Here is a 283285-nt window from a genome sequence, read left to right as displayed (position 1 = left end):
GAAAATGAAATGTTGCATCAGTGCCATACTGTTGGTGCCTTCCTCAGCCCAGAGCAGCTCACGGTGCCTACCTATTACATGAAACTGATGTGATGTTTTTGTCAATGACTTCTATTTCAGGCGGCTGTCCAAACACAAAATACTCCCACAGCATAGATGTACAACGCTATCAAGCCTCAGAAAAATCTGAGGGCTCCTACTGCTATCCACACCACTCAGAGAAGCAAATTTGCAGGACTGATACCAGCACCTTCCCTCTCGTTGGCCAAGCAGTTTTGCCACCAGAAAGGGGCTGTTAACCTGCCAGCTAAAGGTCCAAGTGCACAGGGCCTGTATTCTTATTGAAGAATAAACCCAATGATTATCCTAGATCTGTCTCAGATATCCTGGACTGCCTCCTTCTGCCAGTCCACATGTTGGAAAGGACTGTAGCAGTTGATAAACTGAAAGGAAACCCACAGGGAGCTTGATGGGCATGAGGAACGGGCCAGCGTGAACCTCCTGGAGTTCAACAAAAGCAGTCCCACACCAGGATGCACTGACCACCAGGGTATGGCAACAAATAGCCTACCAGATCCAGGAAAGGTATGTATTCATACATTACGTGAGTGAATGCATGCCAAACAACCGAGCCACAGAAGAACACCACAACACTAAAGCCAAACAAAGTATAACCCTGGTTGCAATTATGAACCTGGACTGGCAACACAAAGAATTATCAATGGTCCAACAGGCCCATGAGATGGCAGGCCATAAAGGCCAACGTGGTATTTGGTGTTGGGCCTGGTGATTACATGGAATGAATCTGCATGAAGAGTTGCAGGATTGTGTACAGAATAAAAGATAGAGTCAGTGGGAGGTGGCAGGGGTTGGGCCTGGCTGAAATTTAGCTACAAAGGCATGGAAAAGAAAAAGGGAGTAATTTAAGAGTAAACAACATTTGAACGCTATGAAAGTTGGAAATATATCATGGGGAAGATGTGGAGGACCTTTAAAAAAGGCATACTGAATGCCAGTGAGGTAGGAGCCAAGTGTTAGATGCTGAGAGAATGTGGATGCACCAAACTGGAATCAGGCACTCTCTACACAGATCTGTAACTGGTATTGTCCAGTGTCACTCGGGAGACCTGGAAGAGACTTCCAACAGAGAGCCCAGAGAGAGAGGATTTGGGGAGAGACTAGAGCAACATCAGGAGACTCCAGGGAGACCCAAAGAGACCTCAAGAAAAACCCTGGGGAGAAAATGGGGAGATTTCAGGAATGCCTGGGGAGAAACGAAGGGGACCTCATATAGGGACCTGCACTCAGACTACCCACAGCATGGCTGGAACTGCTTTGCTGACACCTGACTTCTCTCCCATGTGGTTTTCCACACAGGGAATGAAAGTTGTCTCAGGAACTGCTACAGTGACCAACCCAACTTCTCTCCTGGATTACACAGACTTCCCTGCAGAACAGAGGAGTCACATCATTAACATCAAACATATCCATGACATGAGGGTTTTGGTGTCTGACTCCATTTAGTCTCCACACTGTCAGTTTGGTCTTAAAACTGCAACAACCAACCTTGAGTCCTCTGTTCCCTATTAATTATTGCTATTAGTTGTGGTTAAATAATTCCAGATACAAATATATGTGGTATAATTTTAATAAATGATTGCAATTGATAACCACATCATTATAATAAGGACAATTCTGAACAGTGACTTCAAATGTCCAGGATGGACTCAGCTGAAGCCCTGGAAGAAGCTATCTATTCTGCTGCCTCCATCTGTTCAATCCATATATGATCAGCTCTGTGAGATTAAAATCCATTTAAACAACATCTTTGAATTTTCTGTTCATTCATAGCCTTCTTTCAGCACAAGAGAAGTCAGCTTCCCTATGAAATCAGCTTTAATGGAAAGAATGGCCTGTAAGCTTTTACCATCTGCCTGTTACATCCACACATAGGGAATGTCCTTGTTCTGCTGCTGTTAAGGCCATTTTTCACCCTCCTAAACCAACAGCTTGGGCAGCCCCTTTTCTTACTTCATGTCCCTGGGGCAGTCATCACACCGCCTGAATTCTTCTGGGCTCAGGCCACTGTGCACAGGCTGAGTTAAAGAATTTGACTTGCCTGCAAGAGACCCTGGTGCAAAGCCCAGCGTTAGCTCTTCCGCATATGGGATCTGTTGTGAGGAAAGCTAGGAGCACCTTCCCTTCAAAACTGCTTTTAAGCTGCTGGCTCCACCTGTGCCACATTACAGCTGGGTAGCATCTACATTAATGGCTTGTCTTGTACCTCCGTCATTCTGATCCTGACCCGCTGCCTTGGCTTCCTGGCTTAACCTCAGGCCTGCTGTGTCCCCATGGACCTGCTGCTTTAGCAGTGGACTGAGACAGACCCTGCTTGCTGGCTCAGCATCCTTGCTCCTTGCAGCATGTCTTGCTGTCACTCTCAGCTCCCAGCTCACTTTCTTGTATTGCCTTCCCTTGCTGCTCCCTGACACCTGGCTCAGCTATTTGTGTGGCCAAGTCAAGGATTTCACTGAAAAGTCACCCAGGAACCACTCCCATACACAAACACACCGAGTTCCTCAGTAATCTCCATAGTTCACATAGCTGGGATACCAGAAAACTTCAGCACCAACAGAATGAAACAGCCTGCAAATTCCCCATAACATGGACTTCAGAGCCACCCACCTCCAGCAAACAATTATCCGGAGGGGCGAGAACAGTTTCCTTCCCACTCACCCATTCAGGAAAGCTGTCACCCACTCCAGCAATGCCATGCAATGTGCTGGGGAAGGGATGGGAGCTAAGAGATCCTTTACTTTTGCAAGCACCACCATGAAAGAGGAACATCCCAGGCAGCTCTTGCTTCTCTTTCTTTTCTGGTAAACTAGATCAAAATCCCGTAACTCAGCAAACAGGCTACAGCATGACTGTGGGGACGCAGGCAGCACCGATGTGAGGACATTCCTAGAAGCAGAGGCAGTCCTAGCAGGCAGAACACACACCATCACATGGGAGCTTTCCCCAGTAAATGACACCAGAGCTCTACTCCTGCCCTTCCTGGCGAGCAGCACCATGAGGCTTGTGTTGGGTCTGTCTGAGCTGGAGTCACCTTTTCCCTGCAGCAGCCCGCACAGTGCTGTACTCTGCACTCGTAGCTGGAACAGCACTGATACCACTCCAGTGTTGTGTCTATTGCTGCGTAGTGCTGGCACAGCATCAGGACTCCCTCCAAGCCCCCAAGAGCCAGCAGGCTGGGGGTGGGCAAGTGATGGGGAGGGGACATTGCTGGGGCAGCTGACCTAAACCAACCAAAGGGATATTCCATAACACCTGATGTCACACTCAGCAATAAAAGGGGGGGCTCTCATGGGGGAGGGGGCTGTTCCTCCTGAACAACCACTATGCGTTTGAGGCCCTGCTTCCCAGGACGTGGCCGAACACCGGTTGCTGATGGGAAGTAGAGAATAATTTTTTCTCTCTCTGTGCTTCCGCACGAACTGATTGTTTCTTTTGTCTCTGTTTTTCCTCCCCATTCCCTTTCCCTTTAATTAAACCTTTCTCATCTCAAACCTCTGTAAACTCACCTGAGTAAAACCTTTCTCATCTCAAACCTCTTTTTACTCACCTGAGTAAAACCACCACAAGCTTCAGCACTTCTCTCATGTCCTGCAGACAGCAGCAGGCCTAAGAGGAATTTGGCTATCACTGTCTGCCACCCAGGACGATGCTGCAGAAACCAGTCACTGGTCACACTGCCTTTCAGGCTCCTGAGAAGCTGAACTATCAGCTCAAATGCGAAGGCATAGTTTGCTTCACTGCTACGTAGCCCTGTGAATCGAGGCAGCAGAGCAGGTCTCAGCTACGTGGCCTACCTCTCTGTCTAGCATGCAGACTCCTCTGGCTGTCCATAATAGTTTCAGGGACAGCACTACAGAGCTTTGCAACACAACCAGCTCTGCAGGCAGAGAGAGGAGGCCAGAAGCCTGGCTTGACTCTGCATTCCCTCACAAACCTCCTTCCCCTCCTGGTACCCAGCTACTTGCCATTAAGCTTTTTGACAAGCTGGTTGAACAACCTGGGCTCTTCACAGTTACTCAGCTCCAGGAACAGTATGGCTGACCCACAGGATTTCATGCAGAGACCTTTCTATTTGCACCTCGCTGTGCTAGAGCCAGGCTTCCCCCCACACGTGGTCATCAAACTTCTCCCCAGATCCTGGGCCTCCTGGGACTCCAGCCAGCCCTGTTGCCCTCCCAAAAAACAGCCAGGCCCTGCCGCAGGAAGCCATTCTCATGCCCTGGGAGAGGACAACAGAGCTGCTTTCTACTAGACACTGCTGCTCACCACTGCTCTGGTGTCTTCTGTACTTCACATAAAAGGTGGCCCTAAGCATGCTTGTCACTCTGGGCACAGTGACCGCTTCATGGCTGCATTGTAAAGCATGTTTCTGGCACTACCCAGTGTGCTTGGCACCATGTCTTTGGCACCAAAAAAAAGAGAAAATAATCCCCTGAAGAGAGAGGGAAGAAGCAAAGGACTATCAGTTACCCCAGGCTAGAGCAAGGGTTCAAGAGCATGGGTTGGCCCCATCTCAGCAGCGCCTGTCTCGACACCTGCCATATCAGGGAGTAATTGGCAAAGTTACCTCTGCCCTGGGCCCTGCTGGAAGGAGTGGCATGCCCACGGGCAGACAGGACCGCTTCCTGCTGCTTCAACTTTAACTTAGCGATATGGTTTAGTGGAGGACTTGTTAGTGTTAGGTCAGAGGTTGGACTCCATGATCTTGAGGTCTCTTCCAACCTAGACAATTCTGTGATTCAACAGAAGCAGGGCACAGTCCACTTTGCCCCGCTGCTGGCAGCTGCTTGCATTGAGAAGTGGATCTGGCGCTCAGGCAGCCTGTGCCTGAGCTTGGCTGCTTCTTGGGGAAGAGCTGCACAGCCCAGAGGCACCTGCTGAAAGCCCCTGCTGTCCTGGGGTGGGGTGACAGTGTCACAGGTAAGAACTAACATGTAAGAAGCTCTGGCTTTGAGTATTCTCCATCTCATGTCCCAGGCAGAGGCTCTAGCTTTACCCCAGCAGGACATACGCTCGGGATCTTTCTTATAAAGCTGTTGGGCTTCCCTGGTACCCGTGGGCCTTCAGTGCTAGCAATAACTTGATTTCCATTTTTCACCTAGTGTTGTTTAACCTGGCAGGCAGCCAAGCACCACACAGCCATTCGCGTGCTCCCCACCCTGACCTGGGATGGGGAGAGCACTGAAAAAAAGGTAGAAGTGCAAGAACTCACAGGATGTGATAGGGGCAGTTTACTAATAAATAAATAAATAATAAAAAATAAATAAAAAGTGATGCACCATGCAATAGTTCGCCAGCAGCTGACCAATACCCATCCAGTCTCCAAGGAACAGCAGTCCACCAGCCAACTCCCTCCAGCTGGTTTGCTGACCATGACACCCCATGGCATGGGACATCCCTTTGGCCTGCCCAGGCCAGCTGTCCTGGCCATGTCCCCTCCCAGCTCCTGGTGCACCCCCAGCCGGCCCTCTGGCAGGGCAGAACCAGGAGCTGCACAGTCCTGGGCTCTGTGCGAGCACTGCTCTACAGCAACTGAAACATCCCTGTGTTATCAGCATGATTCGCATCCTAAATCCAAACCACAGCACCACATCAGCTACTGTGAAGAAAATCAACACCATCCCAACCAGTGCTCCAGGACCCTGTCCCCCATCTCAGCCTCCACTGGACTTACTCTGCAAATAGTCACGTCTTTCTTGTGGTAAGGAGCCCAAAACCCAAAACCAGTGCTCACATATGGTGTAACAATGGCCAGACACAGAGGAGGAACCACTTAATTCTGGAAATTTATTCTGGAATTAATCTGCTGGCTACAGTCGTGCCAAGAGAGATCAACAACTGCATGGTTGGCTTTCACTGATGCCCAGGGTTCATTGCTGACATGTACAATTGGTTGTCCACCAGGACTCCCAGGTTCTTTTCTGCAAAACTACTTTATCTTCATTCAGTGCCATCCCTCTACCAGTGTGTGGCCTCAATCCCTTGCATGTGCATGACTTCAAAACTGCCTTTGTCAAATTTCAAGTGGTTAATGCTTGGCCCATTCCTCCAACCTGTCTAGGTTCTGCCTGAACAGCAACCCTGCCCTCCATTTTTACTGCTCCTTACAATATTATTTTTTTCAGTGAAATGTATGCAAAGGCAATGTGTCCTACCATCCACGTAGTTAATACAGACACTAAATTGTGCTGGCCTAAATACTAATCCCTGAGGGCTTGGTCTATTCCTCGTGCCACTCATGCCCAGATACCAGTAGGACTTTGTACCACAGATTGCAGCTTTTTGCACCCAGTGGTCCAGCTAGTTTTCCATCCATCTTACAGCTTGTCAATTCCTGCATCACCAATTAGGCTATAAGGATAGGAGGGAGACAATGCCAAAGGCCTTGCTAAAGTGTACAATGACCATTCATTTCTTTCCCCCTGCCCAGTGAGCCTGAACCATCTCATCTTAGAGTGACTTCCAAGGAAGCTTTCCCCCAAAACCTTCTTGAGGAATGAGGTGAGACTGACTGGTCTGTTGGTCCCTGACCAGACTCCACGCTTTCTTGAAGATGAGTGTGAGCTTTACCTTTTTGAAGTTCCTGCAACTCTTGATACAGCTGAGGTGAAGAAATAGTCTTTGAAATTCTATGACAGGTTAAAAGTTTAGCTATCTTAATGTTATGTCTGTGAAATGCTGAAGAACAGTGTGCTAAAGGTATTCTGGAAGCTCAAACAACCTCCTTCCAGCTTCTCCTTGTTCTTCCTTCCTGTTTGCTTGATAAAACATTATAAAAATTACTGTAATTTTTCTGTTTTACTGATGGCACCAGAAACAATGTTCTTGTGTGTTCTCAGTTTGTCTAGAACAATTCTAGTAATCTGTTATCTTTTACCTGTTAGACTCCTTTTTGTACTTCCCTGACTTAGAGGAGGCAGGAAACTGAGCAGGGACAAGTTCCGCTAGAGAGTGACTATATGCAGCGTCATGTTTCCTATTATAATAATTCCTGAGTTTATTTTTATGGGATAGAGACATTAAAATTGCAGTGATGAAAGTTTTCTGTTTATTTGTTCTAGAGAGAACTTCCCTGTCCAATCATTACAATGGCTAACTATTTTGTTTACATTCAGAGCTTATCTTTACATGGAGATTGTTTCAGGTCAAGTTCCACAAGCCAAAGAAACCATTCAGTACATAAGAAGATCAGCTCAGGACTGTTGACCTTGAAATGAACTTTGGCTCGTTTTGTGTCAGTTGAGTCTCTCTCTAGTTGTGCTTGTCCTTTTTAATTTCACCGTGTTAGCTACAATTTCTCCTGTTTCAACTCTGTGTAAATGAGTGCAAACATACCTTTGGTTATTTTGAAAAGTGCCAGACTGAATTGAAATCATACAAATTGGTCAACTCCCTTTTTTTGTTTTGTTTTGTTTTATTTTTGTTTTACTTGTTTCTTCTGTATTTTTTTGTTTGTTTGTTTGTTGTTTCCAGACCTAAGTTGCACTGAATGTGTTGTCAGAGAGCAGAAACACACAGGAACAACAAGCACAGCATCAGTCACCTTCTCAGCTGCAATTCAGAGAACTTCCACACCATCAGCTGTGCTGCGAGTTGGTTCATGGCATTCCTGGACACAGCTCTTGTCACCTTCATTTCCTCAAGATTCTGCAAAGTCCAAACCCTTTCCTGAAAATGCACTTTGTGGCATTGTTCAGGGCTCACAGAAGCTGCAGAGCTGCTGTGTGGAGCTGCCCTGTGCATTCTTCCTGCACGCAGTTCGCATTCCTCAATTTACAGCTATGCAGCCACCCAGCGGCTGGTGCATGTGCAGACCGAAGCTTTCCTGCTTTTAGAGAAACACCACAGTAACCAAGCCCAGAGGAGTTATAGCAGGGACTACTGGGATTTATTATTGTTATTATTATTATTCTTTTATTTAAGCTTAATGTTAACAATATTTATCATGTTCCAGTGTGTCTTCATGCTGCGTTTTCTCATTACTGAATCCTAGCATTTTGCTTATTTCAACAACAGCAACAAAGAAAACAGAAACCTTGTTTAGCCTGCTTGTGGTCATTCCAGTTTTTGTCATTTGTTTCTTGGCTGCATTTCTCCTTTCCTTCCTTTATATTAATTTCCCATTCCTCCTCCTTTTGCCAATGACTGGAAAAGCTCAAATACAAATAACAAATCATTTGGTTTCTGCTTTGGAAAATGAAACATATACATGTTTTGATGGGAGAATGAGAATGTTGGATTTTAAGTTATTTCATCTTCTTCAGGCCATCCTGGCATGGTCTCGCCCAGCCCACCTGGTCTTGGTGGGGTGAGCCTGACCATGCATCCCCCTCAATAAGGTCCCTCCTAGCTCTCTGGAAGTTTGGGACCAGGCTGCATGCTCTGCCTGGAAATGCTGATGCTTTCTAAGCTAGGACAAGCCAGGGCACTGGGCTGCAGGAGAAAGAGCTGGAGAGAATCCAGTCTTTGCCATCCTGGTGAGGACTGAATTCTCCCAACTTGGCCCATGGTAGACCCCTGCCTGGAGCAGGGCATGAAGATACTGCTGCAGGTGTGGAGTCCCTGCCCAGGCAGTCTGCTGTCCCCTGTGACTGTAAAGGCTGTAAACCCAGCCTTGTGTCCTTCTGTTCTCTGCCCAAATGTCCACGGGCACAACTGGGAGCTGTGGAGAGATGACAGCCCTGGTCAGGGTGTGCAGGACAGAAGGGAGATTCCCCCAGCCCCAGTCTGGCCAGTGTCCCCAGCAAGTACAGGCTGCCCACGACCTAGGAGGTGAGGGAAGCAGCAAACACAGAGCAACCCCTGATGTTCTCTGTATGGCATCAGCAGCCCATGTGGTGCAGCCCCATTGCCTCTGCATGCCTTTCTGCATGGCTCATGTCCCTGGGTGTGCCTATTCCACATGGCCTATCTCTGTCAGTGTGCCTTTGTAGAGGACTCAGCTGCCTCGGTGTGCCTTTCTCACAGCCCTGCTGCCTCAACGTGACTTTCTGCACAGCCAGAGTGCCTCAGCATGCCTTTGAACTGCCCTTGTGCCCAGCACTGAAAGGTACTTGCAGGCCCCCAGGCCAAACAGAGGGCACTCAGAGGCCCCGGGTTGAACAGAAAGGAATTCAGACAGTCCTGGTTCAAACAAAATGGCTCCTGGAAGCCCCTGCCGTGTATAAAATAGCAACTGGGGCCCCTGCTGCACACAGATGGGCACTCAGAGGACCCTGTGATGCATGGAGAGGCACTTGGAGGCCCCTGGGCCACAGAGAAGGGCCTTCAGAGGACCCTGGGTCAAACCATCAATGGACAACACAGAGAGGCACTTGCAGGGCCTTAATGTTTGCACAAAGGTGCCTGTGCCACACAAGTGAAGGTAAAATGAGGCTACTGGGTCAAAGAGAAACGCAATCAAAGGTCCCTGGCCTATACAGAAAGGGACTTAGAGTACCCTGAGTCTAACCAAGAAGAAAATAGAAGCCCCTGGGCAACACAGAAAAACACTTGGAGATCCCTGCACTGAACAGAAAAGAGCCTGAAGGCACCTGTGGTCAAATAGTGGAGGCAAGTAGATGCCCTACCACCTTAGGAACCTGGAGGCACCTGAGCCACACAGAAGAGTGTTCCAAGGACTACAGGACACAGAAAGGCACTTGAAATGCCTGGGGATGCATAGAAAGGTGCTGAAAGAAATACATATTGATTAGAGATGCATTTTGAAGCCCTTGTGGCATGAAAAAAGTAACCAACAAACTAATTTTTAGGCATCTGGATTGAATAGAAAAGTTCTTGAAGGATTGGAATATGAGTAGGACGTGTAGAGACACTACTGTGTTATTCGCAGAGAAGTGAAGGCTAGTAGAGTGGATTATCAGTTTTATATAGTTTACCTGTAAGCAGTCTAGCTAAGGAAAAATAAAGCTCTTAAGATGTGATACAAAATACCAGTAGCTGTTCTATACATCTTCTCCCAATGACAAGAGCTTCACCTGCTGCTTGTTTTCACTGTCATGTCAGGTAAAATTATATCTAAGTTTTACCTTAATGATTTCCACTCATATGCAGAAATCTATACCTTAACTGAAATGGTACTTGAATAAGCAGGCCTGGTGTGAGGCTGAGAAGTAGCTTGAGAGCTTTTGATGCTTGAGCTTTTAATGCGCTCCAGATACTCACAACAACTTGGGCAGCAAGTCACACTGTTCTTTTTTCATGGTGTCACTCAGGTGCTGGACACTCTGAACCACTTGCAGGGAACAACTTGAGCATGCTGTCTCTAGGCATCACAACAGAGAGGGCTCACCAAAGGGCAAATGTGAGGTGCTCATGTTTCTATAAATCTCTGGAGAGTAGTGAGATAAATCTCTGCTGAAAACACAGAAGTATTCGGTACAGTCACAGCTAAAGCTAGCCATTGAAAGGATTTCACAGTGCTGACGGGCCAGCAGAAAACAGCAGATGAAAATCAATGGCAGAAAATGTAAGATAAAGCAAATGCATTAGTGGGAAGGCCACATACTTAATATTATGTGCAATTCTGATTATTCATTCTTGAACATTCTCAAGAAAGTTATAATGCAGACATAAGAGGTACAAAGGAGGATGACGTGGGTTATCAAAGGTATTTAATAGATTTTCTACAGCTGGAAAGCCCTCAAGGTAGTCAACTGCACCATGAAAAGCAAACACAGACTCACAGAATGGGTTGGGTTGGAAGGGGCCTTAGAGACCATCTAATTCCAACTCCCCTTAATATTTTTAATCCTTACGCCATTCCAGGGGCTCTTTAGCAACCTTGTTTACTGAAGATCTATGTAGGAGCAAAACGTTACATATAAAATTGAACGCTGGTTAAGGCCCATACTGAATCCATGCCCTTGTTTTGTCTAAGCCCTATTTATCTGTGCTTGAGTTTACAGGTACATTTGACAGTTACTGCAGAGCCTGTCTGAAGAAGGACCCTTACCACAGCCATCTGTCATTCTCTGTTAGGGCCTTTACTTTGTTACCTGTGTTCTGTATTTCTGCCTTTTATAAGGAGAGAAAATAAAAGTTAATGCTCACAAATGGTGAAGTCTCTGCATGGCTCTACTGAATCTTGTTCAGGTCATTTGATGAAAGATCTTACCTAAAATTCACCCAAAACAGAGGTGAGTAGACTAATAGGGCAGGATAGAACACTTTAGGCTACTTGATGTTGAACTTTCTTCTGAGTGTGACGAAGTAAAAATATTAATTGTCATAGGAATTGTCTAAACTTTAAATTTCCACAAGTTTCAATGTTCGGGCATAATTCACCAATTCACAGAGTTCTACATTCTTTAATTTAGCTCTTCAGTCTGCAGTGAATGAAGAGATTATAAACTTTTCCCTTCTATAATGGTTTGGTCTTTTGTGAGGTTTCAGAATCTGCTCTTCCCTTTTAAACTTTTTACGTTCAAGTAATGAAAGCACTTGCTTCTGAAAGCAAAATCTGAGGCTTAACCCTTAAGCTTAAACCTTCCTTTCACTTACTTGATATTTGTTGCCCTTGTGGGCCTAGTGTTAAATTTCTAATTTCATTGACTTAGCTTCTGGTGGAATGTTATCTAATGTACATATATAAGTGGTATAGCAATCTCACATACACAAAATACATTTTTTTTATCTTTCCACTGGGAGAAGTCTTAAAGGTAGCATATTCAATCTTAATGTTCTTCCCTCCCATTTAGACTTATCTAATCATTTCAGATGACTGGAAAAATCTGCTTTTTATTCAGAGAGGATATCAAATTCTTCTAGTAGCCTCCAAGTTTTTGCTTTTGTTGTTGTTGTTTTTAAAGTTTTGAGGAAAAAATCATTTTTGTTGTTTGTTTTTGTCATTTTATTGAGAATTCTCAGATTATAGTTGTCATATGAAACAGTTAGAAAGAGAAAAAAAAAAAAAAAGACTTTTTTTAAATCTCAGATATCCACTGAAAATATCTTTATAAGGAAAGTTTTCATGTAGCACTGAAGATCACATACTGCTATTGATTGCAGTTATCATTTAAAGAATGTCACAATATTACAATTTTCTCTTTTTAATAAAATAAACTTTTATGCTTCTCCTGTTTCTTGAATCTGATCATCCAGCTTTCTGTTTGTTTGAATTTCTATTTAAAATTGTAAAAATTTCCAAAGCTGGATGCAGTACTAAATCTACCAGTGCCTGCATAATGACTTTACTAATTCCTCATCTCTGATGGAATTACCCTACCCAAGGGATTCTAGAATCACTGTTTCATTCACAGTTTCTTTGTACTGGCAGTGGGTATCATGGGTAATAATAACAAATAATTCAACCAAACAGCTTCCACCTGGGAACAAAAATATGGGGTAGCTATATGCTTTATGATCTGAAATTTTCTTTCTCACCAGGTGAGCTGTGAAACCTATTCAGTATAATCCATAAAATATTCTATCCCATCTCCTAAGTGAAGATGTTCTCTGTCTTGATGTCTTTAGCAAAGATGATGAGAATGCATGTATCTTGTGCTGTCAGTAAAGGAAATCTTGGAAAAAGATAACCCCAAACATAATATTTGAAGAACTGCAGTGGCAATCTCCAGTTTAACAACTGTTGTGTATTCTATCACTTTTTTTTTTTTTTTTTTTTTCTGTATTCCAGGGAAGAGCTTTCATATTTTCTGTTTAGAAAATCAGCTATCAAAGCAGTTATCAAAGCAAGATTTATTTTTTTTTTTTTAGATCAGTATGATTTGCTCATATTTGCTGATACATCTTTTTGTTATTTATTACATTTTGTATTCTACATTTTTTGTTATTTTTTATTTTGGAGAAACACTTAAGTTCTGCGACAGCCTACCTAGCGAGAAAAAATGTTCTCTTTAGGGGCTCCTTTGAACTGCAGAGGTGATTTTTGACATGCATCCTCTCTGTGCTCTACTTTCCCCATTAACCATCTAAGGACCATCAGCTAGCAATGGGAAATGCTTTCTTTTTCTGCAGAGAATGTAAACTTTCTTTGCTGCCAGATTAGACTTTGTTCAATCAAAACTTGACAAAATTGCCATACTTGTTTTTTTTTTGTTTTTTTTTTTTTTTGGTGTGTTTTTTTTTTGTTGTTGTTGTTGTTGTATGAATTTAAGTCATTTCTATATAAGTACACATTCCAACAAAAATTAAATTAAAATAAAATAAAATAAAATAGCTTAAAAAAAATCTATTTTTCTGGCACGGTTTCAAACATTCTGAAGAATGATCACGTTCATATATTTAACACAGTTTTTTGGATTGGGCCTGATTTATAGTTTATGCCCCAAAGTGAACCCAGATTTTGGTTTGAAAACAACCTATAGTTCAGTAGAAAAAAAAAAAATCTGGTTAAGAACAACTGGATAAGATCTTCCCTCCACTCTGACAGTCCAAAAAGATTGCTTCCAAAATACACTTCCCAGGAATTTTCTGAATTTTCTTCTTCTTCCAGCTTATCTCTGGGAGCAGCAAGTTTGATATGCGTTTCTGCACTATGGCCACAGCATAAAGATGATGACTTTTTCAGTTGAGTCATTGTGACTAGTGTCCCCTGCTCCTGACCTCTGGTTATACGGTTGTCGTAATCAACACCATTTGAAAAGAAAGTGGCCATGATCTGTAAGCAAGCTGGTCATGTATCAACCCCTTTCCCTGCCAGCACTGTGAGGTCCCGGGCTTTGGGCCAAGCCAGCCAGGGTGCAGTGACCTGGGGCACAGGGAAGCATGACAGCACAGGGAGCCCTGCCTGTGAGACCAAGCAGCTGCAGGTCCCAGGTGGGACTTCGACTAGAACTGCTGCTGGGTGGCAAAACCTCTGATTCTTCACTGGTCTGGGACGTCTCCGCCATCACTGGCTTCCTCCAAGGGCTGAGTGAGTGACTTGTGGACTTTTAGGTAAGAGCAGCTCACCACTTGGCACTAACATCTTCAGCAATACGAAAAGTAACATAGTATTAGAAATATGTTATCACAGAATCACAGAATCATCCAGGTTGGAAGAGACCTCCAAGACCACCTAGTCCAACCTCTGACCTAACACTAACAAGTCCTCCACTAAACCATATGTCTAAGCTCTACATCTAAACATCTTTTAAAGACCTCCAGGGATGGTGACTCCACCGCTCCCCTGGGCAGCCCATTCCAGTGCCTCACAACTCTTTCGGAAAAGAAGTTCTTCCTAATATCCAACCTAAAACACCCCTGGCACAACTTTAGGCCATTCCCCCTCATCCTGTCACCAGGCATGTGGGAGAACAGGCCAACCCCCACCTCGCTACAGCCTCCTTTGAGGTACCTGTAGAGAGCAATAAGGTCACCCCTGAGCCTCCTTTTCTCCAGGCTGAACAAGCCCAGCTCCCTCAGACGCTCCTCGTAGGACTTGTTCTCCAGGCCCCTCACCAGCTTCGTTGCTCTTCTCTGTACCCGCTCAGCACCTCGATGTCCTTCTTGTAGCGAGGGGCCCAAAACTGAACACAGTACTCGAGGTGCGGCCTCACCAGAGCTGAGTACAGGAGGACAATCACTTCCCTAGCCCTGCTGGAGACACTGTTTAGGAAACAGTTTAGGAAAACGATGTTCACTCAATTAGGTGTAGTCCTTAACCATCAAAACAGATGTAGAATATTTGTGTCAGTTTTAAGGTACAGAATCAGAATCAGAAATATTACGCAGGACACAGATACCAAGTGCTTACACAAAAGATTTTGTACATTGAAAAGTACACTGCATACAGTGTTGAAAATGAAGAAAGTATTATGAAGCAATTATTTCCTCTGAGATTAAAAACAGAGACTTGGTGGTTTCACATACCTCCATACTCACGGTAGTACAGCCTTTAGTATTTTTTTGCAATGTATTTGCATGAGAAATGTAGAAAATCCTACAAACACCCTTAGTGAGGCAAGGAAAATGAGAGTTCTCAACATCACAGAGTCAACAAAACAATGTAAAATTACCAAATTATGTGAATGAGACTACTTTTCTATGTGCACTGTGTAGTTAAAATAAATGAATCACTCAAGTAAGGAAATATATCTTACCTCAAGTAGTGCTCTGGGTTTACATTGCATGGTTTTGCTAGCCCAGGGCTGCAGGGGTGGCCTCTGTGAGCAGAGCCCAGCAGCTGCCCCGTGTCAGAGCAGAGCCAGCTCCAGACGGCTCCAAAAAGGACCTGCTGCTGGCCAGAGCTGAGCCAGGGAGTGATGCTGGGTGGGCCTCTGGGGAGCAGATTTAAGGAAGGGGGGGAAATACTGCTGTGCTACAGCAACTGGGAGAGAGGATTGTGAAAGCGTGAGAGAAGCAGCCCTGCAGCCCCCAGGTGAGTGCCGCAGGAGGGCAGGAGGTGCTGCAGGCAGGCAGCAGCAGTTCCCCTGCGGGCTGTGCAGGGAGAGGCCCCTGGTGGAGCAGGCTGTCCCCCTGCAGCCCATGGGTCCCACATGGAGCAGATCTCCACGCTGCAGCCCCCCCATGGGTGGAGGAGCCTCCGGTGGAGCAGGTGGATGTGGCCTGGAGGAGGCTGCGGCCCATGGAGAGCCCCCGCAGGAGCAGGCCCCGGGCCGGAGCTGCAGCCCATGGAGAGGAGCCCACGTGGAGCAGGGGCAGAGAGGGACCGAGAAGGAGTGGTGGAGATGAAGTGCTATAGACTGACCACAACCCCCATTCCCCTGTTCCCCTGCGCTGCATGGGGGGAGGAGGTGGAAGAGGTCAGATGGGGGGAAGGCGTTTTTGGTTTCTTTCCTTTGGTTCTCACTTGTCTAGCCTGTTAGTAATAGGCAGTAAATCTTACTGTCTCCCTATGCTGAGTCTGCTTTGCCCGTCATGATCCTTGTTGAGCGATCTCCCTGTCCTTTTCTCAACCCTCGAACCCTTTGCATCGTATTTTCTCTCCCTTTCTCTTTGAGGAGGGGGAGTGAGAGAGTGGCCGTGGTGGATCTCAGCTGCCCACCCACCTAAAAGCATTGCAGCTGCAAAGTACTGGAAAATTTTTCAGAAGCAACAAGGTGTTTAACAAGGAAATATATAGTTTCCTTTTTCAGGCTTCCTGAATAATTGGGGTTATTTCTTATTCCCAACTTGGAGGAGGAGAATTGTTGATTACACCTTCTTTTTTCTTACTTGGAAATAAAAGGTGAACAGCTCTAAAAGTAAGGGGAATGTATCAGAATCAAGCTTCTTTTTGCTTTTAATCCTTTCTTAAGGAAAAGATTTATCACACACCTTCCACAGATGTAGGGTGGCAGAGAATAATTTTTGAATTTTATAGTACTAATTAAACTCAGTTTGGGGAGAGTGGTACTTCTCTGATTGTTTCTGAGACATTCACATTAGCAACAGAGAGTGTTGTGTTGCCACTGCCAGGGGCCTACGGTGATGACTTCAGAAACAGAATTGAACTATGTCACAGTGACACTTTGGTAACAGCTGCCTCTGAGCAAGTTTAGCGAGGAGGGACAGAGAAGTGTGCTGGATGTGGTGAAACCACGTGAGGATTTGTGGATCCCACATTGAGGTGCATCGAGAGGGCCCAGCCCTTCTGTAAGTGTTTTGATGCTTCATTTTAGTATTCTGCAGTTTGTGTAAAGTCCTTTCACAAGCATTAAGTTTGGTACTTTGGCTCAGTGATGTAGCTGCACAGAGTAACAGATGCAACATGTGGGTGAGGGCCTCTGCACGTTCTCTCTTTCCCACATACAATCAAGAAAGAAGGGCAGACAAATAAGAGTGTGCTGTGGTCCTGCCATAGACCTCAAGTACTACAGCATAAACAAGAGACTTAAAAGTACCCCATCACATTAAACTTCAGGACAGCAATGCACTTCATCAGCTGGGCTGGCCTGTTGAGTAGAGTGTCTCAGGATGTAGTGTATGAAGATGCACTCCATCTGCTTTCATATTAGCACTTGCAGTGAGCAAGCTGCCTGGCCTTAACATTTTCATTTCATTTTTCACCTGACTTTTGCTGGTTCTTCTCGGTCTAGAAAAAAAAAAAAAAAAAAAAAAAAGTGAACTCAGATCAAATTAGAAGGATTTCCTTTTCATTAATTCCATGTTCTTAACTTGACAGATTTGGTTATTGACGTAGAAGGGACATATCTGGCCTGACTGCAACACACATGCTCGCATTGTGGGACAGTTCTCATAAAGGTGATTCAGGGTAGTTTCTGGAAATGAAGACATCAGATGGCAAAGGTAATCTCCAAAAAAATTTTTTTTTTTTTGTGCTAATGCAGAAAAGGCAAGTAAGAGTAAAGGTAAGAGTCCAGATACCGTAAGAAGCAGCAACTGTGAAGGAAACTTCCTTCTGGCTGATGTGGCTCCATATCTAGTTGTGGAGGTCATACTGCAGGTGGAAGCATGTTCTCGTCCAAATACTTAGCTCTCTGTTTTCACAACAGGTCTAGCAGCAGAATGTCTTTGAAACAACTGTGCCTATGACCAAGTTCATGCATCCTGGTGGACAAGGTAAAAGCTCTGGACAAGCAAAGGGGAAGGATGGATGGGCATACAATATGATCACTTAAATCTTATTTCTCTAAGAAACCTTACTGAGAAAACAAAACAGAACAGAACAAAACAGAACAGAACAAAACAGAACAGAACAGAACAAATGAAACAAGCAGCTCGCTTGCTGGAGACATTGTCTGGGAGACAGTGAAAACACTTGCAGACAAAACATTTCAAAGGACTAACACTTTGAGCTTAATTCTAAACCAACATCCTAAACTCAAACTCTTGTTTATGTTCATTACAGACTGGTATAATAACATGTCACATTTGATGACTTTGCAGCATAGATGTCAGGAATGCAGCTTGGGATCACCTAGGGATGAGCAAGTAATTGTTCCTTGGCTGATGGAAATCTGTTCTAAAGTCTGTTTTCTAACACTCTTCTAGATACTTCTCTGTCCATCAGTCTGTCCTGTCAACTCTGGTGCGAGTGTGCAGTTGTGGCAAGAGGGATTTCCTAGTCCTAATTTGACCTGGTGGACACCAACTTTCCTAGTAAATTGCCAATGTTGCTGAGGAGGAAGTAGTATCAAAACCCTTGTTGATGAAGATATAACAAGTTTGGGGAGGCTTTGGCATTTCTGCACAATGCTGCTCCCTGATTGTGACCCAAGACTCAGATTCTGAACAAAGCAAAGCAAGCTAGAGAAGAACTGCATGTCCTGGTAATTTTCTTTTATTTATTTATTTTTCATTCTTCACTTATAAGAAAATCTAAATCTTTAAACCATTTGTTTGAAAACACAGTTTTATGGAAATGATTGTGGGTGCGCTCTTCAACCTTGTTTGGAACCTGTTTAACCTCGCTTCAGTTAGAGGAGACCTGTGCTCAAATTTATGCTTACCATGATAAAGCGGCATCCTTTTGGTGTTCTTTTCTTTGGCGATTGCAAGTGAGGTTGAAAAGAGTTCTCAGTACGATTCTTCTTTTCCTTTGCAGTATCCCAAACTCCATATTACAGCTGATCTTCATCTCTGATCTGAAAAGCTTCGCAGGCCAAAAGAGAATTGAGATGAGGAGTGAAATACAGAATGCTGGTGAATATTTCCAATCCCCACCCATAAGTTTTGTGCAAGAATCAGGTGCATTTCTGTAGTGGTAGGAAGTCAATAAGATGATGATCATGCCCTTGAAGGCAAGTAATGGTATAAAGATGAAGAATGCAAGGCCCTGGTTAAAGACAGTCTTTAGGCTGCTTCTAGATCAGCAGTTTGTTTGGTTCTTCCACAGCCTCATCTCCACTTGCTTAGAAGCTATGAAGATGGGAAGTACACTTGGTGTTTTTCATCCACTCTCAACCTCATCTCCACTTACTCAGAAGCTGTGAATATTGGAAGTACACTTGGTTCTTCCAATGATGTGAAGAGCCAAGTGTCTTGGGTCTTCAATCAACCCAGAGATATCAAGAGAATAAGGTATTTTCTTGATAGGACCATACTTAATTTAGGTATTTATTAAGTGAAGAAGAACACTGAAACCAGCTGAAGCTGTATCAGACATGGTAAGGCCATGCTTCTGTTCGGAAGTAATTCAGAGTGATTCCATGGTGTACTTTCGACAGATTTACTCTGCTCCTCTGGACTAAGCACCCCCAAGGGACAATTCAAAGCTCTCTGAATGATCTGTCATTATCTCTTACACTGTAGCCTCCATTAGGAAAGGATAAATATTCATTGCCCGTGTGGAAAGGAGCTCCTCATTTAGTTGTTTCTAACCAAAATCTCCTTATTGTGTTCTGTTGACAGAAACCACTTGGTGAGCCAAGCCAAATCACTGAAAATGGAAGTAGTGGAACTACTTCAAAACCGTGCTGCTGCTTCTAAGCCAAACTGCAGTGTAGGTGGGGACATAGCAAGGGGACACATCCCAGCCAGGGCAAAATTGAAAGTCACCTGTCTGAGCCACAGAAGGAAGTCAGCGCCTCCCAGTTTGAGACTGTTCCCTGGCTGGTACCACAGCAGCTGGAACGCTTCCGATTGCTGCTGATGGGTTCCCATGGATCAGCCAGTGACACAAGCTGCGAGAGCGACTGAAGCGATCTGGAGTTACGCTTCTCCCCCTTCTGCGCTCAGATCCGTGAAAGGAAGGAGAAGAGGGGAGAAGAAGAAAGGAGAAGAGGAGAAGAGAGGGGGAGGGAAGAGGACAAGAGGGGAGGGGAGGGGAGGGGAGGGGAGGGGAGGGGAGGGGAGGGGAGGGGAGGGGAGGGGAGGGGAGGGGAGGGGAGGGGAGGGGAGGGGAGGGGAGGGGAGGGGAGGGGAGGGGAGGGCAGGGGAGGGGAGGGCAGGGGAGGGCAGGGCAGGGGAGGGCAGGGGAGGGCAGGGGAGGGCAGGGGAGGGCAGGGGAGGGCAGGGGCATGTAGGGCATTGTAGGGGAGAGTAGGCTAGTGTAGGATAGTGTTGGGGAGGGGAGTGTAGGGGAGCGTAGGGGAGTGGAGTGTAGTGGAGGATAGTGTAGGGAGGGGAGTGCAGGGGAGGGGAGTGTAGGGGAGGTGAGCATAGAGGAGGGGAGTGTAGGGGAGCGTAGAGGAGGGAAGTGTAGGGAGGGGAGTGCAGGGAAGGGGAGTATAGGGGAGGTGAGCATAGAGGAGGGGAGTGTAGCGGAGGATAGTGTAGGGAGGGGAGTGTAGGGGAGGTGAGCATAGAGGAGGGGAGTGTAGGGGAGTGTAGAGGAGGGAAGTGTAGGGGAGCATAGGGGAGTGGAGTGGAGTGTAGGGGAGTTTAGGGGAGTGGAGGGAAGGGGAGTGGAGAAGAGGGAGGGGGTGGGTATTGGTGGGAAGTAAGGAATGGGCCAGGGAGGGAATGGGAGGGGAGGGGAGTGCTACCCTAAGTAAAATGGCCAAATAAATGACTTTTTGGATCTGGAGCCAGATATGTATGTTGCCATTCATTCCACAACGCGATTTATCACTGCAGTCTGCGTATTACACAGTGCCATTAAGGGTTTGGCATGCACAGAGGTGACTGAGTATTTTCAGAAATAACTTTCCTTCATAACTGACTCGAGACTTTTGCTGGTGTTATAAATGGCCCAGTCTTCAAAATAGGACTAGAATCAAAGTTTACAATGTATTAAAGGAATACATTTCCCTTCAAGCTCTCTATTGACACGAATTGCTAAAACATTCCTCACACTGGAATGCAAAACATCAGGTGATTGATTAACATAGGGTTGGCAGCTGAGCAGGGGAAACATCTTCAAAACTTCCAAATATTTCCCCTATGCAGAACTACAACTCCTTCTTCTCTGCTCTCTGGTTATGAAAGTTTCTGTCACCTGCTCAGTAAGCAGAAGCAGTAAAATGGGATTTAGAGGATCCAGCTACAGCATCAGTGCCAGTTAGAGGAAGCAGTCGATTCCCAGGTAGTCCAGGGTCTGAAGAGAGTTTAACCGGCTTTCCAAGGAACATGTATGAGTGCAAAGCAACCAATTTATCTGACTCTCCAGTGAAAGACAAGGAAGTGCAGAGCAGCAAATGCTTGAGAGAGGGAAACCTTTTTGAACCACAGCCATTTTTGGCCGAGACCTGTTAATGTGCTAGGCAGTCCCAGGAAGCGTAAAACTGTGACCCGTGCTCTCCAGCACTGGCGTACTGCAGTTTCTGGAGGTTCTTTATTCTGTAATCAGAATTCCAACAGTCTCCTCAACAGCATACAGATACAAAACCCACAGACCCAGATAAAACAGCCTCCCGTCTGGTTGCATGATTGTCAGGCATGCATTCTTTTATATTAACTGGTCTTTTCAGGTCAAACATAAATAACCTCAGATGACTCCTAAACTCTCCAGACAGCTCTGGTGTTGCTGTAGGATGGAATACGATTTTTTTCCTTACAACCCACCAGTTATTTCCATGTCTGTTCTGGACCTTGGGATCTCTTTTGGGAGCTACATTACGCAGAGAAATACAATAAGGCTGAGATCACCACTGCCTCAATGCAATGCAAAGGTGAAGGCCTTTATGACAGCCAGTTTGGAAATGAATGCAGCCCCATCTTCTCAGCATTTTAAGACGGATGACTACCCAACACTGAACTGTCTCATGTGTTCAAACTGAGACAGCTTTGTAGAAATAATAGAAAAACTTCATTGCAATTGGCCTAGCATGGAATTTGTTCTTAACAAGTTTGGTAGAATATCCTTGTAGACTTCAAAACCTGTACATCATCATTTGAACACTCCTTCATCTCCATGATATTCTCCACAAGGACCCAACTTCTCCACAAGGACCCGGTAGCTATAGCTAATCAGTCTTAATTATCTCATCAAATTAGCTGATCAGTCACTTGAGCTGCAGCCCATGGAGAGGAGCCCACGCAGGAGCAGGGGGTCTGGGGGGAGCTGCCGCCCACCCGTGGGGGACCTGTGCTGGAGCAGTTTGCTTCTGGGGGATGGATGGATGGATCCCGTGGGACAGAGCCGTGTGGGAGCAGTGCTTGAAGCTTCAGAGACAAAGTGTCAGGGACTGACTGCAGCTGCCATTCCCCGTTCCCCTGCAGAACTGCAGTAGCAGTTGGTACCAGCTATATCAAGACCAACATGTTAGCATCCTACAGGAACCTTCTTCTGGACTTAGAACTTGAAAAGCAGATGAACACTGAGAACAATGTTTATTTTCATGAACTATGTTGACCCTGGTTTTTCTTATTTCCCATAAAAAATATCAAATCCTTTCCAAAATTTTATATTTTATTGACTTGAATGATAGTGTAATCATATGTAGTAGGAAAAAAATCCTACTTTATTTGGTGGGTTTGGAATTCCTATTAATTTCATTGAAATTCAGTGCTCTAGCTTCCTTTGAAAAATCCAAGTTTTAAAAATCTCATATTGTTCTTTGAAGCATAGGAGAAGCATGTCCAGAAACCTGAGTAATGGATATACCTCAGTTAGTGACAGGTTTTTAATCTCTGAAAGGGTTATAGTGATATTTTAATTTTTGACATCTGTTGCAGGTAAAAGAGAACATATATTATTTGTCATTATCACAGAATCACAGAATTTCTAGGTTGGAAGAGACCTCAAGATCATCGAGTCCAACCTCTGACCTAACGCTAACAGTCCCCACTAAACCATATCCCTAAGCTCTACATCTAAACGTCTTTTAAAGACTTCCAAGGATGGTGACTCCACCACTTCCCTGGGCAGCCTGTTCCAATGCCTAACAACCCTTTCGGTAAACAAGTTCTTCATAAAACACTTTTCATGATATGCATTATATTTTTATATACTAATGTAATAAGATACAAGAAAATAAATGAGAGATTGTCATCACAATATTATGGACTTTTTATGCTGTTGTAAGTTGACTTGAAGAACATAGGATGAAGAAGAAAATATTCCAAATTGAAGGACTGTAATTTATCTTAGGTGATGAAACCTGCCTTTCTTTATAAATGGACAAATATGCTTAAGTAGTATCTACATTTTTATGTCTTATTTTCAAGAGAAATTGGAGGTTCTGTTCTTTATAAATGATGTACTCAAGAAGCTATCCTTCAGAAGACAGAAATTTTTGTTGTTATTCTTCCTTCCTGATAAAATGAAGATTATATGTGTTGCTCCAGATCAGTCAGTTTCAATCCAGCTTGAAGTTAGATGAAATCCAGTGTTCATGACATCACCAAGGCTTATATTAAATTATTATTTGTTGTTGTTGTTTTTGGGAAAAAATAAATCTCAAGCTTACTCTAGTTCTAATCAGTCGGTGCTACTCGTTGCCGTGATTAGAGGGAACACACGATTTTGTATTTCCAGATCTTTTGTATATACCACCAGCATAGTATCTCAACAGTCAATTTTTGAATCATTATTTTAGGGACTTCCAGTTTCTTTTTCAGGCCAGAACCCCTTTCACAACCATGATATATGTGGAGGGAAATGTGACATCATAAGTGTAAAGGTCTTCTCCTGGTATTACACAATCTGACTGTGGCAGACTTCTGATAAGGTGAAAGCTCTTAAATCCCAGAATCCATTCTTAATGGAAGTATCATCTGTTGTTCATTTTTTGTACCTTGTCTCTCTCATGTTCAGATGCACCTTAATAAAATACATAAATTTCTTCAAAAGTGACATGCCAAATAACACAAAACTGGGGGAAAAAAAATAAAAATTGTTCATATCACTATTAATATGTATGAGAGTTGTCTCTACCTTTAAGAGGTATCACTATATGTTCTAGAAGAACATTAAGCCTCTTAAAAATGTTTTCTTTGCTATTCACATGAAGTTGTTCTGGGAATTGATTGAACATTCCGATAAAAGTTAAGAATTTTTTTTTATTGATTAACATTGAAGCATGCTTGGAAAATTTGCAGTAGACAGTAAGTCAGAAATAGAAGAGTCCTTTTCATGTAATGAAAAGATGCAGCTACCTATTCATAGTGACATTTATAGCAAATATATAATAATTGGGAGTTTTAAAACTTGATTTAGCTGATTGAAATCCATATTACAGGTTACAAATCCTCCATCTACTTAGCAAGGGATAATTTCAGACTAATTATGTTACATTTTGCATTAATTAAGATTAGTCTACTTTATATGTATAAATTCAGATGGGTTGGTGTGCTGGTGTGTTATATTTATGTATCATGATGTTCTGGTGTGTTATATTTATGTGTCACGATGAACAGTTCCTTCACATTTATAACTCACTACACAATTAGGCATAAATGTTACAGGCTAATTAAAAAAAAAAAAAAAAAGTGTAGGCATTCACAGTGTAAGATCAGAAGGAGAAAAGTAGCACAAGACACAGCAGTGCTCTCCTCAGTGTTCAGTAGAAGAGGAAATGTAGTCCCAGACTTATTGCTCTCAATAAATATATACAAGTAAACTTCAACCAAGGTATAAAATTAGGGGCAATGGAAATCAACATTAGTTAAATATATATCCCCATATGTAAGACATAACACTATAATGCATTTTTCTCACTGTAAACACAAATGCAATAGCTGCAATTGTGTAAAACATTAAGGTAGAAAGCACTAGTTAAACTGGTATAAAATCTGGCTGTTGACTGAGTTGTATTATACTTTCAAGGCAGAGACCTAACGAATAGTCTAGGCATCCATACAATTAGGGATTAATTTGATTTTCATGCAAATACAGTGACCTGTCTTTACACGTATGTACATGTCTGTTTTTGCCAGATCTGTATGCTTCTATATCTGAGCCAAGTTGTTGTGTAGATCCCCTGGGCCATAACAAAACTAACCAATTTAATTAAAGAGCCTCAGTCCTATCCTCTGCAGCAATCAACTGCTGGAATCATGTAGACTTGGTTGTACCTCCATGAGCAATTCTCCATCACAAATGCCTAAAGACCAGTGCTAAAAAAATTCTACCTAGAAGTCCAATTTACTTGGAAAGGCAGCAGTTTTCAGACACATCTCTGTCATTTCAGATGGGTACAGGGTCAATTTACAAATTATTAAAAAAGGAAGTAGAAGTTATGAATGTCTTATTTAAACAAACAAGGCTACAACCCATTGCTTTTTTTTAGTTGCAGTAAAATTCATTTGTCACAGCATAGTTTAAAACTACAATATATTTTATTTCATTTTTGAAAAGCATTTTCTTTTATCCTTTTCTGCTCTTTTTCATACTGTGGAGGTAAAAGCACAGTGACATCTTTATACCTTATCATGATCAAGTGATGATTCTCCATAGCCCAGATATTAAGGAAGAGTTATCCAGGAACATTTTGTGCTTTCTTCTTGGAAGATGAATCTGATCTCAGAGAAAAAGAAGTAGTTGAACATACTTTTTCTTTAAAAAGAAAAACATCAAGAGAGAAAATTAATCAGGAAGGTCGCAGAGCAAAGGAAACTCATGCTGTATTGCCGCACCTCGAGTACTGTGTTCAGTTTTGGGCCCCTCGCTACAAGAAGGACATCGAGGTGCTTGAGCGGGTGCAGAGAAGGGCGACGAAGCTGGTGAGGGGCCTGGAGAACAAGTCCTACGAGGAGCGTCTGAGGGAGCTGGGCTTGTTCAGCCTGGAGAAGAGGAGGCTCAGGGGTGACCTTATCGCTCTTTTTAGGTACCTCAAGGGAGGCTGTAGCGAGGTGGGGGTTGGCCTGTTCTCCCACGTGCCTGGTGACAGGACGAGGGGGAATGGGTTTAAGTTGAGCCAGGGGAGTTTTAGGTTAGATGTTAGGAAGAACTTCTTCACTGAAAGGGTTGTGAGGCACTGGAACAGGCTGCCCAGGGAAGTGGTGGAGTCACCATCCCTGGAAGTCTTCAAAAGACGTTTAGATGTAGAGCTTAGGGATATGGTTTAGTGGAGGGCTGTTAGCGTTAGGTTGGAGGTTGGACTCGATGACCTTGAGGTCTCTTCCAACCTAGGAAATTCTGTGATTCTGTGATTCTGTGATTCAGGAGGCATGGGAAATTGAAATATAGAAATGTGTTATAAAATTTTATATTCAAACTTAATCTGCACTGCTATCATCTTTAAAACCTCATCAAAGATTTTACTTAACAGTAGGAACTTGAGGAATTAATGTCTACTAAAAGCACTGCAGAAGCTATCACAAGCTAAACAGAAAATCTGAACCTGAACTTCCAGTCATGGGAGAAATCAAACATAAGCTTCAGTAACATTTAACCTCTTCAACATGAAGACTAAATGTCTTAGTGATAGCCCTAACTACTACAGGTCAAAAGGTTCAAACACTTGCTACAGATGAAAGATTTACAAATTATTTGCAATCTGTCATTCCTGTATCTAAGAGTACCACTATAGTGCACTTTGACTGATATAAATACAAATGCAATAGCTACAATGGTTTAATAAGGTGCAAAGCATAACCCCCTAGCATACTTAAACTGATAGAAAATCTGTTTGTTGACTGTTTTATTATGGATTAAAAGCAAAATCCTAAATAATAATTTAGATACGCATGCAACTAAGGTTCAGTTTTATTTTCATACCAATAATGTCCAAGTGTTAGACACAGCAAAGTAGATGTGGGATAGATTTCTTCCAAATGGCTCAGCCAGTATCACTGCATATCTAGATATGTAAAAGTTTGGCTGCACCCTCCATCCTAGTACATGAGAACTGTGTTGTGTTTTTTTTATTGTTGTAGTTGTTATTGTTTTGTTTTTGTTTGTTTGCTTTCAGTGTTTTTGTTTGTTTGTTTTTTGTAAGCTATGATACAGTAATTCAGTAATTAATAAATACGTTGGACAATATTCTGGCTTTATGCTGATTCAGATCAGTAGAGAAAGATTAGGTGAAGAGACACTGTCCTCTGTACTAGGAGCTATGGAGCTGATCTCTGTATTTGTTCCAGTTTTCCTTCTGAAATTCATTATTTAATCAAATAATATATTCAAAGAATCAAAGAATGGTTTGGGTTGGAAGGGACCCTTAAAGATCTAGTTCAACTGCCCTACCTTAGGCAGCAACACCAAATATATTGAACATATTTAACATATTTCTCATATTCCAAAACAACAGCTACTGACCATTAACTTTCTATTAATTATACCTGTATGCATTCTATATGTAGTAATATATTTGATAAGCATTTGCAGAAATGGTGTTTCAGTGACATTTATACTATATCTTATAATTTATTATAACATAACTAACAGAAAAATATATAATCAGATAATTGAATATTATATATAATGCATCGTATATTATTTTATAACAGTATTATCAGTTTATATATAGATGATAGATATAGATAGATGTATGTGCTATATAGTATATAGAATATACTATATAGCACGTGTTATATGATGCATTAGTATATTGCATGACATATGGCATGTATATTATACACTATAATTATCATTCTATAATAATTACATATTTATTATAGTTATATAATAAGCATATGTATATGTAAGTACAATACAAGAGTTTTCAAAATCTTCCAGGTCAGTGTCTGCACTTGAAATGACAAACTTGCATTCACAGGTAATTAAATCTTTAAAATATTTTTTCTCATGGATAAGATCTCTATCCATAGATGAAATTGCTGACTATATTCATTTCTTGCAAGTTTTGGAATGCCATTTAGTTTGAAAAATTACTTCTTTTTCAGTAAAAAACAAACAAACAAAAAAAAAAAACTGTAATGGGACAATGGAGGAAAGATGGAGTATAATTTAGAAAATAAACTTTTCAAAGTATGTGACTATAACAAAAAAAAATATTGTGCAGGCAAAATACTACCTCTTTTTCCAAAGTGCTGTAGATAGCAGTGGTTAATGTAGGGATTATTTGTCATCATGCTGTGAAAGAAAAAGAGCAGCACACCAGTGATTTTCAATGATTTGTTCCAAGGACTGTGATTTTCTACCACAGTGCAAAGAAACCACTTATTTTAAGCCCAGTGAGTTTTGTATTTTGTTCACTTCCTCATAGGATGCGAATGGATAAAAATCCTGCATGATTTTACTCTACCAGTCCACAAGGAGAACTTGAGCCTCCCCATCTTAGCTGTAGTTTATTGCAGAAATCCCTTACTACTATGTGAAGGGTGGCAGGCCACTTCTGTTCAAGGAACATCTGCAATTGGTTGTACACCTTATGGCAGAAATCATCCATGATGCTAATATTCATGGCACATTGCTAGATTCAGCTGTGTGTCTTGGTCTTGTTAGTGGCAGTGGACCATGTGAGGAGGGAGGGTTGGTTATGTCTGCCTGTGGAGTAATACTATTAACAAATACTTATATAAATGATGCTGAGGATTGCTTCTGTAATGAATCACTGAAGAATACATAGGAACTTTTGGCAGGTAATTTTTGAAAATCAGCAAGCACATATTTAGCTACAGCTAGGTATATTCTGTTTCTCCAGCCAGTTAATGATTCTGTCATCAGGATTCAAATGTCTTGCAGGTTGGCCTTTCTTCCTCTTTAGGAAGGCTAGAGCAGGAGGGAAGGTATGAGACTGTGTGGCTGTTTACTTTGGAAATGTCATGCGTGACCTGTGTCAGAGCTCCTGTCAGTTCACTGCTCTAGTTCAGCTGTGATCTAATATGGATGCTGACACAAGTTGCAATGTGATAAAATGGCTCTTTTAGCTTGGATTAGGCATGGCTTAGGGGAAAAACTTGAAGTCATAGGGAATTTCAGCCACTCTGGGCTAAGCTGGAAGTACCATATTACTGTAATACCTCCCCGGTGATTCTATAAATTGGATAATAGTTTCCTCAGTGTGTAGTATTTCTATGTTAGACATTATTTTGACAACTATTGATGAGTAAATCCCTGATCTGTACAAGTGATTCTAACACGTTACTTTTGTTATGTACATAGAGACTGCAAACCTAATCAGTAACATATACAGCCTTGGCAAGTCAGTCTAATGATCTCATACCAAGTAAAAGAAAAACTGCTTGAAAGCAGAATTGAGGGGGGGGGGAGGGGGAGGGGAGTGAGATGTGATATTTGCATTCTTTTTAAAAAAACAAATCCTGGAAGATTCAATTAAAAAAAGGGGGGGGGGGGGGGGGGGGGGGAGGGAAGGGGGGGGGAAGAATTAATAGAAATGACTATAAATCATTTGTTTCTATGTTCAGACAACTAATAACAGATAAAAGTATTATGAAATAACATTACTATAAAGTCTAAGAAAATATAACCAGATTTGCCATAAATTTAAAAAAAAAAATAATAAAAAATATGAATTGTGAAGACTTTTTTCTAAGTAGACATATTAAAGCTATCAGGAATACATCAAGGTTAAAATGGCAGAAACTTCCCATAAAAAATTATTTTTCATGTATGGAAATTAGCTAGATGATACAGTAGTATTCTACTATGAGGACAATAAAGGAATTTCTACACCAGCTGTAAATAAGCAGTTGGAGTGCAACTCCTGAAGCTATGCATTTGTAAATTTGTGGTTATGAATAACTTGCATCCAAGTGTTTGATAGGAATTTGCTGTCTGGCATGCTGAACTGAAGCTGCCAATTCAATTTATTTTTAAAGAGTCATGAAGTACTGAAGAGGTATCCAAACACCGAGGGGAAATAAATTGAATTTATTTTAAAAAATAAATTTATAAAAGGTATTTGATTAAATAAATAAAATTGAAATAAATTCAGTTTTCTCAAAGGTAGGCAAGATAACTGACATTGTTTTCGTCTTTCAGCATAATCTTGAAGAAACTTCCAAGCTTGCCCCACCTTCATTAAGTTTATTATTAAACTTATTTGCTACCATCAACTCATAAGCACTGATGATAAACGTGTCAGTCAGACCTGTCCTCCATAGAAAAATATGTTCTTGTGAATGGCATAAATATTAATTCAGGTGAATATAAGTATCATATCTCAGAATCAGTTCCTCTTACAAAGTGTGCAACTGTGCTTTGGATAGAGAACAGAGCAATGCGCTGACACAGAGAACTAATACAATTCAAAGTGTGGACCAGGGAACTACTCATTCAAGTATTCCAGCAGCACTCTGTACCACATTAGGGAGCATATTTGGTTCTTGCATATGTACTCAAGGTATGGTGAATATTGGAAAAGTTTATGAGAACTGGAGAAATAATTTTTGTTTTGGAAATCTTCCCTGGCAGGAAGAGAGCAAAAAACAGATGCAAAACCTCTTATTTAAGAGATGGTAAGAGGTAATGACATGGTTGTGGCTTACTAAAACCATTATAGGAAGGGGTTTCAGAGATTAAATGACTCATTAATCTAGAAGATGATTACACCAAAGATGCAGACAAAATCAGGCTGGAGAAAAAATGTAAGTTTATAACAAATTACACAGTAGCTAAATAGCAGCTGATGACCTTATTAGGATATATTTGAGATTTTCTGTCATTTAAGCTTTCAGATCAGAATTGGACGTCTCATGTGAAAATATCTGTTCTGGCACAGTTAGAGTTTTGTGTTTTGCACAGGAATAACAAACCTGTACACTGCAGGTCTGACAAGGATATCACAGGTTCTCTTGTTCCAGTCTTTGCATTTTTATTGCTATTGAGACTGGTATTTTCTACCACTTTTTAGTTGCTGAATCAGATGCTGAGTACAGAGCTATGTAACTCAAGACATGCATTATAAGCATATCAGTTTCAAAACTTTTAGTCAGGTTGTTATTACATGTAATAACAATAGAAAATAGAAATAACAATAGAAAAGACATTGCAGAAAAAAAAAGGAAAAAAAAAAAAGTTCAGAAGAAGAATGCCAGGTTTCTCTGTGTAATGAAATACACAATGGCAGAATCCAATCCATTCCAGTTCAGTGTAGATAGGATTTACTTAGGACTTGGGGGAATATTGGGGGTGTGTGAATAATTCAGTGCAGGACTGAAGCGTATTGCTTATAGTCTGCTTCCAGCGCTCAGGTAGGCACTTATAACAGATGCATCTGTGTGCATGCCAGAGGAGATAACAGGTTTCATTTCTTTTCTTTAAAAACTGTTTCATTTCTCTGGCTCACAAAAACTCACTTGAGTGTGGAACACTTGAGAGGAAGCTAAAGACATTCTTCCCAAAAATGTCCCCATCAGTTAATGATATTTACATTTTTGAATCACTGTGGGTGTACCTGTTATTGATAGGTGAAAACTCTGGAAGAAAGCATATGGACATAAGGACAGTTTACTATTAAGGAATCACAATGTACAGTGCAAAATGCCTGTGCATTGTGATTCCTTCCTGTTACCAATGAAAAGATGGTGCCAACTGTTGCCAGCTCAGAACCCACATAATTCTCCTGCCATGCCCTTTAAGCATATGTTCATCTTAGAAGAGGGTAAATTCCCATCAGGGAAGGAAAATTGAAACTATCTGTGCAAATCAGAGCAGATTGAGCTTGGCAGAAAGATTACCATAGATTCCAGGCACTTTGTGTCAAGGCCATTCCTTGAGGCAAAATCTTATTGACCATGTTCAGCATTTGTGTAACTCCAAGCACTTTAGGGGGGAGTGTAAGAACAAGAAGAGGAACATTAGAATTCAAGCTTCCATTTCTTCCCCAAGGTCATCCGGAAACCCTCCTCCTAGTTAATCTTTATTATCAGCATTTAATTTTCCAGTTCTGTTCCACACAGATGAGCCCAAATTCTTATTAACACAATCACATACTCACATGCAAGACTTCTTTTTGTCAAAGGATCTGTATATTTTCCTAACTTGCTCTTATTTACTTGCAGTAGTAACTAGAAAATTCAGTAAGAGTTGGAAGTTTCTTGTATCATGTGCTGTGTATAATTCGTAGCATGACACAGTCCTTACCCTAGAAAAATGAACTTTTAGATACATACAGGAGGAGGCAGTACTGACACTTGTGTGTTATAGACAGAGCTTTGTACCATAGGAAGTCAAAGACATGGGGAACCCTTATCCAGCTTTAGGCATTCAGCAAAAGAACCTAAGGACCTTATTCTAAACTTTGTACATAGAAATCTGTCTGCATTTCTATATGGAGGACCAGGCACCATCAGGAGAATTACTTATCCTGTTAAATACTTCCCTTGACATGACTGTCTCCACTAAGTACATAGAGAAACTGCATTGTAGTTTTAAAATAGGATTTTAATTTGAGCATTTGAATTATGTATGTCAAGTTAGGTTGTGTGATTCCAGATGTAACAACATTGACCTATGATTGAACTGTTTGATTCAAAACCAAGTAAGTTCTGGGATGAAAACATGGATATTTATTTGACTAAGATACAGGCTAGTACCGAGAAATAAGATCAGATCTTTGGGTCATTAATTGCTCTTACAGTCTCATAAGTAAGTTACAGATAATAACAATAAGATTAAATGGATAAAGTCCAAACAATTTACATAAATGTGGTGTGTGGAAAATCGAAGAGGCTTGTTTTTGCATTCCAGCAACCACTGGCACCGTATGTTTCAGCAACCACAGTAAATGGAATCCAAGATAAAGAGCAAATGTCCAGTTTTCAATGGACCCCCAAATAGTGCAGGATCTTCATCAAATCAAGCAGACTAGACATTTTGGAGAACTGGTTCACAAAGTGCTCCATGTGCTTTTAAAACCTGGACTAAACAAGGGATACCATACTAATGCATGCTTCACTTGTTTTCCTTTTGTTTGGACAAATCTGCAGTTGCCGCTATTTATTAGAGGCTGAAAGTCATTAATCTTAGTCACTAGTAAGGGATTCATTAATGTTTATTTTAAAAGCATGATTCACAAAGTCCAATTCACTGGAATTTGGAAGGTTTGCTAAGAAAACTTATTCACAGGATAAGCAGCAAAACACCAGAATGAAGAGATAAGTATATATATGGTAATGATATGATTATCAGTGAACTGAGATTAAAATGCATCTTAGATACTCTTCTGGGATACTTTGTGCTGATAAACATGAAGAGAAGAAACATGAGAGGCAACAGAAAAGTTCTCCTAACAAACAAACCTCAAGAGCCTCCTCCTTTATCAGGGTTTTTCACATCAGACCAGTGTAGCTTAAAATATTTTTAGAAGCCTGTGTTTTGTAGATAATTTTCTGATGAAACAGATAGCCATAAACTGTGCGTTGTTTTCATTCTCCAAGGTTGGCTGTATGTACCTGAGACACTAGCCGACATTTCAGAGCTGTTTTGTGTTGTGTTGAATGTTGTTCGGTTCAGTGTGACTAGTGACTTAGCCCTGCTTAGAGCCTCTGTTCAACCAGTTGAATTTTTTCCTATTCTCTTGAAGGAAGCCCATCAGACAAGGATGAATTATCCTCAACATCTATGAAGATAATAGCAAAAATTTGTTTTAACTGAATTTTGATTTTAGTTTACAAACATTCATTTCCTGCAAGACAAAATTTAGCTCCTGTATAATTCACTGTCAGCCCTCTTTCTCATTTATTCCTGAACACATTCCTTCTCTCCCTGATCCTCTATACATGTGTGATCTCCAAGAAATGCTTGTCCCCAGAGGCACAGATACACTATGATGACAAATTCCATTTCAAATGATATTGCATCACAATGGGAATAAACGTACTGCTTTGAAAGAGTCTAGCTCCTGCGTTTTACCAAAACCGTGCAGGATTAAATTTTAGAAAAGCACAAGGGACACTGGTTACAGAATGGAAGAAGTTGAGTTGCATCAGCTGGGCAGCAGGAAAAAGTGAGTGCTGGGACCCAATCTTTTCCCTACTGAACAGACCCAGTCTGTTTTCACTACTGCTGTGGTATAAGGACTTGCTTTTAAACAGTGGGGATGGAGTGTGCAAACTGAGTGGAAACAAGGTCTAGTTCCAAGAAATGTTCTATTTTTTCAAATCTAAGCCAGAAGTCTTCATTATGGAAAACCTATTGGGTTAAAGAGGTGATTTTTTTATTTTATTTTTTTTCCCTAGAGAGAGAGCAAACTTTACAGCTGGCTTCTAACAGTTCAGAGAACCGGACCTTACAGAAATGAAAAAGAACATTTCTGGGATGTCTGCTTCAAGCCTGCTCCTCTAGGTTAGAGATACCTGATGGCTCTTTTGTAGCTACTTCATTAGACACACAGTCTCCCTGGCAGACTGAATTCAGCACTGGCGTCTCATGAAAGCTCTGGTGTATTCATCCTTTTAGAGGGAACATATTGCTCTTTGTTTTATCTCCAATGACTCGGTGATTTAGTGTTGTCCTCTTTACACTGGGTTTAGGAACATTCCAGTATACATCCAGTAACCTATATACATGTATGGTATTTGCCTTCTTTACCTGTATCACGTATACATAGGTATTTAGATATTTACCTACTTTATAACCTCTTTCTCTGATACCTTGTCTGAAGCAAGGATGTAACTACTAATCTTATAGGTGGTACTCTAAGTCCTATTAAAGACAGAAGCGAATGTATGGTCTATATTTCTTCCTTGTCTAACTGACTGGCAGGAAATCATTTCCTGAAAGGAAGTGGCAAGCCCAATCTCTAGAATCCTGTTCTTCTTATTATCCTATTGATCCTTGGAATCCTATGGAAATCCTTCCAAATGTGACAGAAGGCTGCAGAATGATAGATAAAGGGAGAAAAATTGGAAAACATTTGGTGAATGAAGAATTCAGTCAAATCCGTTCTGTCTCACCTTCTGTCTAGTCCAAAAGGATGACGTGCAAGCTAGTGAACAGTATATATGCCTGCTGCAGGGCTGAAGAGACCAAAACTCTCTGCAGAGGACCATGGTGTCCCTGAAAGTTACCTGATCTCTATGGCACATCCAAGAATTGTGAATTCCTTGTGAAGATAGTTGTACTTGTGTAGGAGAGCATGCTGAGGCTGGTTGTCAGTAGCAACTGTGATTTAGCAGATGGCCACCTATCTAAAATGTTCTGCTGTTCTGTCCATCCACCTATCAAACTCCTACAATTCTTCTGTCTTATTGTAATCTCAGCACTGACCACTCGATTTTCCTCCTAGCTTCCTGTATTATTTTGAAGGTTTGCATACCTTTTGAGAGAAGACACCATGCTATAGTCAAAAAAGCTGCATTTCTGTTTCTTTTTATGACCACATATTTATGGCATGTTCTGAGTAGATGTATAACAAAAATGATTGCATTCATTTTGCTCACTTCACATGGCTGAAAATTATGCAAGTAGGGACAGCTTGTTGTAACCTATTGTAGGGGGTCTGGCTGGGATGGAGTTACCTTTCCCTGCAGCAGCCCATACAGAGCTGTGCTCTGCACCTGTAGCTAGAACAGCAGTGGTATCACACCAGTGTGCTGTCTATCACTGAGCAGTGCTGGCACAGCACCAGGACTCCCTCCAACACCCCCAGAGCCAACAGGCTGGGGATGGGCAAGAGGTGGGGAGGGGACATCACCAGGGCAGCTGTCCTAAACCGACCAAAGGGATATTCCATACAGTGTGGTGTCACATTCAGCAATAAGAGGTGGGGAAGGGGAAGGAAAGGGGGGGCTCACCTTATGAAGATGTCTGTCCTCCTAAAGGCTGCAATGTGTGTATTGAGGGCCTGCTTCCCAGGATGTGGCCAAACATCACTTGCTGATGGGAAGTAGAGAGAAGTAGAGAATAATTTTTTTTTCTCTTCATGCTTCCATGCAGCCTTTGCTTGTTTTTTCTCTCTTCCTTTTCTTTTTAATTAAATTACCCTTCTCTCAACCTGTGAGCTGGTTTTGTTTTTTTTTTTTTTGTTTGTTTGTTTTGGGTTTTTTTGGTTTTTTTTTTTTTGGTTTTTCTTTCCAGCATACTTTCTTCTCCCCCTCTTGTGAGGAGGAGGGGGAGTGAGAGAGCAGTTGTACTGGAGTTCAGCTACTCACCACACCTATTTATGTGCTACAGATGCCTTGATTCCAGAAGCAAAGCTACACATTTGGTAATATATGTTTTGAAGCGGAGGTTTCACGATAGCAAAAATAGAATCCTATCTGTTCAGATGGTTAACTTTGCCCAGGACTGACTAATGACAGATCTGAGTTTAGAAGAAATATTCCCACAGATTGTTTCCCTTCTTGGGAAAAGGAAGGGTGACAACAAGGGAATGCAAAAAGATGTTTTTTTCTTCACTAGCATAAGGATGCTGCTCCCTCTTGAGAGCATATGAGTATCTGCCCAACTCCTTGCCGTGGCCAGGGCTTGAGGCATGCTGTTTCTCCATTCTGCCCATGCTTCTTACTAGATTATCATCCTACAGACCATGCTCTAGTCTAATTTGACATCACTAGCATGTCAGCGACCCTTGACAGTCTTTGATTTCTAGAGTGTTTTTCCTGTCTACGGGTCCTCTGTTAGACCGTAAAAAGACTATCAACCCAGAGCAGTTCCTTTGCTGCAAGAGGGTGGGTTTTTAGTGTGTGAATGACAGAGCCCACAAGCGTCAAGTTCAAATAACTGTATGTTCATCTTTGTCCTTGTTTTCTACATTATTTTTTTTCTGCATGGGCAAGCAGAAATGTCTGTTGACATTTGCTCATCTCTCACTGCACAGCCTGAAATCCACCTCCCAACATTGCCACCGTCAACATTTGGCCTTTTACTGCCTATGCAGCACAAATGTATTAGAGACAACATTGTCAGAGTGTCTTACCTCTCTATCTTGTCATATCTTTAATGCTGCTTACCCTTTGGTCCAAAGCACAACTCCTTGGCTTCATTCTGTGCTTATACAATGCCCAGTACCCCAGCACAGCAGCCTTCTCATCCACATCCAGTGCCTCAGCAAGACAACTGGAAGACTTCCCACATGTCACAGTACCAGAAGAATGGTAAGATACCTAATGATATTCCTCATCTCTACAGCATCTGGGTAAAAATCAGGAGGATATGAGCAACATTAATGTTCATTGAACTGGAAAAACAACAACAACAACCATGAAGCAGGAAAGGGGCAGTTAAGCAGTGTGTGAGGAGTACACAGCTGTCTCAGTTTTCTATAATGAATGACAAATTGTGGAGTATGGCAGTGCACCAAAACTGATTTCAACAGAAGAAGCATATGGCGGGTTGGAGTACAGACTCAAGCAGAGCATGACATCATTCACCAAGTGTAGGTAGTATGAGTTACTCAGAGACTCAGAGCATCTGCAATTTTTCAAGAACAGTGAGAGAAACACTTCTGAACTGATCCTCTCTTATTTACCCTTGTAACTTTGAACAAATGAGATGAGACTTCCATACAGGAGGGAGTTGATGATAAGCAAAAGAATGACTCCATGCCTCTCACGTACAACCATCTACCATTAATCTTATTTTGGTAATATTATGAGTGAAAATGACACAGCAGGCTTCAGCTATCTTATTAGATAAGCAGGATGACAGGAGCTTGTAAAGTCTGCACAGAAAGAGACAGGCTAATACACTGTAACCAGTAAGAATAAGCAGGGAGGAAACTGGAAAGCAAAGAATTAATAAAGGAGGCTGGGAGAGTTCTGAGTCTGAGATAGCAAATGTCTCCCCTGCATAGTCACCAAATGTTTTCTGAGAGAGTAGTGTGAACAAGAAGCTTCTTATGGAACAGCAAGCCATAGAAAATAAGTCATCAAAGGAGCTGTTTGAAGAGCTATGATGGAAAAACAAAGTTTTTAGTTCCAAAAATTTTGTGCTGCTACAGTTTTATCAGGTAACCCAGACTGCAGGGGAGTCAGGGACTTGAAAATTAAAAACTCCAGAATTTCTTTACAACAAAAAGCAAGCTTATCCTAATTGCAAGACAGGACTTCATAATCAACTGAGTGAGTTAAAGTGTTCACAAAAATAGAAGGCCTAAGCCGGGAATGTTATTTGAAATGGGACTAGGACATAACAGCAATGTTTTCAGCTAAAACCTGAAAAAAATGTGTTAAAATAAGTCTAAGACACTCTTTAACCACAAAAATGGGAAAAGGAATATAAAAAGAAGGGGATAGATAGCAATTTTGAGATTAGAATTTATCTATATGTAAAGGAGATAATCAGGACCTGACTCTTTGGAAATTAAAGGATTTTGGTGTCACTCATTCTTGACATGGGGTCACTCTGTCTACATCATTAGGTAGCTGAATACCTATCACCACAAGCCTCTTAAAATACTATTTCAGTGCTTGAGCCAGTTAAGTTCTGTGATACAAGTGTATTGAGCATCAAAACCTGGTGATGAAGTGGGCTGCAGTTTGCATCTGCACGTGGACATTGGGAAAGTGGACCATAAGGAAATTGCAGTGATAGGAAGTGATGCAAAGTGACTTTCTTGTTATTGATCTTTTTAACGGAGTTCCTCCTCTATGTCTCCAGTCTACACCTGTGTGATCAATGTTACAGCACTGGCCCTATAGATAAGTACAGTAGTAAGGGTAGGAGCAACAAAAATGCTGATGACTCTATTCCAGTACCCCCACATGCACTGCATTTAAAAAACAAAACAAACAAACAAACAAACAAACAAAAAACTAATAAGTGGTCTATATAATATTGATAGCAAATCCATTACATTTTTTCCTTTTCCCTTCCCCGTCCCTTTATAAATGCATGGTGCATCCCATCTTTACAAAATAAAATCTTCCCTTTACTTGCTGACTTGAATTAAAAGGAAGATTTGGGTTCAGCACAGAACATTCTCCTAACCTCATGGAACAGACTGTTCAGAACAAAATGAACGTTTGGGTGCCCTTGGTGAGGTGAAGCAATAGTAGTATGTCAGCACATCTCAGCAGCAGCTCATTTTCATGAGGAGTCTGTAGAGGTCTCCACTTCCTATCAAATAATATCTACCAGTAAGTGTAACACATTCAGAATTAATAGGCTTTCTGAAATAAATGTTTTCTCATGTGTTTCTTTTAACACAGACGTCCGGATGCTCTTTTCCTCTTTCAACACTATTTAAACTGCTCTCACAAGAAACTCTTCATATTACCCCATTTAGGCACTATTCACCTCTTCTCCTTGTCCTTAACCAATTCTTCTCTCCCCTTCTCCCAGGCAATGCACCTCTGTCACATCTTTCCTGCCTGAGGATGCAGGGAGAATTGTCTCTTACAAAGGTGAGGGCTGGCCTGATCACGTTTACATGAAGTGCACTGGACACCCCAAGGGTACTGTGTAGTTTTCCTCCAGAAGAGAGAAACTGCCCATTACAAACCTCACATGAACAGTGCAGTCTGTGGGAGAGGAGGCCAGCAGCAGTTGTAGCATTTATACACCCTATTTATGCTCTGGTGCAAAAAGTCACCCTCTACTAAGGACAAAAAGCAATCTCCCTGTTAAATTCCCACAGCACTCTAATGCACATTCTTTTTTATTTTCCCTGTAGTTATTCAATACTGGTTCTTTTAAGCAGTTTATCCACAAGAACCCAATTTACCTACTCATTGGTGAGCCCAGTTTCTCACTGCCTCCCAGCTGGGGAGCCATTTGCTTGCCAGGGGTTGAACACCACCACCTCTAACTGGCTGTGCTTCCACACCCTCTCTGCAAAAGTGTGAGTGATTGCACAAGGCAAGAAACCTGACACAGGATCTGGAAAGCATTTTTTGTCTGCAGCTTGCAGCTTGTGCGCAGTTATGTTGGCATGACATGAAAGTTTGCAACTGAAGTTTCTTCTTATGTTTGGGAACACTTTATATCAAAATGCATCCTGTCAGCCTCCACATACCGAAAACAAACCAAAACCAAAACCATGATATTTCCCATAGATACTGGGAAACGAGCTAGCCATATATGTCAATGCTCTGTCAGGGACAGAATTTTGGTGAGCAACACCACTGTAACACTTTTCTATAAACCACCGTATTTACTGGTATCTCTACCTAATTTACTGGCAGCAACCAGCTGCTAGGGAATGTTGCAGCAAGACTGGGACAGAAAGATTGAAAGGACATTGCACTAGGAATACTGTCATAAAGAAGAAACAGAGACTGGTTTATCAGTCTCTGATAGTCAGTCTTCTGGAGAAATTTCTGGAGATTTTCTGGAGAAATCTAATGGCATCTTGGTGAGCATTGCTGATATTTCAAGGAAATGTTTCTCAAAATTTTGCTGACATCTCCCCAGGGATTTCAGTAAACAACTAATACAGAAATTGAATCCATCTCCCTCTTACCTTCTGATGCCACTAAGATACTCAACCAAAGCAGAAGAATTACAGTTGCACAAGTTCTCTTGTCACTTCTGTTCTGCACTATGACCTGAATAATAAGCGTGAGGTCAAGCTCACAAATTTAGTGTACCATGTACTTCAAAGGATCAGTTGTGTCTTCATGTGTGGCCTCACAAAATCGTTTTCAGCAGGGACCGTGTCACTGCTAGAACAGCAAAAGGCTTGCCCTCACAGAGTTCATTGCCAGAATTATTTGTCCAGTCACCTATCACCTGCACTTCTGTGACCTGTCTGTGAGGGAAAATAGCCATGGACATGAATCAGCATATTCTGAGACAGATGTAAAAGGCAGTCAATTGGATTGCACTGCAGAGATGAATGTTTCTCCCTGGGGCATAATGAGACCTTAAAGGAACTACCTTTTGAGTCAACATCTACTCTATATAAGAATTGGGTGCAATCAGAGAAGTGTCTTCCCTACCCTCTGTCATGGAGGAATAGGCTGTGAGGAGCCATCAATCCCACTTGGTCCCAGAGGAGGCTGCAAGGAATTACAATAACTCAGCCAGCCTGGGCAACAAGATGCCAAAGGCAGCTAAATGTTGTCAATGAAAAAGTAATATGACCTGGGAGGAAAAGCTGAATAGAGAAAAGGTTGTGGGCGTTACGGCAGGCAGACAAGCAGACAGAGCTTCTCACACGGCAGACGCTGTTAAGGGAGCAAATATGAGATTAGGAGCAAGAATACACTCACTCAGATAAAGCTTTACCTATCATCTTCCATTTTAGTCACTCCAGTTCAATAAATTCTGCAGAATGGGAACAAATCAGGGGAATAGAGGTGAAAGTGACCTAGAATCTAGGAAAATATTTCTTTAGGAGAGATCAAAAAAGCACAAGAATGTTTAATCCAGAGGAACAGTGTACGAGATGTATCACAAAAACCCATAAAATGATGAAGAGTATAGAACGTTATGCCCCTTGCTGCAACTCACAGAGACAGGCAAATAAACAGTGAACTGAAGAAAAATGACTGCCCCTTCTCAGGTGAACTTTCAAGAGGAAAATATATAAATAAATAGGAAAAAATAAAACTAATTTTAAAAATTTAACCTCATTAGTTGAAAAATATTCAATTAATGCAGGACAAGGATTTCAGTCCTAGAATTACTTTCCCACTAAAAAAAAAAAAAAAAAAAAAAAAAAGCAAATGATCATTAGTTTGTTTACTTATTAAGAATTATGGGCTCCTTCATTTAAAAAAAATGCAGAGAAATAACTTTTCTTAAGTCTTTTGGTCACCATTTTGGTGATGTTCAGCATAAATGATGAAATTGAAAGAAATACAATAAACGGATAAAAATAAATGCTTCCATCAATTATGTCTAATTACTGTGGGGAGAGTATTACTGCAAAAGTCATTGAGATGATGAGCTGAAGAATTTTTGAAGATGTTTATAAGAAAAATATCATTGTTAGTTAGCACAGTTAAAGTTTAAATAAATGAATAAATAAATGACATCCTCTACTGCAAAATGTAAAACAATGTAAGAAAGGTGGGAACATCATCATCATAACAAGACATCATAGCACATTGCTAATACTGGGATAATATGGTAGGTTATTTGAATATGGTCTGAGCAACACACAGAAATCCCAGTATTTGTGCATCATCCAGACTGTGCAGAACAGTCAGTTGACAAATTACAATGGTGATTTAGGTTACTTCATCAGAAATAAGTAAAATAAAGAAAATAAAGAAAATAAAGTAAAATAAAAAATAAAGGTGCAGAAGCAAGAAATGTTTCCATGAATTAATTCTTAAATCCTTAATTCTGACAGAGTAATCTCCAGATTTTTCATCCAAACATTCTCTAAATACTGAAAAGATGGTATTTAAATGACTTAAAAGAAACTTCAGTTTAAAAATGACTCTGTATAACACTGATTTTCCTTTTTTCTTTTTCTTTTTCTTTTTCTTTTTCTTTTTCTTTTTCTTTTTCTTTTTCTTTTTCTTTTTCTTTTTCTTTTATTTTTTTCTTTTTCTTTTTCTCTTACTTTTTTCTCTTTCTCTTTCTCTTTCTCTTTCTCTTTCTCTTTCTCTTTCTCTTTCTCTTTCTCTTTCTCTTTCTTTTTCTTTTTCTTTTTTAATTCCCTAATCTTTCTCCTGATGTGAACTTAAATGGTACCTTAGTAAAGAAAGTAAAGCAGGATTAGAAAATATTAAAGAATGTGAATCTCTTTTGTTTTGTTTTCTTAGGTAAGTATTTCTGGCATCCCTCATTAATGAGGATTAATTCCACTGATCTCGCCACCTATTCAAAATACTTTTCTGTTTCCCTCTTACTGGTATATAACTTTTCCACATCCATCAACAGAAAAAACAATTAAAATTAGGAAAATACATTTGTGAGAAACCTGACACCAGTCAAAAGCATGTGTAACTACCACAAGCACTTAAAAACAGCTGTTTGATTGCATCTCAAGGTGATGTGTCCTCAAGTACCATTGTGAATGGTAGTTTAGCAACTATAAATATAAAAGAAGCTAAACAAAAATGCCTTAATTCATATTCTATTATGAAAACATGTTAAAAAAATAGGTAGAGGAAGTGAATATGCAAATGACAATGAAATGTTCACAGATAGCAGTCATGGTGGAAGGAAGCAACACATTGGATGTGTCATGAACTGGCAGTTCCAGTGAAATGGCTGTTTTCAATTTTATTTGCCTCTCATTTATTAGCAAGGAAGGAATATTTCAACATCACAGACAAACCTTCTTCAGCGTCCTGGTTCTGCTTGCCCAGATGCAGTCACCGTATTTTTACAGAATTTTCTGCAAGGCAGAAAATGTTATGTTGGGAAGTGAGTCTTCAGTTTACATCTTAATTCTGCATGTTCAAAGATAATTGCTTCTACATTCACTGTAGATGAATGTGACAGTGCTGGTTATTGGATTTATCCAATTAAATATATATATGTATATATATTAGATTTATCCAATAAATAAAAACTTGGATTTATCCAAGTTTTCATAGTGGAACTTAATCCAGTATCTTTCATTTTCATTGTTCTGCCCCTCACCTCCTCATCTGAGTGAGCAGAACTTGAATGTGAACTTGTAAATACAAAGAGAATTTGTTGGGGTGCAGTTTCATGCACAGTTTGCTTAGAATAAAAGAACAAAAATGTAGTGTAATTGTGTAGTGTAAAAAATGTAGTGTAGAGAAAAGGTGTGAATGACAGTTAAAGGTTTAGAGATGACTCAGCTAAGCTACATAATTTTTAAACTCACTGTAAATGTATATATACACTGCCTTAAAACAAAACATAAAAAGACCTTTATGTGGTGCTTGCAAATAAAGCCAAATAACGACAAATATGTTGAAAGCTTGTCCACTTTCCTAAGCTGAATCTAGTTTCCTACTCAAGTGAAAGGTTTCTGTATTTTGAGTAGGTGATGCTGAAGACAAGGAGCGCGTCCTGGTGGGTCTCTCTGCCTAAAGTCCTACACACTTACTGTGTAATAAGGAACAAAACATTTATAAACATAAAAATCTGTGCAAATGTGCACAAACTCAGTAGCTTCAGTGGAGCTTCTTTGGCTATTAGCAGCTGAGGATATGACCTTTTATTCCTTACAGCATCAGTGGGAGCATCTGTAAGCATGCCTGAAACAATCTCCTTGCTACAAGCACCTCCCCAACATGAGTTTCTGTCTAGTAACAGCAGCTCTGCAGTTCAGAGGGAGCCAAGTATTACTACTGGGTTGTAGCATTACAAGAACAGCTGGCATGTCTTTAAATAACTTCCTAAGCCTTCAGAGGCCCTCATTATGCTCTTTGTTTTAGAAACAGCTTGAGACACAGCAGAACAACTGAGTGCATATGCAACTCACTTTCCCTCTCTGCATGCACCTGGCAAACACCTGTATCTCATTTTGCTAGCTGTGAGAGACTGGTTATGGGCTTGAGCTCTCCTCTGTTGGTGGCTAGGTTGCAGCAGCTCCTTCTCTTGTGAGACTTTGTCAACATAAACTTGAGTGTAGACCTGGAGATGCATGGGGCTCTGCTCCTGCAGGGACACAACATAATCCCTTTGCAGCTTGGGACTGTTGTTACTGCCCCTGACAGCAGCACAATATTTGGACCTCATTGTTGGAGAACAGGGTGAGTCCAGTTGTCACAGACCTGGTGCTACCTGATTTATTGACTGTCAGAAGGGCAGGGAAGTACATTGTATTCAAGACTTCAAAACTAGGATTAGAATTTGCAGTTTTCTGAATTGTTTTTGTATGTCTCTACCATCTTTAAACTTAGGTAGACTAATGGCAGGGGTTTTTGTTTTTTATTATTATTATTATTGTTGACATCAGAGCAGCCCAAAGGGCTACTTCATAGGCTTTGGCTTTCAGAGCTCTTGAGTGTTGCTAATTCTATGGAGGAAGCAGGGAAAGATGTAGAGGTTGCTATGCAAATTCTTTTTTTTTTTTTTTTTTTCCTTGAAGGTGCTCAGTTGCACAATACCCTGTGCTTGAGGCATGGTATAGCAGGAGAACTGATCTGCCTTTCTAAGTGGCCCCCTGTCAGCTTGGTATTTCAAATGGTGGTTGTGCACAATTACTGTCAATAACAAATTCCTGCCTAAAATGAAAATATGCAAACATGGTGAAATATTTTCCTTACAACAAAACAAAAGAAAGGAAGAAACATGGGACAAGAAAAAGATGTCTGTGTCTCCAAAGCCAACAAGAGTTTTGAGTTTGTATGGAAAAGACAGAATAGCAAACCACTGGTTACTTTCCCTTTTAAAATGGAAAAGTAAAAATGAAAAATCCATTCTGATCAGAAAGTGGCAGTCACCTTTTGATTTGCAATGCAAGCTGCCAAATTTTCATTAGCCAAGATGGTTTTCTTCATAATCAGCTATGATTCTTTTCTCTTTAAATGATTTACATATCTACACATTCAAGTTATTTAGACTTTTTACTGGTTGCAACATGTGAATCACTGCTTTTCTATGCCCTGTGATTAGTCCTCTACCCACCTCTCATCTTCTGTCTGCCCTATTGCTCACTTGTGAAGAGGCAATTAAGGCATCTGTTTGGAAAACGGGTATGTCAAAAGCAAGGGGAGGCCTTCCCAATCCCTGGGAAGTGGTCACTCTGAATCATTTAGAAGGCAAGATCCTTGAAGAAATGGGGATGAGAATATCAAGTGCGTCCACCAGCAGTGTATCAGTAGTTCAGAACTCATGGTGCTGCAGCTCTGACATTGACTGTTTGCAGGGTGCTGGTGCATTGTGCAAGCACTGTTCAAAGTGTGGCAAACCAAAACAGTGCTGGCTTTCATGGACAAGCATTTACTAATCTCTCTGGAAGAAATAAAAAAACATCAACCGGAAGAGGTGTTTTCTGGTTCCCTTATATTTGGCACTTAATGCTTGGACCAGTTGAGATTTTCTGCTTTCTCTCAACAAGATAATCACAGAAGTATCAGTGCCCCATTCTAACTAGAGAAATGCTTTGTATATGCTCTTGCAATGGTGGAAGACGAGGCAGAAGGGAAGGGAGAAATAAGAAGTAATCATGTTTCCCAGAGCAGCTGCAGATAACAGACAAGCTTACATTTGGCAAACTGAATGATTTCTTTTATCAATGGCAGGAAATGTCATCTATTCGACTATGGGCTGTAGTGAAACATAGCATTAATTTACACCAACACCATAGATGTCATCTGAAAATCTAAACTGGGTAATTGCAGGGAGTGTATATAAAACATGAGTTATTTTCTTAAATGATCCATACTTGCCAGAACCATTCCTCTTAAAACTGATGTTGGTAAATGCAGGTATGCAGATTCATATCATTTTTGCCCATGTACTGCCTATGCAAGCCAATGTTTGTGGGTAACTAAAAATGTGTGTGCTCTCTCCTGGCTGCACTTGACTCAGTCATCATCAATATTGGTTTTCTTTATATAACTATCTACATATAATATTTAATTTTGAAATATAGTTGACCATATGAAAACAGGAAGAATCATTTTTAGGCAGTACATTTTACTTAAATGGATTTTTTTTTTTTATTAGCCAGAGGCTTTTATCTTGCATAATGCATGCCTCCTCTTTTCCCTGCTTCTATAATTTTTAATAAACATCTTTGTTTCCCACTAATTTATGGATTCAGGTATTCCCTATCATTTTTTGAACAAGTACAAGTATCTGCTTCTTTGAAAAGTACCTTTTGGAAAGCCAGTGTTTTAAAAAAAAAAAAAAAAAAAAAAAAAAAAAAAAGAGTGTATTAATTATGTGGAGTGTATTAATTATGTGTATATATATAGCGATAGCAATTCATAAAAAGCAGAGAAATTTCAGTGGGCCTTCAAACCCAGTCTTAGTGAGCATTCAAACACAAGTTCCAGGCAGGAAAATAAAAGGGACATTTAGGCTAGTGAAGAGAGTTTGCTAGCAAATGTCAGGAAATTTTTAGAATCGTAGTATCAGTATATGCCATTTTGTTCTGGAAAATTTACAGAGATGTCCTTGCAAAATTCCTGCCCTGGTCCAACATATGCTTAAGTCAAAAACTGCTAAGTGGTTTCAGCATAGGGATAATGAGGTGAAAACTAAGTCCTATTATAAAGGTGGTCATATTAGAGGAAATTAATGTTACTTCTGAGCTGAATCCATGAATCCTGAAATTTCTCTGGATACTAAAGTGTTTAACACTATAAAACAAGTTCAGTAGGATTAGTTTATTATAGTGCTGTGAACATTGTGCATTTCTTCACAACCACAGTATGCATATGTTATTAAACAATGAAAGTCCTAATTGCATTCAACAGTTGAAATGATGATTTGTAAAATGATGACTGTTTTAAAAATTGTTTGGACACTGAAAAATAGTATTTACTGCTCTTTAAACAAGTTCTCTTCTACTAACACTGCTATAAATAAGAGAAGCATTCAGTAGGCAATTTGAGTGGTAAGAAAAGGTTTTCACACACTGTGATTCCAGGTAGTGTTTGTGCTGGCAGAAGGTTAAATAAATCAGTCCTGTTTACCTCAGTCTTCTACTCTTTATCAACTGTGGGATTAGCTGCAGCAAACCCTGACTGAGTGTTCCAAAAAGGGTGAGTAATTTAAACAAACAAACAACAGCAATAACAAAACACGAGAAATTCCTACAAATGTATCAGAAAGAAGAAAGAAAAATAAATTGCATGGGGCACTGAAATGGCTTCACCATCATACTTCATTAGGAATTTCTTTAAAGAGAGGGCCAAGTTCCCAGTAGATGTAAATCAACACTGTTGGTTGGAAGTTGCCAGTTTCATTCTTTCATGTGGCATTAAGGGTCTGCCAACAGTTCACTTAATATTTGGTTTAAGCATGGTTAGAAAATACAAAAGAATAGCAGAAGGGGAATTTTTAAAAAGACCCCAGAAAAAAATGTTGTGCTGTTTACCGCCCCCTCCCCCCCCTGCCCACTGAGGAGGCAGGGGAAAAGAGAAATGAAAGTCTAACATTGATAACTTACATCTATGCCACTGGAAAAACAGGAAGTGATTTTCAAATGTTTACAGGAAATTAAAAAATAAATAAAAATAAATAAAATTTGAATCTGATCAATATGGTCTGAAACATATTCTGGAATAATCCAGAGACCTCCAATAATGGGTACTTTCATAAATTGATGTAGCAGAATAGACCCTCAGGTTCTTCAGAGGGCTTTCTATGACATATTTATCATATATCATGAATTAGGAAGAACATAGTTTAAAAGTAGTAAAAACTCACTCTGAGTTTGTAAGTGACCTAATATTAGGAGAAATTTGGAAAGCTATTCAAAGAAACGTAAACTTGGATGGAAATTTCCTCACGATTCTTATTGATGACATCATTAAAATAAAATGTTCAGCAAGATTTTGTCAGTTGTATTAAAAGTTTCGACAAGAAATTACTGACACTTTTATGCAAGACCAAATTATCTAGTTGATTTTTTTTCCATTTCCATGATATAACAGATTGAAAGATAAAGTCAAATTATGTGTAGTGACCTAACTAAAATAAAATAATCTAAAATGATTCTTAGGATGATAAACCCTGAGGTTATTTTTTTGTTGTTGTTTAAAAAGGGGAGGGGGGGGGGGGGGGGGGGAAGGAGGAGGATGGAATTGAGAATTTGGCTTTTGGTGTCATTTTAGGATGAGAGGACAAAATGTCTACCTTTCCTGAGAAGTAGAAGCTCCAATTTTCTCAGCACTAAACGGAAATTTTACTATTCATAACAAAGTTGACCTTCTTGAATCAATCTCAGCCCAAGCAGCAGCTTTTTGTTCTGTAGATTGTTAGATATGTATGAAGATAGAGCAGTGGCACCCACAAATAGACTGATCCCTGTACCTTTTTTGTCTGAAATAGAGTAAAAATATATGTTCTATGGGGATAATGTAGTCTAAATTGCATTTATGGATCTCTTAGCTGGAAACTGAATATAGATTTAGTTCCTACAAGGAAAGCAATCTGCTTGTCAAATGTAAAAGATAAAAGACCCACAAGATCAAGAGAGAAGATCTATTAAGGTATCACTTTACAAATTAAAAATGTCTTTATGCATAACTGGTTTGAAAGCAGTAATCAGAGGAGTTGTAGTCTTCAAAGTCATGCATTTGACTAGAGAGATCATGACATTTTTTTCCTCTTAACATAATATCATTTTTGTGTTTTTGTTTGTTTGTTTTTTTACTGTCTCTGTCTCTTATCATCTCAGACATGCATTCTACTTGCAATCAGTGCTTTTGCCGCACCTCACAAAATGGGATCCCACATTCTTCCTGGGGCACTAGGAGTAATGGGCGTTTAACAGCAAGGGTTTTGAGTGGCTTAAAGATGAAGCATGGACAGTGGACTTTACTGTATATATTCTGTATCCCAACCTCCTGGCTTTAGACATATCCCTGTATTGAGTTTACTTGGAAAGGGCAAGTAGCATAGGGCTGTAGGGGTGGCCTGGTATGAGGGACACCACGTAGAGCAGGGGCAGAGATTGTCCTTGAGGAGCAGTGGAGACAAAGCGTCAGGAACTGACCTCAGCCCACATTCCCCTGTACTGCTTTGGGGGAAGAGGTGGAGGAGGATGGATGGGGGGGGAAGGTGTTTATAGTTTGCTTTTAGTTTCTCACTGTTCTTCTAGTTTCTTCTAGTGAGAGGTAATAAATATTTATTATTATTATTGTTGTTGTTATTATTATTATCATTTATTTATTATTAATTAAATGGCATTATTAATAATAATAATAATAATAATAATAATAATAATAATAATAATAATAATAATAATAATAATAATAATCTCTCTACCCTGACTTTGTTTTGCTCATGGTAGTAACTGGTGAGTGATCTCCAGCCTTGAACCCTTTTAATCAAATTTTCTCCTCCTTTTCTTTTGAGGATGGGGAGTGAGGGAGTGGTTGTGGTGCAGTTCAGCTACCCAGCTTGGGTAAAACCACCACAATCCCATCACATCAGTTTCTCTTTGTTTACTTCCCTCCTGTATGTGTTGTAAAATAGATATACCCTTTGTAAACCTCATGACATCCACACTGGTTTCATGAGTGGGGAAGAAAGTAATTTATGGTCCATGTGTGTTTTAAATTGGCCTTCACAAAGATGTTATGCAACTTTACCAGAAGCAATTCATTATATGAAAATCATGATCTGTGAATAGTTTCCACAAACCTTTCCTTCAGCTTGATTAAGTACATGACCTACTCTGTTTCTTCACAACACTGATGACCATGCAAATCACATATCTCTTGACCAATAGATGTGTTTCTATATGAAAACCTCTGTGAGGATTGTGCTGCCAGCATGCTTTATCTTTCAGGGATTGCCTTCGTAGAGCTGATTAACTTCCACTGCTACCTGCTTTCTTTGGGGGAACACTACTTCTTGAGGTTTGGACAGAACAAAAACCTATCTCCATCTGGACAAGATAAGGAGATCATGTTGAATACTGATCTGCTCATCTCTGCACTCTTTAATCAGTAGAAGAGATTCAGGCTCTGATTGGAAATTATGTGTTAAACTCCATGTTAAAAAAAAAAAAAAACAAAAACCAACAACAACAAAACACATGGTCAATCCTTCATGAGGCCAATGAACCTACATGAAGAGATACTGTAGAATCTGTCTGATGCATGCACTTGGACAGCACAGACAGCAGGTCGCACTCATGATTTAAAATGAACCCTGGTTCTCCTACTGCCCACATTCTCCTGCCCCCACCCAGTTCTGCAAACGTTTCTCTGTCAAAGCATTTCTTTTTTACGGGAGCAATACCACTGTAGTCACAATGTGCTAAGGGTCAGCGTGTTACCTGCCTTCTATGTTGATATCTAACCTAATGTAGCTAGATGGCAAGACATGCTAGTCACAGTGCTCTCAGGCTCAGTACAAGATGTTCTCAAAAAAAGAGTACTTCCAGGTGCAATCCAGCTGTAGTTTCTGCAGAGGAATGTAGGATTACAGTCTTCAAGCTTTCTAAAATGACTGCTCATTGCTCCTTTGAGTTGGGGGATAGGGATTTTTTATGCTGCTAAGACTTCTCAAAACTCTCAGAGAGCTCAGCTGGTCTCTCAGAGGAGCTTTGCAGTACCCCTGGGATGGGAGCATAGTGCCTTCAAAGAAGCTTCCCTCATCTCATCATTCATTCATCACAGAAGTTGAAGAAGAGTTACAAATACCTGGAATATTATTCAAATCCCAACTTCACTTGATTGTATTATTCCTAGTTCATGCACTCTGCCTCTCCAATCATAGCAATTTTGTCCAGATAAGGCTTGATTTTTAATCTAGAAAACACATAGAAATTAATGTTATTGCAATAAAAGTCATGTTTAATATATTCTTGTGAAAACAGAGAAGCAACATAAATCTCTTTCATTTTCCTTCTTTCTCCACCCTCAGGGCACTGTCATCTACTCTGTGGCTCAGCCCAGTAAACAACGAGACGATGAATGAAAGAATAGTATTTTATACTCCATGATTCCTGGGACTAAAGCCTGGTTTCCTTAAGACTTGTAATGGCAAGTAATTAAGAAAAGAAGACTTTCAAAAGAATGAAAAATTCATGTGAACTATATGAATGAATCCTCTCATATTAGAAAATTGTTATTTTCATAGCAACAATATTTTTTCCAAAAGACATGCTATGTTACATCCCTCTTGATGAGAATGCATCTGCATTTCATTTATTACTTCTATTAAAAAAAAGTAAAAAATAAAATTAAAATTAAAAAAAAAGGGTCTTTTCTCCAGTTGTCCTGAACAACTGACTTGGAGCCCTGAGCCAACTGTAAACTGTAAATGAATGCTGCGCCTGTTTTGTTAAGGTGTCCAAAATGACTGCAAATGATAATAGTCCTTTTCCTCTTAAGGACCACTGCAATACAGCAATGATACCTCTCATTTGCTGTACCTTTTTTTCAACCTCAAACCATGAAAATGTTTACAGTTAGCAGAAGATTCCATTGAAAATAAATGGGCTCGCCACAGAGCCACCTGCCACCTATCCCTGGTTTGAGGCATTTCTGCTCTCCCCCTTGTCTCCTAAATGGTACACCACGTAGCCCTTCAACCCATCAGATCCTGGGGAGCACCATGGCTCTCTCACTCACTCCTCACTCCCATGTTACCTTGGGTTTCTGTGCCCAGTGTTACACTGCACTCTCCCCAGAAGGATTTCCCTTACTAGTCTGCACTCTTCAGGCAAGTGACAGGGCTGTCCCCAGTCACCCTGCTTCTATTAAGTGGTATTTCATGTTCAGGGAGGAATAAAAAAGAAAACAGTTGTAACTGTTTTAAAGACATGCCTTAAAATAATTGTTTTATTGTTCTGTACTGCTTCATTGTTTTTATGTTAGGTTTTGCTTTGTTTCCAGCAACTTCAGCATGTTTGCAGGTGACAAGCTGGGACAGAATGAAACTTAGAAGTCCTCTAATTGTTTCATTCTTTCTTGGTCATCTTTCCCACTTAGCGCAATGCTATCAACAAGAGTGACTATTACATTGATAGCACTACCACTATGGTGCAGTGCCCAGAGTCCTCTGTATGCCCTGTGATCCCTTGGCAGCAGTACACGTACATTGTTTCAGACTGCTAGGAGAAGAGGCATTATTCATGAAGGGGTGATGTGGCTGAGTCATAATGGAATTACTTCTTCATATGCTGTAGTGTCCCATCTACAGGGGGAGACGATTCCCAGCTGTCCATACTCTCAGGTACCTTGGCACCTCTGATAGTCAAAGTCGGCTTTATTTTTCCCTTTGTTCTTCTACTTTTCTTTCCCTTCTGCAGTATCAGGGAAGTTCCTTCTATTTCTTCAGACTGCCCCTGAAGAGGGAGAAGAAGTTGAGGTGCATAAACGTAGGCATCTAATTACTTTTTGTTCACCTTTGGATATTTCAGCCGCTGCTATGAAATGGTGAAGAACACTTATGGCTCCTGGTCTTGCCTGCCAGTTCTTCCAGTTCTTTGTATATGTCTCAGATTCCCTAAATCATCTGAAAATGACACCACACAGATTTAAAAATAAAAATTAAAAAAATCATTTATGCTGTGCAGACACTCCAGTGCCTTTCTTATGATTTATTTTCCCTTTCCTTTACAACCCTTACCTCCTTTCCACCTGCTCAAAGGTGGGTTTTGCAGCACTGACAGATTAGCAGTATTTCCCAACAAGGTACAACCTAGACTCTGACAGCATGTCTGCATCCCTTCCTCACCAGCCTTCCCCTTACTGCTTCCTGCCTAATGATATAGTGAGGAAAAAGTCCATTTCTAGCAAATATAAGTAAAACCCCAACCAACTTTACAGTTCAAATTCAGTCCATTCAATATGGCCTAAAGAAAACCAGGTAAATTTGATAACAACTTGTACTTTACACTCACATCAGGATACCTTCTTCCCAAGGATACTCCACAACACTGAGAATGAATTTCAGTTTTCAGTGCATCTAGCTCAGATTCATTGACTAAAGGACACTTTGGATCAAGCTTTGAGTAACTACTATTGGCAGCATTTCTTTCTGTTAATACTACACAGAAAAGAGTGGATGCTGTGGTGTTTTTTGCTTAACTCAATCATAACAGTCCACCAAATTGAGTATGGTGCCAGAAATATTTTTGTCTGTTTTGTAGGAGTTGAACAATTTGCAATGTCCCTTGGTTTCAAATAGTACATATAACCATAGAGGTGTTATTTAATTGAACTGCAAGTACCATATACAATAATTGCTTGTCTCTGCAAATTTTACAAATCAACTCTACAGTTATAATTGATGTTACCATGAAAATCAAAGATTGTTTACTGTGAATCTTGTGTTTGTCAAATCACATAATGCTCTACTTCAGAAGAAAGTAATAATCGTATAACAACCTCTGCTTTGAATGCAAAGTGATTACTGTGTACTTCCATGCTTACTAGCAAACAATATATTTCCAAAGGTCTCTATCTATCAGCTCTCTGGAAAGCAAGCTCTTAGCCAAGGTAAGTATTTAACATAAAAGTTTAAAGGGCATGCATCAAATCTCATTGATGTCAATGATTCTCAGACTTCTAATCTATGAAACCAGCAGCATCCTGTGCCTGACTCAAATACAATAATTGTTCAGCATCTCTTTACTGGAATATTTATTCTCTAGACTTCTTAATGTGTCTAATAACTTTATTACCTGAATTGCTATGATACACATGCACACACAAATGCATTTCTCATTCTAATATCTCCTAATACCAATGCTGTCTATTCAGTAGAATGTATCTGGGCTTACATTTTTAGATTTTGCAAGGAAAGTTATGGAAATAAAAATATCCTTGTTTACTTACATATGTACCTGAATCTCTGTCTATGAAATATGCTTAACATATTTCACTCTTTTTTCTTTTCTTTTTTTTTAATACAGAGGTTTTAGAAATACATAAATTTATCCTGGGGAAAACATTTCTGACCTTTGGTAAGTCTCTGACATTGCAACACTAATATGAACTTACAGCTTAATCGGCTTGCACTAGTCGTAAGGTATATGTTTTTTTAAATACTACTTGTTTCACTAAGTTCACTGGAAAGAGATTAAGTTCTCTGTTCAGAGATATTTGTGTCTTGTAATTCAGATTTACAATGAAAAAAAAATTAAAATGCCACATAGAAAAGCTTTCAAATCACCACATTATTATTTTTTTCTTCATAAAGTACGTACATCTTTCTCCTCTCAATTGTTGAAAGTTTGAGAATCTTTCACAATTTTTGACTGTTTTGTCAAATCAGAAAGGAAATATGACCTCGATTTCAAAATGTTTCTTGAGGTAGGAAAGCCATTACCTACAAATCCTTCCAAACAGTGAAGAAACCTTATTCTGTATGAGAAGGAACATCTGTAAAATGTTTCTTCATAACAGTCCTTTCAGTGGAAGATCAGGAGCAGTCTACCAAGACTGGGTATCACTGGGATGGAGGGATGACAGCAAACCTAAAGGCAAGGGCTTACTTACAGTGGGCACAAGGGTACACAGAATAATTATCTCAGAAATCTATTTGGTTTCAAACAAAAAGAAGAAGAAGAAGAAAAAAAGCTCACTGTATAAGTTTGTATTAAATCTGTTTTGTGAGAATGTGAGGGTATTACTTTCAGGGAAAATGCAGGTAGGCCTGTTTCAGAGGGCTGTTTAACTCCAGAACCTGCCTTAAGACAGGTGAGAGGAGTTACTGTAACTGTGTCCTTTGGCTTCAGTCCCCAAAACTAGGGCAGTTTGTCACAGCTGCCACATGGATCACCTTGTGCAAGGTCCCTGGATGTTGGGAGATGGGCATTGGGTTGTCATGCCCTGGAGGTTACCTGCCTGGCATGGGTGTCTTTGTTTCTGTGCAGATGCAGAGATAATGCAAGAGCAACCAGCAGCTACACAGTGAGGATGCAGCGCTCTCTAAATTCCTATTTAATGAATGAAGGGAAAAAATTATATGAAATAATGTACAAGCCTCAGTCTGCAGCCCAATTCTAAACAGACTTCCAGATACACAGCTGAGGAGATGATATTTAGTACAGCTCTGCTTTCCCACACTGTCTGTCTTTGCCTGAGTCCAGTCTCCATCCCATCTCTTGGTTTATTGTCTTCACAAAGAAGAGATGAAGTAGTGCTGCTTTAATGCGTGTCAGTGTTTAACTGAGCTGAGCAGTCTTGTTCAGACCAGTTGGCACTCTTGTAATGTAAAGCAGCCTCCAGTCTGATGAGTTGTTTTTTCTCTCCAGCTATGCTTTTTCTTTAGCTTATTAATGACTTCTTGGTAGCCAGGAGGCCTTCTCTGGGGTTAAAAGTCCATTTTATCAGCAGGTCACGACAAGAAAACCATCTGTATTACCAATGCGTCAGTACAGGGAGCAATGGTTTTAAACTAAAAGAGGATCAGTTTAGATTAGATGTGAGAAAGAAATTCTTCACTTAGAGGGTGGTGAGGCAACAGGCTGCCCAGAGAAACTGTGGATGCCCCATCCCTGGAGGTGTTCAAGGCCAGGCTGGACGGGGCTTTGGGCAACCTGGTCTGGTGGGAGGTGTCCCTGCCCATGGCAGGGGGTGGGAACTAGATGGTCTTTAAGGTCCCTCCCAACCCAAACCATTCTGTGATTCTATGACCTGGTGCTGATGTTTGCAACAAGTGCTTATTTATCATACAGCTGAAACATCTTCCATCTACCCAAGGAGTAGCAATGAGACAAATTATTTAGGAACGCTCAAAAAAATCTGGCACCCTGCTCACCTGCCACTAAATCCGTAGAAAATTCTTTGCCATGGAAACATTTTTCAGTTCCTGACTTTCAGTGGAAGTAGCTGAACGTTCTTTGTTGACCGTGGTCATGCATCTTATTAATCCTTTAGAGCACAAGGCTCACTTCAGAAATACAGAGAGCAGAATCCAAACCAGAGCCGTAACAGCAGCAGAAGAATTTGCTGGACATTGCACATACCCAGCCAAGGCAGCCAGAGAAAATGGAGTGCTCCAGGCACCATGTTTGGGGCTTTACCCAGTGTGCCAAAATACACAATAAACAGGTGTCCTGAAAAAGAGTTTATTTCATTAAGTGACTCTGTAGATGTGAGAGATACCCTTTTTAGCAAAAGTAGCCCAAGAAAGTCTCTCTCTTAGACATCTTAGAAAACTCCTGTTGACTTGCCCAGTGCATCACAGAACCTGAAGCTTCTGCTTTCCTTTTGGTAACAAAGGAGAAATTCAAATGGTGACCACTTGGCAGTGGTACCTTGTGACCAGGGGAGGCTCTGGCACGGAGGGCAAGAAGGGCTGGCTGTAGGATGGGCTAAGCCGAGGGGAAGCAGGAACATCGGGGACAGAGCGACTCTGTGCAGGGAGTGAAGTTCCCCTTGCTGATGAGATAAGACGTGGCAGCTTTCTCCTGTAGTGGTCGTGTGGTGCAGGTGCTGGAGGACACCTGTGGGGAGTGGAGGTGGTGCTGGGGCACAAACCCAGCACCAGGCAAAGGTGTCCTGTGCCAACAATCGTGACTGATGCTGGGGCAAGTGTATGTAGGGAACTGGCTCACGACAAATCTTTGCAGGCTCCTTGTAGAGCTGCTTACAGTAGCAGGGCTTTTTCCAATGCATTGTTTATTTAATTTTCTTTCCTAATTAAACACAAATACACGTTTACTTTGCCTTGTGGTGTATTATAAAAATTACTGGAGGCATACTGTACATAAAAATTTGGGTTTCAAAATTAACCTTCCCAAGGCGGTGACTTTCAATATACACAGCTCCCTGGGGACCCAGAGAACCAAGTATCTTGGTCTCTGAGAGCTTGAATTTAAAAGTCAACATCATTCACAAATAAATAAATAAATAAATAAATAAATAAGTGAAACAGAACTCCATCGAAATGAAAAAAATCTGAAAAACTTGCTCAGATGGAAGAAAAAACAGTAAATCTTTGGGTTTCTTCTAATTACAAAATAAAGGCTTTCAACCACTGGAACCATCATTGTAGAGGTGAGAGTTGGTGGGTTATGAAACCGGCACCAAGATACATTGAATAGCTTCAATAGGAGGCTATGCAAGGATTCAGTTAATTTAAAAGGGGCTCACTGGGAAACGTGACAGGATTCCAGCTTTGCATTGCCCAAATGCTAACTTAAAAGGAGGAATTTATTTCACATGTAGTGAAAGAATTCAAGTGAGAACACATCTACCAGATGCTAATGGCAAATGTCTCAGTAATGTTTCAGTGCTCCTCATGAAGTAGGACCCTGAAAAATTACAGCTGTCTTCTGGCATCCCAGTCTGAACAGCAATCCCAAAAGAGCACTTTCAGGATTATGAGCAGAGAGTGAGGTGTTTCCCCAGCAGCAACCAAAAGAAGAAACAATTGGGAAACTCACATTCCTTTTGGACCATTCTCTGACTAATTGGTTTCTCCTCTTGTTATATGCTAGCTTTCCCCTCCACCAGTGCACAGAGCAAGCCACCCTCTGCTGAGCAGCTGATGGCTGGATGTTACAGGATAGGGGTGTTGGTATATCCATCTGCTGTCATCTATCTCTAACATTTTCTCTGTGCTGGGCACTGTGGGAGATGTGGCTTCAACTCTCTTCCTGCCTGATCAAGAGTCTATGCCTGCAAGAAAAGCTTGGCTGAAGTAGGGACAGAAAGAAGAACACACTGAAGACAAAGATAAGAGTACCAGAGTCGTTGAAGTGGGACTTTCCTCAGCTTGCTCTTTTCTGATCTGGGCAGCATGCAGAGCCACTGCCTCTAGCACATCTTGCAGTCATGCCTCACATGGGCTTTTGGGCAGGAGTCACGCTAACACTTTTGACAACTTGGACACCTATGTGCACACTTCATTTAAGGTAATTCAAAGTGAGAGACTATATCGGACTGCACAGTCCTCTGGGTGAAAATGTCCCCAGAGCCCGTCCACATCTTGCACTCTATGATGTGGAAGGTGACAAATGCAAGGCTGACATCCACTATTACAAACACATGTGATGAAGGAGGAGGACCATGGAAGAGCCCTGATGTTGATAAGGGCAGAGATCTGCACTTGACAATGTACCAGGTTCAGGGATCTGGGCAAGATGTTCTGTTTGGCCTTTACAAATTTTTACTGGCACAGCCTTCATCTGGAACAGAGCTGGGCTGCAAAGTGAACTGCAGAGCACCAGAAGCCTGATCAAGCTGATGCTAAAGAATACCCCAAATCTGCCTTAGTTCAGCACTCAGCCCTTAATTTATTCAAGGGATTTCTTGAGTCCACTCTCACCTGAACTGCAGCATAGAGTCCCACAAGGCTTCATTGAAACACTCACATGAATGGGCCTGTGAAATTGATGGGAAGCGACACCAAGAGCCTTGGTGAAATTCTAGAAACAAAGAAAGGGGTAGAGAGAAACAGGCAGAGATAATTGCTCCCTGACAAGAAGAAAGTAAACATTTCCTGTGGCTGTGTTTTGGACTGAGGTGAAAGAGTTAATAGCAAACATATGCAAATGTCATTTGCCTGCAGAGACAAGCAATTAAAGCCAGTAAGGAACAGGTTATGTAGATAATAGAGAGTCCTTTAAGTATTTACAATACTCCTTCATAACAACCTAAGGACTCAAATAAACACCTATGAAAAGGAGGTATGTTTCTTAGGGCAGTGCAGATTTGTTAACAAAATAAATAAATAAATAAATAAAATTAATTTTTAAAAAATGTATTTCTATAGCACAAAGTAAAAAGCCAGACTTACACTATCTTGCAGATAACTTTATTGATCTTTAGTACCCAAGGCATTGGCCTTTTGAAAAGACAAGCCATTGTGCAATACAAAATTTACTTAAATTTCAGGCCAGTAAAATATTGAAAGCCAGTTTAAAAGCAACCCTATTCTATTAGGCCTTGCTGATCTCAGTTTAATTATTCAACCTTTATCAGATGCTATAAAAACTTTTGTTTGAATGGTGAATATTCTTCTTGCAGTTAAGTATATATGTACCACAAAGTGATTTAAACCACAAAAAAAATCAATTACTCTTACAGTTATGTAGGAGAGGCAGCACAGAAATTAGTTCCGTTTTATTGTACCACCATAAATTTGTGTTTTCCTTTCATATGTAGAGATTTCCCATGAAGAAATGACCTAGACATAGACAGAATCACAGCTAAGAACACAAAGTGCATTTTGAATAAGTTAAAGAAAATCATTTGAAAATTACACGGCCAATTCAAATCACCCACACTGTGTGTACAGCAAGATGAACTGCATTATACTAATTAATGAATGAGTTTCTGTATGCATTGTAAGAAGGTGAGAATTTAAGTCTGGAGTTAAGAGTCCTACTATCTAACAAGGAATGCAAAGTGTAAAAGTGTTTTTAATAAGATAAACGCAGATGTTCATGGACAGACAGTTTTGCAAAGTCTTGCAATTTTTTTTGACCCATGCTTACAGCTTTTCTCAAAAACAGACTGTTCTTGGAGGCTTGAGGTGAAGACGCTTAAATCATCAGCTATTTTAGAGTAACTTTCAAACTGTTGTTATATGATTGACAGCAACAGCTTTAACACCAAGCTATCTGACCTGCAAATAACTCCACATGCTGTAGTTTTTATTATTATTATTGTTATTGCACCTTATGAATTTAAAGCCTTTCTCACCATTTGTAGTAGTACAAGATACGTTGCTTCCTATAACCTTGGGTTTGCCAATATGGCAAAATATGTTTTTGCATTAGTCTTCTAACACTAATCTGAAGTTTGTACAGTTGCTTTTGGACACCGTACCTAAAAATCTTGTATGATCAGGTGTTACCAGAAAACATGCAGAACTTCCAATATTCAGCATGTCTGAAATTCTACAAACAAATACTCTTAGCTTTTGTCTTCCATATTCTTTGAGAGAAAGAGGTGCATTATATTGTTTAAAGATGGAAAATATCCTTTAAGCCTCTGATTATTCCCTATTCCATCAAAGAGCTGTTCCTTCTTGTTCATATTCTCCTAGAATATTTATACCACTTAAATGTGTTGTAATTAGCATTGGGAGAAAAAAAAAAAAAAAAAAAAAAAAAAAAAAAAAAAAAAAGATGGAAAGCTTTTTGCAGTTCACAGAAAAGTATTCAGCTCAGAGTTTTCTCTCTTTTGAGATGAGCCAAGTTGTACCCAACACTAATAATTAGTTTTTAAAATTGGGAAGGTACTATGAATAGAAAATATTTGAAAGTGCTAAGTAGGAGGAAAAAGAGGAGCGGCTTATGGAAGGGTTGTTAAAAATTCTCCCAATTTGGCAGAGATCTTTGTAAACTTAAAAAGGATCCAGAATAATATTAGTTTAAAAACAAAACAAAACAAAACAAAACAAACTCTAGAACATACCTGAAACCTACGGTACAATTAGTGTCAGAAAACCATTAAAGCTGCAAACAGGGAAAATGTGTAAAGACAGGATTTAATAAAGAATAAGCCATGTGTCTTCCTCAAAAGAGACAGTGTAATGATGCGATACAGAGATTCTGTACAAATAATGAAGCTCTTAGGTTTTGTGAATGCTTCTCAAGATTAGGCGCTTGGAGGGAAATGTCAGATTTGGAATGCTACAGGACAAGGTTCAAAAACGTTTGAAACTGACAGTAAAATTAACATTAAAGGGGAAGACATGCAGCATAGCCAGAGGTAATGTTGTGCTGAGTTTTCCCTCATGGCAGCATGACCAGTACTCTACTTTGGAGGGAGTCCCAACCAACCAGTTGCATCTTGAGAAAGGCACTGCCAAGGAACTTTTGGTGGCAGCTTCCTTGTGAGTACGTGCATTCAAACATGAAAGAAACTCTGAAACTCTCTCATGAAAGAGAACCAAGAGATGTAAAATAATGATCCAGTGACAAAAGGTGAAGAGATACATCTAATGAAAGCACTGCTATGTTTTGGGCAAAGACAATTTCACCTGTCATACTGTTAAAAATAAAGCAAGAAAAGGGGATGACAGGTTAAATATCTTGGAGCATGAATGTGGTATGAATCAGAGCAGTGGAGGTATTGCAGCAGTCTATAGAATTGTAAATACTTTCTCCTGGGAGCTCAGTTCTGCCCATTTTCATGGGTGTACAAGTCAGAAGATTTCATAAAATCTGCTGCTTCCCACACATGGGCATAACTTGTTTAATTTACTCAGCATAGTTTCATCAAGTCTCACTACACAGATAGGCAGATGCTGGCAGACCAGCTGAAGAAACCAAAAAAAGTCCTCTAGCTGTTGACTTCAGCTATCCTTGCAGGCCCTTATGTGAGGAAGAAAGGATAAATGGATCTGCCTACTTACTCGGCATGCTTTGGCAGGGGAAGCCCACTTCATCTGGGCTTTTCTGGAAGTGCCATGAATATTACCTAGCTGTTTTTGCCAGAAATCAGCTTCCCACACATAATTATCTTTTCAGAAATGAAGCACTTTCTCAATGTAGGGAACACTGCATAGTTTTTGATTATTTCTGTAATAAAAACTACCGCTGATAGGAAAGTGCACTCTTGCCACCGTCAGCCGGGAGTAGCATTTCCTAAGTGCATCCATGTCCACAGCACAGTGCTATGTCTACATTCCTGGGGGCATTTTCATGTCAATAAATTCTTGTTATGTAAGCTTCTTGTATGTTTGTTAAACTGTGGATTTTATCCAAGCTGTGCAGGACAGACACCATCTTCTGGACTGAACCAGACCAGCTGAAGGCATTCTTGCTATAACTGACTCATTAGAAAAGATTTCACAAGAGCTCACTAATCATCTATGTGTTAAGCCAACCATTGAGCTCAAACCACCCAGAAGAAGTGTCCTGCAGGGTGCAGAGAGCAGGGGACACACCAGTGCAACCACAGGCATTTTTCTGGGAGAGCTATGGGAGAGAGGACAGTCTTCAAGAGAGCAGGGACAGTGCAACCAGACTGGGGACAAAATCATGATCAGCTGATATTTCTGGGTGAACATCTGACCACAGCCTCATTCCTGTTTTCCTTCCAATCAAAACAAATGAGTAAGAACAGTTTCAGCACTGTTCCCACATCTGTGCAAGGGACAGATGGTCTCTGATGGGCTCATCCACATATCTCCTGCTTGCCCACAGAAATGGCCAGTGTCCATGGCACAGGTCACATGCAAAATCCATGACAGAGCCAAAAAATAAAACTGAGCCTTCTGCTTGCTGGGATACCCTCTGCTTCACCTAAAATGAAGGAGTAACAACAACGATGGACCAAGCCTCTGCCTGGCTGGAAGCAATTGCCATGGAAACATTGAGAACCCTTAGGAATATGAACCAGAAAAATTCATTTCCATTAGAGAATGAAGGGAGAAAAAAAGCAGTTGGATGTGAAGCCCCAGACACAGCTTGCCATGTGAACAATAGACCCAGTTCAGAAGCTGCAGCAGGAGTGGGGAGGAGGACAGGTCCTGCCCCACATATCAGAGCAGACATCCCAGGGGGCGGTGCTGCAGTCCTTGGCCATTGGGGAACCCATTCCCAGTCTAGGAGTATGGCCCAGGTAAGCTGCCTGGGGAGTGTCATGGTGGTGGCATTGGGATAGAGGTACCTAAATGATGTGGTTTGTAGGCAGAGCTGCTTCAATCACACATAAACCACTACACCAATATCCCTAGGAACTAGATCCCATATAGAATTTATCATAAGTTTTGTTTTTCTGCAGTCAGATTAAGCATATCCCAATTTGGTATAAATTTTCTTGCATCTGATGGTCTCAAAGGAGTTTTTCAGATTACCCCAGCAGCTCTAGGCCAGCAGTGAAAAGTGGGTCTGTTGTTAGGCCAGATATCAACTTTACTTATTCAAGATTCTTTTCCTTCAATTGCACACAATACTCCTCCCCTTTATTTGTGGCTGGAATGCTGACTTTTTCTTTCTCCAACATGAGTTTCAGATTTCAGTGAGAATACAGCTGCAAGGGGCATAAAAGAAAACCCTCACCCAAGAACTTCAGAAATACATTAAAATATTTAATTAGAATATTGCCTTCAGCTGCCTGTGTACTAGACCTTAAAGTTTTACAAGAATCTGTGTCCTGGAGGTATTAGTGCAAGGTAAGATTCATCTCCAAAAGGCCCAGAGGTCAGCTCCAGCTCATTAGTCTGTGGGTTCACTGACATTGCCTCTGAAACCACATTCTCAGTAAGAGTGGGTCAGAAAAGGATCATGCAATTTTTAATGAATACAACAGGAGAAACCCTCTCAACAATTTCATCAGGAATTTGTGCCTCTTCTATTATTTGTTTTCCTTTTAACTTTGCAATAGCAAAATAGAGAGAACAAGGAATAATGTATCATCAGAAAACAATGAACCTCTGAGTAACTACTACTACAAAAGTAACACAAGATATGCAGCTTGTCCTCACTGCTCTGCAAAGGATGATAAAACTCAATAACCTTATCTAGCATTCAGACGTCCCCACAAATAGAAACATATTCAGCCATGTGAGAAAGCACCTGGATGTAGATATCATCCAGTACTTTGCTACATCCACAACTGTGTTTAGTCACATAGTGGATTCCAATTCACTGCTTACCTTCTCCCAAGGCACTGTGCTATTGCTAGAAACATTTTTCAATGAGTCATCACTAGTTGTCTCAACTGGGAATAGGGCATGCAGTAGTCATTTAGACTTGCATTAATAATGGATTGACAGCTATACTTTTTTATTTTTTATTTGTTTTTAATTACATAAAATTACAATGAGATAAAGCCATGGGTGGATAGGGCAGGGAAAGTGTGCAGGCACTTTCCATTTCAGGACCATAGCTGAATCGGGCCTACTATGTCTTTCCAGTAAAAGTAAGTGAGGTTCATGCTGAGTTTCAACATGTTTCAGATGATCTCATTTTCACTTGCTTTCTTATGTCATAATTACGCAGCCAGTCTAAGTGGCTGTAAAACAGGCCAGTGTAGGCACAAATGCATGCATGCACAGCGTACCTTTACTAAGGAAAGAAAAGAAATGATATGTCTTCATCTGGAAAAGATTCAGAACAATATTATGACATTGATAATAAAATGTTCCCAAACCAACTGGAGATGAAATGTTAATGTTCTATAAAATGTAAGAAAGCTAAGAAAGAAATGAACTTCCAGGTAAAATTAGATATATTATATATAGTTGACTCAATACTTCTGTCAAGTCTCTTCATTTACATGTTCCTCTGCTCCCAGGGAGGCCAGCTATGAGAAAAGGTAGTTTCAAAAAGTACAAGGTTGATTATTTGAATTAACAACATTCTCTCAAGTCTTCTAGCAATAGCAAGTGAATGCCTTGGCCATTTTTTTTTTTTTTTTCCAAAACATCAATCCTCTAAGCTTCACAGGCCATGAACCACTTAACAGCATTGTTAAGGCCATAACAAAGGTGGTCAGAACAAAGGGTGAAAATAGGTACACCACCACTGACTCAGCAGCTACTTCCACCCAGAACAGCTTCAGCATAGCTTTTGATCTGTGTCTCCCAGCATGGTTCTTGTATGGATAGAAGCTGACTTAGTGTGTGGGCTTTGGGTTTGAACAATGATTATGCCATCTGCAGAACAGGGACAGGAATATGATGTCTGCAGAGAGTCATTTATTTGACTCATTGCTTTATTTTGTGTGTTATTGTTGAAAAAATGTTGAGAAATTCCATATAACTGCTCACATCAGGCTCACCATCAACCAGACAGAATAGATGAGAATTCAGCTGTTGACTGAAAGGGACCTATATGAACTTCAAAGTCCGCTGGACAGATTTGATTGGTCATTTTAAATTATATGTCATATTTCTAAACTAGGAATGCATGTTTTTAATCCAGGAATGACTCAGTGGATGCATTTATGTGTTGTTTTCTGAGTTTCCTGTAGAAATTGTTACATTCCTGGTTTATTTGCTTTCTTCAGATATTCATATTTCCTGTTTATTTCAAAGTACTTTTCCAAGTTGGATTGCTCACTGGATTAGTTTTTTCAAAAGTTAATTCAGGGGGGCTCAGTATGCAGTTAAGTTATTTCAGCATATCTTGAATATTTCAGAAACTACTGTTTCTCAAATATATATCTAGCTCTACAGAAAATGTTCATAGGATTTCCCCTCCAGCCTGGCCCTATGACATCTTGTCTTGCATCCCAGTAACAGCCAAGCGAACTTCATTTCCTGCATGTTTCTGGCTCAGTTTGCCTAATGAGGTTCACTGATTGACCAAGACTGCATCTGCAGCATGTACGTGACCTTTCTGTGGTGAAAAAATTTCAGTGAGCCAGATTCAGGACTAGTGTAAAACACGCATGTTGCTTTGCTCTTTAGAGGGAAAGACCCATTGTTATAGCAAGGATGTTATTGTAAGCTAGTTAAAGACACATCTTTCATTGCAAGACCACTTTTTTTACTCTGATGAATGAACCCGGGAGTACATGCAGCTGCCCTGTTTTGCGATATATTAAATCAGAAATAATTTTTTCTGAGGTAATAAAAATCCATTCCCTTTCATCCAAATGCAATGTGTTCTTTGCTGAAGACATCTCCAGATCTTTTTCTTTAAATCCTTTTTTTTTTTTAATATATACATTTTTGTTTATTTATGGGAAATTCCTTGAATATCTGCATGTTAATCTGCACAGCAGCGTGCAAATTCTATTACAGGTAGGTATTAGAGAATCAGTTGCTGCTGTCACTCAGGAAAGTACTGCTTCATCTTGGCATAAAATACTCTCCTCAGTACTGTAGCTCCTCATAGAGCTTCTGCTGCAATAACCAGGACATTGGTATGCTTGAAGAACATTGCATTTCAGCCATTAGAGAGCTTGTCTAAAAATCAAGGAGACATTTTGTACCTTCTTTTTCCCCTCTTGATAAAGAAAATAACAATGTCACACCACTTGAAGACTAATAGTGAGCCTTGGTACCTAGGACCATAATAAACTCCCCAGTTTGCTGTACCTCACTTCAGTGAAGAAATTCTAGCACAGCATAGGAAAGTGGTATGCTCTCTAAGCCGTATGAGGCATGCATTGTGTTATACATCAGCTGCCACTGTGTTTTCACAGAGCGTATTACAAGGTCTTGTGCATTTATTTTTAACAAAAGCTTTGTTCTCACACATACAAAGAAGCTGCCATTAGGGCTGTCTGAAGCTAATTACTTTTTATGTCAAGACAAACAGAACACCTTCCAACAAAGACCTAAGCCCTAGAGCTTGCCCTCCACTATGAAACTTTTCAAGATGTGAAGGCCAAATTTGGGAAAAGATCAGGTCTTCAGTGAGCTTTGAATTAAAAGTCAAAATATCCCTTCTGTTTACTCTCAGTTTGTTTTCCCTGGATCACAGGATGCTGCTGGTCTTTCAGCTTGAAGGCCAGGTGAAGGACATTATTCGAGAGGACTGTCTGATCTAAAAGAAAGCCTCAGATGTTCTGAGCAAAATGAAGGCATGGGAGTACTCATGGAGTTATTCACACTTAAATGACAGATGTCAGTCTTTATGGTGTAACTAACTAAACCAACACAGACCTTTGCTACCTGTGTATCTGCGTTCTTTCCTCTCTACAACTATAAATGTTATTTGCTGTGTTTACTTCTAAAATCTATTCGTGCAAATAGGAATCTAGAGACTGTCAATTCACTTGTGTGTCTGTGTTGGTTTCACCCAGAAGAGTGTAACGTGAAGCCCCATCACAAGTAAGAAACATGTCCAACTGGCAAAGTGACATATAATGAGTGCATTTACCCCATGATCTCTGCAATGAACACATTTGGGCAAGCCAAGACCCTTATCTTCCAGGGAAATGTGTGTATGATCCGTGGCCAAACTGCTCAACAGAAAATTAAAAGAGAAAGCTTGACTCCTGGGCCAAGATGTTTGTAAAATACAATTTCCTTGAACATCTTTTCTATTATCCAAACAAGAAGGCACAAAAACTGGTCACCTGTGATGGATGTTATCCCAAGCAAATTTTTCTCTAAGTGGTGTTTCCCCTACAGCTCGTCATCACTGAGGCAGATGACATGGTCATTTTAAGAAATATGCTGTAGTGATCCTGGAGATCCACAACAGGGTTAGCCTGACTGTGCCCAGGCCTGGCCTGTGCTGTGCTGCACAGACCTCTTGGCCTGGTGTGAGTCTCAGGTCCCTCCTTGTAGTGGAGGAGCCTGCAGGCAGCCCACAGCTGGTATTGGTAATTACACCACCTGTGTGGGATTGTCTTCAACTAACCATGAAATATGAAGTTCTCAAGAGAATGTTGTTTCTGTTTTGACTGTAAAAATGATACAACTGTTTCCTTCTAAGAACATCCTATAAGAGTTGAATGACCAAACGGAGAATCTCTACTATGGACCTGTCTGCATGGTGTGTGTGGGTCAGATGTTGCATCCTGTTCAATGCAACACTATGCAGGATTCCTAGTATCTGAAAGGATACAAGGGATATATGCTATTCTCTTCTTACACAGTTAGCTCTAGTAAACAACAGTTTAAATGAATAGTTACAGAGTCTGAGTGCTTTTCTTGTAGGGGTCATAATGAACCAGCACCTACCAGTGCAGAGCATATGCCTAGCCCTGCTTGTAATCAGGGTGTGTTACAGAGTACGAACATATTTTAATTCCAAACAGCTTCCCATTACACAAATGAAGCAAGAAAATTTCCAAACATGATCAGTGTACTGAAAAAGTCTCCCACCAATGCCACAGCTGTGGATTAGAAGGAACAATGGCCTAGAAGTCTCAAAAGTTGTACTGGACTCTCCAGTGGTACTGGAGATGGTCATCACATGCTCTAGTTACTAGTCTCCAGTTTCATCAGGACTCAGTGATCATCCCATACATACAGCCATAATTTAAGACCACCCAGTCATAAGAGCAGACAATTTGCAAACTGAACAGTCACTAAACTGAAAATTTTAAACTAAATCTATACTGCTAAACTATGTGACCAATGGTAAGGAATAATTATTAAGCTACTTGAAAATCAGAAGAATTTATGTTTTATTGGAACAAAGATATGCATGAGTTTCGGAGCACATTGAAGACTATTTTCATTTTCATGTATACAATTTGTTTTCACATCCACTTAGAAACTAGATGTTTTTCTCGTAGGCTTTTTCTCGGCATAAGATGATCTAAGCATTTAATGATTGAAACATCAAGAGCACAAGAAGCTTCACTGGCCTCCTTGGCCAGCCAAGAAATGTCATGACCAGCATGGAACATGAACTGTTCCAGAGAGGAAAGGAAAAGCAGTGAAAACTGGATTTTCTACACACAGGCAATCAGACACAATTGAGCTCTTAAATTATTCTGTGCTTATGATTGGAGTCATGTTTTCAATAGACCACATCCTCTGTTTTCTGTACCTTAATGAAAAGAAGAGGAGAGGAGAGGAGAGGAGAGGAGAGGAGAGGGGAGGGGAGGAGAGGAGAGGAGAGGAGAGGAGAGGAGAGGAGAGGAGAGGAGAGGAGAGGAGAGGAGAGGAGAGGAGAGGAGAGGAGAGGAGAGGAGAGGAGAGGAGAGGAGAGGAGAGGAGAGGAGAGGAGAGGAGAGGAGAGGAGAGGAGAGGAGAGGAGAGGAGAGGAGAGGAGAGGAGAGGAGAGGAGAGGAGAGGAGAGGAGAGGAGAGGAGAGGAGAGGAGAGGAGAGGAGAGGAGAGGAGAGGAGAGGAGAGGAGAGGAGAGGAGAGGAGAGGAGAGGAGAGGAGAGGAGAGGAGAGGAGAGGAGAGGAGAGGAAAGGAAAGGAAAGGAAAGGAAAGGAAAGGAAAGGAAAGGAAAGGAAAGGAAAGGAAAGGAAAGGAAAGGAAAGGAAAGGAAAGGAAAGGAAAGGAAAGGAAAGGAAAGGAAAGGAAAGGAAAGGAAAGGAAAGGAAAGGAAAGGAAAGGAAAGAAAAGAAAAGAAAAGAAAAGAAAAGAAAAGAAAAGAAAAGAAAAGAAAAGAAAAGAAAAGAAAAGAAAAGAAAAGAAAAGAAAAGAAAAGAAAAGAAAAGAAAAGAAAAGAAAAGAAAAAAGAAAAAACTGATTCTGAAAAAGTCCTTAGCACTTGGTTTGCTGTAGACCTGGCCTCTCTCATAATTCTGGGGAAGAAAACAACAAGATAGAGAGCTAGTCTACAGTGATTAACACAAGGCAAAGTTCTGGTGGATTTTTATCCAAGTTAGCAAGAGAACTTTGTGAGATGGGCTCTATCTTCACTTCATTCAGCTAAGATCAGTGAAGAAATGGATGCAGAGGCCTGGGATAATAAGACAAATTGCTTCAGGGAAACCTTGAATAACGAAACCATAACTAAGAACAACCTGATCTTTTCCATTTGTTTACATGTCCTAAAAGCAAATTGTGATGTTTTAATATTTCAGGCAAATTAGTTGCTTAGGGAAGGTCAACAGCCCACTGATGTTTTCCTGGGGTCCTGGTGGATGACAGCTTGACCATGAGCCAGCAGTGTGCCCTCGTGGCCAAGAGGGCTAATAGGATCCTGGAGTGCATTAAAAAGAGCATAGCCAACAGGTCAAGAGAGGTGACCCTCCCCCTCTACTCTGCCCTGGTCAGGCCTCACCTGGAGTACTGTGTCCGGTTCTGGGCTCCCTGTTACAAAGAAAGACAGGGATCTCCTGGAAAAAGTCCAGTGGAGGGCAATAAGGATGATATGGGGCCTGGAGCATCTTCCTTATGAGGGAAGGCTGAGAGACTTGGGTCTGTTCAGCCTGGAGAAAAGAAGACTGAGAGGGGATTTCATCAATGTGTATAAATACCTGAGGTGTGGGAGACAGAGAGATTTGGCCAACCTCTTTTCAGTGGTTTGTGGGGACAGGACAAAGAGCAATAGCCACAAGATGGAGCACAGGAAGTTCCACACCAACATGCAAAAGAAATTCTTCACAGTGAGGGTGACGGAGCACTGGTACAGGCTGCCCAGGGGGGTTGTGGAGTCTCCTTCTCTGGAGATATTCAAAGCCCGTCTGGCTGTCTACCTGGGCAGCCTGCTCTAAGCAATCTGCTTTGGCAGGGGGTGTGGACCCGATGATCTTTTGAGGTCCCTTCCAACCCCTACAATTCTGTGATTCTGTGATGTTTAGACTATAGACATACTAGGGAGAAAATACGTTTAAGAGGCTCTGGTCATGAAAAAGGTTCATTGAGAAGCTGAATGAAGAAGGTGCTTAAACTGTCCCAGAGTGATTCCTTAACACCTCCACAGTCCTCTCATTGCTGGTGGCTGAGTTTGATTTCCAATACGGCCAGTTTCGATCCTTTCTACTTGTATTAATAATGTTAATATACCGATTATAGAGTAGAGAACACAGTGAATACACTCCCGCCCCCCCGCCCCCCCCCCCGCCCCCCTTTTTTTTTCTGAAAGGGAGAATAGCTGATCACTTGTGGATTCTCTGGAAAATTAGGACCATACAATCCAGGGTGGGAATGGAGTTTTCCTGTGTCTCTCTGTGCAAGTGTGCAAGAAGAGAGAGAAAAATCCCTGTGCTGACTTACCCAACTTTCACCACTATGCAGCAAGAGTGACCTTCATGCCTCCTTTCTCCTAAGAAGCTGCCTAAGGCCCCTGACATCATGAAAACAGCAGCTGGCAATGTGCACACAAAGCAAGTGGTTATGGGACAGAGACATCTGAGGTATTCGATTTTGAACGCATAAAGACAGCATATAATTGAAATCACGGCTTATTTTGTCTTGTTTTGCCATTGTCACAAATTTAAACACAGTGCCCTTGTAACATTTTTGTAAAATACCTTCCAGGGATAAAAGTGACAAAAAATCACTTGCAGATTGTATTTAAGAGTAGGTCACATTTTTTCTGTGCTGTTTGTGGTTTTCTGATGTATGAGAAAAACAAGACACCACTGCTTAAACTTTCCAAGTCAGATGATGTACTTGAAGATACCAATCTAAGGAAACAAGTGGGGAAGAAAGAATAAAGCAAGTGTTTTCTGTCACCTTGGCAAAATAATACAGCATTTAAATAACAAGAAAGAAGCAATGTTTTTCAGATGTTCTGAGGAAGAGATCTCTGAACATGAGCCTCTCCTGGGATTTCTCATGCTGTAACAACTGAAAAATTTAGTTATTTATGTACTGGTGTTCTGTCTTAAAGGTTCTGATTTAATCAGTTCTGAACAGAGCATAAACTCAACAAGTTGAGAGAGCACAGTTTTGAGAACAAACCTCTGCTATTACATTGGCCACATCAGTCCCTCCTGGCTTACTCATACCTTCGTGTTCTGTGCACAGATTTGATAATAGACTTCTCTTGACACTTTGCCAAAATTCTGACACCTTTCAAAATACGTACATATCCACATCCATCTGTTAATTGCATTTGGAGTAGTTCTGCAAAGGGGAACACAGAGTAACTCAAGAAAAAGGCCAAATTACCAAAGTGTTCAACACTTGATTCTAATTTTCCATTAACCTCATGTAAAAGTAGGATGGTCTTAATGGTATCCTGGCAATTGTCTGTCTGGTTTAAATCTGATAAATATGCACAGATATATATATATATGAATATATGTATATATATATGTGTGTATATATATATATATATATACAGATATTGCAAATATGCTGCACTGAATGGAGTGGCAGTAGATTTCTGATAACCAAATTTTGATGTATTTTTTTTAGCATTGACCATTAAAAATAATAACACTTTCTGTTTAAGATGATGTTTAAAAGTCTCATCTCGTGTCTTCCTTGATCTTGGTGAGAATGAAACCAGAATCAGATCTCTTTAACTATGTGTTTTGATGTTACTCCAAAAACTGTAGGAAATTGATCTCACTTAAGAATCTCAATCAGAAACCATTATTCAGGGTTATGTCTAGAGGCCTGGCAAAGAACAAAGTCAGAGCATTGGCATTATACAGAGAATTGTCTCTGGAAAAAAATCTATAAAAACAATGATTTGCCATCTCTTAAAGTACTTTTATCTAAATAGCTATTATTTAAAATAAACATGTGAACAGTGAAAAACAAAACCATTTTACAGTATGTTTTGTTTTCTGCAGAAGAGATGCTCTCTTTTCTGTTATTTACCTTTGACTTTCTCTGATTTTGTTTGTTTGTTTGTTTGTGCATATAGCCACTGGAAAATGTAAGGGTAAAAGGAGGGAAAGAACAGGAGAGAGAAAAAGAAGAGAGAGAAAAGGAAGGAAAATTTCAGTGATTGTGAAGTTTCATATAAAAAACATTTGACAAAATATCTTGAAAGAAGGCACGAAGAGCACACATCTTGGATGTTCCCACTGCATGTCCTGGCTGTGCCTCAGCAAGCAAGGGCCATGTGCACACTCTGCCTCTACCCAAGCCAGACAAAGACAAGCTTTGAAACTGATCTGGGTTCTGGACCTGATGTCAGGTTCTGGAGCAACTTATCACTCACAATGGCTAAAGCCACTAGATGTCATCCTTCTGGGTTTGGGGAGCTCGGCCTTTAGAGAGACCATTGCACCACCAATAAAAAGTTGCTGTGGAATGGAACAAGGCAAGGCCATAGATTCAAGAGGTTAAACAGGACCCAGGGGGCACAAACTGACCAGAGGGAAAACAAAGCTTGCAATGGAATACCCACTGGCCAAAAGAGAGATAAGGAAAACTTAGGGAAGCAATAAATATAAATTACTGATTCTGTATATATTTAAATAGTAAGTGCTAGGTTTTCACTCCTTTTCTTACTGATACTTGTTGTAATATTCTCTCTCCTATTATTTCATGTTTTCATAATAGAACTTTTAGGTTGCCACTAACAAAAAATGCTGCAAAATTAAAATATGTCTGAAAAGATGTCATCACAGTGCAAGAACATATCTACCTGTGTAACCGACCTAGCCTATTTGGATTAGACTACATCCTTATAAGATTATTTTATTTCATTCAATTTATTTTTTTTAGACTTGAATCTATGTTATTTTTCAAGTGCAAAGTTTGTATCCACATACAGCTTTTATTTCTAGTTGTAGGCTACAGAATGGATTAGTGTTTAATTACTGTCAAAGGTAAACTAGGCAATGTCCTTTATTTTTAAACTTCAGGGATGAATTTTAAAGTGCATTTCTCCCACTGTCTGTACATATGTATACCAGAATAGTCATTCAGATACAGGAGACTGGAAAACATCCTGGAGTTTATATACAAGTTTATATGGAGAATGTATGCTCCACAGCTCACTCAGTGACTCTCAGAAGCTCTTATTAAAGTTATTTTTTTTCTGATCTGCCAAGTGGATATGACATTTTCTCATTAGCTAAAGCAAAATTGTTCTCACATATACAACATCCAGAAGAACTTTGTGCTCCAGATTCTGCTCTCTTTTGTGATCCAGAGTAACTATGATATTAGGTGCTAGCAATGTGCATTGCTTTGTTTTTGTTTTGTTTTGTTTGTTGCTCTGGCAATCTCCAGCCTTTCATCCCATATTTATAAGTCTGGGCTGTTCCATCTAGAGAGATTTAAGATGGGATCCCAAGAGTATGAGCCAGGTAAGGCAGGTGATACTCTTCTGAGTTTTCTGGAAAGGGGCTGTTCTCACTCAACACCAAAGTCTCTCTGCTCAGATCTGGCAGGGCTGAAGAGGAGTAAACAGTTGTTTTTGGAAGGAGAACACTCCTTGATCAGACACTTTCAGTGACTCAGATATCTTCTGTCTGTAGGCGCTTGTACTTGACAGGATGAGGGAAATCATTGTGCCTTAAGGTAAGTGTGCCTAACTAGTGAGGCCATCTGTTGACTGGGAAGCTGGCTTGGTGGAGATGCTTACCCCTTGCAGAACTTAAAGCTGAGTGACAGTAACGCCGTTCTCAGTGCTTGTGCAGTCTGCACAGGGGGGAACATGACCAATACCCCAAACTTACAAGAACAAATGGGTACTGTCAGGATCTCAATGTCAATGTCATTTATTGAAAGGATGCTGTCATATTATCCTGGAGTGCTCATCTGTTGATTTATATTCTCAGTACTGAAAAACTTGTTAACATTGGTTCATTGCCAGCATTCTGCCTGGCACAACTTTGACTGACATTGATTGCTGCACTGTTGGCAGTGCCTTCATAATCACAGATCCACTGTATCCTTCATAGTGTAGGTGCAAATGAATATGTCAGACCATTACATCCCAGGCAAATGAATGCTAGGGAAGAAGATACATGAAGAGGCAGAGGGAGCAGATTCCCTTGAGAAACCAAATGCTGATTACTTGTGCCTTTTGGCCTTCTTCTCTCCTCTGTCCCCGTGTTTTTTCTTTCTTTCTCCTTTTATTTTAAGCTATGAAAAAGTGAACTATGCTAGCAAAAATTCAAAGTAGAGAAATGTCCTGATACAGGACAAGCAGACTCTTCAAGCAGAAAGATAGGTTGAACTGAAACTTCTTAATGGCCTAGGCCAATGTCTAATACTGTACACAGGAACCCTTCCCACCCTCACAGAGAGGGTCTACACTGCAGGGATGCCCTGCAGGACCCTCTCTTGGAAAGATCCCCACTGTCAAGTACCCACAGTTTCTCTTTCAGGTCTCACTAAACATCCCTTCTTCCCTATCCATCTGTACATTTTTTTCTGTGCAGATTCAGTCACAGGATACAACACTTTCACTCCTCAGGTTGCATGCCAGTTATTTTACATGGTAGTCGATTATTTTTTTCCTATTTTTTGAGCTTTGTGGGGTTTTGTTTGTTTGTTTTTGGTGTGTGTGTGTATGTGTGTGAAATGTTGTAAATAACAGATGGGTCTGAGCTGTGCAGTCTCTGTGTGGGAATCAGGGGGCTACTGTGAGTCCATGGTCAAAATCAGTGTTTGAAACATTTCATGCTTCTGTGTCTTCTGCTGTCCAAAAAGACAGCAAACAATTTCAGCTGGCATAAGCAAGTCTACTCCCACTGAAGTTATCCAATATGTATGGGCTAAGGTTTTATCTCCAAACTGTGGCCGGCAAGGTCTTCCTCAGAGAGGCCTTCTGTATCTTATGGTCTTCATTTCATGTTTTGCTGCCGTCTGTTTTCCTGTTTTTATCTGTTTTTCTCTGGCATAAGAACAATGCTTCTTGGGGAAAAAAAAATAAAAATAAAAAAAAATAAAAATGGAAATAAAAGAAAACCAGGGAAGGAAAAAAAAAAAAAAAAAAAAAAAAAAAAAAAGAGGAAATTATACCAAGAGTCATCACATGAAAAGTGGAGCAGGTCAATCTAAACTTATTTTCCAGGACAACACCAGAAGAGCTTGTGGTTTTTACTTTTTATTTTATTATTTTGTTTTTGTTGTTTTTAATCTGAAAGCCAAATGTTTAATGTTAACCTCTGCAAATCTTCAAGCCATAGGAAAGGGGAGGAAGACATGGGTATATGGCACCACTTCCAAATTTAACATTGTAATGCTAGGCACTCTACTGAAGAAGATATTTACAAGTTTACTTAAGGAAAAACAGTTTTTAAGAAAAGTGGATTGCATTCTCTTTCCTGGAAAAACAAAAAAAAAACCACCCTGTCATAGACACAGACTGACATACTGCTACAATAAACTTGTCTCACATTGAACAAGGTTGGAGAAAATTGTCTCCAACACAAAGATTTCAGCGTACAATCTCTATATGTAAGTCATATTGGCTCATATTGGCTTCTAATGTAAAGTCCCTGAGAGTTGTAGAAGAAATGTAATAGATAAGTCATTTGCTATCTTCTGTTCTCATTTCCTAAACTTGTAGGACAAAACCCATTGACACCTGAAATTGCAGGGGACAGAATGTCCACCACATTACTGACTAAATTGTGCACGTTTTGTCCACATTTAGGGATGTGTACCTTACACCTTCTCTGAACTAGTTATGCCATAACATCTCCACAAGCTCGTGTATGGTCAATTCAAATGAGCAGCAATAAAATTTCCTAAGGCACTTCGAAAATATTGAACTAAAGGCTTAAACCACTTTACGTGGCAGCCCTTATGCCTTTTAAGGCTAAAGGAAATGCTTTCAATTGTGTCACTTTACAGAGGTGACAAATGGGCACTGGAGATGTCTAGGAGGTAACACATAAGATGTCCTGGTGGAATGACAATTCAGTTGGAAAACCCAACCTTCCATAGAATCACCTCTGCAAGAGTCCAAATGGTTTTTAAGACCCTTTTAAATGACATATCAGATCAAAGGGAATTTTTGCACTGAATTGCAGGTCTTCCAATTCCACACTCAAGAATTATGTTACTAGCAACAGTGTCACTAATTAAAATACTTGGCACAGAATGAAAAAAATGATTGTTGTCTAACAATTTTAGAAAAATGTAGTTTTTAAGCAGCTTGTATTGAAAGCCTATAAAGATGTCTTTGAAAATCAGTATGATTAGCAATGTATGAGTTAAATCTGATTTACTGTTAGTAGGATCACCCTTGAAAGGTAAGATGTCAATCCAATTAAAAGGGAAGTGTCTAGATAATCCATTTAGATATTCCATCTCCTAACCTGTGCAGCATGTTTCTCTGAAGTTAAACAAGCCTCCTGGAGAAGAGCCATATGCTCTTAAATCAGGGATGTATTATGTATAAATGGCATTAAGATTAACTCCAGCAATAACACAGAACAGAAAACCAAGGACGAAAACCTGTCATATTTGATATGATGTATTCTGCCATTGGCACTAGTTGCAAGTTCAGCACTTCTAGCTATTCTGTGGAATGTTTCACTGGTGTCTTTAATAGCATTCTTAAAATATAGAGCAGTAGGGAAAACAGGATTCACAAAATGTCAGGTTTTTTTTGTTGTTGTTTGTTTGTTTACTCAGAAATATCCTCTGAGAGAGTACTGTGTCCTTTTTCTTCTGATCCTGTGATCTGGCATGAAACTTCTTTTCTGCAGAGGGCAGTTAATACTGATCTTGCTTTCAAACATACCTGCTTGTATTATATGCTAGTCTACGTACCTTGGCCGTGGATGTGTGTGTTTGTGAACGTAGGTGTACACATACATATATAAATTAAAAAAAAAAAAAAAAAAAAGAAAGAAAGCACAGTTAAAGACATGGGAAGATGTTACAATAGGTGGGATGGTGAGAAGTCTCCAGTGAAATGTAAAGACACAGTTGATCTAAAAGACTACATCTTTAAGAAAAAGTTAAGTATCTGGAAAAATCACATTTCATGGTCGAGGAAGCATCTCTCAAACATATGACCAGTCTCTCAGTTTTAGCAACCTTTCTGTCTCTCTTTATACATTTTAGCCCTACTTCTCTCCATTGTTTGATTCTTCACCTGTCAAAGAGTTTTAGGCTAGGTATTGCTGGTTTATACACATCACAGAACTTTCCAAGCTTTTGAGCATGGTCATGAAGAAATACAAAAATCTGTTCATTTTCCATGGAGAGGTGTGTGTTAGTAAAGTACAAAGATACTTTTACAGGACTAATGTGATGGCTGCTATTGTAGAAAGGCATTATACTGCAATAAGGTCGTCTAAATGTGTGTACAGCTTCTGTGTTTACCTTTTCAGCTCTGTAAACCATACTGTGCAGGAACAAGTGGAGTTTTTTGTACTAAGCTACTCTACATATGTAATTTCAATAGCATACTGGAAACAGATTGTTTCTTTTGGGAACAGGGCTTTTTAATCCCTTAATAATATGTTGTTTTACATTTAGCAATTTTTGGATCAAGGCTTTGTTTAACAGAAGCCCTGCAAGAAGTTTCTCAAATTCCTCACAGAAATTAATTGCTTTCTGGCTGTGAAATTAAATACCAATAGTCAATAAAATAGAAGGCCAGATTCATCATCTACTGATGTGAGTGGAAATGTTCTCTGTTAATTCAGTGGCCTGTGGATTGGCACACAGGTCAACAAAGTGACTTAACCTTAATAAGCTAATTGGACTAATTAAGATAAATCCTGTTTCTATTCACTCTTTTAAAGGTGTGAACACTCACCTGCAAATAATGGATATGACTAATTTGGTACAGGAAAGTCAAGCTAGTTCTCATAAAGAATTACAAAAGAATCAAATCTTCACTACCATTTTAAGAAAGTGCATTAGACTCTAAAAGATCTTACAACTGTGGAGGTCCACAGAAATTACCCTACAATCTGTCAGAACATATGTAGTTGCAATTGATTTTATTCATCCTCCAGTATCTAAATTAAAATTTTGTGTATGTACTATAGAATTCATTTTCTTCTAATAAGAACTATGAGCATTCTGTATTCTGTACTCTTTCCTATGAAATTTTGCGGGAGTTTTCTGTGTGAGCAAAGCCGGAAACAGTGGAATTAGAAAATTGTATTCTTAAGAAAGTCTACACACCAAATTCTCTTTGTGGATTTTAACTTTAACTCCCTTTGATTTGGATGGCCGCCATACACAGTCATGCAAGGACAAACTTTGGTCTATTATAACATCAGAACAAATTTAACTTGCCCAGACACATTTAAGATAGGATAAGAAAACATAAATCCCACAAAATAAACTGATTATGTAAGTTAGCAATAACTGACTATTTTGTGTACTCCCTGTGTGGAAGCCAATGGACTGTACTGTAGAAATATATTGCTCCATATCTATCATCTTTGGTAAGCAGGTTGTGACTTCCTTCTCCTTTTCTTATGTTTTGGAGAGGCTTGCAAATAAATTCAGAAATGTGTGATGGCTTTGTGATTCACACTTGCTTCCAGTAACAGACCCTGTAAGGATAGACTTAGAACTGCTGGAAAAAAAAATAATAATAAAAGAAAAAAAAAAAAAAAAGATTTATAAAGAACATATGTCTACACACTTTACAGATTGTTAGAATGGCTTAGTTTGGGAAGGAACTCTGGAGGTCACCTGGTCCAAACACCTGCCCAGGCAAGTCCATCTACAGCAGGTTGCCCAGGACCATGTCCAGATGGCTTTTGAAAATCTCCAAGGACAGAAAAAACAGAACTTCTTTGGGCAAACCTAGGCAACCCTGGCTCCATCTTTTTTGCACCTCCCATCACATATTTGTACACATTGGTGAGATTACCCTTGATCCTCCTCTTCTGCAGGCTGAGCAGTCCCAGCTCTCTTAGTCTTTCTTCACAGGACTGGTTCTCCAGTCCCTTCACTTTATTTTTGACTTTTCATGAGGCTCTGACCACTATCTCTCTCTCTCTTGTACAGCCCAGCACTGTGCACAGTGCTCCAGGTGTGGCCTCCCCAAGGATCATCTCCCCTCACCTGCTGGCAACACTCACCCTGATGCAGCCCAGGGTCCCGTCTGCTGCCTTTATGACAAGGGCACAATGTGGGCTCAGCTTAGTGTCCACCAATCCATTTTTGCAGAGCTGCTTTCCTGCAGGACAGCATTCAGTTTTGCTGGTGCATGTGGCTGTTTCTTGTGCCAGTGCATGAAGCTGCACTTCTCCTTGTTGAATGGCATGGGGTTCCTGTCAGCCCATTCCTTCACTCTGTCCAAGTCTTCCTCAATAGCAGCACAGCCCACTGACATACCAGTCACTCTTCCCACTTTTGTGTCATCTGCAGCCTAGTTGAGGATACACTCTGTCCTGTCATTCATATCATTAATAAAGTTGTTGGACAGGACTGGGTCCAGTATTGACCCTTGGGGTACAGCACCAGTGATTGTCCTCCTAGTGGACTTGGTGCCACTGATCACCATCCTCTGCTCTGCCTGTTCAGCCAGTTTTCCATCCACCCCACTGTCTGCTCATCCAGCCTGTTCTCCATCAGTTTCTCCACAAGGATATTAAGGGAGATGGTGTCCAACCAGTCATTTAATTACAGAAGCTTATCAGGATGGTCAAGCATGACTTCCTTTTGGTGAATCCATGCTGGTAACTCCTGGTGTCTTTCTTTTGCTTCCTGTGCCTGGAAATGGTTTTTGGTTTCTACTTGCTCTGCCACCTTCCAAAAGATGAAGGTGAGGCTGATTGGCCTGTGGTTCCCTGTGTCCTCCCATCTTGCCCTAAAGGAAGACAAGAGTGATATTTACCTTCCTCCAGTCTTCAAGCACTTCCCCCAACCACCATAATAAAAAAAAAAAAAAAAAAAAAAAAGATTAAAAGTGGCCTCTCAATGACATTTGCCAGCTTTCATCTGCCTTGGTACTCGTAGGTGCATCTCATGAGTGTCCATTGACTTATGCATGTCCAATTTGCTTAAGTATTTCCTTATCACATTCCTCCAAGGGTACATCTTGCTTCAGCCTTTCACATTGGTCCCTGGGATTCCTGAGATTCCTGAAGGCCAGTCTTGCTAGTAAAGCCTGAGATGAAGAATGCATTCAATACCTCAGTCTTTTCCATGTTCTGTGTCACCAGGTCCCCTACCCTGTTCAGCAGCAGCCTGAAAATGAACTGGCCTTTTACCCAGTCTTCCTTTTGTCACCAATGAACTAATGGATGCCCTTGTTTATGCCTTTGAAATACCTTCCTGGATTCGATGTGGGTGGTCTTTGGTTTTCTTAGAATCATAGAATGGTTTGGATGGAAAAGGATACAATTATAACCCAATTACAAACCCCTGCCATGGGCAGGAACACCTCCCACCAGACCAGGTTGCTCAAAGCCCCATCCAACCTGGCCTTCAACACTTGCAGGGATGGAACATCCACAGCTTCTCTGGGCAACCTCGTCCAGAGCCTCACCACCCTCACAGTAAGGAATTTCTTCTTATTACCTAATCTAGATCTTTCCTTTTTTAGTTTAAAGCCATTACTCCTTTTCCTGTTGCTTCACCCCCCGACAAAGAGTCCCTCCCCAGCTTTTCCGTAGGCCCCCTTTAGGTACTGGAAGGCCGCTGTAAGGTCTCTCCAGAGCCTTTTCTTCTCCAGGCTGAACAACCCCAACTTTCTCACCCTGTCTTCATAGGAGACTGCCCACTCATTCGTATGGTTCACATTGGGATTGAGCTTGGAGGAGGTGATTCTTGAATATTAACTAGCTTTCCTTGGTTCTCTTCCCTACAGTGCTTTAACCAATAGTATATCAGAAGAAATACTGGTATTTGTGTGAACCCACCTCTAAATTAACACCAATCATTCATATTTGACCACAGGTCCTTACCACATTTATATTTTGTAGCAGGAGATGCTGGTTCATGATAACCAAAATAAGAAAGGCACTCAGAACATGTAAAGTGTCATTTATAATGTTACTTTTTAGAGCCAATTTTAAAAGAATGAGAGTATAAATACTCTACCATCCCTTCAGAGGCTGGGAACACTGAATTGTGCAGCATCAATGGGTCTTCAACCAGCATGTAACAAACCATGCTGATCCTGTCCATAGAAGGGTTATCCTGTTTTTAATCAATTGAGTTTCTTATAGTATTTTCTCAAAAGAAAACAGCTTCCACATCCTTTCTACTGCCAGTCAAGATGATGTTTACATAAGAACTTCTAGCTGACATTTAGATAAAGATAAAAGTCTGCAGTTGGTGTAATTGCTGTTATCAAGTGGAAGCAGGTTACAGGTTTCTCTGCTGTAATTAATCAGATAAGTTTATCCTGCATGCAAGGAATATGTACAGAAGACAGGCCTGAAGGTCAAGCCATACACTCTGCATACTATGGCATGGCACAGCACAAGCTAGGGCCTACCTGGGACAGCTGTTTTGTGGGTCATTAACTCCTCAGTGTACAATGATATTCTGCTCAGGGTCACTACAGTGGTCTGTGTCCTAACACTAAAATTTCCTTGAATGTGTATAAGCACATTGTTGTAGAAAAGAATCTATGTGATCAGGAATGTGAATATAACAAATGAGACAAAAACAATGTTATCAAAGGCAGATATTTGAAATAAGAAGATTTTCCACTTTTTTTTTTTTTTTTAACAAAATTTTTACCTGTTGATATCATTGCCAGGTCAGACTACAGGATGGTGTGGTACTTCATAAAAGCCATACAGTTTTAAATCTTTAGTGTAATTTGGCAGGTTTTTAAATCTTTGTATTATTAAATAATAGTCTGATAGTCTACATGTGGATAACAGAATGGGAAACCTATCTATTGAAGAAGAAAATATGGAAGGTGAAAGGTGGTATAGCAACAAAACTTTGTGAATATTTGACAGAAAGCCAAAGTAGCTACTGGTCTTCCTGAAACAATATCAAAACAGGAAACAAGTCATATTATTTGACTCAATTTTGTTGTATTTCAAGTGTTTACTCTTTATTTGCTGTATTATTCCCAAAGCTGTACCGTACTCTACTCCAACAATAAATTGAAGTATCTGATCTGCACCCACACAGAAAGGAGAGTGAGAGGAGAGTGAGTTTCCCTGACAACAAAAACCATGGGAAAATTCTGAGTTCGGCTCCTGCATTCCTACTCTCAAGTTTCCATTCATTTCAGGTTTTTTTGTGTGTGTGCTGGCTTGCCTGGGAAAGACAGAAACCTGCCACAGAGTTATCAGAAGCACTGGAGACTGTTAGCAGTAGTGTGAGCCCCTTAGTGTCTGTGTGCCATGGAGAAGCGTGAGAGCCAACGGGGCAGCCTGTGGTAGTGCTGGTCACATTCCCCTGGTGTTGACTATTGCTTTTCTTGCAGACATGAATTTTACTTTACATATGACAATCAGAAGCTTGAATAGGAGCTGTTACAGAAAAGCACAAATGGAAGTCCACTCCAAGACAGTATCAAAAGAGCACTTTTCTTCCCCAGGATTATTTTTCTGTAGAGAAGTTTTTCTTATCACTGCTTGTTTCCTTAGTATGGGCATGTATGTCCTCCCCTTCCTTCATATGTGTGCCCAGCTGTTTGTTTTGACACGCGAGGAAATGAATTTAGGAACTTTTGTAGCTCAATGAAAGAAACAGTGTGTAAGAACAGACTTTTTAAAATACCAAATTGGTCCAATGGGGCAAAGATAAAACTAGTTGTACCAGGGCAGCCTAGGAGCACAGAGATCCCTGTGTGGCACAGGGGTAGGAGCTGGCAGCCAGAAAGGGAATGACAGTACCTCCATCCTGTATTCTCTGCCCAGCCTCAGTTTGCATAAGGAACCTGGGCTTTTTAACCCTTCTCAAGTTAAGGTGTTGTAGCTTGCACAGTTACTCACTAGAGATCATTCCTGCTTTGCTCAAGCATTTCCAAAGAGGTGAGAAAGGCCTTAGCTGTTACAGCTCCAGAGCATGTCATCACACAGAGGTGATTAAGTCTGGGTGCTGAGAGATATGGGCAAGCCAGCAGTCATTACAGAAGAAAGGCTGTCTGTGGCAGCTCTCCTGTTTTGCAAGGGAGAGGCTTTCTGTAAGAAATGCAGTATGAGATGGAAAGAATCAGGGCAGACAAACCCCTGCAGGAAGGGCATCAAGAGAGACAGTGAGTGGCCTAGCTCAGCTCCAGGCAATGGCCTGCACACTGGCAAATGCATTGATTTAGGTTTAACAAGGGAAAATGTGTTTTCTTTCTTTCCTTCTGCCTGCCTTAATATGGTAAATGAACTCTTTTATCTGTACTTTACCTTTAGAAGGCTAAGTGAGTAGTGATTTGCAGGTAACAGGAAAACCCCTATTTTTTTATATTTTTATTTTTCAGAACAGGGTGTGGTGAATCTAAATACCAAGATACTTTGACACATTCACCTGCACCTAGCCTCCCAAGGCTTTAGAGCCAGTGTGTAGGAGTACACAGACCAGGCTGGTTTTACTGTGGGAACAGGAGAAAAGTGTCTTCTATGGGTCAGATATAGGGAGGAACATTCTGGTTTGTAACGATGTAGCAGAAACACAACAGAGCACCAAGGTCCTGAAAAAGACTGTGACACCCCACAAAACCACAACCAGCCCTGCCAATAGCACTAATGTGGCTGCAAAATTACCTAACATGGAAGCTGGCCTTGGCATTTTTTTCTCCTGCTCTCCAACCTGTGTCACCATTAATAGGTAACCTGGGGAAAAAGGGGAAATGGCAGGGACAGGGTAATACCCGGCTGTACCTGGGACAGTTGTCCCAGGGTAGGGACAACAGGAAAGCAGGATATTTGTATTTACTCTCTCAGAAAGAAAAAAAAAAAAAAATATATATATATATATATAATATGTATAATATATACATATATATATACACACTTCCATATATATATATGTGCAGAGAGATTTTCTTATAAAGCCCCAAAAGCAGGACCCAAATAACAAATCTCTGGCGGGAGAGCTGTGCAACACTTGGTGCTATGGACCCAGACAAGGCAGAGACTCAATTCCTGCTCTGATAGCAAGCCACTCCAGCTATTCTGCAAAGGAAGCAAGCAACATGGCAATACCAACAAAAACGGGGACAGGTAATCAGAGTGAAATTAAAGACAGGAAAACAGCAGCTACTTCAGTGAAAGAAAACATGACAAAGGAGAAAGAACTGAAAGAAAACATGGAGTGAGGGAAAGAAAGAATCTAAATACAAAAAAAAAAAAAAAAAAAAAAAAAAAAAGTTGTGTAACTATAAATGGAGCTGCTTGCAATTAGTAAAATATCAGTGGAAGTGGACAGGTTATGTGAAAAGGAAAAAGTAAAATGTCACCCAGGGAGGATATGTTTGTGGGCATAATGGCACAGCTTGATCAGGTCTTGTGAGTGAGAGTGAGAGATGGGAGAGGTGGGCAGGTTTCTCTGGGGTGCCCTGCATTGCACCGGGCTGCTCACAGGTTCTCACTGGAACCTTAGGCGCAGCAGTGTGACTCCTGGGGAGTGGTACCACAAAGGCAGCTTACTTGGATATGAGAACTGTTCTTTCCACTGTGTGACAGCAGTGTATTGCACTTAAAAAGGATGTCTCTGTAAAGGCACTATCTTAAATAACCTAACCTGTCCTTGGACATGCCCTCTTGATGACTTTGAGGTTGTTCTTCACTTGACAGCAGAAATAACATTAATTGTTTTATGTCTTTATGTAACATCCAGACTGTGCTGTGAAATTTTGACTGTATTCTTGCCTACAGACTAGGCCCACATGTATGTCCATATGCCATTCCCTATCCCATGGAGGGTAGCTTGTTTGTAGAGAGGGATCCAGTGTGTTCGTTGGCACCTGAGATCTTTTTAGGAAGTGATGAGTCTCAGTCCAGTAGAATCAGCCAAAAATAATCCTGTAAAATCAGGAAGTCCATGAAGAGGCACAAGAGAGTAGGGACAACAAATGTTTGCAGAAAGTCAGAAAGTACAGGTCTGAAAAGCAGTGGGGAAATTCAGCTGTCCTCCATGTGTTTCTGGTTGCTTGGGTTTGTTTTATATGCTGAAAAAGTGATTTACTCTTTTTTCCATTGTACATGAAGAAAAAAAAATATGAATCATTCCAAATTAAAGTTTATTTTGAGCTCCAGAATAGTTTTCAAATATGTTGGATTTGTTTGTTTTGTTTTTTGTTTTGTTTTGTTTTATTTTCTCCTCTTCCTCCCCCTTTCCTACTCACTATTACACAGGGAAAGGAGTTGGAAAGAAGAGGTAAGCAGAGATTAGGCATTCTGAGCAAACAGTTCAAATATGCCAAGGTTCTGATGGGATATAAGGAAACACTTTTTCCCTGTGAAAGCAATTAAGCACTGAAGCATGTTGCCCAGAGGGGCTGTGCAGTCCTTATTCCTGCAGACTATGAAGATGAATCTGGATAAAGCCCTGAGCAACCTGATGTGGCTTCAGAGCTGTGTGACCGACCCTGCAGAGGCTCAGAGGAGGTGGGACAGGCAGATGTGCCCTTGAAGCTCAGGGAATGTTGCCGTGGGAGACTGTTGCAAAGAAAGATGACTTTATCTAAGCACCAGGGGGACCCTAGGGTGGTCTTCTGCTGGGTCCGTGGTTATGTCAGTTAGGTGGGTCAACATGTGAGGTAAATGTTTCTTCCTGAACTCCTTAAAAGATTGTCTCCCTGAGTTAGCCCTACCAGCCTGGGGGAGTGAATACATAGCTCAGCCCAGCATAGAGTATAAAAACTAAACAATTATCAAAAGCATTTCAAAGAGAAATGTTAGGCTGGCTTCAACACACGTATTCCTTCCTGGCAATTGGGAACAACTAGTGTAATGATGGTGAGCATATTATAGAGACGAGGAATGGGAATAGTATTGTTATTGTGATTGAACTTTGTATTGCAGTTGGTATCTTTTCTTAAGTATAACTTACAATTGTACTGTTTTCACTATGTTTTGTATCACTCTGCTAGATCAGAAATCTGGTGTATCAACTATTTTCAAATAAATAAATTTAATATTAACCCCCTGTCCTTGTTTCAGTTAGGACATGACATCATGCTAAACACCTCCCCCCTCCCTCTCTGGGGTAGGGGAGAGAAGATGAAGCCTGTGAGTTGAGAAAAAGACAACTTATTAAGACAGAAAAAATATAATAACAGTAATAATTATAACAATAATGATGATAATAGTACCAAGAATAATAATGTGTATGAAACAAGTGATGCACAATGCAATTGCTCACCACCCGCTGACCAATGCCCAGCCTATCCCTGAGCAACCCAGCCCCCCCACCCTGGCTAGCCACCCCTGTCTGTTGCTCAGCATGACCCCATACAGTACAGAATACCCCTTTGGCCAGTTGGGGTCAGCTGTCCTGGGTCTGTCCCCTCCCAGCTCCTGCTGCACCCCCAGCCTGCCCGCTGGCAGGACAGAGTGAGAAGCTGAAACGTTCTTGGCTTGGTGTAAGCGCTGCTCTGCAACAATTAAAACATCAGCATGTTATCAGCACTCTTTTCATCCTAATCCAAAACATAGCACCCTACCAGATACTGGGAGGAAAATTAACTCTGTCCTAACTGAAACCAGGACACCCCCCCACATGGAATATCTAAAAGAACTTAATGAGACACTTTGTACAACACTCTGTACAACAGAAAGGTAAAAGACACAGTGGGAGAGAAACATTTTGAGATAAGACACAATGTTGGCATAAGAACAAATGAGTAGTATTGCCACGAATAAGCTGGAAATTAGGGGAAGAGATCTGACCATTGGAGCAAAGTTCTAACAGAGCCTGCCCACAAGAGACACAGCGGCAGGGTGCTGGCCTGGCTTGGCATGGAGCATAGCTGGATTTTGCAGAGGGGAGTCTGATAGCACAGAAGCACAAGGAATGAGGACTCCTAAACACAAAGCTCCTGCCAGGCTTGGGATCCTTACTTCAAAGCTTATAATCAGTCATCGCTTGTTTCAGAAATACTTGCCTGCCTGTTCAATATATGGTAATTATAGAGTCCTGTATTCAGAACACTTTAGTGGTGGTGGAGGGGAGGCACAATTTTCTTACTATGGTTTGAACCCTTGGAATAACATGTTCCCTTTCCAGAAGCTACTAACTGGAAATGATACATAAAAGAGATTTTCACTGTTTGTCCCAGGTCAAGTTGTTGATAGCAGCCTGAAATACAAACCTTGGGCCTCTTGTATTGCCAGATTCCAGCAGTCTGTCCAATCACTGTGGTCAGTCAAGAGGCAATGCTGGCAGCTGCCACCTCCAGATCTTAAGCAATGAATGTGTTTTCTGCCACAGATTTTGTGAATCTCCTGTCACAGAAACTATGGAGTTCACACTACCAAGTTGTAAAGCACAGCAAAGGGAAGAAAAGTGACAGCGTTGCTCTGTCTGATATGAGTCTCTGCAAGCCACGTCACTTGCAACTCCAATGCTTAATATAACTACGTTTCTTTCAGTATTGTGTTATAATGTTTGTAATGCCCATAAGTCATAGATAGATTTTACAGTATTAAAAAGAGAATGTGGTGTTTACCTTTTGCATGGTACATAACCTACCTCTCTTCTTTGTGGTAACATGGGTCCAACAGTGTGTAGCTCATCTCATACCTCTTTAAAGATGAAAAAAAATCTGATCAGGAGCTAAATGAAATTTTCCACTTAATCTTTGCCTTTAAAATCTTTTCTGCATAGTTTCTTTTTCCTCATGTTTCCTTTTTTTCCAGTCACCGGGGACTTCACCTTCCTAACAGGACTTTCCAAATATGATGGAGAGAGGCTTGGCACTTCCATCAGGCAGTTCCCTCAGGCCTCTGGGGTGCATAGCATCAGGCCCCACAGACCTGTAGCTGTCCATTTCCATCAGGGGGTCTACAACCTGCTCTTCGCTTACAGCAGGAGGGACTTTGCTCTCCCAGCCCTTGCCTAGAGGGTCAGTGGCTGGAGAGACATGGGAACTGACTGGCAGTGAAGGCTGAGGCAGAGAAGCTGCTGAGTACCTCAGCCTTCTCCATGTCTGTCATTACCAGTTCTCCCTCCTCATCCATCACATGGGACACACTCTCCTTGGCCTTTCCTTTCTGGCCAATGTACCTGTAGAATCCCTCCTTGTTACTCTTTGCATCCCTTGCCAGGCTCAGCTCCCATCTGTGCCTTGGCTTTCCTGATCCCACCCTGGCACATCCGAACAGCATCCCTGTCCTCTTCCCAGGCCACGTGTCCCTGCTGCCACTGCCTTTGCATTTCCTTCTTGCACCTCAGTCTGACCAGCTCACCTTGCTCAGCCATCCTGGTTTCCTGCCCTCCCTGATTGCTTTCTTACACAGGGAGAATGAAGAGCTCTTGTGCTCTTCTTTTTAAGCATCCTTAAAGAGTTGGCAGCTCTGTTTAACTCCTTTCTTCCTAAGGACAGTGTTCCAAGGGATCTCATCCACTAGGTCTTTAAACAGCTGGGGTGGGGGGGGTGGGAAGGGGAATACAAAAGCACTGGCTTTTTCATTCAGAAGATAAGTACAGAAACTCTGGCTTCTTGTTGTTCCATGTTGTCTATAAAAGTGGTATTTGATTGATCTAAAAGGTTTTTTACAAAAGTAATGGTAAATAATGTACTGTAATGATAAAGAAAAAAAATAGCTGAACTGGACTGTATATTAGATTTTATAGTCACTGCACAAGAAAGAGAAATAAAGAAGATTTGATTCGATTTTTTGAAGAGAATCTTCTTTCTGTTTTTCCAGAAGGAATGTGTTAAAAGACAGTATGTAAAGTGGCAGTCATTTGAGGAAAGCTGGAATATAGTTGTGTGATCCAGAGTGTTGTCACTACTGGATGTCAAAACATAGATGTTTTACACTTTGCATGGTTGTGTCAAAACACGGCAATGTTGCAAAATTGGCTTATTCTTTTCAGTGCTAAAATAGGAGCTGCACTGCATGTTTTGCGCCAGAGTAGTGGTGTCTTAAACAGTATGACTAGTGAGGGATCATAAATATGTCTCATTCCTAAGTCATTCATAGTATTTCCTGTTTGCTGTGAAAGACTGTACTGCTTGTAGGTCTGTCCTCAGTAACAATATGAACTATCATATTGTGGATATTGTGCCACATCCTATCCAGCTTTTTTCTTGTAACAAGAGAGGAACTCTAAATATTTTTTTGATGTAGGAACAGGAACATCTGAGTACAAGAGGAAATCTGTTACCAGAATCAGGCAAACAACGACCAAAGCTCATTCATATTTTACATCCATTCTTTACTTCCTCTTCTGTCCATGTTCATTGCCAGAAGATGGTGTATGTATGCAAACAGATTTTTCTAATCAGATTCACTCAGTCTGGTTTACCACCTGCAATCTAGAGTCTGTAACATCACGCTCATTTCTATTCAAGTGTAACTAGCAAAATAAAGATAAAGTCTTCCTGTCCTTGGCCCAGCAACAAGTAGTTAGTGCCATCAGCTGAGACATGCTGGATCACGAGCCCAGGCTGCCAGTCCCAAAGCTGCACAACCTGGTGTTCGAGCTTCCTCCAAGGGAGGCCTCCCTCCACTGCCTTGCCCTAACAGAAAGGCTTGGCAATTATACAAAATTTCTAGTGTGATCATCACAGTGAGCTAGCTGTGCTACAGAATGGAGAGTTTCTCTACCATGGACAGGAGGTGTTCCTCTGTCCACCATCAGTTGTGAAACAGCTACCTGAAGATGCAGCAAATCCCAGCACATGTTCAGTGTCATGTGTTTTTCTGATTATTCTTCATGGTCCTTTTCCAGCAGAACAACTACACATCAATCCAAATGTCTGGGAGAGAGACATCTTGTAAGACATATGGTAGGAAGAACTTCCTCTTGACTTAAAGAGGTTAAAATTAAAACCATGACTAATATTTTTAATTTTGGTTTTGGTTTGGGCTGCTTGGTTTTGTGGTTGTGTTGTTTTTTTGTTTGTTTGTTTGTTTTGTTTTGTTTTGTTTTTGTTTTGTTTGTTTTTGTTTGTTTGTTTGTTTTTGTGTTTTTTTGGTTGTTGTTTTGTTTTTTGTTTTTTTTGTATGTTTTGTTTGGTGTTTTTTTTTTTTCCTCTTTATTTTATTTTTGTTTGTTTGTTTGTTGTTTTGGTTGATTTTCAGGGGAGTAGATAAAAAAGGTTTTCATGTGAACAACACATGTTGTTCAAGCAATAGGAGCTATAGAGTATGGTCACCATCGGTAGTACATCTGCTTCTCATAGTTGCTCTTCTGTCTCAGATTAGAAATCTCCCCCCTGTGATAAATTGGCACCTTACAAAGTGTGTGCTAGGGGTTCATGTCTGGACAACTGATACTCTTGGTTTTTCTTGCACTAACCATTTCCCAATCTGTAACTTGGAACACTGCAAGGCAACTAATCCATATGTAAGACTCATTTAAAGGTCAAGCCTTCAGTAAGTCTGCTGTAGAGAATGTAAGGAATAAACATTATTAGCACGTGGGAGAATATGGTATTTGGAAAAGTACCTTGACTTCTTTATTTCCTCTTTCCCTGATACCAGAATCTAACAGTATGCCACAAAATAGGAATCCAGTTTATTCTGTCTGTACTGGAACTTGATTAAAGTCCTTATCCAGGTCTTGTTCCACTGCTTTGACTTTCCACATGGGAAACATTGTGCAGAGACAGAGTTTTCAGACCTCTCTAACCCAGTGAGGATCAACCCTCATATACATCATAGAATAGCTTTTCTCTCTGCCACTTAGGAAAGGCCAAAGGTGCACTACAGACCTCTTATCTCTGCCAGGAAACACATCTGAATATCCAACACTTCAAAGCTGACAGCAGCCTTGTGGTATCTTAGTGTTGTGAGGAAATCATCAGCAGAGTATTGCCATAAAGGTTTATGCATACTGGCAGAGCAAACCTGGGCTGGTGAAGCTCATGTGTATTAAGGAATGAGAGTTATATTCAGGACTCACAGTTACACGAATAACAGAAATGCAAAGCAACACAAAGTAGATGTTAATCTAACATCCATTGTTTCTATTGTATGGAAGCTATATATGAAAGTATCACCCAGGAAAGAGATAGAACAGATAATTTTTGAAACCATCCAAGCACATGAAGGAAAAGGTGACTGCAAGGAGTCAGCATGGCTTCACACAGAGGAAGTCATGCCTGACAAACTTGATAGCCCACAATGAAATGACTGTCTCAGTAGATGAGGGTAGAGCAGTGGATGATGTCTTCCTTGATTTCAGTAAGGGACATTCTCTCCAATAGAGAAGCTGACATGTACAGGCTGGATGAGCAGACAGTGAGGTGGATGGAAAACTGGCTGAACAGGCAGACCAGAGGACAACGATCAGTGGCACCAAGTCCACTAGGAGGACAGTCCTGTCCAACACCTTTATTAATGATATGAATGACAGGACAGAGTGTATCCTCAACTAGGCTGCAGATGACACGAAAGTGGAAGGAGTGACTGGTATGTCAGTGGGTTGTGCTGCTATTGAGCAGGACCTGGACAGGGTGAAGGAATGGGCTGACAGGAACCCCGTGCCATTCAACAAGGAGAAGTGCAACGTCCTGCACTGGCACAAGAAACAGCCCCCCACACCAGCAAAACTGAATGCTGTCCTGCAGGAAAGCAGCTCTGCAAAAATGGATTGGTGGACGCCAAGCTGAGCCCACAATGTGCCCTTGTCATAAAGGCAGCAAAAGTGTATAAATATGTAAAGAGAAGGTGCAAAGAGGATGGAGCTAGGCTGTTGTGAGTGGTGTCCAGTAACAGAGCGAGGGGCAGGGGGCACAAACCAAAGCACAGGAGGTTCCCTCTGAACACCAATAAGCACTTCTGTGCTGTGCAGGTGACTGAGCAGGTGACAGGTTACCCAGAGAGGTCCTGGGTCTTCTGTCCTTGGAGATTTTCACAAGCCATCTGGACATGGTTCTGGACAACATGATGTAGATGGACCTGTCTGGACAGGTGTTTGGACCAAGTGATCTCCAGACCTTTCTAACCTTATCTATTCTGATTGCATGAGAGACTTCACCCAAGGCTTGTGCTGAAATTCAAACTCCACTATTGCTAGCATTCATATTTGTCTAGCAAGTCTCTCCTCTGAAATGTTTTGCACAGACAAAAACAATTTCAGCCGTCACTTTCTTCTGAAATTTTCCTTCACCACTAAGTGCAATGTTCAGCCTCAGATCATTATTCTTATTTTACACTAGGAACAGGGTCCGTATTTCTCCTCATTATTTGATTGCATGCAGCAATTCAATAGAGTTTTCAGAAACAATAACTTCTCTCTTGTCATAAAGCCAACAAGTGATTGACAGTTAATCTGAAAGATGATTAACACACTTTAAATTCCACACTTAAAGTCACATTACTTTGTTACTGTGCTCTTCCAATTACCTGTCTCGATATCTATCGTCCTCTCTGGTTTACAGCTCTTTGAAGCCTTATAACATCATTTTTAGTATGAGGAGAAATTAACAGGTGGAACAGGTGTGTCCATTGCAGTTCTGCTGATTATGGACAATTAGAACAAAAGCGCACTATTAATATGATGCCTTGGGGAATTTTCTTGCTCAAGACTTTTGAGTCATTCACCGTCAACAAGTGCTATGCCTGAAAATGCAGTGTCTTTGTCTTTGCTCAACACTGCTTCTGTACCTGTTTCCTCTCTTCTCCCTTTCTCATCTATGCAGTTTACCAGGCAAGAAATTCACCGATCAGTGCATTTGAAATCAGGGAAACTTCTTGCTGTGCTACTATGTGTTCAAGCAAGCCTCACCGGGGACCCATCGTCTTTGATGTTGGTCTCTACTGACTTTGATTATCTCCTCAGGTAAAAAGTTTTATGTTGAAAGTCCTGTGTTGAAAGGCTCAGCTTTAAACACATCTGCATTTGTTGGCAATTTTGCCAATGAGTACTACATTGTCCCGCCTGCAAGCTCTTTGAAGCATTCTCTCTACATTTGTGCAGTACCTAACAGCAGATCCATCAGTGGAGTCCATAGACACTACTGTAATAATAAAGTGAATCATTCAAATACATGATGAGCACACAGCTTTTAACAAATGCAGGGTTTTTCTCCCAGGGAGCCTGTCAGTGAATCTGATGAACAATACATGATACAACGGCATGGGGCGGGATGGTGGGAAGAATTATCTGGAGAGGAATCAGTATGGGGAAATAAAGTGTGAGTCAAGGATGGAGTGGGTTGGCTAAAGACAATATTGTCCAAGATAAACAAGTTGTTCCCTTTAATAAGATAATACAGATGACATGAAGAAGAGAGATGGATCGTTATGACAATTTCATGTCCAAAATCATGAGTCCTGGCCTTCTTCCATAAAGTCACAAGGTTCTTAAAGCCAACAGAAATGATGGATCTCTTACTATTTGGATGTTTTATATTGAACACCCAGCATATTTGCAAGTTCTTTCTTACATGAAAACATACATATTTCCTTCTGTTAACTCTGTGGTCCTCATTCAACATCCACAAATTGAAAATGGAGCACTTAGGAAAAATCAACTGTTATACATGTAAAAGCCTAGGAATTAATTGATTTTAGGTCTGTCAGAATTTAGCATTGTTATTTCATGAACTTGTCTTTTTTTCTATGTACGTAGACACGTGACATTACCACATGCACCTCTCAATACGTGGGGTGTGTCCTTGGGGATACAGGAAGATGGGGCCTAGGTCAGAGGTCTGCAGTTCGGAGGATGTACATGTAATGTGAAGTCAGGATTTAGTTCACCTCCTGTAGAGAGTTGAAAGGAAGGGTTGTTGGCCCAAGGCTTGTTTCCAAGAGTGAAAGCTGAGTGCTCTCCCCTGCATCTTCACCCAGCCTTCTGTGCTGGGCAGTGGGACAACACCACTATACAGTCTTGTACAGGCCTTGAGAGGATGAGTGCAGCATGGTGGTTGGAAGATGCACAGGTAGTGAAGGTCTGACTTAAAACTTCTGTTTCCAAAGCACTACATAGCTCCCACATGAAGCCAATAGTATTTTAAGAGCTCCATTTTCAGATGCTCCTGATAATGTGACCTCCGGAATTTTATGAAGCACATAAATCCACCTCTGCTGGGAAGTCTCAATACCAGATTTTATATTGTTTCCACAGCAATCTGCAATGTCTAAATGCCCTACACTGTGGAAAAAATATATAAAGACATGTCTGAAGAGGAACATGATTCAGCAAAAGGTATATGAATTTATTTTCAGCACAAGGAGTTACTGCTGCAGATAGGGATAGCAGTGAAAATTTCATTACCAAGTGTCCAGCTTTCAGCATGCTTCCCTTTTAGGGGGCAGTGTGCAACCTTCAATATATATGCTCCCATCTTCTTCATCATCATCAAAAGCTTCAGCAGCTTCCTGATGGGAAGAAAAAAGATTCTTCATAGCCCTCTAGCTCATGTAGCCACTCAGCTCAATGCAAAGCAAAGACCAGCTCTGCATGACATTGTACGCTGTCGTGTGGGGATTAGGTTGGCACATTTTGTCTACAGTGAAGGCCAAACATACGCTGAGTCAAAGACATAGTCCTACCACTGGTGTGACTCGCTGGCAGCCCCATGAGAGCAGGTTAGATGTCACAACATTGCTAATGTGCCACGGTAAGCCATTTGGGTTTAACTGTATATTGAATGAGAAGTTTTAGGAATGTGTAAATCACCATTCTCTCACATCAGTAGGATGTGTCCCAAGGAGAATTCGAGTTATCATGAAGGCTGCTCTGCTCTGCTAGCAAATTGTATTTGTTGGTATAAAAACAGAAGGCCCATAAAGAGAGTTGCAACCATCTGCATCTGCTCAGACCAGTGCGCTTGAAGACTTCCCGTTCAAACTTGTGACTGGGTCTGCTGGTAGGATAGGCTTTACTTCGATGTCTCATTTTGTGTGATACCATGGTTCTTCAGATTTTGAAGAGCAGGCGTGGAGGGAAGCTGCTGATAATTGAGAATGAAACTCTTTTTTATTTTCTAAATTGTAGGAACAAGAAGACTGGTTTAATGATCACCACTGGAAAACTGCTCCCTCCCCAGTGCAGACATGTTATTCATATTTTCCTCAATCAGAGGTGCAAAAGGGAGGACAATCATAATGCTGCTCATTTGTGTGTACAAGGACAGAGTTACTCTGTAATCCAGGGCAGGAAAGATCTGCACCCATTTGAACTGTTCATGTGGATTAAACACAAGCTGTTTTGAGCCCCATGTACATTGTTGAAATTCCATTGCAGATCCATGCTGAGCCCACTGTGATGGTCATGGACTAATCAGAGGAAAGCCATCAACTTCCCTTGATATCAGAGTCCCATTCAACCACCAGTGTGCACTTCACAATGCAGTAACCAGCCTGAAGCCAGCCTAGGTCAGTGCTGCTGAAAATCAAAGACCCACCCCTTCTCCCCAACCAAACACACAATACTAACAGAATAACACCATTACCAAGCAGGTGAAGTACCTGGGATATTTTTATTGCTTGGATACTGGCACTTCTGTGGTCTTTGCTTTGCCCAGCGTTGTTCTGACTACCTGGAGTCTCCTAAATTTCCGTCTTGAGATTTTTCATGGAATAGCAAATTGATTTGTTGTGGTTGTGCCTCTGCTCCTTTTGAAAGCATCCATGACTGGGTGAGCATGCACCACCTGCCATAGGATCTGAATGTTTTTACCCACTTAGTTTCTCAGATGGTCTGTTCATAGAATCATAAAATCATAGAATCATTCAAGGTAGAAAAGACCTCTAAGGTCACATACTCCAAACTTTAACCTAGTACTGACAAGTCCACCAATAAACCATTTTGCTAAATTCTACATCTACCCATTTCTGGAAGACTTGCAGGGATGGTGACTCAACCACTTCTCTGGGCAGCCTATCCCAATGCTGCACAACCCTTTCAGTAAGGAAATTTCTCCTAATATCCAACCTACACCTCCCCTGCCACAATTTGATGCCATTTCCCTCACTTGGAAGCAAAAACATCAAAATATTACTCAGTCAAAGCAAACACCAGTCATGGGAGAATGATGAAGCTTCTACCCTCTAAGTTACTACAGATGGTGGATGTCTTCACCAAGCATGAACTGTCTGTGTGGAGACTTGCAGTACTCATACTGTTTTAAAAAGGGGCTGGATTGCCAGCCAAATCTGGTGAGTGCTGTGTGCACAGATAGTGTTAAACAATGCAATGGCACTGGGAATACAAAAGCACTGGAAACTGTTTAATAAAAATAACTACCAGTTTTCATTTCGTTTTGCATCAGTATTCTCAGAAGACAGAAAATCATACTGTGCTTGACCTGTATTTGAAATGAGTTGGATGTTTTGCTGTATGCATAATTTTTGTGTGCATTTGCCACAGTTGTTCTCAAATGCTGAGAGATTTTCTGTGAAAATACTGTCATACAGCTTTTGGCACAGCAATCCTTCACTATACTATGTGGGTCCCTTCCAACTTGGGATATTTTATGGTTCTACAGTTTAAAATCTGAGCCACAATATTTAATTTCTTCAACAAAAGCTGTTAGTAGAATGAATACAACTGGTAATGAAGAAGCATTCCAGGGTGTTGTCTTGCGGCTGATGTTAGGCTCAGGTTGAATACTGCTCCAACCAGCAAGCTCCCTTCCTCTTCTTGCAGCCTGGCATGACATTCTGGCATACTGCACTTGCTGACATGCTATACTTGTTGGCGCCTCCAACATACAAACCAGTTTGGGCAACACATTTTCTAAGAACTGATCTCTTTTATAACACTAGCAAGCCACAACTATCCGTGGCTTGAGGCAAACCTTCAGCTCACCAAGTACACCTTATAGACAAGTTGGTGGTTTATTCCAGCCTTTGATTTACTGATTGGTTACATTTATCACAAACCACAAATGGTTGTGAGCTGCCATGAGCAGTGGATATTAAATTCTATTTCCATAGCACACAAACAAATATCAGTTTGGCTTCAAAAGCCTCCTGCAGGGCTTAATCCACAGGCTAGGTTATTTCTATTCTATGGATGAAGAAAATGTGGTCATAAAGTGTTAATGGACTTAGGCAAATCTGACCACAGCAGAGGAAAGCATAGCACTGCTTTACATACCGCAGTCTATAGGTATGTCCTACCATGTAGTTCATGCTTGGTAATATTCTGATTCAGCTTCCCATTTAGTAACATTTCATTAACTGAGCTCTAGACTCCCATGCAAGAAGATGCACAGCTCCACCAAAGGCATCCACAAGATTTTTTTATGTGTTGTGGGGAGGGGGAAAGGAGCCAGCAAAACTTCCTTCCTTAATCAGTACCAGGCACATAAAGCATGGCAGAAGCCAGGAGCAGAAATAAATAGGGAATGGGATGTACTCAGTGCCAAGGGGAATCCCATCAGCAGAATCAAAGCTTAGTAAGGAGTGTGCATGCGATGGAGAGGTCATGAAGAATGCTTTGCACATCTTCCTGAAGCCACTGACTACCTCCATAACAATTTACCATGCTTCCCTGCAGCAGTTGTGTCCAGTGTTAATGTAACAGTTATCTTTGCTGATTTAGAAAATGCAAATATTCATGAGAAATTAGCTTTTACGGTACTGTGATCAAAACTGGCAATCATCCTCCAAGTTAAGGTTTTTCCTTATTAAAATAAAAACAGAAAAAGTTCATAGGAGTGGGAGAACCATTGCTGACACCCAGAATAGGTCCATCCTGTAAGACCACTAAGGTAAATTGCCTACAGAGAAAAAATCTGCAGTGTGGCAAAATGAGAGGTAGTGCCACAACATACTTCTGTAGAGAGCCAAAGCAAAGGTCAGTGGTGGACAGACAGCATTTCATGGCAAAGTCTGAGCCCTGAGTTCATTTTATCAGAGTTCATTTTTATCAGAGTTCATTTCCCAGAGTTTTTGTTGTTAGTAATTTAATTATGCCTTGAATTTTCATTCTGTTTATAGACAGTATGTTAATTAAAATTATTAATGCCATTTGTCAGACCTCATTAAAGTGTGATTAGTAGAAAAGGTACACTTTTAACTGACTTTTTGTTGAAATGGGTGTTCTATGAAAATCAAAAATACTGAAATCTAATATATAACCATGGAAAAGGGGAGTGGATGATTACATGTTAGTTTGACAGTCCAAGTTTTGAAAGTACTTTGGGATCCCCGAAGGCCAGAATTTTAATGCTGTGCTAAGTACTTAAACATCTTTTGAAATCTTACCCAGTGTGCCTAACTCCTGCTCAGATCTGTGAGAATTTGGCACAGCCGTATCTTTGAAGACCTTGGCCCTAATATTTCTAGAACAGGGTTGTATGTCCCAAGTTGAGCAGACATCTAAACATTTCCCATCTTTTAGGCAGTGAATCTAAATGCCCTTCTTGGTCAGCCTTGTGCAGGCAGTCCCATTAGCTGTGCAGGGCTACCTGGTGAGTTATTTCTTTAACACCTACACCGAGTCTCAGAGTACCTTTCACTGGTGAAGGAGGAGGGCTAAATGGAAAATGGGTGAAGAAGATGTGGGCAGAGTGTGTATCACTCTCCACCAGGAGAAACATGAGACGATGCTGCTTAACAAGAGCTCTGGAGTCCAGCCCTGTGTTTTTATCGCTCATAAAACACCTCTGAGGTTTGCTTGAAGGAGATACAGGTATCGGTGTTTTGCTAGACTGTCACTGCAGCTCCATGGCTGGCTGCAGACACCAGTCACAGCATCAGCTCAGAAATCACGGGGCTGCCTTAACATTAAAATTAGAAATATCTAAAATAAACCACGTATCAATATCTTACGGCTTTTAACTGCTGTTGTGTTTGAAAGCTCCCCTCCTCGGCACAATGGCCAGGGTTTAGGTACGGTTTGCAGGGTGTTGTGGTTTAACCCCGGCACGCAGCTGAGCCCCACGCAGCTGCTCACTCACTGCCCCCAAGTGGGATGGGGAGAGAACTGGATGATAAAAGCTAGAAAACTCGTGGGATGGAAAAAAAAAGACAGTTTAAGAGGAAAAGCAAAAGCTGCATATGCAATCAAAGCAAAACAAGAAATTCTTTCACTGCTTCCCACCAGCAGGCAGATGATTGTCCACTTTTCTGGAAAACAAGCATCCATCACACATAAGAGTTACTTGGGAAAACAAACACCATACCCATTAATGTCCCCTTTTCCTCCTTCTCTTCCCACCTCCCCACCCCCCCACCCCCCCTTTTTTTCTTTTTTTTTTTTGTTTTCTGAGTACAATGTCATAAGGTATGGGACATGCCTTTGGTCAGCAGAGGTCCACTGTCCTGGCTGTGTCCCTTCCTTTCCTGTCCCGTGCTGGTGGAACAGCATGGGAAACAGAGATCTTGGTGGTGTGTAACCACTGCTCAGCAGCAGCTAAGATTGGTGTGTTATCAGCAGTGTTACCAAAACTCCCCTTCCTGCCAGCAGATGAGGAAAGCACAATCTGCTGCAGGATTCATGGACTCGTGCTTGTTGATCCAGGGGTCAATGCTCCACAGCACAGAGCACCCCTGCCTCCAAGTCAGGAGGCATTCAGCTTCTTGTGAGATCAAGAACCTGCAAAGGGAGTCCAGCCAGCAAGTTTATTTATACCAGCAAAGCATTTGGCATGTTGAATCTGTACCTGAATCTGCATTTCCCAGATCACAGATGCCCAAGTCAGTGAGTTCAGCCTAGGTGATTACAGAAATAATGATCAGCTGTAAAGTTTTGAGTCAGAACAGATACTGATCCCTAAAATCAAGATCCCATGAAAACCTTCTTCCTTGTACACAAGGCAACTGTAGTTATGTATTCTGTGCTGCTGGGTACCTCAGACTTGGCATTGGCCTTCTGGAGTCTGAGAACGGCTGGAAGAAAAGGAGCAGATATCAGGAACCTCATGCATCTAATGAGAATCAATGGCATCTAGCACCCCTCGCTCTACCTGGTCCACATGTGCAGTGTGGTCTTCCCCAACCTTCTGTCTCAACTTCAGTTTAGAGCGAGGTTTTTCCTCCGCTTCTTGGACTTGATATGCATAATCTCTCAGATATGTCCTTCAAAAGCTGCTTTCTTCTTGTTTTCACCCTCTTGTGTAAGATGGCTTCAGTTTGTTTGGTCTTTGCCCCAAAGCAAACAGGATATCATAGGATCACAGAATGGTTTGTGTTGGAAGGGACACTAAAGATCACCTAATTCCACACCCTGCCATAGGCAAGGACACCTCCAGGTTGCTCTGAGCCCCATGCAGCCTGGCCTTGAACACCTCCAGGGATGGGGCATCCACAGCTTCTCTGGGCAACCTGTGCCAGTGCCTCACCGTCAGTACAGTAAAGAATTTCTTCCTAATATTTAAACTAAAGCTATTTTGTAGTTTAAAGTCATTACTCCTTGTCCTGTCTCTATACCCCTTAACAAAGAGTCCCTCCCGCTTTTTCTGTAGGCCTCCTTTAAGTATTGCAAGGCCACTATAAGGTCTCCCTGGAGCCACCTTTTCTCCAGGCTGAAATCCCCAACTTCTTCAGCCTATTGGAGAGGTGCTCCAGCTCTCTGATCATCCTCATCACCCTCCTCTGGTGTCATCCTAATACATCCCTGTCCTTCTTGTGCTGGGAGCCCCAGAGCTGAACGCTACGCTCCAGGTGGGGTCTCATGAGAGCAGAGCAGAGCAGTACAATCACCTCCCCAACCCTGCTGGCCAGGATGCCAGAATGCAGTTGGCTTTCTGGGCTGCAAGTACACAGTGCTGGCTGAAGTTGAGCTTCTCAGCAACCAACCCACCCAGGTCCTCCTCCTCAGGGCTCTTTTCAATCTGAGAAATATATGCGAGAAAGATAAAGGAACCCAAATCCAAGCCAGTCGTTGCTCCTTAAAGCTAAGTTTACAGTTTGTGCAATGAAAAATCCATATCTAAGCTCTCAGAATACATGGCTTCTTCTTCCTTAGTTACAGTAATTTCTCATGTTTCATTTGTCTCACAGCTTGAAAATAGCTTCCAGAGAAGTACTAGTTTTACCTACATTACCAGAAGGACACAGACCCGTTCCATGGCAGAGAAATCTGCTTTCTGTGCCAGGGAAGTGAGGGAGAGAGGGCCCTCTTGATGAACTTTGGCTAATGTTAGCTTTCCAGGAGTATAACTCAAACAGCTGTTCGACTGACATCAGCTTGCAGCCATGAAAACAGAGCAGCTGTGTGATATATCCTCATACTGCTTCCTGCACATGCAGTGGGGTTACTAGGTTTCTGACTATGGGGTTGACAGTATAATTAGAATAATTCTTTCTGCCCTTCTTGCCTATGTGAGTTGGGAAATGCAGGTAAAAAAAAATCTTGTTTTATTTCACTCTCATGTTCTTTTCTTGAAGTCATCCTGGTCTTGAGGAGACTGGTTCCCTAGAGTAATTTAAACTGACCAAACTGTAGCAGCTATACAAAAGTTATTCAGCTGACAAATATCTAAATACTGTAGAGGCTTAACACTGAAAGCCAATAAGCAAATGATCTGGCTTGGCTGATCATTCTGTCTGTTCAACTCCAGACAGAAATTAAAGCAACTAAATAAAATGTATTACATCATTAATCCGGTCTCATCAAGAAGCTAACATTGCAGTTTTGTGCTCTTCTCATGATGCCCAATCTGGCCCAAAATGATTCAAATATAAAGGTAAGGTCATAGCACTAATTTTCTCTCCTACTCATCTCCTTTTTGGACTGCAATATATTTTCCTAATTACTTATTTTTAAAATACCTGTGAAATCTGGGCTTTCAGTGTTGGTTATGTTCCCTGGTACCCCAGTATGAGCCAGAAGGGTTCCAGCAGCAGGGCCAGAGGGGTAGGGGTTGTCTCCAGATCTCCTGTGTCCACAGAGCACCTTCCAGTCAGGCAAGGGCAGCTTGTTGGTGATTTGGGATTCATACCATCCTACTATCAACTGCAAAGCATACGAAGGGATGAAAATCTACTTGACTAGTGTGCTTACTCTCAAATCATGAAAACATTCATAATGAGGTATATTCTGGTGCTCATGTCCACGCTGGAGAGCATCTTATTCTGCCCTCCCACTGAGGTCCCCCCAGGGTACGTGCTGTGAGCAAGCACATCAGACTTGGGCTCATCAGTATTGATAGGAAACAGCAAGGTCCTTGCATAAAACTCATCACACTCTCCCTGACAGCATCTGAATTTACCTCATGTCTGCTTCTCTGCAGCATGATTTATTTTCTTCTTCATTGATTCTGATGATGCAGGGAAGAACTAGCATGCTGCAGCCCTTTGGCTGGCTTCATTTTATTCATGCATTTCATTTTCTTTTGATGACTTCTACTTGCTTGTAACTTGTATTCCTTTCAAAGTTGTTTGCTGTCAGATTTGAAGGGAAGCTGTGTTCAGATGATTATTCCATTGCAGGACAAATTTCAGCCAACCTGTTGACTGGTAATATTCTACAAAGATCTGATTTGTGTTCTTAGATGTAATTTAAGTCAAACTTATGCTGTAAAAGTATACAAAATATTGACTGTGTTATTTGTATGTCAATTGTAACTGCTGCTTCTTCAGTTCTGTACCACTTCTGTTTATCCATACTAAATTTGATTACTGTCTGTCCTGTGTTGTGTAACTTTAGCTGTAACTATGATGTCTTTATAAATGGCGTGGCTATTTGCTGAGTAGGGTTCAGGTCTTTTTGGACCTTTCTTCCTTTCATTTAGTTATTTGAGAAAGAAAATAAAATTCTTACATTTTATATATAGCCTGTTCAGTATTCTTGGCTTTCATTCAACTTCTAGAAGGTGAGAGCTTCATATTTTATCCTTGAACCAAGATTCCACCCTAATATAAAATAATCTGCCTGTGCAATTTCTACCCCTCCATGAAAGGCAATAACCTTTCACATCCAATCCACAGCAAAATAATCTGAACTAGGTCCCATCAGTGTAAATCATTGTGATACTGCTGGTGTCATTTCTATTGTTTGTTGCTGTGAGAATGTATTAAAGATTAAATCAATAGCAAGGATATACAACACACAATCCAATGCACAGAAACTCATAGAAATACTTTAAGAGGTTAAATTGTGGTAATTTAAAGGACTACTTATTTACTTGCTCTGGATCATGTTCTAAATACTGTCCCCTGAAACCATTACTTTCTTGTGATTATTTGTGATTCTCAATTTTAATTTCTAAATGTGCACACTCTTCTTTGTGGTCACAGACATGAGCTCCTCCTGATGTCAGTAAGGCCAGGAGAGGTTGGGATTTTAATCTTTTAATCATGCTATCAATATGTTTTATAAAAGAAGCATTAATATATGCTAGATTTATTGCAAACTTTCTGCTAGGCTTTATGTGGTGATGATTTACCATTAAAAAATAAATAAAAAATTACCTAATCTAAGTACAGAGCAATATATTTTTATTCTAAGTGGTATTTTTTCAACTATATTTTGTGAACTATAATCATCACAAATGGACAAAACTTCTTTATTCCCTTAATGCTCTGATGGCTAAACTGCACTCCTGCTGCTGTCACTTGGAAGGCTCAGTAACAGGTCATATGAGGACAGTTGTTTGGTGACTTTAGATTTCTCATTAGTAAATCAGAATCAGATGTTACTCATCCCAAACAGAGAAAAAGAGAAGGAGGGTGCATGTATCTCAGAATAAGCAGCCTTTGCTGCATAAATCAGCCCACGTCTTCAAAATGAGACCTGAAACAGCAGTCACTCACATGATTAACATTCTTCTATGTGCAAAATGGATGAAAAAAATATGATCCTATAATTAAGATAGCCAACAGCGCAGGTTTCAAATTTGCATTTTGCATGGAGCGACAGCAGTTTGCTCAGGCCATCCTTAAGGAGAAGATGGGAAGGATAAACTGGGAGCAGCAGACAGAGTGGGATTTGTGTCCCAGTTAGCAGGGAACATGACTGCTCATAGGCAAAATCTGTATTTTAAGGAAAAAAAAAAAAAAAGACTGTTACCTTCTTTAGAGTTCTCAGAGTTTATGAAGCTTCTGCATATCCAGAATTTGTTTTGTCCAAACATACCTTTGTGTGTGTCTGAGAGTGGTGGTGAATGGAGTGAAATCCAGCTGTTCATCGGTTACCAGTGATGCTCTTGCTGTCTGGATGTAGCATGTGTTCAGCCAGAAAAACCCTCTCATAAACATATCCCTCACACAGTTCCCCATTCTGCTACTTGCTGAGCTGTAGTCATAAAGCCATAATTACCTGCCCTGCATTAGGCAGGTACAAATCAAGACTTATAACAATATCTGAGGGGTGGGGAAATGGACAGTTTAATCTCCTTTCCACCTGCCATTATCAAATTATGCTGCTCATAAGAAGTGGTGATAAAGTCAAAAATGACATTTTGGTTTAGTTCCTGACTGAGGAGTTGGAATCCTCCAATGCATCTCATTCATCAGTGCCAAGTTGAATGGCTTGGAAACAGCTCAGTGGAAAAGCAGACCAATAACTTGATCAGCAAGTTGACAGTGATTGTGGCTGCCTCAGGCAAAGAGTCATTGACTTGACTTAACCCAGCCACAGAATCTACTGTTCTGAGAGAAATTTGGCAGGGCTGTACTGGCCAGGAAGTAAGGCTCCTCAGACAAACAGAAATTAGAATATAAATAATACCTGCATCACTGCAGCCAGTAAGGGATTTTCTTTTTAGAGTCCAGTTCTGCCTTTTTTTACTCAAGCTATAAGAAGCATCTTGTTATGGAGGTGATTTTGCAAAGGAGATAGGGCTGGTCACAGAGGGAACTCTCAGAAAACCCACTAAGGCCCAGTATAGCAATGGTAACTTGTGACCAGGGGAGGCTCTGGCACGGAAGGCAAGGGCTGGCTGCTGGATGGGCTAAGCCAAGGGGAAACAGAAATGCCAGGGACAGAGCAACTCCATGTAGGGAGTGAAGTTCCCCTTGCTGATGAGATAAGACGTGGCAGCTTTCTCCTGTAGTGGTCGTGTGGTGCAGGTGCTGGAGGACACCTGTGGGGATTGGAGGTAGGTGCTGGGGCACAAACCCAACATCAGGCAAAGGTGTGCTGTGCTAACACTAACAACTGATGCTGGGGCTAGTATGTAAGTAATCGGCTCATGACATATTTTTGCAGACTCCTTGTGGAACTGCTTACAGTGATAGGACGGTGCAATGCACTGTTCATTAAATCACTTTATACTTAAGCATAAAGACATGTTTAATTTACCTCAAGGGATACAATAACAATTCCCCAACAGCCATTGCCCGCTTACTCATGAGTAGTATAAATTCCTACTTGCCTGAACACAAAACAAGAATCAAGTATCAGTTACTTTGCAGTTACTTTTACCAAAAACCTCTTAGCATCTTCCTCTGCATCCCTTGTAAAGCATGTTCTGGAATTGTCTGCAGTTTCTCTGCACATTCTCTTTTATCTTCTGTTTCCACAGAGAGGTTTTTATTCTTACGCTCCTGGGTGGAAACTGGTTACACAACCTGCACAAATGGACTTGCACATGCACACACATGAATGTAGCCATTCACCAGCAGAAATCCAAACCTAATCAGCCCACTGAAATAAATCCCATTTGCTTGGAGGATCCCTGCATCAGCTCCAGAAGGAGGTGTGAGGTCATCTTAGCTCCTCTGTCACATCAAGATTTCAAAGGTTTCTTACAAATAGAAATGCCTGACTCTGCCTTAGTCCTCATTCAGCTCCATGGTAAATGCATATATGTGCATCACATGACACTTGGATTCGGTCCACTTTTTCTAAGTGGCTATTTTTTAGTTTATACCTAACAAAGCCTTCAAAATCTAGTAAGTAAAACAAGCAATGGGAGCACCTCCTTTGCCACCTCATCCTAGGCTTTCTTCTCATATCAAGACCTAACTGCACTTAAGAAGAAAGATCAGTGCTAGGTTTCTCCATTACCAGGGCAGGCTGCTCCCACCCTGTTTGGCAGAACTCTTTCTCAATGACTATCTTCACCAAAGTAGCACAGCATGTGGAGGGAAGAAATGCATCTGCATCAATGAGATATTTAGATCAGCCAAGCAAGGAGGTAAATGTCACATTAATCAGTGCCACACTCTGTAGGAGTGTCTTCTGATTTTAGTGGATGAATGGGTAATTTCTTTACTACTTATTCGATGTGCTTAATAGTGAAACTCAGCCTCCAGAGGCACTGAGTCAGTGCTTGTCAATCCTGAATGTTCTCACTCTGTAGACACCTCGTAATTTCTCCCTATTCCTCACAGTCACACAGTCAGCAATGATGGCTTCTGTCATTCCAAACAATGTTTAAAATTCCTGAGTGTGATTGCTGTTATCGATGAAACAGCAATACCACTGTGTCAAAATAAATAAATAAATAATTTTTGTCAAAAACATTAAATTAACAACACTTGGCTTTAATTTTAATTCGGAAAAGTTAGGGTTTTAGGGATTTAATTTTAATCCAGATACATTCTATCTAATTCTACTCAGTTTAATACTGAAATATATACTTATATACATGATATATGCCTACCAGTCTGCAAGTTTCCTCTATGGAAAAACAATTTCTTCTTTATCAAAAGACAAACACAAACTTCTCTGGTGAAAATATGTTTCTTTATTTACTTGTTTTATTTTGGTTTTGCATGTTTGTGAAAATATATAAATATTATATTAATTTCTGCCAAGACTCTAATTTAGGCAGGAATGCAGTTTACACCAAAGAGGGTTTGAGTTTGAGTGGTAGTGTTTTAGCTTTAAAAGAACAAGTTTGCCCAAAATTTCAGTTTAGGGGTTCTTAACATGTACAGCCCTTTGCCCACTAGAGTCATGAGCCATTCCTATGACTCCTACAGGAGACCACAAAAAATATTTTTCACTGTTTCAAAGAGCGCTTCGTCTGATTGGGTTTAAAGCAAGATGACCTGCAAAAGTTTCACAAGAGCCTTGTGTTATCACAAAAAAAGTTTCACAAGAGCCTTGTCTGAACACCTGGTATAACTAAAGTACAAAAACAGATGGAAAAATAAATCAATGGGTGCATATACATGTATTTCAAAAACTGATTGAAACAGGGTGATTCAACAAGGTTCTGTTGTAGGTGACAACTCAAGCACTGGAAGCTGGGCTCTTCCCCAACCTACTGACTCTCCTTTAACAACAAAGCAACAGATGAGCACACAGGCTGAAGCTCTCATCTCCCTCTGCAATGGGAAGAACTGCTCTAGTTTCTGTCACTGGGAAGGGGGTGATGGTTTCTTCAGCACTTTGATATATGTGTAGTGAGCTGGCTGGTCTGAGGTGGTGTTTCTCACTGGCTGCTGGAACAAAACTCAGAGTGTACTGGACACTTCCAAACATACCATAATACCTATCACTGCACTACATTGAAGATGCAATTGCTGTCCTTGCTGTAAAGTAAACCAATTCTTGCAGTCAGAGTTATTTTCATGGGCTATATATATTTCCTGTAATTGAATCGGTGCTTTATAACCCCTTCCTTAACATGCATTCATTAAAACATTTTGTGGAGAGAACTGCATCTTTCAGGAGAAGCTTTATACAGTGTCTCTGATTGTTAATGGTTTTGTGAGCTGTCCCAACAATTTCTGCTTCATCCTTGGACTCAAGAATGGCCACTGATATTTCCCATTTGTCTTCTGGATCCAAGGCGGATTTTTAAAAATAACATTGGGTACCAGTGCATAAAGACCCCAACAGTGTCCATCTTTCAAAAAAATGCATAGGTACCCTTCTTGAAAATCAGACCTTTGAAATTATCTTGTTATTATATTATATTATATTATATTATATTATATTATATTATATTATATTATATTATATCTTATTGTTATTATATTATTGTCTTGTTATATTATCGTGTTATCTTATTATACTGTTATTAAGAAGAAAATGTTTTTAATGTTCCTCTTCTTATACAGGGTTGTTCTGCATCATCTGAAAAACTGTGATGCAGTGAATCCCTGATCAATATGTCTTCTATCTCCCACCTAGACAATGTTGTTCTTCAAAAATTCCCTTCATGTGCTTTGAGCTTACAGTAGCGCCAAGCCTTGCTTCTCCATAACTATCACATTTTCTCTTTTCTTCAGATAATTATTATTATTACATAGCATTCATAAAAGACAGCAGTAGCCTGAGGCTCCTGTCAGGATCAACACTTTGCTGTGCTGGCAGTGTACAACGGACAAGTTTCTCTAGCCCAGCATTTTATTGGGCTGACAGTATAATGCTTAATTATATTGCTTTTCATGTCCATTTTTCTCTTCTTGGGACCTCCTCTACTTCCCCCTTTCCAATGTTATACTAAGATGAAATATTCCTTTGCAATTTCTGAATAGTGCATACACCTGGTCTCTTTGCAGTTTCTAAATACATCACCCTGGTCTCTGGATTTCTGCTGCCACACCAACAGATATTCCTACCTTGTTCAGTCCCTAGAAGTGTCCTCTTAGAAGCTGTGGCATTTCCCTTCTACTCTACCACAGTATTTGTACATGAGACCTGGGGTTGCTTCACACTTGGGTGTGAACAACTTATTGGATTTTATCAGCTGTTTTTTTCTCTCCCCATTCACAACCCCACAGGTGGGGACTGGAGGCATTTTTTCTAAAGGTTGAATATAATTTTTTTGCATGAGATGAAGGTGTAATCTGCAAAAGGCAAGAAAATCTGGTCTCAGGTGAATTTATGTTCTACAGTGTTTATACAGTGTGACATATAGCTGGTTAAAAGAGGTGATTCTGCCACTATATTTAGCGTTGATGTAGCCTCACCTTGAATTCTGTGTGCAGTTCTGAGCTTCACAATGTGAAAATGTCCTTGAAAGCATCCAGAGGAGGGCAATAAATCTGGTAAAAGGGCTGGCAGACGTCCTGTAAGGAGATGCTGAGGACACTTGGACTGTCCAGTCCAGGGAAGAGGAGGCCAAGGGGCAACCTCATGGCTCCCTGCAACTCTCTGAGGAGGGGAAGCTCAGAGGGAGGTGCAGGTCTCTGCTCCCTGGTCACCCATGTCAGGATGTGCAGGAATGGCAAAAAGCTGCACCAAGGAGGTTTAGATTGGGTGATGCCACTCATTAGGTTTGGTTGATGGCTGGACTTAGTGATCTTAACACATCTTTTCCAGATGATTCTATGATTCTATCTGTGAAGTCACCACACTCAAAAATGTGGCGCTACATTTTGACTAGAAATGGTTGCTTTATTTCTGTGCCCAAGGAAGTGGCCCAGCTCTCTTTTTTTTTTTAGTGTTCCACATTGCAACGCCCTTCTGTATTGAAAAAATATCTTGTTATACCCTTCTATCCCAGCCCTCAAACAATACAAAGTATTTCAGATCCATTTGTGGAAGTGATACCTGATGTAATTCTCTCTTAAAGTCAAAGGGAATTTAATGGCAAAGCATCCAGCCTTTGCAGATACACTGGAGGAGCCTCAATGCTTTTAGGATGCACTGAAATTGCACAGCCAGATATGAAGTCTGCTTTCAGAAGTGCCAGTGGTCTGAACCATTCATAAGTGCAGGTCTCAGAAGAAAAACTTGCCAGTGAGCCACTGAACTCGTGTCCACTGGACTGCTACATCAAAAGCTGTGTCCATTACTGAGAATTTCCCGCATTATCACCATGGGAGGGACCAGTACTTGGCAGAGAGATCTGTAGAATTACACTGTGGAGAAGGAATTCTTGTGACATTCCTCCTGATATGTGAAACAGCTGCTAAGCCCAACTTTCTGGAAATAGTCCACCAGAAGACAGTGAGACTGTATCACACCTTCCCCGTTAGTCGCCCATATGTCTCTGAGAACTTCCACAGTCTTAAAAGCAGCAGCTGAGTCACCTGGATGTGGACGTCCAGCCTCATGCTTCAGCAAGGAGCTTATGTGGCAATAGTGGTTGGGCATCCCAAACGCTGTGCTGGTCAGATGGTGCAGGGAGGGGGAAAGTATTCGGTGCAGCCCTAAGGAGCCAATTTGCAATGAATTACAGAGAAACAGACACTGCTACAAGTGTTATGCTCATCTTGCCTACTCCTTTTCTATTTGCATGTTCCTCCTTTTCATGCATGTTCATATTCTGAGAGCAATGGAAACAACGTTATAGGCTATTGCCATTTTGCTTTTAGTGTACCTACAGCCAGGAAAGTATCTGTTAACTTTGGTCCATAAAGCAGTTAATCATTATCTACAAAGAAAAACTCTTTCCCTGAAGTACTATGTCCTTCATGTTTCACCTAAAACAAAATTTACTCAAGAACAATTTCTGTGTCTTTACAGCATTATAATGCAAACTATTATCCTTCAAAATATTGGTTTAAAGAACACTTACAGCAGAAAGCAGTGTGGCAAGCATCCTGGGTGAAGCACATGCAACAACAAATTCAATCCAGGACTGTTCTGCCTGTCTAGTTAGGGTGTTTGCAGCTTGCCATTAGTGGGCATAAGACATTAAAAAGCAGTAATTTAAATTAAAAGTCAAACAAACAAACAGGTCGCATCACTGTAGACACCTTCAGTTCTCCTTCATTTTGCAGGGCTGGCTCCCATGTTTGATCCCCTCCTCAAAAACAAACAAACAAACAAAACAGAACAGAACAAAAACTTTTTTTTCCTATGTTTGCAAGCTCCAAACAGGATGCTTGTTGATACAGATAAATTTACCCACTAAAATCAGTGCTTCAGCTAAAACAAGGAGGTTTTTCAGGAAAAGGGTTTTGTTCCAGCAAAACCTTGTTACAGACTTCCAAGGCTTCAGCGTGACTGAAAAAGTACAATAGGCATGCTGATGACAAATAACCACTGGGTGGCAGCTGCAGCAGGGATGTACCACCTGTGGAGAAGCAGAAGTGCCGTTCTTCTCCCCGTGTGCACAGCTATACGTTCAGTTTGTTTGGTAGTGAAAAGAGTCATTTCTAGCAAGCCTCAACACCAGCGACCTTCTTTAGCAGTTACTTGCCTATACCTACAAACGTCAGTAGTATGTTGCTAGAGCTAGCTATGAGTAAAAACAAATCTCTAAAAAATTACAGGGAGCAAGTAGAAGGAGACTCAGCAAAAATTACAGTCAGAAAAAGAAGAGTAGCAAGAGTCATAACAACAACAACAAGTAGGATTTGATTTTGGCCATTGCAATTTAAGGAAGGTATTCAATCTTCACCCTACAGCATGGGTCTGTTGAACGGAGCATGGGATCTCTGCATTTAATCCAAATGAAGTGAACACTTTCATATTTGTTTGTCTTGAGAAGAGCAAACTGAAAAGTGGCATGCCTTACAGATTTAACTATTTGATAACTGCTACAATAAAGTGATGATTGCCCTGTATGAGCATGGAGGTAGAAGAGAAGAAAAGCCAATGAGCATGATTAAAGGCAATATGTTTGTCTTCACAGTGAGGTGCAGAGACACCCTGGAAGTTGGTGTTTGGGTTTTTGGGTCAACCTTTGCAACTGCACAAGCTGCCTGAAGGGTCTCAGGCCCCAGGGTGTGTGGTACTGCCTTGGGAAGGTTTCTCCTCCCTATGCTACCCAAGCAGAGCTCTCCTAACATTGTCTTCACTCCACACTTCACACCCATTGTTCTCATATGTGTGCTTGGCATATTGGGTTTCTCTTTCACTCTGTGACACTATCCTGTTTCCTTTAAAAGAGAGTCTACGTGCCTGACTATTGGCAAGGAACTCTGTTAGAGTAGATCATGGGGTGGTTTGTCTCATATCTTTTTTATTGTACAAGTTCACAACAGGATTTCAGGCATCTTGCCTCTTAGAAACAGAGGGAAAGGCTTTCTTTCTGGGGAATTAATAAGCAGTATTTTTTTTCCATGGCTTGCAGATGGACAGTCGATAAAGAACAGGGACAATGCATAGAGAAATCAGTTAGTGCTCCAGCACAGTGATTGGGATGAGGACAATATAAGCAATGAAAATAAGAAAACAACAGATTCGGGTCTGAAGGGATTTCTCTGCCCCCAAAACCTGTCCAGAGATTGAGGGCACCATGAGACATTGTATGATGATGGTGGGGAGAAATAGAGCCGAAGGGTGTCCCTGTCTAATCCCTTTGCACTGAATGCTCTGCAAACACTGCTGGGGAGGCATGCAAAACCCAGAATGAAAAATACCGACTCTGTTTTCATCAAATACATCAAACACAGGGTGTGTCAGTCTGGCAGCTATGGTGCCTTCTGTGGATATGTTACAATATGACATGTGCATCACTCCTGATTCTGATAGTGTTGGGAGTAAAATTTCTCTGTAGAATTAAGCTCTTGAGGTCTCCCCTGCCAAGCTTTAACATAGGAAAGGGATTGGCTTGTGGTAGGAGTTGCCAATCCATATCCCTGGAGGTAAGTGTTAGTGTTTTCTTAATGTAGATGCATCTCATGCTCCCAAACTCTCTTTACCTATCTTATTTTCTGCCAAGAAAATAATATACATGCTGTTCAGAGCACGTGACCTCTACAGCCTCTGGTAGAGACAATACCTGCGCTCTTTCTTGGCTTTGTTTTGCACTTTTGATTTTTCCTAAACCAAAATAAAACTCGCTCAGGCTGGACATATTCAAAATTTTGTCATTATTTCCTTATATCTGTGTTACTCTCTCAATAAAGGAATCTTACCAAGACCAAGACTTTAAAAATACGAAGTAGGTTGCTGATCATTTAACCACAGATCAAACACCTTGCCAGCTGCTCAGGGTGTAAGTGAACCCAAACCTCATCACAGCAGGTTTAGCTGTGTTCAGCTCCCCTGTGCTGAACCCTTTCACTCTCTGCCCCACTCCAGAGTGCCCAACTGTGCTCGACTTTCCAGAATACTTTGCATCTAAGAAAGACAAGTTTCAGAGATTAGAAAGGTTCTTTTATTGTGCATTGAGAGGAGGGCACACTTTAAAAATGGAGCTGTTTGTAAATGTAAATTGAAAACTTAATTTGAAATGCTTCAGGCTAACTGTTTTGCACTTCTTTTAATGTAGCTGGTTAATATCTTTTAAATTTACATATACATATACATATACATATACATATACATATACATATACATATACATATACATATTGGGGGGGGGGAAGAGGGTTAGTTTCCATAACTAGCAGAATGGTTTGGGTTGGAAAGAATCTTGAAGACCTGGTTCCATCCCCCCTGCCATGGGCAGGGACACCTCCCACCACACCACAATGCCCAAAGCCCCATCCAGCCTGGCCTTGGGCACTGCCAGGGATGGGGCATCCACAGCTTCTCTGGGCAGCCTGTGCCAGGGCCTCACCACCCTCTGAGTAAAGAATTTCTTCCATATATCAAATCTAAATCTACCCTCTTTTAGGTTAAAACCATTACTTCTTGTGTCCTGTCACCACAGCCCCTGACAAAGAGTCCCTCTCCAGCTTTCCTGTAGGCCCCCTTTAGGCACTGGCAGGCCCTGTAAGGTCTGCCTGGAGCCTTCTCTTCTCCAGGCTGCACAACCCCAACTCCCTCAGCCTGTCTTCATAGGAGAGGTGCTCCAGACCTCTCTGATCATTTTTTGTGGCCCTCCTCTGGACTCATTCTAATACCTCCATGTCCTCCTTGTTCTGGGGGCCCCAGAGCTGAACACAGTGCTCCAGTGGGATCTCATGAGAGCATAGCAGAGGGGGACAATCACCTCCCCAGCCCTGCTGGCCACGCTGCTTTTGATGCCTTTATTCTGAAGTTGGAAATGTTTGAAATTCTGATGGTTTTTTGTCTTGTTTTTTCTTTGATTTCCAAGAGAACCCCTGGAAAGGAAACAATAAGACTAAAAACTGTTTATTTTTTTCTTCTGCCATTGAAAACCGTTTAAATTGTTTGTAATTAAACAAAACTGTTTAAACTTCAGAAACCTGATGGGGGGGGGGGAGAAATTAAATGCTTTAACTTGCCCTCTTTAAAACCTGCCCAGTGCTATTCCTACTACATCAAGTGACAAAAAATAGAAAGGGAGGAAAATGCAGGACAAAGAACTAATAATTGAAAATGTAAAGAATATTTCAAAGTGTACTGAAAGGTTTGCACATGTGCCGTTATGTTCTGAAAACCAAGCTAAAAAAATATATACTAATCCAAAATAAAAATTAAAAATCATCGTATTACCCCTTGCCAGTGAAAGATTTTAAACAAAAACAAACACCAACCAACCAACCAACAAAAACAAAACAGAACAAAAACCAAAAAACTAAACAGAAAATACTGTGTTTTTTTTTTTGTTTTGTTTTGTTTTGTATTTAATCTGGTATGTAGAGGCATGACAACATGAGAGGACATGCATTATCATCACTAGAGTCCTGCCTATAGCAAAATGGTCACGTAGTTTGCCTGCTCCTCATGTGGTATCTCTAAGCCTTTTAGAGTCTGGCTTAGGTACTGAAATATTTCATGCATATTTCCTTTTCGAGTATTTCCTAATCAAACCACAGTGACATTTCACATAAGATTGTTCATGTAACCAACATCTGTTCTAATGTTGAGCTGGTCTGATGCTTTGTTCTATACTTGGAAGCAAAACATGAATTTGTTGTACAACGCAGATGTTTGGCATAAAATATAGGTGGGCATTTGGTCTTGAGTTGGAGACACATGTGGCAGGTGAATCGTGCCAAGCACCAACACTGCAGAGAAGCCTAGTGTGCCAGCTCTGTCATTTTGCTGCCTTACTCTGCTCTGACTGAAGTATTGCAAAAGTTGGTTAACATACCAGCAGCTTAGCTTGTGTTTTGCATCAGCTACAGGGGTACTTTACACAGCAATAAATACGGTATAGCTATACTACAGCTATTTATGTATACAAAGTGAATCATAATTCTACTTATTTTAAGGAACCTTGACATTGTCAGACAATTTGCTAATGTCTCTGGCACAGGGTTCACCTTTCCTAGGAACCCTTCTCTGACTATAGCCAACACCAGACACTTCAGAAGTTACAAGAAGCCCACTGCTGGCAGCTGTAGTCTAATCTGTTCTTTGGACAGAATTTATCTTTAACCTTTTGGAGACTGGCTTAGGGCTGACGCCTGAGGTTTCCTACTTCCTTTAAAATTCACTTCATTTTTCAGTATCAGCCATCTGTGCACAGACTTGCACCTCGTTGACTAGGCTAGTTTTCATTCATCTAGTGTAAGCTCTGTGTGAGAGTGTACGGAGGTTCCTCTTACCATCCAGGCTGCAGAGATTAAAGCAGGGAACAATGGCTTTTTTTTTTTTTCCCCCGTTAGTGCGAGAGCATAGCTTTAATTTACAGATGCAATGAAAAAGGTACAAAGCCAGCTTAGCTACCAGTCCTTTCATTGTTTTTCCTTCAAAGTGTACTGCAACCCAAGATTGCCCAGAACCAGCTGTACATAGGGGTCTGAAGCACAGCAGCCAGCCAACAAGATGTGCAGCCCCACAAGCAGAGGGTGAGAATGTTTTACATCCAGCATCAGTGTGCCACTGTCATCTACACAAAAAGAGCAGTGAGGATGCAACAGCTGGTCTTCAGCACACACTAGCAAGCAGATCAATGCCCCCACAGGGGTACAACCTTCCTGTTGCAAGTGTGTGCTAAAACCCATCCTGTTGGGCTGTTCCAGGTGCTGCTCTGGGACTAGGTTAAGCCAGCACACTGGTAGCAGCACCTGACAATCCTGTCTAGCTGAGCCGTGTGTCTGGTCACCACAGCCTTGGTCGTTTGAGAGGATGATACATCAACACACCTCTGCCGGAAAGGCAACGCATGGTTCAGGCAGGGCGGGCAGCTTTGAGAAGGCAGGGAGAAGAGCGAGAAGGAAGTGCTGCTGTGACAGCATGCAGGATGTTGGTTTGCCTGTGTGTTGGTTTGACATATTTGAGGGATGAGACATACTTTGGGAAGGGTTCCCAAGAATGCCGGGACAGTTCTAGTTTGGTTGCCTTCCCAGCCTCCCTATTCTTTGGTTCTGCCTCCCAAACGCTGTGCTCCCCTTGTACTCACGCACTTGAGCCTACTGGTCAAGATGTAACTTCAGAAGTTACAGCTTCCCCACTTGTCTGTTGAAATAGAAACCACTGTTCTCTGTGGCCACTGATGCAAAGAGCCTTGAAGCCTGATGCCAGCGTGATCTTTCCACTGGTTTAAGTTGCCCTGTAGGCAACTGACTCCTGTGCTCACCCCTGCAGGTCAAAAAAGAGCAGCACCTCTCCTCTGCACCTGACACTGTGTGGGTGTCTCTGCCACTCCAGGGCAGTGAACCCATGCCAACCCTCACCTTAGGTCACACTGGCCAGTGCATTTCTTCTTCTTGTCAGCACAGATCCTCCAGGAAGGAGAACTCTGATGGAGAGGACGGCTCACCAGACTGAGACCCTTTTATCTGAAGCAGAGACAGTGATAAATAAGACCTGTAAGATTTTCTCTGAAGGGTTTTGACTTTGAACGCACATCAGGGAGTACTGGCAGCCACCTTAGCCATTTTGCATTTATGAGCGGTGATCACTTCATGCTTGTGGATGAAGGGTGATCAGTTCAGTGCTCCTGCTGGTCCAAGGCACTTTCAGGAAGGGCACCATCCCAACCTCATTCTCCACTCTGAGGTGAAGCATAGCCAGAGGCAGATGGTGTGCTTTCAGGCAGTATCAAACCTGAGACATTGCATGTGAGTTCTGCCACTGAGATGCCCTGTCTCTAGAGGCAAATCAGTGCACTATTCCATGCCTTAGCTTCCCTTATTCCCTTTCTTCTGAATAGATTGCAACCTCCTCAGGACTATGAACATGTTTGTACAGCACCTCACACAGCGGGGTGCTGCAATTGACTGAGCTCTCTCCAGCACATCCCAACACAAATATAAAAGAGAAAGAACTTGCTACATTTGGCACTCCTTTGTCTCCAAGGTCTGCCATTTGGGACATTCTCCCTATCACAACATTGCATCTACACTGTTGAAGTCACTCAGTAAAGTCCACTAGGAGTGACACACTGGTAGTGTGAAGATAGGAAGCAAGAAGTATGTCCTGGAAGAACTGCAGACAGTACAGACAGTTCTTGCCAAGCACAGGCAAAGCCCTTCTCTTTTCACTTAGGTTCCTTGTTCCTGTTTGAGTAGAGATAAGCAAGTATTTGTGCGTGCTCTTCAGCTATGTATGCTCAGCTACATGATTTCTTGTCTCCTCATGAAGCTTTGCCTAGGGTGAGGTTTTTGCAGCTCGGCTAGAACCTACAGTAGAGTACAGGAATGACTGTGAGCGGGGAGTCCAGCAACAGTGCAGCTTCAAAGCACGTGAATGCTGGGATGCAGCATGAGGAAGGAAAATCAGAGGGCCCATCTGAAAGCTCCGCACTGTCTGTGTGACTGCCTACTAGGAAAATGTTATCTTGTAGGAGGAGTAAAGGATCTGGATATATTTCCATTTGTTACTAATGCTAAAATTTGTTTCTTGAGAGATGTGTTACATCTTCTACCTGTTGCATACCTCACTTTTCACTGAGGTTAGCAATGTCTCATCAGCAGCTTCAGCAAGTGACCTACTCTGTCCCCAGCAGGGCCAGCCCTGCTGCCTGCTCCACGTCCTCTGCTCTGCGTCCCCTCTGTTTCCCAATCAGGAGGTGGCTGACCGCAACCCCCAGGGTCTCTTAGCCTGCAGTAAAGGAGGGATGGATGGCTGCAGACATTGAACATGCAGCAGAAACAGAGCTAGCACCACTGGAAATACCTCGCAGGGGTACCTGCATTGTTGCAAACACCTGCATTTTTGCAGTCAAGCTGTTGTTTTAATTCTTCTTGATTTCAATGTCTTTCTAACTAGTTAGAAGATAGCTTAATGTCAGCAGGAAGCTGGACATGGATATTCTCTACATGGAATTTCTGAAAGAACATGCTTATTTGCCCATGAAGAAAACACTTTTAAAACATGCATATCAGCTTTCTCTTGAAAACTTTTTTTTTTTTTTTAATCTGACACAACTCTCTGCTGATCCTTTTTTTTTTTTTTTCAATTAACTGCCATTGTGTCAGTCATATTTGGATTAAGCTTTTTTTTTTTTTCTTTTTTTTCTACGTGTACCCCTCATAATTGGGCACTTCAGCATCACTGAGAGAGAGAAAACAAAGTATTCAGGGTAAATAGCATCCCACTGCAATGCGTGGCTGACACAAAGCCTTAAACACCACTTCAGCTGCTATCAGTCTTTACGAGATGCCTTTGGGTGCAGTGGAGGCTCAGCTGGATCAATTTTTAATGAAACAATATAGCTAATGTCACCTTTTTCAGGACTGGTTGGAACCCTGTGAACTGTGTTGTATGCCTGATTCTGGCAGACCAGTTGGCAGAAATCCACACTCAAATTTTGTGGGGTTTTGTTGTTGTTGTTTTAGACAGAGTTAGTTATGAGGTTGGAGGAAACAAGCACTCCTGACCTGCAAGGTGGCTTGCAGCAGCATGAGACATTGTTATACTGATTGCTCTGAGCCAAACCAGTGAACTCTTGAGTTCACCTACGTCTACAATACTGAGAGCATTAGCTGTCTGGTCATTGCAGTATTTCAAGTTTGTAAACTTTAAAACAAAATGAAAGCTGTAACATAAAATAAATAAATAAATCACTCACCTTAACTTTTGCCTGGGTCTGCTTGCTGAGTTTAACCCACCAGTGAGTTTACCTCTAGACTTCTGTCAGTTCATTTCTAGTTAGAGAAATGAGACACCACTTGTTTCAACATTACAGAGAGAAAACCTCGTCTTTAAGTTTCTGGAGGCCTTAAATAGACCTGAAGAAGGCTCATGTCAAAAGCTTGTCTGTTTTCCAGATACACTAATCAGCCTAATAAGCTATTGGGCTAAAGGGATCACCTTTTCCGTCCCCTCTGAGCTAAAAGACACTTGGAAAAAGGCTGGATCTGGCTGTTGTAATGATATGCTCTAGATTTTATTCAGAACCAGCATGACAGGAGGACGGGACAGCCCAGCCCCAGCAGCAAACGCAGTGCCAGGCACCAGAGCCCTCCAGCCACACATCCATGGGCCCACCGACCTGAGCCCCTCAGAAGCGGCCTCCCTGACCTCCCTGAGAGCCCGTGGTCAGGGGTGCACGTTAGCTCAGTGGTTGAAGTGCTTTTCCTTGTTTCTGTCAGACCAACTAGGTGCATCCAAGTTGGATTTAGCTGAACGACTGATGCTATTTTCGGGCCTTTTCCTGCAGCAGAGCCACCCTCTAGCCCTTGACTCTGCCCCGCTTCAGAGGGCTGATGAGGAAGGAAGTCAGTGCCACAGCGCTGCGTTGTGTAACCGCTTCGGCTGGGGAGCCGTTCAGCAGCAGCTTCCCCTCAGGAAGCCATCCAGAAATGAATCACCCCGCAGCAGCCCTGACCGTCACCACACACCGCCTGGAAGGGGCACGGGCACCCCACACGGGTGGCACAGGCGACGGGACGGGGCTCAGCAAGGCGTGGGCGAGCTCCGTGGAGCTCAGACCACAAACCCCGAGCAGCACGGAGCAGCCCAACACACCCATGCCCTGTGGGCACCGGGGCTGCAGACCCCCGAGGTGCAGCCCCACGGGCGTGGAGCCGGAGCCGCAGGCGCGGACGGGGCCGGGCTCGGCGCGACTGCGCGGGGCGGGCGGAGGCTCCGGGGCCCCGGGGGGGGGAGCCGGGTCCGGCCGGGCCCCGCTCGCCTCCACCCCCGGCCGGGCGGAGCGGAGCCGAGCGGAGCCGAGCCGAGGGGCGGCCGCCGGCACCGGGAGCGGCGGGGGGCGGCCCCGGGAAGGCGCCGGGCCGGCGGAGGGAGGAAGCAGGCGGGGAGACTTCCTCCTCCTCCTCCTCCTCCTCCTCCTCCTGCTGCTGCTGCTGCTTGTCGTCCTCCTCCCCGGCGCAGCGCCGGGCGGCGGCTCCCCAGCGCCCCGGTCCCGTCCCGTCGGGGGGCGATGCCCGTGCCCGTGCCCGTGCCCCGCCGCCCGCAGCCCGCCCCCAGCCCCCGTCCCCCCGCCCGCCGCCGGCAGCAGCAGCGCGGGGCGGCTCCGCCCGGCTCGGATCGCGGCTGCTGGGCGGCCCCTGCCACCGCCCCCTTCCTGCCTCCCCCCGCCCCCGCGCCCGCCCCCTCCTCCTCCTCCTCCTCCTCCTCCTGCCCGTCCTCCCCCTCCCCCGCCGCCCAGGCCGCCGCCGCCGCCTCCCCCCCGGCTCCCTGCCTCCTGCCGGCGCCCCCCCGGCCCCGTGCTCGCCCCCTCCCCGGCCGCCCCGCACCCGCCATGAGCGGCGGCGCCGCTCGCTTCCCCCCCCCGCCGCCGCCGCCGCCCCCTGCCCGCTGCCCCCCGCCGCCGCCGCCGCCTCTGCACGGGCCGAGCCTGCCGGAGCCGGGAGCGCGCAGCCAGGGCCGGGGCAGCCCCGCCGCGCCCCGCAGCGCCCCGGGACCCAGGGGCTCGCCGCCAGGTGAGCGGGGCGGGCACGGCCCCGAGCTGCCGCCCCCGGGGCTGGGGGGGGCGCGGCGGGACGGGGCGGGGCGGGGCGGAGCTGCCGGCGGGGAGCGGGGGTGCGGGGACCCCCCCTAAGCCGGGGGGTGCCCGCGGGAGGGTCCCTGGGGTGGGTATGGGGTGGGCGTGCGCCCGGCGGGGCTGCCCGAGGGCACGGCGGCCTGCTGCGGGCTGGCGGGGGGCTGCCGAGCAGCAGCGGGAGGCAGGGATGGAGTTTGGTGGTGTTTGGGTGGGCGCCGGGGGTGGGGTTAACCAAAATCGCCCTCCCGAGGTGCCCAGGACACGCGGCTGCGTGGGCCTCACGCGTGGGGTGTCCGGGAGGAGGCGAGCCCGCAGGTACAGCCCGGCGGCAGGAGGGGCTTCGCCTGCCCGAGGCTGTGTTGCAGCGTTTTGTCCCGAAACTGCCCCGGCGGTGCTGGGGGGCGGAGGTCCCGCTGCCGGCCTGAAGCGTCCTGCGGTGGGAGATGCCCCTGCGTGCCCCGGGGGCCCTGGGTGGAGGGAGGAAGGAGGAAACGCAGCCCGCACCCTGCGGTGGGCGAGCTCAGCGCAGCCCTGCTGCACCCACAGCTGGCTGTCGGGTCGGGCAGCACCTTCCCTTCCCTTTTCCCAAAAATGAAGAGGGCTCTGGGGGCTTGTCCCGAAGTTTGGGTGTTCACCGGCAGAGCTCCCGTGCTTGGAGGTAGCCGGGGGAGCCAGAACCTCTGCTCAGAGTCATTGCTGCCGGTGCCCGGGTGAAATGGTGAAGTTTTACAGCACGCTTCGGGTGCCGTTAGTGGGTGAATGCTGGCTGTTAGTCGTGATCTCAGAAATACAGAAATTGTTTTTATGTAGTGTGATCTCTGATTCATCTTCTGTTTTCGAGATAATTTCATAATTCACGGGCCGATCCAGGAGATTTCTAGCGTGCGGGTGAGAAGTGTGTATTTTTCTCCTCCTCCAAAGGGAAAGGCTGTCGTACCAAACGTGTGGCACTCTCCCTGTCCCATTCAGATATTTGCCACCAGAGGAAAAAAGCGATGTGCCAAGCTGTGGCGTCAGGGCCAAGGTTGGATTGTTTTGCTGAGCATCCTCCTGGACTTGCTGTTGAAAGCAGTAGTCTCCCATTGGTGGTCCCAGTATTTTAACTTTAGGGGAAAATAAAACAAACAAACAGAGCCTGTATTCTTACGATCCAGCCTTCAAGTGCGAGAGGCTAGCAAATGTGGCATAATTTATGAGCAGAATTGAGAGAACGTGCTATTTCTTTTATTTCTTTTCCCCCGGCAGAAGTAGTTTTGGTGTTGTCTGGTTCTTTTTTTGGCTGCTGTTGTTTCTTTGTGTGTGTCTGTTCTCCCCCTGTGTGTCAGCAGAAGGGAAAGTCTCTATTCATGGCTGTCAAATTAGTGAAAGGATATTGGACCAGAAAACACCACACAGAAGAGCTGATTCCTTGTTTCATTCAGGAAATTGATCCTGATCTTAAGAGGCACTTCACCTTCAGTAAAGTACTTTGCTTCCACCGGGGTTCGTGCATCTTCTCAGTGCAAGAGAGAAAATGACCTAGAGGCGTGGTTGTTGGCTGGGAGGAGGAAAGTGTGGCTGCAGTGGAAATTTTTAGATTCACTTTTTGTTAGGGGTCTATATTACTGTTCTGAGGCTTTGCAGCATTTGAAAAGTAACTTTGAAACTTGCAATGTGCTTGGCACCAAAGGTATAAAGGTGATGTCTACGCTGCTGAAAACAGCTGCTCTCTTAAACACCTTTGCTACGCAGGTTGGCCCTTTGGATGTCACCTGCTGAATTTTGCTGCTGTTAGTTAACGTCTTCCTTACAACACAAAGTCTTGATCTAGTATCATGTTAAAACTAAAAACAACGTTTAAGATGCACGTGAGGCCAAGTCCTCTCGGGAAACATTGTTAGAAGGAGTAACGGGTGATGCATATTTGGGCAGATAACTCATCATTTGCAAAGTCTTTCTGTTTGGAGAAGCTGGCAGTGCTGATGGAAGGATGGGTGCCAGTTTTCCAGCATAACCCACCCTGCAGAACCCCGGGGCGGCTCGCTAAGCGTGGTAGGAGGCTGTCCGGGCTCGCGGTGCTTCTGCCGAATGCAGCACGTGCTGAGCACCAAGTGCCAGCACCCTGCCTCTTGGGATGGGCCCACATGAGCTTGTGTGCCTCGAGCAATTACCTGCATGTGGTGCATCTGGTTCCGTGCCCCAGCTGTGGGGCAGTTCCTCTGGATGTGTGGTGGAGCCAAGGGAGGTTTGGGTTGGATATCAGGGTGAATTTCTTCACGGAAGGGGTGGTCAGGTATTGGAATGGGCTGCCACGGGAGGTGGCGGAGCCCCTGTCCTAGGGGGTGTTTAAGAGCCGTGTGGATGTGGCACCAAGGGATGTGGTTTGGCAGTGAACACTTAGGGTTAAGTGGATGGTTGGACCTGATGATCTGGAGATGGGCGCAGGTCTTCTGGTTTGTGTCACAGTGATGCCTGCACAACTTTATAAACGTGTGAAATAGGGCAAGATGCACATACAGCTCCTTCCTAATCAAAGTGCATCCAGTATGTGGATGGTTTACAAGTATCTTGGTTGATTTGGGTAGATTAAAAACAAAAACAACAAACTAAAACTTCACAGCACCTGTATTTGAATTTGTTTAAAGTGCAGTGTTCGGGAGTACATGGCTTGGTGGTACTTCTTGGTTAGGACTACCACACTGTTGTATATCTGCAGTGTTTTATTGTGTATATTCGGTGTGTAGAAACAGTTTATCTCAGACACTAAATCGTAATTGCATTTATTATCTCAGAATTACATATTGCAACGTTGATGCATTGTTTTTGCTAGTTTTGAATTAAAATTGAAGATAGAAGGCCTTGGTTTTTACATAAAGTAGTTGTATTCTGACTAGATCCTGGTAATAGTGGAATTAAAGTTAGCAGACATATGTTGAGCACTTAGTTCAAGACGTTAATAGAAATGAGTTGCATATTCATGGGACTGCTTTGGGAAATAAATGCAGATGTACTTCTTTGTAATTTAGTTGTTTTCAGGTAATGTGCACTTTGCTTTTAAGTCATGCTCTGTGTCTATCTTCCCTATCACTTTCATTTCTTTTTGGCTTACTTTAGTAAGTTAATAAATATGCAGTATTTATGTAAACTGGAAATTATAATTTTATGACATAAAATTGTTCTATGCTATAAATATACTGTATAAAGTTGTTTTAGAAGTATGCTTCGTAGGTGCTGTGAGCACCAACCAGTTCAAGCAAATGCTAGCAAGTATTTCTTTTTTCCCAGACTTAAGTATTTAAAGGTAGTGTCAGACTAGGATGACTACATTTGCAGGAGAAGAAATCAAATAAAATGAATATGTGGGTCTTTAAGCTGTAGTCTTAGCAGCACAAACTACTTTATGCCTGTTTACACTGGCATTTTTCAAATGTAGGATAGGCAGGAGCATGGGAATGAAAAAATCTGAACTGTCTCTACAGTACAAAGATCTGAATAATATCAGGAAGAAGACCAAAGATAAATGTTTAATTTTGAAATGCGTACTCTGCTTTGCAATGTCTGCTTACAAAATAACCTAAATTACCTTCTTGGTGTAATCTGTCAGGATACCAGTTTCTGTCAGTGTCTGTGGATTTGAACTGCATGGTCTTCTGGAATGGATCCTTCAGCTGTCAGAAGGATGAGAGTTTGGGGCCCACACAGAAAAACGTGGTGAAGAGCAGTGGTGTGGCTGTCAATTGACCTGGTTTGCAAACTCATCTGTCTTTTTTCAGCTAGAAGTTGTGAAGTGCCTCGGAAGTGGGCAAGTAATTATCTGCATCTCCTTCTATACTTTCTTAGGTTTGCTGCTCCAAATTAAAGATAAATTCAGGTGCTTCCATCAAAACAAAAAAAGTGTTAGATGTGAGTGTGCGTATATAACTGGTGACAAACACTTCTTCTCTCTGTTGCTTTTTCTGCTGGTGTCACGCCACAGGTATTAGTGAAGGTTTCATGGATATGTAGCTAGAAAGCAATTTGGGTCTAATATCTTGTACAATTTGTATTGGTCTGTCCCATTTTGCAACTGATAAATCCATCCTGACTAATAACAAATAGTTGAAAATTCAATGTGCAGTAAAGTCTCACTTCAGAGAAATGAAATGTCACCCAAAATTACAAGTACACGTATATATTCGTGTGTACTATCCTGGTTCATGTCCTGTCAGTTCCCTCTTATGTCTGCATGATTCTTCTGTATTTTAATGACAAAACTACAACACTTGCCTTTTTACGTCCACCTGAAGTCAACATCCCAGGCACGCTGCATGTACCATTTGATCCTTAAGCTACTTCCTTCCAAGGTGAAATATCTACAGAAAAAAATAAGGCAGCAAGGCAGATTTTGTGCTCTCGCTACATCACACAGGGATTATGCTTAAAGACAGGTGTAAGGACTGGAATTCTGTGACAGAAATTTCACAGGCGTAGCGTAGAGAAGAATGTTTGCCTTGTCACAGAAAAAGGTTAAAATGAGAAGTTGCTTAATAAGCATACTACTAAACATGAGTGTGAACATTGAAAATCCTTGGAAGAACTGTGCTCAATTTAAAAAAACAAAAACAAAACCCAGCAAAACAATTTCTTGCCTTTTCATACTCACTTTTGCTGCTCATCCAACCCTTTTTTTCCACCCACAACATTAATTGGCAAAATTAAATCCACACGTGCACAGGATCTTTTTGAGCCAGGGTTGTCAGTTTTGTGGGTTTTTTGTTTTTTGTTTGTTTGCTCGCTTGTTTCCAAAAAAGAGTTTAAATCCTTTTCTGTCAATAGCACTGCAGCTATTTTTGTCTTAGATTTTTCACCGTGGGTATTCTAGGTGGTCTCTTGTGCCATCTGATTCATAACAGAAGTCCAGGTGAAGCTGTGTCAGGCAAGGTATGGGTGGGATGATGAGAAGGCAGACTACCTGAGAGCATCGTAAGAAGTTTGCGGTGAGAAACTGTTTGCATGAATATTCTGATATGAGGGTGCTGCTTTCTTCCATCTTTGTTTTCCTGGGTTGGGTTGTTTGTTTTTGTTGTTGTTGTGTTTTGTTGTTGCTTTTTTTTTTTTTTTTTTAACACCTTCTGCTTGCGCTCATTTATGCTTGCTCAAAAATATTTCTTTCTTTTTCTTTGTGTATATGGAGAACCATAAATACCAATTGGATGTTGAAGTTCCCTGAATGTGGAAAACATTTTCCATTCTTGAGGGGAAAAATATTGTTGTCCTTATGGTCTGGTGACTAAAGATCAAGTTTTCTTTCAGAAGTCATTTGATGTGTAATGCATAGCAAAGAATGAATACTTTGCTCTATTTAAGGAAAGAAGCAGGAAGTGGTTGTAAGTCATACGTATTTTAAGTGTTATGAGCAAGCACAGCGTACAGCATTTCTGTTTCCCAGGCTTCTCAGAGGCGTGCATGCGCTCCAAATGTTCATTCGTAAAACTCCCTGTCTTAGATCTTGCCCTGTGGAGAGCCTGATATCCCAGCTCTCACCTCCCAGTGCCACACTACGGCGTTCTGGCTGAGCCTCCACCTCCCTTCACTCACACAAGCCCTCAGCAGACAGGATGCATGCAGAGGTGCCACCTGGGGTCGATCTGTCAGTGGTCCAGCACACCAAACCCTTTCTGGGATTTCTCGTGCCATGATGCAGATGTTTGTGGCTGCGTTGCCCAGCAGCTGGTGAGGTTTTCTTGCGGTTCATCTCTATAGAGGGGATGCGAATGTGCTGTCATAGCCAGCCTTTAGTGTAACACCCCAGTGTTTCTGAGCTCGTACATTTGGGCTTGGTCACCAGCTGCTAGAAAATTGGGAAGTGATGAGCTTGAAAGAAGACACGCTCCATCTCCTTAATTGCATAAAAATCAAGAAGTTCACTTAAACCTTTGAGTTTTTATTGTTTTGTGTAATGTGCACAAGTGTAGCACAAGAGGCTTCTGCTGTATACAGCCGTACCGTAAAGAACACTACTTACTCTGTTAAAGGTGTACTTAAGATTGTTTGGCATTTCTCCTTATGAATATGGAATTGCACTTTTCTCTTACGCTATTAATGTGTGCCCCAGGGCAACTTTTACCAGAAGGAGAGCAGGAGAAAGGTGGTCATTTATGTTAAAAAATACATTTTCTGTCAATCTGTGTGTTGAGGAATAGAACTAAATATGAATTCTGTGACTTTTTTTTTTTTTTAAATACCTCCCGATCTGAGTACTTGGAAAATTACCTGTTACAAACACTTAAATAGCCTAAAAATTGCTAAAAGTCACAGAGAACATCCGTGTGCATAATGTTTGTTAGTAGGAGAGCCTGGGGAGGGATTCCTGACCCGCCGAGTATGGCCAAGTGCATTAACCATGCAAGTGAAGCAGCCGGGACTGCTGGGGGACGTGTGGAGCGGCAGTGAGCATCGTCTGGCTGGACCCACACCAAGGAGATGCAGCACATGGGCTGTGAACATTTGCTGCCTGTTTGCGCCACAGCTGAAAACCGTCCCCTCTCATCCTTTCTTGCAGCTGGGGTACGTTCTGGTTCCACAGTGAAAATGCTAGAGGCTTATGTTTATAGGCTGTTTGGGTTTGTGCTCCACCAAGATTTGTCTCTTGGGCATGTGGATGCTTCTGCATTCATTAAGAGCACGTGCAACTCATTGCAGGATCTGAATTGTGGTTTTTTGTCCCTACGGCTCAATATTTCTATGTGCTTTTTATGCCCCCTCACATAACCTGTTTGTCTGCCTATTTTTGGTGCATGCAGGCTTTCTATAGATCTTCCAAGTGGCATTGCTTTTTTCCTGTTTGTGAGCTGATACTGCAGCAAGCCACGCAGGAGTAAGAGGTATCTTGTGGAAGGAGTTTTGGTGCAGGTTTACTAGCAGTAGCTTACTGAGCCTTCTGGCACTGAAGTGCTGGGAGTCCATGATCCTTGTGGTTTGTGTGTGGTTTTGAGCAAGGTTACACAGAGTGTGTATGACGTGATATGATATGAAAACTGCTTTTGTGGGCTATTTTAGGTTGGATACAGGTTGTATTTCTGAGCAATTCCAGAAATTCCTGTTGATTTTTGGAGATACAGGAGTGGATGCTTCTAGTCATTGGTACAAAAAGCATGCTGGAAGTAAGAATTCTGTGACTGTGCTTATGAAGTAGCAAAGCAGCAAACCGTGGCACATGCTGCAGCAGTGTATTTCCAAAAAAGTGGGAGTGAGGATACACTTGATGTTGTTCTTGGTAGGTGCCTGCTGGAGTTGGACTGAAAAAGTGAAGGAGACACACCCAGAAAAATACTCCCTTCTTCATTAGAATGTAATTTTATTTTTAAAACAAGGGCAGTCTTTTGTGCCCATAGAGTCTTTCACTTGTTGTATAATATTTTGGATGGTCATCCATGATGCTAAGCCATAGATGTGTATATACAAATCCTTGTTCAAACCAATAATCTGCAATAGTTCTAGATTAAGGATATGTTAAATGGACCTTTTTTTTTTTTCTCCTTTCCTTTTTTCCTCTTTTCTAGTTTTAAATTAAGTCTAGCAGTGGGAGAAATTCAGCCATCCTGAATGACCCTGAATCTGACCGTTGAGTTGTTTACTTCTGAAACCTGCACAGGAGTTCTCAGGAGATGTTCAGCCAGTCTGTAAATTCATGGTATGCTGGTTATTTGCCGGTTTGGAAAAACAAATATCCTTTTTGTTTGTATGGTGTTTTTTTTTTGACATAAATCTTATTGATTCTGTTTTTATACAGTGTGATGCCAAAAGTAGTAGTAACTAGGAATTTCAGCATTAAGGAAAAATTAATTAAAGGACTTACTGCATTTTGGCTGTTTCTGTTTAAAAGGGGATAGTGAATATGAAAAAACAGGCAAAACCTGTGAGAATGGCAAATATGGTGAAAATGATGTAACAACAGTGGCTAGGGTGGAGTCACCTTGCAGACTTACGTAAAGCCTCCCATTACTCAGCAGCGTGTCTCTGGCGGAGCAGCGGTCCTCCAGCTGGTTCACGGATGACACCAAGCTGTGGTGACCAGCCAGTATGCTGGATGGCAGCCGTGCTCTTCAGTGGGCAGCTGGAGGAGAGATGGCTCGAGGGGAGATCTCAGCAATGTCTGCTGTCCCTCATGGCAGGACACAGAAAAGAGGGAGCCAGATGCTTGGATGCTGGTAGGACAGGAGGCTGCAGATAGGACTGAGTCTGGAATGCTTGAATTTCTGACTACGTGTTAGGAACAAATATTTTTCTCTCTGGGGTGTTCAGGCACTGGAGCAGAGACCTGAAGACTGTGGGATTTCCGTCTTTGCAGACACTCAGGACTCAGCCGGGCATGGCCCTGAGCAGCTTGGCCTGAATGGTAGGGGGACTGGACTAAGTGAGCCCCAGCAGTCGGTCTCTTGCCACCTGAGCAGCTCTCTTCCTTCACATAGAGAAGTAACAGTAACTCGGGACTGCTCTAATTGCAGGCAGTCAGAAGTAACAACAAGGACTCAGCTTTCTTGGACATACAAGTGCCACCTTTGTTGTGTTAGGTGGTGTGGTGTTTTTTTGTTTTTTTGTTTTTTTTTTGAAGTTTGAATTTTTCCCTGTGATCATCATAACACACTTCGTTCCCACACACCCCGGAAAACCTTTTGAGATGCATAATTTGTATATAAATGCTTCTGATTAAAACATAATTAGCTGTTTATATTTAAATGAGCACTGAAAGCAGAGCCACGTTCCTTCAGCACCTCTTCCTAACTTCTGCGCTTGCTGGTTTACCTACAAGCATCTGTTTTCTTCTCATAGACAAAAGCATGCACCTCAATTTTTATTTCTGTTTATTACAGGTGTAGGGGATATTGAGTCTGGTCTTTGCTGTCAGACTGGGTGCGCTGCCTCAGAAGGTGCCAGCTAAATGCAACAAGGGATGTGTTGTTTGGTAATGGAAGGTGTTTTTTTGAAGTTTGTAAGGTGTGTGAGTAAAATAAGTAAAAAATAAAATAAGTAAAAGTTATGCAATGACAGTTTCATCTTTGTCCGTTAGCCTTTACTTTGTCAGTATCTGTGGTGTGGTGAATCTACTGGAGCAGAAATCATCTGTAGCGGTACAAAGAGGAATTCTATCAGTAGCACAGAACATGGGCATAGCAAAGAGCAAAAACTCTGGTATGTGACCTCCTCGGGCTGCTTTCTCATGTAAATGCAAAGCCAGTATTCAATGTAAAGCTGCCTGCTTGCTCTTTTAGTCCTGTTTCTGTGCAAATAACTCCAGAGTTTTTGGGGGGAGGCTTGGAAATGCTCAACTTGGGAGAAGTCAGCCATCGAGCGGTGTGTCCCCACAGCGTGATGGGTGCTGATGGTGCCCAGCTGGGCTGGCAGCCACAGGCCTGCCAGGCCTCCAGGCAGGAGGAGTGGAGGGCGGCAGGGGCATGGGAGGCCGAGGGAAATGCAATGGCAGGGGGTCGTGAGGGCTCAGGGGACAGCGGGGTTATTGCAGGGATGGAGCATGGAAGTACAGAGCGAAGGCCCATGGAAACCGGGCTTCACCGACTGCTGCTCTTGTGACTGCTGCTTTGGTCTGAGGAGCACTCTTGAAACAGCCATGTTATGAAAAAGAGTTTTAAAAGTTGTCGAGTTCCCCATATTATTGTGGGCATGTTTCCTGGCATTTTTTTTTGTTGTTGTTGCTGTTGTTTTGGTGCATGTTTTGGATATTGTGTTTTCTATCTGGACTTGGCAGATAAATGTTTCTGGTATCTTAGTTCCTACTTAGGTTGGTGTTTCTTCCTTTTCTACTGCTTTACCCTTCTTTTTTCTCTCAAATTTCGTAGTGACAAACAGGGCAGTGGCGAAGAAGTCTGATAGTCTGCATCAGAAGGCAAGATGTAGGAAATCAATCTATCATTGTACAAAGCTGTAGGAGAGCTTCACTCAAGGCAGCATATTTACTTTTAAAGGCCTTTTATGTCTGAAGGGATGCACAAATTCAGGTGAATTGTTCAGCAAAGATACATCAAAATTATTTTCTATTTAGAGCCAGAATTTACAATTTGGAGAAGAGATGCAGGCCCAGGACAACCAGTAAAGATTTTATGTACTCCACAGACGGCAGTAGGTACAAATCCTTAAATGCTGTTTGTGTTTACTACAGTGAGGATGACATTGTTGACTGTCGGTGTACTGAGAAGCTTTGACATTGTCCAGCATTACTGCATAGGTTTTGTCATTGCTGGAAAGTTACACGTTAATTTAATCAGTGTAGCTAAAGTGACAAAGATGCTCTTCTCAAAGATGAAAGTGGCTTTGCATTGCTGATTCTTGGAGAGTTTGTCCTGTTCTGAGAAACAGGATAAGCCATCGATAAGAACATTTTGATCTGTTAACACAGAGTTACAGACACGGTGTACCTGGAACCTCACTGCTCACCAATATACTTGCCAGTTCTTATGTGTAGAACAGCAGCTTAGAAGTTCTTGAAATCTGAAGTTGCTTAGTTACATTTTATATTGCAAAGAAATTTCCAGCCTTGCTGGGAACACATGGTACCTTTTGGTTTAAGCCTTGTTTTCCTGCAGCCCATGTGATGAACTTATGAGATGGTTTCCTCCAAAACATTTGTTGTTTGTTTGTTTCCTTTTATCTTGCTTTGCCTAGCTTCTTCTTTGCCTAACTTCTGCTCTTTTGGTTTTGTTGGCCTTTGTGTTCAAAAATTTTGTGCTCTTCTCAACTCATTTGACAAGTCATGCTGGAGCTACATGGATTGATAGCCAGACTTCCCAGGCTTTTTCCTGGCTTTTGCTCCATCCCAATTCAATTAAGCTTGTCATTTTCAAGCCAACTGATGAAGCAACAAATTTTGAAGTGTAATAAAAATGCTTTGGTGGGCTGAGTCACACCTATTGAAGATTACTGTGTCCATCATTCTTTGTGGCTAGTGGAGCTGTTCGTTATATCATAGGAGAAGCAGTGTCGATGTGGGAGACCTATCATGTAGGAGAGGGGACACCCATGCCTGTGGATATCTGTGTTCTCCAGGGCTGTACTGAGGTCTTCTTGGAAAGTATAGTTAGCAGGCTGAGGCTGAAAAAACATCTCTGCGAAACACATTTCTGGAATGTGAAAGTGATTCTGAGCTCTGGTAAACAAAAAGCTGTCTTGCTCCAAGTGCTTGGAGTCTCTGTGAGCATTTCATGCTAAAACTCTGGTGAAACTAGGCTTTAAAGTTTGTATTTGTGGTGTTAATAAGGAAGGTTTTTGTATGTGAAGAAAACTGCTATTGTTACAAATTACAACTTGCAAAAAGAAGAGGAAGTGGATCTTGTTTGGTGTATGTACAAAAAAGAAATGTAGCAATTTGGTCTCTGGATGTGTCTGAGCTCCTGGAGTTTTGCTCTGGAAGTGGCATATTTTGTGTTGCAGAAGCTTGGGTAGTGAGTTCACTCGCTCAACGCTTGCAGTGCAGATACAATTTTCCAGAAACCATTGTGAAACAGAGCAGATGCAGGCAGGTTTTTGGGATCAGATTTGCTCTACTGTCCCCAGAAGTGTAGGCATAATTCTCCTTGTAACCAGGAATACTCATGCTTCAACTTTGCAAATCAAATGTTATGAAAACAATATTGATCCGTGATCTGTCGGTCTGTGCTGATTTCACTGTTCATGCCTATGTTAAAGGAGTCACATGTGCTCGTGTACTGTGAGCACTGTATTTGGAGAGGGGAAGGCAAGAGAGATTATTTCTGTACACTTCCTTAATTCCAGTGGCTGAGCTTCATTGCTGTGGAGAGGCCACTGGACGGCCTCTTTTGGCTTTTGGAGATGACATACAGGCAGTTGATGTAAAAAATATCCTCAATAAATGGTAGTGTGCTGCAAGAAAGATGGATATCTTACAAGTCATTACCTGTTCAAAGTCTCCTTTAAATAGACATTTCTGTTGAATATTCTGTTTTTTCCTGCATGTTATTATTACTGTTATTAACATACTGTTGCTCTTAAAGAGGGGTTGAGAGTTCAAAACATGCACAGCATCTTAAGTTTGGACTCTCTTTTGCCTTGCATCTTTTCAGTTGTTTGATTGCTGCTCGAGACAGGCACCCCATGCATGGGGAACGCTCACAGGCACACACATGGATTTACACACTGCTATATCTAAAACAGTCACCTCTTAAACATCAGAGGGTTTAACAGCTGCGACTTCTTTGACTCCGGATTGCATCAGTGCGTTATTTAGGATGTGAAAAGAGATACTGGTGGGGAGGAAGCTGGCTCTACAACATCTTAGATTGATGCATGCTGAGTGCATTGTAAACGTTGCAGGGCTCTTTTGTGAAACTGTCTGCAGTATCCATCTCTGCTGTGTGATGACTTGCTGTTGGGGCTGGCTGACCTGGCTGCTGAGCTACTTCTCTTCAGTTCTGCACACTACTTCACAAGATCTTTGCTTCATCTCATGTGTATTTAAAACTGAACTAGAACGCGATATGTATGTTTTAAAATCTGTGTATATGCATTGTGCCTACGTCTGTGAGCCCTTTGTTCTGGATTGGATACAGCTATGCCCTCATTAAAAGCAAAAGAGGTAATGTGTTCAGTCATACAAACATAATAGTGGTCCCCCATCAGAAGGAATTAGTCACTTAAAATGGCCAAAATGTTGAGTAGCTATAATTGCTTGCCCTTAAGATCAAATTTGGATTTCCTGTATCTACGACAGTTTGAACTACAATATGTACTTTTGTTGTTAAGCTGCTAGATGAACAATTGAAAACTACTGAGCTATGTGGACCTGTCACAGGTACTGGCTGACGTGCATCTGTGTTGCTGCTTTTGCTTTCAGATGTTACCATCAGTATCAGTTGGAGCACAAGGAGCTATGGTAATGGGAGTGTTTGGGAGAGCTGGGTCTTGTATACTTGAGAAAGGTAAGAGTGTGATGGGGCTTGGGGACACCTGATGGAACAGAGTGAGAGTGGGTGATAACTAGCGAGGCTAGACCATGAGAAAATGAGAGACGTAGCTAAGTTCAGAGGTGAAAATAGCAGCGGCTGAGAATCAGAAACTACAGAGAAGAAAACAGTAAGAAATCCACTAGAAAGGAAAGTGAGCTGAGTACTTTTTTAGCCCTGTACTCAATCAAGAGACATGAAGAGTGCAGTTCTCTTATGCCGAACTTAAAAAAATTTAAAAACTGTGGAAACTAATGTGGAAATCTGTGAAGAAAAAGGGTTATTGTGTGCAAGGCCTCATTGTGGCCTGGAATAAAGAGACCTGGAATTACTATGATAACTAATGCAGACAAACCTTGCCTGTCTGTGTGTGCTTATCTCTTCATTAGCTGCTCAGGGAATTTAAGCTCATAATTTTAACACAACTCAAGGACAGGTGCTAGAAGAAGGAAATGCAGCTAATATCCATAGGGTGTCCTGGGGCAAGAGGAGGTGTGGGAAGAGCTGTGTTAAAAAAGCTAATGCAGGGCAGCCGAATGAACTCAGCACCCTGTATTGCGTTGTGTGTGATTATTGTATTATGATTTATGCCATTTGCTGCCTAGAGAAGCTCTACAGCTGAAAAGGGTAATGTAGTTGACCCCAAAGGCAGGTGTTTCTGGCCTCCTCATCCTATAGCCTACATCTAAAATTGAAAGTGAGTTGCACAGCAGCCATTATTTTGAATAAAGTCATTTGTATATGCAGAAGATTGCAGAAAAGGGCTGTGAATCCTGCTAATGCTCTGTAGATTACCCACTAGCCAGAAATCTTAGGATTTCTATATGTATACTTATAAGTTTGAAATGGGGGGGGGAATCTGCTATTGTAAAGAAAAGAAAATAACCAAATTCAAAACAAAGTTCCAAACCAAAACCATTTGATGTTTTACAGATCTTTAAAGGCTGAATTATCATGACTTTTGCTTTTTGCTTAGCATTTGGAGGGGGGGAGGGAGGGTGTTGAGATTTTTAACTTTCCCCAGGCTTCCAGAAATCTTTTTTGTTGTTGTTTTGTTTCTCGCACAGCAGACGGAAGTCTCCTGCAAGACTAACAAAGATGCAGAAATAATCCAGCCATGTAAATGGAATGGGAACGGGAGTGTTCAGACTGATGTGTGATTTGCAACAAAATCTACTTAAGAGTGACCTGCTGTTCTGTCATTTGACAGAATTGCTGCACTTTGTGTATTCTTTTGTAAATGCCGTATGGAGATTTCTGCATGCATTTTTGTGAGAACCTTTTAAGTGGATTACATGTGGCTAGCACCTATCTTGTGGTCAAATGCTGAGGGTTGTGATGTTCAGAGTAAATTTCAGGCAGCAGTTGTGCCCATCACAAGGACAGAAGGAGCTTTGTTACAGATTTTCATGTCAGGACAGACGTCATCCAAGTTGCTGGCAATAATTGAGAGTAACAATCTTTCCTAATCATCCAGACCGTGTCTCTAGAAGGCTGCATGGCATTTTTGAATGAGGAGGAGGGGGAAATGGCTTCTATCCTTGTGTTTGTAAGGAAGTGCTGCTTTCCAAGGAGCATTTGGTTTGCTTACCAAGAATGAATGGTTAAGGGCTTTTGTTTTTGTAAGGATCAGTGTGTGTTGCTTTAGGCGACCCCTCTGGTATTGTGTGCTACGGCAAAAAGCTGCCCATTTCAAGCCATCTGAAGTAATGCAGGTGCTGTGGCTTATCCAAGATATTAGTATGGTTCAAAGAAAATTTTGTGAAATACATTTGAAGGGATCAATTTTTTGCTGGATTGAGCGGGTGTGAGGCCTTTTCATAGACTCTAAAGCAGGCGGTTCCTCCAGGAGGCTTTTACTGTGATGACAGACAGTCTGCAGGGTAAAGAACGCTGTCTGCATCTTCGCTAGGAGAGTTTCAGTATTAGGCAGTCGCTGTCTTCACACTGAGCACAAAGCTGTGTGGCCTTCACAGCAAAACAGGAGGCAGGTGAAATTAGGGCATGTTGCAAGACCTTTCCTTGTTTTTGTTTTTGATTTTTTTTTTTTTTATCCTAAAGCCTTGGAGTGTTTGGCTGAAATCAGTTGCATAAAAGGCAGACAAGACCAGCTTTGGTCTCTTCAGAGTTCATAAAGCATTTCCCTTATCTCTCTTGTGTGTGTTTTCTCTAGCTGATGTCATGAAGCTCTGAATCAGGCATCCACGCCTTTATTAACCTTCTAGAAACAGTATAAGGATTGTTATGAAAATTAAGCGTGTTTCTCAGATCATAACGTCATGCACACTTAAGCTGCAGCTGGAGAAGCAGAAAAGGCTGCCTGTTATCTATCACCCTGGCTTCTGACCGCCTCCATCCTAAGCTGGATGAACGCTGACATGAAGTGTTAAATGAGGTAAATCCCTTGTCTGGGTTCACAGGGCATCTGTGTGGATGATCCCATGATCCTTACCCATGCTATATTGGGGCGGGGGGGTAAGTGTTTCTCTCAGTGACAGTGCTGCCCTAGAGTGTAATCAAGAAACAAAGCAAAAACCTTGCAATTACTTTTCGGTCTGCCTGGTGACTTCTAAGTGATGCTTGTTTCTGTCTCTCTTCATCCATGGTACCTTTTAGTAAATTGATAGGGGCACTGAGTAACAGGGAAGGACTGATAGCTGCATTGTTGAATATAGAGAATTTTTCTTTTTAATACACTGAAAGATAGTTTGCCATAACTAGTAATGTCTGTGGAGTCCTTAGAGGGCTTTTAGCATATACAGATTAAATTTTAGACAGACTCACATAGTAAATGGGTGTTTTGCAAAAAGTAAACAAGTACAGATGAGAGTTGTTTATATTTTTGGCTGTTAATAAAGTATGCATTTATTCCCCATGTAGAGATTAGTAGTGATAGAGGCAGCATCAATGCTGAAGGGACATATATTTGGTGGGGGGAGGGAGAGTGTTTTGGTACATCAGAGGTAAAGGTTTTGTTTTCTGTTGCTTGCAGCTCTACGGTAATGCAAAGTGAACGAAAAACAGCGTTTAAAATGACTGTGTAGATGGAATGTCCTCAGTGTGCAGATAATATTTCTCTGAACTGCACCTCCATTCATGTGATTCAGTTGCTGCATGAATCGGATAGAATAGCTTGGTTTCCACTCGCTGTGTTGAGTAATCCTCGCTGTTCAGGAGTCTGAGGCTAGAGCCCTGCCATTGTGCGGGTAGCAATCGATCCCGCCTCGCCCCCCGCAGCTCAGCAAGCCACAGGCTGGTAGGCACCAGCCTCGGCAGCTGAGTGGAGTTTTTACAGGGCTTCATGTGGTTTGCTCAGGTAGCCTTCCTCTTGTGCTTTCAGCAGACACATTTTTTGGGTGCTTTTTGCCTCGTGTTTTGGTATGCACAGGTACGAATATGATGTAAGCTGTGCTTAAGGCAGACACGGAAAAATTGGTGGCTTTTCTTTCTTAACAAGTGCAGAAAACCTGTCTTTAAACCCAAGTGCATGACATCCCTTCACAAAGCTCTCATAAGCCTCTCCTATAAAACTAAACGAGTGACTTTATTTTCTGGCAAAGCTGTTCATAAACATCATTCTAGTATCAGCTAGTTTCATCTTAGAGTACACTCTCTTCAACTTTGTAGTATGGTTGCCAGTATTGGAGGGAAACAATTTTGTGTTAAAGTTGGGAGAGTGTCCCACCGTAAGAGCTGCTTTTGTTATGAAAATAACATATAAAGCATTGGCAGTTAGACAAGTGAGGATTTGTGTCTAGAAATCCAGAGTATAAAGCCTCGTCATTTTACTTTAGGAGAACTAATGTTCAGTGGCTTATTAAAGCCAGCTACTGATAGTACTTGAGTTGTGAAAGCTGGATTGTGGTTTACTATCTCAAATTAGCTCTTGAAAGAAGAAGGTCTTGATGTAGGACTATTAGGAGAAGTAAGCAGGGTCTTTAGTGCTTCTGATGGCTTCTGAGAGACTTTGTGCATTTGGAAGCACTTTTACTTCAGTTGCTTTTCCATGTTGGGTTCCTATTAACAGACACTTTGAACTTGTTGTAACATCCCGTTGTTGGCAGAAGGGGGAATCTTTTCATCTTTTAATATGGGAGAGTCCTTGGGCTGATCTTGTCTCTGGGAGGTGGTCTGGAACCCAGTAGTCTGTGGCTGTTTCCTTGGTACTGAAACCCTCTCTCCTAACAGTGTTCCTGTCCATTCCAGCTTCTCTTACCGTCCATCCATCTCCTCTGGGTGATTTGACGAGGGAGGGAAACCATTTTCAGAAGGTCTTTCTCTCTTTTAATTTCTCCAGCCTCAACTTTATTTGCCATTCTTTTAGTTTCATTTTCCAGGTACCAGGTCGAAAAAGCGTCTGTCACGTACTAAGCGTTGAGCAATCAAAACAAACTTCAGGTTTTTCCTCAGTCCGTGTATCCTGCCAGAAACCAACACCTGGCACTTGGTCACATTCCAGGAAAATCATGGGCTTGGTACCTGGCTCCCGAACCAGGAAATAATGTGTCGTACTTTATTGCTTCCTGGGTCAGAATGTTTTTACTTAAATTGCTGTCATGCTTAGAGAAGCTTTAGTTTGCAAAACGCAGCAAATGCACACAGCAGGGAGAAAAAGTGGTAATCAAGCAGACCACTCTCCAAGTGGGGAGAAAGTGCCATATAGATTTTGTCTGATCTCATGCCAGGAGGTTTCTGCTGCCCTGTTAAGGCACCTGTCAGTCTGTGATAGGACTCCTCCAACAGTGTAAAACTGCTTATGCCCAGTAAGCCACACAATGCCTGTAAAAGAGTTTTCTACACTGAGAGGAACTGCTGTTGGTTGCATTGGTGATAACCTGGTCTGTTCTGCAATTTTACTGAGGCCTCACACAAGTACCAAAGTGCTTTGCAAAACCTGGAACCTATCTATAACTGGACTTAAGCATCTGGAGGGATGTTTTTTGGAAGGTAAACAGTATTTTTGGAACAGATTTTTCTCATGTTGTCAGATACAGGTTGGTCCTAGGTCAGCCTAGATTGCGCCTTTTTTGCTGCTGGTGGTCCACAGTAGGTGCTTGAGAACCTACTCAACCTACTGTGAGTAGGTTCTTTGGTCTGTGTAGAAGCACAGACCAAATAATCCTTCTCATTGCATCACCCCAGCTTCAGGAAGTCCTGGCTGGGAACTTCCGAGCTGGAAGTTGTATTGAATCATAGAATCGTTAAGGTTGGAAAAGCCATCAAAGATCATCTGTTCCAACCCTCCCCTTACTACCCGTGTCACCCACTTAACCATTGGGCACATTGTATTCAGTAACTGGACCTTTTTTGAGGCACAGCGAGTAACTTAACTTCGTCTACTTTCTCTGTGGTACTAATGAACTGATAGTCAGCCTTCTGTCTTCAAAGCAGAATGGTCCAGGTCTGTATGTTGTCTCTTTCCCCTCTTGTTTATTTCACCACTGTTTTGTGATTTGAATTGTAGGCTCTCAAGAATGCAGTTTTCAAGGTACTAGCTAACCTTGACTGTATGGCATCTTCAGTCTTGTTCCATGGCCCTTTTCTGCTGATTCTGAATGTTTATCTGTTAATTCTATCAGAAGCAAAAAGTCTCTTTCATTTTAAGGAGAGGCAGGAGAAGAAAGATTTTGGTCCACAAGTGCAACTGGGGTTGTTTTCCTCCTTGTTTGGGTTCCTTTGTATGTATTGGTACTGAGTTTCATCTGTCATTTTATTTGCCCAATGTGTTAAATCCCATGTTAAATCCTTTCATAACTCTCTGTTGTCTGTCTTCTGTGTTGCCCACGGGTTGTGTCTGACCTTAGTAGACTAGAAAACAAGGATTGCATTGAAGCTTTTAAATCTTTGGTTTTGCAGAACCATGCTGGAAAGATGCGCCTGAGCACTCCTTAGAGGAACAGTTCAGCCCACTTCATCTAGCATGCTTGCATGTCTGTGTGGGGCTGGCTCAGGCACGCTTACCCTATTTCCATTACTGCCAATGTGCTGCTCTGCCTGCTCCTGAGCTGAGCATGGCCTGAGGATCTTTTGAAAATGTGGAGGCAGTGCCTGACAGGGGTGGCAGAGGTCTGTGGCAGGGGTGGCTCCCTCTCTTTTCATTCATGGTTCTATCTTGTTGCTCCCCTTTCCACCTCCTTGAACATATTTGCTGGCCCTCTTCCCACTTTCACTTATTAAATGACTTAAACCACTTTTCCTTGTTAAAATGGTATGTGACCAGTTTTCTGGTCAACAGCATTGATTTTAATTGCTGTGAATAATTACTAAGCTTTTATATTACGCCCCTCACTGCTTCTTCATGATGAACTCTGAATCTACTGATCCCTGTTTCACCTGCTCTCTGGGAATGTGTACCTTGCAGATCCCACTGCTGGCATCACCTCTTTTCTATAGAGAGGTCCCACTGGGTGATCTTGCTGTCAAGCCAGAGCTCAAAACTGTTGCTTCACTGAACTCAGACAGAGGCTAGAAGATCTTAAAACTGTCTGCTTGAGTCTAGCAGGTTGCTGTGAGAGCTGCTTCAAGTTGTATGCTGTTATTTCCGCTTCAGATTGTGTTTTTCCACCTTGCTTAGGGAGTTTGGCTTCTGTCCCCTAGCTGTAACATCTTGCGGCTTCCTTGAAATTAGTAATACCAAAAAGTATGTCTTTGGTCTGCTTTGTTTCTCTTCAAGAGAGAACAAAAGAATCATTCCCGTGCAGTAATTATCCTGAGAGCTGTAAGTTCCTTAAATAAGGTTTAAATAATGCTATTGTGGAAAAGTCTCCTGACTGTATGTGGTAGTGGCACACTGTGCGCAGTCTTCTTGTTCTGAAAGCTTTGGTTTTCAGAGGCAAAGTAAACGCTGTACTGACAATGTGCTTGTGAATATATTGACTTCTAATTGGGGCAGCGTCACAAAAGAGGGATGGGCTGAGCCCTTAAGGGCTTCTGCAGTGGTAGAAATACTGGAGGCAGAGTTCATATCTTGCATCCGCAATTGAGGCTGCGGAAGAGAAAAGGCAAAAGGATTCACTCCAGGTAGCTGCTGCTTATCCTAAGCATTGCAACTACGTCCTTCTTGTTTCCCCAGTAAGCCTCTCCTGGAGTTCTAAGCTTCCTGATACATGAAGCCTGCTTGCTGTCCCGCTTAAGAAATGAGTGAGTATTTGAGTCATCTGTCAGATGGGGAAGCCACAGTGGCCATTATGGATAGCATTAATACCTTCTATTAAAAATAAGCCTTCATTGAAATGCAGGTTGTCATTAATATACTTGTTGACCTAGGTTACTGGCTAGATGTTTACCTTCATGTTGTTAATTTTGTATTATTTGACAGTGTACTTCAGTTCATCATTAATGTCTGTGCTGAAAGAAGGATGAGTGAAATAAGTGAAAAAGTGCTGCAGTAAGAGAAATGGGCATTTGGTACTGGTGTTGGATGTGACAGCATACCTAGTCATAGTATCAAATATCTCTGGCACATTTGGGATTAAGAAAGAAAGAAAATTGATCAGTTAAAGCAGTAAGTGTGGTACTGAACTACTGCTTAGTGCTTGAAGGTGAACTTCTCTGCTGTGGTTCAGTCTTTGCTATAGCGTACAAGCAGGACAGCTGTTCTGTTTGTCAGCTCAGGGTAAGTTTTCCTCTGAAGAGCATCCCTTACTGATTTTCCACAGCATGTCAGGGTGATGGAGTAAGCAAGATGCCAGGCAAAATGATTTACCAAGCTGGTGTAGGTTTAGCAAAACTGGCTTCAGGGAATAAAAGACTGTTTAGTGAACACAGTTCAGCTTCTCAAGGGCTAGGCAGTTACTTCACCTTTTCATTTTGTTCATCTGTTTCTTTTGTGAATAACATCAGCAGCCTCTGGTCCCTGTAAATCTTATTTTTTTTTTAATATCTTACATAACTTAAGGTGTTGCAGGTTAGATCTTGTTACGTGTGATCGTCTCATAAATAGTTACAATTACTATCTCATGCTGGATGTACTTTCTGCTTTTACCTATTCCTCCTTCGTGAAAGCTCCTTCTGGGTGAGGTTTTTTTTGTTTGTTTGTTTGTTGTGTGGTTTTTTTTGTTTGTTTGTTTGTTGTGTGTTTTTTTTGTTTGTTTGTTTGTTTTTGGGTTTTTTGGACCTTTTGCAAAATTGCCCCTCTTAATCTTCAGATGTGCCCCTGCTTTTTCTACGGTTTTTCCTTCCTGTAACTTTCAAAGACACCCTTCCCTGTCTAATCACTGACTTCCATGCAGTTATCTGATGTTATTACTTTGTGTGATACGTATGTTTCTATGCCTTTAATAGAACTTATAAGTTCTATTAATGAAATGCCTTTAATAAGCCCTGTGTCCCGACTACTGAGTTTTTGTTTGTTTTTTGTCTCTGAAACTTGTCTTTGTGCCTCCTGTCCATAGACACAGAGGATGCCGTATAAGTTAACAAATAAAGTCAGCATTGTTTGTGTTTGCATACAGGCTGCAAAGCCTTCTGCTCAGTGAGATTATGGAAATATTACTATCCATATGCAGAGATCTGGGAGGTGCTGGACGTTGAACCTGCCCTCTCACAGGAGAAAAGCTGTCCCTCTGGTGCCTGTCAGAGGGCAGGCTGTGGCCGGCCGGACACCACCGCCATCTCAGGGCCTACCTCACACGGGTGGTGGGGACGGTGGCGTGTGCTCCTCGCCCCTGGCAGTAAGCGATGTGGTACCACTGTGCTGCCATCCTCTGTACACAGACTGCGTGGGCCCTTTTCTTTCAGCCTGTGTGACTGGGGTGCAGTTTTATGGATTTGGGCGCCTTTAAAGTGGGCAGCTTCAGTGACGGCACTGAAAACTGAAGGCAGTGCTACTGGAACCAGACGGCCGTGGTGGTGGTTTTGTGCCCTTTGCTTTTTGTTGTCGTTGTTGTTTGTTTGTTTTGGTTTGTTTTGTTTTGGTTTTGTTTGTTTGTTTGTTTGTTTGTTTTGTTTTGTTTTGTTTTGTTTTTTGTGGGACTGCAAGGATCTCCAGGCAATGGAGTTTCAGACAAATGGCTCCAGAAGTGTTGTGTGTTGAAACATGTTGCTCATTCGTGTCTTGGTAGCAGGGCCAGGAGTTGCCTTATAACAAGACAGCTTTGCAGGGGTTGCAGTGGGTGACAGAAGTCCTTTTTGGTGGCTACTGCTGCCGAAGACACTGTTCAGGAGCAGCACTTTGGTGGGCTGTTCAGAAAGAGACTGCCAGAACAGGAGCAAGGAGCTTCTCAGACAACAAGCTGAAAGAGGAGTGCTGAAAGGGAAAGCAGTCCATTTGAAATCCTCCCTTTCCAACACGTGTTTCTCACCTCCCATTTGATGCATCGTTAGTTTATTTCAGGGGTATAGTTAAACTCCTGTCATACATTTGTCTGAAATGTACTGGAGAAATGTGTTCTTCGTTCCCCAGCTTTCCTGGTGTAGTTGTATTTTGTTAGTTATGCTTTTCCCGTTCTTTTTTTTTTTTTTTTTTTCCTAAATTGTGCATGTTAATGTGTCTTTCTTATATGCCTGTTTTTTCTGGCCTCTGTGAATGCTGTAACTGTTAACAATTTAATTTATTATTAATTATAATTTATTTAACTTTTCAATTGGGTTACTGTCATCATTGAGTGAAAATGACATCAGCTGTAACAGACTGTCTGGGAAGTCAGCATTTCTAGCACAGAATGCCTTGGACAGCTGTTCCTGTAACTTTTTCCCTTGAAGTCATAAAACAGTTGTCAAAGCACAGACTATAACGCATAATGATGGTTAATTACCTTTAAAGTGCTTTAAGACTTAAAGATGCAGAATGTCTGGGCTCTTCACGTTATTTAACATTGTAGTCATGAGCTTCATAGTGGATCTTTTGCATATAGTCGGTAGTTGCTGAGTGAAGACAAATCTTTTTTATGATTCAGAGAAGTTATACTTTTATTTCTTTCAAGGCTTATGTCAAGTTTGATGGTGTTACTGCAGTTTTTTATTCCTTGCTTGCTCATTTTGTTGTATGTGCAGTTTTAGCCCAGAGAGGGTTTTTTTTTCCTTTTTTTTTTTTTCGGTTTGCCTTAGGGCAATTTCCTGCTTTTATTTATATTTATTTTTTTTAAAGCTTATATTTTCTCTGGACACCTTGGTGCTGTTAGCTGCTTGAGTAACCAGTTTGGTGGAGCTCATGAAAAAATTCCAAGCATGAAGAAAGAATAATGCTCAAAAAAACAAAATTTAAACTAAAACACGAAAGTCTGCACACCAAATGTCTCTGATTGTTTATAAGGAAAAGAAACCCATTTATTGCATTGCACTGTGCTTTGTAATTTTATTAAAATAAATATTAAAATAAAACAATAACAGCAACAAACACACACACCAAAAACATGATGAATGTAGTCATGATTACAGGAGGTGTTAGGTAACAGCACCTAATGTGACTCAGCTCTTCTGGGTAATAAGACTCTGCAAGAACTGGGAGAATATTACTTTTTTGTTCTATTTCTCATGCTTACTGTGCCTGAAACTGAATTGTTTCACAGGCTTGGCTGTGGAATTGTTGTGAGTGGAATGGGATTAAGAAAAACACCCCACATTTCCTTTCCTTCCCCCTGTGCTGTATGTACTCTTGCAACGATTTCATTAAGAAGCTGTTGGGTCTCAGCTAGGGAAACCAGCAGTGGGTGGGAGTGCTGGATGTTTTGTCCCCCATGTGAAAGCATGGCAAGGCTGCGAGTGTGCCGGCTGCCCAGAAGGACTCCTGTCTGCTGGGCTGTCGTGTGGCCACAGGGCACGCAGCCCTTACAGCTCCTGAGTTTGGCTGCATGAGCAGCAGTGGAGCAGTGTGAAATTTGTAATTTCCTGGCTTAAAGGAGCTCTTCATGCCATGTGATGCAGTTTGCAGAAGGTTATGGTTAGAAATATGCAGAGGTTTTGGCAGAAGGGCAAGACCTTACTGTAGCAGTTGGGTAAATCTCTCTTTCCAGAGTCGGATTAGGGATCACAGTGAGCTGTGTAGCAGGGACCTGTGGAACTCTTTGCATCCTTCCAGTCTGTTAGCTGGTCCTTGCAGATTCCAGCTGCTTCTGGATGCTCACTTGCTGTGTCAGTAGGAAACTCAGGAGGCTGAAATCCCAATTGCTTTGCTGAGGTTTCCTGTGTGGAACAGAGTTTGTGCATTGTCCTCATTCTGCAAAATTAAATTTCTGGTGAGCTCTTGTCTAAAAGAGCAAGAAAACAAAGGTATCTTTAAAGTGCAGCATTAAGAGTTAATCAGTGATATTTTGGATTTCTTGCTCTATAACCTTTGAGTTGCATGGACAGCTTTAAGATAACTTTCTGAGATGTAGTTATGATGCTGCCTAACAGTACATAAGACTTTTTTTTTTTTTTTTTTTACTGCACTTCAGCTTTGCGTCCAGAGCAGGCAGTGGATGCTGCTGCAGAACGAATCAGGGTGCATCACGAGAGCGTGTGGCCTGTAGCATCCCCTCTTCGTGTCACATGCAAGAATGAGCAGTGGCTGGGACAGAGCCTTCCAGCCCAGAAAGGCTGTGGTGGCTATGACAGTGGGAGCTGCCATGGTAAACTGAGTTCTGTTCCTGCCTCCGATACCTCATGTCAGGCAAATAAACTGTGCAGCCCATGGTTTTTGCAGGAGCTCTTTGTTTTTCCCCTCCTATAAACCCATTGTCTGGTTTTGCAGAGCTCTGGGCATGTGTAACTGCAGCTGAGATCAATGAAAGCAGTCCTGTCGAGGTTAGGAAACGAGCCTGCTGTCAGCGTGCGCCGAGCGCCGGAGGATCAGACAGAAAAGGAGGCACACATTTGCCAAGTCAACTCTTTGCAAAATGGCAGCAGGGGGTTGTGGTCTTGTGGACATGGTGGACTCGTTAATGTTGTTGGCATCTGAGATACGATCATGGGGAAACTGAGGGCGAGATCTGTGCAGGTTTGGTGTGTGGTGGTGAGCTGTGAAAGGTGAGGCGAAAGGGGATGACCCTTCTCTGTGCCAAGCGTCCGCTTGCTGAGGGAGGAGTGCAGGGAGAAACACGGTGGTTTTCCCACTGTCATAATATCCAGAGAGGTTAAAATTAGCATTGTGCAAGTTATGGTAATTCAGCCATTTCCTGAAGATCACTTCTCGTTTGTAATGTGGTTTTGCTTTAAGGCCATTTGAAAAGTTCAGCTGGAATTTAGAAACATGTATGGGGTTTTGAAAAATTTCTGCTTTCTCTTGGCTGTGATACCTTTTTTTCTGTAAAAGGTGAAACCAAGGAGCTAATACAGAATTGTGTATTGCTTTGTGAGAATGTTAGTAACAAGTTGAATTGAATCTTTCCTTATGCTTTCACTTTTGTTTTACCAGTTTGCTAGCAGGCCTCTTGAGCTCCTGTGAATTTGTGAAGATGATCTCTGAATAGGGTTAAGCACTAGGTACTTTCAGTTGTTTTAAGAAGTCATGTATGTAATGTTGCGTCCTCTTAGGAACAGACAAACCAGAAAATCTGTTAGCAGCCTAGACAGAAAGTTGGTGTGTTAGTCTCCTGTGCACACATGTATGCTTGGACACGTATGCAGTCACATCTCTTTATTTTTTTACTGCAGTATGCAGGAGTAAATGGGTTATAGGTTTGTCATTCAGACTCAGCCTCCCTGGTGGCTGATCTCCTTTTAAACTAGCAGGTGTGTAAAACAGTGCATGTGGAAAACACAGAATCTCCTGTGTGCCTTAAGAGTGCCTACTGAATGTAGAGGAATATGGCTGTCCAGTTGCAAATACTTCCTCAGAGCTTTGTAAAGCAGAAACAACTGTGAAAGCACCATTTCTCACAGTCTGCTTTGATAACTGGAATCCAGATCACCAACCTTTGCCACTCATAGGAACATCTTTGGAATAGTTAAAAGAAGAAGTTCTTTGTTTCTTTGTGCTTCCAAAACAAGTCACTCCAAACACTACTGCTTAAAGCTGATTTAATGGCTATGTATCTGAATGGTTCTCCAGCAAAGTAGCAGGAACAGATAAATTGATTTCATTTGTTAGTCTTCATGTTGGCAAACAAAGGCAAATGAAAATGGAATATTACCTTGTGAATGGCACAGGAGTCCAGCAACAACAGAGATGTTCTGGGGTTCACGCTCTGTTCAGTTAATGTATGGAGTAAACCAGATGCACCAGTGGCTGGAGGACAATACAGTTTGCAGTCCCTTCCTTATTCTTACGGAAGTTGAGGGTTTAAGCACAAAGAGATTTAATTTGTTTTTCCACTGAAATGCTGTCTCCAGACCATGAAATGCATCTCTTCTAACCTGATGTCCAGGTCACCCCCCCAAACCTTTTTAAAGTTATTTTAGAGTCTTTTATGGTAGCCATAAAAGATAATGAAAAGAGAAATCCCCCTGAAGTGTCTGAGTGAGTAGGTTAGGCAAGGGACTTCCTGCAGGCTTTTCTTACAAAAATGCACTGTGTACATTTTCACTTTCTCTTAGTTTGATAAATAGGATGTAGGCTGTCTTGTTTGTCTGTGGCATTGAGTGTGGAAGTATTATTAGAACAAGTCCAGAGGAGGGCCAAGAGGATGATCAAGGAGCAGGCTGAGGGAGTTGGGGTTGTGCAGCCTGGAGAAGAGAAGGCTCTGGGCAGACCTTACAGGGCCTGCCAGTGCCAAAAGTGGGCTTATGGGAAAGCTGGGGAGGGACTCTTTGTCAGGGGCTGTGGTGACAGGACACAAGAAGTAATGGTTTTAACCTAAAAGAGGGTAGATTTAGATTTGATATATGGAAGAAATTCTTTACTCAGAGGGTGGTGAGGCTCTGGCACAGGCTGCCCAGAGAAGCTGTGGATGCCCCATCCCTGGCAGTGCCCAAGGCCAGGCTGGATGGGGCTTTGGGCAACCTGGGCTGGTGGGAAGTGTTGGAACTGGCTGATCTTTAAAGTCCCTTTCCTACCCAAAGCATTGTATGATCCTATGATTTGTAACTCCATCTCCTCTGCTTAAACAGTCATTTGGCAGTGGATTTAGCAGATTGCAGAGTGGTCCAGCTAACCTGGGACAACAGTTTGCAGTTCTAGTTCCTTCTTCCTGATAAGAAATCTTGGCTTTCCTGAATGTGACAAGTGCATTGTAGACTCCAGTGGGTACTGTAAGCAGAAGCAGATCAGCCTGGCTACAGATGTCATGCCTTCGCTCAAGAGTGCTGAAGTTGCCAAACCATCTTAAGAGGATAAGTAGTTTGACCTCGGGATTGGCTTTGACTGAGTGGTGTTTAGAGTAGAATTTGGGAAATTGTTGCTTTTGTTGTGGCATGTGTTGTCCGTGGCTGTAAAAGAGTGAAATTTTATCTGTTATCTCTATTTGTGTAGGAAAAAAAAGTCTATCTGTCCTTGGGCCATGTCCCTCTCACTTAGTCTTTCATTCTGATGAGTTGCAGCTAGTGGGTGCTTTGGGAGAATCTTAGGATCAAAAGCAGTGAGGGATCCTTTCAAGGTCTGTACTTCCAGTTTATTTGGCAGCTAGTAGTGGATGTTGATCTCATTGTCTATAATCACTTCTGATCCACAGCTGTCTGTGGCACCCTGAAGCAAAAAGTTCAGAGCTGAGACAGGGGCTGTGCAGAAAAATTGTGAGTTAACCATATAACAACAACCATACAACATCAATGCTGACAGGTGTCCTGAGAGAAGTAGTGAGTAATTGTTACCTGTTTATTTATATCACGCGAACATTTCACTCTTCAGTGTAGTGCCCCTTAGTTATGTCTTCTATGAGCTGAAAATTGCTGGTGGTCTCGTGCTTTCTCCATGTCTTGATCGTTCTTACTGCATGTCTCTGCGCTGTCTTCCAGATCTGAGGTATAACACCACCTACGCCATTGACTCCTGGTGCTCTGCATCCGCCTCCTTGACAAATTCAGTTCTCTTGTAATGTTCACACTATGTTGTTCGCTGAAGCCTGGCAAAGAAGAGAAGTACATCCATGTGTAACTGCATTGTGTCTTGAATGAGTTCCTGCTACCAGCTTACTCTCTCCTGAATTTTGAAGCCTTGCTCTGGCATCTTCTTTATAGATGAGCTATTAGAGCTGCCTAGCAAATCCCCAGCTAGCCTAACCTCAGCTAGCAGATCATGGGAATGGTGTGCTGACAGCCAGTGAAAGAGCCTGTCACATATACCAGTCCTTATCCCTGTGCCTGGATAATTTGCTTCATTAATTGCACACTTTTTTTGTGATGCAGGGAGTGATTCAGAAAGCGTACTAATTCTGGAAAGGTCGCACAACGGGGTTCTGTGTGTGTGTGTTCATTTCCTTATCAAATGGATTCATTTGGGGTAGAAAAGATTTATTTGACTGCAAGCAGAATTTTCCTGCAAATCAAAATGTCTAAAAATAATAAAAAATAATAGTAAACAATGCAGGCCAGGTTAAGTTCTCTGTCACCCATGCATGATTTCACAAAAAAGTTCTGTTGTTCTGAACTAAGGAACAATATTGACTCTTTTTTTCTGAGCAGTGTTGATAATTTGTCTTTTTATTCCTCTTAGAGCTTGCTATCTTCAGGTTTTCTGTTTGAAATTACCAGGACTTTTAAGTTCATGAGAAACAGAATCCTGGTGCAGAAAACCACTAGTATATATAATTATTTTTTTTTTTTGAAAAGGGCCATTTTAAAACCAGGAAATGTAAGAAGTCACTGCCTGTTTTTTTTTTTTTTTCCAGTAGTTCTCAGTCCTTTTGTTGGATCACTGTATTTTACCTTTTTTTTTTTTTTTTTAGATCACTGAATTTTACCTTTTGCAGGTGACAGCATAGCAGTGTTGTAATGAATCTCCTTAGCATGAATGTTCTTCCACAGATTTCACAACTCTGAAGGAAGAGCATTTGTATATGTGAATTCTCTGTTTACGTTGATTACATATTTGGCATTATATCTCAATTTGTTTTGTACTCGCTTACATAGGATCCTCTCCTTGGTAACTGTCTGTGGTGATCCTACTTAAATGTACATAGAAATCAGCAAGCCGAACAGCAGGGAGCATGTTGTGGAAAGCCTTCACGAGCCATCCGAGTTCCAGTGAACAATGGTTGTTCCAGCTCGTAGCCCCTCCTAGCGCTGTCTGCACACCGGCCAAAAATAATAGATTCTGCATGCTTAAAATTGTGGATTGAGAACTCTTACCACAACCCAGCAAGGTCAGCAAGTTTCTCCAAAATCATGCTAGCTTTTTTTTTTTTTTTGCCTTTTTTTTTTTCTAAGAGGGAGAAAAAAAAAACAACTAAAGCATAATTATTACTAGTTCTTGCATTGAACTTTGCTAAGGTTAAATTGAGCAGAAATTAGAAACATGTTTTTCTGATTTCAGTAAAGCTTTTGATACTGTTTCTCACAGTATCCTTCTGGACAAAATGTCCAGCACGCAGCTGGACAAGTACATAATATGATGGGCAAACAAATGGCTGATGGATTGGGCTCAAAGGGTTATAGTAAATGGGGATCCATCAGGCTGGTGGCCAGTCACTAGGTGGGATTCCCATGGCTCTGTTCTTCACAGAATCACAGAATTTCTAGGTTGGAAGAGACCTCAAGATCGAGTCCAACCTCTGACCTAACACTAACAGTCCCCACTAAACCATATCCCTAAGCTCTACATCTAAACGTCTTTTGAAGACTTCCAGGGATGGTGACTCCACCACTTCCCTGGGCAGCCTGTTCCAATGTCTAACAACCCTTTCGGTAAAGAAGTTCGTCCTAACATCTAACCTAAAACTCCCCTGGCTCAACTTAAGCCCATTCCCCCTCGTCCTGTCACCAGGCACGTGGGAGAACAGACCAACCCCCACCTCGCTACAGCCTCCCTTGAGGTACCTACAGAGAGCGATAAGGTCGCCCCTGAGCCTCCTCTTCTCCAGGCTGAACAAGCCCAGCTCCCTCAGCCGCTCCTCGTAGGACTTGTTCTCCAGGCCCCTCACCAGCTTCGTCGCCCTTCTCTGCACCCGCTCAAGCACCTCGATGTCCTTCTTGTAGCGAGGGGCCCAAAACTGAACACAGTACTCGAGGTGCGGCCTCACCAGAGCTGATTACAGGGGGACGATCACCTCCCTAGCCCTGCTGGTCACACTGTTCCTGATACAAGCCAGGATGCTGTTGGCCTTCTTGGCCACCTGAGCACACTGCTGGCTCATATTCAGCCGACTATCCACCATCACTCCCAGGTCCTTCTCTGCCTGGCAGCTCTCCAACCATTCCTCTCCCAGCCTGTAGCTCTTCTTGGGGTTATTGCGCCCCAGGTGCAGGACCCGGCACTTGGCCTTGTTGAACTTCATGCAGTTGACCTCAGCCCATCGGTGCAGCCTATCCAGATCCTCCTGCAGAGCTTTCCTACCCTCAAGCAGATCGACACATGCGCATAGCTTGGTGTCATCTGCAAACTTACTGAGGGTGCACTCAATGCCCTCATCCAGATCATTAATGAAGATATTAAAGAGGACCGGCCCCAGCACCGAGCCCTAGGGGACGCCACTAGGCGAGAGAGTATTGTCTTGGGACAATTCTCTTCAGTGTTCTCATAAATGATGTGGATGCAGGAGGTGAAGGTATACTTCAAATAAGTCTGTGGATGACACTACATCAGGAGGAGCTATTGACTCCCTCGAGGGTGAAGAAGTCTTGCAGAAAGATGTTGTCAAAACAGAGAGCTGGGCAATCATCAATAATAAGTTTAACAAGACCAAGTGCTGGATGCTGCACCTGGATTGGGGCAACCCTGGTTGTATGTACAGAGTGGGGGATGAGAGAGTGGAGAACAGCCCCATGGAAAGGGATGTGGGGGTTCTGGTCAACAGCAAGTTAACCGTGAGGCAGCAGCATGCCTTGGTGGTCAGGAGGGCCAACTGTACCCAGGGGTGCATCAGGCACAGCACTGCTAGGCAGGTGAAGGAAGGGATTGTCCCACTCTGCCCTGTGCTGGTGTGGCCTCACCTTCAGTACTGTGTGTGGTTTTGGGTGCCACAACATAAGAAGGACATAAAACTATCAGAGAGCCTGTGCAAAGGAGGGCTGCAAAGATGGTGAAGCTTTTAGAGGACAAGACGTATGAGGAGTGGTATGATTCTATGACTCCAAATTCACTGCTTTTCATCATCTAAATGTATGTAATTGGGAAACTGTTCTTTGATTATATGTTTCTCGTCCTCTGATATACTTATCTTTCTCAGATACACTTAACATCCTACTGAAAATGAAAATATTTTTTGTATTTTGGTGTGAATATGCAGGACACTTTGCAAATACATCCTGAGAGAAAGAAGTGCTGGATTTTCTTCCTTATTCTCCAAATAGGCAAACAGTACTGTGGTTTTAGAATACTTCTATTTTCTGATGCCTCAGTGTATTCTCACCCTTAAGCAAGTGGACAGTATAGTATGTTCTTGCATCCTCATTTTTGGGTTATCTTGAGAAGTGGCCAAAACCGCTAAGTGGAGCAAAAGGTATTGCCATCAGTTGAGGTGATTCTGATTGTAGAATTGAGTCCAAGAAGCAATAGGCACATACTGAAGCACAGGAGGTGTTCAGAGGTTCCCTCTGAACATCAGTAAGCACATCTTCACTGGGTGACTGAGCACTGGCAAAGGTTGCTCAAAGAAATTGTGGAGCTTCTCTCCTTGAAATCTTCAAGAGCCACCTGGATGTGAGGCTGGGTAACTTACTCTGGCTGACCCTGCTTGAGCAGAGCAGGGTGGACAAGATTTTCTTCAGCTATTGTCCAGTTGCAGCTGAAGACTGTAGGTGATGATGACTTCAGGTAGAGCATTCAGACTTCTGCTTTGTAGTTGGAAGTCCTCTTGCAGGAGGGTACTTCTTGCTGCTGCCTCTGCCCATAAGCCTGATTGTAATGGCAAAGATGGAAAGCAGCTTCCCATAATAAGCTCTGTAAAGGAGAGGGAAAACTGAAGCAAACACATGTTTCTGTTAAAGAGTTTGCACCTGGTAATATATTTGGTTACAAGTTCAAAACTTTTTGGTTTTCTTGGGAGGGGGCAGGAGGAAGAGAGATCAGGGATGGAAGTGGGAGAGATTATCAACTTCTGTTCTGATTTGGAATTGAAATAAAAATGGTCATCAGCTTCTCACAGACCAGAAGTTCTGCTTACTGATAGACTTTAGTAACATGCAAGCTGGAATTTTGTAATGGAAGGTGAGAGGTATGTTTTCATTTGAATGGCTGGGTTCACCATCCTGTTTCTGTTGTTGAAAAGCCTAATTTCTCTAAAGCTTTGTCAGCTGGCAAGCCTACTCTCATTTTTAACCTTCTGGAAAAACTTCTGCTCCGTGGAGAGAAAGTGATGGATGAAAGATCTGTGACAATCAGAGAGTGAGAACTACTCCTCTGGGGACAACGGAAACCTACTAAGCCTTTATTTAGCTGGCTCAAAAAGCAGCTGGCTTTATCGCAGAAGGGTCTTGTTTTCTTATGAGAGTCTCTTTGAAGGTAAGGTGATACATGTTCTTTCCTGTTCTGGGTTGTCATGAATTAGCTGGCATCTGGGTCTGACGTTTTGCCAGGTTGAGATTATGACCTTTTAAAGCTCTTCAGTTTTATGGGAGGAAAAAATACCTTTTAGGAAAGAATAAAAAAAAAAAAAGGAAAAAGTTATTTGGAAAATGAGCTATTTCTTACAAGTCTGTGAAGAGAACATGCATATTCTGCCTCTGGAGTGGCAGATAGATGAGGTGGTTCTAACTAAGGCACATATTCAGATGTGTCAGCAGTGTAAATTGCTGATCATTCAGGAAAATCTGCTCATTTGTTCTTTAATTCCGTGCTGAGATAGCACTTTACCTTGCAAAAACGTTCTCCCTTCAGTATGAAAGAAGAGCTGCTAGAAAAAGAAACCCATGCCACTGCAGAGGAATGTACAAGGCAAAAAGATCTGTTGGTCCCATTTTTAATGATTATAATTTCTCTGAGCATCTGTTGGGGAAGGATCATATGTGAAATTTTTAGGTGTTTTAGCAGCAAAAATGGTTCAAAAGAAAAGTGGTCTGCTCATTGGAGATGGCATGAGCTGCCTGTTCACCAGAGCTTTCACAAGGAAATGAAATCTGGATGTCCTTGCAGAGCTAGCCTGGGATGATGGTAGAAGAGAGTACTTGCCCAAGAGCGGAGCTCTTTAGAAAAACTAACCACATCAGACCCTGCAGCAGCTGCAAGTTCTTCAGTCCTAGAGACTGTGATGAATTCACCTTGGTTAGTGAAGATAATGTTACTGAATCAAGTGAACACCTTTCCTGTGCCCCAAAACTCCCCTGGTGGCTTCAGGCCTGGCTGCTTTGTGCACTGCAACTAACAACATTTGATGGAGATCCTGTGTTTTTATAAATGGCTGTTGGCAGCCACTTTGAATCTGGAAATTGTACAGAAGACATAAGAAAAACAGACTTTTTGGGGTGTGTCTGGTTGCTGGACCTCACTTTCTTTTATCATATACCTCTACCTTCTTGATATTGTTAAGTTTATGTAATCAGATGCTGGGAAAGTTGGTGAGGGTGGAGTTTGTTTTAGAGGTAATCTAAAGTAGTATCTTCTTTTAGAAACCAAACATCCATGTTTTGCAGCAGCTTTGATGGCTCACATCAAACTGCACATGCCCTATATCAGGCTCTGTGCTCTGATTTCGAACTGAAGCCAAGAGGAATGGTTTGTAATTCTGTTGCACTGGTATTTTCCTTGAGCTCTTCCTTTGACAGTGTGCTACCAAAATTGTCCACCAATAAACAGTTCAGCGGTATTTATTGCCTGTTGTCTAAGTCAGAGTTCCAGGAGAGCAGCACAGGAGGCTTGGCTGAGCAAAAAGGCTGCTTCCTAAGGTGTTCCTCTCCACCAGCATGTGTCGCATACATGGCTATTTGACTTGCTGGTGCTTGGAATCATTTCCAGTGGCCAGTACACCCCTTTGCATCTCAGATCTGGGGAGAGATTCATCAAGCCATGGAGTTCCAGCAGCCTACTGCAGCCGCTGTGCAGTAGCTGTTTGATGCCCTAGTAGAGCAGCTTTAAAAAGACACAGCACTGCAGGTGGAGTGCTCTGTGTGTCCTATTACACTTAGAAGGATCTAGGATTTTATTCATCATTCCTGCTCCTTACCAGTACAGCCTCCACTTCTCACGGTGTAGGCTGTGTCTTGTGTTGGAAAATGTTTCTCTCCTACCTGAAGTGCTCAGAAAGCACATTTTAAAGAATGCAGTAAAGTAACTGGGCCATGTTACTTAAACAAAGGTCTTTCTGATGCTGTTTTGTGTCAGGGAAGAGCCTTTGCTAATGCTCCAAACCTTTACTGGAGCAGAAGGGTCCCCGTTCAAGAAACCTTGGGGTTGTGGGTCTAGCTTTAGGGTGAGAGTGCAGAAGGTCTTAGTGCTTACCTTGAAGGTAACATGTACTTCTGCTGTCAGAATATTTCTGTAATGTTGTTCTTTGCACAGGATATTTTTTTCTTAAGATGGAAGAGCAGCCAAGGGTGGGAATTTAAAGTGCATTACCCTCTGTGCCAAAGTTCCCCCTCACTTTAAAAAAAAAAAAAAAAAAAAAAAAGACCTGTCTTTCTCCAAAATTGTCTAGAAACTTTTCTTCCCCTTCAGCCTGCCCTCCTGTCCTCAGCCATCCTCCTACTCTAGCTAGTTGGGTAGTGTTCCTTACAGATCTCTTATCATTTTCTCTTTTACTTTATTACCTCTGAAATTTTGTGCATGTGCTGGTTTTATTTATTCGTTTGTTTTCTCCTTATCCCTTACTTTTGTTCTTAGTTCTGAGGCATGCGGAAGCGATGATGACAGTGGGAGCATACGTAGATGGTAGTTACTGTGTCCATTATGTCCCTAATTAAGGCTCTGGATGAGTGAGCTGGGGAAGTGTTGTATAGAGGATTTGATTACTGCAGAGATAGTGAATGGGTGGGAGCCTTAGGGCAGTCTTGCAGGTGGCCCCAGAGACCCAGCTGGGGTTCATGCTCCTGGAGAACCTGCCAAGCAGTCTACTGAGGAGCAGGGCATTTCTGTGGGGGGAGACCAAAAGCATTCACTGGAGCACTGTCAAAAGCAAAAGATTTTGATTGATTGGCAGGTTCCCATTTAAATAATGCTGAGTGAGAATTTCTCCTGATCTGCTCTACTTCTGACCCTGAAATCATGTTTAGTATTCCCTTGCTTTTAATGTACATCTGCTTTCTTCTGCTTTTTTCATCGGCCCAAGTGGCTGTACAGTAACTGACTTGCAGTGTCCCTCTGCTCAGCTAATACGAGGACTTCTGTAGGATGTCGACTGCAGTGTTTTGCAGCTTAGTGTCTTCTGTCTAGCAGAGAGCAGGAAAAAGACTTCTAGCTGACTCTCAAATGTCAGACAATGTGTCCCTTCTGAGGCTGGTAACAATCCCATGTATTAATATGTTATTTCGATTGTTAGGGTGGCACAGGGTCGTCTGTTGTTCTCATGATCTGGAATCATGTAACAGCTTGGGATGGAAGAGACCTTAAAAATGACCCAGTTACAAACCCCCACCATGGGCAGGGACACCTCCAACTCAACCAGGCTGCCCCGTCCCACCTGGCCTTCAACACCTCCAGGGATGGGGCATCCACAGCTTCTTTGGTCAACCTGCTCCAGTTTGTCACCACCCTCAGAGTGAAGAATTTCCTCTTAACATCTAATGTAAATCTCCCCTCTTTCAATTTCAAACCATTCCCCCTTATCCTATCACTACATTCCCTATAAAAGAGTCTCTCAACATCTTTCCAATTGGCTGTATTTAAGTACTGGAAGGCAGCAATAAGGTCTCCCTGGAGCCTTCTCTTCTCCAAGCTAAACATCCCCAGGTTTCTCATATAAGAGGTGCTCCAACCCTCTCATCATCCTTGTGGTCCTCCTATGGACCTTCTCTAACAGGTCTGTGTCCTTCTTGTGCTGGGGCCCCAGGCCTGGACACAGCACTCCAGGTGGGACCTCACCAGGGCAGAACAGAGGGGCACAATCACCTCCCTCCCCTGCTGGCCACCCCTCTGTTGGTGCAGGACACGGTTGGACCATGTGTGGGACCGTGCCAAAGGCCTTATAGAAGTCCAGGTAGATGACATTGGTCCATCTTCCCCTGTTGACTGATGCAGTCACACCATCAGAAGGCCACCAGATTTGTCAGGCATGATTTGCCCTTGATTAAGCCATGCTGGCTGTGTCAGATTACCTCCGTGTCCTGCATGTGCCTTAATGTTGCTTCCAGGAGGATCTGTTCCGTGATCTTGCCAGGCACAGAGGTGAGGCTCACTGGTCTGTAGTTCCCCAGGTCCTCATTTCTACCCTTTTTAAAAATAGCAGTGATGAATACCTTTTTCCAGTCACCGGGGACCTGAATTCACTTGCCATGAATTTTAAATATATGGTGGAAAAATGCTTGGCAGCTCCATCTGCCAGTTCCCTCAGGACCCTGGGATGCATGGCACTGGGCCCCACAGACCCTGTACCTGTCCAGTTTCATCAGGGGGTCTCCAACCTGCTCTTCGCTTACAGCGGGAGGGAATTTGCTCCCCCAGCCCTTGCCTAGAGGGTCAGGGGCTGGAGAGACGTGGGAAGCCTGACTATCAGTGAAGGCTGAGGAAGAATGGTTGCTGAGTACCTCAGCCTTCTCCATGTCTGTTGTTATGAGTTCTCCCTCCTCATCCATCACATGGGACACACTCTCCTTGGCCTTTCCTTTCTGGCCAATGTACCTGTAGAATCCCTCCTTGTTACTCTTTGCATCCCTTGCCAGGCTCAGCTCCCATCTGTGCCTTGGCTTTCCTGATCCCACCCTGGCACATTTGAACAGCATCCCTGTCCTCTTCCCAGGCCACGTGTCCCTGCTGCCACTGCCTGTGCATTTCCTTCTTGCACCTCAGTCTGACCAGCTCACCTTGCTCAGCCATCCTGGTTTCCTGCCCTCCCTGCTTGCTTTCTTACACAGGGGAATGAGGACCTCTTGTACTCTAAGGAAAGCATCCTTAGCATGTTGCTCTACAGTGAAAAACACGTTTCTCTAACAGAGAAAACCCATTTGAATCTACTGAGCTGCATCACACTTCTTTCTCAAAATTGTCAAAAAGTTCAGTATGCTTGACAGTAGTAGTTATGTAGTTCAAAATACTGTTGATTTTGATTGCTGTGTGAACTAAAAGCTAGGATGTTTGTTGTAGCAGTCATTGCTTGTGCTGGGAGTTCTTGCTCATTGCGGAGCAGTTAAATGAGCAATCTGCCCCAGGGGTGCAACAGGGCGAGTTGTAGAGTTGTAGTAGTAACCTGTGATACTTTTTTTATTGGAAGGTGTTAAAAACTCCCAGAGTGTCAGTAAACCAACTTGTCACCATGGGCATATACCCCAGGTGTGTGCAGTGCAGATGACTGAGCTGCCCCCTGTTGTCCAGCGTTAGTGAAAGCTGTGAGTGACGGAAGCTAACAAAATGCAGGCGTTCCCTCCTCTAAATGCAGATTGCAAACTAATGCTCAGCAAGGTCGTGCAAAGCTCTGCATAGTACATCAAGAAATGATGTAAACCTTACCATGCCAACAAATGCAAGCTCTGTGAAACTGTAGGAGACTGACTTAGGAGATAGAATGCTGTGTTGGGGAGCTGCCTTAGCACCGCTATTATTTTTTTAAAGAATCATTTATGCACGCCTTCTGTTATCATGTTAGTCTCATAAAACATTTATAGCACCCCCCCTCCGCTTGGTGGAGAATTAATATCTTCTCTCCCTGTGAGCTGGATCTTTAATGAGCTGTGAAAAGAAACAGAACAGCGCGGCGTTCCTCATTTTTGAGAGAATTAGATGGCATTGGTCTGAGTGGAATAAATCCTCCTGGAAACCATTTCTTATGCATGAAGGAGGAGAGGAATAACTCAGGCTTTATGAACCTGAATTCTCTTCTGTGGGGAAACAACTAGATCTGTGGAAGATGGGAGAGCAGAGGCTGTCATCACCCTTGATTTATAGTAAGACTATTGATATGGGCTCCCATGGCATCCTTGCATCCAAATTGGGATGATATTGCGTGCACAGGTGAAAAACTGGTTAGATATTTTGGCTCAGAGAGTAGTGGTTAGTAGAGGCTGAGGGACTGAGTCTTGTTTGACCTGCAGAAGAGACAGAAGCGGGATTATGTAGTAGTGGTCTGCCTCTACCTGTGAAAAAGCTGGGCAAAGGACAAAACAGGCTCTCTGCTCAGATGTAAAACAGGAGAATGAAAGACAGTGATCAAAATTTGAATCAGATCATAAACAGAGTAGTTTAAACTATTCAGTGTAGCAGCTTTTGTCTAGAATGCCTTTTCATATGGGCTTGTCTACAAAGGGATAAGGCAAGCTTTAAATTACCCCATGATGTTTGTGTGGGAACATGTAAGTCGTTATGGAGGAGGTGGCTTCTCCAATGAGAATCATAGAATGGTTTGGGTTGGAACGGACCTTAAATATCACCTAATTTCAACCCCTAGCCATGGGCAGGGACACTTCCCACTACACCAGGTTGCTCAAAGCCCCATCCAGCCTGGCCTTGAACACTTCTAAGGATGGGGCATCCACAGCTTCTCTAAGCAGCCTGTGCCAGTGCCTCACCACCCACTGAGTGAAGACTTTCTTCCTAATGTCTACCTTAATTCTACTCCTAATTATCCCAGAGTAATCTCTGTCAGCAAGATGGAAAGCACCTGTTGCACCTAGTCTAACCTCACTGCTCGAGCAGGGTCATGTAGGCAGGCTGCCCAACACACTGCCTAGTTGGTTTTGAATATCTCCAGATCCTGAAAACAATTTCAGGGTACCAACTGCTGTGACTTTTGCTATGTAGGCAAGGCCTCTCTGTCACAGCATGGCTGTTGTGGAAAAAGGCTGAATTATGTGTTAGAGAGCCAAACAGAACAGGTCTTTCACAAACAAGGTTGGACCAATTTTGATTCTTCATTTGTGTTGATCTCTCAGTAACTAACAACATGTTTTTCCCCAGCCTGTAATTCTGTCATGTTGTGTGCATTTGAGTGACACTAAGTTGTGTGGAGGCAGAAAGGGGAATTAGTTGTTCTTTCTTCCCTCTGTGTGAACAAAATGCATTTTCTGCAGAATGTTCCCTCTTGATCCTTGTGGAGGGATGTGGAGGAAGGGATTTGCACTATCAGGCAGTCTTTCTCTTACTGAACTATTCTGTATTGATCAGGGAAATGTTTCTTAGCTTTCTTTTTCTTCCTAAGAGATAAAACACATGATCCCCAGCAGTTAAGTGTTGCCAATTTTCCATATTAAAAAAAAAAAAAAGCTGTGGAGTGCACTGTGCATTCTAAATTCAGGTACTCTGAGAAAGATCCGTAGTCATAGTCGTCAACTGTACACAGTAATTTTGAGGTGATTAGAGCCCTTTCTTGTAAGTCAGAATTAAGAAATAAGATGCCAATGTTGTTATGTTATAGCACTAGGACTGCTTAAGAGTCTTGTAGTCCAAAAGATGTCATTTGGGTCATTGTTATTCAAAATAAATGAAAATAAACAAGAACATGCAGCATATAACTTCTTCATGAAAAGAGCCTGAGAGAATAATTTTTCCCTCAAATCATTATCCATTGTACTAACTGGTAAGACTTTGTAGGCATAATGCATGTACGTGTTTCTTCTATGACCTTTAAATTCACAGAATTGTGGAATGGCTTGGGTTGGAAAGGACCTTAAAGATCATGTAACTCCAACCCCCCCTGCCATGGGCAGGGATGCCAAGCCACTAGGTCACGTTGCATTTCTTTGCATAAAGGTTGCATTTCTTTGTGCTATACATGAACTGTTACGTGTAACATTTGAAATTACCAAGATCAGAAAACACTGGTGAGTTTGGAGCATTCTTTCTAATTGATTTACTTTTAGTATCTGACAGCAATTGATGTAGGGGTCCTAGTTTTCACCACTCCATCACCCTCAGTAGATGTTTCCTGCTGACTACTCTGTGTGTCTGTCTTTCGTGTATCAATAGAGTAAGGAGAAAGGATGTTATCTTGCTTAAATGAACAGTCATAGTCCCTGCTCCGCAGCTAGTGGAGGTGGAGGTGCCTGTGCAGTACCTAATACTGTTTTTCAGTCATTATTTTGTAACTACTTAAGAAATGACACCCAATTTTTTACTTAAAATTACATGAATGGTTTGTCTGAAGGTGGCGCCAGTGAGCTAGAATAGCCGAAATGCGTTTAACTGCTGAAAACACAAGGAGTAAAAGCTTTCTTGCTGTTCCTTATTTACAGAGGTAGTGAAATGGGCAGCCTTTGTGCTTAACTCAAGTAAGAGGCAGCGTGACCTTAGTGTACAGATCTGATTTACTGACATTTTCTAGTCTTGAAACAGGAATTGAAACTAACTATAGGGAGCTTGCTGCCCAGGTCTTGTGTCATGTATGGGTGTGTGACTGCAGAACCATTATACTGATTTTTGTCAATGGGTTCAAGGTGCCTACCAACACAGAGACTGCTCTCATCTGCACAGCGTGGAGCAAATGTTGTGACATTTGTGAGCTCTGAGCCCCTTCAGCTGCAGTTGCAAGAGGATTATGTGTCCCCCCTCCCCCCCCCCCCCCCCCCCCCCTGAAGATTAAGTAATGATGTGGTATAAAATTCTAAACAGAGGCTGTGTGCGTGCTTATTTAAGGCTGCTGGGCTGAACAGAGAGAGAGATCAGGTTGATTTAGGTTTGCTCCAAGGTAACATGAGAGAAGGAGACATGATTGTTGTGTTGTGGTCGCAGAAAGTGGGTGGAATTGGGGTGCAATCTAGGAGAGATGCTGTATTCATTTGCTTTGTGCTGTTTCATGTCTTGAAAGAATTTCCAGTTCTTCATTCTCTAGAGAATATTTTAGGAATCAGATTTGATAATGAACTTATTGTTACTTAGAAACTAGTGTTCCTTCAGTCTCTTGTCAGGTACCAGATCCTTTTTAGACTAAGTCTTGGGAGACAGAAATCAGCTTCAGCATGCAGACATAGCTTTTTCATTGGGATTCTGCATCTTGGCATGACCTCTTTGTCTGGCTTTTCTTTGTGTGTCTTTTCAGTTCTGTTTCTGTCCTTGTTTTGTAGCTATGTCCCTGTGCATCCTGCTCTACCTGAGAGCTGGGCTGGATCTTGTGTGCCCATTTCGCTTTTGTTTTTGCTGTCCCCTCCTCCCTGACAGGGAAAAGGACTCATCAGCTATATAGCGAAGACGTATCAGCATGGCTTTGCGTTGCTTTTGATTAAACAAATCTTTGGAGAATTGAAACCCTTGAAAAAGTAGCCTGCTTGTGGCACTGAAATAGTGAAATTTCTGGCTAAACTTTTATTTGTACACTGAACAGCCAAGGACAATACCAGGTATTATTTCACAGAATCACAGGATCATCCAGGTTGGAGATCGACACACGCACCTAATTTGGTGTCATCTGCGAACTTACTGAGGGTGCACTCGATGCCCTCGTCCAGATCATTGATAAAGATATTAAAGAGGACTGGCCCCAGTACTGAGCCCTGGGGGACGCCACTAGTGACTGGCCTCCAGCTGGATTTGACTCCATTCACCACGACTCTTTGGGCCCGGCTATCCAGCCAGTTTTTAAGCCAACAAAGTGTGCGCCAGTCCAAGCCAAGAGCAGCCAGTTTCTTGAGGAGAATGCTGTGGGAAATGGTGTCAAAAACCTCACTGAAGTCAAGGTAGACCACATCCACAGCCTTTCCCTCATCCACCCAGCGCGTCACTTTGTCATAGAAGGAGATCAGGTTTGTCAAGCAGGACCTGCCTTTCATAAACCCATGCTGACTGGGCCTGATCGCCTGCTTGCCCTGCAAGTGCTGCATGATGGCTCTCAAGATAATCTGCTCCATGAGCTTCCCTGGCACTGAGGTCAAACTGACAGGCCTGTAGTTTCCTGGGTCTGCCCTCCGGCCCTTCTTGTAGATGGGCGTCACATTTGCTAGCCGCCAGTCAACTGGGACCTCCCCTGATAGCCAGGACTGCTGATAAATGATGGACCGTGGCTTGGCCAGCTCCTCCGCCTGTTCTCTCAGTACCTTCAGCTGGATCCCATCCGGCCCCATCGACTTGCGCACATCCAAGTGCCGTAGCAGGTTGCCAACCATTTCTTCGTGGATAGTGAGGGCCACATCCTGCTCCCCATCCCCTTCCACCAGCTCAGGGTACTGGGTATCCAGAGAACAACCGGTATTGCCGCTAAAGACTGAGGCAAAGAAGGCATTGAGCTCCTCCGCCTTTTCCTCATCTCTTGTAACTAAGTTTCCCCCCGCACACCTCCAACAAGCCTTATTTCAGCCTTCTTACCTAGTTTAAAGCCCTCTCAATGAGCCCTGAAAGCTCCTGGGCTAGGATCTGTTTTCCCCTTAGAGATAGGTGGGACCTGTCTGCAGCCATCAAGCCGGGTGCAGAGTAAAGCACCCTGTAGTCAAAAAATCCCAAATCGCTGTGTTGGCACCTGAGCCATGTGTTTATCAGGTGGGCTTTCCGTGTCCTTTCTGTACCCCTCCCTGCCACTGTAGGGATGGACATAAAACACCACCCGTACTCTCGCTCCATCCACTACCCGTCCCTAAAGTCCTGTTTGATAGCCTTCAGGGTTCTCTCTTCAACATGATCACTGCCCGCCTGGACTATCAAAAGAGGATAGTAATCAGAGGGGTGAACCAGGTTGGGAAGCTTTCTGGCAATGTCCCTGACCCTGGCCTTAGAGAGGCAGCAGTCTTCCTTCCCTATAGGCAGGGTCAGGCCAACAAATAGGGCCCTCTGGAGTCACCTATAATGATCACCCTTATGTCTTTCTTGGTGGAGGCAATGTTGAGGCGTGGAGTTGACTTCCTCGCCCTAGGCATTCTCCTGGGTAGACTATCTACCTGAACCTCACCCACTGGTCTCTCAAGCTCCAGGGCCTCAAATCTGTTGTGTAAGGGCACCTGGGGAGGTGGGGCCAGTAGGGAAAGGCGCTGCTTGCGAGGTCGAGCAGGGATTTCTGAATGTTGAAGATGCTGGTTTCAGTTACCATGTCAGCTGGTCCTCCTGAGTGATTCCCTGCCTTCCTAAATAAATTAATTTATTTTAGAAATGCAGTTGGGCTTCCTTTTAGGCTGGCTTTTTTATTAGCCTAAAGTTGGTTTAATTTGTACCTGTCCCTTCCTTATGAAGCCCAGCAAAATGTCCTGCAGCTCTCAGTTTGTGTTTCTATGGCTGTGCATCGCACATTAGAATTAGAAATTAAATTGCTTGAGGGAGAGCATGTCCTGCATGTAGTAAATGGCTATATTATCATTCTCCTCTTTTTTTTAGTGATTTATTTGACAAATTGTTACTCACTGAAGACATGATTTGTGCACTGTAGTAGTTAAGGCTTCAGAGAAGGTCTGTAACATTGCCTTTCTATTTTTACCAATATGCAGTCCTTTCATTCCCTTTTCTGTTTGCTACAGCATTTGGGGCATGTGGGAGTGGTGCAATCTCAAGGTTTGAATGTTGACTATTTTCCTTCAGGTTTTCTGATTAATCCAGGAAGGTCAGAATGGTTCCTAGCACATGACCTCCTGCAGCTGGAATACCAGAGATTTTATTTCATGCTTTGACATCCTGTTTCTGTTGCTTTTATTAATATACCTGTGCCGGGTTCGACTATGCTTCTGGGCTTTTTCTTTAGGGCTATGCATGATAACACAAAGGAGAGCTCTCCCAGCTCACACCTCCTTTTTTCCCGTTACCATGATGAAAGAATTATTTGCATAAGGCCAGAAAAGTTTTCTGGTTAAAGAGGATGAGACATAAAAACTTAACTAAATAAATCAGCCTGATTAGGATACCAACGCTGTATAATTTTGCTCTGAATAGCAAGGGTTTCTTGCTGAAGATCTGAGTACATCAGTTCTGTTTATATGTGACAGATACTAGGAAAAGCATCTCCATGATCCTCACTGTCCCGTGTAGATGGAGAGAGAGAGAATGCCCAGCATTGTTTTTACTACATATCCTCTTCCTCACTTTTTCTGACATTTTTTTCCCCACATTTACATTCTACCTTTGATCAGGAGGAAAAAAACCCTAAGAAATAAGCAAGCATATGTACATGTGGGTATTTTTTAGAAGAGATGGCTGTTGTCCTTCATTCTCCATCTTTTACTTTCTCAATTCAAGCCTCAAGGGGGGAGGCAGTCCAACACAAGCTGACCTATACACAGATGAGTCTCAAACTTTTTTTTTTTGCAGTTTTACTGTTTGGCAAGGGTTGTTGGGTGGGTGGGTTCCTTTTCCCCACCCCTTCTGCTGGTAGCGAAATGATGACAGTGCAATCCTTGGCTTTGCTTTTCCGTTCTCCAGCTCTGCCAGATCACTTGCTGCTTTTTATCAGATTAGCATTCATGCTGTCCTTGCACACAGCAACCCTTTCCTCTCTATAGAAAGATAAAAGGGAAAAAGGAAAAAAAAAAAAAAAAAGGATGGCATAGCATAGTCAGTAAGCTCTGCTGCCACTCTGCCTGCTAGGTGAGACTCCCTGGTGTCACTTTGGTGGTGACATTGTCCCATGTAACTTAGCCTTGTGAGTTGGAACATGCCCCTCTGACCCAATGGACTCCTGAAGTTCTCAAGTTCTTCGGGCATGTAATAGATGAAAGTCTCGTGCTGTGCTGTGCACCCTCTTACCACAGTCATGTTCAGATTCCCTCCTTTCTGTGAGTGGGGCAGTCTCTGCCATGCTGATGATTTGGGGCATTATACAGGGCTCTGGCTGCTTGTGAATCCTCTGCATGATATCTGTTAGCAGCTGAACTACAATGTGGATGTTTTCTCCAGCTTATTCATGTGGGTGGCAGACAGGGGGAAGCAGGAAGATACTGCACTCCACACTGCTTTCCGTGGCTTGGTGCTGGCATCAGCCTTCATCCCACTGGTTGTGCAGCTATGGAGTCGCCTGGCACCACTTCTGACTCCGAGAGCATGTGGCAGGTGTGACTGCCCTGGAGTGCTGAAATGGCGAAGTGCTGCTGGGCTGAGCATGGCAGTGACAACAAAGCTCATCTATGCAAAATAAAAGTCAGGCACCTGTCACAGTTTTGCTGTGTTGCTGCGTGCGTTCTTTCTGTTGTTTTGGGCACAGTTGCTGCAGGTGAGGATCATCTCTCCTTCAAACTGATACACGCATCCATGCTGGTGAAAAGACACCACATAGACCTGATCTCCAGGCTCGGTTTTCACCCAGGCAGGTTGTTTGACAGCACATGTTGGCTGTAGCATTAGCTCTTCAGGTCTCTCAGACCTCTTGTGGCTTGAAGTACACGTGTGAGATTCATGCAGTATGCTCACTACTCTCCATAACAGAAAAACCTAGTGGTAGATGCAAGCTGACTCATGCTTTGTGGCTGCTAACGTAGCTTCTCTCACTGTCTGATGTGAAACACATACACAGGTACGGTTTGTGGCCCTCTCTCTGGCAGCACACTGAGGACATGAGGTGCTCAAAGCCTCGTTTAGAGATGCTTGAGTCATGCCAGGGCTCCAACAGCTCCACAGTTCATGCCAAGACAGCAGCCATCACTGGCTGAGCCTTGAGTACAGCACTGTTCAGAGGCTAAGGTAGCTTTTACAGACAGAAATGTGTACATCACCCCTGGAATTAGTCTCCTGAAACTGCACTAAAAGAATGCTTCATAGCAGTGCTCCACTGGCAAATGTTGCTTTGCATCCAGGGAGGTCCCTGGATATAACAGACCTAGGCAGAGGGGAGGGAGGGGGAGACTTCAGATGGGGTGTTGCACCACAGGTTCTCAGTGATCTGAGCATGGGTTTTCAGTGAGTGGTTTTAAGCCAGTGTGATGTGCCAGCAGGGCAATATAGAGGTGGACTGAGAGAGAAGGCCTCTCTCATCACAGAAGTTGCAGATTGCTCAGAAGCTCTCTGTGAGTGTTTCTGGACAGTAATACTATAATGAGGGAGAAGCTGACATTCAGAGTAAATCCCAGGGGAGTGCAAGCCTCTTCTCTCTGGGGACTGTCTGGGTCAGCACTCAAGGGGTGCTCTCGTGTCATGCTCTGAGACTGGGGAGGTGCTGGTGCCAAGGGCCCTGGGTCCCAGCTGAGCTCTTCCAAGCTGCCTGCAGCTGCCAGGGAGCTTCCAGCAGGGATTTTTGGGAGCATCTGCAGAGATGCTTCCCTGTTTAAAAAGGGCAGCCCATTCTCTTTGTTTAGAAGATGTGTTTCAGTTCCGATGCTTGTCGTTGGTGAATTTCAGATATGGGGAGAGGGCAGATGGGAGCTGCAAAAAAAAATTTTTTTTTGCAGATTAAGCTGGGCTGTCAACTAGAATGCTGTTGTTTCAGGATTTGTCTTTGCAAGTCTGTCAGCGTGCATCTCACCTCACATTTGCAAACAGAAAGAGTGCAAAAAGTTGGAGTATTTTATTATATTCTTTCTGTTTGACTTTAATGACTGGGAGAGCTTTGGGGCAGGCAGGACTGGGAGTCAAGTTTGTCTTGAAAATTTAAAGTAAATATATTTAAGCATAAACAAAGTCTAGTGATCTAGCCTTAACATGTACAAGAGGCACACCTGCAAAGTTGTGAAGGGAAACTATGCAGTGACAAAAACATCAGGTGCCAGAATCACGTGTGTCATGAGATATTATATTTCCAATGAAGAATATTGGAAATATAGTCAGCAGACATTTTATTATTCCTGGTGCTTACCAAATAAATGTAAATTGGTAAAGAGTTCCTGTACACATCATCTTTTTCTCAGGCTTATTCTGGAGACTGGGAACTAAGCCAGAATTTGTGATGAACCACTGCTGCTTAAAGACATTTCCTGAAGGGAGACTTCTTCAGGCACGAGGGTTCTCCCCATGTTATTTTAGATGCTTAATACTATGTTAGCTTACTTCCAGACTGCAACCAGGTATTGTGTCCTGAAGGAGCTTGGATCTGTAAGAAAGATATTCCTGCCACAATGCCATGTTTATTGGCCTCTTCTCTGATCCAGACCCACAAGCTCTCACCCAGCTGTTGTCCCCTGGAAGAGCTCCCTGTATCAAACTGCTGTTTTGCGTGAAGGAAGGCATCCCTTCCTCTTCATCTTCCCTGCCCGCATCTCCTGAAGAGCACCTGTATGCCTATGATGATGCTCACTGTCATTCAAGAGGTCTCAGTTACTCCAATCGTGCTGTGTTGCAATCAGCTGCAGGGCTCTTTTTCCTCCTGACTGTTCCCATCTGCAAGTGTTTGTGCACACATATTTGAGGCAGGCATCCCTCAGCTCGTAGTGGTGCTCCTGAGGTGCCTCTTGTTCCTCTCACTCTGAGTTCTTCACTTGCTGCTGCTACTGCTCCCTAGTTCTTCTCTTAATTTTAGGTCAAGGTCAAAATCTCCTTTTCCTGTTGGAGATGCTGCAAGCTACAGAGTAATTAACTGGAAAAAATGCATTGCATTCACTGATGTTGCTGTGCAAAGAAATAAGTACAAAGTGTAATATCCTGGGACCATTCACGCTGGCTACCTTCTGCCCACTGTATCTGATTCCTTCCTCCTGTGCCCAAATCTTCATGCTGCTGACCTACTTACTGCCTAAATTTAACACTGCCTTCAGTTTTCTGTATCTGTTAGCTGCATGTGATACCATTAACTGTGTTTGTGACATTTTTGTGTTCTTTTGGACAGCTGGTGATGCTCCTTGTGCATGCCGAATGCACCAGGTTAGTACAGCTTGCCGTAGCTGAAGAGCCCTTGGCTTCTGTTATGCTTCCAACAGCGACTTTGCTTCATGGTGCTGAGAGTCCCTGGAGAGTTTCAGGTGGCTGGGCTCCTTGGGGGATTTGGTCTCAGAGGTTGCTTGAGTTTTGCGACCAGTTCATGTAGCTCTGCTTCAGCCAGCGCTTTTTTGTCCCTGTCTGTTACTGTTAAGAAACAGTAACAGACTTTTTGCTTTCTGCCACCTGTGCCTAAAGGTAGCACTCGGAGTGCCCTTGTAACATCTGAGGTGGTACCTCAGTCATGGTGTTAGTGAAGTATCGCAGGGAGCACCAGCTTGCCCTAGGACAGCGGGATCTTTGTGCCATGCTGTACTGGTGTGGTTATGGATGCAATTTTGTGCTCTGTGTAAGGGAACTGTGCAGCAATCAAAGAATGATCAGAACGGTGTGATGCTTATTTAATGGAAACAAAGGTTTTTCAAAATAAAGGATCCTCTTCAGCTTTTTGTACCAGCAAGGATTTCTATTTGCATTTTGATCTAAAAACTTTACAAGGTAGAAAGGCTACAACCAGGTCAGTCAGTTAAAAAAAAAAAAAAAAAAAAAAAAAAAAGTGGAACCAAACTCCTGAGTGTTGTTTTGATTCTCCTTAAAAGCTGCTGGAGAGCCTTCTTCTGACAGAGGACTTTGTGATGATTCTTGCTGTCCTGCTGCTGTTGATGTTGCATTCCCAACTCATGAAACAACTTATTTTCAGAGTACTGCCTGGAAGTTGGCAGAACCTTGTGTGGGAGAAGGCTTCTTCTTGGAGAGGGAAAAGGGTGCCTGTGATGGTGTGTTTTGTTTCGTTTTTTGTTTGCTGGTTTGTTTGGTTTCTTACGTGTGTTTTTTTTTTTTCTTTGAAAACCACTCAAGAAAGGGAGGAGAAGGAAAATATTTGGTTATTAAACTCAAATCTTAAATGAAATTAATGGTTTCATGAAACCTGTTTAAAGCTGTTCCCATTACTAGTACTGCAGTTAAAATAATTGCCGCACTCTTCCACTATAACCTCATCCATGGCAGCACTTACTACTTTGTGGTAAAAACATACTGCGGGCAATGAAACTTGGCATTCCTGGCCAGAGCCCAAGGAAATGCTGCTGCTGTTTGTTTTTTTTTCTTTTGTTTTCATTTGGGTTTTTATTTTAATTTAAAACCATCATTTTATTTTGATTTGTAAAAGCCCGAGTAGTAGAGGTTTAATGGTTTTGGCTGGTGTTTGTAGTTCCTACAGCTGTTTTGTTTATATAGGGATTGCTGGGTCATTAATTCAGTAATGTGATCTAATTTGTTTCCATTATACGTACACAGTCTTAAACTTTTACTTGAGTGTTTACCGGTAGTTACCTCTGTCAAGAGGGCGTTTGCAGGATTTACTTTATACCCAACCAAATGCACTCTGATGCTCCCCTGTGCTCGCACAGAGGCGTGCAGGCGCATGCAGTTCATGAAGAGAAAGGAGCTGTGGCTTCAGCAGCTCATGTTGCTGGTGTGTGCTTGTGAGCGAGCAATTTCGGTGAAGCTGATAACACAGCACAGCACAGCCATCCTGGGCTGGGCCCCCTGCCTTGCCAGCGTGTGCACGTTTATGGTCGTCCTTGTTCAGCTCTTGCTGCAGGCATCTTGCAGACATCTCGGTGATTCAGGCAGGTGATTAAAAGGAAATCTCCATTTGTGAATTACTTCATAAGAGGATGTTTTGGAGGGGAGCCTCTTCAGCAGATTTGTGCTATTCAGCTGCGGGTAGCTCTGCATCCACTTCTGGTTTTGCTTGCTAACTTACACCATTCTGTTATACTGCAGGTGAACCTTGGTGTAACGCTTGAACTCTGAATGGGGTTTAGAGCTGTGGTTATGGAAGAATAACAGGATTAGGAAAATTGACAAAGTTTTTATTTGTTGGGAGTTGCATGGGTGTCGTGTGATAGGGTTAGCTAGTTTCAGGTTAGTATGATGTAACTGAAACCAAGTCCCCAGCACTGAGGTCGTTTATGTTAGCAAAAACACTTTTTACCAATGAGAACTGCTTCAGTCTTGTATCTAAAAACTCTCTTTAACCCAAGTTTACTTTTGAAAAATAAGGTGTATGTGTTTTTAAATATATGCTTGTGTTCATATATATTGCCTTGTCCTTGTAAAGTTGATGGTAAAGTAATGATCTTAAAATTGTAATTAGTGTCACAGTAAACATCGTGTTCAGATTGCTCCCCAAGTATTAAAAACTCTCAAACAGGCAGGAGAGCATTAGGCTGGTGTAGTTATACAGGAGGAAAAAAAAAATAAAAAAAAAAGTTGAGCTCCCTGTGGCCCATTTTAGTTCACTTGTTTGGCAGTTGAAGGCGCTTCACCTTCTACCTAGCATCTGATAAATCCGTCTGATGTAAACTATAGTTTGGAGGAAGGTAGTGGCAAGGTCCTAGGACTTCGTGTGCAAGCTGCTGGTCACACATGGCTCTGGGCATTGCTTGCATCCCAGGCTGCTTGTGCTGATGGCTGCAGGAGGAGGTGGGAGGCAGAAGAGCAAGGCCCAGCAAGCGTACAGTGCCTGGGCTAATGCGGCTGTGGAGGCATGGGCCTGTCTGAGAGGGAGGCTGGGGGCAGGAGCACTGCTCCATGTCAGGCACCTGCAAACTCAACAGTTGAGCCACTGAGTCATTTACATATATTCAGTTTTGGGCCCCTCACTACCAGAAGGACATCAAGGCCCTGGAGTGTGCCCAAAGCAGGGCTATGGAGCTGGTGAAGGGCCTGGAGCACAAGGCCTGTGAGGAGCGGCTGAGGGAGCTGGGGGTGTTTGGTCTGGGGAAGAGGAAGCTCAGGGGAGACCTCATTGCTCTCTGCAGCTGCCTGAAAGGAAGGTGTGGGGAGCTGGGGGTCGGCCTCTTCTTGCAGATAACCAGTGATAGGACCAGAGGGAATGGCCCCAAGTTGTGCCAGGGGAGGTTTGGGTTGGCAGTGAGGAGACATTTCTGCTCAGAAAGAGCAGTCAGGCACTGGGACGGGTTGCCCAGGGAGGTGGTGGAGTCACCGTCCCTGGAGGCGTTCAGGGAGAGGTTGGACGTGGTGCCTGGGGACAGGGTTCAGTGGGTGATATCGGTGATGGTTGGACCAGGTGATCTTGGAGGGCTTTTCCAACCTGGGTGATTCTAACAGCTGGCAGGGTGCTCCCAGTACCGAGCTTACAGCCTGCCCGAGTGAAATTCCTCTTGCAACTGCCTGCTCCCCCTTGTGCCTGTGGGTCAGGATGCTCTCCACTTGTGGGTAGCTCTCATTTTCAGATACGCCAGAGCACGCCTTGCAGGTATCTGGCACCACATGTGGCAGCCTCTGGATGCCGCCCACGGGGTGGCAGTCCTGGCAGCGATAAGGATCACTGGTGTCAGCGCGGAACAGAGCGTGGACTGACAGGTCAGGATGCACCCCGTAATGGAGAAGCCTGTTGGCGTGGATGGGTAACAGAAGCCTGCAGAGTCAGGAATGGAATCAGAGGCTCTGTCTGTGCTCTGGCAGCTCAAAGGCAACAGGCACTGTTGTGTGTGCTTTCTTTCCCTCCTTTCAAGAGAACAAAGCCTCAAACAAAGCCTTCAGCCCACCACACAAAAAACAACCCTTCACCCAATAGCTAAGCTGCGTTGGTTTTAATTAATTTAGGATGCCTCTGTTTGAATGATGCTTTTTTGGCTTAATATTTTGGAGGTTTCTGTTGAATAAGATTTTATTCTTATTTCTTAATGACACTTCCAACTGAACATAGCTTTTGGGTTTTTTTTGCTAAATTTTGTGAATAATTTTTATGAAAGCTGCAGGCATACTTGAGCAATTCATGTAGCAATTTATTGTTTTCTTGTGTTCCATGGTTTATTCTGTTGGAAAATTGTGAAGTGTGTCCCCCTTCCCCCATGCTAGGATTAGTTTTTATTTCATAATTGATGCTGTACTGGTGTTGAATAATAATGTAATACAATTAATCTTAGTCAAAAAGCTTCTTAAAGCACTCTTAGAAGCAAGGCATATGTTGATAAGTCAGTGTGCTGAGAAAAAAAAAAATCAGCTTAAGAAACTCGGGAAAATGAAAACAAAAATATTTGAGGAACTTGCAAATTCAAAGTCATTCTCAATATGTGGGATTTGTAGAACTCATGATTTAGAATTTGCTTGTGCTTTGCCTTCTTTTTCTAATCTATAAAAATTATCCTGTTTTCTCCTACAATTTGTAATACATTTCCTCGCTTTGAACAAGTAAGCCATTATCCTGAAATGGAAAATTACTCTTTTTTCACCAGAAGGAGGAAAAAAGGCTACAGCTTTTGAAAGCACACCCTAAACAATTCTGACTTCATTTGCGCAACCAAGAATTTCCTTCAGAGGCTTGACTGATGCTAAAACTTCAGGATTAATATGTACCATTTCAGATTTCAACTTAAAAAAAAAAATAAAATCTAGGCCTTAATATAAATTCTTGCTATTTCAAGTACATTTAAAGTAGCATTTTTTATGTTTAAATTCAGCATCTTAATTTAAATTTTTTCCTTTTTACCTCCTAGCTTGTGATGTTCAAATATTCTTCCTTAGATCAGGGATTGAAATCAAGGTTGTGCATACAATCACTGTTCTGCTTTGTCTTGATTTTTCTTGAACGATGTATTATTATGGAATTCCATTGTTCTGCATTGTTCTTTCTTAATTATGAAAGGGTTTGGAGTGGAGTTGCTTTCTTCCGAACCGAGTAATCTCGTGCTTTAAAATATTGAAAAGTTGAATGTCTGGTCCAGACAGTGGTGCTGTGAGGCTGTTTCTGGGTCTCAGAAGTCCTCCAGGTGGGAGGAGTCTTTCTGCATGCTGTGAATTAACCTGACTGTGTGCTGAATGTTTTTCAGAACCAAGAGGCACCTTACCTTTAGTCTTGTTATTATCCACCTCGTTGATTTTGATCATGGCAGTGCTCTATAATTTAAATGAATGGGTGCAACACAGCCTGCCTGTGCTTTGCAGAAAGGTAAATGAAATTTCTGGTTGATATTAAGTCCAGTGATTTCAAGCAACTTAATTCTGAAGAACTATAAAGTGAATAAATATTGAGACTGCTTCTTTGTAACACTGGTCTTTTATCACACGTCAGGGTTTGAGTTCTGCATGACTTGAGCTGCTTACATAGAGAGCAAATTTATGATTGTAGAAAGGTATATTGTAAGTTAGAACTTTTTTTTTTTTAATATGATCTTTTGAAAAAGATGTCCTTCTCTGCTGAGAACCTTAGGAACTCTTGTTAAGAACCTTAGGTGATTTTTGAAAGATGCAGGGATTATAAAAAGGGAAGTTGTAAATCAATTTCAAATCGGCTAAAGTGGCCCAGAAAATGGTTGGACAAATTCATGAGGGATGGATCCATGACTGCTTATTAGACACCATTATTCACATGCAACTTGCAGCTCAGGGATCCGCGGACTATAGATTTTTGATAGGCTATGGAAGAAATAAAAAAAAAGGAAAAGGAAAATTGTGCTGCTCTTCTGTGCTCACTCCTGACAGATCTGTTGTTGACCAACAGTGAAACAAGACACAAGCTTAAACAAGCCATCCATCTGAGCTTGAGTATGTGTTCTTTGGTAACAGGTTTCTAGAGTGCCCTTACCAGAATTATTGACGTCTAACAATAGCAAAATAAATGGAAACATATTTTTTTGTTGTTTATTTTTTCTATGTGCTTCAGTGCATGAAACTAGCCCACTCCTTGGGTGACAGGCTTCTAATGTTGAATATGTATCAAAAGAGTGCCTGTGTTAGCATTTAATAAGCCTGCTAAGACTTGGTAACCTACAGAAGCAGGAAAGATAGGCCAAAGAATTTCTGTATTTTAAAATAGAAAAGGCAACAGTGTGCAAAAATAGTGAGTGACTTAAGCATGCTAAAAGTTGCCTTATTTGATGGGGTGATGCAGTGTGTTTTGTGATACTGGAAAAGAAACCTACTTAAACCCTGGGAGCCTTTCACCTCTCTCCTAGCCCATATGCATGCTGTTGTAGCACGTATTCAGAGGTTCTTTTTTGTCTGCTACTATTGCTGTAGTACATAAAATTATCGGCTTGCAAAACAAAGGAAGAAATGGCATGACGAGATGAATGGTCTGGAGGGGCAGGACGTGGTGTTCGGTGGCATGTGCATTAAATGTTGGCCAGCTGCTTTTTCAAACAGAAGCAGTGAGGCAGAATGGAAATATAATCTGATTTTTGAATTCTGAAATTGAATTCGAAGTTGAAGCTCTTAGAATTAAGAGAGTTGCATTACTTAAAAAAAGGATACTTAAAAAAAAGGAGTTTTGTGTGCAGATAAAGTATGCGTATGAATCCCTGATAACTGGGCTGCTAAGAGGCAGTAGTTCCCTGTACAAGGTAGCAGTCAGTTATTCAGAGCTTTTTTTCCAAATTGTGACATGGTAGATGGAATTTTTTCCAGCACAACATCTGAAAAGACTTTAGAAGGAATTTTCTGCTATCTTCAAGGTCCAGGACAGACAGAAATGCATTTTTCCAGGTTAGGTTTGGTTCTCAGAGCACTTGTTTATGAGAATTTTTTTAGTTGTGTACTCCTTGAAACTTAGGAGAGGCTTGGACTCTTGTGTCAGTGTTGTACTATCCCTGTGGAAATTCATTTCAGTTAGAGAAAGGAAGAGTACTTAACAATCAAAATAATAATAATATCAAAATAATTAAAAAACAAATCAGATTTCAGAAATGCTGGAAATTGAGACTCATGAGCATGGTACCTCCTGCTTATCTGTTTGCTGGCTGATTTACCTTGTTTTAACTACAGGTTGTGACAATGTGTACTGTATTTGCACCAGAACTGAAACTGGGGAGTTTGTGTACCCGTTTATGTCCTTTCTTCTCAGACTAAACAATGTGAGAGAAAGGCTTTTTGCCGAAGAGTATAGTCTGGACAAGAGCAAGCTGGAGGGGTGTAGGTGGTGACAGGAGCTGGGAGCTGTAGGGATGCTTTGGATAAAGGCGTTAGGGGGAGCAGCAAGGAAAGGAGCACCAAAATGGGTTGAAGTATGTGGTAATGCACCTTGGGTTTAAAAAAAACAGAGCATGAAAAAAAAGTCAGAAGGAATTGCAGCATTCCTCCAAGAGAGGTGCAACAAATTAACACAGAATTGCAGTGCTGTAAGGCTTGATGGAATTTGCTTATTGAATGGTACTCCAAAAAAGCAGAAGCTGGTTTACCAGAGAAACATTCGTCTGTGCTGGTAACACATTGGCTTGTCATTTTCTCAGGATCTGTGCCTTGTTGTTTGCAATAACAGGCCTGCTCATGATTTAGCAAACTGAGATTCCTTAGGAACGTTTCTCTCCCTAGGGAAACACAGTCATTTTGCGACATGGTATATCCAGAACGGGGGGAATAGTGTGGTATCATGTAATTGATGTCTCTGTTACCGTGTGCGGGGCTGAGATAAAATAGGCGTGCTGCCAGTCTTTTCTTCTTTTCCCTCCAACTAACCCGTGTTTTATCGTTAGAACCTGACTTGCTCAGACAAAAAGATAACTAAACATTACTAAATATTTTATTCATTTTTTGAAAGAATGGCACGGTATCTGTGTCTGCTAATGTCCTTACTCTGCAGGTGTAATAAGAAAAAGGCAAGTCAAGTGCTGAGCGTTCCTCCTTGGAAACAAGGCTGGGACCAACGCTCGCTAATTGGAGTGAGACGAAAAACGATGGGAAGAGAGAAAGTTATTTCATGGCCCATCAAATATAAATTAATTTAATTTATAATCATTTTGTCCTGGCAAGTCAGTCCTACTGATTAGTTGCAATAAGTAACTGGTAAGTTGCAATAGTAAGCACTTCATCAGCTGCCAGGAGACCAGGGTTGTAGAAAACTCATGCAGGGTAACAAAGTGCTACTTAATTGTGGCTTCTCTGACCTGAAACCAATTTTAATTATATTCAGGTTTTCCTGTTTTTGGAGATAATCTGTCCTGAGAGAGAATTTGGGCTTTCCTTTGAAATACTTTCCTAGAGATGGCTTGATCACACAGCTTCAAGTAAACAAGCTTTCAGCTTGGCCCTGCTTCAAGCAGGTGCTTCCAAGGTCAGTTCCTAAGCAGGCAGTGCCTCGCTGGTAATCTTTGCTTCATGGCTAGATTGAACAGGTAGTGAAAATACAAAACAAAATAAAAATGAGATATGCTTGATTTTTTTTGTCCCAAGGTTTCACTGACATTTTTGTTTTCTTTATAGAAGTAGGAAACTGGAAAAAGTTGATCACAAATGCATGATCTAGATTACTGTTTCCTATCTGGACTAAAGCCTGTGTGAGTCAGACAGCACTAGGAACATTTTCACTGCTAAAGCTTTCTATTCTCCAGAATAGGCTGGATTTTTGTGCAAATTAGCGATGGGTTTGATGCTTTGTTGGGTGATGCCACAAAGAAACAGAAGGAAGGCAGCGAGCCTCTGAAGTTTAGAGCTTAACATTTAAACTTATGCCTGTTTGCTTTTGTTGTAGTTATTATAATGATGAATATGTGACAATAAGTTTAAACCAAAGAAAGGACTCTTAGTTGCTGCATCCAAAAATACGTTTCCAGACAAGTTGCATATGCAGTCCTTGATTCGTCAGTCTTAATGAGATTCTCAAGAGAAGGTGAATTTCAAGAAAATCACTTCAGTGGTCTGGTTACGAATAGAGAATAACAAATGGCTTGAAATTTCAGGTACCTTTAGCTTTATGAAAATAACTTGCATTCAGGTGTCTCAGGAAGTCAGCTGAATCTTCAGAACCATTAGTATCAGTCCTGCAGGATGGATAAGGATGTCTGTGGGCTCGTCTGCTCATACCCAGCTTTTAACAGGGTGTTTTCTCCTGTTGCTTCATCTCCCAAACAGCTGATGATGAACACTGAATTCCATGACAAGATTAAATGATTTTTCTTCTTACAAATGCTGTGTGGCTTGCATGTCATACTTTTTTGGTCCGGGGTCTCAGCAAAGTCAGCCCTGAGTTGCTGAAAAACTTGTTTTCTTTACATTCTGTATCTATCTGCACATGCTTTTAAATAATTATGTTTCCATATGTTTTTGTCTTTTGGTGCTGCTGTTAGCCTCCTTTTGTAAGATGACAAGAGCAGGAAGAAGTGCTAAATTTTGGCTCCTAGGAACTGTTTTCTGTGGTGGGTTTCACCCCACTATGTATCTGCATAAATGAATGCTGTGCTTCACTCTGGAAGTTCACCCAAAGCACGTTTCCACAGCCAGCTCTTGCAGGATGAGACGATCCAGAGTTCAGTGGCCCTCAGCGAAAGTATAACTTGTGCAGGAGCACACCTGGTGAGATAGCCACCCCTCACCAGCCAGGGGCTGGTGTAACTAGCCTCCAAAATAAGGTGTCACAGGGGCCAGACACCATATTCAGAGTGTGTTGGCAGTAGTGTCAGCCTCTCACAGAGTTTTAACGAAGAAAACAAGGTTTATTCTAGTTTGATAGCGATTTAAAAATTCCTTCTGGTAAGATAATTCCAGTGTAGGAGTTGTGGATCCTGCTGTGCAGCAAAGGAGAGGAAGATGGAAAAATACAAGAGTACTTGTCTTTCAGCTGCTTCTCATCCCTCCAAGCATTGATTTCTGTGTAGGTAAGTCTCGTGTGATTCCTGTAATGACAGCAGCTAGGAAGGAGGAAGTATGTTGTCATGTTACAGTAGCAGCGTGTTTCAAGCTGCAGTTTACATTGATGCCAATTCTTCAGAAAGTATCCTCAGAATGATTTTGTTGTGAGAGAAGATCTGGGCAGAGTGATCACTGACACAGGAGGAACTGGTCATTGTGCTGCTGGCTTGGTTCAAGCATCCAGCTGCCAAGGCCAGCAGGGATGGCCTCTTCTGAGTCTGGGGGCATCGTCTGCAGCAGTATGTTAATAATGTGCGAAGGGGGCTTCCAAAATGTGTAGGTAGACTGCACCTTAACAAACATGACGGTTGTGGGAGTAAGCAGCTTTTTGGAAAATGGTTCAATTCCCCACACAAAGGTTGGTATATGTGTTAGGTGGTGTTTCCGAATGCTCAGGGAGCAGTAGAGCTGGATCTGCCTTCTTGCAGTAATCACACAGGCACATCTCTTTGTTGGCCTTCTTTTGTAAATAAGCTCGTGCCCTACTGATTGATTATGTGCACCACTGTCATTTTCCCTTGGGACTACTTGGGCCGTCACCTGAGGTGGATCTTGCTGCTGAACATTTTTAAACAGCTCCTAATCTCCATTTACTGGTTGGTAGTGTTTCATGTTTAAGGCTTGAATGAGATAGCACAGAAACCAGGTGATTTTACCGAATCCAGTTCGTCAGAGACAGGAAGATACAAAAGTGACACAGCCAATTAATTTAAAATCCTGATACAGTGAATGGTGAACGGTCTAACTCTTTTCTAGTCTTAAAAAAAAAAAAAAAAAAAACTGAACAGCTTGTATTTATAAACAGGGTATGTTAAATACATATCCTTGCAATACTTGATGGAAGTTTTACTCGAGTGGCACAGCAAGTGGGAGTAAAGTTATGAGCAGTGTCATGTTATGTAAGAAAATCAAGAAGTGGCTTTTGAATTTCTATTTAAAAATGGGTCTCGAATGAAATCTAAAACGCTGTTTGAGGAGAGTAGTATAGACTGTTAAGACAAGCAAAATGAGTTTGTTTTTTTTTAGATTTTTTTTAAGAATACATTTGCAATTACATCACATATAAAGTTCTAATCTGTGACTTTAGCAACATCAGTGCTCAGACTGGAGAGGTTGTCCTCAGAACAGAAGGTGACTTCCTCTTTTTGGCCGTAAGATTAATTGGCTTATTTGACACAAGTAGTCCTTTGACCTTACTGCTTTAAGTATTTTTTTTCTGAGGGTGCCTAACTATTATAAGCCGGACTGACAATGTGCTAACAGATTTTGTTGGCGCTTTGCTGTGTAATCTCATCAGTTGCACTTCATCTCCTGAAATTCTAAGTACCGAGATTACCAGCAAACGAGTGGTGGCAGTGTGCTTGTGGGTGTAAAAGTATTTCTGCATTAACCTAATTTCCTGAAGGTTTATGGCTGCTGTAAATTTTTTGCCCCAAGTGGCTTCTTCCTGAAGTGCTCCTTGAACAAGCAGGGAAAGCTGATCCTTGGAGCAAAGCAGCCACCTGTGAGTAACCTTAAGGAAAATGCTGCTGGCTGGTATATGTGCACTATATAGATAGGGAAATGATACGTTTAAAATACTCATTTAGCACTTGCATGGAATTCAAAATAGAATTTGTGTAGTGTTTGAAGTGACGTCAGACTAAGTTCCTAAAAGCCAAGGCACCTCCCTTAGCTTCATTCCTCTGCTTTTCCCCTGGCCTATCTGAGAGGTGGCACTCAGAAGCGTGACTGGAAGGTGCGTTTAGCGAGTGTGAGGTAGCACGGGCACAGACTTCCCTGTGAGCTCGCAGTGGTCTCATTTTCATCAACTTTTCTTGATCCTTGTTAGGCAGACAGTCTGTTTCCCTGACAGCTACTGAGAGGGAGCTTTTCTTCGTCGTGGTGAGACTTCTGTTCCTGGGGAGAAGTTCTGCAGCACAGCTGATTTACAGACATCTCTTCCTCACCCCAACTGATTGGACGTTGTGATTGGCATTTTGTGAATTCATCTCTAACTTCTTTTCTTTGTTAATAGTGAAATACTCCACTTGCCTTGTCAATAGTGTTTTCACTGTGGTGAATGTTCTTTTCAGGGTTCTTGAATTCTCAGGAGCACCTAAAATACAAATAGTGTGTTACAAACAGGAATATTGTTGTCTAGCAGATAATAGACATCTGCAGGAGTGTTTTGTAGTTTTTTTTTTTTTTTTTTTCGTGCCTGTGTTTTTTGGATTGTGTATGGAAGACAAAATTTTTGTATCACAGGGAACTTGTTTCTCTTCCTTGTATGTTCAAAGGTGGACTGGCCATCTGTGGCTGTATCATATCATGAGAGTACATCCTCCTCTCAGCTCACAGGTGTTATCAAAGGAACAGTTGATTAAAGAGCCTAAACTTGCTCCAATTCAAGCTTTGTTTCCGTGCCTTTGCAACTTTAGCCTTCAAATCTGCTCTCCAGCCTTCAAACCTGCTAACACTCACCCTGGGACTCTTCTGACTTAGGTAAGTCAGTGGAGCTCCACAGCATCATCCCACATAAAGTTTGTACTTTATGTGGCATATGTGGTGGTACTTTATGTGGCATATACAAGCGGTTTCCTGTTCAGGCTGGTGCTGGGAAGGGGATGAGTGTATCAATCGGTGTCGTTCATTTAAGCAACGAGGTGTGTACAGTAGCTCTGAAATGAGTGCATTTCAAGGACTGAACTCCTACCTCTTCCCCTTGCATTACCACTTCATGAGCTTGAACTCATATTGATAGGCGTGAGGCAAGCCATTCGAAACTGATATTGATTCCCTTTTTATCACGATCCACGAGTTAGGTCGAAACCATGAAATTCAGAAGATTCTCTCTGCTGTTCTGTTTAATGTGTGGGTTTAGAAGGAAAACAATCCCCTTCCTGTGGTAGGTGGGGAGCCCAGCACTCTTTCTTGCTTATTACAGTATAGCTGATGTTTTTTCGTGAATTCAAGACATACCACACAGCATGTCTCACTTTGATTTGAAAAAGGGACTTGAAAAAATTTAGCTATGTTTGAAGAGGGAAAACGCAAGTTTGTCTTTAAATGTCTTTGAGGTGCATGTATTACATCTAGATACACGTACACACATACATATACAAGCAGAAGTTGTGTGTGCATCGCTTGAAGGGCATTACTCTGCATCCTCTCAGTATCAGTGATGCAGAAGGGGTGGCTGCTGTGGTGTGTCACGGATGGCTGTTGTTTCTTGGAGGCCTCTCAATGTAACTTGAGGCCACAGTTTTGTCACCGAGGTATTAGAAGCTGTGAGTTTGAGCAAACCTGCTGACTGTCACAAACTGCCCTGTTATTAACGCAGGAGAGAGACTGTTTTGGGTTGTGTGTGGGGGAGTACAACCTAGGAGGTTTCATAGGGAAAAGGTAGGCATTAGGCCTCACAGTTGCATCTGCTGAACACTGCAACAAGGAAATGTGTTTGGCAAGGTGGTGGGGACAGTAGCTTGCATGCCTTGCTCTGTCACCTGCACAGGAGTCTTATTGGCGTTTTCCCCCACTTTCAGTCTGTGCATTGGGCTTATGTGGCCGGGGGGCTTCAGGGGTGGCCTCTGTGAGCAGAGCCCAGCAGCTGCCCCATGTCAGAGCAGAGCCAGGTCCAGACGGCTCCAAAGAGGTCTGCTGCTGGCCAGAGCTGAGCCAGGGAGTCATGCTGGGTGGGCTTCTGGGAGAGCAGACTGAAGGAAGGGGGAAAACTGCTGTGCTACAGCAGCTGGGAGAGAGGATTGTGAAAGTGTGAGAGAAGCAGCCCTGCAGCCCCCAGGTGAGTGCCGCAGGAGGGCAGGAGGTGCTGCAGGCACAGGGCAGCAGTTCCCCTGCGGGCTGTGCAGGGAGAGGCCCCTGGTGGAGCAGGCTGTCCCCCTGCAGCCCATGGGTCCCACATGGAGCAGATCTCCACGCTGCAGCCCCCCCATGGGTGGAGGAGCCCCCGGTGGAGCAGGTGGATGTGGCCTGGAGGAGGCTGCGGCCCATGGAGAGCCCCTGCAGCAGCTCTGGTGTTGTATCCCAGTTGAACCACGGTTGAAAAGTGGTGATGCAGAGTAGGGAGCTGCTGATGTTACCTTTGGGATTTGGGCTCATCTGACCTTCCTTACAGAGGCATGAAATGCAGTTCACCTTTCTTCAGGGTTGCCTCAGTGTAAGGAGAAGCTATCTGTTTCTCAGAAAGAAGATACTTTAAAAGCATGATAACCCAATTACTAAACCTGTCTGTTTAAAACTAAAAACATGTTAAAAAAAAAAAAAAAAAGAACCACAACTCCTACAGGAGTTGCTGGTTGTGTAACTGAACATTATAGATGCGCAGCTGCAAAGCTGAGCCTCTAGCTGGTGGTAATCCTGTCCCAGCTCCCGGGCTCTGCTGCATCTGCTGGCCCCATCTGGGGGACCACATTACCAGCATGGTCTCTGAAGGAAGCAGGAAGCCCTTCTGCAAGGCTGCCTCTGGGGAGGCTGTGGTTGAGCTCAGCCAGCTCACTAGTGCAAAGCAGGCAGGACGTCTGTAAAGTCCTGACAGTTATGGGGTCATGCTTTATATCATGCTCTTGCACTTCAGTATGCTTAATAAGCCGTTGACCAGAAATGAAACAAATATGACGTGAAGACCATGGAAAACCTTGTTCAAAAGAAAGAGAAAGAAGGCATTTCTGTGTCTGTGGCTAACTGCACTCCGTGGTATGCGGTTCAGCTTATGGAGCAGCTGAGTATGAGTGAAGCACATAGATTTATCCCAAGCCAGCTTTTTTTCTTAGTAATGTGGGCATTGGTGGAATTGTGGCTCTGGTGACCTGAAATGTAGCGGGCTGCCCAGATGCTGTAAAGGTTTGTATTTGCTAGCCGAAAGCTGTTCTGCGGCAGCTGTGTTGCTGCTGCTGGTATCAATTACAGCTGGAGTGAAGCCAGCTTCTGACTGTCAATGTGTGTGTGATCACTGTTCTTGAAAACTGCATCTGTAAATGAACAGCATGTGCTACCTGCCTCTCCTTGTGTGATGCAACGTCCATGTATGTGAATTTACTCTGTTAGAGAACAAGTTTTTGGTGATGTTGAGTCTAGACTTAAGCTACAGATGTCATAAATGCACCAGCTGTGGAATCATCCTTTGTTATCCAAAGGCACAGATGCCCAAAACATGCTTATAAGTATTTGTCATGATTTGGCAGAATTGAACTTGCTCCACAGTTTTATCTTAGGCTAATTCAAGAGGTCATATTATACTTTAATTCTGCATCCAGAGTAATGGACAGAAAGCTGCCAAGCCTTATCTTTAAGACCATTTTCATGATTTTTTAGTTTGCCTTTGAGCTTGAATTGATTCCAGATTTCAGTAAAGCATGTGGAGTGTTTCCAGTGAAAATACATGTGTTTTGCACAGGTCTAAATCAAATGGGAATGAGCTTAGCATGTTTTGCAGTTTAAAACTGGTCTTTTTTTAACTTCACACCCTGAAACTTAAACTTAATAATGATTTCTTCTTTGTTCTCACTTCCTACAGAAATACACAGGAAGTCTTCTGGATCTCTTATGGCCTGTGTAAGCCAATGTCAGTGAATCCTATGGCAAAGTTACTTCTTTCCAAAGTGATGAGTCAGAAGTTAATTTTATGAAACTAATGTTTGGAGGAAAATAACCTGTTTTTCAAAATGATGGCCTTCCAAAAAGCAGCTTTCTTTTTCTTTTCTTTTCTTTTTTTTTCTTTTTTTTGGAAACTGTCAGCTCTGTCTGAAGAGGTCAGCCAGCCAGCTAACTCACTAGGAACTCATTACTCTAACATATCTTCATCAGTCTTTGCATCTGCATTGATAAAAGTTTTGACAAGAAACCTAACTGACAATCGCTGTGTACTTTGACAACAAAAGTCTTGATTGTATCTTGAACTACGGAGTGATAAGCTTGCAGAGTGCAATTACTGTTTTGTCCAGAATTATCAGTTTGAGGCTAAGTGATTTTTTTTCCTGCCCTGTGAAAAGAACTAAATGAATTTTCATGTTTGCCTTAATGTGTCTTGCATTCAGCTGATCAGTATTACCATCAGAAAAGGCCCTCTGGGTGAATACTGTTGATTTTTCCTCTCCAGGGTTCAGTCGACTGCTTCTTTCTCTCCTCGGTGCATTTCCTAAACTTCCTTGGTGTCTTTCAGGTAGCTGTGGGTTCTCAGAATGTGCGTTCTTGGTCTTGCTGCATTATGGTTTCCAGCAAAAACAGAAGGCGTAATGGATAACGAGTAGGTTTAATGGTGCTGCAGATGTCAGGTGTGGTTATTTGTGGTTTTACTAGACCATGCTTGAGGAGTGAATGGAGGCGTGTGTTGCTGCCTTAACCTGTGTATGTGGAGGAGTCCAGGCTGTTCTATCACACTGCCTTTTTACTTCCCAAGTGTCTTTCTGGTATGTGTTTCTAGAACAACAGTGGTAAGTGAATGCAGAAGTTGAATGCATCCTCCACAAGTTCACTAATGACACTAAACAGGGAGGTGCTGTAGACTCACTGGAGGGGCCTTCAGAGGCATCTGGTTGGACTGGAGCATTGCGCAGTCAGCAGCAGCATGAAGCACAACAAAGAAATAGACGTGAAGCTGCATAAAAGGGCTGGAAGATGTCCTTCTGGGAGAGGCTGAGGACACCTGGGCTGTTCAGTCGGGACAAGAGGCCAAGAGGTGGCCCCATGGCTCTGTGACTCCCTGAGGAGGGGAAGCACAGAGGTCTCTGCTCCCCTGGTCACCAATGGCAGAATGTGCAGGAATGGCACAAAGCTGTGCCAGGGAGGTTCACATTGGGCAGTAGGAAGAAATTCTGTACTGTGAGGGTGGTCAAACGCTGGAGCAGGCTTCCTGCTGAGGTGGTTGCTCCCCCATGCCTGTCAGTGTTCAAGAGGCATTAGGGTAGTGCCCTCAATAGCATGTTCTAACTTTTGGTTAGCTGGACAAGATGACTTTTTGGAAGCCCCTTCCAACTGAACTGTTCTAATTCTAAATATGTTTGTTGTGTGGGTTTGTTTGTTTGTTTGTTTGTTTGTATTTTTAACCTTACAGTGTTGCCCAGAGAAGCTGTGGCTTCCCCATCCCTGGAGGTGTTCAGGGCCAGGCTGGATGGGGCTTTGAGCAACCTGGTCTAGTGGGAGGTGTCCCTGCCCAGGACCAGCTGATGGGACCAGCTGATTTTTAAGGTCCCTCCCTTCCAACCCAAACCATTCTGTGTTTCTATGATTATATGAATTCTGAATAAAAGATAAGTTTTGATCTCAGGGATATTGATAATCTCTGTCAACTTGCAAATTCTGGAATGATTTGTGGAAATAGAGTAAACAAGGCACTTAAAGCTTGTATTTTATTATTAAAGCAAAAGCTGGGTGTATCAGCTATAATTCTAGGTAAAATAGATATGTAAAATTTTAATCTAGAATCCTACCTCTTTACCAGCATTGCTGAGCCTTCTTTTATAAACACTGCTTATTCCTGTTGCTAATTACTTATGCTTACCTAGTTAAATAACTTCAATCTCTGCTGTTCTGTAAGAAATAAATAATGAAGCTTTGGAGACAGTTTTGCCCACAAATCACATTTTCTGTAGTTCGGGATTCTTGTGTAATTATGGACACTTACTTGAAAACAGACTCCTCAGGTTTTTTTTTATCTGTTCTGGCTGTCTGATCCTTACTGGAGTTGATAATTACCCTCCTAGCAACTGGTTGCAGTGTTAAAACTGAATGATAGATTGTAGAAATCAGTAATAAACAACACAAAATACGTGTATATGCGTATGTAAAATATTTATATATATATGCATGTGTATGCACATGTGTATACATCTATATGTACATACATACAAGGCTGTATGTGTGCGTATATAGAATGTAGTTGACTGTGCATAGATAAATACAGAACATAGTGGCAAACAGTACGTGCAGGTGGATTCCTGACACAAGATGTTGCTTTGTTATAAACATTTTCCACTGCCCTTGGAAGTCTCTGATTAAAAGAAAAAGTAAGTAAGGAAGAAAGGAAGGAAGGAAGAGAAAGAAAGAAAGCAAGAGAGAGACAGAGAGAGAAAGAACGAACTCCACCACTACTACCACCTTCCATCAGGCATTAACATCTATTTAATTTCAGTAACATAGTATGTTGTGATGGATCCATTTGCTAGCAAATACACATCTGTAAACAACACGGCAAAGAAACTTGCAGAGAGAGCAAGCAGGAAAAAGGAGATTTAGTTTTCCTTCTTCTGAATTTTAAACTTTTTTTCAGCAGGCAGAATTGTCAGTGCTAAATGTCAGGTTTCCCTTCAAGAGCATGAAGTAACAGACTCTGAAAGGCAGTCTTGCTAAGGGAGGAGGGGGGTAGAAATCAATGGCAGTGACAGCCTGGCTGTGGGAACGTCTCAGCACTGTCACTGCTAACGATGTTAGGGACCCAGAGGAATGTGCTGCTGCTGCTGCTGTCCAGAGTTTGCTGTCTGCTGTGCAGCAGTTTTAAGTACAGTGATGCAGAAACTTATGCAGGTGCCCTTTCCTCTGCAGCAACACCCATTCTCAAAGCACGTATGTGAGAAAAAGGAAGTTTGTTGTAGTTTTCCACAGTTCAATGCACAGGCACACTGCATAATTTAGTTCTGCTGTAAATACCTGCAGTCCTATTTCAGTTCTAGTCTTTATCTTCGCTTGTAAAATGGCATTATTTAGGATTTAGTTAGAATTTATCTTTATTTAGATGCTTTTTCTTTTTATATATATATTATATATAAATATTTGTATTATAGAATATATTCTTTAATATTAGAATTTATCTTCTAAAATGGCATTATAATCTTAATTAATTTTGGGTGGCATTAAGGCAAGGATCAGTACAGTTATGCTTAGCATTGAGGTGTACTACTGCAAAAAAGGGCACAGAATATTGGTCCCAATGATGAGAAAAGTAAATCACAGAATCAGAAGATTGGAAGAGACCTCCAAGATCATCGAGTCCAACCTCTGACCTAACACTAACAGTCCCCACTAAACCATATCACTAAGCTCTACATCTAAACGTCTTTTAAAGACCTCCAGGGATGGTGACTCCACCACTGCCCTGGGCAGCCCGTTCCAATGCCTCACAACCCTTTCAGAAAAGAAGTTCTTCCTAATATCCAACCTAAACCTCCCCTGGTGCAACTTTAAGCCATTTCCCCTCATCCTGTCACCAGGCACGTGGGAGAACAGACGAACCCCCACCTCTCTACAGCCTCCTTTAAGGTACCTGTAGAGAGCAATAAGGTCGCCCCTGAGCCTCCTCTTCTCCAGGCTGAACAAGCCCAGCTCCCTCAGCCGCTCCTCGTAGGACTTGTTCTCCAGGCCCCTCACCAGCTTTGTCGCCCTTCTCTGCACCCGCTCAAGCACCTCGATGTCCTTCTTGTAGCGAGGGGCCCAAAACTGAACACAGTACTCGAGGTGCGGCCTCACCAGAGCTGAGTACAGGGGGACGATCACCTCCCTAGCCCTGCTGGCCACACTGCTTCTTATACAGGCCAGGATGCTGTTGGCCTTCTTGGCCACCTGAGCACACTGCTGGCTCATATTCAGCCGACTATCCACCAATACTCCCAGGTCCTTCTCTGCCTGGCAGCTCTCCAACCACTCATCTCCTAGCCTGTAGCTCTGCTTGGGGTTGTTGTGCCCCAGGTGCAGGACCTGGCACTTGGCCTTGTTGAACTTCATGCAGTTGACCTCAGCCCATTGGTGCAGCCTATCCAGATCCTCCTGCAGAGCTTTCCTACCCTCGAGCAGATCGACACATGCGCATAGCTTGGTGTCATCTGCAAACTTACTGAGGGTGCACTCGATCCCCTCATCCAGATCATCAATAAAGATATTAAAGAGGACCGGCCCCAGTACTGAGCCCTGGGGGACTCCACTAGTGACTGGCCTTCAACTGGATTTGACTCCATTCACCACGACTCTTTGGGCCCGGCTATCCAGCCAGATTCTAACCCAACGAAGCGTGCGCCAGTCCAAGCCATGAGCAGCCAGTTTCTTGAGGAGAATGCTGTGGGGAACTGTGTCAAAAGCCTCACTGAAGTCAAGGTAGACCACATCCACAGCCTTTCCCTCATCCACCCAGCGTGTCACTTTGTCATAGAAGGAGATCAGGTTTGTCAAGCAGGACCTGCCTTTCATAAACCCATGCTGACTGGGCCTGATCGCCTGCTTGCCCTGCAAGTGCTGCGTGATGACTCTCGAGATAATCTGCTCCCTGGCACTGAGGTCAAACTGACAGGCCTGTAGTTCCCCGGGTCTGCCCTCCGGCCCTTCTTGTAGATGGGTGTCACGTTTGCTAGCCGCCAGTCAACTGGGACCTCCCCCAATAGCCAGGACTGCTGATAAATGATGGACAGTGGCTTGGCCAGCTCCTCTGCCAGTTCTCTCAGTACCCTTGGGTGGATCCCATCCGGCCCCATCGACTTGTGCACATCCAAGTGCCGTAGCAGGTCGCCAACCATTTCTTCGTGGATAGTGAGGGCCACATCCTGCTCCCCATTCCCTTCCACCAGCTCAGGGTACTGGGTATCCAGAGAACAGCCGGTATTGCCACTAAAGACTGAGGCAAAGAAGGCATTAAGCACATCCACCTTTTCCTCATTTCTTGTAACTAAGTTTCCCCCCGCATCCAGTAAAGGCTGGAGATTCTCCTTAGTCCTCCTTTTTGTGCTGATGTATTTATAAAAACATTTGTTGTCTTTAACAGCAGTAGCCAGATTGAGCTCCAGATGAGCTTTGGCCTTTCTAATTTTGTCCCTGCAGAGCCTCGCAACATCCTTATAGTCCTCCTCAGTGGCCCGCCCTTTTTTCTAAAGATTATAAACCCTCTTTTTTCTCTTAAGCTCAAGCCACAACTCTCTGTTAAGCCAGGCCGGTCTTCTTCCATGCTGGCTCATCTTTGGGCACGTGGGGACAGACCGCTCCTGCGCCATTAAGATTTCCCTCTTGAAGAGCGCCCAGCCTTCCTGGACCCCTCTGCCCTTCAGAACCGCCTCCCAAGGGACTCTGCCAACCAGTGTCCTGAGCAGCTCAAAGTTAGCCCTCTGGAAGTCCAATACAGCGGTTTTACTGGTCCCCTTCCTGGCCTCGCCAAGAACAGAGAACTCCACCATTTCGTGGTGACTCTGCCCAAGACAGCTCCCGACAATCACATCCTCCACCAGTCCTTCTCTGCTTGTGAAGAGAAGGTCTAGCAGGGCGCCACCCCTGGTAGGCTCACTAACCAGCTGCGTCAGGAAGCATCTTCCACGCTCTCCAGAAACCTCCTAGACTGCTTTCTCTGGGCTGTGCTGTGCTTCCAGGATATGTCAGGGAAGTTGAAGTCCTCGACAAGGACAAGCGCTGATGATTTCACAACTTCTGTCAGCTGCCTGCAGAACTCCTCATCCGTCTCCTCATCCTGGTTCGGCCGTCTATAACAGACCCCCACCAGGATGCTTCCCTTGTTGGCCTTCCTGCCAATCCTAACCCATACGGACTCAACCTTATCATTCCCAGCCTCAAGTTCCACGACATCAAAACTCCCTCTGATACAGAAAGCCATACCACCACCCCTTCCATACTGCCTGTCCCTTCTGAAGCGCCTATAGCCAGGCATTGCAGCACTCCAGTCATGAGAGTGGTCCCACCACGTCCCCGTGATGGCAACCAAGTCATAGCCTGCCTGCCACACGATGGCTTCCAGCTCCTCCTGTTTGTTACCCATGCTGCGTGCATTGGTGTAGATGCACTTCAGTTGGGCCATTGCCTTCTCTCCCAGCCTTGCCATTGTTACCCCTGGCACACCTCTAACAATCCTTGTTTCAGCCCCGTCCCCCTTCTTACCTAGTTTAAAGCCCTCTCAATGAGCCCCGCCAGCTCCTGGCCTAGGATCCGTTTTCCCCTTAGAGACAGGGACCCGTCTGCGGCCATCAGGCCGGGTGCCAAGTAAAGTGCCCCATGGTCAAAAAAAAAACCAAAATTTCTGTATTGGCACCAGCCTCTGATCCACGTGTTTATCAGGGGGGGCTTTCTGTGTCCTCTCTCTACCCCTCCCTGCAAATTAGAGGATTTGTTCTTGTGGGCAGGGGGATCGCTCTGCCCCCCCTGCTCGCCCTGCCTGCACAAACTGAATACAGGGAACTTACTGTAAACTTGTTCTGTGTTCACAAACTGGAGATGAATTATCACTACATGGCTAAAGCTCAGTAAGCCCTTTCCATTTCTGTGTGCCCATCTTCAGTTTACGTGCCAAGCCTTTATACCAAAGTTCTAGAAGTGTTGTATTTTCATGTCTGAACAATAAAAGGAACTGATTTTTATATCCCACTATCCTTTAAGCCCAGCATGCTTTGAATATCCTGACAGCATGAGTGAATGATGCTAAATAATGAATGCTTATAAATACTGGAAAGTTTTATAGAAATAATAGAATAGAATTATAGATAGAATTATAAACTATATTTTGCATATATGGCTATATAAACACTTGTATGTATACACATACACAGATAAATGCATACATATACACACCTATGTCCATATGTGTACATGTACACATATATGTTGTTTACTTTTGATTTCCACAATCTGTTCTTCATCTAACATACTTTATTAGAGATTTCTAAACCCATTTTTTTTAATACCTTTGCGTTGAATTGTTGTTACTGCAATTCTTGATACAATCAGCTCAAAAAAATTTGCAAGATGAAGTTGGGCACAAGAAAGCCAGGATTTTCCTTTGAAAGGGGAACTTAAATAAATGTGCGAGTTTGTGTGAGTGTGTGTAAACTCTTTTATTCTCTGATGTGTTTCTCCCACAAAATCAACGCAATTCAATTTCTTTTACACTTTTCAAGTACATTGTTTGTAAATTTAAAACAGGAAGGTTCAGAGTTGTTTACAACAGTGCAGAAGAGAGATGTTTAAGGGAAACCCCAAATCTCATGAAACCTGTTGGTGTTGGTGCCTGTAGTTCCCTGTCTGCATTACTGTCAGGATGTGAGTTCACCCTTTTGACTGGAGACTTGAGTCATAACTGGTGCAAAGCAATTAAGGAATTTATTAATTAGTTACGGGGAAACTGGTACAGCAGTAAAATCATCACTGGTAGGCCATCAAAGAAGTTCGCAATTATATTCCAATGCATATGATTATGCCCTTCTAGGTAGCTGCTAATTGTAGGTTTGCAGTCTAATGACCACTGAATTGCAGCTGTGGGAGCACGGCGATGTGTCTCGCCACCGCTAGCATGCCCCACAGCATGTCTTAGAGGTGCAGACCTGACCGAGAGCTGGTCAGGCTGTGTGAGGGGGTTGGCTCCACAGCTCCTCCTCATCGCTGCCTGGAGGCGTCGGCGCTCCTCCTCTTTCTTCTACAGATGACTTTATTACTTATTCTAATTTTTTTTTTCCAAGTTTGGGGCCAGCCATGTGCTTCCCAGACATCTCCTTCACTCCACCCACCCTCCACATTCATTCCTCTGGTATTAGTCCTGTGACCGCTTCCACCAGCAGCCGCATTCCCCAGCTCCAAAAGAGGGTCAGGCTTTTCAGCCTGAGGATTCCCAGCACATTCATACATGTGGAAGCCACGCTGCTAACGAGGATTTTCTGCTGCGTGGCCACTCCAGAGCTGGTCTGCTGGAGTTATAACACTTTTGTGTTTATTATTTAGTACGTGCATGTATTTACATGAAGTCCTCTTTTAACCCTTGTAAGTTAACATGGGACTGGCTTCAGGAAGCAAGCATGTGTGTCTCCTGCGTTCAGAACAGTAAGGAGTAACTGTGTTCGTGCAGCCTATAAAATTAAGATGCATCTAATATAATCCAGGCTTGACAAGATGGGTGTAGACATGCAAATTCTTCACCTGAATTTCAGGCAATACACTTTTCTGTGTGTGTTTAAACTTTTTGTGCATGTTGTAGCCACGTGAGAGCAGCATCTAAAACTGATTGTGTAGATAGGCACCAGAATGCTGTTATTTATCTCTCTGCATTATCTGCTGTGTTTGTGGTAACACAAGTTTTCAGCATTTGAAAGCACATTTGCCTACAAAAAAAAATCCATAATAGGTTTCTTGTCTTTTTCATCCTAACCTGCTAGAGCAAAATAGCTGTGAAAAGTGCAACACTAGATTCAGTTCAAAGTCTGCTTGTGAGCCCAAACGCCTAGCAGTCTGCAGTAAGCTGTGACAGCTGAGTCAAGTTTTTTAGTTTGGGTACTAGGAACAGATGCCAAAAAGAAAACTGTATGACATCTGAAGCTGTTCTTGTTATCTCAAACCAAATAAATATGTGGCCTTTTTATCTATATTTAATGATCTTTTATTATATTGGTGCATTATTTATGTAAACTGTAACTAATTAGTAACTTCTGTGGAAAATTTAGGTTTTAGTTTGTTTGTTTACTTGTTTGGGATTTTTTTCCAGAAGGATATATAGATTCTGGCAGTGTGTTCTGGTTCCTTTTTTTTTTTTTTTTTTTTTTTAATTTATTTCCTGAGAATGGGACCATGGGATTACTAAGAATTTAACTGACATCTGCTTTCTTGAATCACAGAATCACAGAATCACAGAATTTACTAGGTTGGAAGAGACCTCAAGGTCATCGAGTCCAACCTCTGACCTAACGCTAACAGCCCTCCACTAAACCATATCCCTAAGCTCTACATCTAAACGTCTTTTGAAGACTTCCAGGGATGGTGACTCCACCACTTCCCTGGGCAGCCTGTTCCAGTGAAAGAAGAAGAAGCTATTCCATATTGAAGAGCTATTCCATCCTGGAAATGCCAGGGGAACTTGGGGGCAGGGGAGAGTCCCATCCCATCCCGTCAATAACATACAGTTCTGGTAACTTGTAAGAAGTTGAATGTGTGAGTCTTGAGGGGGAGGGAGGGGAATAACCAAGCAACACGTTTAAAAGTGCTCTTTTCTTTCAAAGTTGCAGCCTTTAAAGGCACGTGGCTTTTTAGCTGACTTCAGAGGTAACAAGCTTCTGCAAAACTACCAGACAGCAAAGTATTTATCAAGGAACCAAAGCTTCTATTTCTGATCGGTCAGAGTGTGAGGAAGCTCTAATCCTACCCAGCACACGAGTGTGGATTCCTGTGCTTTGCTATAAAAACAAAACCAAGCACAACACCTTCTGCGTGTGAGAGCCAAACAGAGCTGTAGATGTCGTACCCTACAGGATCCTCTGCTACCACCTTTTTTAAGATATTTGCTTTGTTTGTTTATTAAAATGTGCTAACGGTGAGCATTTGTAAAATACTGTTGTGCATTCTTACACATTAAGAGCTTCTGAAAGTTGTCAGCTCTAAAAGAAACTCAGATTTGGAACAGGAGGAAACCGTACATGTATCACTTGATGGGATGAAGTTTTTAGCAGTACCTGGCAGGAAAAAGGAAGTCAAGTGCTTTATTATGTTCAAGAAAGTCAGGGCATGTTGGAGTTTTCTCGTGGATTAAATTTAATGCTTGGATGGAGACTTTTTTCTTGGGAAAAGTAATGTTTAAGTGGATGAGTAAACTTATGTTAAAGTTCTTCTGACTGAATGTTGTTCAGCTAGCACGTGCAACTTCAAGCCTTTGGACAGAAAAACTGGAGGCTGTTAGATATTGTATGAAGCTTGGAAACTTCAGGACAGCATCTACATGCAGCTGTGACATGAATTGTTTCCCAGTAGCTGTGGTAAAGCTGGCTAGTCTGCAAGCGTGTGATTCAAGCCTAAAATGTTGTGAATTGGCTGAGGACCATGATGAGTAACATCCAGAGGCAAAGTGCTGGATCGGGCTCAGTGTGCCGTCACGGGCTGTGCCTGTGCTGCAGGGTTCAGCAGTGGCTCCTTCAGGAACATCTGCTCTGGCTACAGAGTGCCTGCAACTCAGTGGAGGGGAAGGAAACTCGTTTTCCCTCTCACCCATTCTTTGCTTTCTGTTATAGAAGTCAGGAAAAAAATGCAATTTTAATGGTAAACACATTGAGTCTTATCTGAGGCAGTGATGGCAATAATGGGGGACAAACATTCCCTCGCCCAATTACAGCAAGATTTAAGGGGCTTACGTTAACTGGTGATGATTTCTGCCTGTGGCTGAATAAAAAGAGTATTTTTTTTTTCTGCCTATGGCAGCATAAAACCAACAATAGCTGTTACCCGACTCCTGTAGTTTCTAAGCAAGGAAAAAACTCGTGAAATAAATCTTTATGGTGTAAGGGCTCTGTGAGTGTATTTTGTAAATCTAAAAAGTTTGGGAATCTGTGTGGATATGATCAAACTTCAGTTTGGTTCTCTCCTTAGACAAAAGTCCCACAACTGGGTGAGCCTTTGTAGAGGTGTGCTGTACCACATGTAACATAAAGAAACCTGTTGAAAAAAATTAAGAAGGCAGAAACTCCACTATAGACAAGACTGATAACAACACAGCAAAGCTTTTCTGCTTTGACCTCGGATTTTTCCGCTCACTCTTATTCCTAATATACCATTGGAGAGAGACTTGTTTTGTGGCTAACCAGGGTGCTGAAAATTTTCTGGAGTAAAAGATACGGGGCAGGACTGCACTACCTTAACGTGGAGCGTGTAGCTTCTCTCTGTTTGTGCCTGTGCATATGCACTTTGCTGCATATGTTTGCCTTGGACGGATGAAGTAGTTAGTTCTAATTTTGTTCCGTTTAAATATTTGGAAAAAGTCTGCGTGGAGATACTGCTGGCACGTTGTGCAAAATGCATCTCTGATGCTTATTCCAGCATCAGATTTAAATGTATGACTTGTCAGACATAAGTCTTCAGCAAATAAATCTCTCTTCTGTGTGTGGAAAAAAAATTCTGGCTGGTACATGTGTCTTTACTTTTAGCATTCACAGGAGTTGGGTTATCACTTTAACAATTTTTCCCCACCTTCTTTTGTAGGTAGCATTGGTACTTCCTTTCAATGCCAGTCAATCCATCAAGATCACATTTGCAGCGATGACAGTGATAAGGTGAGGCATACATAAATTTTTCCTTCAAAAGATGCATATATATATATATATATATATTTATGTATTGCTTTTACTATGTAAAGACTGTTTGTTATGCAGGCGTAGCAGTCAATTTTAAAAATTAGTTTTGAACTCTCTGGCATGTTAAGAAATATACTTTATTCGGGACAATCTCTTAGTAAATGAAGGAGAAATTTATGTTGTACAATATTTTTCTTTTTGCTTGCATTCCCTTGGTAAACACTGGTGGTTTGCCATATTAATGCTCTCAGTTAATACAGTTGCTGCTAATGTTTAGGTAAGGTAGGATGTCTTTGAGGAGTTGTAGCCTAGCTAAGTGTTGAAGTTTATTTGTTTGTTTTTTGTTGGTACATTTTTGGGGAGTTTTCTTGTGTATTTTGTTTTGTTTTGTTTTGCAACGGCTGTAGTTTCCTGTTCTGCTAATGGGAACTTCAGATTTTACAGGTAGGAAACTGTCACTCAGTGGTGCAGTCTTAAAACACCAACCTGTCCAGTAACGCGTGTTTTCCTAGTCATTTTTGACAAGAAATCGCATCCTCAGATTGGCTCACAGTTGGTAGCACACTGGTTGTGCTACCAGTGTTCAGCATTACTTGGATCAGTAGCATAAGTCTGGCATACGGAAGGGAAAAGTTTTCACACTGAACTGCTTGTGAGACTTTCCTTCAAGTTACCGGTAATGTTGATGGGTCTACCTTAGACTTCAACTGTCCTGAAGTAATTAAGAGATTCCAACTTCAACCATCCCTAAGAGATTTTGGAGTAATTAAGATTTTAGAGTAATTAAGCAAATTGATAAACATTCATTCAACATATAACATGTACTACATTGTTTGCAACTATGACACTTCATAGTTAGCTTACTTTTTGGCTTGACGTGGCATATATTAGTCAAATTTTAAGGATCATTCTTAGAAATGAGATTTGCATCTTAGCGCCTTGATAAATGCAAAACCCCTTGTGTTTTAAAATCCTGGAACAGGTCAATTTTATAGTTACTCCAACTCATCCCAGTGCTGGATTTGTTTTTACTGCAAGTTGCTTTTAGTGCTATACTGCATTTTTTCTCATCTCCCTCTTTTTAAAAATATATATGTATTCAGGGACCATGCTACATTTGAGGCTTGGTTTAATATATAGATATTGGGCAAACATGCAATCCAGATTGTGGGATTATTTTGTTTTCTGTTGATTAGCTGGCCATGAATTGTGAAACTCTAACAGCGATATGTTCTCTACTTTTGTTTCCAATGTCTGAAAATATTCTTGGTAAATTAAAAAAACAACCAGACAAAAACAGCTAGACTCCCCTTTTTATTATCGTTTTTTATTTCTTGTTGTGTTGGAGCTATTTTTGAAGATGCTTAAAGACGGAGCTCCAGCGTTGCTTTCTTCTGTACGTGCTTGCAGCAACCAGAAATCTTCGCTGTCCTTCCTCTTTGGAGAGACAGAGCTGAAGGTCACTTTCACATGGTGGGTCAGAAGTGGGAAAAATGTGGGAGAGGAAAAAAATAGTGCCAAGGTGAGGGGCAGGTGGTGGAAATTTCCTTTCGGAGCCATCCTGGTGCACCAGCTTCAGACTGGCAGTCCCTTCAGCATTCTTCCTTTCCTGTCGCGTGGAGGAACACCTCTGTTGGGTTGACAGAAAACTGAGGGAAGATGGGTGATTAGAGGGAATCGGGGTGATTAAAGCTGTTTTAAAGCGTTTTGGAAATCCTGTGAGGTGCTTCACAGGCTTGGGGGGGGTGGGAATGGGAAGGGGCAGCAGCTGACCTGGCTTAAACTTCAGAAGAGCACATCCAGCGTATACCATCTACCTCTGTATTGACAGAGGAACTGGGGGAGAGCCTCTTTATTGTTATCCTGATTTCAGCTTTAAGGATGGTGGCTGAAAAACGTGTTTTACTTTTGGGCACTGACGCCACACCTGAGGAGCATTCCTGCCTGTGTGTGAGGCAGCAAGAAGGATGCGTGCTGCCAGCCCCATGCCGTGGAGGCTTTGGGTTTCCCGTCCGAAGCTTTCGGAAACGAGTTCTGTTTCGCTTATTTATATGTCTATTTATTTATTTATGTGTTTGTTTATTTATTTATTTATTTACTCCGTGAGGCGGCGCGGGGCGGGGGGGGGGGAGGAGGGAGCTGAGGGGAGGGAAAGAGGGAGGGGGAGGGGGGCGTGGTCTCTCGCAGGTGGGGGGCGTGGCCAGCGCCCTCCGGCCCCGCCCCTCCCCTCCTTCGCGGGGCGGGGCTGGGGGGGGGAAGATGGCGGCGGGCAGCGGCGGCGGCGGGGAGCAGCGGGGGGGCGCGGCCGCAGGTACCGGCAGCGGGGAGGGGGGGCGGGAAGAAAAGGGCCGGCGGCGGCCGCCCCCCTGCACACACGGGCACACGGACAGGCACACGGACAGGCAGACAGACAGACAGCCTCGCCCGGCCACCCTGGGAGCTGCGCGGTGCTATGGGCAGCACAGCCGCCCCGCGGGAAGCCGCCCGGCACGGAGCTGTGGTGCGGGGGGGAGCGGCGGGGAGCCCTGGGCATGGGCATGGGCATGGGCATGGGCATGGGCATGGGCATGGGCATGGGCATGGGGATGGGGATGGGGATGGGCATGGGGAGGTGCACACGGGCAGCCTGCGGAGTGCCCCGGGGCACGGGCAAATTGGGGAGAAAGCCCCCCCGTGTTGGGCAGCGGGGGCTGTGCTGTGTGACTGTCCCTGCTCTGCAAGGTGTGGGTGCGTCGCAGAAGCAGGTCGCAGCTGTGATCCGCGAAATTCATGCCTAAGCTTCTCCACGTGGATTTCTTTCAGTATCATTTGTTCAAGTTGTTGTAGGAGGTAATGATTTACACTGATTGCTGTTGACGATGTAAAGTCACTTGTTCGGCTCCGGTAAGAAAGTTCTTGAGAATTAAATGGTTTCTATGCTCTAATTAAAGAGTAGTACTGAAGTTAAAAGTTGTGCGGTTGTGGATGCAAGTGAGTTCTTCGAGACTCCTATTGAAGCTAGTAGTCTTGTGGTGATTCTAGTGCTTCAGGACTACTTGTAGTAGTAGTTCTGCTAGTTCTTCAAGACTGCTATTGCAGATTAAAACTTAAGCTGTCATCTTGTGGCTTTTCAAAACCGTCTTACGTCTCTGTCCGTGGAAAGAAGTCGCTGGTGAATTCAATGGGAATTTGTATGGAGGGAGTGTAAGTCTTACACTCCCTCCTAAAGGTCTTTAATTTAACCTTCGTCAGGAGCTCTTCCTCCCTGTCCCCAGGAGGAACACGAAAGGTAACAGTAAGGGTGCAGGTGGAATATGAAATTTCTTCCTGTTTGGGGGAGTTGTGTTTGATTGTTGGGGCGCTGATGCCTGAAAATCTGGGAGGAGATTTGACAGCCAGTTCGCGCTGGACTCCAGCTTGTGCTTTTCTTCTCTGTGTGCGTTTGCATGGCAAGTTGAATAATTAATTGATGCATGTTTAAATTCTGTTGTGGACGAAACTTGCCCGGGTCTTCTCTGACTTCCAAGGAAGACTTCTCACGGTGCTCGCTCCGGCTTCGCTTGGGACTGCTCCCCTTGGCAGACCAGGTAGCCTTCCTTTGCTTTTTGGTGCCCTCTACTGACTGCTGCTGGCCAGCACGCCTGCAGCTAGGGCTGGTTTCGTCTTCAGCTGCAACGAAACGCCAACAGCAGCAGCTAGCTAAAAGCAGCGGGAGGGAAAAGAAAGGCAGCTCTATTGCACCGTAAGTGTTTTGCTGATTGCTGCCCGACCAGGTTGTCTGGACCGCTTTGGAACTGCTCCTCACTTGGTCGAAAAATAGTTAAGTAGCATAGCGCGCCCTCAGCAGGTACCTTCAATAGGCTTTCCAGCTGTAAAAAAAAAATCGGTGGCTTTGCTCTCCATCACCACTTGCTCTCCCCTTGCAGAAAAACAGGCTTTTCAGGGTTGCTGTCCTGGAGATTTTTACCTCTTGGTTCACTTGTGATAACTTTTGCCTTTTGTATTTATCACTACAATCATACAGTGTTTTTAAAAAAAAAAAAAAAAAAAAAAGGAAAAAGTGTTTTTTTTGTGTGTTTTTTTTGTTTGTTTGTTTGTTTTTGTTTTGTTTGTTTGTTTGTTGTTGTTTGTTTGTTTTTTAAAAAGGGTGCTGTGCTTCTTCATGTGAGCACTGCTACATATCCTAAACTTTATTTCCTTTCTGTTTAAGGAGCCCTTTCATCTGGTGAGTCTTACAGTGTTGCTCCTGTCACTCAGATCTCTTGATGCCTCTGTCCTAGGCAAACTCACCAGTGGCTTGAACTCACCTGTATCTCCTCCAGAGCCTCTTACTGATAGCCTTGTGGCCTGATTTTGCCAAATCTGTTCATTTTTGATAGAACTAGCCATTTTTTTCCTTTCACGTTGCAGCAAGGGTAAGTCATGATTTACGAGCAGTTATGACGTATAATATGTTATGACTTATGTGCTCATAAGTCACCCTGCTGAGGTGAGAGCATTCATAGCACAACTTAGGTCCCTGTTATGTAGGGGCTGTGCCGGGAAGTCTTCATCAAAGCTTTCGGAAATGATCTTCTCTCTGAGAATTTTTCTTCCTTGCTCAGGTGATTTACTTTAAAAGAATGTAGCGTGATGAATATTCTTGTTGAGCTGCACTTCTAAAAGCTGATTCTTAGAAACCTGTCGTGAAGACACGTTTAAAACTACTTTGACACTAAGTGCTCAAGGGGGCGTTTTGTTTTGGTGTCCTGTGTGCGTGAATCTGTTGGTAAAACATCTGAACTGAATATGAAACGAGAGGTGATGTAGAGGTTGGAGTCAGTAAGAATAGCTACTCCTTTTAAGTAATGTGGGAGGAACTTGTGAAGACAAATGGCAAAGTACTAAGTGGATGAGTATGGATTTAAGAGAAGTGTTCAGATGTGAACATGCAGTCTGGCGAGACCGGTTACGCATTTTGGCATTTTTCAGTATAGAGTAGGGCTTAGGACAGCATAAGAAAGAGGCACAGATCGCAGTGATCATGGTTCTGAAACACTGAAATAAAGTGGATTTGCATCCTCTTCGTACTGCATATAATAATGTTAATCTCACTTTACAGATTGTATTCTTTTTAAGTAAATACTGTGTAATACTTCCCTACTTCATTATCAAAAGTCACAGAAATCTGAGGTGTGTAAACCTGCCACAGCAAATTTTACATTGGCAGCCTAACATTGTAGATTGGTTTCCATTTTTAAGTTGTCATTACTAATTTTTTTCTTATCCCGTGGTGATATTTCACAAGCAAGTTTGGAGGAAATGTAGGCTTCCTTTCAGAATGATGTGCCTGCTAGGGACTATTTTGTCTCCAAGAATTAAAATACAGAGTATTTATTTCCTAATCCCACAGAGAGAAGGCCATAAGGGGTTTTCTTCTGAACTATTTTTTTCCTCTGTAACCATAGAAATGGCTATTTAGTGTTTCTTGATCAGTCCTGAAATTTTCATCTCAAGTACTGGTTACATACCACCGATTTTCTTAAATCTCGACTGTCCCTTCTGAAGTGCAGTGGCAGAAAGTATCCCATTTTAAATACCCTGCCGTGTACATGGTGCTCAGTGGTAAACTGTATATATTCACAGGAATACTTCTCCGGACCTCTGCCCTTCTTGGACCTCTACCCCAAGGTATTAGTTGAGTTGCTTTTTGCTGCATTCACAGGAAAACACTCCTAAAAGCCTAGCACAGCATGCAGTGAAGATCAGCTACTGCTTTGATTTGTGTTGTCACAGATGCACAGAATGGTTGAGGTTGGAAGGGACCTCTGGATACCATCTGGTCCAGCCCCCTGCTCAAGCAGGTTGTACTGGGTTTGGCTGGGATGTTACCTTTCCCTGCAGCAGCCCATACAGTGCTGGGCTCTGCAATTGTACCTAGAACAGCAGTGGTATCACACCAGTGTTGTGTCTGCTGCTGAGCAGTGCTGACACAGCACCAGGACTCCCTCCAACCCTCCTAGACGATGGGCAAAAAAGTGAGAAGAGAAACATCACCAGGGCAGCTGACCTAAACCAGCCAAAGGGTTATTCCATACCATGTGGTGTCACACTCAGCAATAAAAGGTGGAAACAGGAAGAAGAGGGGAGGGGTGGGCTCTTGTGAAAACGTCGGTCCTCCTCCTAAACACCGGCTACGTGTGTTGAGGCCCTGCTTCAGGGACATGGTCAATCATCGCTCATTTGTGGGAAGCAGAGAGGAATTTCTTTCCTCTGCACTTCCATATAGCCTTTGTTTTGTTTTGTTTTTCCCTTTCCCCATCCCTTTTCCTCTTTCCCTTTTTTTCCCTTTAGTTAAATAGTTTAGTTAATAATAACCTTTCCTTATGTGCTCCAGCTCATTCTTCATCTGTGTGTCTTTTCACTGGACTCTCTCGGTACCTCCCTCCCTCAGTTTTGTACTGGGGAGCTCCATGCTACAGGTATTTTTCTCTAAGACTTCTGGACTTACCCCAACAACTGCTTAATTTTGGGCTTCCTTCCAGCTACCTGACTTATTTGAGCCAGCTCAGGTTTGGGACTGCCTGTATTTCTTATGGTGTTATGTTCCAGGTATTTTATTACTCTCGTGAACAGGTGAAATGGTGGTATAAAAATTGGTGGGTTGGAGCAGAAGATCTGAATTCAGAAGTTAACACTGCAAAAAGTGTTTTGTGATGGAGCTGAACTAGCACACTAGTTACAAGCTTTTTTTTAAAAAAAAAAAAAAAATCTTAAAAAGCACAACTAAGCCAGCAAAATTCATTGGGCAAAAGCAATTACTCTGGAAAGAGATTCTTATTACCGATGTTTATTCTGTCATCTAACGTTTCTGTAAAGAGCTTTTGCCAATAAAAACTGTGTGTCATCCCAATATGATTCTGCTGGCAAATTGCAGACAACTCCTTTGTGATGCAGCCCCGTGTCCAACTGGATAATCTTTGTTTATTTTGTCTTGGAAAAAGCATAGCAATTGGTCTTAGAAATAATCTGTTCATAATCCATAACCCTTTTGCCAGTTCTGGTACATTACTCTTAAATTTAAGTTTATTGTGTGTGTTTGCTTCTTTTTAGCAGTTGCTTCTAGATTTGTTTAGATCTAGAAATTGGAGGGAATATTTAAAGGTAATGTCAAGCTTTTTGTATAAAGTCGATGAGCTTTTCATTTGCACCTTGAAAGTTAATATGACCACTTTTTTTTTTTTTCCTGTTTATTTTTTCTTGCCTTTTGAATTTTGGTTTAACATTCCTGTGTGGGACAAAGCACGGGGGGATGCCCATTTGTTCAGTTTTCATGGGTAGTCTATCTCATTCTTCCTGAACTGTAGTTTCTGACATCCTTATTTCTCTGTGTACAATTACTAGAAGTTTTGTGAGTTTTCTTTTTTAGCTGTGTGGGGAAGGAGAGGGTGTATGCCCCTATATATATGTCTGGTCAAGGACCATTTCAGTGCCAAGAAGGGAAGCCATAAAAAGGAGCTCTCTTGAGAGACAAACTTGACCAAAAAACGGTAAGGGAGGTGGTGACAGGAACCAAACCTGGTCAGTCAGTAATTAATAGGAGTATGTGGAATGCGGGAGTGCTTCCTGCAGTGAGACCGGATCAAGGACCTCGCCAAATGGGATGATAAGCGAGGGGGTGAAGCAGTAAACAGGACTGAATGCCGGGACTCAGACCTGCCAGACAAACTTAACAGAGACGAAGACCAAGCACAAACCCAGTCAGCTGCACTAACTGATGTGTTATCAACAAACTGCAGGCAAACAAGGACTTTGCAACCAGTGGGGATGCAAACCTGAGGTCTGGGCTGCTGGAGGGGGCAGGTGGAGCGATGCCAGCGGACGAGGCGGTGTGCAGGGGAAGGGGAACGGGGATGGGCAATGGGGGCAGGCAGAAGAGGGCCTGGAGGGGCTGCCGGTGTGTGACTGCCTGATCACCACAGGCTGTCCCCTTTCTCCTCACATCCTTGGTTAATGACCCCTCTGTGGGCTCCCACTCGAGTCCCATGCGCATGGTGGGGACCAAACGCCACGAGGCTGGCAGCTGGAGCCCAACATGGCCGGGCTTGGGCCTGCGGCGCCAGGGACTGGAGCCCCTGGGGTCTCGGTGCCAGCCCCAGGGCAGGGGCCCGGCACCCTCCTGCCCCCGGGGTGGGAGCGCTGCCTGTCCCCAGAGCTCCGCCGGCTCCCTTCCAACGGCTGGGGCAGGGCCGGGGGCCGCAGCAGCGGGTGAGAGGCCGGGCTGTGGGCAGGGGTCCCTGGGCAGGGCTGGGGGAGGCTGGTGTGCATCTGATGGTGGCCTGGGGACATCGCCTGTGGGCCTGCACCAGGGCAGGAGGGGTCGAGTCTGTGCCCCTCAGCAGTGGGGTCTTGTATATGGGCAGCCCCTCATCAGTGGCAGTTTGTGCAGCTGGCTGCCTCTGTCCTCCAGGTGCGTGCCTCTGAGACGTGTGCTAGGTTTGGATCTGCCAACAGGACAGCAGTGGCCACGTCCCTCAGCTCCATAGCTCCCTAGACACACGGGACTGGGCTCCTCTGGCCACACGGGAGGAATTCCCAGTCCTGGAGCTGCTGGTGGCAGTGGCCACTCCCAGCATAACATCCCTGAACAGCTTCTTTTCCTTGGTCTGTGAGGGGACATTTTTTTTTTGTCATCTGCTTACATTCTCAGTATGCAGGAGATCAAGAGCTTGTCAGCACGTTAAAATCATGGGATGTGTTAGCACAGTGATGGCTTGTCAAGCTGCTGGAACAGCAGGGAGTACAAATGACTGGTCACGTTGCTTATACTGAAGTACAAGTACCTTTCACCAGTGTTGTTTCTTAGACTAAAGATAAAGATCACAGCAGACTTTTTGTACAGGTAACACACATGAACCAAACACGGGAGGAAAATAGTGGTTTTGCAGTGGACGGAGGAAACCAAATGCTCTTTGAAAGTGTGTATATATATATAAATACATGAGAAACTGCCAAAATACTGCAATAACTACTGCTCAGGCAATTTGGATTCAGAAGGATCTGAACAGTGGGGAAGCCTGTGGTTTTCAGACATGTTGAAATGGGTTGTTGTTGTTTTGTTTGTTTAAGAACAACAAAAAAAAAGGTTTTATTTTTTTATACTTAAAAGCAACCAGAAATACTGGAATGAAATACTGTGAAGATGATGTCCAGGAAACAGGACAAGTCTGGAAAACAGACCAGGTTATCAACTTAAGAATTGATAATTAAAGTGACAGTCAGACAAGAGCTCTTCAGAGAAGGAAAAATAATGACATGCGTTCATTCCTCCAAGTCTGTTGGGGAGGAAAATGAGAAACCTTGACACTGAGTTTAGTCAGGAAGCCCTGCTAGCCTGGCTTCAGACAGGGATTTGCAGAATGGAAAGGCAAGGCCAACTTTTGCAGTGAAGAGAGTTTCAGGAAGACACAGGGTGGCTTCATTCGGGTTCCTCCTTTAAAAACAAGGAAACTGCACACTTTGAGGAGGATTCCGAACTGTAATACTGACTTAATTTCAGTCTCTGATGTACAAAACATTTAATTGAGTGTCATCTTCTGCTTGAGATAAAAACATCGTTAATTTGTTGCTTGTGTAAGCCATGTTTGTATTGTCACTCAAGAGACAAGTGAGAATGACTTTTTTTGTGGAGAAGAGCTCTTCTACCTTCCAATAAGAATATTCTGGCCTTAAAGTTGGTCAGTTCCAAATGGTTGATTGTGTATCACCTTTCCTGAAAAGCACAATGTGCTTTTTTGCCCTGGTTACTACTTTAAAATCCTTAAAATCCTTTTGATTGTGCTACCCAGATGTGGGTTTTTAATGTGTAATAAAAGTGGCATTCCTGAGTTTCAGCTTTTTTAATGTATAGCATTTAAGTACATGAAAGTATGAAAACAAAGTGGTGTATGTAGGTGAACATATTTTGCTAGATGTTGTCCAGATTAAAACTGATGATTCAGAGATAAGATCTACAATATTTGCCAAGAGAAATTGATTTTTTTTTCAAATTTTTAAGTTCAAGAGTACTATTCCTTAGGCAGTACAATTGTGCGGACATCTTAGAAGCATAAAGAGAAAATGATGAATGCTTATTCTTTGAAAATGATGAATGCTTATTCTTTGCTTGAACCATTAGTCTCATCTAGCAGAGGCATTTTAAACATTTAGAGAATGAGAAGTTTGATGCATATTTTGTTTGAAATTAAAAGTTTAGTACAGATTTCTAGACAGGCTTGCAACTTGAAGATGTGAATATAAGAGGTTGCTATAAAATACTGTGCTTAGAAATGCAAATAAACAATCAATCCTGTTCTCCCATCTAAGGACCTACATTACCTCCTCCTAGCTTCAGGTTATTTCTTTCTCAATATGGGGGGGGGGGGGGGGGAAACATAATTACTTTTTAAAACTATACTTATATGTCATTCCAAAAATGATTTTATCTTTATTTTCTTTCTAATGTGAAGCAAGTTGAAGTGAAAGCATGGTCGCTTAATGTAGCGAGCAATTAAGCACTTGCTATGGGGTTTGAAATAACATTGTGAGGTAGTAATTTGGAGTGATGATGAAAGCTAGCTAGTTGGCAGTTTCCATCTCCACTGTTTTTGAAGAGGTGCAATCCAGATACAAAATGAAAAATAATCAAAGAACAATCTCTCTTTTTCCCAAAATACTTTCTACAGTGCAGGGTGTGTTAGTGTTACTGCTTGGGGAAAACGTGCCAGACGTAAATTATTGCAGTAGCAGTGGGAGATTGCCAAGCAAAGGCATGTATGGGTTGTGGCAGGGCAACAGCAATTATTTTGTTACTTCACCATGTTTTGTTCTCTGCCAGCTTCACTAAACCTTGTGTCTCCTCCTTCCATTTGACTTTTCCTTCTACACTCACAAGACCCCAGCGTGCCTGCTTTACCTGCATTTTTATTTCCGCTGTTTCAGTTTGAGTAGAGTTGGGCCACAAATCATCCTTCTCTTTGGCTCCTTAGAGTAGGATAGATTAAACAAGCAGCTCTGTGAGTGGCAGAACAACTGTAACTTTGTTTGTGATTTGTCCTATGGTAAGACTCTCTGAAATCTGGTAAGATACATATTTTCACAGAAGCTTTGACTGCTTTGAGGGCAACTGTCAAGCATCTCTTCCAGTTGTTTGTTTATAATGAATTGAAATCCCAAGTGCCTGCAGCCTTCTGGAAGAGTCACCCTTTACCTGGGCATCTGCTTTTGTGAACCTTCAGGAATATGCCTGTATTTTGACCTGTTTTTTCTCTCGCTGCTTGATACTGAATATTGATACTGAATTTGATATTCAGGTGCAGTGAGTTAAGGAGTTGAAAAGCAGGTTGCATGCATGATCAGCCTGTTTCCCTATGTAAATCACACTAAAAGCAGATGTGGAATTAAAAATGGGCACCCTCACATGTACCTTTTTTTTTTCCTTATCATTTTCTCTTCAGTCATCATTCCTAGTGACTGCTTGAATTAAAATAAGGTAGGAGAAAACTCCTATTTCTATTGAAATATTTGAAAGCATGAGGCTGAAGAGAAGTGAAATTTAGTCAAAATGCCCAGAAGTCAAAAGAGGAAAAATACCTTTTTTTTTTTTTTTTTTTTTTTATCTTAAACACATGGACAAAACTTAGGAGTTACATAAAGGTATGCTTGCACTGGAAAGAACCAGAGGACAAGCTAAGTATCATTACTAACTTAGTTGTAAAGCTAAGAAGAGGTCTGTAATCTACAAGTACGTCTGCAATGAGACCTCTGACAATCTCTGGATTGCCAGGTATTCTCTGACTCAGTTATCTGCAGTTGTCTGCAAGTTTGAGGCCGTTTCTGTTAATTGAAATAACGCTGCGAGGGACTGAAGTGGGTGAGGTGAGCTGAGCGAGTAAGCTGGGGAGCAGCAAACCAGCAGGGTCTGGCTCGCAGGGGGAGTGTCAGTGAAGTGTATGTGATGTTTGGACCCAAAGGTGGGTGCAGCATGGCTGTTCTTGTGTGGCTGTTTGTGTTCATGAGTTCGGTGATCTCCGGAGCAGAACATTTCCAGTTGTTAGGCTTGTTACCAGCAAGACAGGTTACACTTCCACAAGAGTAGCGTGGAGGGAAGGGACATGTAGTGCCTTTCCTGCTGGATTTTTGGTCGCCTTGAGATCTTCTGACAGGAATGGCAGCTGTCTGCATTTAACGAGTCAGCAGCATGGGCACACAATGAAAGCGAGAGGTAGTTACTTGTACTCGGAACCTGCTGGGAGCACGGTGCTTGGAGGTGAACAGTGTTCCTGTCACTGACACCAAAACTTCAGGTGGTACGTAGTCCCAGCAGAGCTTCAGTGAAGTAAACGCACGTAAACAGAAGTGATTTCTTTTCAGATCATGTACAGGTACTTTCCTATGATCATTATTGTACTAATGAGTAGGAAACTGAGCACTTGTGTGCTCAGCTGGCAGAATTAAAATTGGCTGCAGAGCAAAGCTAATATCTGATCAGCCACGTTAGTACAGTCCTCATTGAAAAGGCATGCATCCCAGAGCGCGAGTGGTATCATGAGGGCTGTGCTTATACCTCTTTTCAAGCCTCTGTAAGCTATAAATGCAGGGGCAGGAGGAATGCAAAATAGGACATGCCTTATTTTCCTCATATTACTCTCTTTCCTGAAGCAATTTTTTTTTTGTGCATTGATGTTAAGATTTCAGTATATTCATGCTTCTGAAATATAACTTAGTTATTCATCAGGAGTTAGAAAACCATCACAAATTTGTATTACAAAGGTTGTAAGTAGGTAACTACTTGCAGTTGATTAATTTCATGGTGTTCTAGAGCAGTCTGCAGTAAATCCCTCCTTCTAATGCTAGCTGCAAAGTGATATTGAAGTGTGGATTGTAACTCACTCATCTGAAGGTGGGTTTTTGTTTTGTTTCTTGCACTGGCATAGAGCGAAGACAGTCCTAGTCCCAAACGACAACGCCTTTCCCATTCAGTCTTTGACTACACAACAACATCACCAGCCTCATCACCACCAATGCGACCATGGGAGATGACATCAAACAGGCAGCCTTCTTTGGCTCGTCCCAACCAACACCACTTCTCAGGGGAACGATACAACACACCTGCACGACACAGAAGGAGGTAAGCAATATGTACAGTTTTTTTTTTTAACAGTTTTAAACTGTTTTTAAAACAGTTTTTTATTCTTCCTGACTTCATCTCAAGAGAGGAGTATTTCTGAATAGACTCCTCTATTCAGATGAATCAGTATTTCAGACCAGATCTCATGGTAAATATGTTAACATTTCCTTTGAGCTGTAAATTGTTATATTTGTAACTGAGAAGTTAAAGTAATATAAATTGATTCATCATCCTATAATTTACTGAAGACAACTCAAGGAGTGTTTATTAACATCTTTAATTATTAACCTGATTCTGTTCTACTATGCACTGGAGCAATAATCGTTCAGAACAATGTGAGGAAAAATGCTATTTCTTATCAGGGTACTTTGAAAGAATCACAGAACTGTAGGGGTTGGAAAGGACCTTGAAAGATTGTGTCCAACCCCCCTGCCAAAGCAGGTTCCCTAGAGCAGGCTGCCCAGGTAGGTGTCCAGATGGGCCTTGAATATCTCCAGAGGAGGAGACTCCACAGTCTCCTTTGGCAGCCTGTCCCACTGCTCCGTCACCCTCACCATGAAGTTCTTTTGCATGTCAGTGCGGAACTTCTGGTGCTCCCTCTTGTGGGCATTACCCCTTGTCCTGTCCCCACAAACCACAGAAAAGAGGTTGGCCAAATCCCTCTGTCTCCCACACCTCAGGTATTTATACACATTGATGAGATCCCCTCTCAGTCTTCTCTTCCCCAGGCTGAGCAGACCCAGGCCTTTCTTCATAGGGGAGATGCTCCAGGCCCCGTATCATCTTTGTGGCCCTCCGCTGGACTCTTTCCAGGAGATCCCTGTCTTTTTTTGTACCGGGGAGCCCAGAACTGGACACAGTACTCCAGGTGAGGCCTGACCAGGGCAAAGTAGAGGGAGAGGATCACCTCCCTCAACCTGCTGTCCATGCTCCATTTAATGTACACCAGGATCCCATTGGCCTTCTTGGCCACCAGGGCACGCTGCTGGCTCATGGTCAACCTGTTGTCCACCAGGACCCCCAGGTCCTTCTCCTCAGAGCTCCTCTCCAGCAGGTCGTCCCCCAGCCTGTACTGATACTTCGGGTTGTTCCTTCCCAAGTGCAGGACTCTACACTTGCTCTTATTAAATCTCATTTGGTTTCTTCCTGCCCATCTCTCCAGCCTGTCCAGGTCTCGTTGAATGGCAGCACAGCCTTCTGGCGTGTCAGCCACTCCTCCCAGCTTTGTGTCATCGGCGTACTTGCTGGGGGCAGACACTGTTCCCTCATCAAGGTCGTTGATGAAGATGTTGAACAAGACCGGACCCAGCACCAATGCCTGGGGAACACCGCTAGTCACAGGTCTCCAGCCAGACTCTGTGCCACTGATCACCACCCTCTGAACTCGACCAGTCAGCCAGTTCTCAGCCCACCTTACTGTCCACTCCTCTATCCCACACTTTCTCAGCTTTGCTATCAGGATGTCATGGGAGACAGTATCAAAAGCCTTGCTAAAGTCAAGGTAGATGACATCCACCGCTCTCCCCCCATCTACCCAGCTGGTGATGCCATCATAGAAGGCAACGAGGTTGGTTGAGCACAACTTCCCCTTGGTGAATCCATGCTGACTACTCCTCATAACCTTCTTCTCTTCCAATTGCTTGAAGATGGCATCCAGAACAAGCTGCTCCAATACCTTTCCAGGGACAGAGGTGAGACTGACTGGCCTGTAGTTTCCCCGATCCTCCTTCCTGCCCTTCTTGAAGACCAGAGTGACATTGGCTATCCTCCAGTCTTCAGGCAGCTGTTCTTCAGTTCTCCGGGACCTTTCAAAGATGATAGAGAGCAGTTCAGCAATCACCTCTGCCAATTCCTGTAGCACCTATGGATGCATCCTATCAGGACCCATGGAGTTGTGTGCGTTGAGCCCACTCAGATGCTCCTGAACCACTCTGTCATCAAACGGGGGAGCCCTCCATTTCCCAGCCCCTTTGTCCTCCCGCTAGGGTTGAGGAGTCCTGGGGGGAGTCCTTGAAGCAAAGACTGAAGCAAAGAAAGCATTCAGTATCTCTGCCTTCTCAGCGTCTCCTGTTACCAGGACACCCTCCTCGTTCAGCAGTGGACCCACATTATCCCTCATCTTCCTTTTACTCTTTACATACTTAAAAAGAACCCTTCTTACTATCTTTTATCTCTTTCGCAAGCCTCATCTCTAGGTGGGCTTTAGCCTTCCTCATCGTGTCCCTGCAGGCCCTGACAACACATCTATACTCCTCCCAAGAGGACAGGCCCTTTTTCCACATTTCGTAGACCTTCTTCTTCCTTTTGATCTTATCCATGAGCTCCTTGCTCATCCACACAGGTTTCCTGCCCCCCTTCCCCGATTTCCTGCGGTCAGGGATGCACTGATCCTGAGCATGGAAGAAGTGTAGTTGAAATGTAGCCCAGCTCTCACAAGCACCCTTGCCTTCCAGCAACCCAGCCCATGAGATACTCCCAAGCAGGTCCTGGAAGAAGTCAAAGTTGGCTCTCCAAAAGTCCAGGGTTGCAATCCTGCTTTTAGCCTTATAATAATCATTATTTGTGTAGTACCATGATTTTTGTGCATTAAAAGTCTAAATTTTTTACATGGTTACTTTCAAAGGACTTTAAAGCACAAGTTCATTACCAATGTTCAGTAATAGTTTAGATCCCTGTGCTGGTTATTCATCTGAAGTGCTTGCCAGTAACTTGGGAAGCATGTAGAGCTGTGTATCTGGACGCACTGGATTTTGCTGAATGAAACTTGTAGTTTCTTTATTATTCTGCATAGGAAAAATACTGTTTTTCTTTTTTTTTTTTTTCCAGATAATGTTAATCCATTTGTTTAAAAAAAATAATAAAAATATTCCATAGGTCATGCAAACTTTTTCTGGTTGTGCTTTCTCATGATTCTGAGTCCATAAAAAAGTAAACGTACACCATTTAACATTTACCAAAGTGTAATTATGAGAAGCTACCTTGTCTAAGTCCTGGTGTCAGAGAATTTCTGTAATTGGTCTTCCAAAGCACTGGCGTTGCCATTCATAGCTTTTCTCTATTACTACAGCTTTTCAAAACAAATATGTTGCATACACATTTATGCCAAAATATTTATTTAGACCATTTCTGTTTTGTAGCAGGAAATAACTTTAAAGCAACTTCAGTTACCAGAAAAATCTTTTGCATTAAGTGTTAATCAGCTTTGTGGTTAGAAATCGTATATACCAGTTTTATGGTAAATTATGTGAATTTACCGGTTTATGGTAAATTATGAGAAAATTATGTGTATTTTATTAGCAATACAGAGATGGAGAGTGGAAAACACTTCTCAGAAAATAAACTGTGACTAAGACATACAAATACATCAAATTGTAAATTGAAGTCCTAGGTGCTCAGAATAAAACATGTTTTATGTGTTCTGACATGATAATTTGAAAGGAGAATGATGGCTAGGCTTTTTTTTTTTTCTGCTATTATAATTCAGCATCAGGCCTTCTGTCTGACCTGGAGTGAATGACCATTTGTTTCAGTTTTAAGACAATAATGGCATAACATCTGTATGAATTAGAGCAGAAAAGTAGCAGCTTAAGACATGGTATCGTATACTTACAGTATCATCTGAATAACTGGTTTGATGCTCCCCCTTTTTCTGGAGTGCATCAGTTTCACTCAGAAAAAAAGTTGGACTCAGCTTGAGCAGGCTTTGTTTTGCCAATTTGTTGTATTTGCTAATACGAAAGGAATAGTGAGAGTGAAGCATATTACGTTCTCTTTGACACTCTCTTGGAGAGGATATGCTCTAGTGGTTGCAGCCCCTTCTGTTTCTTTGCTGCATCTTGGCTCCTTCAGCCTGTTCTGTAACTGGGAAACCATTTTGTCCCATGTAGCTTTACTTTGCTGTTGCCACTGGGGCATGCAATTTGTACCTTCCAATCTCCTCGACACAAATTGGAAGTATTGGGGGATGGTCTTGTACTTCCAGGGATGTACCAGGGTGAATCACACAGAATCACAGAATTTCTAGGTTGGAAGAGACCTCAAGATCATCGAGTCCAACCTCTGACCTAACACTAACAGTCCCCACTAAACCATATCCCTAAGCTCTACATCTAAACGTCTTTTGAAGACTTCCAGGGATGGTGACTCCACCACTTCCCTGGGCAGCCTGTTCCAATGCCTCACAACCCTTTCAGTGAAGAAGTTCTTCCTAACATCTAACCTAAAACTCCCCTGGCTCAACTTAAGCCCATTCCCCCTCGTCCTGTCACCAGGCACGTGGGAGAACAGGCCAACCCCCACCTCGCTACAGCCTCCCTTGAGGTACCTATAGAGAGCGATAAGGTCGCCCCTGAGCCTCCTCTTCTCCAGGCTGAACAAGCCCAGCTCCCTCAGCCGCTCCTCACAGGACTTGTTCTCCAGGCCCCTCACCAGCTTCGTCGCCATTCTCTGGACTCGCTCGAGCACCTCGATGTCCTTCTTGTAGCGAGGGGCCCAAAACTGAACACAGCACTCGAGGTGCGGCCTCACCAGAGCCGAGTACAGGGGGACGATCACCTCCCTAGCCCTGCTGGCCACACTGTTCCTGATACAAGCCAGGATGCCATTGGCCTTCTTGGCCACCTGAGCACACTGCTCAACACTTGTTGAACTTGTGAGAAACATCTCAAATAATTTTCTTCAGACAGGGTCTTCTATGAAACTATTTTATTTGCGACTGCAATGGCAGGCATCCTGCAATTAGGAGTGCATTTTAGTAAAAAAAAACATGACCTTTTATTCCCTATTACCCGACACCTGATCACCTCCCCTGTTTCCTCATTGCCTGAGTACTACAGGTTCTCAAGCTACTCAACACTCCTCTATACCATGTGTGTACAATTTTTCTTTTTTTTTCAACTCTTTAATTTCTCCTTTCTTATGTTTAGAGAACTTGTGATCTTTGTTTTACTGTTCTCACACTGCTCATCCTGTTTTTCTCAAGCTTCTACCTTATTTTGGAGCAGTGAGGCCTTCTACTGTCCACTTACCTACTTAGCATTTCTCCTTATGTAATTCTCTACTGCAAAAACACAACTTTGTTTCTCACACTAGTACTGGAGGTGTTCAAAAGATGTGTTGATGCGGTGCTTATGGACGTGGTTTAACAGTAGTCTTGGCAGTGCTAGGTTAACAGTTGGGCTTGATGATCTTAGAGGTCATTTCCAACCTACATAATTCTATGATTCAGTCCTTTACCCTTCCAAATAAATGAGAAGCCTCTCAGTCAAAACTTCTAATTGTGAATTTGTTACTTGTGTGTGCCTGATTTTCTGAGTGTTGAGCCTGAGCTGCCGGTTTCTGATTTACAGAAGTTTTGGCTCAAGATAGTGGCAGTTCTGCTCATAACATACGTGTAATTATATAAGACTATATTATCAAATCCCACACATGTAAATGAGTTACTCAAACGAAGTAGATGCTGTGGTCTATTTACACTGCAGTTCCCTGCACTGCAAAAGAACGATTACTGCAGTCACAATTTCCTGGTGTCTGCCAAGGAGATGCCTCTGAGGCATTCAGTTATTTGGTGAACATGTGAGAGCTGAAAAAAAAATCATGTTTCTCCAGAGGAGTCTACTGCTCTGTCCGTCTCACTAAGTGAGCAACCATTCTTTGGTGTGGCTGGAGCACGGAGCATAGGGAAATCTGTAATCATACAGTTAAGGATTTTTGCCTAGAATAAATGCATAGAAATCTTCTGAAGTTTGCTGTCATTTGTGCATTTGTCCTGGCAATCCCACTGTCATCTTTCTAACAGGTTAATATTTATATTGGAGTTCTCCAGCTTTCCTTGATAGCATTAAGCTATGCTCTATTAAGCACTTCTGCGCTGAGATAAGTGTCAGCTCTAAAGATCTTGGCAAGTTTGTTGGTAAGAAATTGTGTTCCAGTTTAATAAATCTGTTCCAGTAACATTTTCAAGTTTACTTTTTTTCTTTGATACTTGATTTTCATGTGGTTTTAGTTAATAGGAAGGGCTTGTGGCATTTGTATGATCTCTAATCTTTTTAATGTGTTTCCAGTCCTCCTGTTCGGCGTCAGAGAACAAGGAGAGATCGCCTGTCTCGACATAATTCCTTTAACCTAGATGAAAACTATCACCGTTTCTCCTATGGACAACAGCAAGCAATAGAAGAACCCAGAGCCTTTCATCCACCAAACGTGTCTCCTCGTATGTTGCGCCCAGCTGCTCACCCGCCACAGCAAAATGCAATGATGGTTGACATTCACGATCAGGTAAGAGTTTCAGGGTACAAACAGACAAATGTCACAGATTTTTTTTTCCCAAATCTTAAGATCCCTCTCCACCCCGAATTAGTTGGCTATGAAAGTCACATTATCACTAAATTCTGTTTGTCCTCTTAGAAGTTATTTTTGTTGTGTACTGTTATTGATGTATGAAGTGCTGCAGTGGCAGTGGGGAAATAAAAATTTCAGAGCGTTAGTAAAGAAGATTGAAAGTTAACAATTTTTCAATACACCTACTGGCATAGTGCTATAGGCCTCCTGCCCACCCTTGAAGTGCTTTTGCTTCTGAAGTTAATTTAATGTGATTAAGATGTAAGATGATAATCAAGAATGTGTTCTGTTTCACATGAAGTGCCTCTCCTTAGCACAGGAGCCTATAAATTTTTCAAATAAGTTATTCAGAAGTAGAATTCACAATGCCAATAATTGGCTGTGAACATAACAGCAGAAACATGACAGTATTGTCACAGAACCAAATTAGTCATCCAGACCTAATCAACTCCTTAAATTACATGAAAAAATGAAATCTGTGGTTGGTCCAGAAAGCAAATAATTCCTGAGAAAGGAATTGGTACAGAGTTCATAAATGAGGACCCATAAAAGAAGCTGACTTACTGATGTAACCTTTTGTTGTTGTGCAAATCAGCAGGCTGCAGCACAAGTGCATTAGTTGCTACACAGTCATGAACTAGTTATCTGGACGTCCACTTCTCAAACTGCACATGCATGGAATGCAACTCTTAACTGCCCTGCTTGAAAGCGTACCTGCATTCAGTGCAGCTGCATACAACTGATGCGCTGTACTACATCTGCAGAGCAGAGCTCAGTGAGGAAGTATTTGCATTTGGGACCAAGTGCAAGGGTGGAAGCTAACCACCAGTCTAGCCACCTCACAACGTAGCGTTTAGATGAACAACTGTATTGCTGCAGCATCTTAAAAATTCAAAACATGCTCTTGCTTTGTGTTGCAAGATTACATCATGACAAGCCTGGATAAGCAGTTGTTCCATCCCACTGCCTGTACCTTCCAAGCACCATCTATGATCAGATGTCAGTGTTTCCAGACTAACTGAGGTCTTCTATGGTGATGTTTTATACTTCAGAGACAGAATCATTAAGAGGTCGTTTTTTATTCTTATTCTGAGCATTTCTGAATCACACCCAGCATTACACTGTATGCCTAATTTTTGTACCTGAGCCAGAACCAGGTCAAATTCAGTGTCTCTCCTGAGAGTGGTCTCTGTCATCAGTGATACATATGTTGAGGCTTTAAGTTCCATACATTGATCCGTGTTCTTGTTTTGGCCTCTATGTCTAGCTGTACACTACCAGTTCAGTAAATTAGCTGTCTTTAATCATTCTCACCTTCCCGATGAGCTGTCCTTGCTTGTTAATTTCCCATGAGTGAGTTCTGTTTTAGCAGAACAAGAAGGAAGAATGAGCTTCTCTGAAGTAATTACTTTCTGTGAATCCATGTTTCCTGACACTAAGGCTTTCTGGTTTTATCAGAGCATCAGAGATTCCTTACTTGGTGTTAAACAAACAAACCAAAACAAAATAAGAGCCTTGGAAGTTTTAACATTTTAAAATGAGAGATCCCTCTCCACCCTGCCCAGAAACTGCTGATCAATGAGTAGTATTCCAATGAGAAAAGTATTTGAAAACAGGAATTGCAGTCATGTGCCTCCTTTTATAGACCTTCATTGTGAGTATATTTTTCCTGATAAGTAGGTAAAGGCTTGTTAACTTACCCAGCATGCTGTTAAGAGTTTACAGTAATTAAGTTATTTCAACTGTTTTTTTTCTTTTTGCTGCAGATCCATCAGGGCCAAGTTCCCGTCTCATACACAATGACAACGGTGGCTCCACACGGCATACCACTTTGCACAGGCCAGCACATCCCAGCCTGCAGCGCACAGCAGGTCCCAGGGTGCTCAGTGGTTTTCAGTGGACAGCACCTTCCAGTTTGCAGTGTACCTCCGCCTGTAAGTGGGCTTCTGTAGTTTACACCAGATCCAATCTTAAACAGAAATTGCACCTTGGAGCTCCCACATCTGTGTGGCTTTAATTACACTGGAAAATGACATATTTTTTTCCAAGTGCTAAATTGTAGTGGCATAGCAATGCAGGCCTTAGAACTGGTAAGCATATGTATGTTGCTTACATACCAGCTTAATAGTGCATGACTGTTCTTAGTGTAAAGTCCTGATGGCTTTTTGTTCTAGTGACATGCTGGTTTATTATATGATTTCATATCAACAGCTGTTTTGTGTACTTCTAGATTTTTAGAGGAACATTTCTAAGACTTTTATTAGTTAACTAACCAAGAAAAAAATCATATTTTATAGAGACCTCTCTCGTGGATTGGTTATACAGAAAGGTCTGATATTCCAAATTTACTTTTCTTCTGAGAAGATGATCTACTGATCCTGAATGATCAGTAAAAGCTGAGAAGTGCTCTTCTGTCCGGAATGCTCTCAAAAAAATGAAAATATTCTTCAATAATGTCTCTCGGCCTTTCTGGGAGTGAAATAAAGTGCCTTGACTGACTTACCAACTTTGAACATAAAAGAATCTGAACTATTTTCTCAGAAACATTCAGATATCAACTTATAGATACTACTTTCCATTTAATAGCATTCCCATGCTATGTTATTCTGTAAAAATTTCACCTTTAAGTGCCAAAAAAAGCCAGGGCTGAACAAATGAAACGGGTACACCTGAGAAGTTTTAACTGTACAAATGAAGGTTGTAGAACCTGCTGGTAGAGTCACAACTATTTTTTTAACCCTTTTCTAGTATAAATCAGCAATATCATACATAAAAATTATATAGTCAGTGTCCAGTAACTACTTATAATGTTGGTATATACATTGCCAACATCTGCCAGCCGTGCATTTCCTAGCAGTGTGTAACTTAGCTTTTCCTCTGTTGCATGTTCTGTGACCAGAGAATATCAACTAGCCTGTGGCACTGAAACAAAACTCGTGGTGTGACCACCTATTTCTTTGTTCAAGCTGATTCTTGAAGAGTGAGGGTGATGTGCACTCACGTTGTCCAGAAGCCATTTATCCCCATGAGAGACAGTAAGCACTTAATCAAGTGTGTTGAGAGGATGGATGGACATCAGGAATTAATCAAGGTTGAAATTACGTAATGTCAGCAGGCAGACTTTACACTTTTTTCTGTAAAGTCACAGAATAATGTAAGTTACAACAGGGCTCTGGAAATCATCTGGTGGTCACCAGTTTCCAAGGATGGAGATTGCACAATTGTTCTGAGCACCTGCTCCAGTGTTAGTATGTCCTTACAGTAAAGAGCTGCTTCTGATTGGAATCTGATTGGAATTTCCTTGGTTGCAGCTTGGTTCTATTGTTTCTTGTCCATTCACTGTGCCCCTTGAGGAAGAGTCAGGTACCCATTCTTATGAATTAGATGAAGGCAGGATTAAGGTCATTACTTAGTTCTCTCTTCTTAAGGCAGAACAAATCCAGTTCTGCAACCTCTTCTTTTATGCAGTGTGATCAAGGCTCCTTGGTCTTTTGGCAGATCCATCTCAGGATGTCAGAGTCTGGTTTTGGTACTGAGAAGGCCAAAACCAGACACAGAACCATCCACTAGGACCAATCTTTGTTTTTCTTGTATATCCACTCTGCAGCCAGTCTCAAAGTGTCCTGATCCATGAGGTTATTCTGTCCCAGTACCAGACTTCATATCTTGCCTTCATTGAGCTTTGCATGGTTCCTGTCATCTAGTTTCCCCAGACTGTAAAAATACGTTTGAGAGACATCACTGCTCTCCAGCATATCATCTTGCTCCTCCTGACTTCACCTGTGAACTTTGCAGTATCATTTTGTTGCTTTCACGAAATTAGTGTAATTCAGTATATATGCAACTACAAAACAAACGTTATCTATAAAAGATCTTCATCAGTTCTGCTGTTTGAACTTATGCTACTGTAAGTTTTAGAAGTTTTCCAAAAGTCTGAATGAATAAACAAATAGTTTGCATGATCTTTCAAGTGGAAAGACATGAAACTTCATTTGCTCTTACTTGAAATTTAAGTAAGCATAGCACAGATCGTTCCCAACGTATATTGCAGATACTGCAGTAACATATCCTGCAGCTAATTGTTACTGTACAGAGTCTTGGGATGAAAACTATTTTACGGTATTCTCCAGAGTACTTCCTGTTTTAAAGAGTAGTCATGTTGGACAGGCAAATTTATCTTCAACTACTTTGGAGAACAGTTTTCAATATAATGAACTATAATAACTGTTTTAACAGAAACATTTCTCAATGGTATTTACTTTTTTATAAAACAAGATAGTAACTCAAAGAATAGTCAGCATTTAAGAAAAACTAATAAATTAATCTGATACTGTTTCAGTGCATCTAAATGTGTTTGGTTATGACAGTGCATAGCAATGAAGTAGTGATTCCACCTTCACTAGTAACGAATTTTAAACTGGATCTATCATTCTGCCATTATAGTTAGCATGTTTAGTATATGTTGTGTGACACAAGACTCAATGAAAGAGTGAGAGATCAAAACTGTCATCTACATGACTTTGTAAAATTTCATAGGCTTTGCAAGTAGGGTGGTGGAGTTTTAAATTTAAAACTGTCTTAATAAAAAACTGTCTTAATAAAAAACTGTCTTAATAACCATCTTTGCTTATACAAGACAAAGGTACCTGTTGTTTTACAGGTAGCAAATATGTTATGAATTGCTCTTTTAATGGCTAAAAATGCAACAGGAACGCCTGACATTCTGGTAACACTTCAAAGATCAGGAAAAAAGAGAACAAAGATTTTCTTGATCCTCTTCATGTTTAGAAATGGAAATAAAACTGAACTCTTCCATGAAGCACATGCACACCTTCATCATATGTGTGTTCAAACTTCAGTGCCCAAAGTTGCTTTCATATGAGTAACTGCAAAGACGAGAGAACAAGGGCTACTTCCCACAGTAGGTGTATCTCACCTGATTCAGAGCACAAGGCTCCCCTCGAAGTGCAGAACTGAGCAGAGCTTATGTGTTATTCTTAATAAATAAAGCAACATATGTTTTAAGGCACAGGTTGATGTCTGGGAGTCCCTCAGCTACATCTACAGCTTAAAATGTTTGGAACAGTTTTGCTTTCAGATGCCATTTTGAAGGTAAAACATGAGAAAAAGTTAGCAGGGTAAACATATCCACTTTTTACTTAGGAGTTTGTCTGATACTGAGTATTGAAAATCCCACTGACCTCACAAGAACTAAGAGCTATGTCGCACCTAGCAGATGTCACACTATGGTATTTTTGTAGCCTGCATGGTGCTAGTTACTGACCATTGTGTATTAGAACAAGTTACTATTTGTGTGTTTTGGAGGCTCTTCCAAGGAGGCAAGAGAACTGCTTTCTTTTAATGACATCTTTCCATGATAAGCATGGATTGTTCTAGAGGGAGTGTTTGTGCTAGAGTCAAAAATGTGTTGTTTTCATTTTATTTCAGATGCTTCAGGCATGTTCGGTCCAGCACCTACCAGTACCGTACGCAGCATTTCCACCCCTCATTTCTAGTGACCCATTCCTTTTTCATCCTCCTCATATCGCTCCACACCACCCTCCTCACTTGCCTCCTCCAGGACAGTTTGTTCCTTTCCAAGCACAGCAGTCGCGGTCGGTAAGTAATGCTTCTTACCCTCTCTCCTTAGGATTGGTATGGCTGAATGGGCAAATAGTGCTGATACCTTACTCAGGAAACAGGTGGAATTTGTTTAAAGTTACAGGTTTTTGCCCTGATCCTTCCTTAGCAAGTCTATAGCTACTTAGTGTGAAGATGAAAAAATAAATTTAAAATTCACCCTGCTTCTCTTCAGATTTCATCAGCTGTTGTCTGTGCTGTGTCTCCAGGGGCCTTTACTCTTCATCAATAAGATGTATATCTTCTTTACCAATGGTTCCTTCAGGTGTTTCTTTTCCAGAAAGCCAGAGAGAATCCAGAGGAAGCTGTGTAGAGCAGCAGTGGTCTACATTACTTAGAAGTAGAGGAAGGTTTAGCAGAGAGATAAGGAAGGATGGGATGTTACTCTTATTACATGCTTCCCCAGTATTACTTATCAGTTAATTTTTAAACAACCAGTGGTTTTGCTAGAACATGATGACCGTAGGGCTTCCAGGTATATTTAGGAGCCTACAGTCTCTTTTTTTTTTTTTTTTTTTTTTTCACTTACAGAAGTTATTGGCACTTCTTGTTTATGCTGACTTGGCTTAGTGATAGGGACTGTGCAAATATAGGAACATGTGACCCTGTTCTGGATTTGGGGAGAGAAGCTAGGTTTTTACTACTGGCGTATGGCTTGTACTGTGGGTCTGTCAGTATACTCCCATCCATTTGTTTGCCCCTCTGACCAGAAGATGCCAATATTCCACTAATGCAGAAAGAGTTTCATTAATTACAAATGTTGCTGAGACCTATCCATGCAGTATCTCAGGTGTGGCTAACCATTGTAACAGCTTTGTTACGATGATGGTCAGCATAAGAAGGAAGCGGAGTTTTCCTTTGCTGCCACAAGGTGGGATTCGTAAGCTGAATTTCTCAAAATGGTGGAATTTAGCATCAGGAACAGAAAGGTGTGTTAATGAAACAGTGACAACTTCTGGTGACAAGTTCTTCAGAACTGTTGGGCCTGGTGGATGTGCTGCAACTGACCAAATTACAATGCTGAACTGGAATCTCACAGTTCTGAAACCACCGGACTGTGCTCTGGATGGGACTTCTTGCATAATCCTCCTAGGAAAGCACCTGCTTGATTACTGGCTGTCATTCACAGTTTAATATCATTAAAGTCACCATGCTCACTCTCCTCTTTTCAGATTGTCTTGACACAATTTCAGTTCTCGTCTTTGGTTGTTTATTTTTTTCTTTCACATAGTTTTACAGTGAGAGCAGCCTGGCAAGAAGGAGAGCAAATATTTGTCCTGCAAAATGCAAGAGACAGGAAATTACAGCCACTCCTTTATTTGCTAGATCGCATAAATTCCTAGTCAATAAGCATGGCTAGCTGGAAAAGGTGAATTTATATCAAATGTGTAGTGCTATATTTGCTTTTTGGTAGTGTTAATGACACAGGAATTGTTCGTATTCTGTCAAAGTGAGTACTTTAATTTTTTTATCCCGTACAATTGGCCGCAGAAGGGCAGAGTATGCATCTGGGATTTCAGTTCTTTAATGGGGAAAAATTGCATCTCTATTACCACAGCAAAGATTTTTTTTTATTTTTTTATTTTTAGCCACTTCAAAGAATTGAAAATGACGTGGAACTGCTCGGTGAACATCTTCCTGTAGGAGGTTTTACGTATTCTCCCTCAGCCCATCCACCAACACTGCCTCCCTCAGCTCCTCTCCAATTCTTAACCCATGATCCTTTACACCAGGAGGTGTCATTTGGTGTTGTAAGTATTGCTTTCTGCATGACACACTAATTCATGCTGCGCTGACCGTCTTGCTCGCAATTCTGTACTACATTTTGTCAAAAAGTAACACTTCTTGCCGTTGTCCATTAATGGCTAAAGCTGCAGCTGTGGTGTTTCCTTTAAGCTCGTTTAAATCAAGTTAAGGATAACCTATGTATTGATACTAGTAAATAATTTCTGACAACATTATCTGCAGAGAGAGTGAGTGATAGCAGTTACTTTGAAAACGTTTCATATTACCATACAGTCCAGGACTTCCACTGCAGAAACTAGTTTGTGTGGTTTTGAAAAGCTCTTGTCACTTATCTTGTAGTTAATTCTTCATCTGTAAGGTGAGTTTCTACAAGTCAGAAAAACTAGAATGGTTTAAAAATAGTTCTTTTCCAGAGTGTTTGTAATGTGCTGTCCTGGTTTCAGTAAGGACAGAGTTAATTTTCCTCCTAGTAGCTGGTAGGGTGCTATGTTTTGGATTAGGGTGAGAGTGCTGATAACACGCTGATGTTTTAATTGTTGTAGAGCAGTGCTTACCCCCAAACAAGGAGGTCTCAGCTTCTCACTCTGTCCTGTTAGCGGGCAGGCTGGGGGTGCAGTAAGAGCTGGAAGGGGACAGGACCAGGACAGCTGACCCTAACTAGCCAAAGGGGTATTCCGTACCGTATGGGGTCATGCTGAGCAATATATAGGGGTGGCTAGCCGGGGGGAGGGGGCCGGCTGCTTGGGTATTGGTGGGGCATCGGTCAGCAGGTGGTGAGCAATTGCATTGTGCATCACTTGTTTGTACACATTATTAGTAGTAGTACTATTTCATCATTATTGTTATTGTTGTTATTATTTTCCTCTCTTAATAAACTGTCTTAATCTCAACTCACAGGCTTCACTTTCCCATTTCTCTCCCCCATTTCAGAGCAGGAGGGGGGAGGGTGAGCAAACAGCGGTGTGGTGTTTAGCTGCTGGCCGGGTTAAACCACAACATGTGCCCACAAGCAATTGTATGGAATGCTTCCATACTACAGACTTCCATATTACGGAAACAGCCAAGGTTGATTTAAGGCACCTGTCTAGAGGGCTACAAGCAGTGCAGCTGCAGCAGTACAAAACAATGAAACCTGGTCTGGGTTAAGATCTGCACTGAAATCTGTGCTTTGTGGTTAAGCTACGTCCAGTGTCTGTGCTGCTTCCATGGTCTCTATGGTGCACTTCAGTTTGCTATGTTGTTTTGTTTGAAAAAAAGCCTTTCCCACATGTGCAATGCTTGAAGAAATAACTGCAAGGCAAGACTAGGTGGATTTTTTTCAATTTTGACCTGTGCATCAAGTCACCGGAAGGTTTTAGAAGCACATTGTCACTTAAACCTTTACATAAGAATGAAATTTTAGGACCTGTGAAGACACTGCTAGCTTTGCTTTATCAGTCTCTTGAAATCAAGCAACATAGTTTAAACTACAGTTGAAAACATTTTTCATGAAATTTTCATTCACTGTGAGACACTTTCAAAGACACTTAAAAACTTCGGTAAATTGCTTGGATTTTATTCACATCATCAAAAAAATCTGGAGTTTTTCCTGATTTCCATGTTCACTCATTAAAAGTAGATAGAAAACAAAACAGCATTTTTTTTTTGCAAGATATATATAATCTTTCCTCTCTGGTGTTTTTGTTCTGTGTTGCATACAGTTGAGGGGTGGAATAAAGTTTTATTATGAATAATCGTACAATGTTTTATAAAGCAATCCTAAGTATTTATAAAATTTCTCCAGTGGTTTAAAATGATTTTCAGAAAAGCTTAGTATTTTTCAAGTGGTCATTAATGTTCTCTTTAACAGTTATGGTAGAATGGCTGCATCCCTGATTCTCTTTCAATCAATGAACTGAAAACGGAACACAGCACTTTATAATATTTCTGAGTTGCAGAATTCATAGAGCAGTAAACCTAGTATTTACTCCATCTAAATTGGGATCTTACTTGCAAGAAAAAGACCCTGTTTTTTATATTGTGTTTATATGTAAGTCCATGGCTATTAGTTATGTCTCCATTGTAAATTTAAGAATTTTATAGCTAAATTACTGGTGGTGCTGGGCTTCTGTATGTTCTTAAGTTTCAAACATGAAAGAATAAATACTGTTTACTGAAGATTTTGAGTGCTCTTTGTTCCAAAAAAATAAATGCCTTAAAGCCTTCAAATTCGAATTCAATAATGGTATGTGAGTTTCCTTTTAAAAAATTACTATAATTTTTTTAGTACTCTGAATATTTCTGGGAAAATATAATTTACTAATAAGTGGAAAATTTCTACTATATAGGTTCCCATTTTACTAGGTAAAACAAGGAATTTTGAACAATGACACCATAAACCTAAATACATGTATTTAAGTGAAGAGCCCTGTTTTATCCATGGAAATTGAAGCTGTAGGCTTGACCATCTCTTTAGGCATGGTCCAGATGCAGGAGTTGTACTAATTTAACTCCACAAGTACAGCTTAAATCTTTCAGCCCCTCTTCAATGTAAATGTAATTATATGCCACTGCTTTCTTAAATCCTGCTTAGAGATTTTGCTGTAGTGCATTGTAGCAGTGCCCCATAGCAGGCATTAAAGCATTATACTAACCAAAGAATTCATGAAGATAACAGGTACAGATCTTTAAAGGTTTTAATTTAAGATTTAAGTCTTCTCCACTCAACCACTTGTGCACAAGCCTGCATAATAGCACCAGGCTTAAAGTAAGTCACTAGTTCATGTCCTGTCTGTTTCCCAAACCAGCTGACATGGGGACTGAGCACAATAGGTGTTGCCAGGATTCCTGCTGCATGTCACTATTGCTTAACATGGAATGGCATGAATTTGTTCCTGATAGGAATTCCTATTTCAAATTTTTGTAAGAGAGGCTTAGATTTTTGGACTTGAGCAAAGGCTGGATTTTTTCTAATAAAGTCTTATTGAAAATGGATTTTGATATTCAGATATACTTTTATTTCATGGTTAGGTAAACCACACATTGAATCACAGGATAACAGTGGTTGGGGTTGGAAGAGGCCTCTCAGGTCCTGTGGTCCAGCCCCTGTCCTCAGTCAGGGACACCTAGCGCTGCCCAGCACCGTGTCCATGCAGCTGTTGAATATTTCCTAGGAGGGAGACTCCATAACCTCAAAGTTCCACTTCCACAAGTTTCAAATGACACTTTCTTTCTTATCTCTTGTAGCCGTACACACCGTTCATGCCTCGAAGGTTCACAGGGCGCAGCAGGTACCGATCGCAGCAGGCAATACCACCATACCCCTACCATCCTAGCCTACTACCTTACGTGCTGTAAGTTCCAAGAACATTTTCTTCCATGTAGGCTTAACGAAGTGAGTTAACCATTCCCCTCAACAGGAATTTGCTATCTTCATGCTTGAACTCTACCAGAGAACAGGCATAGGCTGCACCAAAAAGGAGGAAAAGTTCAGTTCCTGTGTGAAGTTTTCAGCCTGTTCTGAATAACATACACACTTAGAGAAAACACAAGTGAAGGATTTTGTACAATATACTTTTGTGTCTGTACCTCTTGTTTCTGAACTCTCCATAAAGATGACTTCAATATGGAAGTTCATCAGTAGCATATCCTGATTATATTCATTATGTGTTGTAGACTTTAAAAAATATATATAAGCTTCAAGAATTTTGTGTTGGAGTTAGGAGAATTTAGGGTTCCCGATCATTGTTTATGTTTTATATACTTAAAGAAATAAAATATTGTTTAAGTCCAGACCATAAATGCAATGTCAGTATTATTATCACACCTTATAGTAATGTGTGATAATCAAGAGGTCCATATTGGTGATAATGCTAAACATTATTGTAAGTATCAGTAAAGACATGCATGCAGTTAAAAAGGCCACACTGACAGTATCAGAAATTGGCAGAATTAGCTTTTCCCTTTATCCTTTCATATCAAATATATATTCGTGATTCCAAACTTAACATTTTTATCAGTTCTGAGAACTTGACATTTTGAGAGGGATCGATAAGATAACTTTACCTGTGCTGTATGTTTTTGTGCTTTCCTTCAGCAAGATGCTGAGCCTTATCATTGTTTGCTCTCATAGATCAATGCTTCCAGTGCCACCTGCAGTTGGACCACCTTTCAGCTTTGACTTGGACGTGGAAGATGGGGAAGTAGAAAACTACGAGGTTGGTGCGCAAAATGAAAATACATTTAAAGAATAGATTTAGATCAAGCAATACATAAAATGGAGTTATATTTTGCATTTTATCCTGGTTTTGCCTTCCAAATAAATATAATAACCATGAAGACAGAATCCGGAAACCATCCTTTCATATCTGTTTGTAGCACTGGATATCTTAGGTGCTTAGCTTTACCTTTTACCAGTTGCTTTTTCCCAGAAAACACCCTTCCAAACTAGTAATCATTAAATTGTTCAGCCTTTATTTTCTACATGCTACTCTTCTTCTTAATGATAAATGATTTTAAATATCAAACAAGAAAAGTACATTCAAAAGAAAAGTTAGTGTTCTTGTGTACATAACTGCAGAATAGCATTAATATTGTAGGATTAATCGATCTAAGTGTAACACTTGTAAAACTGCTTTAGTGGCTCTTCTTCTTGACCCTTGGGATGGTACAGGAATTCACATCTATAGATGCATAACCGTGTCTAACATCCTAGGCAGTTGTGACGCAATTCAAGCTGGTGTGCCTTTGCTGGTTCTGAAACTACCAGATTCCCTTTGGATTCTCTTTAAAAATTCCTTCTTCAAAACCCCTTACTTTTGCATCTCTTCTCCAGTGCTCCTCTGTGCAGTAGCAGTACACCATTGCCAGTTGAACAGTGAGCGCTTCTGTTGTAACTTCTGTGCTAGTTCAGAAGAAGCATCATCTTGTTTGTAAAAAATGCCCCTAGGTTTGGCAGTATTAGAAATCTGCTTGTGACCAGTACTGTTTTGCAGCTTTCACCAACTTCTCTGGGCATTGGTTCTCTGTTAAGTTCATAGTAGTATTTTCCCCAGGTCCCTTGGAAGGGAGTGCAAGTTACATACATGACAGAGTGCAAAATTAAGTACACAAGAGGCTCCTGGTTGCAAAGCTTGACTCACAGAAAGTGAACACAAAATTCAACAAAAATGAAGTATTTAAGCTTTGATGGTATGCACTCATTTTCCAGATTTATTATGAAGTCTCCATCTCCCAGTTCATCTAGCCCACGTTCTGGAGTGGAAATCAGAAGCTGTTCCTTTACATTAATAAATCACAGAATCACCGAATGGTTTGGGTTGGAAGAGACCTTAAAGACCACCTGGTTCCAACCCCCCTGCCATGGGCAGGGCCACCTCCCACCAGCCAAGGTTGCCCAAAGCCCCATCCAGCCTGGCCTTGAGCACCTCCAGGGATGGGGCACCCACAGCTTCTCTGGGCAGCCTGTGCCAGTGCCTCACTGCTCTCATAGTGAAGAGTTTCTTCCTAATATCTTATCTAAATCTACCCTTTTGTTATTTAAAACCATTGCCCCTTGTCCTGTCACTACACACCCTGAAAACGAGTCCCTCCCCAGCTTGCCCATAGGCCCCCTTTAGGTACTAGAAGGCCACTGTAAGGTCTACCCAGAGCCTTCTGTTCTCCATATTGTACAACCCCAACTCTCTCAGCTGCTTTTCATAAGAGAGGTGCTGCAGCCCCTTGATCATGTTTGTGGCTGCCTTCTGGACCAGCTGCAATACTTCCTTGTCCTTGTTCTGGGGGCCCCAGAGCTGAACACAGTGCTCCAGATGGGGTCTCAAGAGAGCAGAGTAGGGGGGAAAGTCACCTCCCTCACCCTGTTGGTCATGCTGCTTTTGATGCAGCCTAGTATACGGTTGCAAGTGCACATTGCCAGTTCATGTTGAGTTCTTGGTTTCTTTCAGAGGACTAGAATCGTAGTATATTCTTAGGAAGCTAATCTGTTGACTTTTTTTTTCCCGTTTACCTACGCTATTAATTTCATAACGGCATGAGGGGATCTTTCAGAAGCAAAACACACATGAAGCTGTGCAACCACAGTAGCATTTTGAAGTTTGGCCCTGGATTTTGAAATCCCAAAGAGTGTATTTTGCTTAGTTCAGAAAGATGGTCAAAAGATGTTGGTGGACAGGACTTGCCATGATGTTTGTTTTGTAGGGTTCTAAACATCTCTTAAGAGTGTGATTTGTGCTACCAGGTTGTGTGGTGGTATATTATGGCACCTCCACCAGTAGCAGAACCAGCACTTGTTTAAACAGAATTTGTAAATACCTCATTTCCTTATTTTTCAGGCACTGCTGAATCTGGCAGAACGTCTGGGAGAAGCCAAACCACGAGGACTAACAAAGGCAGACATTGAGCAGCTCCCATCTTATAGGTTCAATCCAAACAACCGTCAGTCAGAACAGACATTGTAAGTACATTTGGGTCTTTCAAGGTAACACAATTTATGTCTGTATTTGACTTTATGTCGATTGCAGCCTCAACTACGCTGGAAGAGCTGAAAGCAGTCATATCAGTAACCAGTTTTTTCTTAGATTGCTTTCCAAATCAAAAACTCTATGACTTCACTGTAAAATGTCTACATAGTCTCATGTTATTTAGAATTGTTTCAATTTAGTTCTTCACATTTAAAAAATTTTAAGTTGAAGAAAGGGTGTTCTAGGATTCAGCATCCTAGAATCTAAAATAACATTGTCAGTTTGGATTTTGGCCTGTGTTAAAATAGCTTCATGTGTTGAAGTTTCAAGTGCTTCTGATAGAGTTTAGTCAGTGGTTTAAGAGTGCATTTTCTTATTTTTAAAATCCATTAACTTATTCTGTCTGCAAGATCTGCACAACCAAGTGGGAAGAACACTATTGATTAAAAGTGACTCAGTACCAAATTAATTGCAAGAATTTTTTTCTTTCATATTCTAGTGGCTGTGCTCCTCAGTTCAACTTCAGCAGCAGTAGGGAATGAACACAATTTATATGCCTGTATTTTATTTATTTAGATTGCAGCCTCAGCTACACCAGAAGAGCTAAAAGCAGTCATATCAGGAAACAATTGTATTTTTTTGAGTGAACTTTACAATCGTCTCCACCATTTTAAATTTTTGGTGAAACATCTGTTCTGTGGATTGGATTTGTAAATTCATGTGAGAAGCAGCACTGGTTTTGTGATGTGAAAGCACAAAAAAAAAAAAAAAAAAAAGAGTTCCTAGTTTACCTTGATCCATTACACTTCTTCAACCACAAATACAGATAACTGTAGAAGCTACTGAGTTGCAGTCATACCTGCAGAGTTGTGTGTGGAATGTATATTCGGCATTCTCAAATAACTGATACATTTAAGCTTTGCTGTCTTTTTTTCAGGTGTGTGGTGTGCATGTGTGATTTTGAGTCAAGGCAGCTACTTAGAGTCTTACCCTGTAACCACGAGTTCCATGCCAAGTGTGTCGATAAATGGCTTAAGGTAAAGTCATCTTACAGAGAATTCATTATGTCGGGATTTTGAGGAGGGGTGGTTATTATTTGGGGATTTGTTTATTTTACTGTTCTGCTTCATTTTATCTCTTGCTTCATGTTTCTATTATTTATGGTAGAAATGTCAACAGACTTGAAAGTACAAATTTGTTTATCTCACCATAGGGAAATTCTATTTTCAATAACCTTTATAGCAAAGAGTAAATATGAATACCCTCCTTCCCTGCTTTGCTATCAACATTAGGTTTTAGAGGACATGGAATGTATTATGTGTGTACATATGTGTATGCATGTATAAAGTACAATATATAAAAAAATATAAAACTTAAATAAAACTTTTTAAAATATAAAGCTTATATAAAACTTAATTATAGTTACGGCTTTACATAATTATGGTATACATTTCAAGACGATCTGAGAAAAAATAGAAGGGTCTGGAATCAGGACAGCTCAATAAGATGACAGAAAATAACAGCTATATAGAAGGTATGACGAACAGGAGATACAAGTAAGTAGACAGTACGCAGACATTTGTACACACTGCATTAGCCAGATATATTGCCAACAAAGTATCCTAACAGCTCACCTTTCTTCTGTATTTTCTTCTATTCAGCTTTATTTTAATCTTTGTAATCTTTGTAGAACATCTGAAACTGCAATGATTGTATGTTAAAGTATGTTGGAAGCAGTCCCTAGAGGACTTAAAAATTAAATTAAAAACTAAATTAAATTAATTAACAACTAAAATTAAAAAAAAAAAAAAAAGTAAAAGCCCTTTCCTTTTTGGCTTCATAAAGGCAATAAAATATGTCTTTGGTATACACTAAAATACTTGCCGAGGAAAATTAATAATCAAGTTAATATTGACAACATTCTTTCAGCTAACTTTCAGAAGAACTGTTGTCCTTTGGTATCTGAATTCATGTACATACCTGAGAATAAGCAAGAGGAATATAAACATCTGTTTGTTTTATCTTCAAATTAAAAAAACAAAACAAAACAAAACAAAAAAAAAAACACAACCACATAGATGTATCATATTTCATTCGGTAACTGCTAATTAAGTAGATAATGTATATGAAAGTGGTATTCTCCAGTGACCCCATATTCCTCTTGGTGCTCAGGAAGTGTTCACACCACATTTTAAAGTATTTTCAGTGCATAAAACTTAAGTAATTTGTGGAGTTGACAAAGTAGCCATGGATAATAGTAAGTCTGTTTTATGAGGAACAGAACTAGGATCATTGGACAGCGTGTGAGACAGAGGATGCTAAAGGCTTATATAGGTTAAATTGACTATAAAGATTTTAAAAAGAAAGTTCTTCCTAGACTATTAGTGCAAAAAATCATCCCTGATTTATGGAGATCCTGATCTGCAAATTGCTGGGAGTTAAAAAAATACATCAGGGAAGTGGCATGCCAACTTGTCCTGCTCTTGTGCCCCTTATTGCCTGCTATTGGTCTCAAGAGCCAGGCAATTAAGTGAAATGAAGATTTTGGGGGACTCTGTGGCAGTTCTAGCATTATATGCACTACTTTCAACTGGTAGTGAACTGGAAAGTGAATTCAAACCATCAAATAGAAAAAGCAAGCTTACATTAGCCTTTATTTTCAAAACCTTAGATTTACTGTAGTAATGGTGAAACAGCTTTGTCTTGATGTTCCTGTCCCAGCTTAGGCACCATGTATTTTCTAAGAGGTCTAAGTATGGTACATTCTAAAGTTTGATGTATCACAGGTAAACTGTATAAGCATAAGAGTATCACCTAGATGGGTAAATAAGGTGAAAGAAATACAATCTAAGTGTAAATGAGGTGCAAGCACATCTACCAAAAATGGTTTGTATTTGCATAACATATCCCAAAGCGGAATGCAAAGAGACCTAGCAAGAATAAAGCATCCTAGTGGGAAGTTGCTGAAGCAATGTGTGTAGGTTTAGTTTCATGGAACATCCATGAAGATGCTATGTCAAATAAAGATTATTTTGCCTTGCAAACCAGAACAAATTACCTGTACAATGTAAGTCTATTGTAATATAAATAAATAAATAGGTTACAGGTAAAGCAGCAACCATCTGGAAGCGAGGATAACAAAGATATTTTGGGTTGTAATTTTTTGCTTATTTCCATTTTTTATACATTTGACAAATCGCTGAATATTTTGATAGTATGATTATGTCCACATCTACATAATTCACAGCATCCAGCCAACATAGTGTTAATAAGTTTTCCAAAGGAAGGTAAAAATCTTAACTTTTATTACTGTAAACCTTAAAAAAGAAAAAGAAAAAAAAAAAGTCCCTAAAAGGTAAATAAATAAGTAAAAACTAAAAAGTCAAATTGTCAACCTTTTCAGTTTAGCCTTGACTGAAAAATAAAGAAATAAAAATTTAAAAAAAAAAAAAAAGTTTATCCCTCTTTTTTGTTGGATTAAACTAGTGGAAAGAATACTGTATATAGTTCCACTCATTATATAGTGTATGCAAGCAAGAGGAAAAATTCTTTTAAAGTGCATTATGTCACCTGCTTCAGGTTATATTTTTGTAGTTAAACGAGGCTAAATACTTGTGAAAGAGCAGAGGAGATACTTGTATTAGAGCAGAGGAAATAGAATTAACAAGAGGGAGATTATCCTTTTTCTTTTCATAGTATTGTCGACTCTCATATTTCACAGTATTTGGTTATTCCTTAATATCATAAATCCTTTGGTCAAATATGAATACATGAGAAACTTTTTATTTCATAAGGTAAGGTTTAATCATCATTCTAAAAAAGGACAGCTTGAAAATATGATCCATCTTCACTTTTAGGATTTAGGTCTAGCTGACAAGGAAAACTTGATTTTATGTATAACAGTCCGATAGGAAACGCGGTATTATATATGAGAAAAGACAAACTAAATATTAAATATTTTCGCTTGGTTCTGATCAATTAACACTAAAGAAGTGCAGTGGTTGTCAGAGAATTCTAGTGACATTACAGATTCATTGCTCTAAATGCAGTTGACTTTAGCTAAAAATTTCTATCAATCATAACTAAATTGGTTAATTCATGGTGCAACTCTCTGTTACAGCACAGAAAGTTGGCTTGGCTGAAGGATCGACTATCTTATGCTTCTTTTTGCAGTTAGTCTCCTTAAATATCAGGAAGGGGAGTGAATTTTAAGAAAGACAAAAGAATGCAACCAAACTTAAAACAGAGAATCTTGAAAAATTGCTTAAAAAGCAGTGCCTCAGTGTGCGTGGCTATTAATTTTGTCCTGGCACAGTGGGTTTGTTTCTGCAGATTCTGCCAAGAAATTGCACTTAGTAATATTTTCCTACTGAATGCTCTGTTTCACACTACAAATGGTATATACTTCATTACTTATCTTGGTAATTACCCCATAATATTTTCCTACTGAATGCTCTGTTTCACACTACAAATGGTATATACTTCATTACTTATCTTGGTAATTACCCCTTGATTTATTAATCCATTGAATTTTAAAGAATATGCCTTTTCATTTTAGAAATCATGTTAGCTGAACTGTATGTAGAGTAATGCAAAGTAGTGACCAACTGATGGCATTGTTTTCAAGTAGTTATAAAACTGCTAGAGAAAGAGCAAGGAATAACTTCTGAAATGATTCTCCAGTTCATGCTTTAACAAAACTATAAAGCGATATTAACTATGATATAAACTATACATCAATAAAAACAGAAGCAATTGACAGAAAAGATGGTGATTCATTTTAACTGACAGTAGTAAGAAATGTTTTACAGTAATAACATGTTACATTGGCATTTATAGCTTGGATTTCAAGCATGTGGCATTGAGGTTGGAAATGAGACCTGAGGAGCCATGTTTCTTCATGCTGTCAGATTTGTTTTCACTAAAAAGTTTGTCTACCTTTGAAAACCTTGGAGTTGACAGTGGCTGGTCCTGTTGTTTAAGGAATTGTGAAATACAGAATCTGGGACAGGGAAGTGTTTCCTTCCCCCTGCCAAAAGTAAATGTTTGTCATAAACGTAACATTTTGTTTGTGATGTTTCCCCTTACTTTCTTAAGATGAAATTATGCCTTTACTTAAAAAGAGGAAACGAAGACAGAAATACTCCTGGTAACTCCAAGAATGTTACATTTCATCTGTGTTATGCTTTTAAGGAAGCTGTGAAAGAGTTGCAGGATGCATATTTTCAGTGAATGCCTTAGCAAAGGGATAAACTTACACCTCCTTTTCTGCATGTTACTTAGGCTTTGAGGTTTAATACCTGTTTAGCCAGGTTATCTTCCTTCTTTTTATTATTATTTTATTTATTTTTATATTAAAACTGCTTCTGTTTTTCCCTGCTTTGCTTTGACCAATTCTATATGATGGGTGTCTGTGAGAATAACTGGATAAGGAGAGTGTAAAGAGTTGTGATCCCTGATCAGTAGAGCTTGTGACAGCATGACACCTTCAAATAGGGCGTTTACTTCTGGCCCACTGTGGCTTGTTTGGTTTTGCTGGGTTCCTCTGCAACACACAGTACAACTTCTAAGTTGCACCCATCTGACTGCAATATACTATGACTGTAAGTCTACATTAATATAACCACCATCACACAGGTAAAGCCCAGTTTGCTCTTTTCCTCTGTCTCTTAAGATAAAAAGCCTTTTTTTTTTTTTCTTACTTTTGTAAACATAATTTTGAATTGACAAATGCACAACTCTAAAGTAACAAAGGAAACTGAGAAAGGGCATAAACACACTTTGTCGTCTCTTCTTTGTTGCTTCTGAGTACTCTTCGGCACTGAAAGTGCCTTCTCATCACAGATGTTCTGCGTCATGTACTCACTAACAATGTATTTGTCAGTAAAATGAACCCTTTCTTGTTTCTGGTTTTACAGGCAAATCGTACCTGCCCAATTTGTCGAGCTGATGCTTCAGAAGTGCATCGTGATTAAGAATGACCAATCTAAGAGCACAAATCTGTTTTGGATGTTCCTGGTCACATGTATATATGATCTATTGAACTTACCCATGTGGCTTCCAGCCTTTCCCTTTCCACAAAAGGGTCAATGGACCTTACTTTGCACTGTGTGACTTAATCAATTATAAAGCTTCAAACTAGTCTTCACAGTTAGGGATTGTTATACTAACAGTGTGATTGGAACTCCAAAGATTTTTTTCTTTAGCTTAATTTTGTGTGTGCACTAACATTCCCTGGTTTGTGTGATCATTCCGAGTGTTGCTGCGAGATTACTGTGGATGTGATCTTTTAGCATGTGCTTTTCTATAAAATAGAGACAAAAAAAGTGGTAGCTCCAAACAATATAGCAATCTACCTTATATAGAGCCTTCAGATACTGTGAGTGGGAATGAGTGGTGTGACCGTGTGTTTGCCAGTGGGAGGATGTGTGAAGTGTGCTTCCGAGTGTGCATGTCTGTTTGAGAACCTATATACCAGCATGTACGGAGAACGTATGTGTGTAGTATTAATTATGCTGCAACGTATAATCTTGTGTGTTATTTAAACAGTACTAGGACTGTACACTGGTTTCTTTCCTTGTGTTTGCAGTTGCACACTGAATGTGATGGGTGCAGCAATTACAGACATTTAGTATTTCCTCCCCGACATACTTAGAGGTATAAAGACTTTTCTGTCTACTATTCAAACAAGCGGTTATGCTTCCCCTTCACTGGAGGCTGTAAGTGTGTACCATGGAAGAGTGCATTGTTCATACATGAGTAGCCTTGTTTTATCAGCCTATGTTACAAAGACCAGATGTTTAAATTGCTGATTTACGAGTTATTTTACCAATGTAAAGTTACAATACCGCAAAAATCATTTAGCAATATTAACATTTTCAATCGGTAATTTGAATATCAGTGTGTTTCTGTTCTCCCTTTCAATTTTTCTATTTTTCTGGGTTATAACTGCATTCAGTTGATTTCAGATTAGAGTTAAGGGTTACGTGCTTCTTTTGTGAAAGGAAGCAGAGAGAACGCTGAGGGTCTTGTGCAACAGCTCTTCATTTTTCACCATTGTACCTGCTAAGTACATAGTGTTTTAGCTTTTAAACATTGGCTTTAATCATATACGTTCTTTGTCATTTACTAGGGAGTTCGTATGCAATTACAATAACTTGTAAGAGGTTACGATTTTATTCCTGAAACTGAATAAAACGAACTTTCCATCATTTTCACAGAGAAGTAGAACTTTTTTTTCATTGCATCACAAAATAGAGTGGTTTTTGGTCACTCATTGCAGAACTCAGTTGCTTCTTGTCCCTCCTTATTTACGTGATGAGTGTAATATGAAGAAGGAACTCCCTTGGTTTTAGCAATTGAGTTTCCACAGTAAGACAAAATGGGAACACCTTCCAAAAGAAAGTGCTATTAAACAGGAGGTAACCTCTATTCTGAATAGTATTTTCTTTGTGCTTTCAAAGAAAGTAGTTTCGTTTATAACATTTCAGTCTGTTAGCATGTTCAAGATGTTTCACCAAAATATGTAGGTCCACATATACCATAGTTATTCAAAGGATGCACTTTTTGCATCAAAATGCTTCTCCTAAATTCAGTGTCGTTACTTTGGTTTCAGCAGCACAAGTGGCACAGTTACCAGTATTGCTGTTACTTGCTGCCAGTCTCAGCTTTAAGTTTATTCTTTATCACTTTCGATGTTTTTGTATGCTGCTGTGCTTTAGTATCAGTTATAATTTCAGACAGTGTTACATGTTCTCCGTGCTGCTTGCCCTCTTTAAGTATTCTACAGACCGGTCACAGCTTGTGGTGCAAGTGAAATAAAAGCACAATTTTGCCCTATTTCAGATGCTCTTGCCTCCATTTAGTTATGCAGGTAGTTCTCAAAAACACTGAGTCTTTCCATTCCTATTCATACCTAAGAACACTAACTAAACAAAAACATGCTGTTACATCAAATTCAAAATGTTAGAATTTCTTCTCTCTTCCAGAGGAGTTAAAGAGTAGGTTTTTCACAATAACACCTAGCAGGTTAAATTACATATAGTAAAATTTATTTTTTTAACGAATGAAATCATGTTTAAAAAAAAAAAAAAAAAAAGCATATGCCACGTGTCTTACAAAACTTAGGCTCTTTTATATAGCTGCAAAAGAAAAATTTCTATGTGTACAGATTTAACCATAACTAACACTATGTTCAGTATTCAGTTTGAAGCATGGAAAGAGGGCACTTTTTCTAAGCTAGACACAAATGCATAGTGAGCAAGAACCATTCTGAGGCCAAGGGAAAGTAGTTCTCTTTCTGGAACTGAGAAACCTCGATGTGTAACATGCCTTTTTCTCTAGTGAAACTATGTGAGGCAGTGGGAGATGGAGATGGAGGGTCTAACTTGGTAAAATTATGAAGTGAGTTGTTGCCCTCTTACAGCTCGTCTCTCCTGGACTGTTTCTTTCGTTTGCATGAGACTCTTGCAGATGCGTGTGGACTTGCTTTGTGTGGTTAGTGGATACAAGCAGCACACATGCATATATTTTAGATCAGCTCAGACGAGCTACAACCAAGCCCTCTGTGTTGTGGCTGTGAAGGGAGGGGGATACATGCTCAGCTGTGAACTGCCATGTGTCACACACGTTTGTGTGCAATTTCACAGCCTGCTGTGGTACCTGGCGGTACCAGCATCCAGCAAGACATTTCTTAGGTTAATTCCCTTCCTGCCATCACCTGTCTCCTTCTTCTTAAAAATAAAACTAAAAATAATAAATGTTCGCTTTATCACATCGGCACTGCTGTGGTTTTGGCATAAACTGTCAATTAAATTTGACATTTTAGTGGATATCAAGGCCTATGGATAATTCCAATGTCTCATTTTGTGGCTTTCTTTTAAAAAAAAAAAAAAAAAAAAGCCTTTTGTTTTATGCCGTTTTGTACGGTCTCTTGAATGTGATTTCACAGCTGTTAACACACAGTGTAATACAGGGGATGACAGTTATCAACCTTTTTAATTTTACTTACAGAAAACACATTTTTGACTGAGTTATCTTTGGGCCTTTTATAAAAGCTGTGTTTTTGTTTTTGTTTTTTGTTTTTTTCTTTGGTGCATTGTTACCTCATTTTGCTACTTGTGTTTCAGATTTGCTAATGATTCTGAAAGCTTATGGGTTTTGTTGGAATCATATTTTGTCAAGTGTTTTCTTTAAATCATACTCTATTGTATCACTTAATGTGTAGTTTTAAATGTATTATATCTGTAACCAAATCATTTGAAGGCTTGATAAATTTTTAATAAAATTTGTACATTTTCTATGAGAGTTACTAGTAATGCTTTACTAGGTAGTGCAATGAACTCTTATTTTTAATCCCTGTGTCCAATTTTGGAGTTGAGAGAGTTGTTCAACAATAAATGTATAATGTACACTTACACACTTTTGTCCTGTTCTTTCTCCTAGGAGGTGAGTTGTTTCCTTATTGTATTCCTTATGTTTCTCTGCCTCATGATGCAACTCTAGATATTGGCAACATAGAATCACAGAATGGTGTGGGTTGAAAGACACCTTAAAGATCACCTGGCTCCAACCCCCTGCCATGGGCAGGGACACCTCCCACCAGACCAGGTTGCCCAGAGCCCCATCCAGCCTGGCCTTGAGCACCTCCAGGGATGGGGCACCCACAGCTTCCCTGGGCAGCCTGTGCCACGGGATGTGTTGTAGGTGCGAGGTTTATCTTCTAAATTGCAGTGCATAGAAGCATAGGATCATACAGATTGGAAAAGACCCGTAAGATCATAAAGTCCAGCCGTCACGTAACACTGACAGGTCCACCACTGAAGCAGGTCTCTAGTTGCCACATCCACACATCTTTTAAATACCTCCAAGGATGATGTGATACAGACTTAAACAAGATCTACTTTGAGATATCATAAGAAAATGACGCAAAGTGTCGTATTTTGGAGGTGTAAAATGGTCATAATTAATAGAACACAAAGCCTTGCCTAAAAGATCAGCTTTCCGAAAATAGCTACAGAATCAAAGGGAAATTTGAGGGGATGGAAGTGCTCCTTGGGCACACAGTTCACACAGTGTGTCATGGAGATCTGTTGACGTGTTACATTTTGCAGTGCCCTAAAAGCGGGGAAGAAAATCATCCTGAGTTAAGGGTGAAACTGAATTGCAGGGATTTGGGGTCACACAAGGAAGCGGTGGTTACACAAACAAAAAGGAGCCCGTCCTGTAGGTGTTTGGTTGTTGCACTCTAGTTACATCACCTCATTAAAAACAAGAAATATACATACATTTAAAAGGCTTCCATTTACACAGACTATCTAATAGGCAGCACAAACCTGTGCAAGGCTCCGAGCACCAGGTTAAAGCCACGCTACAGCCGTACCCACCGTTCCCGTGGGCTGTGCTGAGTTAGGCAGCTCTCCCAGCCACACAACGCCCATCCTTTTTGCAATAGCTTTTCTACATACACTGCGCATTCGGTGCTGCGTGGATGGTACTGTAACGGGAGCCTGCTTCATAATCTTTCACGGTGTGAGTGCACGAGGCAGGCCTTCAGCAGAAGGAGAAACCCTCGGCAGCTCTCTGCAGTTCCTCTCTGTGCAGAAGAAAAGAGGATGTTTGGCTGTTCAACAGGAAGCCTCTGAGTGGGGAGGCAAGGCTCAGAAAACATACTTGTGAGCTGGTAGGTGAAGTGGCAGGTCTGTCTTGCCAGACTGTCTTCTCACTGCCAACCCTGTAGGTTTTCTGCTTTTGTTTCCTGTTAACTGAGTATATTATTTCCTTGCTGCTCCCACTACAACCACCTTCAAAATCTAAATCCCTTAATCCTCAGTACCAAGCCAAGCTCCAGCTGTTCTATAAATCCGTGAACACGTGTAACTGTAACCCAGGAGTTGCCCTTAATTTCAGCCAGAAGTGAAGTTCTCCCCCATCTCTCTCCCCTTGCATCATTGCAATACATAGAGCCCTCCACTCCTTCGATGAATAGAGTTATGAAGCTAAGTCTTGTTTCCCTAGGATATCTTCATACAGTGCATTTCTGCAAGGAAATCTGTCCACTTCTTCCTGCCTGGCTGATCTGAGGCTTCACTAACAACCTGAGCCCAGTCTTGCAGTCTTTGCAGGTAGGAGTAAAATAACGAGGAAAGCACTGATCAGGAGCTCCTGTGTCCTATCTCATCCCAGCAGATACTGAACACTTGGGAAAATAGGCTGAGCAGTTATGCTTCTGCTTGAGAAGTCTTGCACATTCTGTGTCTTCCGCGTGTTTTTGCTGCCTTGGTCACCATTGTCAAAGCAGGACCATTTAGCAGCCTGTCTCAGGCAATATCAAAGCTGAACACTGGGGACCTTGCAAGCTTTTACCAAGAACTTTCTCATCAAACCACAGCACTGATTGCCTGGTAACACTTTTGATCTCAAGTACTGATTTTGGCAGAGGTTTCTTGCTTCTAGCACCAGCACACGTGCTGGCTTTCCACCACTTTACCTTAACTTTCAGCTGGGGGGCAGCATTCAAGAATGCTATAAACTCACAAGCAAACAAGTTTAACCCTCCCTTCTGCAGTTAAAAGCAGCTTTCTGGTTTCTGCCAGCATCAAGAGATGCAGCGGTACCATCACAGGGCAAAGAGTAAATTGCTGGTGCGTAGGAGGAAAGCGGAGAAAGAATTGGAGGAAAGACTGCCCTTCTGGTCCCACAGAGTTCATGCTCTCTTCTTGTGCAAAGTTCCTACTGAATTACATCAGGAAACTGCTTGAATAAAGAGCCCAGTCATGCTTTTTGTGCATCTCCACAGAACAAGGAGGACTTACCATGCCATGCAAGTATGGCTAGAGGACAGGGGTATCAGCAAGTACGTGAAGGTATTCCCTTCGTAGTAACTTGGAATGTATGGACTGGCTGAAACTCCTGAAAAAACAATTTCTTGAGCCTGAGCTCAGATACCAGCAGATCCACGTCTGCTGCCCCCAGACACTGGCTGTTCTGCCCATGTAAAGCAGGTTGCAGGGGCAGCAGCAGTTTGACCACAACCAGTGCCAGCCCAGAGAGCAGAGTTGCCCCCAGATCTTCCCTTCCTGACCTCCGTCTTCCCACCCCCTTTGTGCCACAACATCTCACACTCAGCCTATAAAGCAGCTGTCTTTGCTGATCCTGACCACTTCTTGTGAGTCTTCTGCCATCCTCAGTCGTTAGCTGGAAGGCCGTGGGTTAAATATCAGAGGAAATGCTGCCACTCAGCCACTGTGCAAGGGCCACAGAGCAAGTTTGGTATCCAGAGGAATGCACACTGAGGAGCGAGGTGCCTGAGGCACTCAGTGCAGTGGGCAGGTGTGTGCAAAGGTGAAAAGTGTTTTCTAGCAGGAAAAATGCATGAAAGGTCCTGGGAAGAGCTGGGGAAGTGATCCGTAAGTGCCCTACACTTAATATGGAGGCCAGACAGCCTGGAGGAGGATCCCACTACCGTCACCATGCTAGTGTCTGCAGGAGCACAACACCCAGAGGGTGCTGGAGGCGGGTGGGTTAGGCTGTGGTGGTTCTGAAACTGATGATGCCATCTACTGACGAGTACTTGATTTTACCACAAAACAGCCCGTTCAGTACAGCAGCGACAGGCAGCAGAGCCGCAGCAGGCCGGAGGTTTGGGCCTCAGCACTGGGCCCAACACAGTGGGGGTCCCGCGGGGCCTGCAGCTGTGTTAGGGTGAGACGTGAGGTAAAAATGTTTCAGCTGAGCCGGGGATGTCTCATGTGCTTTTCCTACACAGTATTAAGGAAGTTACTCGTTGCCTGTTACTCGGGCAAGGAGCACCTGCTGTGCAAGTGGCAGCGTTCAGCAAGCATGCGAAGAACAGGCAAACAGCAGAGTGTCACGGATAAGCAAAGAGCAGAGGACACGGAGATTGCCCGTTCTTTAGAAAATCTTGGTTCCTGGTGAATGAATGCACATGGGTTTCAGTGCTACCTTTGCTGGGTTGTCCTAGGGCAGTGTTGTTCACACAGCAGTTAGCGGCATGGCGGACAAGCAAGGCAAAGAAACAGAAAGTGAAAATAAAATGCTGTCATAAACACAGGCGGGGGGGAGGAGATAGGGAGGGGTGTTTTTCTTTCCCCTTATTGCTAGTTATAGGCCTGTCTGTAGGAAACAAAGCATCTGTGGCTGAAATACAATAAGTAAAAAGGAAACGTAGAACAAAGCAAGGCCAGTACAAGAAGGGGAGAGCAGGAAAATTAGTGCACAGGTAACAACACCAAACAGAAATGCTACAACTCCTCCTGCAGGAGGGGACAGGGCTTCTTCTTTCCAGCTTCTCTTCTGCCCTGGAACAAGATGGTGTGGTCCCTGGGATGGGCTTTCTGTGTCCTATGGTAGTTGTTAACAATCGCAGATAACAAGGTTCGTAGCAAGGGAACAACAACAGGTTGTTGTTTGCTTGTTTGTTTTTTTTTTTTGCTGGAAACTACAAAGAAGTATGGGAAATGGGGGCAGAAGGAGGATTTTACTCAGCCTTTTGCCCAAGTTCTCTTTAAAAACAAAACCCAGACAAGCCAAATCTGTGCTGTGAGGCAGGCTGGGCACGGCTGTGGGTCTCACATCCCCAAGCAGGGGACACAGCAGCTGCCCGAGCTGCTCTGCCCAGCCACAGCAAGGCCCGTCCTCTGCACACAGGAGGCTCTGGCTGTGATGTGGGGTCCCTTCCCGACGGTGGCTGGTGTCCTCAGCCTCTGCCCCTCCCTGGGCACATTCACTCCATGCAGCGGGGGCTTCCAGTTGCTTGACATCTACAGATGCTGTGTAGCTGCCACTTCTCACTCCCCAGTGTCTCTGCCAAGGTGCAAAAAGAGCCCAGACCCTCACCAGAACCTGTGAATCGTACACGGAGACAGACAGGTAATGGCCTCCCAGCCAAGCTGACGAGCAGCTGTTTGGATGCATGTTTGGAGCAGATGTTTGGATGTTTGGTAGGCCAGCAGGTGGACAGAGAGCCCCCTGCACTGCTCGGCACTGAGCAGTGCCATCAGATGCACAAAGTCCAGGCCGCAGCTGGGTGCTAGCACCACTCCTGGGAATGTTTAATGTCCTTATCTGCAGACAGGGCAATGGGGTAGAACAAGCCCACGGTGACTGTGGATGGGAGGTGACAGCAGGCAGGGCTGCTCTGCAGAGGGCCTGTGACTGGCTGGGGAAAGGCACCAGCGTGAATCCCACCAAGATTAAAGCAAAAGCCACATCTGGGGTCATCCCATGCATGAAGGACCCCTCTACAGCAGTTCAGGCTGGGCACCAGCAGGCTGGGGAGTGGCTGTGGCAGCAAAGGGCCCAGGTCTGTGTGCTGAACACCTTCCCACAGCGTGTCCCTCTGGTGATGGGGACCAGCCACAAGCTGCGTGTTGGCCCTGCTGGGGGAGCCCTCCTGTAGAGGCCACTCAGAGAGCGGTGGGGGTGAAGCACAGCATGGCAAAGGAGACGTGGGAGGAACTGGGCTTGTGCAGCCTTCTGAAGAGATCTCAAGGCTGTCTGTTACTCCCTTTTGGGGAGCGGATAGGTGATGGGGCCACAGCTGTCCTTGGAAGTGCACGGTGAAATGGCATGGCACAGGGTGCAATGAGGAACATTTTGGCTCGACACTAGGAAGTTTTCCCCACGGAGATGGTCCAACACTGCAGCACGGTCCCAAGGAGGCTGTGAAACCCTCACCCTTACTGCCTGCGGAGCACCAGGCTCTGGCCCTTTTCTCTGTGGGATGGTGAGACCAGACGGTCCCAGATGCTGCTGTGAGCCCTCACTGTCCTGCGACTCCTGTAAGGCTCTGAGCAAGGCTCCCTCAGTGAGAGTTTTTGTGAATCCCTGAGCATCCGTGCAGCTTTGTGGCATTCCCCTTGCTATCAGAGGGAGCACCCTCAGCCCTCAGCTCCCCACAGCCTCCTGCATCCACGCGTGCAGTGAAGCCGCACAGGGAAATAAACCCTCATCGTCAGCCCCATCCTGTTTTCCACATCGCTTTCCCTCCGGGCCATTGTTTGAGCCGCTCGGTTGGCTTTCACTGGCAGAAACAACGGGCGGAAAACGCATAAAACAAACAAAACCGGGGGGCACCCGGCACCTCACTCAGCCCGGAGAAGGCTGAGCAACCCCGGGCCCGCCCCGCGGCCCGGCCCCATCCCGGCCCGTCCCCGTCCCCGTCCCCGTCCCCGTGCCGCCATGGCGCTGGGGGAGCCGCGGCGGGGCTGCGGGGCCCACGCGGGGCGGCCGCTGGAGCTGCTCTGCGAGGACTGCGGCCGCTGTGTCTGCGCCCTCTGCCCCGCGCTGGGGCCGCACCGCGGGCACCGGGCATGCCTGCTGCACCATGCGGCCCGGCACCGGCAGGTGGGACGGGGAAAGGGACGGGAAAAGGGACGGGAAAAGGGAAGGGAAAAGGGACGGGAAGGGAAGGGAAAAGGGACGGGAAGGGAAGGGAAGGGAAGGGAAGGGAAGGGGGAAGGGGGAAGGGGGAAGGGGGAAGGGGGAAGGGGGAAGGGGGAAGAAAAAAAAAAAAAGGGAAAAAAAAAGAAAAAAAAAGAAAAAAAAAGAAAAAAAAAAACAAAGAAAAAGGAGAAAAAAGAAAAAGGAAAAAGGAAAAGAAAAGGGGAAAAAAAAAAAAGAAACAAAGAAAAAGGAAAAAAAAAGAAAAAAAAAGAAAAAAGAAAAAGAAAAAAAGAAAAAGAAAAAGGAAGAAAAAATAAAAGGGAATTAAAAAGAAAAAGGAAGAAAAGGGAATGAGCACTTGTGTGCCTGCCTGGAGCTGGGAGACTCGTGAAAATCCCATCTTCGGCCATGTCTGCAGCTGAGTGACCAGGCTCCTGCATCCAGGCAGCCCCTAAGGGAGCTGGAGCAGGGTGTGCAGGGCAGGTGCTGCAGGCTGTGCATGGCGCCTGCTGCAAGGATTGCCCTTAGGAGCAGCTTTCGGTTTCCTCCCTGCAGCCCGGAGCGCTGCTCGGCCTGGGGCTGGCACCGTATTGCCTGTGGGGTGGGAGTGCTGGGTGATGGGCGATGCTGGTGGGGAAGGAAGGGGAAAGGGGGTGTTTTGCTCTGTTCTCTTGGCTGGTCTTTGAGGAAGGCAGCAGGGTGCAAATTTTAGAATAGATGGGGGAAGGTTATCACCTAGCAGAGCTTGTGAATCTTTTAAGTGGCGCGTCAGGGTCAAGACTGGAAAATTGTGGCTGGAAGAGGTGTCATGCCCCAAGTTTCTTGGAGTTCCCTGCTCCATGCAAGAGAAACATCTGTCTGCTCACACATACATGTCTGTGGCAAGGGGCTTCCAGACATGGACTCCCCAGCTTTTTCCTGCAGCCCATTTCGTCTCTCTCTCTCGTAACTGAGTGAAATATTGCATGTGTCTCCAGAGGAGCCGCATGTCAGCAACGCAAACCTACGTAGCCCACACAGAACCCCGAGGGCTCTGTTTATCCCCCTGGCAGAGTTTAAACGCAGTTAGAGCTGGGGATGTTGCGGTGAGTTCGCCTTTGTGCTTGGGTCCCATCTGCAGGACGGGCACATCAACAGAGCTGCAGCTGTGGAGCTGGCCTGCCTGCTACAGCTGAGAGGCTATGTGAACATCACCAGTGCATGGGGCTGCCTTGCCATCGGGTATCACTGGTGCCAAGCTGTAAATATTTGTTGTTGCAGCCGCTGGCTGCAGCATTGCTGTAGTGTAGTGGGTGTTTCTGATTGCTCTTTCGCACGCCAGGAAGCAGTGAGTTTTGACCCTAGATAGAGCCCCCTGCTGATGGTCTGTGTGGAAGTGCTTGGTGAGCTGCCCCTCAGTGCTAAATGGATGAACATGCAGTCTTGATCTGAAAATACAGCAGGTTGACCTTCTCTGGTCACCCACCTAGCAGCTCTCTCAGCCCCCCTCCTAAGTAGGACCAGGGGAGAAAATAAGATTGATAAGCTCCTGGGGTGAAGCAAGGACAAGAACAGCAATTCATTCAGCAATTGCTGTTTATTTGGAGAAGGTTAACTTGATTTATTGCAAATTAAAAATAAAGTAGGATAGTAAAAAGCAAAAACAAAACCAGAAACACCTTTAACGCTTTCCCTAGTCTCCTCTGCCTTTTTCCCGTGCTCAACATCACTTCTTCGCTTTGCGCTCCTTTACCTCCTTCCTCCCACCTGAGCAGTGCAGGGGAATGGGGAATGGGGCTGCGGTCAGTCCCTGACGCTTCGTCTCCAAAGCTTCAAGCACTGCTCCCACACGGCTCCTTACCATGGGGTCCATCCATCCATCCATCCCCCAGGAGCAAACTGCTCCAGCACGGGTCCCCCACGGGTGGGGGCAGCTCCCCCCAGACCCCCTGCTCCACGTGGGCTCCTCTCCACAGGCTGCAGCTCCGGCCTGGGGCCTGCTCCTGCGGGGGCTCTCCATGGGCCGCAGCCTCCTCCAGGCCACATCCACCTGCTCCACCGGGGGCTCCTCCACCCATGGGGGGGCTGCAGCGTGGAGATCTGCTCCATGTGGGACCCATGGGCTGCAGGGGGACAGCCTGCTCCACCAGGGGCCTCTCCCTGCACAGCCTGCAGGGGAACTGCTGCTGCCTGCCTGCAGCACCTCCTGCCCTCCTGCGGCACTCACCTGGTGGCTGCAGGGCTGCTTCTCACCACTCTCTCCCTGTGAAGCAGCCATTTTTGTTATTTTTTTCCCCTTTCTTAACTCTGCTCTCCCAGAGGCCCACCCAGTGTTGCTCCCTGGCTCAGCTCTGTCCAGCAGCAGCTCCCTTTTGGAGCCGTCTGGAGCTGGCTGTGGTTGTGACATGGGGCAGCTGCTGGGCTCTGCACACAGAGGCCACCCCTGCAGATCCCCTGTTACTAAAACTTTCCCACATAGACCTAGTACACAATGCCATAGATTTCAAGATGAAAATGTTTTTTTCACCGTTGGTTTCCCTGCTGCTTATGAAGGTGGCATAATTTGTACATCAGTATGTATCTTACCCTTTTAACCACTGGGCAGCAGATGAAATGATGAAATATTTGTTTAATCTCCCTCCACTGGCCTTGCTGGACAGCCTTATAAACTGTTTCTGTAACATACTCACTGATAAGGAAAGAAAGTTGTTTTTTACAGATGTTGTGAAACAGTAATTTTATTTATTTATTCATTTATTTATTACTGTATAGGAACTCCTGATGCTGTGTTTGAAGGATCTAGAAGAGAGAAAAGAACAAGAGGCTGGTAACAGAAGGTGTATAGAGCAAGCTGCTAATGATCTGAAGGTAAAGCATAGCTTCTTTCTCCCCTGGATGGTTGTTTTCCAAGGAGAGACATTTTGTTCTGTCTGTAGCTCTCCAGACCCAGACAGCTGTTGCTTCCCAGGAAAGGAATGCTTTTCATGTGTACATTACAACATACTACTGTCAAAGGGAGAGAGGAAGGGAAAGAGTTTCTAAAGGCCTGGCCCTCATCCCCTGCTCAGCCAAACACCTTTGGGAGAACCAAGCTGAAATGTCTCTGCAGAGGAATAGTAAATATTCCCAACAACTTATTTTATTCTGACTTTACTGATGGATGTTGCATTGCACAGAATTGCATTATTCAGTCTGACTGAATTCAGAGTGTAGTAAACAAGAAAAGCTCTGTTAACTTCCCCCAAGAATGGGGATGTGTGCTAAGCTCCACCTCATTTATAGAGCATTTTGCTCCAAGGAGCATCTCTGAACTTCTCTATTACAAAAATATCAGTAAAAGTTGGAGGAATCTCTGAAGAGCTTTGGACACTGTGGTTTGCTGTCACTTCCTTTTGATGCTTTCTTTTCCCAGCAGCTCCCTGACCCTAACTTGCTTTAAAAAGGGGACAAAGCGTTGCTACCAAAGGACCAGGTCTGCTGCTTGTAGCAGTTGATACCCGGCCTGGTACCTGGCCTGGTTACATTACAGCTGAAAACTGTGTTTTCCACATATATAAGCATCACAGAATCTGCCCTCAAGCTTTTCCATCCAGGAGATAAGCAGGAAGATCCTGACTGTGCTTGCCCTTAACTGGGTGAACACTCATTTCTAAAGAGATGCAGCAAATTGGTAAAATTCAACAGAAACGTGTCATTGACAGCTGAAATGTTTATGCTCTGTTGAATCTGGGGCGGTCACTCTTCTGCTTCACCTTTAGGCACACGCTGCTATGACCAAAAAGCAGCTGTCAGACAGAATGACTGAGCTCCAGTTACTGCTTCGCGAGGAGGAGAGCCTGGCGAGAAATTTAATTGACGAAAAGACTCAGCAAGCCCTGGAAGCACATGGTCAGCAGGTGGAGTCCTGTCAAGAAAAGCTTGCAGTCCTGGACACCTTTTCATGTCGAATCAGAGAAACGCAGCAGAACAATGATATCATTCAGTTTCTGGAGGTGGTATTGTGTGGTCTCGTTTTGCCTCTTATCCTCATAGGCCCTGGTTAGTCACTGCTCTAGTGGTTAGCCTCTGTTGATCCTTCTGTATGTAAGCAGCATCTTTCTCACTGATTTTTTTTTTCTTTTTGTTATTATTTTGGTGGACTGGTTTGTTTCCTGATTTTTGAGCTGTTAGGTGTTCATATCATGGAATTGACGTCAGGTCTGTATGAGAACCACATTAATTTTAAGCATACGTGAAACGAGCTAGGCCTGTCTCCTCATCCCTAAGGTTAATGCTGTATTGGGTCTTTCCTTATGCAGGTTAACACAAACTTCTGAGGAAAGGCAGCCCTCTCCAGGAACCTAAGGAGGAAGGCTAAATTGGCTCATTCCTTTAATTGCAAAAGATGCCAATCTTCCTGAGCTCATTTTACTGGAGTGCTTTTCTTCCTGCCTACCAATAAATGTCAGCCTCTCTTTCCTCACAGGCTGTTAAACAGTCTGAGCACAGCAAGGGTTCCCTGTTACAGTCCTGATGTTCACCTAGTGATGGAGCTGTCCTTGCCCTCTGGTGTTTGGGAGCTGGTGGGAAGAGTCCATTCATGCCACTGTCCATACTAACTGGAGGATTTGCCTTCCTGCCCTCAGAAATCCATAGAAATCGAGAAGGAAATGCAGGAGTCAAAGAGCCAGCTTGAACAGTGTCACCCGATACCTCTCTCATTTGAGCATGTGCTCAACTACTACAAGCATATCATGACAGTGCTTCAGTCCATTCTACAGAAACCACTAGAGGTCCGGCTTAAAGAAGGTATTTGCAAGAGTGCTGTGAATTTTGCTTCCTCCTGGCCTCCTTCTAAATATAGTGAGGTCTGTAATTTTCTTTTACTAAGTAAACTGAGCTGGAGAAAGCAAGCATTTCAGGTATGTGTGCTGTTCTCTGGCAGCACTGGTGTTATGTTGCTATAGCTGTAGGAGATGTAGGAACACGTGAGGTTTCTCTTTCACCTGGTTCTCACCTGGTGTGTGGGGTGGTTTTGGAGGAATGGCAGGGGCTTGCCTAGGGTTGTGCTGGGTTGTGAGGTCCCGTGGCATCACTGGGATCTAGCATCTCTGTGCTATCCAAAGAGCTTAAAGTAGAAAGTTTGCAGAGTGAGTGTCCTTTTTCCAATAAAAGTAGTACAGATTGTCCCATGAAATTGGCATATAGGGTGACTGTATACCTTACTCAGGATGTGGGTGGAATTCACAGCAGAGTGGTAAAACCCAAATAAACTGTCTTGCAAAATCCCCCATTGTTTTATTTTATTTTTAAAATCTTGAGAGTAGAGCTATCTTCTCCCACTGATAGACTTACCTAAACTGTGCCTTTTGATTTCTGCCCAGATGTTTTCAGCAGCCTTAACACCACCACAAAGAAGGAGCCTGGAACAATGCTGAAAACCATGTCTCCTGTTGATCGGTTGCTTTTCTTAAAACGTAAGTATGGTTGCACAAAAGCTAGAAGCACTCCAAACACTCGTGGCTTAATCACTGAAGCAGTCAATGAATGTGTGCTACCACCTGTTCATTATCTCAAACAGGTCTCTTAAGAGGATTCCTGCTGTTTGGGAGGAGCAAATTCTTATCCCTGCTTGAGAGCCAGTACCCTTTTCTCTACCTCAAGTTGGGAAAGGAATTTTAGTTTCTGCCTGTGAAGTCTTGATCCTTTGTTTTTATTCAAAACTGGCAGTGTGTGAGTCAGTTAATGGATAATTTATTTTTTTTAAAGACATTCATGTAGGGTTGGACCAGATGATCTTAGAGGTCTTTTCCAACCTTAACAATTCTGTGATTCTATGTAGCGTGTCTAGGGACAATCCACAGGTCATCATTCCCTCTGGTGTTGGTAGGGAAGATGTATAGCAAATTGTTTCACCTCCCTGATGGAAAGCTAATTAACATATCCAGTGGCCTGCAGCAGATGAGTGCTGTGGCTGTTCTTAATCCAAAAGCTGTCAGGTTCCCTGTTAACATGGCATCTGCTGGCTGTGATGGCAGTGGGTCCTTCCACGCTTGCATCATCTCTGCGCTGCAGGATCCAGACTGAGTCATTCACTTTGTAACCGTAACTTGATCTTTGTAGGGTGCTAGGACAGGTAGTATGAGCTCTAGCCAGAAAGAGAGCTCTGCAGAAGCTTTTGTCAGGCTGTGAAGTGGGCTCTCAGTCTTCATGAATGCCAGTCTTTATCCATCTCCTTCAGGCTGTCCCCTGATGGATTCATAGAGAAAGTACTCCATTTGTTTCACGTGTGAGCAGACATCTCTCTAAGGGCCAAAAAGACTATATCTCAGCTCTGTTAAACCTAAAAATAACAAACCTCACTAAGATGCTGGATGCAGCTGCTCATAGTCCAGCAAAATTGTCAAGCCTTAGTGATAAATGAGTATTTGGAGTTAAAGTCACTTAGATATGCTACTACTTGGGAAAAATGGCACATCCTCCAGTAATCCAAACAACTCCAGCTGTTTTGCATTATTTTTCTAGCCAAATTCACATCCATGCTCTCATATACTGGCATCCAGATGCCATTCAGTTCTTGGTTTTGTTTGTTTGTTTGTTTGTTTTTAAGCAACAGACATATTTTCATTTTAGTAGCAATTTATTTATTAGGAACGTGTTTTGTGAAAACCTAGGTTTTCAGGCAAATTTGACAGACTTGACACCAACAATTTGCACAGCTTTTCAAGTGCTTTCTCAAAGAGAAGCAGACACTGAAGCCAGGCCTTTAAAATCATTCCTACTTTCAAGTGACACTTTCAGTCTCTTTTGGACCTAGTGTCTTATGTGTCCTGTACAAACAGCATCCCCACAATTTACCTCTTGGAAGGTGACTTGAAGCCAAGACCCAAAGACAGCCAGAGAGACGTTGACAAGAGAGGATCCTGCAGCACGCTGTTTTTACCTTTGTGATTCCTGTTTTTCTGTCTTTTGTCACCAACTGTACATGCAGGTGGGCATGAGTGTTTGCAGCGTTCCCCCACCTAAAACACCTACGCAGACTGCATGAAAGCCAGTGCTAGCTTTTCTGACTGGTGCTGCACCCCTAAAGTGCAGTGGAGATCACTACAGTAAGATGTTGCATGTGCAAGACCTATCCCTGTGGTGGTTGGTGTGCTTTTGGAAGTTTCAACTTGGTGTCTACAGTCATAATACCAGAATTAAAATTACGGAAGTTTTATTTTTGTTTAGAAAATGGCAGTGCTTCTGTTAGTACTTGTGCATGTACAGTGCTGTTTCCCTCTCCCTTTTATTGCAGCAAACAGGTGCAGTTCAAAGGGCGTAGAATTACCAGCAGCGGGCTCTCTAGCACCTTCGCCTGCATTTTACACTTCAGCAACCCTTTTTGTATGCCTTTGCCCCAGAAACTGCTTCGTTTCTGATAGCCAGGTGTGTGCAGCCCAGACCACGATGGTCTGCTAGCAAGGCTATGTATAAAACAGCAGCGACTGGTGCACCACTGGTTCCTGTATGTTAAACATAGCTGATGTTAGGGGCCATGGCAAGGCAAGGGAGGCATGGCGTGCAGCTGCATCTTTTAGTCACGACTCGTGTAGTGCTTACTTGTCTTTCTGAAACACTACGGATGGGTATAGAGGTCTTTTTCTGGCTTTGTGATTTCCAGTCCTGTAGCAGCTGCTTCATGGTGAAAATATTCTGAGCTGCTGCTGAATAAGACAGTGATTTCTAGGGTATAGTTCCAGACTGTGGTTTTTCTTCTGTAAGTTGCAGGCTAGGTGACAGTTTAGTGCTGTAAGTCCCCTGGGAGCTGGTGGGTTGTTCCTTTGCTACATACATGCTGCTGAGCTGTGGTGCCTCTGTGTGAAACCAACTCTTAGCCCATTTTTCAAATGTGATCTCACTGAAATGAGGTTCCACAGCCAAAGAGTCTGCTCCAGTGCTCTCTAAAAACCTTACTGTCATCACAGTACCGGTTTCTAACTATTCCACTTAAAAGCAGAAGCTCTGTGTTTATTCCCTACCTCGTTGTATTCTTCTTACTGTTTGTTAAACACACATACACTGTTTTACGTATTTGTCTTTTACTGACCTGCTTTAAAGCCTGTGCAACTTCGAACCATCAGTGCATGTTGATAGTGCAGTGTTTTCCAATTAAAATATGACTGTTTCCTTCCAAAACTGCAGTTTCCAAGCCACTGCCTGGCTGTGGGCTCTTTTGCAGGCTTTGTGTAATTTTGGGCTTCTTTCATGGGTCACAATAAACGCAGCAAGTACGTTTTTGGTTTTGATTGCAGATGCAAGATCGCCAACCTGGGAATACGACAGCCTTCATCCGAGGCTGAAGTTGTCTGATGACCGTCTAGTGGTAAGCTGCAACTGGAGGAGGATATTTTACCCCTGTGGCCCCCAGCGATTCGATAAATTGTGGCAGGTGCTAAGCAGGGATGCGTTCCTCTCCGGGAGCCATTACTGGGAAGTCGACCTCCTTCAGGCTGGAACTGGGTGGTGGATCGGCGCAGCCTACCCTTCCATCGGCAGGAAGGGAGACTCTGAAACCTGCCGCCTGGGCTGGAATCGAGCATCATGGTGCATCAAAAGGTTTGATTTCGAATACTGGGCATTCCACAAGGGGGAGAGGATCCCTCTCACAGTAGAAGATGACCCTGACCGTGTTGGTGTTTTTCTGGATTACGAGGCAGGGATCCTTTCCTTCTACAACGTTACGGATGGCATGGCTCACCTGCACACCTTCCGCTGCAAGTTCACAGAGCCGGTGTACCCAGCCTTGAGGCTCTGGGAAGGGTCCATTGGCACATGCAAGCTGACATAAAGAACGAAGCAAAAACAAGGCTGTAACTCATGGTTTTGGTATGAAAGCCACTTTATAGTAGCGATCTACATGAATTACGCTGTGTCCTATGGAAGATTCAGCTGTGATGCTTTTAGAAGGCAACAGTGAAGTTGAAGAAAACCAATTGTGTTTAATGTCTGTGTGTTTTAAATGGGGGAGGTTGATCTGCCATTTATAAATGATGTCAATATACTGCCTAAAGTGCCATACGTTATATTTTTTGTACTTGATTCAAATTTGCAAAATGGAAAAATGGAAAAAAATTTGCAAAACTGTGGTTAGAACCTGGAAAAAAAGTTTATTACAACTCGTATTTGAGCCTGATAATTGTTGTCTTTTTGATTTGATTTGGATAATGATTTATTATTCTTCCCAGGCTCAAAGAGTCACAGGGAACAGCGTTCAATCCCACTGGCAGCTGGTCACCAGTGGCTTCCACCAGGGCACAATTCTGGGGACAGTTTTCTTTAACATTTTTGCCAATGACCTGTGCAAATGACCACGTGCAACCTCATTAAGTTTGCAGGTGATCCCAAGCTAGGCAGGAATGTTGATCTGCTTGAGGGTAGGAAGGCTTTTCCCGGTAACAGCCTGCCCGGTGAGGTGGCGGAGTCCCCATCCCTAGAGGTATTTAACTGATGTGGCGTAGAGATGGGACTTCATATGTCAAGTGGATGGTTGGACTTGATGGTCTTGAAGGTCTCCTCCAAGCTAGATGATTCTATGATAAATTACAGTCCTAGAAATCTGTGGAGCCTGCATTGCCCCCATTCCCTAGAACCAGCTGTACCGCCCCACGGAAGGAGCACTGCCCCTCGAAGCAAGCAAGGTAATCTTGGGTGGTTCAGATACTATCGGCCCTGAAATCCTCTCTGCTGCTAGCAAAGGCAAGCTCTAACCATGCACTGAAACACAAAAACGATAGCTTGTTTTAGAAGCTCAATTTATTTTTTAAAATTGCCATTAAAAAAAAGATCTTTTAACAATTGAGTTGTTTCTTAATGTAAGGCAAGCATACTGCATCAATCAGAGCTCACAGACTGTCACAAGCACAGGATTCAAAGACCTCTTCTCTCCACTTCAAATACAGGACTACAGTCTCCTCAGAACTGCAGCAGGGTAAACATTTTGAGAGTAAACTGCTCACAGGTACAGAAACACAACCATCAAATTCAAAATACTTCACCAATTCATAACCAAGAGGTAGCAAGTTCCAAATAACCGTAACTAGTAAATGGTTCTGTCATGGACAAATGCAGACAACTTACAACAAGGTGGCTTTGTGCTGACCCAAGCTAGCTGAGAGATGCATTGTACCTGCTGCCGTGCAGATCCTTCCTGGACAAAGGTACAGGCTGCAGGCGACTGGGGAGAGGAACTGCATTTCTTACTTGAAAAGTAAGAGGCTGTGATGGAAGGGTGGAGTGGATGGAGGAGTATGGACTGTCATGCTGTGATCTAGTCGGTGATGTGATCTAGTCAGGCAGCCATCCTCAGCTGTTTCAAAGAGCAATGAGTGGGAAAACAAAAATCCCAGTTCAGTGCCTTTGCTTACTAGTCCAGAAAGGAGGCTGCTGAATCTTTACCAGCGTGAGAAGTTGCCCCAAATACAAATAGAGATACCCAAATGAACTGCAGAAATCATTAGGATGCCAGGATTCAGTCAGCTGATGGTGGATGCTTTTGCCAATTTCTGGATGCATTGATTAAACTTATTTCCACTGATCTTTTTGGACTGATTTTTCCCCTTAACTTGTCCAGCTTGCTTTCTTGCCTTTTAGTTCCCAAAAAGTATAAAAAAGGCTCTGCCTGTTAGAGGGGGGCTTTCTACCCATCCAATTTACTACATTTCTTGGAACTGTCTCTTGAGACGGTATGGCCATGCTGGAATCTAGTTTTCCCAAGGAGATGTTTTTTTTCCTACAGTGGAATTACTGAATAGAAAGTTATCTCCCTTCACTGTGATGCTTCTTTTCAACTTTGTCCACCTCTATTCCTTAGGCAGGTTCCTGCAAACCATTTATCTTGAGACTTCTTCTTAAATCTTAAGACATACCTCAAGAAAAATCCATCGGGTTGTATGTGTAAAGTTTTCTGTTAAGTTTATGTAACCTTGCACTTCTCTGCATTTAACTCCAACTAGCATCCTATTTTTGCAGGGATGAGGAAAATGATGGAAAAGAGAGGGAAACATCAAACGACAGCGCCATGACAATTCGAAGTGCAGAAAAATTATTAGAATTTAGTGTATTCTTACCAGAAAAGGCAAACTGGAAAGAAGCAGACCTTGGTCTCTGATTTGGCAAAACTCCAAAATAATCTAGGTAAAGTGGAATGGAAAAGGAGTATGGTATTTTCTACACACACTGATACACAGTTTCTAAAAATTGCTTTTCATAATTTATATCCCCTTGCTGAAAAAACTTCCTGCTACTGGATCTGGAAAATTATAATCTGCTTGGATCCTTTCTTCTAATCTACCATGCTGCTATACTTAAATATGTTGTGCAGTAGGGCAGTCCTACGTCATGAAATGCGTAACAGAGTACTTTGGTTTAGCACTTTACTTTCTTGACATGATTTTCTACCGCCTGCTCAGTGATGGTTTCATCTTCTTCAATATGCCTTTTAACCTTCTGGCCCACCAGATCGAAGATGGCTTCTGGAGGAAATCCCTTAGGCTCTCCCACCTTCACTGTCAGCATATCAAGGGTTAGTATGGTGCCTTCAGGAATTGTCACCTTCGCCACAACAGACTTCCCCAGCTACAAGGGAGAATAAAAAGAAAGTTTGAGTCAAATACATTCCTAGACACAGAATACCAAAAGAGGTGAAAAAAAAACCCTGCAGTTACTTGGGAAGAGATTGTGTGGACTGCCCCCTCTCCCACCCCCATTGATTACTTCTTAGTCCAAATTAAGTTTGAGTTAGCATGGAGGCCTTCACTCTGACAAGGCTGTCAGGAAGATTTAAACCCATTCTGAAATCAGACAATGTCTCACTGGAATATCCCAGAAATAGAACAGAGAGAATCTCATTAGACTGACCAGTATTCTAGCTTAGTGCAAAAGCAGCTTAGCTCCTCAATGGATGGTATGCATACAACTGCACTATATTCAAAATTGCCAGCATTATGCTTTGGTAAAAATAGTTAAGAAATAGCACTTCATAGGAAACGATAGGTCTACAAAGACGTTACAGTGTGCTACACATCATCAATGCGCATGCTGCTACCCAGCAGCACAAAATTTAGAGTGCAGAGGCAGAAACACTACTGCAATAACTGAGATATTGAGAATATAAACCTAAGTATAATGTGCATATTATTGGGCTGTTTTTCTGTATTGGTTTTATGTGGCAAGAATTTGGTAGCATGGGGGCTGCAGGGGTGGCCTCTGTGAGCAGAGCCCAGCAGCTGCCCCATGTCAGAGCAGAGCCAGCTCCAGCTGCTCCAAAAGGCACCTGCTGCTGGCCAGAGCTGAGCCAGGGAGCGACGCTGGGTGGGCCTCTGGGAGAGAAGATTTAAGAAATGGAAAAAATACTGCTGTGCTGCAGCAACTGGGAGAGAGGATTGTGAAAGTGTGAGAGAAGCAGCCCTGCAGCCCCCAGGTGAGTGCCGCAGGAGGGCAGGAGGTGCTGCAGGCAGGCAGCAGCAGTTCCCCTGCGGGCTGTGCAGGGAGAGGCCCCTGGTGGAGCAGGCTGTCCCCCTGCAGCCCATGGGTCCCACATGGAGCAGATCTCCACGCTGCAGCCCCCCCATGGGTGGAGGAGCCCCCGGTGGAGCAGGTGGATGTGGCCTGGAGGAGGCTGCGGCCCATGGAGAGCCCCCGCAGGAGCAGGCCCCGGGCCGGAGCTGCAGCCCGTGGAGAGGAGCCCACGTGGAGCAGGGGGTCTGGGGGGAGCTGCCGCCCACCCGTGGGGGACCCGTGCTGCAGCAGTTTTTAGTTTGCTTTTAGTTTCTCACTGTGCTAGTCTCCTCGTGATAGGCTGCAAATTACATTAATCTTTGTATGCTGAGTCTGTTTTGCCTGTGATGATAATTGGTGAGTGATCTCCCTGTCCTTATCTCAACCTTTGGGCCCTTTCCATCGTATTTTCTCCTCTTCCTTTGAGGAGAGGGAGTGAGAGACCGGCTGTGGTGGAGCTCAAGTGTCCAGCTGGCTAAAGCCACCACATGAATATAGAGCTGTCAGTCTCAAAGACTTTCAGCTGATGTGAAGCAAAAGCACAAGTTACCTTTTCATTGCAAGCCATTTCACAAGGCAGGAGTTGTTTAATTGGAGAACCCATTGCTTTTTCCACGGTACGGATGGCTTTCACTAACTCGGCCAGTTCATTTGGCTCCAGGGATGCTTGGTGGTCACTTCCTTTCCACGTTTTGTCAAGAGTCACGTGGCGTTCCACTACTTTTGCACCCATAGCTACAGCTGCCACTGAAATGGCGATGCCAGTTTCATGCCCTGAGTATCCAATGGGGATATCAGGAAAAGCTGACTGATACGCCTGGAATCAAGACAGAGTTGGTCTGAATTATCAAGGCAGCAATTTCAGAGATGGAGCAAGTTTAACAATGATAACTGCAATGAAAACATGGACAGTTACTGCGCCACAGAAGTGCTTGGTTATGCCCAAAATGATTTTTTTTTGAACAAGTCATGCATTACCAAACATCTTGTTTTAACAAGTTCATTGGGAACTTGTCAATGCTGACAATGAAAGACATATGCTCTATTCTTCAATTTCTTACACTTTTCTTTTTAATTTAGTTGTACTCTTCAAGGTCTTCAAAGCCTACACCACTGTAAATTACACTGATAAAGTAGTGCTTTATTTTCATCCAAGAACCCAATGGACTACTTAACTTGTATCCAAAGCAGATTCTGCACCTCCCCATATTTCAACTCTGAAGCAATCCTTTCTGCAGCACACAGGGGAGTTATCCAGTCTTACAGGCAATTAAATGCAGCCATGCCCAGTTCTACTGAAACTAAAGGTAGGCAAATGTTTGAACACCGGTCAATTTGGGAACCTCTTCTTGCATTAGCATCAAGCATACCCAAGTAATATTTTCAGCAAAGGCAACTATAATCTATTTCCTTTGCAGCTCTCATATTCGCATGAAGCCTTTTCAATGAAAGTTTCTGGTCTTGACCCCTGTTTAGGATCATGTTCTCAATTACATGCACCTTCTTGGAGGTAACTGTCTGTGTCACTTTTCTTTCCACCGCAAAGCACGGGGTGACACTTCAACCTCCCGTGTCCCTCTGTTTAATTGCAAATGCCCCAACAGTAATATACCTTATCATATTCTTCAAAGCTGAGTTCTGCTAAAAGAGGATCCAATTAATAAATTCACTTCAATGTTTGCATGAATTAGAGGAACATGACACTCTTCTGACGTCTCAGAAGTGAATTCCAGCTTGCCCAAGATCTGGAAATATAACGCAATAGAAATACATAGCTCTTCTCTGGTACCCTACCCGTGGCACTCTGTTACTCACTGACCGATATAACACGGAGATTGACATCCTCTGGCTGAAGCGGGTAGGCACTGGTGCATTGCAGGAAGCAGAAGTTTGGATTGATGGGCTTCACAATCTGATAAACCTGGTGCATGGTGTTCATTGACTGCATCCCGCTGGAAATCACCATTGGGCGTCCTAGCCATTAAAAAAAAAAAAAAGGTTTGCCCCAGATCTCAAGGTGAGGTCCATAAGAAAGCTACAAAAGCTTATTTGAAATTCTTGCAGTGAATGAATTCAATTGAACTGGAAAAAGAAGGTGGGTGAATCTTTTTTCTTCCTAAGAGTTTTTTCTAAAATCAAGTGGAAGAATTATGTAATAATTGAGCTACTGAGACAAAGTGATGTTTACCAAGACTGCTTGAAAGAAAATGCTTACCTTTCTTTGCAGTCTTTTCCAAATACGGAAAATTGTTTGTATCTCCTGATCCTACTTTGAAAAATGGAACATCCAGTTCATGTAGAAACTCCACAGCCATCTGCAAGAAAAAGAACTCACTGCTCTTCAACACACCACTTCAGCTGGGTCAAGAACAGACAAGAACTACCATGCTGTAGTAAACCAAACAAACAAATAAAAGCAACCCAACCCTACAAAACAGTAAAGCCAAAGCTTAAGTAAAAAGGGCACATATATACACAGCCCCACGAACTATACTTCTCACGAATCAATGGTATCAGGTACAAAAAAAAACAAAACAAAACACAAAAGGTCAAATAAATCAAAAGCAGATAACACCATTTTGCTTCAGGAGGTTGGTCTGCAGGTTAACATTTCAGAAACTCTGAGCCCATCAAAGGACTAGATTTTAAGATAGAGCATAGATAGTGTGGCAGGATTTGTCAGATGCCTTGTGGCATGCATATAAACATTGAGCCTGACTTTCTGAGACTGTTATCAAAATGCTCTTGATATAATCAGAAGGCAAATAGTAAGAATATCAACATTTGTTACCCTGGGGAAAGGACTAATTTTATTCAAAGTGAGACTTTGGAAAAGGGGCTTACTGGAACAAGCTAAGGAGCAAGGGATGCATCAGGTACTTCAGTCTGCTCAGTTCAGTTCATGCAAGTCTCATCAAACAGTACTAACTTTTGGCAAGGCTAGATCTCAATGGATTTACACGTCCAACTCCTGAATAACATTTACTATTCTGAGGATACTAGTTTCTGACTTCCCTCCAGATCAAATATTACCAAGGTTCCTTCTTTTACACTGCTTTTACACAGATTTTGCACAGGTTTTTTATTAGGTTCCCTGTCTCAAGGCAGTCTCTTTGGTCACCCGGTCACAGCTGGTCAAGCCTGCTCTAGGTACAGCAGCTTCGTACAGGTGTGCTCCCCTGCTCCTCTAACTCTGTGGGCCATGGCACTCTTGCTTGATTTTATTACCACTACCAGGAAGAATAACTACCTGTAGATGGGCGTTAGCCCCCTGAAGAGTGAATGTGCTGCAGGCACAGAGGCAGTTTTCCTGCCTCACGTCTGCAGCACTTAAATCTACAGGTAGCTTTCCTGCACAGCTCTGACACTGAAGAGTCATACAAGTATTCTGCGGCCTTTTGACTCTTAGACGAAACCTGTCACCAGCTTTGCCTGTGTAACCTGTTTGCAATGGCTGATCCCCCTCAGTTCCCACCACACGTAAACTTCTACATCTAGCTACTTGCCACGTCACTATTTGTAGAAAAAGTTAACGCTTCCCTTCCAAAGAACAAGTAACCCACAGGCATGGAAAAATCATGTTTGCAAATCAAAGGAAGCCACAATGGATTTTCTTCTATGAGCGATATCCAAAAATAAATCTAAGATGTGCCAAAGAAAAGACAGGGAGACAATTTATTCAAATCTTAATTACACTCTGCCTCCTTCTAAAAATGTGTGTGCTATATTTGAGATAATTCAGGAATTATTGGATGTTTCATTAAAATTAGCATTGCATCAGTAAGTAACCTTTTGAAAATAAGTATATTTAATGAAAACAAAAATCCCAAACCTATCACAAGCGACATTAAAATTCTTCATTCACATTTGGGTGAAACAATGAAGTAGTTACCTAACTTTGACCCCCTTTCAATCTCTCCCCACACACTTTTAATTTTTTTGCCTCATTCCTTGTTGCAGCAAAATTAACTTAGTGCCAGAGAAAGACAAAAGTAATGTTCAAAACAGATTCGCACCTTCTTCAGTCTAATTTTTCTATAATCACTATGATGCAGATTCAATTGCTTGTGTCTAGGATGCGTAATGCCTCTTTAATATGGTTTATTCACTAAGATGCATTGTGCATGAAGACATATTAAGAAGCCACCGATCTAATCAGAAGAGACTGCACAAAATGAAGTATGACATATGGGCCCAATATCTAATGCCACTCTTCATAAGGTGACTATCTCACGGAATTTGGCAGCTTTCTCGTAGGAGATTCACGGAACAGGACCAGCCTGAGCACCAGGGTTGGAGCAGATGACCCCCAGAGGTCCCCTTCCAGCCCCAACCAGCCAGTCTGTGATCCTGTGTAACTTCAAATAGCAGGGACAACATAAAAGGGAGTGGTTCAACAGGATCCTGTTCCGTCTCCAGTACACACTGGAGCAGAGCAGATAAAGGAGTTACCTAGAGTCTTTGTATTTACGTCACACATTGCTTCGCAGAACTTCCTCATACGATTAAACACACAACTTAACCTCTTCAACTTACCTGCAGTTCCGGAGGTTATGCTCAATTCACAGAAGCTAATGTTCCCAAGGACTTACTACCTCAATCGGTGCAAAGTCTGGATTAAGTCTGAAGAGGGCTAGCACAAATACTACCAGAAGTGTCAGCAGCTGTATAAAGTAACTGCTGTTCAAAAGAGGATGCCCAAGTAGGTGTCAGTAGTGTTAACTACCTGATGAGGCCACAGGCTCAGAGAAGCACAGCACCTTGAGATAACGAGAGATCTTAGAGGTGGAAAGTGATATTAGCTGCTGCATACGAAAGATGTTCTGCATTTCACTACAGCCTGTAGAAGGAGGAAAAGAAAGGGCATGATTTTTCATCCCAAAGACACGCAGGTGTTTAAGATCTCAGGTACAGAACTCCGAGGCTACTGGGTGTAGTTGTTCTTTTCCTAAAGGAAAAGATGGAGTAGGTGTTGTTATTCAGCTGGTCCTTAGACATGAAGGCACCAATAAAATAAATATCACAACACCGTCTTTTCCCTGATCTACTTCAGAGCCCATGGCACTGGGCTATTGCCATACATGCAAAACACCTGCTTGTCTATCAGATGTCTGAAGTAGTTTTTGATGGTGTTACAGTGTTTGGCAGCTGCACTCTCAGCTGTGGCACAGCAATTCAAGGATTTTGGTCCACAGGACAGACTCTTAACAGAAACAGCGGGAATGGGTAGAGGACTAGAAAAGACAACATAAGAAACTTCAAGGATTTGAAACCGCTTAGTCAAGAAAAATATCAACAAGAAGAAAAAAGGGAAATGTAATAATGGTGTCTGAATAAACAGGAGATAGGAGAATGAAAGTATGAACTTTTATGTCAGATGAAGAATCATAAGAAAGGAGATTAAGCTGATACATCAGGAATTATCTCTGATGGTAGGGTAGGGAAAGTAAGGCACTTAAAGCACTGAACAGACCACCTGAGAACACTAGATAAATCCCATCCTTGTCCCATCCTGGATAAGGCTACATGCAGAGTGACAGTGATGACCGTGTGCCTGCCTTACGCAAGAGTGGCTGGCTTGCTTCTGGAAGCTCTCGTTCAGTTTGTTTCTCTCTTATTTTCTAGGCCACAAAGAAAACTAGAACAATACATAATCTGCAATCTCTGCTGAGGTTTAACTGTTACCTGGACTTTCCAGTTTACACATTTCAACTGTACACTGCACTTATTAATACTGCAATTAACATTGTTTTGAGGTAGGCAACGTGCAAGAGTTAAAGACTTCAACCACTTTCAAGGGGGAACAGCAACAGATGAGCTTCATGGAGTTTCCAGGCTGGTGGCTGACTGTCCCAAAGCCCACTTACAAAGTAAGTAAACGTTTCAGAAATAACAGAGCAAGGTGGAGACCCCCTCCCCCTTGATTAGTAAAAGAAAAAGAAATGCATTTCTGCTCCTTAGAAATATGAACTTAGTAAGCAGAAAGAAAGAAAAAAATAAGAGAGAGAAATAATAGGTATTAAGAACAGAACCTAGTTCAAAAGCACAGGAGAGTTTGAAGTGTTGGAGCTGATACTGCAGACAACGCTAAGCATCATTCAGATCGCCCTTTTGATCTACGCTCTCAAAGTCTCGATTGTTTAGGGAGCCCAGCTGAGGCCTAGTCTCTAATATAGTGTACTGTGCATAGGCCCTTCAGCATAAATGTCAGATCTTCCAAGATATTCAGCTGTCTGGTCAATCAGAATAGATGCACAAGGGAACTGACAGAAGCACCTTTCCTCCAGTTTCCTCATTTACAAGCTCAACGTCCAGACATACGTGGTATCTTCTTTATGTCAGAGCTATAGCACATGAGTAACAGACTCGTATACTCATATAGCACATGAGTAACAGACTGCAGGCAGGCTAGCTGGACTCTCCCTGTCTCCCTATGGCTTACGTACCTCGTCCATGCCAGACGCCGTGAAGAAAATCCCAATTTCCTCGGCGTATTTCTTGAGCTCTCTGTACTGGTCATGGCTGAACTCCAAGTGCCGCTTGTGCTCCCCGTAGGTCTTTCCCCAGGAGTGCTTGGAGGTGTATGGCCTCTCCAGGGCTTTCTTGTTGAACTTGTGCTCCAGCTCGCTCTTCTGGAACTTAGCGCAGTCTGCTCCGCACTCCTGCAGAAAGAGAAGGAAGGCGGTGCACGCTCGGCGCCAGCACCACCAGAGTGACAAAGGCACCCCCCCCCCCCCCGCACCCCTCCATTTCAAAATGCCTGTAAAAACAGCAGCAAAAAAAAAAATAAAAATAAAAATAAACCATTCCTCAGCCACCCCGCTGACCGCCCCCCCGAGCCGCCGGCCGGGCGCACCTTGGCCATGCGGATCATGCGGCGGGCGATGTCCAGGTCGCCCTGGTGGTTCTGCCCGATCTCGGCGATGATGAAGCAGGGCTGCTCGCCGCCCACCCGCCGCCCGGGGCACAGCTCGAACTCCCGCGGCATGCTGGCGGCGGACAGACAGACCGACGGACACACCAGACCGACGGACAGAGGGACAGACGGACAGAGCGACACGGAGACCGCGGCTGCGCCGCCCCGCCCCGGTAATGGCGGCGCTGCCGGCAGGGGGCGCTGAGGGAGCGGCCGCCGCCATGAGGCGGCACCGCCAGCCCGGGGGAGGGCCCGAGCAGCGGGTCTTGGGGGAAATGTTTGTCAGTGCTGCACGCTAATGCCCTCTCTGCACTCTAATTTATTTATTTATTTATTTATTTTTGTCGTGAGCTGCCTGCAAGCCAGCCGGGAGGCGTTGCTCAAGGCAGCAGGTAGCTGCTTCCAGAGCCTGAAGGGTAATGGGCGTTGTAATGCACCCTGCAGGAGGGGAGAGAAGTTGATGGTTAAGCCTGAGGAGCAGGTTTCTGTGCAAAAGGAAGCAGGGTATATATATCGGCTACACTAACGGAATATATCAATGAGCACTTTGTTGGCATTTATTTCATGTAGTGGTTTAAGGCCGTGTTGGGCAACTGCGTGTTAACTCCAAGGAAAACAAAAGCAGAACTATCAGTTGTGAAGTGAAGTGTGTGAACCAGGAACTGAACCCAACCAGGCTATGCTGCGTGGACAGGATCCACCCAGAGATCTAAGTGATCTCAGAAGAAAATGATCAGTAGCTCCCATTTCTGCCTGCCTCTGATTTTCTTTTGACTGAACCTGGCAAGGCTGGAAAAACATCTAAATGCTTGTTCACTTACATTAGCCACAGATCATTTTTCTTATATACAAATGTGTATCTTTGGATAAAAATGATGAATTAACAGTTATGAGAAGAAAAAAAAAAAAAAAAAAAAAAAAAAAAAAAAAAAAAAGAGGAAAGTTATACTTTCTGTGTTCAGAGATTTTCACGTGGTTAGCTGTGCCACATTCCTATCATTCCTCCAGGGCATATGGCTTACTTTCTGTCTTCTATCTCTTTCACACTTTGGAGAAAAAAAAAAACAACAAACAAAAAATGGACCTGTAAAAAACAAAACAAAAGCTCTTGGACATTCAGTTTCACTTGGCATTTTTAAACACTCAGGAACATCAGGAATGGCACTACTGGCACCCATGAGAGATGATGATGAAAGAGCAGCCACATTTTATGGAGCCAGCTATATAAAATCATTTATCCCACAGCTCTTCTTCCACAAACATTTGGAAGGTTGTTATGAATGATCCTGTCGAGATTATTGCTGTACTTCCCTAATTTAGGTACCTCCTCTCTGATAGCTAAAAGGCAATGTTCAGGTGTGTCGTGGTTTAACCCGGCCGGCAGCTAAACACCACGCAGCCGTTCGCTCACCCTCCCCCCTGCCTTTCTGGGTTGGGGGAGAGAAATGGAAAGTGAAGCCCGTGAGTTGAGATAGAGACAGTTTAATAAGACAGGAAAATAATAATAACAATAATAATAATACAATGATGATAATAGTACTACTACTAATAATATGTACAAACAAGTGATGCACAATGCAATTGCTCACCACCCACTGACCGATGCCCAGCCTAACCCCGAGCAGTCCGGCCCCCTCCCCCGGCTAGCCACCCCTATATATTGTTCAGCATGACCCCATACGGTATGGAATACCCCTTTGGCTAGTTTGGGTTGCCTGTCCTGGGTCTGTCCCCTCCCAGCTCTTACTGCACCCCCAGCCTGCCCGTTGGCAGGACAGAGCAAGAAGCTGAGATGTCCTTGGCTTGGTATAAGCACTGCTCCGCAACAATTAAAACATCGGGGTGTTATCAGCACTCTTCTCATCCTAAGCCAAAACACAGCATTCCACCAGCTACTAGGAAGAAAATTAACTCTGTTCTAACTGAAACCAGGACAAGGTGGTGAATTAAGGATGGGTCAGGTGGTTTGTGGCTACCTGACACAAGCTGCTGGAGAGCTGCAAAGCTTGGTGTTGGTGGAATAGAGAAAACAACAACAGTAAAAAACTTTTTTTTTTTTTTTTTTTTTTTTTTTTTTTAAGATAAATGGATATGTATCTGGATATAATGGAGATGCACAGATGATGGGGATTTATCACTGTTGGAAGCTGCAGTCTGTGTTACCTAAGGAGCTCAAACCACTGGTTGTGTCAGTTCACTTAAACAATCAAAATCACTGCAAGATAGAAGAGTCCTTGCAGGTCGTTTCTGTTGACCCTGATCATTAACCCTCATACAGCCAAAGAACACCTGCAGATTTTGCTGGAAGTATGAGGCTCCTGACATGGAAAGGAGGCCACACCAGTGAATTGCTGGTGGTCATGGCAGGGTTAAACTTGGAAGTGAGGCGGTCAGAATACCAGCAAGGTTTCTGTGTACTGGTGATGGAAAACACAGTCCTGGTGTTGTTATAAATAAATAAATAAATAAATCCTACTCTAAGAAAGTAGGAAAGAAGTTTGCAGTTTTGGGGTGTGTTTGTGAGTATTTTGGAAAGGTGAATGATTTTGACTTGAGGATGTGTTTCCACACTTTTAAACTGAGGATGGTCTTGCTTTCCCCTTGTATTCCAAGTGATGGCAGTGTATTAATTTTGTTAGGAAACCTACTATGCCGGCAAAACTTAAACTGTGGCACTTTGATAGGCCACACAGCTTGGTTTTTAATATCTAGATTTACTGTGGTAACACTAGAGAAGTATAGAATGTGTTTATTTGCATCCATCTAAAACGTATCAGAAATCTCAAGAGATTTAAGAAAAGAAAAGTCCATCACCACTATAGTAAGTGAATGGGTTAGAAAACTGATAGAGGCATGGAAAAAGGAAACATTTTTCTCCTTAAAAATACCTTTGTGGACAAGAGAAGGATGGCTTTCATGGAAGGGCTCTGGCACCAGGTGGTGCCTACAGCCAAGGCATTTCAGTGGGTGGCCGGGAGGGGACCCAGGCTCGTTGAATCCAAAGGGATTGGACCGAGGTCTTCAGGCACTTTGCTGCTGAAGACATTCTCCATACAAATGTGGAGGACTGTTAGTGTTAGGTCAGAGGTTGGACTCGATGATCTTGAGGTCTCTTCCAACCTAGAAATTCTGCGATTCTGTGATTAATTTAGCAGAGTTATACGTATTGACCAAATAAGCCAAGGCGAGGTTTGCTATCTCCAAGGTCTTGAGTATCTGTATCATAGCCTTGTGTTTTGGTAAACTCCAACGAACAACTTTTTCAGGGATTTGGCCAACTTTCTCAGCACTCCTGAATCTGTGCCTCAACTAGGCCATATGGAGGCGCTGGAGAAATAATTTACACATACTACTGCGTTCTGACAAAGGCTGCCTCTGAGACTCCAAAAACACCTTGTGGCAGATGTCAGACGTATTTCTGATGTTGTGGGCCTGTCTGCGAAGTTTTAATGGAACTGAAAATTGGTAATTGCATTTATTATGATTTTGTGGTACGTGGTTTTTGTTTGTTTTTTTTTTTTTCAGGGTGAAGCTGAATTTTGTCTCCAAGGCTGTACCCACACATACCAGATACTGACTCGTGGAAAACGGACTCCACAATCAGTCAGATTGTACAGTCAGTATGTTTAGTCAGTGCTGGGCAGCACAGGGGGTAATCCCACCAAAGTCGTGCGCGCCTGACGTGGCAACTTGCCTTGGTTATATGCAGTAAAGAGCTTCATTTGCATGAAGTTTCCCAATACGCCTATACATATTCATAATCTGTCCCCGCTTCATATTAAAATTAGTTCCAAGGAGTCATTTCCATAAACTCCTCCCATCTGTGCTTGTGCAGTGTATTCTGGTGGTGGTCTTCAGGGGTGGTGGGGGTGAAGGTTGATGACTCTTCCTCATCACTGCTAGCTGACCTCTTGTCTTTGCGCAGACTCAGTTGCTCCTTGGCTATCAAATTTCTTTATCAATTCTTTGTCTTGTCCTTTTATGAAGAGTCCTTCTTATCTCTGAGCCCTTGGTCACAGTCCGAACCATAAGGCTGGTTTCATCTGGTTCTCAGGGTCCCGGGGGCTCCTGTTACCTGGAGGTCTAAGCACAGCACAGGCACAGTACATCACAAATATAGCACATATTAAGCAATGAGTGTTGCTCATATTCACTCTTAATCAATTGTTCTCTAATTTCTAATCCCATGGTTCAGTCCCCCCTTTCTGGAAAATGTAGTAAACCTAAAATCTAGTAAATTCTTTTACTTAATACAAAAATTCTTCCCAATCTCTATGATATGTATCCCTCAATGCCTTGCCACGTACTTTCGTCGAGGAAGCTAACATCACCATTCGTTGTAAAAATTTCCAATTCCAAACAAGTATTACAAAAGACAACATTAAACTTATACCAGCTAATATCAATAAAACAATAACTGGGTGACACAATGTGTTCAGAATCCCAGTTGCAGTTGGCAACCATCCAAAGAGTGCATCCCACCAGTTGTGATTTGCATCTTGTTTTACTCTTTGCATATGAATTGTGAGAGCATCTATTATTAATTTGTGGTCTTGGTCTTCAGCCTTTTCCCATCTTGGCGCAATACCTTTGAAACTTGCCATTGGCTAGTTCCCAATGCCAATAAGGATGATTGTAGGGGCTGTTAATCATTTGGCACCCTATTTTAATTTCATCCCCTATGATTCTTTGGTGTTTTCATTCTTCTCCTAATTTTTGCCATTCTGTTAATGTATATAAATGGTCACAATTTGTTCACCACATAACCATAATTGCTAACTTTCCATTAATGCTCTTATCCTCCGTTGTTACGGCTTTGGACCAAGGCCACTCACCATTCTCTACTATCATAGAGGCAACTTCCAATTCTTGAATTACAATTATGACTATAAGCCACAAAAATAAAACAATTCTGTTAACTAAACTTTCTGCGAATTATATTACTAAATACTCTTGACCGTAACGTCCTCATTTTGCTCGACTGAGCTTTAGTTTCAATTCACCGTCACCCAGTGTTACTTTCCAGGGGGCTTCTGGAGCTTTCTTTACTCGAGAATGGTGAATCCAGGCACTCTGTTCCTTGGTCTTAATTGCGGTGAAGGTAGTAAGGAGCACCCGGTATAGTCCTTCGCACTGTGGTTTCGAAGTTTTCTCTACAAGAGACTTAGTTACCTCTCAGTCTTTGGTAGTGGTAGTGGGGAAAGCCTCTGGCTGTCCTGAAAAGGTATGTGTTAACACCAGTAAATATCAACACCCCGCTTTTCTTGGAAGTTCAGAAAAGTCAATTTGCCACTGTTGCCCAGGCCCATGGCCTTTTCCAATTTGACCCAGTTTTGGTTTGGGGTTTAGTCTGGAGACAAAGATCACATTGTTAAGTTATTTGAGTGATGGTAGCATGTAAGATCCTGGCAACAATTTTTCCAATTAGATAGTTATACAAAGCGTCTATTCCCCAATGTGTTTTCCAATGTTCTTCCTTTAACGTGCTTCCAATAATCTCGTTATTCAGTCCGTATAGATGTTTATTTTCCAGATTCTATTACGTCTTTGCAAGTGGTAACTGCATACACAGCATGTCGTTTTCCACTGATGACGTAGCTGCTCCCATATTTCCACCTCGTCAAAAGGAGTGTCCTTCAGATCTGGATGGCTGGAGCAGGTAGCCTCAGTGGTCTCCAAGCAGGTATCTCTGAGGTATCCTGGCCATCCCTTGGCGGCAGCATCCAGCTGCTTAGAAAAATAAGCAACTGCCCTTCCATATGGGCCCAGGTCCTGTGCTAGTATTCCCAGGGCAATCCCCTATTTCTCAAGGGAGAAGAGGAAGAATGGTTTATTTACATCTGGAAGTCCCAGATGTAAATAAGAAGGCTGACATGAGAGCCTTCTTTTTAGTTAGTCAAAGGCTCGTGTGGCCTCCTTTGTCCATTGGAGGTCCCTGTTCCCATTTGCAATGAGCGCATACAGCAGTTTTACAAGCAATCCGTAATTATAGATCTGTACCACTCCGTCATTCCCGAAAAGGTTCGCAGTTCTTTTATTGTCTCAGGTTTTGGCATTTGACATATCGCTTCTTTATGCTCTTGCCCCAAGGTCCATTGTCCAGCACTAACCTCATAACCCAGGTAGGTCACCTTCTGCTTTACCACCTGAGCTTCTTCGATACCCTGTACCCCTGTAGTCCCAGAAAGTTTAGGAAGCTTACTGTCCAGGCCACAAATGCTTCTTCTGTCTGGGTGGCTATTAGGAGGTCATCTACATACTACAGCAGCCTTCCTTCTCCTGATGGGGCTTCCCAGGTCTTCAAGTCCTTTGCAAGTTGTTCTCCGAACAAGGTGGGTGAGTTCTTAAAGCCCTGAGACAACCTTGTCCATGTGAGCTGTGTTTTGTGCCCACTCTTAGGGCTTTTGCAATCAAATGCAAAGATTTTCTGGCTGGCTTCATGGAGAAGGAGGCAAAAGAAGGCATCCTTAAGGTCTAAAATGGTAAACCAAGTTAGCTCTGGTGTTAAGCATGTTAATCAATTACCAGGCTAATTCCTTCTCTATCTTCCTTTTTCAGGGGGTACTGTTTACGTGCATTTTTCGCCTTTCCTGGTACATTAGAAGGTCGTACTCCGTAAAACACTTGACTTAGAATTTCCTCACTAATTTCCAATTTGGTCCCAAAAGCTGTCAATATCAAACTCAACACTTTCTCATGTCTTTGATCATTTACCTCCAGAATAATCTCCCCATTTTTAAATGAAATGGTTGCTTGTAATCTTTCCAATAAATCTCTCAGATTGGCCAGTTGCCCACTTCACTACAACGTAATCATTCCCCACTGATGCTAATGCTTTATTTAAAACTGAGTATGTTGCCCCCGCATCCACCATAAGTTCCACCTCTTTTCCCTCCTTCCCCAGCTTCATTTTTATAACCAGCAGATCTGCTAGGGTAGATTCCCCCGGTTCTCTTCAGTCATCTTTTGCATGTGCAACCACCACCTCCCTTCTCCGGTTCCCTTTTCCATTTCTTTTATGTTCTGGGCATTTTCCAATGCCCAAATTTCTTACACAGGGTACATTGCTCCTTGCCTAGTAGGGGCTGCTCCTGTCTGGGCCTCCTTTTTCCTTCTTCCCTAATAACTGCTATCAGCCTCTTCTCCATGTTTAATTGAGGAAGATAAAACTCCTCTCTTTCCAAATTGCCCCATGTGCATGCGCCACGCCAAAGGCATGTTTCAAATCTGCCCAAATGTTTGCCAGCTCAAGAGCTCTTATCAAGGCAATGATTTCCACCTTTTGGGCTGGTGTTTGCTACTGCATATCCTGTGAGGTTAAATCCCTGGCGGATGACGCTGCTGCCATCTATATACCAATCATCCGCATCTTCTGGGGGTGTTTCCTTTAAGTCTGGTCAGCTGGAGTATCCTGTGTCCATGGTCTTGATGCAGTCATGAATGGGTGATCTGGAAACTCCGTTACTGAGGAAAGAGCCTGGGTTCACAGTATTAGTGCCGAAAAAAAATTAGTAAACTAATAGTCCATTATAAACATTCCTTTTCTTCTTCAGTAGCTATCATTTGCATATTGCAACAGTGTCCCCTTTTCCCGAAGGGGTCTTTCAAACTTCAAGATCACAGTTCCCGAATATGGTGGGGCTATCCTTGAATCCCTGTGGTAACACTGTCCACGTAAGCTGAGTTTTCCGTCCTCTATTAGGATTTTCCCATTCAAAGGCAAAGAGTTTCTGGTTTTCAGTTGCCACAGGCAGGCAGAAAAAGGCATCCTTTAAATTTAGTACCAAGAACCAAACTTGACTATTTGTCTCATTTTGTAATTCCAATCATTTTTCCCAATTTAAATTTCAAGCATTAAAAAAAAAAAAAAAAAAAAAAAAAAAAAAAAAAAAAAAGCCTTTTCCTGTTGGCCAGTTGCTCCTATTACATTTCCAGACTAATTAACACAGAGAAAGAAGCTCCCATAACCACCACCACCAACAGCAAAAAAATCAAGCCTCTCTTCTTTGTTCCCTAGCTTTATTTCAACCAGTGGACCTGCTAGGGTAGATGCTGCAGGCCCCCATTACTCCTGACTGTTGTAAATTTATCTTGTAGCCTAAGACAATTTCTTCCTGATATCAGGGGCTGACTGCCCTAGAAAGAGGCTAGCCCATTGCCTCTGTTTGTTTTCTGAAGCCAGGTCCAAATTTTGTTTGTTTGCAATCTGAGCTTACAGGTGAACTCAGGTTGTTTTAAGAGTTAGCTGCTTTTTTGTTTCCATGACAACTCTCTCGGACCCAGCATGGTCCCTCTGCCCCAGAGGGCTCTCTAATTTCTCATCCCATGCTTCAATACTGCCCTTTGTACTGCTGTAGATAGAGAAGCGTAGTAAGTCTTTTTGCTGCTCTGTCTGTTCCCGTGCAGAGGAGAACGGCGTCCTTCTGAGGGCTGCAGTAACAGTGACGACTTGAACACAATAACCACATTGCTATGATATGATATGAAGCCCAGCCTAAAAAGCGGCCTCGGCTTCAAACCAGGGGTGCCTCTGAGCTAACATGATACAACACCTTGCTGCTGAAGTGACACACGGAATGGATGCAGCTTTTTACAATGCACTGAGACCTGCAAACGGCAGTGGGAAGGGGATGCTGAATAAATACCATTTTTTGCTTTGTCTGCTTAGGTATTGTAGAGCAAATATGTATTTTTTTTAAAACTAACCTCTGAGTAAGAAAGAATGAGTTAAAAGACAAGTTTGTCACTATCTGATACACAAAAAGGAGGACTAAGGAGAATCTCCATCCTTTACTGGATGCGGGGGGAAACTTAGTTACAAGAGATGAGGAAAAGGCGGAGGTGCTCAATGCCTTCTTTGCCTCAGTCTTTAGCGGCAATACCGGATGTTCTCTGGATACCCAGTACCCTGAGCTGGTGGAAGGGGATGGGGAGCAGGATGTGGCCCTCATTATCCATGAAGAACTGGTTGGTGACCTACTACGGCACTTAGATGTGCACAAGTCGATGGGGCCAGATGGGATCCACCCAAGGGTACTGAGGGAACTGGCAGAGGAGCTGGCCAAGCCACTGTCCATCATTTATCAACAGTCCTGGCTATCGGGGGAGGTCCCAATCGACTGGCGGCTAGCAAACGTGACGCCCATCTACAAGAAGGGCCGGAGGGCAGACCCAGGAAACTACAGGCCTGTCAGTTTGACCTCAGTGCCAGGAAAGCTCATGGAGCAGATCCTCCTGAGAGTCATCATGCAGCACTTGAAGGGGAAGCAGGCGATCAGGCCCAGTCAGCATGGCTTTATGAAAGGCAGGTCATGCCTGACGAACCTGATCTCCTTCTATGACAGAGTGACGCGCTGGGTGGATGAGGGAAAGGCTGTGGATGTGGTCTACCTTGACTTCAGCAAGGCTTTTGACACCGTCTCCCACAGCATTCTCCTCAAGAAACTGGCTGCTCTTGGCTTGGACTGGCGCACGCTTCGTTGGGTTAGAAACTGGCTGGATAGCCGGGCCCAAAGAGTCGTGGTGAATGGAGCCAAGTCCAGTTGGAGGCCAGTCACTAGTGGCGTCCCCCAGGGCTCGGTGCTGGGGCCGGTCCTCTTTAATATCTTCATCGATGATCTGGACGAGGGCATCGAGTGCACCCTCAGTAAGTTCGCAGATGACACCAAGTTAGGTGCGTGTGTCGATCTGCTTGAGGGTAGGAAAGCTCTGCAGGAGGATCTGGATAGGCTGGACCGATGGGCTGAGGTCAACTGCATGAAGTTTAACAAGGCCAAGTGCCGGGTCCTGCACCTGGGGCGCAATAACCCCAAGCAGAGCTACAGGCTGGGAGAGGAATGGTTGGAAAGTTGCCAGGCAGAGAAGGACCTGGGAGTGATGGTGGACAGTCGGCTGAATATGAGCCAGCAGTGTGCTCAGGTGGCCAAGAAGGCCAACGGCATCCTGGCTTGTATTAGGAACAGCGTGACCAGCAGGGCTAGGGAGGTGATCGTCCCCCTGTACTCAGCTCTGGTGAGGCCGCACCTCGAGTACTGTGTTCAGTTTTGGGCCCCTCGCTACAAGAAGGACATCGAGGTGCTTGAGCGGGTGCAGAGAAGGGCGACGAAGCTGGTGAGGGGCCTGGAGAACAAGTCCTACGAGGAGCGGCTGAGGGAGCTGGGCTTGTTCAGCCTGGAGAAGAGGAGGCTCAGGGGTGACCTTATTGCTCTTTACAGATACCTTAAAGGAGGCTGTAGAGAGGTGGGGGTTGGCCTGTTCTCCCACGTGCCTGGTGACAGGACGAGGGGGAATGGGCTTAAGTTGAGCCAGGGGAGTTTTAGGTTAGATGTTAGGAAGAACTTCTTTACAGAAAGGGTTGTGAGGCATTGGAACAGGCTGCCCAGGGAAGTGGTGGAGTCACCATCCCTGGAAGTCTTCAAAAGACGCTTAGATGTACAGCTTAGGGATATGGTTTAGTGGAGGGCTGTTAGCGTTAGGTTGGAGGTTGGACTCGATGACCTTGAGGTCTCTTCCAACCTAGAAAATTCTGTGATTCTGTGATTCTGTGATTCTGTGATGCTCAGCAATATCACATCTTAAAGAAAACAGCAGGCAGCAGAAACAGCAGAAAAGAGCAGGCACACATATATCCATTTCCTGGCTGTTTCATAGCCAGGAAAGTTTCCTGATAGCTGAATCTGTACTAGTCCTTTCTACCAGTCAGTTACGCTGAGCACTGTTGGTGTGGATACAAATGCAGGCACAGCTTTTTTAGGGGTGCTGAGCCACTACAGATCTGAGTGCAATACAGTCCCATTTTGTCCTATGGAAACATTTGCATTTTGTGTAATGGGTAGTACATACTTTGTATGTTTCTGAACAGTTTCAAGATAGAGAATAAAAACTTAAAAGTGTCTTGCAGGTATTACTAAAACACCCAATAATGGGCCACAATATCATTTGAGGAATTAGAGGGGGTTACAAACCATAGCATGGACAAACTGAACGTAAAGGCTGTAAAAATAACTAGCCAGTTATTTATAACTAGTCACCTCACACGCATTGTTGGATTAACACAGAATGCATATGAACGCTGGGAATAATGAAGTTCCCCACAAAATTTGCAGATTGAAAGAGCAGTTCATTAGGAAAATATTTTTTAATTGTAATAATTGGAGTGACTTCTGAAGCAAACCTCTAAAGTGCTAGGTCTCAGTGGATGTCAGTTTACACTCCAACATGCAATGTGTGCTTACAAGACATTATGACAAGTAAGCAATATGTCTTGCCGCTCAGCCCAAAGCTCCAGATTTCTCCTCAGCATTCAGTAGGTGCTCCGAGTGCTCCCTGCACAAATGCTCACCGGCAGCTCCAGGGAACAGGCACACCCCTCCTCCTTGGGGCAAGTTCCTTCTGCAACCACCTGGTAAAGAAGCAGGAAAAAGATGCCTCTGGAACACAAATAATTAACTTCTGAAGTAATTTTACTATGGCAGAATACAGCTTTGCCTGTCAGAGTCTAACAAGACAAAGGATTGAAATTGAAATTTATTTGTTTATTTTATGTTTTAAAAATCTTGCATTAAAGCAGTGGAACAGGAGATAAAAGGAAATGCAGCTATACATTTGTAATTCTAATGTAAAGCACACAAGCAGGAAACAGATAACGAAAGTACAGAAACTGTGGAGCAGTAAGTGAACTGTTCCAACTTGGGCAGTTTTATGGGCAGTTTTATACTACCACCTCCTAGAAGCTGCCAGAAGCTTTGATGTTGTCGTTTTTGTGCAGGCAGTAAAACTCGTACAAAATGGGTAGGCCTAGGACCTACTTACTGATGTCAGATATTGGGAATTTTTCAATTTCTTTTACCCTTGATAAGGGTGTGGTAACACCAGTTACAAAACTGTTTTTCATGAACCTCTGCGTGATGTCTAAAACCTGGTTCTGTTGGAGTTTTGACTTTTATTTTGGTGGGAGAGCCACCTCACACTGAGGATTTTATGGATTTGTTTTGGCACCATAATGAGAAGTAAACTTTAAAGGCCAACGAGAGTGTGATTATTCTCACACTGATAGATGGTGACTTGTAAAATTGATTTTTTATGCCATTATGCTTTATTCAGGAATTACAGAGCTTGAGACAACAAGTGCATGTAGTTTGAGCATTCTGACATGAAATGGCTTCTACAGAGCCCTGGAGATCAGCTGGCATGACAGAAGACCTCTGAAAATGTTTCTCGAAGCAGTGTGCTTGCAGCTTTGACAGGTTGTAGGAAGACAATTTCACAATGGTTCAGTGTGATGATCATTTGCCCACAGCAATTTCTTTCCAATATCAAGATTCTAAACTGCTTAAGTTTCTCAGTGGACTGTAAATTTTTGTTCTCATCTCCTTGGACTATAGGCTGCACAATGCTGGTGGGTGTTGACTTCCTCTGGCCATATCAGCTGCCTTGTCCTGTTGTGTGACTGCTTCTTTGTCCTCTTTGTTATGTCTAAAGTGGTCTTCCCTGCTCTTAAGGCTGTACTTCTTCAGTAACCAGAAGCTGAGATGAATCAGTGAGATGTTTACAGTTTTGTGGCCTGTTTTCAACCTGTGCATTTTCAAGGTCTTTGGAATTATCCCACGCTTAAACTCTGTATCATAACAAAAGACACCTGGCACTGACCTCCAGTCTGCACTGCAAATTCGCACTAGCTAACAACAAGCCTAAGAGTTCACCAGCTCTTGCAAAGCTAGCATTACGTTTCTTACTGGCAACAGCAGCGTGGTTATTGTTGGGCCACCAGACAACAGTCACAGGCTGTACGCCTACTCGTGGTGATAGCAAGAATTCATTCCCTGTAGATTTTTTTTTTTTTTTTTTGTAATTTCAGCACAGCATCTAAACTTCAGACTCCACCCAAGATTATGAGCATTTCCATTTTGCTCTGGGCACTCTTCTCTTGCCAGTTTGAAAGCAAGCCTGTGTATTTTGAATGAGTCTAGACGTGCTAGCAGCTCAGCACAGTACAGTAATGATGGATGTGTAGTGTCACAACATTTTGTAGATGTTAAATGACTGTAAGCCAGGGAAGGGCTGTTCAGTCTGAAGAAGAGGAAGCTCCAGGGTGACTTTATTGCAGCTTGTCAATACTTAAAGGGGGCTTATAAAAAGAAGGAGAGTGACATTTTGCTCAGGCTGACAATGACAGGACAAGATGGGAATGGTTTTAAACTGAAAGAGGGTAAATTTAGATTAGATGTTAGGAAGAAATTCTCCCCTCAGAGGGCAGTGAGGCCCTGGCACAGGCTGCCCAGAGAAGCTGTGGATGCCCCATCCCTGGAGGTGCTCAAGGCCAGGCTGGATGGGGCTTTGGGCAACCTGGGCTGGTGGGAGGTGTGGGAGGTGTCCCTGCCCATGGCAGGAGATTGGAATTAGGTGATCGTTAAAGTCCTTTCCAACCCAAACCATTCTATGGTTCTAGGATTCTGTACGAAGAAGAGGAAGTCTGAGACTCGATAAAGAATTTGGAGGGATTGTCTGGGATAGTGTGCACAAGACAACTGTGACTAGAAGCCGGTAAGGGTAACAGAAGTGGAAACTGCAAAGAAACAGATCAAAGGATAAATTAGGGAACAGTGAGAGAAGAGAGTAGGACTGCCTGATGCTGGGTCAGTAAGCTGGGAAGAATGTGGAAAAGCCCAAGAGCTGAGGAGGCCAAGGAGTTGCTTTGAAGGGTGTGGGACAGAGTAACTAGTGCAGGAGTTGGGGGCTGAATAGAAGGAGAGCGGTTCCATGAGAAATGCTGAGGGACTGAGTCATGAAACTGAAGAGCCTTTCCATAGTGGGATGACTGAGGCGAGACAAATGGACTGGAAATGTGGGATCTGCATGAGAAAAAGGCAGGAGAGAGGCATACTGGAGGATATGGAACTGATGGTGTTAAGCATCCTTTTTTTTTTTTTTTTTTTTTTTTTTTTTTTTTTTCCCCCTAAAATGTCACAGGAGAAAGGCTGTGAGCCAGTAGCGCACATCCCAATCTGGTGAAGATTTTGAATCTAACCGGAGATGTGCCATCAGCATATTTTCTCCCTCCTTCAGCACAACTGTCTGCTCCTCCTTCAGTTATTTCCTGTGCTGAAGTAGCAGAGGTCTAAATGTTCCAGCCCTGAGCATGTCTCTGGGACACACTGCTTTCTGATTCGACAGTGCACATGCTTGGGGCTAGTGACACAAAGCACATGATTAGGGCTATAAAAAACTCCAAAGATAAGGGCTGCTAGTTTTAAGAATTTTTTTTTCAGTTGTTGTTTTTGCCTCTTTTAGCATACTTACTATAGAACAGTCAGCAAAATACCCTACCCCAAAAGGAGCCTTTGCCCCATGTTGTACCGGTTGTAGTGGAGGTGACCGTCCTAAAGTCCATATGTTACGTGTTTTAGAGGATGGGAGGCTGAGTGATCAAAGCTTTATGGAAAAGAAAAGCTGGTCGATATGTGTCCTGGTTTCAGTTAGGACAGAGTTAATTTTCTTCCTAGTAGCTGGTGGAATGCTGTGTTTTGGCTTAGGATGAGAAGAGTGCTGATAACATGCTGATGTTTTAATTGTTGCAGAGCAGTGCTTACACCAAGCCAAGGACATTTCAGCTTCTTGCTCTGTCCTGCCAGCGGGCAGGCTGGGGGTGCAGCAGGAGCTGGGAGGGGACAGACCCAGGACAGCTGACCCCAACTGGCCAAAGGGGTATTCCATACCGTATGGGGTCATGCTGAGCAATATATAGGGGTGGCTAGCCGGGGGAGGGGGGTCGGCTGCTTTGGTATTGGTGGGGCATCGGTCAGCGGGTGGTGAGCAATTGCATTGTGCATCACTCATTTCGTACCCATTATTAGTAGTAGTACTATTATCATCATTACTGTTATTATTATTATTGTTATTATTATTTTCCTGTCTTAATAAACTGTCTTTATCTCAACTCACGGGCTTCACTTTCCCGTTTCTCTCCCCCATCCCAGCGAGGGAGCAGGGAGCGTGAGCGAACGGCTGTGTGGTATTTAGCTGCTGGCTGGGTTAAACCACAACACTACGTTGAGTCAGTGATGATTCCCACAGCCTTTGCTGAAGATTCGCTGGGTGATGCTGTGCAAGTTACTAATTTAAGCTTTTCACAGAAGGTTTCAAATTTGAATTCCTCACTTTGTGTCTGCGCGATTTGAGGCATTATGATTTAGTCCACCCAAGTGCTGATTTTGTGCAGCTACAAATCAATAGAAGTGTGCTGAACTACACAATGATCATAAAATACCAGTCTTTGACATCTCTAAATAGGCATTGGGAATAAATAGACACTTTCTACCCTCATCTCATTGTATTTTAGTTCTGCCCTGTGTGTGTGAATGTACTCTCTGTAAATTGAGGACAGGGAGGGGAGAAGTAGTTCTCTCTCTTCTTGCTGAGAGGTGTGTAAAAGTAAATTATTACTTAAAAAATCCTCCACACTCCTGTGAAAGGTGCAAAGGAGAGGCACAGGGGAGCAATGAAGAAATCTGTTGTCAGAGCAGTGTTTGAAAGGTATCTAGTGCAGAAAGCCTTTGTGACATGCAAAAAAAAAAAAAAAAAATTGAGAATAAACTTAGAAATACTAATTAGTGTCAGAGTCCAGGAGCCCAGCAGCATCAGCTTAGCCTGGGGGCCTCGGTCCTGCCCCAGTGAGAGCTGGGACAGTTTAGCCTGGAGAAGCGATGGTTCAGGGAGATCTTACCAATGTGTGTGACAGCCTGATGAGGCTGCAGGGAGAAGGGACATCCAGGATCTTCTCCCTAGAGCCTGCTGACAGGACAGGAGCCAACAGGCACAAATAAACATAAAAATATAAGAGCATTCAATCTGAACACAAGAAGACACTTTCTTACTGTGAAGATGGTTGAACAATCAAAGAGATTCCCAGAAAGGCTGCATTCTCCATCTGGGGAACTACTGAAACCACAATTGGACACAGTCCTGAACATGGAGTTCCTGGTGATGCTGCTTGAACAGGCATGTCAGAGTAGACAACCTCAGGAGGTCCCTTCGAAGCTAAACAATTCTGTGATTCATCTGCCACCTTTTTTGATACAAAAAAAGCAACTCCTAATGTCTTGTTCCTTACAAAAACCTCTACATTGCATTCTATTCTCTGGGCTGTTTAGCCTCAGTCATTCCATTTAAAACAAGGTCTCATAATCTCATGTTCCTCAGACTTCAGTTTCATGGTTTTACATCTGTCAGTTGTATCATTTCAAGCATCTTGTGCCCATCACTGCAAAGATGGCTTCTATACCACTCCTGCCCTGCCTGTTGTCATAAGACTTTTCTGCTTCAACAGTCTGTCCCTCTCTCTGTACAGTTCATCTTTGTACAGCTCTGAGCTTCCCTTAGGCACTGGACAACCTCTGTCCTCTACACTCTACTTATTTGGGTTCTTCCTGAATACCATGCACTGGTTGTGGGGGCCTTGTAGAAGGTGACAACATGTCTGTCAGTGTGCATATGAAGTAAAGGTGAGATACTTCAAGCCTGCTCGCCTGGCTGGCGAGCCAGTGCTCCCCATGGAGTACGCCTCATGTGCTGTGAGGCAGGCAGGTGCTCTCAGCTCCACGTGCCTCTCCGGCCCGTTCTCCTCGGCTCCTGTGACTTGTGGAGGTGCAGCAAGCAAAGTAGCTGTCACCTTTCAGACACAGGAGTCTAGTTGTAAAAGATTAGGTTAATTTAAATGGAAAAAAAAAATAATTATTTTTTTCAAACTCCTGTCTGTAGCGTGGTGGTTGCGAGCCACCAGCAGGTCGAGGGAGTCTTTTCATTGATTTCCATGGACTTGGAGCAGAGGCCAGGCAGCGTGTGTGTGCCCTGCCCTTCTCATGGGCACCACCAGCTCCCAGCAGGGAGGCTGCAGCTGGAGAGGCTCCCTGAGAGGCGCTTCCTGCCCAGGTGTCAGCTGGACGCTGCCTGTCTCATCTGCATGCTGAACGGGTTAACGGGCAGCTGAAAGCGCTTGCAATTTCACATTTTCTGTGCTGGAGAGGTCTGTTCTACCAAATCTTGAATTTCTGAAATCGAAACTGTTCTGGAAGAGTCAATGGGGATCCCGTCACGCTGTCGAAACCATTCCCTTCAAGTGCTGGAAGTATGTAACTGGAGTCCCTTATTTTGGTTAAGTGCTTGGAAACATCTTGTGAAACAGAGCACGGTCGGTTTGGGAATGAGACTTATGTCTCATCCCAGTGCACAGAACGGGGAGAAGCTGCTCTGTACGGGAGGTGTTGTGTAGTCTGGTGGTTGTTGGGTCTTTTCGTTTAGTTGCTCCCCTGCTGGACTCTCCTCAGCGTGACACAGGAATCACAAAGGGCGCTCCTGCGGGCTCTGCGCCCGTGCCAGCTGCCTTCAGAAACCAACGCGCCCCGCCTGCCCCTGCGGGGTTAAGGCAGCAGGAACAAAAATAACACTTTTGATGGTGCAAAAACATTGTAAAACAGCGCAAAAGGCGCAGCGATCCCAATGGGACACCGGGATCCCCCCCCTCAGGGGCAGCCCAGCGCCAACGGCCGCGCCCCTCAGCGCTCCCCCCGCCCCACGGTGGCGGCCGTTAACGGCCGCCAACGGCCGGCCCCGCCCCCTGCCTCGCCGCCCATTGGCCCCTCCCCGGGGCGGTGCCGCCCTCCCATTGGCGGCGGCGGAGGCCCCGCCCCTTCCGCGCCGCTTTGTGGCCGGGGCGCGGTGCCGGAAGCCCATTGCCGCCGCTGCCGCTGCCGCTGCCGCCGCCGCCGCCGCAGCCATGTCGTCGTCGGAGGCGGAGGCGCTGGGCGCGCAGGCGGCTGGGAACGGTAACGGCAGCGGCAACGGCCACGGCGCGCTGCTGGACGGCGCCGAGGAGGACCCGGCCGCCGCCTTCCTGGCGCAGCAGGAGAACGAGATCGCGGGCATCGAGAGCGACGAGGGCTACGGCATCCTGGAGAGCGGCGAGGTGCCGCCCTCCCTGCAGGCCGCCGACGGGCTCGCAGCCGGTACGGCGCCGCCTCAGGGCCGGCCGCGGGGGCCCCGCCGCGACCTTCGTACCCGGCGGCGCGGCCTGCCCCTGGGGGGGCGCTGCGGGCCTCGGGAGGAGGTTGGGTCGCAGGGTTTGGGGCGGGGGGGCCCTCCCCGAGCGGTGGGGTGCGAGGGGGGTCGTCAGGAAACTGTTCTGGGCTGGTAGGTGCAGCTTGGCTCCCTTCTGGATAGGGCAGAAACATCGCACGGCTCCCCCTTTCACACACCTCACACCCCACTTTTACTCCCCCTTTCACACACCTCACACCCCACTTTTTTCCCCCCTTATAAAGGCCTTACCTACCCTTTACATTCAAAACAGACGCCAGAACATAAAAACAGCTCCGTGAGGACTGAGTGCTTTAAGGGAAGTTGTTGGATGCTGGCCTCTGCCAGCTGCTAGAGCCATCTAGCCCCACCACCTTCCCCAAACGCATGCAGTGTGGCTCGTGCAGTGTGATTTATTCTCAAAAAGTCAGCTCGCTAAATGCTTCCAGATCGGGTTGAAATGTGAAAGTAGTTAAGCTGTGTTTGAAGAAGCAAAACTGCTATTGGAGAACTTGCAGGAAAAAAAAAATCATAATGGATATAATAACTTGACCTGCAAAGTCTAGGTGTGATCAGTATGTCGTCTTGCTGCTTAACATGTCTTGGGATTGTGTTTGTCGTCTGGCCTGTTACATAGGCATAGCAGATTGTGCTTCTGAACCTTTGGTGGTCTTCTTTTTAACACAACCTTCATTTGTTCATTGTTGGAGCTTGTACTCTACCGGTTAAAAAAAAAAAGTGCAGATTGCAGCAATGCAAAATGTGCTTGTTCAGCCATGGGGACGTATGAATTAATGACTTATGTTGGCATTTGTCTTTGGGATTTCTTGTGATCCAGTCAGCATCCTAACAAACATCAGACAGCTCTAGTCCATGCTAGTTTATTAAACAATTTTGTAATTAAGTTAAGTGAATGCAATTTTCTTTTTGATTTTATTATAAGTCCTTAAGTAAGTCCTTAAGCACTGTGGTCAGGGATTTGTGGATTTACTTTTTTTAACCTTCTTGAACTCCTGACATATGGATCTGCTGCTGGATAAACTTTCTTATTGATACCGGGGCAAGAGCTGTAGCTGAGGCAACCCTCAGGTGGAGTTTGAAGACCTTAACTAGATCTTAACTTCAACTATTGAGAAGCAGTCACAACTCCATGTAATGTACTTCTGAGGGATGTGCTATCTCACACGACAATGTGTTTACACTGCAGCCTGTTAAAAAAAGAACAGAACAAAAACATTCACAAGGACAGTGGTGAACTCCAGGAACTTGTGCCGCTGCAAACAGGTTTTAGTGTATAGTCCTGTTAATTGTAGTTATATTGAATACTGAGTGAGTATGGGGGAAATGGCAGAATGTTGCCAAGCTCACCTGGTCTCACAGAGCACCACTTCATAGTGCTGTGGTCAGGGCTGGACTGCTGGCCTGTCCTATTTGACCATTTATTACATAAGTAGCTGTTCTGTTCAAGCTTCCTGGGCGCGTGGAAATTAATCTCGTTTTCCCTTGAAAGGGGAAGCATAATCACCACTTCAGAAGACAAGATATTCTGTATAAATAAAGCAATATAAAGCTGTTGTCTAGGTATTAGTATCTTGGTCTCTTGTGGGATCCCCTTCTCCGTGATAAATCAGTTACAGCAGTTCACTTGCAGGGTCCTTTCATCAGGAGTGGATGTGTTTGGGTTGAAGTGTCCGCCTTTTGGACCCTGTGTGTCAGTGTAAAGATCCCATGACAGCTTGTCAGGTAGTTTCTTACTGAGAAGAGCATTCAAAGGCAAGTGTTTTTGTGTGTTAACGATAATGAAAACATTACTCAAGTTTGACGTAGGCTGCCTAGTCTCAAACAGCTTCAGTTTTAAGCTCTGTCACTTTTATGTGAACTTGAATGGATGATGCCTCTCCACCTCTGGGAGAGGCTCATATTCCTCTCTAGGAATTAAGGAACTTAATTGCATTTGGTGGTTTGTCCATAAACCTTAAGAGCTCATAACATTTAATATTCTCTCAG

At 42.7% G+C, this 283285-nt stretch overlaps 4 protein-coding genes and 2 long non-coding RNA genes across 16 annotated transcripts in view; 4 read left to right on the top strand and 2 right to left on the bottom strand.

The window, feature by feature from the left end:
• Positions 1 to 15216: 15216 nt before the first annotated feature.
• On the top strand, positions 15217 to 18114 carry LOC311427783. The gene is made up of 4 exons (XR_014687559.1): positions 15217 to 15400; positions 17147 to 17271; positions 17478 to 17544; positions 17977 to 18114. It is a non-coding gene; the product is annotated as an uncharacterized lncRNA (long non-coding RNA).
• On the bottom strand, positions 16525 to 19713 carry LOC311427784. The gene is made up of 3 exons (XR_014687560.1): positions 19483 to 19713; positions 18435 to 18577; positions 16525 to 17056 (listed from the first exon to the last, which is right to left on the bottom strand). It is a non-coding gene; the product is annotated as an uncharacterized lncRNA (long non-coding RNA).
• A 100441-nt stretch (positions 19714 to 120154) lies between these two features.
• RNF38 (ring finger protein 38) lies at positions 120155 to 237811 on the top strand. Of its 7 annotated transcripts, XM_084504173.1 has the most exons (13): positions 120536 to 120671; positions 133557 to 133641; positions 195011 to 195081; positions 208035 to 208228; positions 214291 to 214504; positions 216334 to 216501; positions 220016 to 220186; positions 221797 to 221958; positions 225179 to 225285; positions 226065 to 226149; positions 228265 to 228386; positions 229331 to 229430; positions 234312 to 237811. In XM_084504173.1, exons 2-13 carry the CDS (start codon positions 133557 to 133559, stop codon positions 234366 to 234368), a joined length of 1536 nt encoding a protein of 511 aa, XP_084360299.1. In that variant the 5' UTR covers positions 120536 to 120671; the 3' UTR covers positions 234369 to 237811. The 7 variants fall into 7 exon arrangements, with proteins under 7 accessions (XP_084360298.1, XP_084360299.1, XP_084360303.1 ...); XM_084504172.1 differs by lacking the exon at positions 133557 to 133641 and having other exon boundaries at positions 120155 to 120671; XM_084504175.1 differs by lacking the exons at positions 120536 to 120671; positions 133557 to 133641 and adding an exon at positions 136042 to 136060.
• A 5751-nt stretch (positions 237812 to 243562) lies between these two features.
• Positions 243563 to 252934, top strand: TRIM14 (tripartite motif containing 14). Of its 2 annotated transcripts, XM_084504169.1 has the most exons (6): positions 243564 to 243759; positions 246550 to 246645; positions 247536 to 247769; positions 248403 to 248565; positions 249141 to 249233; positions 252051 to 252934. In XM_084504169.1, exons 1-6 carry the CDS (start codon positions 243595 to 243597, stop codon positions 252584 to 252586), a joined length of 1287 nt encoding a protein of 428 aa, XP_084360295.1. In that variant the 5' UTR covers positions 243564 to 243594; the 3' UTR covers positions 252587 to 252934. The 2 variants fall into 2 exon arrangements, with proteins under 2 accessions (XP_084360296.1, XP_084360295.1); XM_084504170.1 differs by lacking the exon at positions 247536 to 247769 and having other exon boundaries at positions 243563 to 243759.
• Positions 252935 to 253533: 599 nt separating this feature from the next.
• On the bottom strand, positions 253534 to 263399 carry NANS (N-acetylneuraminate synthase). The gene is made up of 6 exons (XM_084504171.1): positions 263150 to 263399; positions 262740 to 262955; positions 258509 to 258608; positions 258113 to 258267; positions 256844 to 257110; positions 253534 to 255372 (listed from the first exon to the last, which is right to left on the bottom strand). Exons 1-6 carry the CDS (start codon positions 263279 to 263281, stop codon positions 255163 to 255165), a joined length of 1080 nt encoding a protein of 359 aa, XP_084360297.1. The 5' UTR covers positions 263282 to 263399; the 3' UTR covers positions 253534 to 255162.
• A 17533-nt stretch (positions 263400 to 280932) lies between these two features.
• The window catches only part of CLTA (clathrin light chain A), a 13317-nt gene continuing 10964 nt past the window's right edge, over positions 280933 to 283285 (top strand). For 3 of the 4 annotated variants that reach the window (XM_084504426.1, XM_084504425.1, XM_084504424.1), the window contains exon 1: positions 280934 to 281208. In XM_084504426.1, coding sequence (XP_084360552.1) covers positions 280980 to 281208 — 229 coding nt within the window. In that variant the 5' untranslated portion in view covers positions 280934 to 280979. Of the gene's footprint in view, positions 281209 to 283285 lie in introns of all 4 variants that reach the window. The other variant, XM_084504427.1, reaches the window with a different exon arrangement.

This window comes from Aythya ferina (genome assembly GCF_964211825.1).
Source record: "Aythya ferina genome assembly, chromosome: Z".
Classification (NCBI taxonomy): Eukaryota; Metazoa; Chordata; class Aves; order Anseriformes; family Anatidae; genus Aythya; species Aythya ferina.
This window is presented reverse-complemented; position numbering and strand designations above follow the sequence as displayed.

Coding starts and splice junctions, on each gene's coding strand:
- RNF38 (XM_084504172.1), top strand. CDS start 120,170: ATGCCCGTGCCCGTGCCCGTGCCCCGCCGCCCGCAGCCCGCCCCCAGC. Junction 120,672..195,010: donor ACCCAGGGGCTCGCCGCCAG/GTGAGCGGGGCG, acceptor CTTCTTTTGTAG/GTAGCATTGGTACTTCCTTT. Junction 195,082..208,034: donor GCAGCGATGACAGTGATAAG/GTGAGGCATACA, acceptor GCACTGGCATAG/AGCGAAGACAGTCCTAGTCC.
- TRIM14 (XM_084504169.1), top strand. CDS start 243,595: ATGGCGCTGGGGGAGCCGCGGCGGGGCTGCGGGGCCCACGCGGGGCGG. Junction 246,646..247,535: donor AAGCTGCTAATGATCTGAAG/GTAAAGCATAGC, acceptor CTTCACCTTTAG/GCACACGCTGCTATGACCAA. Junction 249,234..252,050: donor TCGGTTGCTTTTCTTAAAAC/GTAAGTATGGTT, acceptor TTTTGATTGCAG/ATGCAAGATCGCCAACCTGG.
- NANS (XM_084504171.1), bottom strand. CDS start 263,281: ATGCCGCGGGAGTTCGAGCTGTGCCCCGGGCGGCGGGTGGGCGGCGAG. Junction 262,956..263,149: donor GCATGATCCGCATGGCCAAG/GTGCGCCCGGCC, acceptor CTCTTTCTGCAG/GAGTGCGGAGCAGACTGCGC. Junction 258,609..262,739: donor CGGCGTCTGGCATGGACGAG/GTACGTAAGCCA, acceptor TTTTTCTTGCAG/ATGGCTGTGGAGTTTCTACA.